Below are 276,315 nucleotides of genomic sequence, written 5' to 3' on the forward strand. Positions count from 1 at the left end.
ACTTATACGCAGAAGTTGATTTTTCTACTTATGCTCCGGAAGTTGATTTCTAATCGGAGAAATTCGTTTGGTAATTGGTTGAAAATTTCTACTTCTGAAACTTTATTAAAATGAAATCTTCTATGAAAATTATTGTCATGAGCTGAAAAATTTCTATTTCATTTTTAAGCTTTTAAATTTCTTTAAAAATATTTTTTATTACTAAAAATATTATTTTCCTTTTTAAAATAAAAAAATATTATTTATTTTTTTACTCCGACGGCGGTGGGCGGGGGCGGTCGTTGACGGTTGGTGGCGACCGGTGGAGGTCAAAGATGGGGCGTGGTCGGCGGTTGGCGGTTGGTGGTGGCGGTGGTCAACAAGTGGCGTTGGTCTCAAGCGATAATGTACGGCGGCTAGCCGAGGTCGGCGAGAGGTGACGGTGGGCTGCAGCGAGCGGCGGTCTATGGTGGGCAATGACGAGCGATGGTCGACGGTTGGGGATGGTCATGGGAGGCAATGTGCGGCGGTTAGCGGTTGTCGTCAGTGGCGGCGTGTGACGGTAGTCGATGGTTGACGGCCGGGGGCAGTGGGTGGTGATGGTCGCAAGCCGCGGTGGACGAAGACGAGTGGTGGTCGGCGGTGGGCAACGACGGAGGTCGACCGTAAGCGAAGGCGGATGTGGTCAAAAAGAGGGTGAAAGTGTAATGAAAAAAGGGTGAAACAAGAAGTACTTCTTGAGTCGAGAAGTAATTTTTTTAGCTTCTCAAATTGGGAGAAAAATAACTTGAGAAGTGAAATAGAAGTAGAAATTTCTTTCGGACGTAAAAGTTTTTATCAAAGGAATTTTTACTTCAAAAATTAAATTACCAATGGATTTTTGCTCCAAGATCTTCCAGAACTTTTATCATACGCACCTAAAAACGCATGCTTTTATCTTCAATGAGGGGAAATAGTTGAGGAGCTCTACTCATTTTTAGAAAAGAAATTAGAGAAAGGCCACTGGAGTAATCTTGGGCTCGTTAATAGCCCAAATATGCATCTCAGCCCATCTTGAGATGATCAAAAGATTTCTTCTATTAATAAGCCCAAGAGAAAAAATAAATAATTTAAACAAAGATTTGTTTTTTTTTTTTGTCAGAAACAAAGAAAATTAAGTACACCGATAAAATATTTAATGCGAAGGACGAAAATAAGGATATTAACAGCAAATGCAGTTGGACATCCTCTTTTGTTTTTTTTAGGGTCTTAATGAACCACAAGGCAGAGTCTGTCGAATCATGCGCTGTCTCCCAATTAAGAACCTTCTTTTGTTAGAATCTCTAAATAAATCCTAAGTAGGCTCATCACTTTGGTGGGTTTGATCCGTGAGCTTTGGGCCTAAACTCTCCCAGACAACACGAGGGTCGTGGTACTCTAGAATACGATTGACATGGTCTAGTAAAGCCGGATTTGAAGATGTGTTCGAGTCGACATGGTGTGATGCTATTGGTTAATTTTGGTTTCTTGGGACATCGATCTATCTAAGGACACTAGTAACAAAACGATTCCATCATGCACATGCATGTGGGAGTCGTTGTCGTGAACCCGATGGCCTTGGAGTCATTCTCATATCCCACTTTAATCCATGGCTCCATATGCTTCGAGTCGTCCTCCTCTCATTTTCCTCATCAAACTCTCTTTCTCAACAATGGATAACGATAGGAAGAGCTCTCTAAGCGTCGTTGTTAGGTCACCATGCCAAAACATATGTGGCCATGATTGGAGACTTCGAAGTTGGATTCATGCATGGCTTCAATCTTCATAGCAAGATCAGGACACCGGACTCTCTAAACGGTGCTCAAAAAGAAATGATGTTTTAGTTTTGGGGCATAAATGGGAGAAACGAAAAAGCTTTTGCTTGGAAAACTTTTTAATATGACCGTGAATAGTATTACTTGTATCCTAATCGGTGTTTGGCGTAACATATAATTCAGATTTGTCTGAATATAATTCAGAAAAAAATATCCCACTTAGGAGATGGGATATATCCGGATAAGATAATGATTAAACAGAAAAATGTGAGCCAAAAAATAGAGGGTAAAGGATTCGATGGAGAGAGAACGAGCAAACTCCAATATCATTCGACGTTGCGGTGCCGCTAAGCCATTGTCCCCCTCTGTCTCACGCTCTCTCTTTATCTAAGCTTGTCGGGCCCGATTGACGCTCTCCAACGATCTAGACCCCGAATCTAAGGTTCATGACCTCGGGTTCATGGTTGTCGGCCTCGGGGATCCTTGATCTCGTGTTCCTTTGGCTCGAGTTTTGACTATTATACCCTCTTTCAATTGCTGTAAAATCCTCGGGATTCAAACTGATAGGCTTGATTTTGATGTTCATATCTAGAAATTGCTATTAGCATTAGAGTTCAACATCACAATTCTCTTATTGTTTCGGGTGGGGAAAGCTCATCTTTGTTTTCCGAGGACTCGGATAGGGCAAGTTGGATAGTCGCGAGGGTGGATGGTACGGGTGTCTCGTTTTCATCTTGGGAGTTGCTTAATGGGTTCTTGCTTAATGGCGATGGCTACAAGGTTAGACGGCGGTAGGTGATGGGCGACGGTTGACGGTCGCGGTGAGGTATTGGGCGAGCAGTTATATTCACGTTTGGAGCATGGCAACTTGATTCGAGAAGTCTATATCCATGATATATCTAGACATTTAGAGTGCACATGGCAACACTTTTGCTTCAGAAATCAACTTCTGATTAGAAGTTGATTTTTTCACTTCTGCCTCCAAAAGTTAATTCTGATTAGAGAAAGGCCTTTGGCAACAGGAAAAAATTTCTACTTTTAGAGCAAATATTCGTTTGGTAAGCTGTTGAAAATTTCTACTTCGAAATATTATTAACAGAAAATCTTCAACAAAAAATTATTGATCCTAACCTATAATGCATGCTATTCGAGAAAAGTGAAATGTAAATACCGACGGATTTGTATATCATTTGACATTAAATTATTTTATGCTAATGGGAATCAATTTTATGGGGAAAATTTTATTAATGAATAAGATGGTTGAGTTGATATATCCATGCTAAAAACACGAATATTTCTGGTGCTTCCTCACATGTAGGGGTGAGCATGGGCCGATGAATAGGATCCGGACCTAGACCCCGAAACCGACCCTATTATAATCGGTTCCCAATTTTTGGAAGCGAGAACCTACCATGTTTGTCTTGAAACCTGTTTTGGAACCAACTCTGTTTTTCGGTCCAATTCCAAGGTTTACACGAGAACCTATTTTCATTTTGTTTCTTTTTTTGATTTCATTTTTCCCATCGAAATAATATGAGTATCGATGAAATGATCCAATTATGACGACAATGAAGAGAGAGAGAGAGAGAGAGAGAGACGATTGTGGTGACAACGAGAGAAAGCTCGGCGAGATGGCCTTGGGAAACACGAAACGGAGGAGGTGAGGTAAGATTGGCAAGCGAGATAGGTTTTTATTTTTTTTTTCAAAACAGAAGCTACAAACCAGTTCTAAAACCAATCCAGGTGGGTCTTCACCTAGAATAGGAAATCGGACCGGTTTCCAAAAATTAGAACCGGTTCCCGGACCGATTTGAATAGAAATCGATTCCCAACCCTGTTTTTCGGGGTGGGCCGATCCGGGTCTTGGGTAAACCCGATCCGATTGCACACCCCTACTCACCTGTGTCTCTAGAGTGGTTGTGTCGCGATGGGTATAGTATATAAACCTTCTTCGTGCCTAAACCGTTCATATTTTAGAGGTGCATCATGATACTTCCATTAAACCATATCATTGGACGAGTTGGTTTATAACAAGCAATAATTCTTTCCAACAATTTGTGTCTAGTACTTGTTGAGAACCTAAGGAAAAATTTCAAGTGAGTGCATCTGAAAGTGACATTCACAGACCGAGCATGGTGCTTCAAAGGGTGTGAAGAATATCAACAAATAGAAACATACATGCATTTTGCCTTCTCAACATCAAATATCCTTGCTTTCAAGAATCGAAGAAACAATACAAATGACTTGAGAAGTTAAAAGAATGCAATAAAGATAGTATAATTGTGTCTTGGTGAAATTTCTTGGTCCACTTTAAAATATTTGTGCGATGCCATTTAACCAACCTGGGTCAATTTCTCGATCCACTTTGTCAAGATTGTGTCTTTTTGGGATGCCATTTAACCAAATCATGGAACATTTATTTCTTATAATCGCTAGAAAAATAATATTGCTAAAACTCTTTCATGCAATACAAATCTAGTGAAATTTTATTATAATTTTTAAAAAAATTTAAAATGTATTTTCTTTTTTTTATAAAAATTATTTTTTGTTTAACAACCTAAGGAGATCGACAACAGCAGATGGTGGTCACCGGCAATAGCAAACGACATTCACCGGCAGTGAATTGTCTCTTTCTGATTTTAACTTCTAGAGAAAAGTAAACTTTTTTACTTCTGAAAGTTGCTAAAAAACCGACTTATGAAGCAAAAAATTACTTCCGAGGTAGAAAAATAAAATTGCGTAACCAAACGAATTTATAGTTCAGAAGTTACGTTACCAAACAGAATTTATACTTCAGAAGTATTACCATACGCGCCCTTAACAAACGCTGTATATTTTTCTCTTATCTGAGTTTATTATTATGTCTTACAAAAAAAATCCAAACAACAAAACTCAGCTTTTAAGTATTAACATTTTGGTACTTCAACAGGGGTTGGGCCTGCCCCGATGGGCCCCAATTTGTGTGGCCCACAAGGACAAAAATAGCTTTTCTTACAATGATTGTAGTCACGTTCTCTTAACATGGAACTGAAGTGATAGTTCTTTTTAATCTTTTTCCCCTTTTTTTTTTTTCGGTTGGCTAAATGCGTTCTAATAACAGCCCTCGGCCCAAAAAGAAGTTGAGCCCTAAAAAGAAACCTTAATTCTCTACAAATGTAGCAAAAACTTAGTAACACGAGAAAATATTGAGTGGTTTGCAACTACCACATCATCAGTTGACATGGCAGGGGTTTTTTTCTTCCAACCACTGAAAACTTGACAAGTGTGTGCTGACATGGAATTAAATTAAAAAGAAGAAAAAATTATGAGCTTAGCCACGAAAGACAGGAAGTTTCTCCACTTCACTGGAGTCACCCCTGCCTCGCTACCGGTGGAGTCGTCGCCGCCGCATCCTTAGCGCCAAAGCCGATACATCTATTACTGCTCATGGTCGACCTGAGCCACTCTTCCGCCGTCACTCGTTCAATTCTGGCTCTGGGGTCATGCTCATCCAAAGCTAAATCTAGAGTTGTGCCTCAGTCGTTGCTCCTCCATGGCCAAGAGCAACAGATTCGGCGACCCACCTCTGTGTTCGTAGGTAGTCTTACGAAATAAACCCGATGAAGAAGAAGAACACTATCACAGAAAGAATCGCAAAAATTTGTCGGATAATTTCTTTTTTGTGGGTCATTATAGGACTGTTTCACCAGAATTTCTCCACGACAAAATATCTTTCACCGAAATTCGTTCTTTGGCTTTTAAATGTGATAAAGGGTCCTGTGGAGATCTTGGACAGGAGATATCCAGATAGTCAGAAAATCAACAGGTGAAGTTTGCAAAGATTCCGATATAATTACACAAATATTATTTCAACCAGAATTTGACTCGATGGAGTGACTCTATAAGTACAATTCAAAGGAATCGATACAGATGAAAATGAAAGAAAATACACAAATATAGACCAAACCAGACTTTGACTCAATGGAATGGCTTGGTAAGCACAATTTCTCTCAAAAGATAACAAACTAGCGCACTCAAAGCTGTGTCGGAGTTTAACTCTACGACAAAGTCTTAGATACACTTCAATAATACACCAGAGTTTGACTCGATGGTGCAGTATCTAGGATAAAGATAAACACCGGAGTTTGACTCGACAACGAAAATCTTAAAGCTACAACTAAGAAAAGTAAAGTGCAATAAGATAAGTAAAAATAAGATAAATTTGTTGATTTGTTCAAGAGGCTCCTTCTGAGGATGAGGGGTGGTATTTATAATGGTTGAGTATGTAAGCGCCCTTCAACGGTTATGGCTTTTAGCACGCCAATAGCAGCCACGTCTACCTGCTCTCGCTAATTCTTTTACTAAGTCTTGAGCGAGTTATTTAGCTTCAAATAACTGTCTCTACCTTTACTTTAGCTTAGCCTTTTTACTCGCATCGGTCGTGCCCACGTTCTCCACGTAGGACTTGTGGATCATAATCCCAGTAATTGTCAATAGTGCGTCTTGTGTTCACGTCTTCTGAATTCTTGGGCCGTATTTTTAGGGGGTTACTCCATTTTTACCTGCCTAAGTTGATCTCCCGCCAAGAAATTCAAGGATAGATTTTTGTCTTCTTTGGCACTCCTTGAAAAATTCTTGAATCTTTGGCCTGATTACCTTTTATTGGTGCCCACGTTAATGGTTCAAATTTGTTTTACCTGTCCTTGATATGTTCCATAAGGCAGCATTATTCTTGCTAATTGGACAATTGATGTTTCTCTTTAATGGTGTCAATAACTTGTTTAGTGTTTCTCATCAATCGACGCTTATCAGAATTCTCACAAGCTCTGCACGAGCCTTCTCATACTTTGTCGAAATGCTTGCTCCTCACATGTTTATCACGCGTGTCGATTCTCCACATATTTTATACGTATGTCAATTTTCCATGTGTTTTGATGGACGAATTATTTTGAGTGTCAACAAGGACCCACCTCCCTCTTGCGTCTCCCTGTCATCTTTCATCTAACCCAACAAGTCTCTTCCTCTCATTTTCCTACAACCCTAAGCATCAACCAAAAAAAAAAAAAATACTTATTTTGTCAATCTCTTTCAGAATCAAAGAAACCCTAAAAGATTGACAAAAAAAAAAACCCAAAAGAGAACTTGAAGACAAAGGAAGAGGTAGCGACCAAAAAAAAAAAACCCAGTAAATCGACCAAAAAAATTGCTCCTTTTATCCATGGATGAGTCGTTCGCAGCCTGAACTGACGTTGACGACTGTCGGTGGCGATGGCGAGGGAAGAGGTGGTTGGCTAGTTGTGGATGAAAGAGTCGAAGAAAAATAAAAGATTGACAACAAAAAAACCCAAAAGAGAACTGCAAGACAAAGGAAGAGGTAGCGATCAAAAAATAAATAAATAAACCTAGTAGATCGACCAAAAAAATTGCTCCTTTTATCCATGGCTGAGTCATTCGCAACCTGGTGGCAAAGATGACGGAGGAGGTGGCGACTGGACGCAGCCTGAACTGATGCCGACGACTGCCGGTGGCGATGGCGAGGGGAGTGGTGGTTGGCTAGTTGTGGAATGAAAGAGTCAAAGAAAAATAAAAGATTGACATCAAAAAAACCCAAACGAGAATTGGAAGACAAAGGAAGAGGTAGCGACCAAAAAAAATAAATAAATAAACCCACTAGATCAACCAAAAAAATTGCTCCATTTATCCATGGCTGAGTCGTTCGCAACCTAGTAGCAAAGACGACTGAGGAGGTGGCGACTGGACATAGCCTGAATTGATGCCGACGACTGTCGGTGGCAATGGCGAAGGGAGTGGTGGTTGGCTAGTTGTGGATGAGAGAGTCGAAGAAAAATGAAATGTTTTTACTGTTTATTTCACATTAGTTTGCCATTGTGGCATTCTATAAACGTGTCAAGTTTTAATTGGCTATGAGGAAAAAAATTTGCCTGCCACGTTAGCGAATGATGTGGTAATTACAAACAAATATTTTCTTGAGGGACATCATTTTCGATTGATTGCAACCATGAACCAAAATTGGCAAAAGTAATATGAACAAAAATAAAGAGAAAAATAGAAAAAGAAGGTGCGGTAGCAGTCGTACTTGACTGATTGATGGGCATTTGGGCCTTCCACCCACCCACCCAATACAAGCAAAGATAGATGCTCTATGTCTCCACCGTCCTTTTCTTTTCCTTTTTTCTTCTTCTTCGTAATCTCTTTATAGATACTAACATGTCGACCCCAATTTTGCTCTAGACAAGAAATAATAACAAATGAGAGAATCATATTGATGGAGCACGAATTCACTTTGCCCCCATCAATTTAATTTTAGGTGTATGAGAAAGAAAATGAAAAGGCAAAAGAAGAAGAGGACCCCCTCCCTCCCTCTCTCTTTCTATCTCTGATTTATATTTTGAAAAGGTTAGGACCCATTGAATTGGTCCTTTCTTGTCAATATGTTGAAGATTGAATGGGATATTCCTTTTGCTTTGATATGAATCATGAATGACCTATCACACACCCAAACAAAATAAAGAAAAAGAGCAGTAGGAATCATAGATGATTGAATCTCCTAAATCACCTCCAACCCATTTTAATTTCTTGACTTGTGGCTACCTTTTCAATAGGGAGTTTTCGGACATGCCATTTGAATAATTCAGTCGATACCCATCGAGTAAAGACAACACACCCACTCGAGAGATGTTTTCTAAATGCTCCAATTCCTTCGATGTGCATATTCTCAAGCACCACTAGAGGGGAAATAAGCTATCAAATGGTTTTGACGAAAGTTCGAAAAAAAAAATGCATAGACTATTAGCCAATGAGAAATGATCAATATATTCCATGGAGCATCACTTTCATTGTCAAAGAATGATTACTAGCAAATCTAAATCATGAGAAACCCCCGGTTATAGCGCTCGCAATTCCTCAAAAATAATGCATCGCATTCACATTCTCTACGTGAAGTGGACCTCTATATCCAAACAAAAAATGTAGGTCTCACCTAAAAGATGAATCCCATGTGTGTGTGAGTCCAAGTCGGCTATCCAAACCCTTTAGCCTGCGTAAAGATTGATTCAACCTCCTTTTCATCTGGTCACCTAACATGCACCGATTCGACCCAGCTTGCATAAGATGGCGGTGATGGGTGGGCGTTGGCGAACTCTCTTTGGACATAACCATAAGAATAAGAATACCATACTCGTAGTAGTCGGAATGTTTTATCTGGGTCACAACAACTACTGCTCATTTTGAGCGAATCTGTGGCCGCCCCATTGGGTTGGAGGAAAACCGAAGTGATCCCTACACCTCGCCCGTTGACTAAATCAAACTTTGAACATCGAATCTTTAACATATCTACATGAAAGAGAGAGCCTTTGATAGATCATCAACGCACAGCCTACTTCTTTCCACGCTCTTCAACAAGTCAAATAAAATATCAAAAAGAAGAGAGAGAGAGAGAGAGAGAGAGAGAGAGAGATGATTAAGGAGAGAGACCCAATCCCATAAGGTTTAACTTGGCACCATAGGGAGCGCATGTTTTGGGTACGGTTGGTGAGTAGCAAAAGGTCTCGTCCTAATCACTTCACTTGCGCTGCCCAAATCACAATCACTCATTAGATTAAATCTTGCACGTCCTTTGTCATTGTTGTCATATCCTTTCAAAGCGGTAGTTGAAGTGGCTTTCATTATGTGCAATATGCACTTTTGACGGGCAATTAAGTTTGATCATTATCTTTCTTTCATGCTGATAGAATATTTAGTTATTAAAACATGCATTCGTTTAATAGTTTAAGCTTTTAGAACATTTGGTAATGATCCTGCAAAATATCATATCCTATTAGAGTTTTCAATTTTAAGAACAATTGAAAGTGGTTTCACAGAATCTCACACATACGAAAAAATGATATTAATCCATGTAAAATAGTTAACAGTGATTTCACATAATCTCACGCATGTGAAAGATGATATTAATCCGTGCACTCAAGGCTCTCTCCTGCCCATGTAGAATGTATGCTTTATTTGTCTCTTAAGAAAAACTTAATACCGCCCTTTTGATCTTTCCTAAATGAATCATTTGCCCTTTGACAAGAACTCTTCTACAATATTGTACATTAGATGATGCATTATATTGTCAATGAATATTTAGATAAGTGAGTTATATTGAGCACTTATTAGAGTTTATCGCATCGTATGGTAAAGCGCCTTTTCATAAGAAATTTTTTAATATACTTTTGATTTTTCTCTAGTTAATTTCGTATGATTGTCAACTCAATTCATAATGAAATATCGGAGCCTACCTAATAATGATTACGAAAATATGATCTTCCATGCTTCCAAAGACTAACAACAGATTCCACAAAATCTTTGGCCTAATTCGGACACGGGATAAGTGCTAAATGGAGTGTCCCATTGTTTATGTGGTAAGACATGCCTGCTTAATGTTTTCTCCTTTGACAATGCCCCAATTATTGCTCAAAGAAACTTTCATTGATTTGACTATTGCCAACAGGATGGGATAAAAATAATGCCCCTTGGAAATCACGCTTTGAAGGAAGAAGTAAGGGGGAAAAACGAGTTTTTTCTTTATTTTAAAATGAGGCCGAAGGAAATTTTACAAAAATCGCTATAATTTAAGTGATCACATCAATATTGACATGTGGACTCATTGAGATTTTGACACCCACTCGTGTATGCGTCCCTCCTACTATGTGTTCACGAGCTCAAAAAACATAAAAGTACTTGAAAAAATCTGGTGAAATGCTTGTTTCTGATCCTTCCCTTGCTTTGTAAGTTAAATTAAACAATCCATGGGCTAATCCAGTAGACAGCTAATTAGCTAAGCTTGATATATATAGAGAGATGTCGAAGATGATCTTCTCATGAAAAACCTGGAAACATTAGCTTGGCATAAATGTTCTTGGAGGAGAGTCCAATGGACGGATTGATGCAGCTCGAATTTACTTAGGGCAAGAATAGATAGGCCTCTGAAACCCTAAATGAGACCATCTCAAGGATTATTTCTATGAAGCTCTTGGTTAGTTTGGTTAATCAAGTTAACCTTTTGGCAAGGGAATGAATAGGGAAGTTCTTATGCTTCAGCACTGGACCAACCATGATTGCCAGAAAACGAAAACAAGCAACGGAACAAATGGTGGAAAAATTACCTAAAAAGTCTTAAATTTATTGTATTTGTACCAATTCAGTCCTAAACCTTTCAATTTGTCTAATTTTGTCATAAAAATTTTGACAATTTGCTGACGTAGCTCGTTCAATCAATCACATGCATGTCCAACATGGCACATCCAATGCTAATACGGAAAATTTTTAATTTTTTTAAATGCTTTTCTTCTTTAATTGTCCTGCTGGCTTTCGTCGAGGCCTAGCAACCCCTACTGACCGTTGAGTGATGCAGCAAGGGATTGTCAGCGGCTGGTGAGGGTCATGGCCCTCAACCCACTTGCTTGTGGCTGGCGACTACCTACTGGTCCTGGACAATAAAAAAAGAAAAAAAGAGGGAAATTTAATAAAAATAAAAAAAAAGAATATAAAATTAAACATTCCAAACAAAATTTAACATCAGCATCATCTGCACCACGTATGACCATCAACGTCATCAATTTTCTGCCAAAATCAGTCGGATGGACTAAATTGGTAAAAGTTGAATGTTAGGACTAAATTGTCTAAATTAAAAAGTTTAGAACTGAATTGGCACAAATATAACAGGTTTAGGAATTTCTTGGTTCCCAACAAATGTTGCCAAAACCATATCATAGGTAGCATGAGGAAATTTCGCATTACCATTAAAAGCAATTTTCCAAAGTATACACATTCGACCATTTTAAGATGCTTTTGGTTTAACCGACGTGGCAAGTTTGGTTTGGCTGCAAAAGAACATCATTCTACCAAAAAAAGGGGAAAACAAAGCCCTAGGATGTGGATGTCTGCAATTGGAAAAGCCAACAGCATTTTTCATTCGAATGTTATGGTCAAACCTACTCATGTCCAACAGATACCCAAATGTTTCCAGTGGATGACATATGAACCATCTGCTGTGTCGACAAGAAGGAAAAGTTAATTTGATGGTTTGATGCTTTTTCTAACCCCAAGAGAAGGGCATCTCTCCCGACCGCGGCGATGAATGAACCCGAACAGTAAGAAAGAAACAGAAAGATTAACAAATCAGCAAATGCTTAACTGGTTCAGTCCTGTTTACTTATTAATCAGATGCGGTCACCAATGCCTGAGCACCGTTTTCGCTTTCTCTTCATCAAGGTTTCCAGCTCAAGATCCATGCAATTTGCATATCCGTCATTTTGGGGAATGGAATCTCAGTCCGATGCAATTAGATCGCGTCCGTGTATTACCAAGATTAGTCCAACGGAAAAATTCGAGTATCGCATCATCCAGTGAAAGAACAAACCTCACTCGTTGCTTAGTCCTCCAACTTCCTGAATCATGACAAAAAATCAGTCCTCCCTTTTCTCTGTTGTCAATGAATCTCGAGTCCTCCACCCAGGCCTCGAGTTCCGGAAAAGGCTGAATCGATTTTCTAAAACCATCTGGACCCAACAGGAGCCTGGAAGAGTATGTCCAACGTTTGGCATGTAGTCATTGTATGTTAGAATAATTCTCGAGTAAAGTTTTCTGGAACTAGAAGTTGCTGCAGGATTGGTTTTCTTTTTAGGCTCCATTCATGGTGGATGATGCTTTCTCTTTCTTTTGCCACATAATTATTCGAATCTTAGGTGGGCATAGAGACAGGGTTTGTTGTCACAGTACCGATAAGGGCCACATCAACGGCCTTTTTGGTGTCAATTTGGACCCACAACCCCCATTTTCAAATGAGAACCCCAGCTACTCTTCCCTTGCTCGTTCTTTGACTAATAATGAGCCCTCTTAGCTTCTGGAAAAGAGCAAAGCATGATCTTAAATTGACGCATTGTTATTCAAATTCACTTATGAAAGACAATCGATACTGTGTTGATCAACTCAAAGATTAATCCTCCACTTAACTTCAGCTCACAGGTTTTCCCACAGTAATCTCCTCTACAAGCATCAGTCATATGTTGCAGACTCCACAGCGAACAATGGAAACGTATGTTTTTTTCTTTCTTTATGCGAAAGTGGTACCTAATTCCTTGTTTTATTATAGCAAAAATAACTCAAAGGTCCACCGGAAGTGACTTGGCCTGTCGTGATTCGTTGACAAAAGGCAGTGAGACTACATGAGTTTTCTTCTCTTTTGCCTCTGGAAAAGAAATTTATTTGCCTTTAGAACAAGGACACGAAGAGAGAGAGAGAGAGAGAGAGAGAGAGTTCATCTTTGCCTTTTCTACATGCCTAGCAATATGGCTCTCAAATCTCATATATATATACAAGCTAGGGTTAGGGTTAGATAGGCATCAACTACCCACAAAGCTGCTTATAGCTCTTGCTCTTCTTATTTCCAACACCCCCCCCCTCACCATTTCTGCTCTCTCTTATCCATATGTAGTCAGCATCGTCCCAATCACGATCTTGATCTGGTTGAGCGCGGAACAGATTCACCGGAGAAGCAAGAAATTGATCATCTGAAAGAAAGAAGACAAAAACTAGGGTTTCTTGAAAAGAAAAGGAAAGAAAAGGACAGAGAGAAAAGAAAGTCATGAAGAAAAGGCAAGTGGTGGTGAAGAGAGATGGGTCGACTAGGATTTGCGCGACGTCGTCGTCAGCGATCAGGAGCGTTCGATACGCGGAGTGCCAGAAGAATCATGCGGCCAGTATCGGAGGATACGCCGTGGATGGTTGCAGGGAGTTCATGGCCAGTGGCGAGGAAGGCACGAGCGATGCCCTCACCTGTGCTGCTTGTGGATGCCACCGGAACTTCCACAGAAGAGAAGTCGAGACCGAGGTCGTCTGTGAGTACTCGCCGCCCCCTAATTCTAGTAACCGATAGTTGAATTGAAAAGGCTTGTGTGCTTATATTTACACGACACCACACTCACAGCATGTAAAACATTGCGTTCCTGATTTTAGTTTCATGAATTTGTGACATGGAGGTACTCTTAGATTAAGGTTGTAAGATCATCTCTGGATGAAGTTGGCGATGCTCTCTGTAACAGAAACGCCGAGCATCTACTTTAACCACAAAATGTCCAATTATTGATGATGAGGTGTCTTCACGTGTTCTTCTTGATACATTATCGGGAATTGTCCGTAGTTAGCGATTCGATTAGAAGTAAGCTTCTTGTGGAAATGAACTTCATATTCACATGAAAGAATTTCCATATGAATTCGATAAACGGCAAGCGTGTGTACATAAGTCGAGAAGCCGAAAGTAAAGGGGAATAAGTATGTGGCATTTCCAATTGGGATGACAGCAAGTTCTTCAATCTATTGGCCTTGGTTACAAGTGGTTAAATTCTTCTTGTGAGCAAATTTAATAGCCATCTATATCTAATTCTTCTCCGGATTTTCTCACTATTGTTCGACCAATGAATCAATAGTGGGAAAATTACCTGTATTAGGGTATTAGCTAACTGATACAATAGCTATGTTTTAATGGATTCTTTGCTGTGTATGTGTAATAGAACCGCCGTAAAATCTCCGGCAGGCATTGTGCAATCAAGGTCTCTTTTAATTTGTAGATGTTTGTGTTTCTCCTTGAACATATTTCAAGGACCTTCCTGTTGCTAATCAACTTCTGTTTTTTCCCCCGTCCCAACTTCCACCAAGGACTTCCACCAAAAGATGAACTTGCTTCACTATCAGACAAACCTTTTAGACAACCAAACAGAGTTGGATGTTATCTCAATGGAAAAAGATAGATTATCTTGGTATACAATCATATGATATGCTTGCAATATCATATATTCATCAGTGGCCCACATCCTATCATGTCATCTAAAATATTTTGAAACCCTCTTTTATTGGATTACCTTCAGTCGAAACAATCATATCCGAGACAAGAAACATATTGCAGATTCCAATTGTTGTAGACATTGACCCTCTTCTCATTTAGTCAGTCGATTTGAATGTGAACATGCAGAGCAAACAGAAGCCGTCTTCGGCAGGGTTTGGCTTTGATGAATCAGTTGGAGTTCATAAGATTTTGTCGAGATCATTCCTTTTTCTGTTGTATCCTTTTGACCAAGGGATACTAAGCATTGTGTGTTAGAACTGCTCGACCAAAGAGTCATCGTCGATCCCTAACACTTAATCCATAATACTCGTTGCTCCTCTTTCGAACCGCTTTCCATTTGATGCATGGTAAGAAATCTACAAAGCACATGTAGTTATGGGGACTTAATTGAGTTGATATTATACACGAGCAACTGTGCATGGGAAGCAAGCCTGCATGCTTGAGTACGTGCACGAGTATTTGCTGGGATTGATCTCCATCTATTCACAAACTTATCTGCCATTGGAGTCTTTTAGTGGCAATTCTTTTTAGTGACATATAGAACCATTCATAGGTCTAGTACCCCCAGCTACCAGATGGAATTAGGAAACTAAAGTTGCAGAGACTGCCGTCTAAGTTGCAATCTACTAGCTCAATCTTATGATTCAAGTAAAGCTAGCGCGTTGCCATCGGTTTTATTACACCAATAAGTGAAACGGCTTCAGATATGCACAATCAACAGCATGTCTATTCCGCAACATTGGGCTCAAGAACTGTGTCAAACTTACATACGTGCGGACAGCATCTTAATTACCATTACTCGTTTTTCCCTTGTAGGAACGAAATGTAAAATGGTTTTGCAGCGCGACCTACATGTTCGTACTCAATCTTTCGATATGGACAAGTACGCACGTAAAAGGACTTCTCTCGCCTAGATCATTCGAGCTAGTGATGCTCATTCGGTGATGTTCAAGACGGTAGGAAAATAGAAATTCGCACGAAATGCCAAAACCAGAAGGCAAGATTTGATGTCCACATAGTACACACCATAAGTTGTCATCATCATCAACCCCTCCAATCATTCATGTTCTGCAATAAGTCTGAGGAGCGGAAGACAGCGGCCACGAGAGGACGCATATGTTGTAAACCCAAAAGAGGAACATCGCGTGACTAAATGGTGTCGTTTCAATTTGACACCTCACCAAAATCTTATAATCATTTCCTTCGCGACCCTCCAGCCCTTGGAAATTCCACAAGTTGGATTGGATCAACAGCACCCAACAATACATTCTCTTCCCATGCTTCATGGGCCAGGGCCGGCCCATGAATATGAGCAAATTCATCTTGTGACCTTCCTCGTGTGTTTTCCCTCGACCGTGCTGTGATTCTCAATGCTTGATCCTCTGGCCGGCTTGCGTTCGAGTTGCGTGCTGGGGGTTCGCGCGCCGGCTAACGGCATTGAACGAGGGGTCATTCTGCTGAGGCCGTGAAAATTTTGCCGACTCTATTCATTCATGGTCACGTTGCTGCTTTTTACAGTGTAGGACGCAGTCGAAGACGGTGTCTGTTTCGATTACCCCGAAGCCGAAGGATGACTCACGCCATCCGACTCCACCAAGAGCTCAAACAGGGCCACCACAACATTTCCACATTCGAAGCAGTCAAAAAAGCTATTAGTACGCTCTTTGTGAATTCGTTTGCTCGGGCATTAGAAGGCGAGGACGTATGGGAGAGCGACATGTGGCTTCTTCCACAGCAGCCACGTGGCGTCGCCTCCGCAGCTTCCAAATTCCAGTTTCGGGGCCCTCCCTGGTCCAGGCGGGACCCAATCCATTTTGATTGGAGTCGGACCCAATGTTTGACTAGAAGTTCGGCCCATGTAACCCTCGAAATTTGTGAGAGAGAGAGAGAGAGAGAGAGGGGGAGGGAATCGTACTAGGGAACGTGTTTCGAGGGAAGGGAAGACCTGGTGGGACCCCTGCTGGGCCTCACGATTTCAAGCTGTATCTTAGATAGAGCACTGCTTTTAAACTATCGAATATAAAAGGAAAAAAAATTAATACCACAAAAAATTTCAAATTAATACATTTATGATAAATTCATTCTAAACTGTTTTTTTTTACTACTAAAAATTACAAGCTGATACATCTTTGACAAATTTTTCCAAACTGGTACATTTGTGACAACCGTTAAATTTTATTCTCAAATTGCTGAGTTGGATGATATGTGGCAGTTATAAAAAAATACATGTTTGAGCGTTTTAACCCTCTTTTTATCATCAATGTATTAATTTGAGATTTTTTGTAGTATTAACTTAATTTAACGGAAATTAACGAAGGGTAAATTTTTCACATATGTACCAGTTCATGATTTTTAGTGGTAAAAAAATTAGTATTGTGGTAAATTTATCATAGAGTATCGGTTTAAGATTTTTTATGGTCGAAAAAATAGTTCGGGATAAATTTGTCATATGTGTACCAATTTAACATTTTTTGTGGTTAAAAAAAAAGTTTGGGGTAAATTTATCACATATGTCTTGTTTGAGATTTATTGTGGTAAAAAAATAAATTTGGGATAAATTTATCATATATGTATCGGTTTGATTTTTTTTTTTTTTTGTTAAAAAAGTAGTTTTGGATAAATTTATCACATATATACCAATTTGAGATATTGGTAGTATCAACCCTTTAAACTATCAAATAAAAAATAAAAAGGGACACAAATGATCATTGAATTTTAATTTAATATGCAATGTAGTCCCTAAATTCTTAATTTGTCAATGTGGTCTATCAAATTTAGACCAATGTGTAATGTGGGGGAAAATTGTCAAAAAAGTCCTAAACCTATTACACTTTTGCCGATTTAGTCCTAAACCTTTTAATTTTGCCGATTCGATCCTAAACCTTTTCATATGTTGCCGATTTAGTCCTAAACCTTTTAATTTTACCAATTTAGTCCTAAACCTTTTTACTTTTTGCTAATTTAGTCTACCGATCAATTTAACTCCCGAAAAATCCTTACGTGGACTCCTAGTCGGCGCCGGACGTCCTACATGGCCGGTCCAGCGCCAACGTGGTTGCCGGCAAATAAAAATGACGACTTTTTCTTTTTTTTTTTTTTTTTTGTTCCAGGTCTCGTGTTTCATTTTCGGGCAAATTGCCCTAAAACCACAGCACCCAAAATCAGAATCCCACGTTTTGAAAATCAGAACAGAACCCTAAATTGCTCACCACTCTCATCCGTCACTCATCGACGACGGACGACGGCCGTCGACGGCGGTCGGCCATTGGATGTGCGACCCCGCTTATCCCCTTCACGAGACCCTAATCTGCTTCTCGAAGACGGACGACGGTTGACGACTCTGACGATGGGTGAAGGCCGACGATTCCGACGACGCTCGGGACGCAGCAAGGGATTTTCGCAAGCGGCTCACGGTCGACGACTCTTTAGGACGAGGTTTGAAGTCTTGTCGTGTGGCCGAATTGATTAGAAACTTAGCGCCGCTTCTTGTTTCGGGAAAAACTGTTGGCTGGATGTCCATCATGGGACATGTCGTTGCTTGTGAGTATTTTGTGCTGTGTAGAGGAAGTAGTGCAGCTCCTACTTTGTCTATGCTTGGTCTAACATTTGCTTTTTTTTTGTGTGCCAAATTTGCAAAAGCTGGTGTCTTTTTCATCTCCGAGTGAAACTTGTGTCAGTTTTTTCTCTGTCCGTTCTAATTAGTCGTATACGCTATAGAGAGCTGCTATTGTTTGCTCAAGCATTGGCCTTGTGGAATGAGCTAAGTGCAGGAGTTTTGGATTACATCATCAATACGGATTGTAGTAGCCTCTTCAGCGAAAAGTTGGTGTATTCTTAGTGGTTCAAATTAGGGTCTTGGGAGCAAGAGCTTTGGCGTAGTAGTGACCTTCCCCTTCCGCGACTTAAGATAGGTTAGTTTTGCTTATGCTTTAAACATTTTGAAGAATTGCAGGATATTCTTACTTTTTCCTTGAAGATGGCACAATCGAAGACACCGGTTACTCCAATCGATAAGGATACGTCTGTGTTTTGCCATTGTGGCCTCAAAGCTCCTTTGCGAACAGCAAGGACAAAGGACAACTGGGGAAGACGATACCATGGCTGCCCAAGATACAACCACAATAATAAAGGGGAAAGTTGCAGTTTTTTCATTTAGGTTGATGAGGAAATCAGTCAATTGCTAAGGAGTGTATCCAAAAGTTTTCAGCGGAGCACTATCAAACAAGAACCAACATCGACCCACGATGAGGATGATGGTTGTTCAATAGTTGCTGAAGTCAAAGCTCTCAAGGCACAACTGAAACAAATGAAACAAGTGAAACAAGAATCGGCATACCCGAAGAAAGAAAATTCTAGATTGAAGATAATTGTGGTTGTATTGTTGTTGTTTATAGTAATAACACAATTTATGATTTTGTCATAGAGTAAATGATCATGAACATATTTTGTAGGTATGTACTCTCAGTTAGAGGGATGAATGAAGTGAAGATTGTTTGATCTTTCTCAACCCTTTGCTAGTCTTTGCTCTATGGGAAGTATGCTTGAAGTGAATGTGCTCTCTGTTGTTGTTGTTTGATCTTTCCCAGTTGTCCTTATGCTGCCCTTATCATACATATGCTATCATTTTCTTCCATTGAAAAAAAATAAGTAGAGCACCGAATACAACCACAAACAATTCGGAAAAAATTGTACCATCAAAGGGTCAAAGGTTGTGTACAGAGAATAATTGCCTAACATTGTTTTTGCCAATGGATTCGAATCTTCCTTTAAACATTTGCGTCCATATTGCGTCATTACATATAGATTAATCCAAAAAAAAAAAAAAAAACACGAACCCCGGAAAAACAGAGAGGTCCCACATTCGGTGAGCAAAAACATTTGCGTTCACATTGTGCCAAAAACCATTGTAGCCCTTGTGTAGATCTAGATCTCTTGGCTGTCATGAACAAAAAGCATCCTAATGTGCATTGAGCAAAAAGCATCCTAATGTGCACCGAGCAAAAAGCATCTCGGCTCGCATGAGCAAAAAGACTCTCGGTTAGAACATAGCGTCAAATAACTTGAAATATCGGTTGCGCACCGAAACATAGCATCAGATATCATCAATACATGTTCAAACACTAAATAGTCACTCAAAAAGTATGAAACTGTTCCACGGATGCAACCAATTCATTTTCTCATCCAATAGCAACACTTTTTTTAGGGCACTGCATGCATCCCAATTAAAACATATTTGTTGGAATTACAAGAAGGATGAAATTGGCACTGCAGTTTCTATGACACACAACCAACCAGAATAGTGTTCCAGAATGCGGTTTCTATGACACACAACCAACCGGAATAGTGTTCCAGAATAAGAAATGACCAACCAGCATACTACTAAAGGACAAAACTGATTGAAGAACCAACCTGGGGTAAGGACTTGACTATTGTTACCCACATCGTCTACTCAAGAAACTGGAGGAAGTTCTTTTGGACAAATCTCCTCATCAACAACCATTGTTACAGCAGAGTAATCATCATCTACACAATCTTCTTCCTTGAAGTCTTACTCCAAAAACAATTCATTCGACAAACAAAAATATGGGCCTCAATGCTATTTCATCGAAACCATCAGCAACAAAAATACATCCACAATACTACTTCCTATTAACTTGTCATCTCGTGTCTTGTCTGGCACTTGTATTCTCAACCTGTCATTTTTAGATTTTGTTAGTTAACAAAAATTTTGTTAACAAATCTGAACTGGTGACAAAAAGGAACTCACGGTCCCATGTACATGAGTTATAAGAGCATCACTAGCAATTGGTGTCCCACTAACGTTACCATTCGCACCTTCGCTTGTACGTCTTTGGACCTAGGCAAGCATAATATAAATTTAAAGTTAGTTGCATAAAGCAAGCATAATTCCATGCAAATAGAAGTACTTACCAAATGTTTTTTCCTTGACAATTGTGTTTGTGACGTCGTGCACATAGTATTCTTAACAGGACATGTCAAACTATTGTGTCCTGTCTTCCTACAAGTTCGACAGGTCATCTTCATTCCTCTTCTCGACATTCTAGTTCGACTTGACGCCTCACCTTCCTCCCTTAATCTTTTATGTCTACGTCTACCGGGCTTCACTTTGAGTGGAAGCGGTTCGGGTGCTTCCCCATTAGTTTTTTTCCAAAACCTCTCTCCTCGAACCGGCTTCAACATGTTCTGATATGCAGCCAAGAACTTCGCCTTCTTGTAGCACTCGTCTATATAATCGTATGCATCCTTCTTCTTATGATTCAAAGCGGAAATGGCATGGGGACAAGGGATGCCAGTAAGTTGCCACCTCCTACAAGTACACTCTCTCATGGACACATCAACCACGAACTTCACACTCTTATCTAACACCTCATATCCATCATCACCATTCCATAGAACTCGGCAGTAAGTCGCATCACGTCTATTTTCTTCCAACTTTTTTACTATCCGTGGACCACAATCTCTCCTCCATCGAGCACATGCATCCCTCTGTGTATGCATCCTTGTCATTATCATTGTCCTCATCTCCTCCAACATACTGTAAATGGACTTACATCTAGCATCTATGATTCTTCCATTGAATGCCTCACATAAGTTGTTATCGATTATGTCACACTTGACCTCGGTGGTGAAGAAAGCCCTGGACCAATGCTTGGGCTCGGTTTGAACCAAGTCATGATACGCGGCGGGACTAATCTTTTTCAATGCTTGAGCATGTTCATCATACTCTACCATAGTACTACTCTTAGCACATCGCCAAAACAATCTCTGCATTTGTATTCCCTTATACTTCTTGCCCCAATTGGCATAGATATGTCTAGCACACATTCTATGTTCAATTGCGGGTAACAAATCAGCCACAGCTTGTAGAAGACCCTACAAAATATGATGCCAATTAGTAAAACATACTACAAGTGTGATCATTTAAGAGATATAACAATTAGAAAAAGAAATTTACCTTTTGCTTGTCACTAATTATGACCCAACCTTGTCCATATGTGCTGTTTATGTTGAGGTCCCACATTAAATTTCCCAAGAACCAACTCCACGTGTCTCCACTCTCAACTCTTACAACTGCCCATGCAATTGGGAACATTTGATCATTTGCATTTCTTCCAATGGCACACAAGATCTCCCTTTTACAAATTCCTTTTAAAAAGCAACCATCCAACCCAACAACTTTCCTACATCCATCAAGGAAGCCTTTTTTGCATGCAGCAAAACATATATACATTCTCTCAAACAATGCCTTCGAGTCTATGTTAGGCTTTTCTACCTTCAATGTAACCATACTCCCAGGATTTGTGGCCCTAAGCTCCTCTGCATAATCCCACAACTTTGCATATTCATTTTTATAGTTTCCCATTAGAACTTCAAAGGCAAGTAGCTTAGCCTTAGTACATTGATTCATACTAACATTTAAGCCCAATTGATCCTTGATAAGCTCCCCGAAAGCAGCAGTTTTCATAGTTGGCATTGCTCGAATTGGACCTAGATAGTGTTTTGCCAACCAAGAACTAGTGACCCTCTTATTATTAAAGCTAATGCTACATGTATGTTCTTCGTGGTAGGTCTTCACATGGAATGATCCACTTCTAGCATCAAAAGATGCAGAAATCTTCCAAGGACAATTCTCATCAGCACATTTAGCTCTAACAAATTTTCTTTCATTCTTGATAAACTTTATCTCTCTACGCTCGGCCACAGAATACTTTTTGAGAGCATCTTTAAATTGCATGCCATCATCAAACTTCATGGACATAGCAAAAAAAGGGGCTGCACAATTAGGATCATAACTTAGAAACTTGCTTTTCCTTCTTGTCACGTTGACGTCTTCCTCCTCCACGTTAGAATCCAAACTCTCATCTCCATCTGTTTCATAATAGTCTGTTTGGTAACCGCCTTCAGCAATAACCTCATCGGATCGTTGGGAAATAGATGATTCTCTCGCAGATTGTTGGGATGGTACAACTTCTGTGAGTGGTTCTACTTGAATCCAACCCTTTGTGGCCCTCTTGTGAAATTCCCTAATGTTGTTCCTACCTTCGACAAGGTCCTCATCATCCTTATCCTCATCATCAGTCAAGAAATTTGCATCGACTAGGAAGTCCGAGTGTTAACTATCTAAATCAATTTCTTCAACCCGACCATCACCCTCACCAATGCCCTCACCATGACCAGCACCTTCACCTACCTCATCATCAAAATATTCACCATAAACCTCCAAACACTCTTGATGTAAATAATGAAAAAGTAGATCGACAAGAGTGTTATCATCAAATATGAATCTTAAACCATCTTCCAAAGACTTCCCAGGATACTTAAAGTAAAGCTTTTCAAATTTACCATTTGCCCCATCCTCGATGTCCTTAACGAACCTTTCATAACTTCTTGAGTTGATATCTACGTATACTAGATCCATCCGCCCCCCAACATACTCGAGCATTGGGCGTCGGACAAATTTTCCACCATGATAAAGGCGGACCAATGTTGAGTTGCTGCTCATATTGACCCTATACAAAAAGAGAATGTATATTAATGGAGGTGGTCAACATAATGACACGCGTGAAGATAATTTGCCACACAAATTTTGTATTAATAGTATAGCTAAAGAATCTATTACGTCCAAAATTAAACATTCTTTTATGGTCAAATATTTAAATCTCTCAGATATATGAGAAATCTTCAAGATTAAAGAAAGCTTGAGAAAACAATAGCAGTTCTCTATAGCAGATACTACCAACTTTCGATCAGAGATGAAAAAGATACCAGTTTTTGCAAATTTAGCCCCAAAAAAGAAGCAAATATTAGACCAAACATAGACAAAGTACGAGCTACACTACTTCCTCTACACAGCACAAGATGGACATCCTAGCCGACAGTTTTCCCAGAAACAAGAACCGGTGCTAAGTTTCTAATCAATTCGGCCACACGACAAGACTTCAAACCTCGTCCTAAAGAGTCGTCGACCGTGAGTCGCTTGCGAAAATCCCTCGCTATGTCGCGAGCGTCGTCAGAATCGTCGGCCTTCACCCATCGTTAGAGTCGTCAACCGTCGTCCGTCTTCGAGGAGCAGATTAGGGTCTCGTGAAGGGGATAAGCGGGGTCGCACATCCAATGGCCGATTGCCGTCGACGGCCGTCGTCCGTCGTCGATGAGTGACGGACGAGAGTGGTGAGCAATTTAGGGTTCTGTTTTGATTTTCAAAACGTGGGATTCTGATTTTGGGTGTTGTGGTTTTAGGGCAATTTGCCCAGAAATGAAACACGAGAACCGGAAAAAAAAAAAAAGAACAAAAAAGAAAAAGTCGTCGTTTTTATTTGCTGGCATCCACGTCGGCGCCGGACCAACCATGTAGGACGGCCGGCGCCGACTAGGAGTCCACGTAAGGATTTTCCGGGAGTTAAATTGATCGGTAGACTAAATTAGCAAAAAGTAAAAAGGTTTAGGACTAAATTGGTAAAATTAAAAGGTTTAGGACTAAATCAGCAACATATGAAAAGATTTAGGACTGAATCGGCAAAATTAAAAGGTTTAGGACTAAATCGGCAAAAGTGTAATAGGTTTAGGACTAAATCAGCAACATATGAAAATGTTTAGGACTGAATCGGCAAAATTAAAAGGTTTAGGACTAAATCGGCAAAAGTGTAATAGGTTTAGGACTTTTTTGACAATTTTCCCCGTAATGTGGTCTCCGAACTTTAAATTTATTCAACGTAACCCCAAAACTTTTGATACATGTTTAATTTAGTCCTAATCCTTTAATTAATTCAAGTTTAAGGACAACACGAAACATTTTCATACAGTTCGATGATTATATTGAGCATAAATAAATTATGTATAGGGCCACATTAAACAAATTACAAGTTCATGGACGGCATTGCATATTGGAATAGAGTTTAACGGCTATATTGAATAAATAAAAAGTTCAAGGATCGCATTGTATATTTGGCCAAAGTACAAAGGCGATTTGTACCATTATCTTAATAAAAGAAAGTTCTACTTCAAATATGATATATCCACCCCACCATGCACGCTCAATACCATGACTTTTTTTTTCCGGGGGGTGAAAAAAAAAGCTTTATTACCAAGGATATCCCGACTAATGCCAAAATCGATATATCAAGTGATGCGACCGACACCCTAAACAAGGGAGTCGGATACGGCATTGGCTTGGCTATCATATATTAATTTCATGAATTAATCTTAGTATGTCTAACGTTAACAATTTTTTTAACACAAAATTTAGAGAGAGAGAGAGAGAGAGAGATGCACATTGCTGTCTGGGATTGGACGCAGCTTTTCGTAGAGGGGTCATGTGCAGCGTGCAGATCCGCCCCTTCCCCTTCACATGGCCCCTCCATTATTATCACCATCGCTCGCCTCCTCCTTCTTCCTCCTCCTCCTCCACCACCACTTCGCGTGTCTGAAATGGGGCCACCTATCCCCTGTCACCACTCCAGCCGTGTACCCGCTCCCAGATCTCGCCACGTCACCTCCCACGCTCCCGATCTTCGCCTCACGTGGGGCTCTGATCGCGGGTCCATTGCTCTTTGGGTACTCGGCAGCAGTAGTAGATCATTTCTCGACCAACTAATAAATGCCACACCTCCCCACCCCAGAAAAAACCAGAAGGGCCGACTAGCTGTCCTTGGGCTTGGGTTGTCCACACACGCCATCCGTTGGAAACACCTCCGACCCGAGTTTCAGTGGATCCATCCATGGATGACAGTCGTTTGATATGGCGGACCCACACAATCGACGGTCGTGATCCATTTGATATAATAATCCCGCCCCCGACTTAAGTAACTCCCACGTTACCTTGCTTCGCTCCCACCGGCACCTTCAGCTCTCCTCCGTTATTTGCTTCCACGATATTCCCAGAGCAAGTTATCTTCAAATCCTCTGGATCCCTGCGTAATGCTCACATATAGCTTTTCAGAGTAATAAGAACAGAGAGATTGATGGGAGCGTCCGTGGAAGATGTGCGAAGAAGACAGTAAATACCCTCTTAACAAAATGTGCTTGCTTTGATCTATGGACTTGTAGAGAAATTTATTAGGGTCGGACTGAACGAGTGGAGGAGGACTGAGCGGGTAATACATATTACAGAGGTGCAACCAACAGAACTGACAACTGTAAATGTCTTGGATTGCCTTTCCACCACCCGACACATGGCAGATCTCAAGCCCGGTGCCGCAATGGAAGTGTGTGAATGTACCATGGATAGATCTGAGGCTAAGCGGTGAGTGACCGTACTCATTCGGTACAGCATTAAGATCGAGAGCGAGAGAACTGGCGTGTTAATCGGGCACATGAGGCGGCAACATGATTTGTGGGGAACTTCGGATAGATCTCGATCATCTTTTAGTCTAATGGGTAACGTGGGAATATACTCCCAAGATGGGATTTTTATTTTGCCCACTTCTTTCTTAAACGGCATAGCAGATCGTACAAGTTGTTCCATTAAAAGTTTAGCAGAGGAAACAGTTAAAAAAGTAAATTGGGGGTTCGTATTAGGCGGGGACTTGAGTCCCAACCCCACTTGAGGTTGGCTCATCTATTTATAGCCCATCCTGCCTTAAGAGTTCTCGGAGCATCCAAAAGCACTCTCGCTAGTTTCTGCCAAGGCCATTTCTCCAGCAAGCCTCTCTTTAATCTCTCTGTGCTTGTGCCTGCGTCTCTGTGGGAAAAGGGAGGCTTGTTTTACCTGTTCGAAAATGGCCATGACTAAGCTTGCCTGTGTTCTGCTCCTGGCTCTGGTCGGAATTTCCATGGTGGCGACCCAGGTTAGTTTCTACACAGACCCACTTCTGCAAATCTGCCATAGCCCTTCAAACAACGCTTGACGAGCTTTGTGTTTGTTCTCTCTATCTATTGTAGGTTATGGCAAAGGAAGCCCAGTTCCACCTTGACAATGTGAGTTGCTACGCTATTTTTGCTCTGCAGATGGCCTCTGTTTGTGTCTCTTTCTTCCCTTTGGAAATTCTACAATGTACCTTATCGTGACTAGGGTTTTTGAACTTTTTTGTCCAGGCATACGGACCTGGAAGTCTCAAGAGCTATCGTAAGTTACTGCAAGGATAAATCATCTTTTGATGTCTTTCCTTTCCTTTTAATGATTCTTTCGAGTCTCTGAGGGTTGGATCTGAACTCTTGAACTAAGTAGCAAGATCCACTCTTTCAAGCCTATTTGATCTGCATCTCCGCTTGATCTCAAGCTCAAACCATGTAGATTTTTTTCTCACCCGGTTTAGGGAACTTATGAAAAGGAGTTTTTCTTTCGTCGAATTGTGAAAAGAAAATTCATAGGCAGCAAAAGGTCAAAATTCTTGGCTTTCGGTCATTTTATCAAACGCATGGACTGCTAAAAGAAGCCACTAAGGCATTTTATCAAACACGGAGGCCACATTGGTATTTAGCAACTTCCCAGTGACTTTTTATATCTAGATCCACCCATTTTATCACAAAGCAAGCACCTTTTAAGCATCACACCTCCTCTCTCTTTCTGGGTTTCTCAAAGAGATTGTAGGGGACTCTAACCAGAAGGCATTTGATGAAATTTGACAGAGTGCTCGGGCCAATGCTCGAGGCGATGCAAGCAGACGCAGTACAAGAAGCCATGCCTGTTCTTCTGCAACAAGTGCTGCGCCAAGTGCCTCTGCGTCCCACCGGGCTTCTACGGCAACAAGCAAGTGTGCCCTTGCTATAACAACTGGAAGACCAAGCGTGGCACTCCCAAGTGCCCTTGAACCACTCGCGCTCAAGCCCAGTTCATCCCCATACCATCCACCACTACTAGTATTTACCAAGTACCAATAGATTAGTCCATAAAGGTCACGACTTTAATGACCATTCTGTTTGTTATTCAAAGACTAAGCGAGTGTTTTTGAGTCCCTCAATCCATGGCTCTGGCTCCGTTGGGGTTTTGACTCTCTCCCCCCAAGTGAGAGCCGTCTATGATTAATTACTGCTGTAATGTTGACCCATTTAATGTAGTGGTCAAAAGGGTCCTTCCTCCTTTTTTTGTCGTCGATGATGACCTTTTATGTTTCTTCCGATGTCCTAGCAAGAAGAGAAATTTCTGGCAAAAGTTTGACCGGCAGTGATGGAGGTTGGGCAGTTAATGCACATGCATCACTGATGTCTTCTGGGTTTTTTTAAATGGAGATGGTTCTGTCATGAAACTGCACATGCAAAAAGAAGCGACAGTTTCCATAAAAAAACGACACGAGCATGTGAAGCAAAAGAGACTCCCACTAGAGATGAGCAAATCTGATCTGACAGATGGTGAGACGAGCACTATGTGCATTCAGTCACATGGAATTGACGAGGCCGGTCCGGGGACACCGCTTTATATATCGAGTGACAAGACAAACTCGGTCTAAAGACTAGGTTTTAATCGGGTAACCGCTATGATTTACGCGGAAGGACTTGCTTAGTGTGAAAAATAGGCTAGGACTATGCTTCGAGATTAAGTTGAACTCTCTCGGCCCTCTATTAGTAATAGATGGTATGCTCGTATTGGATCGTATAGTGCGCGTACCGTACGTACACATGTATAAGTTCTGATTTTCATTACATACGTTAATTTGATTACTAGGCCTATTATCAAGGGGGTGGCAAGAGTTCTCTATATGGGCTCCAGAACAAGAATATCCAGCGCATGAGAAGAGGCCCAGAATCGGCCCACTGGGCTTATTCACTTGCAGTTGGTCACCATGTTTCGGGCTAGTAGAGGGAAGTCTGTGACGTCACCATTGAGAAAGTAACATGGAATAGGAGTCACAGATTTTAAAGAAAATTCCAAATCAAGATCCGAAGCGTCTTCATTTGAGAAAAATAAGTATCTGAAATGCCATCAATTTCTCAAATAAGGGCATAACTGAATCTTATTTCAAATGAGGGTATGAAATGACCATGTTAGTCTTAAAAAAAAAGCATGACCTCATCGGCTGGTCAATGACATTTTTGTCATTTAATTTTTTTGATTTTTTGATTTTCCAATTTCTTTTCTTTCCTTTTCGTGGTAGCCGATCTCATACGATGGCTGGACATTGATGATGCTCGGAGAGGGCCAAGCGAGGCCTCTTTCGAAAGCCATAGGCAAGGGATGGTGTCGTCCCGGACTCAATTTTTCAGCTAAATCGTTCAATTTGACTAATAGAATGCTCACTTGATTGCTTTTAATATTTTATCTCTTCTCTATGGTGTCCTACGTGGCGCTAAGGTTAACTAAAGCACTAAAATCACGTTGTTTTGATATGAATCCTAACTTTTACACATCTAATTAAATTAGGTTAAAAAAATCCAAAAAAATTTTCCACGTAAAAGACAAATTCAAAAAAGGGAAAAAAAAAGACTAAAACATAAATTAAAAAAACACACACACACACAAAAAAAGAAAAACTCAAGCGAGAACCTCTTGCCTGGGACCGCCGCCCCATTGCCCGCGGGGCTTTAGCAATGGCCGGCGACCTTCCTCCAAATCTAGGCAAGGGTCGCCGGCCCTCACCCATAGCGGGGTCACCAGCCATCGCAGACTCCTCACAAGCGAGGGGGCAACGGTCACATTTGGTAGGGTAGTCCTCCCACCTGTATTTTTTTTTTTTCAACTTTTAGTTTTTTTTTTTCTACTTTAATTTAACTAAAAATTAGGTTAAAATTATCTTGCTCGAATATATAGCCAATCGGCAAGGTTATGCCCTTTTTTGAAATAGTCATGTCCACCTCAAGTCCTTATTTAAGAAAATGATAGCACTTCGGACCCTTATTTGAAAATATTCTCAAATTTTATCCCTCCTTCCTTTCCGAAAAAGAAAAGAAAAGTTAAGAGCACCGGTTTCTTAGTTACGACCCAACAAAAAAAAAAGTACTCACACATGTTTGTTTATATTATGTTGTAGGAAGGATCATATCTTCAACTTATGTTTAATGTTATGTCCCAAAAATCAAGGGATTTGAGAAGTTGACAGTGTAATAGTATAACGGTGCAATCTTAACCACACGTATTATGAATGGCATAAAATATATAACAATCATGGCGGGACCTACCTCTGATCTTATGACTAACAATTCACTGTTATATTGTCATGCTTGCAAGACCTAAAAATCAATTGGTAAATCCTATGACGTGGTCATGCAATTCACTAAGCTTCGCAGGAAAAAACACTTGCACCGCTGTCGATTTAATTAGGAGCATGAGATATTAGGTAACTAGGCATGTTGTGAATCATGACGTTCACAACATAAGTCATTTGACCCAAGCTCGATCAATGTTCGGGTATATTTTTAAATCTCGTTTGCATCTTGTAAATTTGTAACTCCTGCTACAAACCTTCCAATGATTTCAATGTACAGATACAGGTTTGAATCACAACATCTCCTACTCAAAGAGTGATATCGGCAAACGCAATCATCATCTTCGCTTCCTGAGATCCCTCGAGTCGAAAGCTCAAGTCAGAAGTCCAAATATCACTCTAATTTAATATAAAAAAAGAGAGGGGGAGGGGGTGGGGGGTGGGGGGTGGAGTTGCAGTTATATTATGAATGTAAAAACTCTTCTTTTCTGATAATTCTATCGTCCAGGGATACATTTGATCTGTATAGAAAAAGGAAATGAAAAAAGAAGAAGAAAAAACAAGAAAAACCAGATGATACACTTGGGATGTGAAAGAGCCACCAAGCAACCTCATCCTCCCAAATCATTCGGGTGATAGCCAGAATAGACTGATCGACACCCTCTGATCAAATATATGCAGTTTCATGGAGGATGGCGATGGCTGAGCAACTCTTGCATGGCCAAAAGCTTCAGTTACATATCTCAAGAGAGGGGAGAAGAGGGCCGGGGGGTGAGGAGTGGGTAGACAAAAGAACATAAAAAAGCTTCAAAACAGAGAAATCCCGAATACGCCACGCTTCTTGGCATGATTCGGTTGCCTTTTTGGCGGAAGAAACAGAGCATCATCTTCTTCGATCAATAGTATCTCTGGCGGAAGAACAAAGCCTAACGCAAGCTTCACTGTTTGTTTCTCACTGTTTGCTCAAAATGTAGTAAAAATCTTGCAGCTTCAGTCTGTCTCAGGATCTATTGTGAATAGGGTCTGACCCTCTAGGAACTCTTCTCTTCTCGGACTGGTATGGATCGAAGGGCGCCGCCGTGGGAGCCGGAGCCAGGCTCCGTTTCTCGAGAGCATCATCCACGACAGCTTCTTCAGAGAGTAACAATCTCCGTGGCAGGTTCTTCACAAGGAGGAGCTCGCTTTCCGCGCGCCGTCTCAGGGCGAGTTCTCTGGTGGAGAGAGGAGAAACGAGAGGAACAAAGACCAGAGCTTGTAGCGCGACAAACAGAAGAATCAAGACCCCATGATTGGAACAAGAACAAGAACCCATGAATGAAGGGTGGGTCCGAGAGCAAATCCAGAGACGTTTTCAAGATTCCACCGCCTCTGTATCTCAATCATAAGCTTCCTGCAATGGAATCGAAGCAAAATATAAGGCAGAGCTCTCTCTCTCTCTCTCTCTCTCTCTCTGTGACAAAGTTTGAATGAAAGTTGATGGTTGGTCACTCTCTCACTCCACTTATCGGCATCTAATACTTGGGAAGCCAAGCATCTTTTTTTTCCTCTCCAACTCGGTTAAAGAAAAGCAGGGGGACCTCTATCTATCACAATCGTTCGTTTCGCTTTGCCCTTTTTTTTTTTTTTTTAACCAGACCACGACCAGGACGCAGTCCTTTTGAATACCATGGCCGAAGTGCCACGTCACAGGCCATGCTGACGTGTCACCCAATGTTCCCATGCGTCTTGTTTGCGCATCAATCGTTAAAATCTGTTGCAGAACATATTTTCCATTTTAGCATGTGACAAATGAAATTGCTCTGAGGCAAGATCGAAGAGGTAAAGTCGAAGAAGCCTTAGCCTGCGAAAAAAAATGGATTTGTTGGATTGCAACAGGAGCAAGAAAGCACCCCCGCCGTGAAAAGAAGAGACGTATACTTGGGGAGCTAGGGTTATTGGGAAACGAAACCCTAGAAAGAAATGAATAAAATAAAAAACCCTAGAAAGAACATATATGCACGCATACTCACTTTGGCTTGACGCTGCATGCATGAAAGAGATAGCTTTGGAATTCCAAGCTCTCCAACCCATGCAATGCAGCCCCCAAAACCAGGATCTTTAGTTTCTTGTGCTTGATAATGTTAGGGTTCCCCTCTTTCTTTCTTTTTTTATGCCTTTCTTCCTTCCTTCCTTTCTTTCGTTGCCATCCGCATTATCCACCTTCCAATTTGCCCTCGCACTTATTATCTGCACAACACTAAATACCATCGCCCGATCACATCAAAACAGGCCAATCGCGCTCAGTCGAACGCCGGAATCAGAATCGAGCTTCATGGGAACCAGACGCTTCGACGTAGTTTTGCGCGTTGCGCTTGATCCGGTGCATGGACCCTTCCTAGCTTCGTCTCTATTTTCGACGTGTTCACTTTTGGTTACTTTGTGTTAAGATTAGCCAAATTGGAATCCCATCTTGTCCCACCCCCCAGATGGGAGACTGGTCAAGGTCCGTGCCGAAGACCAGATTCTCGAAGTGGGGCCCCTCCTGTCTTTTGGCAAAACGGATTTAAAGTGGAAGGGAGTTTTGAATGACTTGCTGCTTTCCAAAGATATCATCCTTCCACGTCACTCAAAATGACTTTATGGGAGTCATTGCTCGGTGCGATGCATGTCCATGCAAATCTCATACGCCATCCTCACATTCTCTCTTCCTTTCACTTTTTTGCCCTTTTTCAAAACAAAGAATCTAATGAAAAAAAAAACAAATAAATAAAAAGAATTTCCTTATGGGCAAAGGAACTTGCATCCCCAAAAAAAAAAAATAATAATTAAATAAAAGGACAATTGCGATTAATGGTGGTCCAAAAGGCCCATTGGGCTTGGGATGGAGTAGACGTTCTTGTTATGTGGGCTTCATCGTTCGAGGCATTGTCTTAGCACAAGAAGCAAGTGGCTTGAAAGAAGGGATGGGCTTGGACCTTGCCCGGCACTTTTCCCTTTTCGTCCCAACTCGAAAACCCACGAGAAGCCCGCCTTGAGAATAGAAGGGAGCTGAGCATGTCGTGTCCTGTCCTGTCGTCGGCGTGCGGATTTTCTCTCCGCAGTTCGTGCTTTTTCTCCGTCGTGTAAAGCTGTGGCGGCGTTTGATATTGTTTTTCCCACTCTGATATCGGAGGAAACCCGTGTACCGCATGGTTAAGGTCTAATTGGAATATAAGAACTCCTATGTCACGTTCGGTCGCATTTTTTACTCACTCACTCGATAAAGTCCCGGTGCGTGTACAATTCTCGCAATCTCCCTGTCGATCAAACGTGTTTTCATCTCATTGGAATCGGATCTCTCTTTGCATTCCGGTTCGACTTGTTCTCAATAGTCATGCGTATGCAGGTGTGGGAAAGATTTCGGTTCGAGACGAAGGACGACAATCAATTAGCTTGGGACTATAGCACTAGCGGAATTCTTGAAAGTGATGCCGTGGTTGGTTTGGTTTGATTTGATCTTCAATTTATCATGCAGTTAATCCGTGACGGCAGTCCGTTGAGGAGATAATAAAGGGAACATAAATCATCCAAAAATATACAAAAAAAATCGTACCCAAATAATTATAATCAATAATTAGCTTCTTAATCATATGTAAATGACCGTAACCGATCACACTTAGAGTGCCTATTCATTGGAAAATTACTTAGCCGATCCACGATTAGAGATTATTGTTCTTTCATTTATTCGTTTCTTCTCTTTTTTTTAAAAAAAAAAATTTATCTTCTCGGTATAAGCTTTTGCAGTAATTATTGAGTCGGGCAGCGTGACCTCCCTAATGAAGATCTTAATTAATGATTATCTTCTGGGGAATGAGAAGTTGAAAACGGCGAGTTACGTAATCATGATTGCTGTTACAAAAGGAAGACTCGAGGCCAAAGGCAACGCAACTATTCATGCTGGTGCAGAAAACAATGTGGTTCTTCACGGCAAAAAAGGAAAAGAGAAACGAATCTCATAATACTTCGAATTTGGCATTATGTACTTGTCAAGTGATTTCGCTTGTAATTAAGTCACATTGGCAAACACTTGTCAAGATTCGAGTGTACTTTTTCAAAATATGGATTTGATATTACTTAGGAAACCGTTAGAGTTTCAAACTTAGGGACATCTCGCTATTTGATTACCCGATACAGTGTCATGAGACGCTATAAAATAGTGCGCGAAGATGGGTATTTGCCGAAATGAAATAATTCACCGCGCTTTAACTGTACGTATCTTGAAGCTAATGTATGCTACATCGGGTTAATAGATGAGACGTTGTCATCGATTTTGTACCCATTAGATTGATCGGCGATACGTCCTACAGTGATTATAGGTAAATTTAAGCTTGGATCGGTCTAGCCGGTGTGTCATGCACCATTGTAACGGCAATGTTAATAGGTGAAGTCGAAATAATGGTGGACCAAATAGGTTTTCTCATGTCATGGATCAAGCTGGTACATGAACTATGTCCCCACCTCCATCTGTCTTCAAGGTTTTCGTGGTATTGGTTTAGAAAAATAACTACCTACATTAGGTATAAATAACTGGACTTTGGAAATCGCAAATCATCTCACGTCCTTTGGAACGATAATTAGTAGGGGAAGCTATGTAATCAATCATAAACATATAGTACGGATGTCGATTCTGTCTTAAACTTTTCAAATTTGCCAATTTAGTATGGAATTTTTGCACGAAATTTCAATGTAGTTATTCTGGTCAATATTTGTCGAAAATCGCTGAATTGACATTCGAACAATAGGTTTAGGACTTATTGAGTGGGTGATTTAGTATTGCATCTCCAAGAGAAAAAGCAAAAAGTTTGATTAAGAACTGACGATGGAAGTGGCACACATACATGGGGATACATCGGTGGCAAACCCCACCTCACGCAAATCCAAAACCATCGTAATCCGCCTGCATGATACCATTGCATGAACACCGAAGGTATCTATCGAAACAGCAATCTTAGAACGCCTAAACGATCTTGGAGGGAGTGAATCTTTGATCATGTCCCGCTCCTCAAGCCTTGAAATCGATTCTTTGGACTGGCGATCCGACGTATAAGAGTCTCCCATCGTCGTGTTTCGCCGCCATCATTATTACCAAGATACCTCGTAATCTCTCTCTCTCTCTCTCTCTCTCAAGATTATCATCATCGTAATCTTGTAACTCCCGGAGACATTTGCGACGATGGGTAATGAATGAAGTGTATCGATTCGTGCATGGCCCGACGGCGCACGATCGCCGAGAAGATTAATCGAGATTCATTCATGACAGACAACTCGAATGCGTGTGTGCGTCTCGTCGTCTTCTCCTTCACCGTATGTATTTATCCACGCCCACTCCCTCACAATTCGGATCCATTTAATATGGCGATTGTGTGAAGAGGTTTAGGTACGTGAAGTCGTCAGAGATTTTCTTTTCATGGCGAGAAGGTCACTCAAGTCCTGGTGCAACTATGAAGCAGTGGCCAAAGAAGAAGATGACCCCTTCTTCTTCCCAACCCTCCTCTCCCCCGACTTCGGGTACTATGTTATGTCCTGGTTTTCGCTTTCCTGTTCGTTCTTGTCGATCGTTTCTCAAGTTCTTTTGCTCCGTCAAGTGCGCGATCGCCGAAATATTTGATCCCCGGTTCTGGTATTGTGCAGTGGGAACGGATGTGCGACACTGGAGTGGAACTATTGCTTGCCCTTTGATCATCAAGAGAGCCTCTGGGAAGCTCCTCCTCTGATCACGAGCTTCCCGCCCGATCCTTTGTGCCCTCAAATTTTCGATTTTGAGCACAACCCGCACGATGCTATTCAAGGTAGCCATGGCAGCGAAACACCAGCAGTTTTGATCTGTTCTTCATTATTTTTATGTGATTTTATGTGCCCTAACTGTTGATGTTGCGGAAGGTCTTGATATTGAAGATTATTCTGCAAATGGGACCGTGATCTTCAAGGAGATGGGTGCACAGAACGAGCCCAAGCAACGTGTTCTGTATCTCCATAACAGTGGCCAAGAAAATGGGCACGGCGAAGCAGGTGGTGACGACAAGAGACTCACGAAAGGCAAGAGCTATAGCTACGGCAACAGCAGAATGCTGTCGAGGGAGCAGATATCACAGTACTTTTACATGCCGATAACTCGAGCGGCGAAGGAGCTCAACATCGGGTTGACCCTCTTGAAGAAACGGTGTCGAGAGTTAGGCATCCGCCGGTGGCCCCACCGGAAGTTGATGAGCCTCCAAACTCTCATCAAGAATGTCCAGGTCTTTATTTTCATTCGCTTCCTATCTTTATTTTGCCTTAAGCTGTTGTATTCAGAGAGATTCAGTGGCGTTCGAGTGAACATACATAAGTGGAAGCCAGTACCTCGCATCTGTTTGAGGAATTCTAGCGTAAAGATCGGTTTCAAAAGTGGACATGGATTAGTTCCGCTTCAATTTTGATTGTATCCAATTGAATCAAGCGAGTCGTGCAAAAACGCTACGCATTCAGTTAAAAAAATCATGCATAGAATTAGAATTCGCAAGGGCAAGAAGAAACCTGCCTGCTTGGGCGTGAAAAGACAAAGCCGACTTCGACCACATGGATCTCTGACCTTAAAAACACACCTGAGACATAGCCGCCTTTTCGGGTTCGGGTCTCCCGATGTTTTTATTACTCGAGATGGCTTTGGGTGGGCAGGAAATGCGAGGAGGCGGCTCGGAGAACGAGGAGCAGCTTGGAAAGGTTGTGAATTTGCTCGAGCTAGAGAAGAAGCTGATGGAGGAAATCCCGGACATACAGCTAGAGGACAAGACAAAGAGGCTGAGACAAGCTTGTTTCAAAGCGAACTACAAGAAGAGGAAGCTGGTTGGACTGATGGACTCAGGAAGCACTTCTTCCAGAAGCAGCGCGACCGCGGAAGATGACGGCATGAGCGCGGGTTTTGCGGATGAGGAGGACGTGAGATCTCTCTTGTTTGACGACTCTCCTTCATGTAGTAGCACCATATGATAGTCAAAAATCTGAGAAAAGGCCCCCGTTTGATCCGGCGAAATGTCAGGGGAGAAGATTATGTGCTGTCCACCTCGGTTTGCTAACAATGATACAACGTTTGCTGTTATAAACAATCATATGCAGGATTAGCAATCACCAGGACCCAACTTATGATATGCTCCGCAGCCATCTCCAGGCCTTAGAAAACCCACATAAATGTATCCCAGAAGAGATGATATCAAGTAGTTAACATAAATCGCTTATAGCAGAATTTTGAGAACAACAAAGCGGGAGAATCTGTAGTAATTTATGATGGAAAATGGCCTGCTACCACGGGGTTCTTATTCTGAAACTTCCGAGCTCCTACATACTCGTAAATCCTGAATACATGGCATCGACGACATCAGGAAATTCTCGAGAAAATGAAAGAAAACAAAACCGCTCTGAGTTCCCAACAAAACGAAAGATCCGGATAAATCGACATAAAACTCAACCAGCAGTTATCAGTTTAGTTTACCTCCAATGATTATAGTATAGGGAGAAAATTTAAGCGCTTCACATCTGCGATCTTAAGCAGCAACTGGTTGCTTGTGGACAAACGCGATGCCCTTCTCAATGCTGGCCTTTAGTTCGGGCTTTAGTGCTTCCAAGGCCTTCTGCTCATACTCCGTCAGCCCCTGGAGGTCAGAGGGAATCAGTGCTTCGACCCCTTTCTTCCCAAGCTTAACCCTGGACGCGAAGAATGGGAGGTCGGTGAGATCCGACTGAACAAAGGCGCACTCGTAGACATCCCCATCTCCATCCAAAGCGCGCAGGGAAGACTCCACGAATCGAGCGGCAGCATATGCCATGGAAAGTGTGGCTGACCCTGCGCCAGCCTTCGCCTCCACCACTTCAGTCCCAGCATTCTGGATCCTAACAGTCAGCTGCTCCACTTCTTCATCTGTGAAGCTAACCGAAGGCTTTGCCTTCGAGAGCAAGGGTAAAATGGTGATTCCGGCGTGTCCACCCACAACAGGGACATCAACATCAATGAGTTTCAGGTTCTTCTTCTCAGCGACAAAAGTATTTGCTCGAACAACATCGAGTGTAGTGACGCCAAATAGCTTTTTCGGGTCATAAACACCCTTCTGCTTGAGAACTTCTGCTGCAATCGGCACAGTTGAGTTGACCGGGTTGCTGATGATGTGGATGAAGGCATCAGGGCAGTTATCTGCTACAGCCTCAACAAGGGTCTTCACTATGTTGGCATTTATGTTGAACAGGTCATCACGGGTCATGCCCGGTTTTCTCGGAACACCAGCTGGAATGACTACTACATTAGCACCTTTCAGGGAATTGGCAAGTTCAGAGGCTCCTGTGAAATCCAGAACCTGAGAAGGAGTATTACAGTGGCTAAGATCAGCTGCAACTCCCTTCACATTAGCTATATCGTAAAGGTGAAGGGCTGAAACTAAGGGGGACATCTTGACTAGAAGCGCCAGAGGTTGACCTATCCCACCAGCTGCACCAAGAACCGTCACTTTGTATGATGCTTGTGGTTGGAGTTGATATTGGAAATTCTGGTTTTGTTTCTGGGCTTTCGGTGCAAAAGATTGTCTTAGAGCTGAAGTTGTTTCCTTGCCCAAGAAGGATGAGTCTGCTTCGCAGCTCACAGATTTCACTGCCTTGAGGCAGCTAAAACTTGTGAAAGAATTCTGTGAGCTGATTTTCACTCCAAAAGGTTTTGATTGAGGAAAGTGACCAGTTTTATTGCCAAAAGAGATTGTTGATCCGATTGACATGGAAGCTGCTGCTGATGCTGCCATCTTGCACTCTGCCAAAAATTACGTGTCATAGCACTTTCCATTGACACAAAACAAGCATAGAAGAAGATGTGCAACTACTAGTCGCAATCAACCAGTCTACGAAAGGCCTTAAGTGAAAGGTAATGTATATGGACAAAAGAAGTGACGATATATTGCACCAAGGAATACTCAATAGGTAATCTACTCCTCTAGAGGCCGCAAATGAGTCAGCCTACTTTGAAAAGATAGAAGTATAGTATGAGTCATACTCAGTTTCTGATCTAGACTAGGCTGTGTCCATCAAAAGATAAAAGGATAACCAATTAGGAATCACAGGAGCACAACAGCTCTACCACTATGTAACTAGTAAATGCTCCAAATAAAGTAAATGGTTATTGTACATCCCAATTGGTTCAATCATTCATGGAGTGGCAACATTGTATTGGGTAATATAAGGGCTCTCAAGCAGAAATTATATTGCAAAAAGTTCTCAGAACATTCAGAAATGAAGTGTGAGCTATAATTGTCAACATTATTGCAAAAAAGGGAAGATACATCGAATGACCCAACAAGTTGGCTCTCAGTCAATACGAAGGAGGATATATAGATAATGATACAATTTCCTGTTCTCTCAAAACCAGCAAATCTCAAGGTAGAGAAGGAAGATATAAAACGACTCGAATTAGTTGTAGTGAAATCTCCCTTAGATTAGTGAACAAATTAGTTCAAGTAGAAAACTCCTAGCATAATTGCAGCCAGGGAATTCTAGAGTTTGTATATGAGATGGATACACATATCTTATTAGAAGTTAGGTAAAAACAATGGCAGACATACTATAACAACAGCATAGCAAATCCCAATAAAAATTGATTTCCAACAAATCTAAACATTTCAAGTTCCCATTTTGCAGTATGAAAGTTCCAGAGGTTCACAAATGTAATCAGCATCGCCATTCTTATCTAAGGAAGCATGACCAGTGAGACACAATCCCAAAAGTCCAGTCCTAAGAAGAAGGCACCTAATATTGTAAGCTTCATATCCTTTGACATATTTCTGATGACAGACTAGCCTGTGGGGCACCTACTGATATTTCCTCTTTTAAGGAAAAAAAAAGAGTTAAGGCCTCAAAGTTCGAGTCATGATGAAATACATAGAATCTGTTGAGAAAAGACTCAAATATCCAGAAAGGGTCGATGAGAGTTAAGCAAATGGTTGAAAAGCAATTTCAATAGCAACTGGACATGCATTGCAATAAAACCAGCTATACCTGACCAACAAACAGAAATAGGTGGAAAAAAAAAGGCTTCCTGTTCTTAACTTTTTATAAGCATAGAAGCAATCCTTTACACTTTACAGCTTGTTTTTTGCCTAAAGAAAAGAGAGAACCATATAAACCAGATTGGATGTGTTTGCAGCCACAGCAAAACAGGATCGGCGTTTAGTCAATACCACTTAACGTAACCAGTTCAGCAGACAAGATGAATACCCAAGCGGTCAGTCATTACAACCTTGCATGCACCTATCAAGAAGACTAGCCCAATAACGAAAATCTCACGAAACACAAGAATGTAGCAGGATCCTATTCAGCCTTTCATTTTCACGGCAGTGAGAGCAGATTCTTGCAATTCTACAAAATGAAGGAACACCGCAAGTTCAAGCCAATACAACACGAGTCAAAGCTGGCGAAATCAGATCTGCAAGAACAAAGCTCGGTGATCCGGATAAACCAGACACACACTCGTCAATCATCATTCAACAAAAGAACATCAAGATCGCCATCCTAAGCAGGACAACCAAGATGGCGCCCTGGCAAAACCAACTGAGCAGTGACGAATCGCGAATCCAAAAATCTTGTTCGCGCGCAAATTCAGGGCCGACGAAATGAACCTCAAAAACAGGGCAAGAGAAGGAGAAATTTTACCAGAAACAGCGAGACAAGACCAAAAGCTTCGATCTTTCACACGACCCAGAAATGAAAAGCGGATTCTATTACCAGGGAATGGAGAGAAAGGAGGGACGGATTAACAAGAAAGACTCACTCGGCTTTTTTCTTGGCGTTCGGTGGCGTTAGTTTCTCCGCCGAAGAGCCTCGAGAAAACCAAACTCCCTTCGACAACTACCCAAAAGAAAATACCAGTCTATAAGGAAAACAAATTGTATACGGGTGGGTACGTGTATACACAGGTGCACGAGCCGCTTCTGTAGTCACTTTCCGCTTTTTGGATGCCCAAGTCGTATGCCATCTCCTGGATGCGCCGTCGCTGTGCCGAGAATCAGAATCTGCGTTTGTTCGTGTTCTTATATTCCAGCAGATCTGAGCCGTTGGTTTTGCCATGTTTTTCAACGGCTACATTTTGATCGTCGCTTGTAGCTTCTTCCTTCATTTATCACAGAGTCTTTGCTTTGGGGTTGTACATTCCAAATAATCAATTAGCAGTTCAAGAGGATAGTCTATAAGTAACAAGCTGTCAGATGTCAATTTTTTTTTTTTAACGCTTGACGGCAGCCTTGCGAAAATTATGTTAGAAATCCAACCAGCTTTCGAAGTGATGCGTGATGAGATTGGGTGAAATTGCCGAACGTGTTCGACTGAACGAAAGTGTTTGACACGAAAAAAATAAGGATACAAAAACAAAACTATAAGGTTCACTGCCCGTTTAATTGGAATCTTGGACAAAGAATTGAGAGACTTAATTAGGAAACATTAAATTGGGAAACCTACTCAAAAGAGGAAACCAATTCGAATCGGAAAACATTTGACTTAGTTGGATGAGTCTTTATTTTCCAACTCTCCGAAACTTCATCTAAGAACGATGTCTCCCGGTTGGACCTTGATGCTCCCACATCACAAGGCGACTTTAGTTGAACCGGAAAAAGCAGGATTGAATAGGCCAAACTCAAGGAAATCCGATTAAAACATATTCTGATAATCGCCACACCAATACTTCAATTGAATCCATCTATTTGATCGAACTTTCAAAAAGCTCCGGAATGGTATCGGTCGACACCGATGTCAAACACGCGACGAGAAGCTAGTCTCGCCAAATGCACTAGACACCGTGGTTCCTTACCTAGGGGTGCGTTTGCTTCGCGAAAAAAACAGATGATCCGAAAAACATTTGTCTAAAAATAATCGCTCGCAATAATGAATGAAATTAAAATATTCTCATCATACAAAAAAAAAATACTTAAACATAACGTTCCGTCGATAGTAACAAACATTTCTAAGAAAATATTTTTTAAATCATTCATTTTTCGTCGAGCAAACGCAACTCTGAATCTAGGGACATAAAAGAGTGCACGATGTGGGTCAACATTAACATCAAAAGAGAGAATAAAGACTTTTCGAGAAATAGTTTGCCCGTTGCTTCAAGCATTTCCTTGAGTTGAAATCCACAATACCAAGCGTGCTCAAGATGACCTGAGTTTGGTTTGGTTCGGTTCCTCCCTTGGGCTTAAAATAGCAATATCGATCGATCACGTTTGCGTCTCTTGAGAATACTCTAGGGCTAATGGAAAAGGGAGTCCGTCTATTCACTACGACATCATGCGGCTTTGATCCCACTCTTTCCGTTCCTTCATCAGATCAAGTTGCAATTACTTTATCGACTTGGGGCATCCCATCGCCGTCAACTGCATTAAACAAAGACTAGAGAGAAATAGAAAAGAAAAAGAAAAAAAGGAAAAGATCCGGAGTCTCCATATTCGAGAATCGAACTTGGGCTTGGGCAGAAATTGACCCGCTCGATGGACCCGAAAGCTACCCCACTTCAGCTGGTTCTTTCAAGCCCTTTAACTCTTCTTTGTGGATACTAGATTGATGTCAATGGCCCATTGGGCTCATTCCAATTTCGGGGTGGATGGATCCCTAGGTGAGAAGATTTCGTTCCAAATCAACGGGAAAATTGTCCAAAAAATTCTAGAATTATCGTACTTTTGTCAATTCAATCTTGAACCTTTTTAATTTGGCCAATTGAGTCCTAAACCTTTTTTTTGTATTTTGCCAATGGAGTCCATCTAATCAATTTTGACCAGAAAGAAACTACCGATGTCAATGCCGACTATCCAACGGTACACGACCGGCGTTGACGTGAATAATTTTTAATTTTCTTTGTTGTGGCCAGCGAGCGTCGTCGGACCCTTGCCGATTGCCAACAAGGGGTTGCGAACGAGGCTAGTCTTGCCTAGACCATTCGCGGGGCAAGGCAGCCTTGCCCAAATCTGAGTGAGGCTGGCATCGTTCGATGCTAATTCATGTAAATGTAACACAAAAGGGATTCACACTCAAATTCATGTTAATTTTTTCGTGATCTCTTAACTTTCGAGTAATACTTTGGATTTTAACGGGATAGGTAAAGAAATGCTCATTGACAAGCTTGGCCAAACACCTTGCCCAATCGAAAACGTGCATCTCTGGAGGAAGCTACCTCTGCACCAAACCGGAAACTGGGCGTCGAATGGATTTCCCTAAATCTTTGTAGGCGCAGGCGTCGTGAACGTTCTTCCGGAGCAGCAATAACAAGTCGGTCATGGCGACGACGAACGAAGAAACAAGCTTTGATGTTTCTTCACGCACGTAACGCATGTATGTTAGGTGAACTCACCCCCTCCCCAGACGATACCAGGGACGGTTCTAGAGATGTTCAAAAACCCTGAATCATCCTCTTCCTTAGTCAAACGAATTTCTCCATCGTTTTGCGGTCTGGTCAAGCGCAACCCAGGACTCTACACATGTCCTCCTTGTGCTCTGCTGCGTCCTGACAGCTCTCAAGTATGGCGTGACAGAGAGAGAGAGAGAGAGAGAGAGGGACAATTCCAGGGCGATGTTCTCCGTTTCTCATTCCAAGAAGTAGATACAGTAGGTTTGAATAATCGAACAGTTGGTTCATCAACAAAACCTGGGAGACGTTCGTTTCCTGGTTTCTTGTCAAAATTTTGTGCACGGAATCACTTAAAACCCCCCACCTCTCCAAGCTTTCAGAGAAGCACAGAACAGAGCAGAGCTTCATTAAGATATCTGAATTCTTGAAATGTCTGTTTCGAATATGAAGTTTGTTTTGGTGCTAACGACATTGATAGTAACCATCCTCGGGACATCGCTTAATGGATGCGATTCCAAGGTCGTGCAGTTCATTTTCGGGGACTCTCTTTCCGACGTTGGCAACAACAACCGGATGTCGAGAAGCCTCGCCAAGGCCAACTTGCCGTGGTACGGCATCGATTTTGGCAATGGACTCCCTAATGGGAGGTTCAGCAATGGCCGCACTGTTGCAGATTTCATTGGTAAGAGAAGAGACAACACTTGTCCTTTTAACTTCCTTAAACTAGATTTAATCGGGCTCTCATGGCTGTAATTGGTTTAATTCGAGAGCTGTTGATGTAAATGTGCGATCTTGCCGCAGGCGACGAAATGGGTCTTCCGAGGCCGCCTCCGTATCTCGATCCGTCTCTAACGGAGGACATGATTTTGGAAAACGGAGTGAACTATGCCTCAGGAGGTGGAGGGATCTTGAATGAAACAGGGACGTACTTTGTAAGAACCTGACCGCTGTTAAGACATACTTCCTGGCTATTTTCTCGAGAGCTTTTGACTGATTCACACGACTTCTTGCAGATTCAAAGGTTTTCTCTGTACAAGCAAATCGAGCTCTTCCATGGAACGCAGCAAATGATCAGGAAAAAGATCGGCACGGATGCAGCTCAGAAGTTCTTCCAAGAATCCCGGTATGTCGTCGCCTTAGGAAGCAATGACTTCATCAACAATTACCTGATGCCAGTTTACAGCGATTCGTGGAAATACAACGATGATGCCTTCATCGATTATCTGACCGAGACACTCCAGGGACAACTTGAGGTAATGATCTCCATACTGAAATCCAGTCAACGTGATACACAACTTCCCTGCATTTCATAGTTGATGAGATTGTTGACTTGGAAGTGTGCACTTTTCATAGTTATTGCACAGCTTAGGGGCGAGGCAGCTAATGGTGTTCGGGTTGGGGCCGATGGGCTGCATTCCGCTCCAAAGGGTGTTGAGTTCATCGGGGGACTGTCAAGATAGGGCGAACAAATTGGCGCTCAGCTTCAATCGCGCCACAAGCCAGATGCTGGAGAAAATGTCAGGCAAACTCACCAATGCCAGCTACAGATTCGCCGATGCTTATGATGTTGTCAACGATGTAATAAGCAACCCATATAAATATGGTCAGTTTTGCTCTACCATTTATCTAGAAAATTTCACCAGTCTATTCTCTTTTTACTCGTCTGCAAAATATCGAGTGTTGCTCTTTCTTATTTGCGTGTAGGATTCAACAACTCGGACTCGCCCTGCTGTTCTTTTGGAAGTATCAGGCCTGCCCTCACTTGTATTCCTGCATCAACACTCTGTCAAGACAGGAGCAAGTATGTGTTCTGGGATGAGTACCACCCAACCGATACCGCTAACCAAATTGTCGCTAAAGAACTTAAAAAAAAGTTTGGATTTTCACGCGTGAACAGCGGCAATGCTCCTTCCAGTGCACCGGCCATTGCACCAGCCTTTGCACCATCGCCGCAAGGTTAAGTCCTTGTTTCAGTTGCAGAGAGGCCTCTACTTACGCTCGTTCCACTGTTCAGTTAGTGGAGAACCGCGTTTAGTAATGTTCAGCGGTCGAGATCATGTTAACCAACAGTACATTTTTGGTACTAGTGTGTTTGTTTCTGTCAAAGTGTCGCTTGCCAACCTGCTATAAAGTGCTTGCTAATCACTACCTTCTGCATGCAATTTTTCTTGCCCGGTTTTAAATCTCCTGCACTGCTGGTCCATTCTGCTGTTCAATAGACTTTATCTCGTAGCAGATACAGATATACACCAGATTCTGCTGTTGCTTCCATTTCCAACATGGTAGAAGTTTCATATGCCGCCTTTTCAATTGCTAGTTAGTTAATCGATTAGTTCCATTGTGGTTCGCGATAAGGAGATTCGTACTAACGGGCTTAACTGCTAATGGAAAGCAATGTGTGATTAGCCGTGGTGCTACTCTGATTAGCATTTCATTAGCCTGTTGGTTGCGAGTCAACTCTGTGGTGGCCCATTATGAGGAGCACTCCTGACCTTATTTGTTTCAATTGCTGCCGAGAGCAATCTGTGCTACTTACTATCTAGAGACAATAGATGAAAGAAGAACAAACAGGATGAGATTATGGAAAACAAAACCGATCATTTCGTGGAAACGAACCTTTGCAAAGCGCTTCCCTGGTTTTGACGATACGCGGCTGTGTCTTGCGCAACAAGGGTCGTTAGGATACTTGGACGGGGCCGTTGTATGCAGAGAAAAGCTAAACGTTTCAGATTGTTCGAGTCAGCTACTGACATTAAAAACCTGCGTTTCCCTATTGCTGGTTTAGTACCGCGAGCGGACTCTATCCATTCATTTAGTTTATTCCCTATTCTTTCTACAGAGAAGATAGTTTCGGCAAAACCGACTAATACGACCAATTATGGTTTCTCCAATTCAGGCAAACTCATTGACATTAACGAACACGTCACTAGTCCTACGACATCAAAGACTGGGAAATTTCTTGACATGCCTTCTCCAACTTCTACGGGATATCTCCACAACAGAGATCCATCGTTCCCCCTTAGAGCTAAGATAAATTTCTACAGCTACGTACAGAGAGGAAACATCGTTATGTTAACAACTGCACTTAGATGTAAAACAATGTGTCTACATATCCGAGAACTACGTTCAAACCTACTAGCTCAGACATCTTAACTCAACATTCAATGCATCCTCAAGGACCTCTCCCTAGTTGGGGCGTCGGCGTGTGGCGATTGTTGGCCCCCGATCCCGGATAATCGTTGACCTCGATGCCCATCCTTCCACTGATACTTTCTAGACCCGAAACTCCTCCCTGCACTGGCCTCTGAGGATTGTTAAGGAGACCAAAAAAAAAAAAAAAATATTGCGTCAGTTAATGTTAAAGACAAGTCTTGGAACATGTCCTGCAGTTTCGAGAACAATGAAAAACTTCAGTGTCTTCACGTTAAATTTTCTCCTACCGGGATCAAATCGCTTACAACTTGATGAACTCGAGCCTCTTGCACTAGGCTTTCAGTTCCTGCGAACGTGGAGTGCGAACTTTGCATGAGAAAAGAGAAGGAAACAGGATGATAGGGAGTTAAAAACACAGAAAAAGAGATCAAGCTAGGGATGCTTGCAACACTACTTGTAACCGGTACTGCATAAGTTGAACAGATGATCCAAGAAATCCCGAGCAAAGCGACGAGCAGCCGAAGAAGGGTGCCTGCTCCGAAAGTCTCCATATCCATGAATCTGCGGATGCTGCACTCACTCATCTGAACTCGAAGCGAGCGCTGAATTAATTTATAGTTTGACATGGCAGAATTCTCTAGATGGCCGCGATCTTCCCGCCGGCAATGATCACGACCCTCGAGTCAAAAAGGCGGAAGGAGAGCGGAGGGACTCGACGCGAAAATTTGTCTTTTGCAGATCTTCTCACACCTAGTGTGGATTGCGGTCGCAATCTCTTCCATGTGAAAAGCCACTAACAATGTTGGTGGGGGGGAGGGGAGATCATGGGATTTCCATTGCCATAAATCAAGTTGGAGCACACTGATGAAAGTGGAAGATGGTGGAAGATGACAGAAGATGGTGAGTGTCACAATGTGGATTTGAAGCTCCAGCACCACCAACTTGAGCCATTGTTTAGAGGAAATCAAGCACTAAACCATTAAGGTATTACAATTATATGGTGTCTTAAGTATTAAGCTAGTTACCTAATATTCAAGGACCTTGCTGGAAACCAAGAGACTTACAGAAACTTTTGGGAACAAGACAGGGTTGCCTGAACGATCATTCGATTGTTCCGTTCTGTTCCTTGCAAACTCTATTGATCACAAGATTTTTCGATGACGTATTCGCGATTTACTGATATTTTTATGGAAGTACTAAATTCCTTAGGACAGTTTTCTCGTTTACTAACAACTTTTATTTGTCTTTCTTATCGATGCTTTAATTTACTAACCATTATATCAATATGCCGATTGTTTTGTAGATGACTTACAATTTGTTTTCCTTAATCAAATTACTACGTAATTTTGGGTTTCATTCACGAGTTGCTCACCAACGTTTGCCAACTTTCGTTTACCTATTTTTCTCATGTTAAATTACCAACTAATTTTGTTTTGCCAATTTTTATTCGAGTTGCTTACTAGGAAGATTGTCCAAAAAGTCATAAGCCTATTGAACTTTTCTTCAATTCAATCCTAAACATTTTGATTATGCCAATTGAGTCATCATTCGTTTAACCTTGTATCAATCGAGTCTATCTAGTCAATTTTTATCAAAAATTGCTGACATGAATGCCGAACAACCTACATGGTGCGATAGCACTAATGTCTTAAGTTTACAAGTTCTTGTATATATTTACCAACTTTTGTTCGTGAGTTACCTATTTTTCTCCTATTAAGTTGCCAATGATGGTAAGAGCGAGTCACTCTGTTCTTGGGCTTGGGCAACTGAAGTTCTCTCGTACCCAATTTAACAATTACCTTAAAAAAATGATACTAATATAATCGTTCATTGTAGATCCTAAATTATTTTTATTTGTTCAATCTAATCCCTAATATTTCAATTTGTACAACTAATTTCTTAAATTTGTAATAGAAAGTCAATTAAGTCATTTGATACTATTCACAAATTTTCATAATTACACTATTGCCTGGATTTCAAAATATCTTCTCCTTTCAATTCACTTCCTAATCAACAAAATATATGTTATATTTTTATTATCTTTTTACATCTCTTGTCACCATAAATCTTGTGATATCTCCATTTAAGTATATTTTAGCTTATGATCTCTATTATAGTAAATGTAGAATCTTATTTGCAGTTGTATTGGATTGATATTCCTGCTATTTTAATTCATTTGTACAAGTTTAACTAAATTTAGTCTAGAAAACACGAAACTACAAAAGTTTGAAAAAATGTTATATATCCAAAAAAGATTACGAGCAAGATTTATATTGATATGATTTTGAATGCCTAGATATAAATTCTTACAGTTTTTAGATAACCTTAGAAAAACACTCTTTTATAATATTAAAGGAATATCAACCCGATATAACTCTAAATGCGCAAGAAATATGTTTTTATTTATATTACCCATTTGATCCTTATAATCATTACGGTCGTTTCAAGGTTGTTTTGGTTTATTGGGCCCAAAGTGAGCGACTATTAGTGTAAATTTTCCGAAAAAGATAGCATGATTTTTTTATTTATTTCGGAATTGATCGAAATGAAAATAAATTCCAGACTTTGCGCAATAGTATAGTCATATAAACTTATGAATGGTATTGAAGGACCCATTTGATAAGTTGATGGACTAGATTGAACAAATCGAAATTTTATGAACTAGATTGACCAATTATGGATACTTGAAGGATCATATTGGATAAATTAAAAGTTTAAAGATGACACTACAAATTACAATTGAGTTTAGAGATTATTAATATCGTTTTCCTTTGTATAATCACAAGCGGGCCCCTTTGTAATTATTTTAAGCCAGCAATGAGGCCTACTTTCTCATGGGTCGATCGAACCCGATCCCGCGGGTTGCCTTGTCGTTTTAAAAGAGAAAGGAAGGAAGAAAATAAGCATCAGGGAAGAAAGCTAGTGGGCCTTCTCATAGGCCCATAAGTTATTGGGCCTACTGGCCCGAGGTATGAGTTTGTCTCCATATAGGCTTCAATGACTTTTCTGGGCCCAAACCGGCAACAAAGAAGGCCCTCTTATCAACAGGCCCACAACATGACCCAACTTTAGTTCTTCAGCCTCCTTCCACTGTTCGCTCTAAAGGGTTTTAAAAGATCTCCGTTTTATCCGCAATTCGAGATCAAGTCAAATTGAAACAAAACTTAGAATTTCCTAAAAGATAAACCAGGTTTATCGGTGTAGTTTATGATGATCTTTAATTTTAGTCGGAAAGCATTCGGCTTAGGCCCGAGTTAAGATCTTCCGTTGTGCCTGTTGTCATTCTCGTTTAAGTCCCGCAATAAAATGCCTTCGGACACACAACCTGCTTAACACGTGACCAAAGATTGAAAATCGGTAAGGCTTACCAATTTACGCTAAGGAGGTCGGGGTTAATAAATTGCACGAACAAAGTCGTGGAAACGAGAAAAATGTGCATCGCCACAATGAGAGACACTTTCGTGGCTTTCATCGTCGTTTTGTCATACCCATTCGTTTAAGCGGCCTCGTTTTTCGCAATCACCGGCCGCACGATGATCATGAAGGGCGCTGGTAATCGAATTTTATTTAGTTGCGCATGTAGCGATTAGGCTGAATCCAATGACGTCAAAGAAAGTCACTTTAACCGGCCACCGGGCCGTCCTCCATTATCAAAGCAACTTTAGGTACGAAGATAATTGATATTTTAATTACCCACAGTTTTTCCATCTAAAGTGTCTTTCTACAGAGGTTAAATTATTGGATTAATACAAAGCGTAAGTTGACCTTTTTGCCCTAAGCCAAGAAAAAGATATGCTTCCGGGTAGCTTTTCTATCCTCCACGTGAGACGAAGATATCTTTTCCACGGAAAGAGACGATCACTTTTTCCTTCCTAGGGACACGTGTCGACATCTTGGGGGGGAGTTTGACGGAGGCAGGGAGGGAGGATGTCTTCTGCCACGTAGATGGGAGACACGTGTCGGAGAGCGACAGGTGTTTTTAATCCAACGGTTGTTTCGGTTCGATTTTCTTTTTAATCGGTCAGCTCGGCCGAACCGCGGCTTTTGCTTTTGTTTTTGTGGGCCCCGTGGTGGGTGCGTGGGAGCTGATGTGGCCAGGGAGATTATCTTTAGTCTAATAAATCTCCGTCCCTAGAAAAGTCCTTGTTCTTTATCCATTTGTTCTATTCTGCAAACGAATCGGGTTTACTTGACCCGTTTGAAAAGTTATTAACATCAATTTACCGATTGTCTTACAAAAAAAGAAAAAAAGAAAAAAAAAAGCTAATGCCAACTTTTATTGACGAGATACTAGTGCAATTGGGAAAATTACTATTTCAGATTACTAACACATTCGAAAAGTTATTACTCGTGGAGTCGTTAAAATTACGTGACGTCAAGCGATATTAAATATATTGGAATAAGTTATTGGAAATAGTACATAGACGGACGTATTAAAATCTTATTGAATATCAAAGTTAGATCATTTGTAGTCTTTTATACGTCGCCTCATATACTATTTTGGAAATGGCTCTCAGTATATATATACACATTAAAATTTCACACTACAAAATTCCATCGGCCCAATGCAATGCATTTTATTTAGGGCATAAGTACTTAATTGAGAGGATAACACTGGTAATTTAAGACCCGTTAAGCAATAACCATACAACGAGAGTATATTACTCGGTTTGCATAGATTACATAGCGAGGGTTGATATGTTATGAGATTACTTATGATGAAACGCGCCTCTAATCTTTGATTCACACAGCGAATTGTGATCGATGTAACTCACTCCATTGATCGCGTCCATAAAAAAATTACACAGTATAAATATTAATTCAAAATACACACATCTTTATCATTATCGGATTTTTTTTTTTCATCGATGTTGTCTCGTAGAGAAACTCGGGTTATGGTGTGGTCACCAGAGTTCGAAAATGACCATCGATATTGGTGTCGATGGAACACGAACAAACATGTCAAATGAAGTGATTTCGACTGACAACGCCCTTCCTTAATACTCCAATATCCACCGCCGCATGATCCGAAGTGCATCTATGGATTGGTGCACCCATCAAGCTCTCTCTTTTTTTTTTTTAATTTGTGTAAATGGCACAAATGATTTTCGGTCTTTGATTCAGTAAGTAATATGATCTTTCGACTATAAATTTATCCAATGTGGTCCCCGACACATTAGTTTAATGTGTAATGTCGTCTCTGAACTTTTAATTTGTTCAATATCGTCCATAGACTTTTGTCACATGTTCGATTTACTCTTTGAAATATATGAAAATATTTATTGTTATCCTTAAATTCGAGTTAATGAAAGGACCGCATTGCACGTCGGGACAGAGGACAGAAATCGGTCGGGGTCATTATTCCCCTGCTGTTCGCCAATGTCTATTTTGTTCAAAGAGAAAATGACAAAATTGGAGTAGCACACACTTTCTGTGCACCCCGAGTAGAGTCAAAAAAAGAAAGAAAGAAAAAAAAAATCTTAAAGGCCACACAAACATGTGGCTGGAAATCGAGCCTCCGGCTGACGTGGCAACGACCTCCCTCCCTCCCTCCCCCACTGAGGAGTTTTAAGATCAAGAACTCAGACGACGAAGCGAAGCACTTTGTCCATGCCAACCAAGCAAGACGAGACGAGCATCTTGCACAAGTAAGCTGAGGCTCCAGAGAAACCCACCCCCCGAAAGATTGTCGTAGCTTGACTTTGGCGCCGTTTCCCCGCACAGGCTCTCCGGAAATGCAAGAAACCCACGACCCCGCCATCAAGCTCTTCGGCATGAAGATCCCCGTTTCCTCCTCCGCCGCCGATGACGCGGTTCCTGCGGCGGCGAGACCGGATGAGAGGGAAGATGGAGGAGGAAGAGGAGGAGAGGAAGAGTACGATGGAGATGACGGGGAAGAGGAAGAAGAGGACGCAGAGCAGGTATGCTTGGTGAACTCAAAAGGCGTTTTTTGATGACTATCCATTTCTCTGAACAGTTTAAAGATTGATGGGTCGATTTTGCTTTTTCGCGTTTCTTTCTTGGCTGCTTGCTTGCTCTTTTGGATACTGCTCTGTCTCTGGGAGTTCTCTGTTTCAGTATCGTTGGTTCAGGAATACAGACAAATGTTGGTTGGCCGCTTTCTTAAATTCGCTGAATAGTTTCCCCAGATACCCTGAAGATCTGAGCTTTTTTCCTTTGGAAATATGGACTAGGAGAGTTGCAGATTTGGTTCAATATAGTTTGATTAATTGCCTTTTCTCATGCGCGATAGCTTTTTAATTCAGGTTTTCAGCCTTTTGACATGTCTGCTACTGGTCGTAAAGGCCTTTTTTTTTTTATGGGGATTTCGTGTAGGAATTAGTTCTTCTGCAATCTGCTAAAGGTTTCTCTCCTAGCAGCTCAACTGATCTTTGTCTTTGTCCCTTTGTTTTGGTCCTAAAAGCTGCGGTTTCTTGTGCAATCGAGATATCTAAACGTGAAGCTAATGAAGTTTGTAAATTTGTGATTCTGGAACTTTTCTAAAGGTTCAGATGGTAGCATAATCCCTCCAAAGCAAAGTTTCCTCGAGAACCTATAATCAGAAGAAAAGCTTTGAAAGTTCCAATTCTTGTTGCTGATTGCCCTTCATTCTCCTAGTTCTTGCTGCGAGTTGTCTGCATGCTCGTTTTATGTTATAGTCCTACTGATCGATCTCACTACTTACGATCCTTTGTTTTCATATTAATCCTGATTATGTTTTCACTTGTGACAGTTCCAGGACGCTTCAGCTGAAAAGGCTCCTGAGAATATGCAAGAAAAGGGTGAGCCACATCCAAATTCTCCGGAACTGAATCCCCCTGGGACTTCTCCGGAGGCTGTGAACCCTATGACGCCCTCTATTCATGAAGAGAGTGTGAAAACGCAAATCCCTGAGGCTGGAGCACGAGAAGAGAATGGCTCGCCCAAAAATTCGCAAGAGAAAACCCTGAAGAAACCAGACAAGATCCTTCCTTGCCCGCGCTGTAACAGCATGGACACAAAATTCTGTTACTACAACAATTACAATGTCAATCAGCCCCGGCACTTCTGCAGAGCCTGCCAAAGGTACTGGACTGCGGGGGGTACTATGAGGAATGTTCCCGTGGGAGCGGGACGGCGGAAGAACAAGAACGCTGCCACACGTTATCGCCACATCACCATCTCCGAGGCTCTCCAAGCATCCAGAGTTGATTCTGCAAATGGGGCTCAACTCTGCCATTTGAGAACCAATGGAGCCGTCCTCACCTTTGGTTTGGACTCCCCTGTGTGCAGTTCTCAGTCCCCCATCCCAAATATTGCCGAGAAGACGACAGTGTTAAACGGTTACAAAAATGGGTTTCAGGACTTCGAAAATGGGGATGATAGCTCCACCTCTTCCTCCGTCACAGTATCGAACTCCATGAATGAGAAAGGCCTAAATTTCCCACAAGAACAAGGGATGGGAAATGTTAATGGATTTTCTACGCAGATACCTTGCCTTCCCGGCGTTCCTTGGCCTTATCCATGGAATCCCACGATGTCCTCACCCGCCTTTTGCCCTTCAGGATGTCCACCGATGTCATTTTACCCTGCACCCTTTTGGGCTTGTGGTGTTATTCCTAATGCCTGGAACATTCCTTGTTTGTCACCTCAGTCACCCTTTTGCAACCAAAAGACCACAACTTCTGGTCCAAATTTGCCGACACTGGGAAAGCATTCGAGAGAACCTGAGCCACTTAAGTCAGATACTTCATTGGAACAAGTGGAACCCCCAAGACGGAAGAATGGTTGCGTTTTGGTTCCGAAGACGCTGCGTATAGATGATCCCAGCGAGGCTGCCAAAAGTTCAATATGGGCAGCCCTCGGTATTAAGGCCTTCGAACCAAAGTCCGGAGAAGGCAAAGTTAAAGCTGCCCAAACCTCACCACACTTGTGTGCTAATCCCGCGACATTGTCTCGATCCCTCAATTTCCATGAGAACACTTGATGTAGCAGCTCATGACTGTAAATTGAAGAATCGTGTGGTTTTTGCGGAGCAGGATACTGTCACATTCACTCGAGCAACGACGGGCAGAGCTTTGGGCATCACATTATTAGCCCACGAAATGGCGTGCTCATTGCTCAAGACTTGAAGAGATAAAGAAGATTCCATCCACAGAGCTCTCACGTGGATTAGTTTTGTGAATCTTTTTAACCTTGGAAACATCTACCTTTGCTGAACGAAGTTAGCCTGCTTTTCTTTTGGTCTTGTACATTGATAATGTATGCAACTTGTGGCTCTGAATGTATAGGAGGAGATATGGAGATTTCCGCGGCACCATAACTTCCTGAATCATTATAAATACTTTCAGATGATTGCTTCCTTTTGCCCTTCTATTGCCTTGTTCTCTGTAGGAAGGTTGACACTCGAATAAAACTGTATTATTCTCATCTAATCTTGTCTTGCCCAAAGAGCTTCCGCCTTTTATGTGGTTAAGCATGGACCAATGCTCAATCGAGAATGCTGCGGACACACAAAAAAAGTGATGCAGTAGTTTGCCGCGAGAGGCTCAGAAAAAGATTCAGATTCTTCGAAATAGAGGGCACTACGCAAATGGAGTCATCCTCCATTGGCTCCATCTCCGTCATGGATGAAGCAATACTACTCGGGCGGAAAGAAAAGATGGACCAGATGGTGATATGTCCAGCTATCGTCCAACTCCCATTGATGGCGTAACTCTTGCATTTATCAAATGATCGATATCAACCCAAATAAGTTAGTTTAGTTCTCGAGTGGGGGGATGGAGAAATCGGAGGTTCAATCCCGCGCGGACGATATTCATCGATATGAAGTCGCAGCTTTGAACGAATCGAGCTTAATTCATGTAATTCGTGCTCACAAATTTGAGAATGGCCTTTCATTCGGACAGATTCATAAGTGACCAGCCTAGCAAGAGAGTAAAAAGTAAAAACGGGGAGAGGCCAGCGTTTCGTGTTTAAGCTCCATGAGCCAAAGGAGTTGCAGAGTAAGGCATGATTAGGGAACACAAAGATGAAGGTTTCTTTCATAATTTTGCTGGTTTTTGTTGTTCTCTCTTGTTGTTTTCCAATCTTCTGCCAAACATGAACCACCCAGATTGTCCTCCTCCTAACATAAAGGAGATGTGACCTGTTGAGTTTGGATAAGACCAACTTAGAATTTCTCCACCTAAATTTCTTTGTGAAGCACTTTTCATAGTCTGCATTGATTTTTTTCTCTTGCATGTGTGTCCCTCCTTTTCTCAGCCGCAAGAAGACACTCAGATATTTTGTTGCCTGCGAGACGATATGAGCCACAACTGGGATTTAAGCAAGGGCCATGTTCTGGGTCCCAAACTCAATAAAGTTGCTTCGGATCTTTTTTTTTTTTTTTTTCTTTTGCCTTTGTTCTGTTGTTCTTTTGCTTCTAGACGATGGCCTTCTCCATCTGACCTCTCTTCCAAGGGACAATTAGCCTTTTATCTTGTCTGCCAAAGCCTAATTTCAGTTGACCAGCAGCAGAACAAATAGTGTGCAGGTGTCTCAAGCAAGCAACTGGATAAAAGTGGAACAAGAAAAGGGAAAGAGGCTCTTGCCATCCCACTTCTTTTAGCAGTTTAAGGGGCGTGCATGGCAACTCTTATGCTCTAGAAATCAAACTGTGGAGAGAAGTTAATGTCTATACTTCTACTTATAAGCAGAAGTTGATTTTTCTACCTCTAGAGAGAATTAATTATTTTTTTTACTTCTTCTAGTGGCTCCCTCCAAAAGTACAGAAATAAAGTTGTGTAACCAAACGAATTTCGATCCAGGAAGTTGCGTTACCAAACGAATTTCTACTCCAAAATCACTTTTGAAGCAGAAATTCCACTTCAAAAGTGTTGTGATGCACGTTGAGGGCCTCTTTTTCTTCCCTCTTTTCTTTTCATTTGACTCACTTTTAGTGGAGGAATATTAGAACATCAATAACTTCTTTTCATTTCACAAAAACTTTCTGTGAAAGAGATCTTTTCATATGAATATATATATATTCTAATGTTAAAACGATGGGAAATGAGAACATGGTGGTCTGGTTTAATCTATTTCAATAATGATACGAGGTGGTAGGACTTACGTTGGAAGAGACGGTGCGGACCTGACGCCCGTTTCTATCCATAAATTTGACCCTGCAACATTATCAGGGTCCAATTCATACTTTAGGTTACAAGGTGCTTGGCCAAGGAGGAGAGAATCATAAAGTCAAAGAGATAAAAAGTGTGCAATAAAAGCTCAAAAGCTGACCCTGTGGGTCGCGCTTTGGTCATTCACCACACAAAAAAATTAGGTAAAAGACGCGTGGATGGCGACAAGGCAATATGAGTTGTAGCTTTCCATGGTGCTGCTGCTTCTTCTCCATTTTGGGAACGCATGGAAAAATTTAGTGCTTCCTCCAACCCAAGAAAGAAAAGCGAGTTTGCGGGTTTGAAAAGCAAAATCTAAAGAAAGAAACTATGTGGGTGAGAAAAGTCCTCACTTTTCCATCTGAACAAGAAAAAAAAAGTGGGGAAGAAAGCATGGATTTGTCATTTGTTCTTCAAACCCTCCATGAATCTGAAAGGTCCATCATCATGGAATTTGTCATTTGTTCAAACCGGAACTTCATGAGCTGGGAACAGCTCATAGTATGATGCAAGTTGGGCAAAATCACAATTAACAATTGCATCTGATTGCATTTCGACGAGAATTGTAGTTTTCAAATACAGAATGTACACTCGAGACTCTTGAGGATCTTTTACTAAGAAAGGATTTGGATTCCAGAGTCTTGAAACTCCGGCATGCCGAACGTATTGGAAACCCGGTTGCACAGTGCAGAAAGGTTTGACCAACGGTATCGCTCAGTCACTGTATTCTGCATCCACCAGAATCATGGTCCCGGCGAACATTGCCATATGCGGACAATTCAAGAAGATCCATGTCACGGTCTGCTATCAGGACAATGAGCTTTAGTTAACAGAAGGAAGTGGATGAATTGAAAGTCGATCACTTCGATCCAATTTGTAAATTCTAACGCGACAAAGCATACCTGAAACTCGGCAATAAGAACTTCTCCTGATGAGATCAGCTCTAGAAATCTCTGTCTGGTTTCCCTTTGAACGATTTACTGTTGCCTACACTATCAAAACAATATTCAGTTTACTTCAAAGAAATGAAGCCTCTTCTCCACCAAAAAACGCATGTGAAGAGTAAGAACTCAAAAGAACGCCCAAAAAGGCACTAAAGCAGAAGCCTTTTCCTTTTTGATTTCTCAAAGTGGCCAAAACTTTAAACTTTAAACATATTACTGCACATTGAAATATGAAGTGCAACCAAATGGATTTGGAAAAATAACAATAGCTCCATGCGGCACCATCTGGGAAGATCTTAAGAAATTTGAACAGCCAGCCTATGCTTACATAAATGATCAACCATTCGCTAAATAGGTTAGAGCATCAAGAAAGAGGCTAGATGCACAAACCATGCATATGAGGTATCTTGAAGTCATTAATATATGTATTTGCATATAAAGAGAATAGTGGACAACAAATTACCAAAAAGTGTGAAGGTATACACCTTTGATCTATTGCTCTATGAAACAACAACAAAGATGGCTTAAATTTCTGAAATTAGCATCTCTCCTTTCATATGTCGTAGTTAATGTTCAGGTTTCTCCTTTCTTTCAGTCCTTCTCATCATAACCTTGAGAAAAGGCTCAAAATATGATTATTATGCCTGATCTCTTCTTGCGAATCAATCTGATTCAAACAACTGAACTTTGTTTTCCGATGGGCTGGGAGGTCGTCAATCAAAAAAGGATTAAGGACCGTATGGAAAATGGTTAAATTACTGCTTTCATGTCGAGAGTACAGACAGGAAGCTCTCGGTATGGCAAAGACCACCAGGCACTTTACGAGGTCATGGCAATAGTTTAGCAATGATGTTGAAAGAGGAGACTATTGTTGGTTGGCTAATTTTGTAATAGGAGGATTGCCAGGTAATTACGACAGCTGAAAACCCTGAATGCTCAACGCACTTGCTCATATATTATTTCCATGTTGATCAGAGCAGTTATTACACCATCAAGCAGTGAAAACATCAAACTTCAGACAGGAATCACATGTACATGCAACAAATAATGCCTGATAGTTATGATCTCTCACGCCTCAGATTAAAGGCCAGTGGCTGGATGACAGATGGATCAAACATCTTGCATCATCTTCCATGAGGGTAATCACAATCGGACACTCATTACAAGAGGATTCCTGGAATTCCAGTAAATATTCACTGCTTTTCTTCCTGTTATGTTCCTCCCTTTTTCGAAAACTAGAGTTACAAGTAAATTTCCAAACAATTATAGCAAAAATAAAGAGATCGTACAAAATTTTTATTATTTTATAATTGGGTTAATACCACGAAAAATCCCAAACTAGTACACTTGTGACAAATTTACCTCAAACTACTTTTTTTATCACAAAAAAGTCCAAGCGGGTACACTTGTGAAAAATTTACCCCAAACTGGTATACCTATGACAAATTTACCCTCCGTTAATTTTAATTAAATCCAATCGTGAGGTTACTAAGTTGGATGACACGTGGTAATTAGTAGATATACCATTTTAGGGTTTTTACCCATTATTTGTCACGGGTGTATCAATTTGAGATTTTTCGTGTTATTAACCCAATTTTACGGAGGGTAAATTTGTCATAGACGTACCATTTTAGGGTTTTTCGTTGTTAAAAAAATTAGTTTAGGGTAAATTTGTCACGGATATACCGGTTTAGGGTTTTTGGTGGTCAAAAAAATAATTTGGGGTAAATTTGTCATACGTGTACCGGTTTGAGGTTTTTCAAAAAAATAGTTTGGAGTAAATTTGTCACGGGTGTACCGGTTTGGAGTTTTTCATGGTATTAACCCTTTATAATTGGCTAAGCATTTGCAGCCAACTTACGAGGAAGCAATGAGAATATACTAACCACAAAATCTTCAAACCTTTTAAACTCAAGAGTAGAATGAGAAGGAAAAAAGGGTTCACTAGTGCCAGGCAAATGAACTTACATTAAAATTGAAATCATGTGCTGAAGCATGAAACAAAATAAGTCATGCACATTTGTATGTATTATCCTATGTACAGGTCTCCACGAAAAATTGCTTAGGCATAAAAACACATAGTAGAGACAGAGATCAAAGAAACTCCTACCTATAAAACCCGGCAATTTGGGGTAAATTTGTCACACATGTACCAGTTTGGGGTTTTTCAAAAAAATAGTTTGGGGTAAATTTATTACGGGTGTACCGGTTTGGAGTTTTTCATGGTATTAACCCTTTATAATTGGCTAAGCATTTGCAGCCAACTTATGAGAAAGCAATGAGAATATACTAACCACAAAATCTTCAAACCTTTTAAACTCAAGAGTAGAATGAGAAGGAAAAAAGGGTTCACTAGTGCCAGGCAAATGAACTGACATTAAAATTGAAATCATGTGCTGAAGCATGAAACAAAATAAGTCATGCACAATTGTATGTATTATCCCATGTATAGGTCTCCACGAAAAATTGCTTAGGCATAGAAACACATAGTAGAGACAGAGATCAAAGAAACTCCTACCTGTAAAACCTGGCAATTTTCCAACGTGCTTTTCCCTCCCTGTAAATCGGAGGACAGTCCTATTAATCCCAAGTTAGAGACAAAAGTGATTTGAAAAGAACAGCATAAGTCTAGCCATATAACTGACAAAGGACACTAAATATCAAGAAATCTAGGCAGCATTTGATGATCTCATCCAACATGCATGAAAAAGGTAGAAACATATTTGCAAAGAGATTACGTAGCAGGTAAAGGAGCACTTTACTGTACAAGGGGGAGGTATTGCATTAAAAAGTTCAGCCACTTGTTCTTTTGGCCAAAAGTTCAAAGTCACGAGTTGACAGATGCAAGATCCAGGTGGCAACATGAACAAACTGGTAATCCATAGTGCACAAGTAACTCACAGAAAACATGGGGACAAGCAACAAAGGACGGTTGCATTTCTTCAGATAATATAGGCGCATCAATGTGAACATTCTCGAAATTAAGATATAGAAGGAAGAGGGTGGGGGGTTGTTGGGAACTCCTGGCAAACGAAAACATCAGCAAAAGGAAATATCACAAGTTAAGAGAGGTGACAGAAAGGCAGTAGCAAAAACCATTGCCATGATCTTTCCTTTACTAGGGGTAAATTTCAAGACTTCTTACTGATCACAGATCCAATCTTCAAATTTCAATATGTTATGATGACTCATCCAACATTTGTTTGACCAAGAACCAATTCCTTGAACATTACTCTAGGATGATTCAGAAGTTTTACTCTCTTACCACAGTTTTAGGAAGAGAATAATGAACAGTTGGACCATGTTCAATTTCACTGATCAAAAGTTTGATACAGACATTGGAAATATTTGTGTCCCAATGCATCATTTGAAGCTGCGCTTAGCTTATGGATCCACACCAACTTCACAGAGCCAGAGCCAATCTTCAAATTTCAATATGTTATGATGACTCATCCAACATTTGTTTGACCAAGAACCAATTCCTTGAACATTACTCTAGTATGATTCAGAAGTTTTACTCTCTTACCACAGTTTTAGGAAGAGAATAATGAACAGTTGGACCATGTTCAATTTCACTGATCAAAAGTTTGATACAGACATTGGAAATATTTGTGTCCCAATGCATCATTTGAAGCTGCGCTCAGCTTATGGATCCACACCAACTTCACAGAGCCAGAGCCAATCTTCAAATTTCAATATGTTATGATGACTCATCCAACATTTGTTTGACCAAGAACCAATTCCTTGAACATTACTCTAGTATGATTCAGAAGTTTTACTCTCTTACCACAGTTTTAGGAAGAGAATAATGAACAGTTGGACCATGTTCAATTTCACTGATCAAAAGTTTGATACAGACATTGGAAATATTTGTGTCCCAATGCATCATTTGAAGCTGCGCTCAGCTTATGGATCCACACCAACTTCACAGAGCCAGAGCCAGAGCCAATCTTCAAATTTCAATATGTTATGATGACTCATCCAACATTTGTTTGACCAAGAACCAATTCCTTGAACATTACTCTAGTATGATTCAGAAGTTTTACTCTCTTACCACAGTTTTCGGAAGAGAATAATGAACAGTTGGACCATGTTCAATTTCACTGATCAAAAGTTTGATACAGACATTGGAAATATTTGTGTCCCAATGCATCGTTTGAAGCTGCGCTCAGCTTATGGATCCACACCAACTCAATCTGAATACCCTCCCACTCCCATAAAACCACCTTCAAATTGACTAAAAACTCATCCTTATTTCTATTGAAGCTAACTGAACCCTCGAACAATAACTAAAGACAAGATCCTGCCTCCGAGAAGAATATACGAAACCAGCCCTGTTTACATTGCCCAGCCATAAAGTACAAAGCATATACCCCAACTACACAGAGCCTTCGCTCTGCTCCAAACACTAAAGACCAGGTGACTTTCAAAACCCGTGCCCCGAAATTATTCTCAACAAACAGAACAAAATTGGGTGAAATTCTTATTGTCCAGTGAGGATAAGTCTTGTACGAGGATATGAAGCTAGTTCTAGTTTAGTCTCCAATCTACACACATAACATAGCTTCTGCTCCAATTCCAATCAAAAAAGGACATGCGGAAGTACTTCATAAAATTTACTTCTATTAACTTAGTGGGCAAGTATTGGCATTTCCAATTTTTAAGAGGAAAAAAAAGAGGCGGCCAACAAAAGCATCTTCTGACATATTCCACTGAAAATGAAGACCGAAGAATGAATGACAGCCAAAGTGGCCCTGAAGTTGCAGTCGCTTCATTAAGCAGATTTATCTTCGAGAACAGTACGCAACACTAAGTAAAGAAGTGTTCTTGATACGTCTCTCTGTTTCACCTTCAATAAAGAACCTCCGCTAACCAAACAAGGCATCAAATTTACCCTAAAATTTCACTCCATGTAGAACGCAAAACTTGACTGAGAAGTCCAAACATCGTCAAACCAACGCAATCCTCAAGCCACAACCCAAATTCTCTAAACATAGTCCAAGACAGGAAGTTTTATGGAACCCTTGTACCTTAGAGTAAGGCACGATGTGATCGTAATCGTGGCAGAGACACCCAGGGCAACCGACGAGCTTGCGGAACACGATGTTCCCGACGGCGTCGCGACGCCACCTGTCGGGATCACGGCCCTTGAGCCTGTCGGCCTTGTCCCAGCACTGCTGCTTCACGCTGTAAGGGAAGCTCCTGGGGTTAGGATTAGGGCTCGTGGGGGTCGCGGCTCCGTCGAGCGAGATTTGGAGGCTCTCCAAGAGGAAGGAGGAGGTGTCCTGGAGAGTCTCGAGCTCTTGGTCGACGAGAGAGGTTGAGGGGGTGAAAGGGCGGTGAGATGAAGGCAGTGCGGTGGGGGCGGGGGTGGCGGCGCGTGGCGCGGACGGCGAGGACTGGGCAGCGGCGCGAGGCCTTCGCTTCGAGTGCTTCTTGTTGGGGAACATCTCCTTCGCCTTTCTGGGATGAACCAAGCAAAAGCTCGAGAAGAGTGGTCGGAGGTCCTCTCAGGAGGCTGTCATGGAGCTTCGAGTCACGTGATAAGCCAGTTTCTCTTCTCTTCCCTTCTCTTTGGGAGCATGCTCCACATTATCCAATAGAATCTCTCTCTCTCCCTCTCCCTCTCTCAGGTGAAACGACATGAGTCTCGAGAGATGACTTGGACGTAGACATGGCCACGGGCTTATTTGGGCCCGGAACCGGTCCGTGAAAGAATTGGAACTAGCCCGTTGATCGGAACTGTCCTGTGAGGGGTCGGACCGGTTCTGGTTTTAAAAAATTAGGAACCGGCTAAAAAAAAAAATTAGGAAAAGAGTCGTTGCTCTTTCCCTTCCCCTCGGGCCCCACCCAAGAACCAGTAGTTTACGACCCGTGGTCATGCCTACTTTGACGGCATGCGTTTGGTTCAGCTTTCAAATGTGTATTGAGTAAATGCGAATGCCCTTAGTTCGAAGAAATTTGGGAGAAATGCAAATTGTTTTTGGTATAAAAAAAATTCATTGTAAAATGACTTTGAGTCAAGGAGTGCCTGACAAAATAAAAAATGTTTGCAAAGAGCTTTGGATGTATTTTCCCAAACTTTTTTATTAAAAAATCAAATCCTCTAATAAAGGGCTGCTTGTGGCTGACCCCTAGAGAGGGACGCCTGGGTCGTGCGATCCCAAGCGACGAGGCTTGAGGCTGCGTTACCCGGGCGATCGTCACACTGGGCGCAGCGCAACCTCGGGCGATGATCGCCTTGGTTGCGCAACCTTGCTGGCCTTTCGCAGGCCGGACACGGCCCTCATCAACCGCCTTCAAGAATATGAACAATAGATCTAGGGTTTTACTTCTTCATAGGGATAAAATTGAATGCTTAGTAAGGTTTTGAATGCATGCAATTGATTGATTTTCGTTAATTGGAGGGCATTCAATATTTCGAAAATGCCGAAAGTTTAATGCTAATCTTTCAACCATGTCAAGACCAGCCGTAGCCCTGAAGTCCCTCAAGAATGATCGCCAAACACTCTAAATTTTTCTCAAGAGGCTTTGGGGCCTCAAAAGACTTTCGAAAATACTGAATCAAACCCACGCTAAAGTTTGACTTGGCCACACTTTCCACGAGAATGATAAAGAAATGGACGTGACTATGACGCGTTATGACCGGGATTGACCCGTGAAGGATCGTAGAAGGGCCGGCCCTTAGTGAAAGGTGACCTTGAGTTTAGGACAAGGCGAATGAACTTCCTGGAAAAGCAAAAGACTTTTTTTTTCCTTTGCTTGTGATTTGCACCAGTCCACCCTCAAGTCTTTGTCCGACCCTCTTGTGAAGGCAAAGCCAAACGATAAAATAAAAGAACCCATTAAAGTTATTCTATCAATTCACTTCATGGGGCATTGGCCTGCACTCGATTCTAAATTCTGCAGCAAAGACAATTGTGTGTTCCCACGCACTCAGGCGAAAAAAAATGTTCCCTATTCCAAGTTTCAATTTGGGAGAAACTACCGAGAGAATTGATTGCAATTGCAATTGCAAGCTGCAACCCACCCGGAAGACCAGCTCAACGTGTTTTGCAATCTGGTAAAGTACCAGGAAACTCTGGTTTGTTCGGTACATGGTATCTTCAAGAACAAGAATAGAGAGAGAGAGAGAGAGAGAGAGAGAGCACATTGAATTGTAGGACGGGGGAAAAGTTATAAAGATATCTCAGCTTTGGTGGAGTCTTTCGTGAAGGAGGAACCGCATTTTCTTCCACAATTTCCACGACGAATCTGCTCGAAGTCTCTCTTTTTAGCTTGCTACATATACTTGGGAGCTGTTGGTGTTCAAATCGTGGCATCCCCAAACTGAAGTCTTTTCTTTATTCTTTCTTTGCTCTGTTTCTTCAGGTTTTGCTCTTACCCTGATTGCCGAGTTTACAATGGAGCAAGCACTGGCAATAAAATCTAATACCGTCTTCTCCCTCATTGCCATGGTCATAGCACTAGTGATTCTCGACTTAGAGATGTTGCTTCGTGCCTTGTACTCGGACTTCAGACACTGGGTCAAGACTTTGGGTGATGTGCACTCAATGGTGAGCAAGTGTTTCGGCTGCCACGGCGAGAACCGAAATGCAGAGGTTCCGGCTCGTCAAGCTCCGACCGCTCCAATCTGCGCCACTCGTGAAACAGTGGACCACACGGAGCTGTCGAGACGGGAAGTGGAGACCGCGATGGCGAGGCTGGGGATCTTCGGGAACCTGGGTGGCGACGATGACCGTGGCGAGGTTCCAGAGAGAATAGGGGTCAGGGAAATTGCGGCTCTTTTCGAGGAGGAAGGGCCAAGCCTGGAGGAAGTGAAGGAGGCATTCTGCGTGTTCGATGGGAACTGTGATGGGTACATTGATGCCGGAGAGCTGGCCGATGTGCTCCATAAGTTGGGCCTTGAGCAGCTCTGCGACGTCGATTGCAGGAGTTTGATTCGGGCCTTTGACGACAATGGGGATGGACTGATTGACTTCAGAGAATTCAAAAGAATAGTAGAGAAAAGCTTCTCTCAATGATCAAACAAGGAGGAAGTGGCCCAAAATTCCAGAGGGGTGATCTACTTTTGGTGAAGTATAGCTCTTGGTCACTAAACAACACTTCATGAACCCCCCCTCCCCCTTTAAGAATTTTTCTAGTCTTCTTCTATGTCGATATCTATGTTGCTTTGGTAATCGAGTGGCGTTGTCTGACGTTTAAATAAAGTAAATCTATTCATGAGGTTAAGGGTTTTTCACTTCCATTTCTTGTCTATGTAGCTATGTAAATAGCATGCCCATCAAACCGAAAAAAAGAAAACTTCTATGCATTTTTGAAGACTGTGTTTGGTCATCTAGATTTCTAATCAAGATAGGATTGAATAGAAGATGGTATGAAATTCAAGGAATGTTGTTATATCATATCCATTGTTTGGTGAAGTTCGTAACAAAGTGGGATATTTTCATATTTTCAAATGTCGCAATTCACCACTAAAAATACTCCAAATTCACAAATAGAATCAACTTCTAGTAAACAATTTATGATTATTGCACAATCTAAACCTTAAATAGCAACGTAACTCATTGTAGCATTGTGAAGTCACAGTTCAACAAAATATAATTGGGCTACAGCAACATCAAAGAATAGAACGCCAAATCTAGTAAGAGAGAGAGCATAATCGCTGACCTTTACGATTTAGGAAAGTATACTTATTCGACTCTCTCGCAGCTTTTATGAAGTTTCAACATGAACCGAAGAGCGGGGGTGTCAACGGGCCGAGTCTTGACCCAGTCCAAAACTAAATAGTGCCAAGCTTGACCAAGCCCAAACCCTCTTCGAGCTGAGTCGAGTCGGTTTCTTTTTTTTTTTTTTTTTCTTTTTTTGAATCAAAATCACTTAATATGTCCGTCGAATGAAAGAATATAAAAAATTAAAATGAAAATAAGATAAATTAAAAAGAAAACGGGTGAAAAAAAAGGCTTGAATTGGAGTGGCCCAACCCGACCCGATCCTAACGGTACCAAGCCGGCCTAAAAGGCCAGAAAATTAGGATGAATTTTCGGGCCGGGTCGAGCCAGCGCAAGCTTTTTTGATACCCCTACCGGAGAGTTAGAGAGGAGAAAAAGTTGCGACTCCCTTGTTGCTTTTGTAAACATTCGATGTGAACTACAAAGCTATTGAGGGAAAGGAGTTTCGATTCTCTTGTCTTTTTCGTGGGGTTTCAATGTGAACCAAAGAGTCACGAAGGGGAAGAAAAAGGAGCGCGCGCGCTTGTGTGTGTGTATATATATATATATCTCATTAACCCTAATTCTTCGAGAATCAGAAAGATCCTTTTTTTTAATTTTGAATTTGGTCATTTGAAATATGGGTTCTTCTACTTCCTTTTTATTTAAATATATTATTGTTGTAGTTGTTGTTTTCCTTTCCTTTTCTTTTTTTTTTATTCCCATCCATCATTTCTTAAGAAAAAAATAATAAAATATACTAACGTAGCTAAAATGCTTAATAAATATAGACACCAAATATATATATTATATAATAGAGCGAAATGAAAAAATAGGAATAAATAAAATAAAAAAGTGTTGTTACTTTTGTTTTGTTATTTTAAATTTTCATTTTTATATTAAAATTTAAATATCACTTAACATTAATTATCATTTGAACTTTATTAGTTTAAGAAGTTTGTTATTCGAGGAAAAAAAAAACGTTTATATCATGAACATAATAAATCATATCCTCCCCACATATGATATTCTTAATTCGAGCTATATTCCTTTTATATCCGGCATTATCTTGTCTTGTACGGGAACCGAAAGACAAGTCTTTTATCCCGTCCGCCAAACGTGAACATAATGTTTTCTAAGTGGACGAGTCCTGTGTCCATCGAGTCGGGCTTCACAGCTGAAATTCTTTTGTTCAACCCCGCCTAAATCTATCTCAATCGGGATCGAATCTTGGCCGACTCGCGCTTGCTAGTTCCATGATCAGATCTAATTAGTATAATCTTTCTTGGGAGATTTTTCTAAATTGGTAATCCGACGGCTCCATGGATCTTCCTTCTTCATGAAGTTGCAATTATATCCTCAGCTAAGTGTCCTCGTCAGCAATATTAACTTGGGAAAGTGATAGGTTGCAGCCCATGACACTATCCACCCTTTTTTTTTTTTTTTTTCACGACACTAACCCAACATTGTTTCTGGTGGGCCCCTCCGATGCTTGGCATCAGGGGCCCATCCACGTCAGATCCACGGCATCTGTTTGATCTACCGTGGAAGAACCATTCATGCTCCATTGAAAAGTGTCAAAAAGTTGCAAGTTAGGGCCTACCTACTCTTTGCCATAAATTAAAAATAAATAAATGAATACTTGCACTCCAAATTTTCACTGAATGAAGAAGAGCTTTCAATGTGGTTTCGTTGGTGAACAAGTCCAATTTCGAAAGAGATCAGAGAAGGTTCATGAAGATTTCGCTCTTACGGGGTATTAGATCTGTGCTCGTGAAGGTTTCGCTCTCACGGGTATCAGATCTGTGTTCGTTCAATCTTTTTACTCTGTTCGGTAATAGTATTGAGGACGTCAAATCTAGACGTACACCGCTAAAAGGAAAAATTGCAATAAGAGATAGAGATGTCGGTGTGTACTCATTGCTGAAGACAGATTTATTGATCGACCGTCGATTTTGGTGTGAAGAAAATCACAATATGCTCTTTGAACGTGTGGCCCATAATCTTGTTATGATGATTGTTTTGTTTTGAAATTGCGTAAGATCTGTCTTGATTCACAGTTGAATTAGAATATTTCTCATGCATGTAATATTACTTTGACCCCAAAAAAGAAGAGAGCTTCCGATGCGATTCTCGATCCACGGATGATGACGAAACCAATTTCAACATAGGCCGTGTCGAAATAGCGTGCAAATTGATTTGTCTCGGAGGAGGTCATAAAATGAGAGTCTTATGGTATTTTAAAGTCAATTTTATGACCCGGAAAGAGAAGCTCTCCGGCCTCAACCACCACTTCGATTGCCCAATCTGCACAATGTTACCCTCAAGAACCGGAAAAGATCCGAATTCAAGAACCGTTTCAATCTCCGTCGTCGGCGCCATAGCCCGCATGAGCTGGAATGATTTAGCTTCTCGATCTCACAGCTGTCGCCGAAACAGAGGCCGACCCGGAACAATTAAAGCTTCTCAATCGAGAGCGATTAATCAAGGAGATCCATCCATTCAACCACCTGCACGGATGGGAAGCTGCCGACCTTCCAATAATGGTCAACAGCAGCAGAAAACACCGTCTATGGAGAAGGTTGCAAGAGAGTGTGGGACAAACTGGTTTGTCTTGCCAATCATGGATCAGATCATAATCAAATTCTCGATCTGAACCTCATCCTTATACCACATAAACAAGTACCAGATCCAAAGTAAACGAACTAACAAACGAAAAAACAAAGCAGGGCTCAATGACAAAAAGAACACAGGCCCTGTTTTTGGAAAAAGACCAAATGATGATGATGATGATGATGATAAATATATGTACTTGACAGCCTACAATTACCAAAAATCAAATCTTGGGCTGCCCAATTCACAGCAGAACTTCGATCAACTAAGCGCCATCTTTCCAGTTGAATCTGAGAAGAAGCATCATGCTTCAAACAATTATCAAGGGACTCTTGTCTTCAGTCCCCATCCTGGTGACCGCTCTCTTCTCCAAGCTAGCCATCATGACCATGTTACCCGTCACGACGGGCAACCGCAGATCTCTCGGTATTTCGCCGCAATCCGCTAGTTTCGCGAGTTCGGAATCATCCAAACCTTTTGCAGGGCCAATGCTGCATTGCTCGACCCCGTGCTTCACTATTGCGTCTTTGAACTTCTTGATCTGTAAATCAGAGGGTTACAGTTCATGAACAAGCTGATCGTCCAAAGACTTTTTTAACTCCGGGAAAGTCGATATAGGATCAGATGTAAGACTGACTTACGGTTGCATTAGTGCAGCTGAAGCTGCATAGCCGGCCTTCCGAGCCCCTGTAAAATCTAAAGAACGGAAGGACATGGATGTGGAGGCACTGGCACATCGTTCTCAGCTCTTCGTAATTAACTTTGAGAAAGATCGCGCTCGGATTAGACTCCGCCAGCTGACAAATCTGATCATTAATCACGGCAATTTCGAATTATCCAAACAATCTCCAAGGAATTTCATTCTGTCAGTAAACGAACAAGCCTAACGCTACTCATAAATGACCCAGCATAAAGCACGACTGCTCAGAAAAATTAGAAAACACGGCGAAAACAAAATTGAAAAAAGAAGAAGATTAGCACTCATCAGAATTGGTACCTTGGGGTGAAGAGCTTTGCAACCACCACAACCAGGTGAATAAAAATCAACCACAACCAATCGATCACCAGCATTCAGCAAAGAATCGACAAGTTCTTGAGCAGAGTTGATCTCCAACGTGTTGGGTTGAAGAGTCTTCTCCCACCATCTCATAGCTCTGCTTACACAGATCGATGCTTGTGCCTAGAAACACAAAAGAAACAAGCAAGAATTTCTTTTCATTATGATTGCACCACGAAATGCAGAGCCTAACAGAATTTGATTCAAAAGAGATGATCCACATACACGCAAAGAGAAGCTGGAAGGTGCTTTCCTGCTCCAGTCACCTAATACCCTTTTATCCGAGAGAACCAGCTGTCGTCCCATGAAATCGATCCTCAAAGTAGGGAACTTTGTTTTCTCGGATTCTCCAAAAGACAGAGAACCAGAAGAGGAGGGAAGCCCAAGAGCCCCTTTGGTTCTCGAGCCGAAAACAACGGCCCCATTCAACCCAGAAATGTTTGTCCCGACCTTAGCAGAACAAGACATGATCGCATAGAAAAAACAAAAATCTCAGAGACTTTTGAGGAAGAAGGAACAAACCCCAAAACGCCGTGCACGGGAAGGAAAATGGGAATCTCGGAAAAGAGAGGCACAAACAGAGGAGAAAAACTAAAGAAAGAGAACGACCCACTTTCTCTGGATTCGTGAGAGACAAGCTTTTGAATTCAAAAGAACAAAAAAAACGAAGAAGAAGAAAAGTTCTCTTTTTTGACCAGGAAGAATTGCTCTTTTTGGCTGCTCTGAAACTCTCAACGGCAAGCGAGAACGGAGAAGTAGAAAGGAATCAAACCATCAAACAAACGAAGAAGGGAGAACGGCGCTTGTAAAAGGGGTGGAGGTCGGTGGGATTCTGCAGAGGATTCCGGTTCTAACTTGTATGTTCTTCGTTCCCGTAGTTTTTCACGTTCTTTATGCAGTTGATCTGGATAAGGGCAACGAACCTGAGCACTGTCTCGTCCGAGTCACATCTCATGTGTAAAGTTGACCGGTTCTGAGGATCTTCAGGGCTCGTTTTCCGCGATCATGTCTATCCGATTGCAATTATAATATATAATCACACACCTTCAATTAAAAGAAAAAACTATGAAAATAATATAATTAGAAGAGCAGGAAACGAGGGCCGTTGCTCATTTGAAGAGCCCTCGGACATAATTCGAGCCTCCGCCCTCGTTTTTTCAACATGAAGTTGTCAGAGGCACCTAATTTGACTCTCGGATTTTAGGTATTGCGCCCGAAATTCAAACCCCGTTTTTGATGTAATTCTTTTTTGTCCAAGTCAAGCACGTTTGAAGGTTCTGCTTTGCAAAGAAAATGTCAATAGGAAAGAGATTTCGTGATGTGAATATGATGGACTGGGATAAGATTCCATTTCTGAAAGTTGGATCGAAAAGGACAGTAACTTTTTGAGGGGTTTTTTTTTTTTTAATCTTTTGGTACCGTTTCTTATTTAACATATTTGGACGAGAATTTCGGATGGAGTTAGACCTGTCAAAATGGGTGTAAAATTCATTTATGAACCTATTTCTATTTAAATGGATGATTTATCCACAAATTATCCAAACTTATCTGATTTGAATAGTAGGTGAGAATCTCGCATATATTACGTTGATTATCCACATATTATGATAACTTAATCATGCGGTTCGGATCGGAAAATGGATGATTTATCCACAAATTGCCTAAACTTATCTGATTTGAATGGTAGATGAGAATCTCGCATGTACTACGATGACTATCCACATATTATGGTAACTTAATTATAAGGGCCGGATAAGAAAATGGATGATTTATCCAACAATTATCCGAACTTATCCGATATGAACGGTGGTAGAGAGTCTCGCATAAATTATAATAATTAAGTTCAAATATGATTTATTCACAAATTACCCGAACTTATCTTATTTGAATTGCATTCTTGAGCATCATATAAGGATCATCTTTCATTTTATTTTATCCATACTATCATTAAGGCCATCAAATAAGATCCTAAATGGATACACTACAAAAAAAATGACATTTTAGCGACGAATTTTGCCACAAAAAAATCAACAAAATCCGTCGCTAATTGATTTTTGCGATGAATTTTGCCACGAAAAAAAATTCGTCGCTAATCCAGCGTCGCTAAATTTACCGACGAAAATAGATTTTGTAGCTAAGTTTGTTGCTAAATTTAGTGATGAAATCAAACTTTCATTGCTAAATTTTGCGATGAAAGAAAATTTCATCACTAAATTTAGCGACGAAATAAAATTTTTGTCACTAAATTTAGTGACGAAATGTGTTTTCCTCACTAAAATTTAGCGACGAATTATGATTTTCATAGCTAAATTTAGCGACAAAAAGTCAAATTTCCGTCGCTAAATTTTATGACGCTGTGTTAGCCACGAATTTTTTGTGGCAAAATTCGTCGCTAAAATGTTGTTTTTTTGTAGTGATGTGCCGGTCCAGGCTCCCGTTCGGCATGAACTCGTAGACGAGCAACAATTCCCCCTTCTCATGACACCATTTGAGGAGTTGCACCAGATTCCGGTGCCTCGGTTGGCTAATGATCCTCACTTCGGAAACGTACTCCTTGATCCCTTGCTTCGATCCCTTCAAAACCCTCTTAACCGCTAGGTCGCAGCCCGAAGCCTTCAAACGACCTCTGTAAACACCCCCGAATCCTCCCTTTCCTAGCTTCCCTTCCTCATCAAAATTGCTTGTTGCAACAGCCAGTTTATCATAAGAATATTTCCCTGGTCCTGTTCTCTTTCCAAAGTCACGGTCAATAGAGACATTGAGAGAGACTCCAAAGTTTCGTGCAAGAAATATGGCTTCTTCCGAAGGTGGTTGGGAGAGACGTTGAGAGAGACTCCAAAGTTTGGAGAGCAACAGGCGTTTTTCTTTGCCAATGGGGAGAGAAGAGAGAGGGAGTGGCAAGTGGAATGACAGAAGAGGGGCAGGGGAGATTTATAGATAAGGGCGGGGAAGGGAAAATTTTAACAGGAGCGCCATATTTTAAGAGGAGCGGGAAGCGAAAATCAGCGACAAAAATTAGTGTTCGTCGCTAATTTAGCGACGAAAATTAGTGTTCGTCGCTAATTTAGTGACGAAAATTTGTTTTCGTTGCTAAACCAACATCCGTAATTTAGCGACGAATCACTTTTTCATCGCAAATTTTGCGACGATTTTTTTTTTTTGTCACTAATTTAGCGACGAAATTCCATTTTCGTGGCAAAATTTGCGACTAACATCATTTTCGTCGCTAAACCAACATCCGTAATTTAGCGACGGATTTTTTTTTTGTTGCTAATTTAGCGACGAAATTCCATTTTCATGGAAAAATTTGCGACGAATATGGTTTTCGTCGCTAAACCAACATTTGTAATTTAGCGATGATTTTTTTTGTTGTTGCTAATTTAGCGACGAAAATCATATTCGTCGCTAAATTAGCGACGAAATTCCATTTTTGTGGCAAAATTTGTGACGAATGTGGTTTTCGTCACTAAACCAACATCCGTAATTTAGCGACGAATTTTGTTTTTGTCGCTAATTTAGCGACGAAATTCCATTTTCGTGGCAAAATTTGCGACGAACATGATTTTCATCGCTAAACCAACATCTGTAATTTAGCGACGAATTTTTTTTTGTCGCTAATTTAGCGACAAAATTCCATTTTTCGTGGCAAAATTTGCGACGAATGTAGCGATGAAAATATATTTTCGTCCCTAAATCAACATCTGTAATTTAGCGATGAAATTTTTTTTTGTTGCTAATTTAGCGATGAATCACATTTTCGTTGCTAAATTAGAGATGAAATTCCATTTTCGTCGCAAAAGTGGCGACGAACATGGTTTTCGTCGATAATTTAGCGACGAAAAAGTGATTCATCGCTATACCAACATCCGTAATTTTGCGATAAATAACTTTTTTGTCGCTAATTTTGCGACGAATAGCTCTTTCGCCGCTTATTTAGCGACGAAATATACTTTTTGTCGCTAATTTCGTCGCAAATTAGTGACAAAAAAGTTATTCGTCGCAAATTAACGACGAATCTTTTTTCGTCGCTAATTAGCGATAAATTTTTTAGTCGCTATTTTCATCACAAATAACAACGAATGTTTTTTTCGTTGCTAGTTTCGTTGCAAATTAGTGACGAATTATTTTCACCGCTAATTTTCCGTGGTTAAATCCTTGTTTTTTTGTAGTGATAAGGGTGACCCTTAGGTCTTGATTTTCATTTTTTGTTGTTGTTGTTGGGGGGTCATTTCTTTAATTCTTTTTTTTTTGTACCTCCGAATAAAATCACATGAACATGACTGTCCGAGTTCAACAAGATGGGGACCGAATTGCATATGATTTTGTTCTTTTTCTCGGACATTATAATATGTCCCCACGAGGATGCTTCATGCTTTGGTGCGATGCTTTGGACCGTCTGGCAGATCCCAGTGAATTTAATAACCCAAACTTTTATTTCGATGCAGACACCTAATACCTTAATCGAGATATTTCTTAATTTTTTTCTTTATTAATAGCGTTCGCTTATGAGTTACAACTCTCAAATCAGAAATCAGAAGGTCGACAAAGGGAAGAAAAGAAGAAGAAAATGAGAATCGATGGATACCGCGATAATACTCGGAGGATCGACACTGCGATCGTGCCCTGGAACTTTCAATTTACTCCTGTCCGTGAATCATTTGTTCTTGAAAAGTGCCATGAATGGTTGGGGGAGCGATTTTGGATAGAAAAAGTATATGGAGTGTTATGCAGTGACAAACTTGGGAAGCATCCAGGAGAGATTGCCCACTGGTTTTCCCCCAAAACCATGGGAAACATCAGTCCCCTCTTATCCCAAAAGACAAAGTCCAAGAAACTTTGGCATTTCTTTATTTTCTTTGTTAACGCCCCCTTCTGTTTTTCATTCATTGTCTTGTCCCCACGATCCTCAGTCTCCTTTATTACATATTAACAATTTGCTGAGGGTGTGGTTTATTTTCCACCTCGAAAAGAAGAAAACATGTGGGTCCTGTTTATGAATAGTTATTGACATATATATTTTTTCGCTTGTAATTGAGTGATGTAATAAGAAGTGTGAGATGTTAATTATAGTGTAATCCTCTGTTAGACGTATTCCTAGTTTAAGGATGAATCATAATAAAAATCTCGTGTCTCAATTTTTCTTTCTCGCTTTTACATTTTACTTCATTGCGATTGTGTGCTGAGTCCCGACACAATGGAGGGTTCGATCTAGTGGTAATTTCAGGTCAAAATTAGTCGAATGGGCTCAATTGACAAAGAGTGAAAAGATTTAGGATTTAATTGGTAAAATCGAAAGGTTTGTGACTAAACTAACAAAAATGCAATGGATTTATGACTTTTCTGACAAATTTTCCTCTTTTTCTGCGTATAGCATCGGACAAGAATGGCTGATCCATCGGACAAGAATGGCTGATCCAACTAAAACTAATGAACTTTCTTCATTTCCATCAACATTTTTCTTTCGGTATTCTCAAGAGTGGCATTGGGAATGCATGGATAGAAAAATAAAAGCTAAGAAAATGGACTCTTTCATTCTCTATCAATGTTCATTACTTTGCTTGCTCACCAATCTATATATGCATACCAATGTTGAAAGTTTCACTCGCCGAAGAAAATTAGTCCAAGATGGACAAAAGTTCATCTCTTTGAAATCAGAGACTAAGCAATAAAGCATATGCTTGTCAACAGGTACTTCCTCAAGCTTGATCATTTAAGGTGCGCATGACTTTTGGAATAGAATTTCTGCTCCATAAGTGTTTTTAGAGTGTAAATCTATTTGGTAATGCAACTTACGGAGTAGAAATTCGTTTAGTTACACAATTTTTTTTTTCTACTTCTATATTTTTTTGCTCGAAGAAGCAAAAGAAATTTCCTTCTCTTTAGAAATAGAAAAATCACCAGGCTCGTGAATGGTAGTCAGGTCACCATGCTCGTGATCACAGCTGTTCTAAAACCGGAGAAAAAAGAGAAAGGAAACTAGCCCTACGTACGACAAGAAGACCATCAGCAACCCTCTGCTCGGCACCTTCACAAGTGAGTGAGGATCATGTTGCCGTAAATGTAGCCTAGTTGTATGAATGTTGTACTCGGTGCAATATTTTTAGTCATATACCGGACCGCCATAGATTTCTTCGTTCCCCCCCAGTTCAGAACTTTTGAGATTAGTTATGCTGTTTTGACTATTAGAAAATCGCATCCAATACTATCACGGTGAATATGATAATCCGCTGGTACGTGAAGGTACAGTACCAGAGGGGTCAAGTAGAGCAGTGCAATTGAATTTCAGAGACACTTCACTTGCTCATCAGATGTCGTTGCTGAAACTTAGTTTACGGTCGGTCCCCGAGACTCAAGTTAAAGCTCTGCCTTTACTCGAAACTCGAGATATTAAAACTTGGCTCGGGGCTGTTAGACAATCAAACTTTCTTATTGATGTCGCTAGTTTAATTGTTGCTAGATGGTTGCTTGTAGATGTGGATATTATTCCATCTAGTGTTTTCCTCAGTTTCCGTATCGCATTTCTTTATTGTGTTATCGCGGTGCCGATAGTGATCCTTGTAGTATACTCAATGATCATCCAAAGACTGAACCATATATACAATGATATCTGCAAGGTGTGAATTCAATAGGAATCACTATGACTGGAGTTGGAGTATGTTAAATGCCGGGAAGATGCGGATTAAGACCCTTATTTTCTTCCAGCTTCTTCCAGCTCTCGAAGCCCTCCTACTTTTTGTTCAATCTCCTCGATCAACTCCTCGCGCCATAGCTCTGCTCTAGCTGATTCTTCAATGTCTTCTTGCTGCATAGCACAAATTTCAGTGAGTAAAAAGGTTCCATTCGGCTCCTCGAGTGAAGGGGACAATGAACCTGTCTAGGTCCGAACATGCCGTAACTTAATACCAAATCTGAGATTGAAGAGGACCACTCTTACTGCAATTGCAGTAATAAAACCCAGGAACCCTCCAAAAGAAAGAGATGCCAATTCTCTCTATCTTCCCTATTGACACTTCACCATACTGGAAATGAATGCTCCTTCACTAACTGGTCATTTTTGGCAAATTATGCGAGAGAAACTGATGCTGTACTAGTCTAGGTAAAAGACTGTTCTAATCTGGATTAACCTTCCACCGAAGATGATAATTAACTCTTCAATTGCTATTTGTCCTTCGCACTCCTGATCCGTTGCTATTACCCTCGTAGATTGCAGACATAATGGCCTTTTCCTGATCACTCCAAGCATGTCTAATCTAAAGTTCATTTTTCAGCTTCCACTTGTTCTCAGACTTAGAACATTGGAAAAAAGGAGCAACCTTTTCTGTTACCATGAGAAGTAGGCAAGTGTTGAGCTAGGAAAAACAAGAAAGAAAGTGATCAATCGAGATCAGCGGTTGAAGAGTAGCCCACCTTCTCATACATCCAGTGACCAGTACCATCTCCTCCATCTTTCCTGTATTCTTCCGAATCATAGTACGGATCCTAAAGTATTCTCTCGCATATCAGACGTGAACGTCAATACTCACAGTATCAGAAAATCCAAGAAGAGAAGTTCTGCTTATGGAGTATCTTACTTTTGTGGAGCCAAAGAACAAGCATCCCCAACAAGTGAACATGATGTAGAAAGTATCTACAAAATCAACGGCAATAAGGAAGGTACGCAGAGGCAGAGTACCCCATAGCTTCACAGTGACATTAACAATGAGATGAGATTATGCATGAGTTGAACATGAACTCGAATGACCTAGAAACACTCACAAACATTCTTCAGGGCCTTATCACTGAGGTGCCATATTGATTTGTTGCTAATGAATTCCCTCTGGCCTTCAACCTGCTCGACTAAAACCGCCATCAGAGTCCAATCTGGAAAGGCATTCACTTTACACAGAGAGGCCCTTTTGCTCTTCCTCATTTCAAGCTTCAAATGCAAGACCCATAACAACTACTTCAGAACAATGAAGGAATCTCCTAAATCCTGGTCAACCCAGATGGCCAATTTCGCTAAAGTTGCGAACTTCAATCACCGAGAAGCCAAAAACCCATAAAATATCTGAAGAGTTGTCATGAGATTTCCGGATAAGGAAAGTCAGAGAACGTACCAGTCTTGAAGATGGGTTCATGTCCAATCTTCTCTTTGGGACGTGACCGCGAAGGTGCGGCGGTTTGTTGATGGTGAAGCCCCTCATTGCATCCGCCATTTTTGAACTTTCCTTCTTGAATCCGAAAGAGTGAAAACGTATCGTTTCTATGCCCTCTTATCTCAAGCTTTGCACCGCATGATCTCCGGGAGAAAATGGATAAGGAGACCATTTGCGTCCACCCTTCAAAACACCAGCGGCGCGAACGGATATAAAGCTTTTATATTAATGAATACTTTTAATCAGCAGATTGAGACATCAAGGCCTATTAGCTCAGTTGGTTAGAGCGTCGTGCTAATAACGCGAAGGTCGCAGGTTCGAGACCTGCATGGGCCATTTTAGTCCCGTTCTTCCTTTTAATTTTCTTCTTTTTTGCCCCCATTTGTTGCTTTCTACGAGCCAATTTACTACTGTAATTATATCATCTTCGGCTCCAAATTCACATTGAAATGCACACGTACATCTTACGAGCATGAATTTATACAGCCTAGCTTGTTAAGTGACAACGAGTGCACGAGAAAAACTGCCAATTTACATTTTGTTCTTAAGTAAGTTTTCCTTTTTCTTCGTTGGTAAATTAGCTTCGTTGTAATTAGCTCAAACGTGAAAAATGATGAAGTTTGCTAGCTAGTCCCGACTACAAAGACCACGTTACGCCTGAGAATGCATGCATTCCTTGTCACCCGATCTCCCTAAAATCAGGAAGACCAATATCATTTGGCTAATAAAAAGAGAAGAAGAGAGCAAGCCATTGAACCCGACATAATTCGCCATATTTTTGCGTTTGGTTCAATCCGGAGACTATAAAAATAATGTGACCCATGTGATATTACTATTGATAATTTAATAATATGAATTAAATGCTAAAATCCATCGATTATGAAATGACGTAATTAAAGTATTTTGATGGAAAGCACCTTTTTTTTTAGGTCGAAAAAAGGCACCTCTTGAAGCGGCAACTGTTAATAGATATAAAAGGCCTAATCCTCTCTCCGCCCCCCAATAACGACGTTTTACTAGCAGACATAATGAGGTAGCGGACTGTTGTTTCTCTCTATCAGAAACAACGTAAAAGAACGGAGTGTTAAGAGAGGGAAACCAGTCTTTATCGTCTCCGATTTTCTGCAACGATCGCTTGAAGGCTTCGCTATGGAGAAAGGTATTGTCTTCAATCTTATTATTTGTGAAAATCATGAAGATCAACGATTTCTCCGCGTAAAATTTACGCTAGACTAGAGTCAATTGGCTGCTGCAACAGAAAGAAGCGAAAGTCGAGGGAAATGGTATAAGCGAGAAGTAACAAGCAGCATAGGAAACTTTAGGAGGGCTCATGGTCCTCGCTCTTGATCTAGTCTTCAAGGGGTGAGGTCTACCGGACATCATCCTAGAATATCACTTTTAAGTAGTTCGAGCAAATTTCTGACTTCTTTTCTTTCTGCTCTGTTTTCTGTCCCATAACCACTTTCTACTCGAGCTTTGTCCCAGAAATTGCACAGCATATGAAGGTTGCTGTTTCACGGAATCTCATGTCTTCGGACAATTGAAATCCCGTGTCTCTCTGCCTCGAAACCACTCAAAAAACTTCACAAAATGCTGAACTTGTCTGCAACATTGAGAACATCTTGGTAACTTCCACATGTGCAACAAACAGCATCTTACTAGGAACCAATTCCTTATGCTTATTGGGTGACAAGCCACTAACAGAAGATGTTAATTACAATTAGATTTTCCATTGGGGTCAACAACATCAGATTAAAAAAAAATGTAGGCGGCAGCTGGCTGCTGGGTATGATTATAGAAAAATACATATTTTTTTTGGGGTAACCTTGTTGGAAGGTTCTTGGCCAGCTCATTTCCAGGAATATTCTTTTATCTGGCTGTGAAGCTCTAATTTACTTCCGTTCACACTGCTTTTTTTTGTGTTGGGATTACGCAATTTTTACAGAGAACAGATCAGTCGCACCAAATCCAGATTTGAATTTTGCTTCATCCGAGGTATGAGCATATGATGTCAGTCGCCAAATTTGTCTTGCATGAGTGTCTGAAGTTGCATTGCTCTCTGCGACCTTCACAATGAAAAAGGGTACTGTAAAAATCATTTTTTTTTTGTGGAAAATCCGTAATTTTTACAGCAGGGCTTCGGGAATTTGGAAGGGCAACGGTGCAGCAGAGTCTAGTCAAAGTAAGTTCATGGTGCTTTCTTTGTCCATTGAGTGTGAATTGTTTGAGTTGTAACCGGTGAAGACGTTATGGTTTCCTTCGTTCACGACTATTCTCTTAAAGCATTCATTTCATTGACCCACAAGTCTTTTAAGTCTACGTAGCTCAAAGCGACAGAAACGATAAGGCACGTGATGGAAGCTTGAGTGGAAACTACAAGGTAATTGGAAAAAAAAATCAGCATGCAAGTCGTGCCATGCCTGTGTGCAGATTATTCAACTCTCTCCACGCATTTTTCACAAGGAATGGTCAAATCCGAACCTCCCACACAACGACCATGTACATCACACCATTAATCACGGGTTTGACTCTTTGACCACACTTTTTGCTAGCCGTACTCGATCTGACAAAAACATGCATGGGAGAGAAAATATCCGGTAGTTGCAAAGCGTCGTGTCAACAATTAACGTGGCGCCTGTTTTTTCTCATGTCCAATAATGTGTTGACACATGTCCGCTGAGTTGGACTAAAGGAATAATGATTCTTTTCTCTTTTCTTCCTCCTTCACCCTCGTCTCTCTCCTAGCTGTCTTCTATGGCAACTGGAATTGCCTTCAAGCTTCGTTTTGGCCGGTTCTTCAAATCTGGCCGTCCGTGGCCATCGTCTCTCACGGCCATGGGTCCAAATGAGCCTTCGTCTTGGCCACTCTTCGGATTTGGTGTCCATGGCCGCCGGCGCCGAATGAGCTGTTGTTGCTCGTGGCCATGGCTTGAGTTGATCTTCGTTTTTCGCAAACTCCTCCATGAGCAGGTAGTCCTTGATCCGCTCCCTCTTTAGCAGCCAAATTTAAGGAGTCAGCCAAGACGGAGCTTGAAAGCGGTGCCCATGGCCATGAAAGACGGCCAGGTGAGATTCGAGGGTGAAAGAGGAAGAAGAGAAAAAAAAATCATTAATTTTTCATTCCAACTCAACGGACGCATGTCGACATATTATGGGACGTGAGTAAAAAATGCGCGCCACGTAAGCAATTGACGTGTCGTTTTGCAACTACCGAATATTTTCTCCACCGAAAAAGGTTTTCACATTCGGCACTAATTGAGCCAACTCCAAATTGACAATCTAACGTCAAGGAAAAAAGTTAATATAGATAAGATTAAACCATCGACTCAGTCTTTTTAGACTAAACTATTCCAATACAATTTCTACTTTGCGATCGATCCTGCGGATAAAGGCTGTAAAAAATTGCTGGAGCGAACGGTAGATGGCCACTATAAAAAAGGCGGCCAGCCTTGGCAAAGCTTTTCCATCTTCGAATCTAGTTTTGCATGCAATCCCACCGTCTCTCCTCTTTCTTTCTCTTTTGCTTTATAACACCGCGCACACGCTCACACGCACTTTCCGCTTCTTTTGCCATACCATCTTTCACACACAAGGCCATCAATCTCTCCCAAAAACCAGAGCAGAGTTGCTTCCATGGGGATCAAGGGCGTGTTCGATCTCGAGAAGCAGTACGCGTTCTACGGCGCGTACCACCGCCACCGGGTGAACGTCCTGATGCACACCCTCTTCGTGTGGCCGCTCTTCTTCTCCTTCCTCGTCCTCTTCTACTTCACCCCTCCCATCTGCAGCCTCTTCTTCATCGCCCCTCCCAAGTGCTTCTTGACCAGCCACGGCCTGCTCCTCAACTTCGGCTTCTTCCTCGCACTGTTGTACGCCGTCACCTACGTGTGCCTGGACCGGAAAGCCGGGTCTCTGGCCGCTCTGCTCTGCTTGGCCTGCTGGGTCGGCTCGAGCCTGCTCGCGCAGCAGCTCGGCTTCTCTCTGGCGTGGAAGGTACTGCGACGCTTCTCTTCTCTCCTCCTTGCTCTGCTTGCGTGATTCCCTTGTGGTACTCAGGAAACTCCATCTTGACTTGAGTGCAGTTCTTTCTGGCGTCGCAAGTGATATGTTGGGCCGGTCAGTCCATAGGTCACGGAGTGTTTGAGGTGAGCTGGTAAAAACTCAGTACCTGCCTTCTTGTTCATTGTCTGCAAATTACGTATGTTTTCATCAAATCCATCTGCAGAAACGAGCCCCCTCGGACAACATGGCGCAAGCATTCGTGATGGCTCCTTTCTTCGTACTGCTCGAGGCAAGTTTTTCTCGCTCTTCTCCGAACGCGGCCATCGATTGTTAAGCTCACAGCTCTTAAAAGGGTTTTCGTAAAATTCAACTTGCAGGTTCTGCAGACAACCTGTGGGTACGAGCCATATCCAGGGTTCAACCGAGGCGTGACAGGGAAGATAGAGGCCGAAATCGAGCAGTGGCAGAGCAAGACACCGAGCAAGAAGGCCGCTTAGCCAACGAACGTCAGGTTGGCTTTGTCGGAGGTTGAGTCAACGCCGGTCTTTAAGATTGTATGATTTAGTGTGGTTGGTTTGCATTGAGTAGAGTTTAACTGAGTCTTTGTGCTTTGATTAAGATGGAGTTAGTTGAAATTGCCCTTCAAGTCGCGGTTCTGCAGCTATACCGCCATCCGGGACTATTCTATCATTTCATCGTTAGTTTTAGGACACAGCAAACAGAACAAATGCCATAATATTATCGATTGATGCGTGTGATATGTTCCGAAGATTTGACTGATTGATTATGAGGCAGCAATCGTTCCCAGACCAACCACCATAAGGGTCAACGCCTCCGTCGAAACGAGAATAAATTAATTGCATAAGCCGAGAAAATCAAAACTCGGGGCGATGGAAGTTGTTCGATCTACAGTTTTGCCCCCGGCGACAAGACCACTGTAGGTGGATTGAGAAGTGAGACTTCAAGGTGCCTCGATCGAATGGAAAAACAGCTTAAAGCTTACAACTTCAAAGCATGAGGTCTCATGTTGGATATTTCTTTTACTGCAATTCAGAAGGCCTGTTGCGCTTTGTGTAAGAAGAAATAATAATATTGACAATAAATATGACGATGATGTTGGTATTATTACAACTTATGTAGAGAACAAATTGTTATTTTGTTGGATATTCCAAGATCCAAAATCTTTTCAAGAGCAAGAAATTGACTTCCGGATTCAGCAAGAACGCCAAGGCCAACCGGTTCAGATAAAGCAAACGACCACCACTCATCGATTCGACACGTCACACGTATGATTTCCGCTAAATTTCCTTCGACTTATTTTTACGTCGCCTGTCACTTCGCCACCCTTCTCTGAATGATCGGGGCATAAGAGGGAGAGAGAAGAAGAGAGAAAGGTCGAAACTTTCTCTAAGCATCGTAGACCATCGAGAGAGAGAGAGAGAGAGAGAGAGAGAGATGTCGTCATCTTCTTCGTTGTGTTCTTCGACGACACTCCAGTCTCGGACCAGCGTAAACGGTGAGGGTCTTAAGCTTCAAAGTCCAACTCTTTATCAACCCAGTTCGCTCACCTTCACAAGGTACTCTACTGTTCTTTCGAGTCTTAACTATCAAGAACGGAGATTCATTCTTTTGGGCAGAATCGAGAGTCAAGATGGATGTATAATTTGCCAAATGGGATTATTCTTAAGGACTGTTCGAGCGGGAATTACATGTTCAAGAATACTCTCTCCACCTTTTTACTCCTTAAGCAGAAATCTCGAAATTACGCAACTTTCTTCACATTTCGGTAAAGAATTTATGATAATTTGTGGTTGCTTTTGCTTTGTTTCTTTCTGATAACCAACAGAAGGGGACTTTGACTAATTTCGCAGTATGGTAACAGAGATTGGCATTGGCTAGTGACTTATGTCGTGCTTGTTGATGTGCCTACATCGCTATCATTTTGTTTTCTGGAATTTGATTTAACATTGTCGCCGAAATGAATCCATAGATACATATGCGCTTTCCACATTCTTGGGGCTGCAGGTTTTAAAGGTTGTGTGCTTCTGGGGGCTTCATTCATGCTTCTCATGGGCTGATGTCTTTTGCCACTCTCTGTCATATATGTAGGAGAAGGGTCCAAACTGTCGTGAAGGCGACCGCACGAGTAGATAAATTCTCGAAAAGCGACATCATCGTCTCTCCATCTATCCTCTCAGCAAATTTCGCTAAACTAGGAGAACAGGTTCTCCTTTTATCCTGAGATTCTTATAACAGACACATCCATTACTGAGTTACAGCAGTAGTCTACTGCATATGAGTGGAGATAGCATGATATATTTTCCTATTTTGGCGGCTAAAAGATCATCTTTCCGGCATTTTTTAGGACTAGGAAATTTTTTTGATTTGCTGAGGTTGTGCAATTCTATCTTTTCATGCGACGGTGTTTGGATCCTTGTTTTGTCTAGGTAAAAGCAGTGGATGTGGCGGGTTGCGACTGGATCCATGTCGATGTCATGGATGGTCGTTTTGTTCCGAACATTACCATTGGGCCTCTTGTCGTAGATGCCTTGCGCTCTGTGACAGATCTTCCTCTAGATGTGCATTTGGTATCCTCCCTAATTGGTTGAGAACTCTTCCAAAACCGAAACTAAAACAGGAATAGGAAGTGAATGCTAATCAGACCATTGTTGCAGATGATCGTAGAACCTGAACGGCGGGTACCAGATTTCATCAAGGCTGGAGCGGACATAGTTAGTGTCCATTGTGAGCAATCAGCCACCATACACTTGCATCGCACACTTGATCAAGTGAGAACTTCATCTTATCATGTTAGCACATCTTGTGCAGATGGAAATTGATCTGATTGAAAGAATAATCGTGCTTTGAGTAATCTGCATAAATGGTGCCCATAAAATTTCATTGGCGCTCTCTAGTCCCTATCTCCTCTCTGAGCTCCTTTTTCGATAATTCAGATCAAAAGTCTAGGTGCGAAAGCTGGAGTTGTTCTAAACCCTGCCACGCCACTAACCGCTGTAGACTCTGTCCTCGATGGTGAGTTTACTGTTTACTTTTTCCCGTTCTTTATTGTTTACCTTTGCCTCGATATCTGGAGGTGAAAATTCAAAGTAACTTCTTCGTCTCAAGAGATCATGATTATCACGTTTTGATGCATGTCCAGATCCTTTCTTCACTTTTGTGATTTCCGAATGAAACCAAACAGAAGTTGTATAGTCAACATCAGAAGAAGCCTTAGGTGGGATTAAGAAAATTCTAGTTATCGAAATCGTTGATTGCTAAATACCACTAGACAATATCAGATGCTACATAAAGTCCTATAGACAGTAAAGCGTCATCCTAATGCGACAGTTTCATTTGGAAAAGAAGTGGTAAGCGTCATCCTAATGTGACAGTTTCATTTGGAAAAAATCTAAAGGGCATTTTTCATATGGTAATTTGGCTTCAAAAGACTATCTAGACAATAATAACTCGAGATTGACAGATTGCTTTCTATTATGTTCATATTCTAGAGGATAACACTGACAGAAACATTGTAACAATGCCCGGAAGATTGCAAAGCCTAACTTGACGAGGCACATCTCTCTGTGAAACAGTCGTTGACCTAGTCTTGATCATGTCGGTGAACCCTGGCTTTGGTGGGCAGAGTTTCATTGAGAGCCAAGTAAAGAAAATCTCCGACTTGAGGAGACTCTGCCTAGAGAAGGTGTCGCACAGGGTCACAGTTCTTTTTGTGAGTTTTTATCGACTGATCGTCATTTGGTTGATGATAATCTTGACCTATGCTCTCTAACAGGGCGTTAATCCCTGGATCGAAGTAGATGGCGGAGTTGGCCCATCAAATGCATATAAGGTGCTCCTACTGAACTTCGATCCTTTTCAGAACGTGCTATATCAAGTTTTCATTCGAATGGTCATTGACAAGGGCCATCGCCTGAAACATATTGAGGATAACTCATGCCAATGGTCTGGGATTTAGCATTCAAAGTTGCAATGTAATTAGTTCATACCATCACAGATGATTCCCTAATTTTATGTTGGACATTTATATAGTGAGTGTTTGATAAAGGAAAGTAGTCAGGTTAGTACAACAGTTTCTTAACTAAACCGAGTGTCCCCAAATCTTACTGTGAGAAATGATATATTCAGACGATCACTGCGCGATTTTACAGGCTGCCTCTTTCTTGTTTCCCCTAGAATAAATTTTGCAAACTCAGTATATTTGCTCTCTCGGCTGGTAGGTTATTGAAGCAGGAGCTAATGCCATCGTTGCCGGTTCAGCTGTCTTTAAAGCTAAAGATTATGCTGAAGGTTGGAACCTCAGACGTCTTCCTCAATGGAAATTTGTGTGTTCGTCTGCCTGTATTTTTGCTTCAACTACTTCGTCTAATCTGACGGTTTGAAATGAATTTCTCACAGCTATTAGAGGGATCAAAACTAGCAAGAGACCTGCAGCTGTTGCCGTCTGAAGAGACATTGATGAGATCTAAAGCAGATTATGGAACCGAAGCATTTCAGCTAGTGTATGCCACATTCCATCCCATCTGTTTACCGACTCGATCTCATGATGATCTCTGAAACTGTTTAACGTTGGTATCTTCTAAGAGAAAGTACTTAATGTATGATCGCCTGGGATTCGCTTTCTTTGATTGATATAACTAAATGGACGTTCTGAATCTCCTACCTGTTTTGTTTCCCCATCTCAGTCTGCTATAGTAATGCCCAGCTCAGGTTTTCATTGCAATCTACCCTGCATTGATCTTGATTCTTACGTAATTTCCTCTTATCTTATGTACCCATTTTCTGCCACATTTCTAGGTTTGTGATCATCCCCAAGTTCTCTAAGCCCCTTTTTGAACACAATACTGGTCACAAACGTCAAACAGTACAATTTTTCTTTTTTTAAAGTCTATTGGCCTTATGCAATGCAAAACATAGTATGCTGCAATTAACTTGATCGCGAAACACAACTTACTATTTCCATTTGTATGTACTGAGCAAAAGTCGGAAGCCCATTGAACATGACCTTTCAACTTCTCGAGTCTATACAAAGAGATGGAGGGATTTACAATTATCCTGCTAGAAATGCTATATCGTCTCTATAAATCCTCCGTCACGCAAGAGCTACCGTGACCGTGATGGAGCAGCCGCACCACAGGATCACAAGGGCAGCGCTGCATGAGAGCGCTCATGAAAAATGGTCAGCTTTACCTCGGCAAAGGCCTCAGGCCTCCACGAGTGCCTTAATTAGAGCACAATGAGCAGGGAACGTGTTAAAAGCTATGTCCTCCGATCCAAAGTTTACATCCTCTACGAGATGCAAAGAGCTTTACACTTGACATGCTGTCTGCAAACAGGGCATGAACCGCACCTAAGGAGCCACTTATCAACACATGTCAAGTGAAACACATGGTGGCAAAGGGGTAAGCTCCTTACAGTTTCTCCGACTTCGATATCCTGATGGTAAGACACGAGCAATAACTGCGCATTAAATAGTGACAATGCGCGCAATGATCAACCGTATAATATGTACCTTACGAGAAACTAACCTGCAAACAAATTGCACAGCAAATGCTCTGCATTGCCTTCATGTCTTCCATGATGACCTCAGACGGCAGTCTCTTCAGAGCATCTTGTGACAATCCTCTGGATACTAACTCATCATATACATCAGGAATTTCAATGAACCTCCAACTATCATCATCTACCTGTTCACTCCAACAAAACGAGTTCACAAGTTTAACCTCCATCATATGCATTAGTTAAGCCACAAGCTCCCAAACATCGGCAGGAATAAGGCTTTTTTATCATAAGCGCTGTCATATACGGATGGAATGAGGTCGCAAAATCTGAACTGTAACTTTTATAGCCGAAACAATAAGCACTCAATCACTTTGACAATACGAAACAACTATTGCAAATCCTTTCTTGCAATGTTATGAAATGGCAAACAAGCAGTCTGCAGTTTTCTTATGCAGTGTTCCCAATAAACCTAATTATTCCAATAATTTAGCCATGATAGTTACATCGGAATTACTGCCCATCATTTCTAACAACTATTGCTACGCAGCTGCAAATTAAGAAGTGTTTTGCCTGGAAAGACGAACCATTTTTCAGATTTATTTCGAAGGTTTGCAAAGAATTTACTTATACAACTGAACCCAGTTAAAAGGGTTAAACAGGAAAAAGAAAAAATACGAGCCAACTAAAAGATGTTCATGGTGAAGAGTATGTTCTTTAAAAACAAAGAAGCTTTTGCAGCACAAGTGCTAAGCTTCAAGATAAGACAAGCACTGTTACATAGCTTAACTGATTGCTGCTCTTTCTACGGACACGCCCAATGTACTAAGTCAAACATAATGAAGTACCAAGATTACTAGAACATCATGTTGATGAGCAAAGAATGTAGGCTATGTAACCCAAAAAAAAAAAGACAAGATCCCACTATAACTGGGAGAAATTTACAAAGCATGACCAGAGAGATTCGATAAAGGGTGCTGATTTTTATCAAACTAACCATAGATGATGTGCCAGGTACGTCTGTTTGCTCTCGACACCAATAGGCACGGGACGTTTCCAAAACCTCCATTGACAATACCGCTCCAGCAATGGCTCCTAACACCGCTCCTTGTATAAGACCACGATTAGATGCTCGACCAGCTAAAGCACCCGCAATTGCTCCCAAGAAAGCTCCACCTAAAAGTGGAGTGCAAGCATGTCAAGCCATCATCAAAGTTTTCTTCGTTTGTTTTCCCCTTCCTATCACCAGATTACAGGAATTGAAGTCCCTCAAGAGGCACAGAGGACATGCCGGCCGCCTTAAAACTTCACCAACAGAGATGTGCAAATAGTTGAAAGGCAGAAAGCTCGAGCAATTTCAGTTCTAGCGAAATCATCACGAGCAAGGGCATGGTAATCAGAGATTCAAAGTACCGCAGGAAACTAACTTAAAGCTGCGGCCATGAGCAAGTCTAGAGAAGACATCCCGAGCTCAATTTGAACCAAGAACCACCTGACGTAATGATTTCACGTCGTAAACAAGCAGTACTTTAGTCCAGTGAACACTACACCAATTCTACCTCGCACTGTTCCAACACAGACCATCCACGCCGAGACCAAGAATTTATCCTATGACCCCTCACAAAGGAAACCCAACTAAACACCCAAACTCCATTAAACGAAGCTTACTCGCCAAACGATGATTAAGAAAAGAAACAGGCAAAAAAAAAAAAAATCGTTATCTTCTTACCAAGAGCGAAAAGCCCAACAAGAGGGCCTAACAGCACGGCGATAGCCAACCAGAGTACATGCCGGAAACCCCAGGCCCCTCCCAACAACCTCCCCACAGCGGGCCAGTCGTGCGGCTCCTCCGGCGCCAGCGGGAAGGCGCCGCAGAAGCTGCAAGCCGCCAAGTCTGCTCGGTAGCGGGAACAGGTGCAGCGAAAGGCCACCTCCATGGAATCAAGACGAGCTTAGGAAAATGAAAAAGGGAACCAAAAAAAGTGATCTTTAGCACAAGCGATGGCCAAAGTTGAGAAATTTAAGCCCCATCCTGTCGTGGAAATGGATTAACGTGTGCTGGCCAAGTACTGCGAGAGTGTGAGACCATCTCTCGTTTGGGGGGTTGTAGGGGGGTGGGGTTGGCAGGGCACAAGTATAAACGGTAGGTGCCGGCCAATACGGAATGAAAGGAGACGTGAAGATGAAGATCCGTTAACTTGAGTTTTTGAAAAGAAAATGTAGTGAAGACAGAGGAAACGCACAGCCAATTTATAAAATTCTGGTGAAATTCAATGGTTGAAGGCAGGGGAAACGCACAGTGAATTCATAGAAATTCTGGGGAGATCCCCGTTCAGCCCTTGTGTTGCCGGTTTAGTTTAGGGACCAAATCAGAAATTCCACATCTTTCTTGTGAAAAACCAGATATGCCCATCAAGCCGGCAAAGCTTGTCAGCTTCAGCATGTCCCATCATATCACCTCAATGCGTACAAGATCATTAATTTCCAATTAAATAAGATTGACCCTCGTTAACGAAAATTTTTGAAGACTTGATCGAGCAGATCCTTTGCAGGACACGCGATTGACACGAGCCGTTGTAGCACGAAGTCTCACGCGATTAACGAAGCGGTGTTGTTCTTCTTTTCGCTGGGGGGTTAATGTTTGCTGGTGGCTTCATGAATTCAGCAAGCCACACACATTGCTGTCGTGCGACCAGGTCGCGGGTTTCATTTATGTGAAAAGGATTCAATTGGGAGCTACTTCGTTCAGCAAAGAAGAGCGGTGTCATTAAACACAGATGACCCATCCGATAGGGGCGTGACTCTCTCCGTCTTTGAGCACGCCAACTCCATTTGCAAGGGTCCTACTCTTCCCCTCTTCTTACGGCAGGAGCAAAACGAAGGTGACATCTTTCTTACCACATAGTTTTTCTTCCACATTTTTGCATTGCAAGGTAGGGGAAACCAACCCCTACTTCTAACTTTCGGCTCTAATATTCCTCCCCCGTGCTCATACGTGACACTGTACACGTTCATCAAGTATGGCTCAAAGAGATCACACAATCGGGTCAATTGGCAAACTAACATCAGAGTGGAATCTTGTCATTCCTGCATGTGCTGCATCGGAACCGACAATCACATCCGAACAAGGGTTTGGTAGACAGAATTCGGAAAGCGGCAAAAGCTGTCCGTAGGACAAGAAGAAACAACCATAAATAAGTCAATACAAGTAGAACTCGGGCAGCGATTCATTAGACTGCACAAGAATACTTGATCTAGGAAATAATGGTATTAGACTAATCGAAATATTAAGCCCTATAAGGATACATTCAGCAGAAAGATGACGAAGTACGAAGATATATAGTTACCCCAACCCAAGCAGGTCTACCCCTTGCCAGGCTCCAAAGACTAGACTACTTATCCGGAGCCTAAATCCGTGATCCCTTCTCGATGTTCTTCTAAGCCTCTGGTGTCACAATCTTGTAGAGGGAAGCAATACTGCAATCATCATCCAGTTCAGAGGGATTTGAGGCGAGAAGCATCCAAATTCAGCCAGTTTGGCCTTGCTCGAGACAAAAGAATGTCGATTATAAAAGATACATGCTCCAGAACCTATGGAGTCCGGGTTCGTACTCATCCAGGCAATTTGGAAGTCAAAGCTTTGTGCCGTGACAGCAACACCTCGTTCATTTGAGCAATTTGATGCAGGAGATGGGCGATTTTCTGCAAATGAGAGTTCAATGGGAGTTAAATCCAATTTCCATAACTTCGTAACACCATGAAATGGCAAGAACTGAAGACAACCATCTAGTCGCTCAAAATCGGCCATGCGAATTCAAAATATTACTCGACTTTTGGAGCAGTCACATCAAGCTATGCACTAAACATAATAACGTCTTGGGGGAGGAACTGAATTTGGCGATACAAAGGAAAACAGGCCACACTTGGCCCACAATGATCCAAGCCATACTAGCATTTCTAGCCAGATACTCTAATGGGTATTTCAACAAACACTTCGCATGTAATCAAACTAACCTCGTCTCGCTCTTTAACCACGCGCATCAAACCATCCACTCTCTCTCTGTGTCTCAGCCGCAGCAAACGAAATCGCGCGCATACCCACCACAGCACTACCGCCGCCGAAGTAACGGACAGCCAAAACAGTCCCTCCGTCGCAGAGCTACGGCCAAAGAAGGAGCTCATGGCACCAAAAACCTTCGAACCCAACACTCTAAATCCCAATCGCAGCAACCCCGCGGCTCGACCCGGTTCTCCGACTTGGACCGCCGAATCTGACGGCTGCGGTTCCTCTTGGAGCTCATCATCAACATCGGACGACGAAAATGAAGACGAACATGAAGAAGATGAAGAGGATGAGGAGGAGGACGACGACGACGACGAAGTGAAGAACTGCGATGGGGAGGGGAGCAAATCGGAGGACGGAGGCAAAATCGGACATGGGCTTCGCTGTTCGTCGCAGGGTCCGGAGGGGACGCGCAGATTTTCATGGTTGCTCGGAGGGAAAACGCTCAAGACTCCGTCTTTGCCATCGAGGCTGCCGTCGACGGGAGACTCTCTGATGACAACCATCGACCATAGTCTGGAACGACCCATGTGGGGCTCTGAGGAGCAGCACAAGCTCATGGGATCGACAGCTCGCTGCGGCTCTGGCAGACCCCCATCTGGTCCCAACATCTCTTGTCAAACCAACCAATAACTCCACCACCTTTTGATCAGAACAACAAGACCCTGGGAACTGGAGAAGGCAAACATCCTACTCGCGATTGCGAGATGGAGAGACGGCGTCGCAGAGAGAGAGAGAGGCGTAGGGGTAGCGCCCAGCCCAAACCATTTCGCTGCGCTTCTGGTGACGAAACGACCAATCATCGTCCAACGAGGCTCGGGCGGATCCTAGATTGTCGCTAGACGGGGATCGATTGGAACTCCGGCCTTTTGGGTATTGGGCCTGACGAGGCACGATAGTGGGCTCTCCAAATGGGCCAAGGCCCATAAACAATGGCCCAACTACATGGTATTTCGCCCCATTGGCCAGTGAACGAGAAGCCCAAGCCCAATTAGTTGCTTCATTGGAATGTCGTCGCCTTTCGTGTGGGGGTCGCAATCGGTTTCGTCTTTAAATGAACTGTCCAATTCGACATTTTCCCTCCAATTAATGAGGGAAGCTGCTCTCATTTTGACTACAAATTTTTCTATTTTGAACAGCCAATCGATAGACTCTTTTAACTATTTTTTTCATAAGGACTGCCCAAAACTTTCGAGAAGGTAAATAGCTTCCGGTCAAGCAAATTCAGTAGATAAAAAGTTCATCCGAGAACGAAGGAACTGAAACTGTTTCAAGGGTTGATTCTATGGTGACAGTGCACATTCTAACTAATGTTCATCGGTGAAGGCAACCCGCCAACCGAAAGCATCGAATTCCATGGTCGATTTGAGATTTCTTGCCTCTTTGGTAGTGTGACATGGGCTTTTCTTAACTTAGATATGATTAACTTGATAACTTAACTTAGGATATTATCTCAGTTGCCGACAGCTCCGTTTGATAGGCGATATGTAAATCTACTATGAGGCCCCGCTAGGGCTGCGGTATGCCCTGGCCTTAGCACAGGGTGATCTCCCTTCCTCCTATAGGTTCGAAGTCAAAAATTTAAGGGGGTCATATAAACATTGCATGCGTCGTCTGTTTCGCGAAAAATAAATAATCCGAAAAATATTTTCCCATAAATAATCGCTTATAAGAACGAACGGACGAAATTTTTTCCACCGTTCACGGAGATGTTCACGGCCGATCGGTACGATCCCAAGACCGTCCGGTCCGGTTCCCTGTTCTTGATATTGAGAACCGATCCTCCCGGGTCGATTCCCATTCCTAGGGTGGAACCGGACCGGACCGAGAATTAATCGCCCGCAGTTTAACCCTTTTGAAATTAGGAAGGTCACCAAACCCAAGGGCATTGACAAGTTAGTGAGCTATGGAAAGAATACAATTTGACCATCCACGGAAGCAATGTAGCTATCCATTCTATTCCTTCCTACCCACAAAGTTTAAAAAATTGAAAAAAAAAAGAACATCATCGATTTTTGCAAACTGGAAATGCCACGTCATAAATTTTGGTTGGGTCAACAGTTCTTGCACATCCCCCTTCTTGTTAACCCATCTATTTTTCCTACCAATAAAACCGTTTACAAAACAAGCTGCTTTCCCCATAATTTTTCTTCATTTCCCCTATAGTTATAGTAAATTATTTGTTTTAATTTTTACTTTATTTTTTTAATTTTCTATCTCCACACAAGGCTTTGATTGAAGAAGAAGCAAAGCCAAACGAGACGGGGTCTACAATCCACACACCAATCCTTCATTTATTCATTCCGTTTCCTCCCATCTGTCATTATTCTTGAAGGCTAAGGATCCATCACTCCCCCACAAGAAGAGCTTGCCAAAATGGTTACAGAGAGCCATGGACCCTCCTCTTCCCACTTTTGCAATAGCGTACCCATCAAATCATGACCCCCCCTCTCTCTTTTTATTTTTTAATATAATTGCAAGTTACTCCATGACCAAATATTTCCGCACATTAGTCCATTGGTTTCATAGGATCCACTCGTTTTACGTCGTTGTCTAAACTTTTTCCCCGATATGGTCTTTTGAGCTCGTTTTCCTGTGATAAGAATGACAAGATGGGTCGAATAGAGAATAGAAATAAAATGAGAATTCAGGTTTTCCTGACGTCTTGCTATGTGCTAAAACACGAGGATAGTATGTGCAAGCAATATTGCGAAAGGAAAATACGGAGGTTTGGAGAGAGAAAAGAAGGAACACCCTACAAGAAACGACCTCTAACGAAAGTAATTTGAAAGGGAAAGCCATGTCCTATTGGCACCTCATAAGCCGGGTGTACATGATCCGATCCGACCCGACTCGGCCTGGTGGGTAAAAAAGGGGGTAACTTGCAAATGGGATTTTTGGAGAGGAGATCTCAAAGACATTAAACCTCGGTGAGTCCAAGGAAGTCGCCTTGTTAATCACAATCCCCCCAAACAACTCCAACTCCTCTGGCCTTTCGTTAGTTTCTCAGTTGTTGGCCTATCTTATTCCTCCAATGACACCCACCTTCCTAATCACCCACCATTAACACATACTTCACAACCAGAGAGAGAGAAAGAGAGGCAAGATTACTTGAAAAGAGGAGGAAGCATCAGAAGCCCCGCAGGGCTCTCCTCTACGACGCAATCGAGAGACGCAGCAGCACCACCACCGCCCGTTTCATGCCTCTGTCCTAACCTCCTCTCCATGGAAGAGGCTGCGGGAAGAACGCCGACGGCCTCGACGGGGACGATCCTGCGAAGGTCGATCCACACTTTCCTTCAAAACTACCACTACTTCACCTCGACGTCCGCGCTGCTCGCGCTGCCCTTCTCCGTCTCCATCCTCCTCTCGCAAGCCCTCGTTCCCGCCTCCTCCTCCCCCCTCGCCCTGACCGTACACTCCCGCCTCCGAGCCCTCTTCGACGCGGCCGGATTCCCGCCTTCCTCTGAGTTCTTCGCCCTGCTCAACTTCAAGCTCTCCCAGACGCTGTCGTCTTCGTTCCTCGCCCTCCCCTTCGCCCTCTCCTTCCTACTCCTCGCCAAGTCCTCCGTCATTCGATCCCTCGCCGGGACGAAGCCATCCGTCCCGTCCTCGCTCTCCTTGTTCCTATCGATTTACAAGCCGCTCCTCGCCACTTACGTCTGCAACTCTCTCGTGATCCTCTCCGCCAACTCCACCGCCTTCTTCCTCCTCTTCTTTGCGTTCAACTGCCTCGGTGGGCCACAGCCCGGTTCCTCGAATTACACCCTCCTGCTCTCGGCAGCCGGCGCGATCCTCTACTCCATCATCTTAGCGCATGCTCTGGTGATATGCAACTTGGCGCTGGTCTTATCAGGCATGGAGAGAACTGGCGGATTCGTCGCGATCCTAAAGGCGTGCGCCTTGATCAGGGGATCGACTTCCACAGCTCTTTCCCTGGCGGTGCCCGTGAATTTGGCCCTGGCCGGCACGGAAGCATTGTTTCAATTCCGGGTCATGAGGGCCTACGGCATGAAGAAGGGGCCGATACTTCCAGTGGCCGTGGAAGGATGGCTCATTGCCTATTTGTATTCGATACTCATAGTTCTCGACACAGTACTCACCTGCATTTTCTTCAAAAGCTGCAAGAACAGTTCCATCACCCGTCGCGGCAGCGAAGATCAACGGTACTTCTAGATCGAAACCCACGACGGCGACATCAAAACTCCCGAGAACCTGAAGATTCCAGAGTCAGGACAGTTTTGCTGAAAGTTGGAATTTTTGAGGAGGCCAGAGAGGGATTGTCCTCCTTGCTTGTACATTTCCGCCAACACGCGATATACTGATAAGTCAGAAGAATAAAAAAATTGGAGCTTGAGAGACTTGCCTTTTCTTGCTGCTAGAAGAGAGAAATCAGGCAAACGGTCAAGATCATCTAGACATAAAGAGATCCAAAGCCTAGGGGCTTAAAACAAAGAGAGATCTACATGTGTTGGAGCCACCAAAAGCAGGAGATTCTTTTGCAACATTTCACGTTGTTTTCACTCATGTCGACACGGCTACACTTTGGAGAAATAAGCTTTACTACTTCTCAGAGTTCGTGTCCTGAATGTCTGCTCTTGCTGGGTTTGTAATTGAGTCAACATCAAGGAAGCAATTTGATTAACAATTGACCAAAATCATGAATACACAAGTAATTTTCCTCTTTGAGTCAAGACTATTGCTCCAATTTTTACTAGCTAATTGACCAGAAAACATAGTTATAGGAGTTATTGTTTTACAATCTCCACTCGACCACCAATCTTGCTCTGGAGGAATAAGAGAAGACAACTATATTGCAAAATTTAGCAATTTTCAAGTATTAAGTTCCATAGCATTATGAGAAATCCTCAAACCAAAAATACGTATCTACACAAGACCTTTTGAAAATATATCCGCATGGCCGTCTCAAACGAGAATCAAATCAAATTGAAACTTTTTCAGTTTTCAAACTGAAGCAAATCCTCCTATTGTAGTCTTCTCCGGTCTCACTCCAGAAAAGCTCTAGGTACTAACCTGTGTTCAATAGCAAACCACCGTTTATAAAACCTAAACGTGTTTCCATGGAAAATTCCTGTAGGTGAATGTGCTTACGGAATATTACACGTTAAAAGATACGCAGGGAGGGAACGGTGAGTTTTCCTCGTAGATGGTGATGGAACACGACATCCATACCTCGCGCTGATCAGAACCGGCATTTAGCAACAGCTTAAAACAGATGATTCCAGCAGAAACAACAGCAAAATACACACAAGAAGGCCACGTTGGCCAGGGGAAAATTGAGGTGCCGTAATGAGAATGTGCTGTAATGAGAAACACATACAATTGAATCGTATGTCATATTATTTCCGTTAAATAAGAAACACATGTATACCTATTGTCTCGTATGCTCCACCTCTTTCCTACCTCGCAGTTGTTCCTGTGCCGTTCAGCTTGACCGTGACCAAGGAGAAATCGCTGAAGTGGAGCATAAAAGCAGGCAATAAAAGAGGCAACCCCCCCTTTTTTGACTTATAATTGATAAAAATGTTAACCCTTCATATGACAACACAAAGTGAATGAATGAAATGCAACAAAGTCCCCAACGGCAAAACCATACAACTCCCATTACTATTGGCGGCTAATCATTGTATAACTATTCCATCCCTCGAAATAAACCTGGAATCAGGCCCATATCGATCCTCTAATGTGGGCATTGAATTTCTGCAGCTATATAAATATAGAACTACAAATACATTCGGTTGCCAATTGTACTTCAGTAGAATCCAGAGGATAGATTGTTTTGCCTTAAAACGGATGACAAGAAAACGTTAAGTTCCTTGGTGCCTTTTCCAGGTAGTGCCCAGAAAGAACGGTAAAGCTTAACCAAGCCACAGGCAACACACATCTATTAGAAGGTTGCGCAGGCAATAACAATCTCTAGACTAGGCACAAGGTCTAGTGGAAAGGGAATTGAAGATGGAGACGCTAGTATCATGGGGGCGTGATTGAACTCTTGCCCTCTGAAAAAATATAACACGAAAGTCTAAGAGAGAAGAATTAGAGACCCGACAGACCAAATAAAAGTAACTATCTCCAGCTCTAAATGAGTGAAGTGGTTGAAAAGACCCCTGAAAATAGATGAAGGTGCAACAATTAACAAAAGTCTGTTTCAACTCTTTGGCAGATTTGCCCATCTTGTTCCAGATGGTCATCAGCTGAATAGTACCCTGACACAATGCAGTCCAAAGTAGAGTATCTTAAATCTAATACAGGTCTCACCTCAAATACACTTCCACAACCAGAACCCAAAAGAATATATCACCTTAACATAATATCTATAGCATCCTTGGAAAAATTTGCTAGAGAATCTTTAAATTGAAGTACGAAGACCACCATGCTGTTATTACTTCGGGCCAATGTCCTTAAGAGCACAGATCTGTTCTTCTCCCATGGAAGACATCACAGACACCACCAGGTCCTTTCCATCAGAAAAACCATCCTTGATCTGCAATCAACAGTAGAATGACTTGAGATCAGCAAAGATTCCATTGCAGAAGAACAAAGAAACATAGATGTAGATCATAATCTCCCATTGCTAGGATAACATAGATCAGCAGGAGAATATATCAACTTGCGTTTAACACAGTGTTTTCACCACTCACTCCTCTCCAGCTTAAACTAGCAAAGAAACTTAGATTGGGCAGTCCTCATATGCTAATTAACTAACCTGAGACAGCAAATTATCATCAGTTGGGAGCCTCAGGTCATCCTTGGTGTTCCCATTTTCAGTCAGCAGACTCACCTGAAGAAAGCAATCTAGTCAACACCTCTTGCAAAATTAAAGCTAAACAAAATAACAAGGGTGGGCGGGAAAAAAGATAGCTCATACAAATCCATCCTCAGAGATGTCAATAAGCTGGTAGTCGGTACGATTGACATGGGGAACCTGCAAGATGCAAAAAGCTATGAGCCCCTCTAAAAAAAACAGTAGCAAAACAACCAAGTTACCTGATAGAGGGACTGTTTAGACACATACATCACAGTTATGGGATGAGGGGACAATATCTTCAAGCTTCTTTCCATTGAAAATATCAATTGCAACAAAGTGACACTTGGCATGACCATGCTTCCCAGTCTTAGATGTGGAAACTTCAACCACCTTCAAGGGAAGAAAGTAGTTTCAGCCCAGAAACCAATACATGGAGCCATAAATCTACCGTAAAGAAAACTGCAAGAATGTAGTAGAGAAGTACTCCCTAGAGATCTCAAAAAATGAGATTTTGTGCTGTTATCATGTATAAATTTATCACTAATCATTGACAAAATTCACTAGCAACATACGAAATGTAGACACTAGAAGAGAGAGCAAGTTACACAAACAATGGACATACTTTGTAATTCACACTAAAATAACATGGTTCAAATCAAATATTACACATTCACGGAAAGGAACGCCGTCCAATTTGCAATAATCAGACTGGAGAGTAAAGAATTTTTTCTGAAATCATACAGCAGATCAAAGAGAAAAAGAAAAGCATCAAACAGAAGATCAAACCAAGGGGGAACACAAAAGGGAGAGCAGAGTTACCAACAACAAGAGTCCCAAAGACAGAGGGCACAACACCATCATGTGATCACATAAATATCAAACAATTTGAGATGCAAATTAGCATGAATCTCAAACAGAAGCTCACACCAGTAAGTGACTCTTGACTAAAGCTCCGTTTGTTTCGCCGAAAATGAATTATTTGAAAAAAGCTTTTTCTATAAATGATCGATGGTATTGCTCGAAATAAGTAATCAATAAAAAATATTTTCATTACCAACAAAAATCTATATCCAAACATTTTCATATTTTCGAAAATTAATTTTGGCACGTAATACAAGAGGCCATGCTTAACAAAATATTTTTCAAATCTTTCGTTATTTCGTGACACATTAGACATTTACTAACAGCAGCACTCAACCAGTAAGCACAGATCCATTTCCCTCGAATTTCAGGCGCAACACAAACGCATATTCATTGAACCGCAGTTAATTTCAGAAAGAAAAAAAGGGGCCCACAGCTTCAAGCGCTCGAAAGAAAGCACGCTTCACCACCAAATTCCACGAGACAACAATTATCTAAGTGTGAAAATCGACGCGCAAGAACATCATCGCATCTCCAGCACCAACGCAAAAATCCAACAACAGTCCGCTAGTGAGGTTCAAGAAGCCTAAGAGATCTCGATCGGAATCAACAAAAGAAAAAGGAAAATCCAGACACGCATTTAAACAACCTATCGAAAGTCACACCCGTACAAGGCAAAAATCTCCCGATCTAAGGTCACCATATATCCACATCGCAGCACGAGCAGCACACGCCAATCCAATAACCAAGAGACGGCACAATGATTACCTTACAAGGACGTCCTTTGATGACGATGTATCCGTTCTTGCGGATCGTGCCGGCCTGCTGAGGATAGGTCTTGGAGGCTCCGGCGTCGGCCTTGGACTCGAAGTGGTGCTCCTCGTCCGACATGGCGGGTGACTCGGCGCGGATCGGAAGTGAGCTGGGCTCGGACGAGTTTAGGCGATATCGGCACGGATTTCGCGGAGCCCAAGAGACAGAGACAGAGAGAGAGAGAGAGAGAAAGAGAAAGAGAGAGAATGAAAGAGGGGGAGGGGGTTTTATATGTATGCGTAGATCGTACGGCTTTCGGACTCTAGGGTTTCATCGAGGAGGGAGTTGGTGGGGCCCGATTGGTTCTGGGCCGTTGGATGGTGGGTTCCGAAGTCGTAATCGGATGAGGATGAGGATGGTTTGGCGTTTTCCGGGACGCTACGATTTGATCTTGTGCTTATCGAGAATGGAATTTGGTCAAACAAATTCATGACTATTTGATAGAGCGTATATCGACGGAAATATGGGACAGTTTAGACCTAAAATGAAAAAAAATTGTTGCTCACAATCTTCAATTTATCTGTTCAAAAATCACAAATGTTGCAATCCGTACAGGAATATGAATTAACTGAAACTGATGCTCGCCGATTTACTGCGCAGTCCGACCAAAAAAAAAAAAAAATCTCAGAACTCGTCGACTTGAATGGCGTCGCGGACCGTTTCGTACGCGTCCCTAGGCCTCGACTTCTTGACCCCGGCCATGAACCAGACTTTGTCGGAATTGTGGCCCTCGACGGCCACGCCGGTGACCTTCACCCACACCAGGACCTTGGTCTTCATGCCTTCGATCCTGGCCAGCTTCCCTCTGGAGAGCGTCCCTTTGACGCGGTTCGCATACCTCACGGCAGACCTGTCCTTGAAGCTGGCTTCGCAGGCGGAGGGCAGGTGGACGACGAGCTTGGACCTGGACGCGTCGAGCTCGTAACACGTGATGTTCCGAGGGAAGAGGCCCGGGGGGAGGTTGTGCTCCCGGAGGAGATCGGGCAGCGCTTTCGGCGGCTTACCTGATTGAGGAACAAGCGAAGGAATCAGCAAAGGAGTAATAGTTCGGACAAAACTTTGTAAGGGCCAGAGTTCAAGAATCAATCACACGGATACAATAAGAAAACAACAGCATAATGTACTTGACCTAAGTGACCCAGTTACTGTCGCTGTTCTATTGTAATAGCCAAAGCCAAAACAGTTCAGTACCTTTCAATTTGTTAACGACCCACTTTGCCTTCTCCTCGACCGCGCCCGATATAGACTGGACACACACGAATATTAATGAGGAAGAGTGTCCAGAGACGAACATGTGACTGAGAAATCAGACAGAGTGCTCGTGAGACAAAGCTGGCGGTCTGCAGAGAGAGGCAAGACAGAAAAAAAAAAAAAAAAAAAGCATACGCCGGCCGATTGGGAGACATCCGAAAGGCATTACAGCGCGAAACCAGCAGTATGCAGAGAGAGGCATGACGGAAAAAATCAGATCAACAACGACTCGATCGAGCAACATTTGTTTGCAATTCATCGCATCGACCCGATCATATTATGCAACAATACCAAGAATGACAAGCACATGACCATCAAACAACCTTACTGAACAAGAAAGCTTGTTAAGAAACCATAGCAGATGACATCACAGGGTCATAGGACAAGAGAATTTATGAAACCAGACCAGTGCAGATGCCATTGAAAGGGAAGGATTTTCGAATAGTTGTGAACGCGACCGTACTGAAAGATCGCCGGCGATGTTGGAGATCTCTTGCTTGGCTTTCTTGGATATCCAAAAGCTCCCAGCCTTGGTCATTGCTTTCTCCATTTCCTCTCTGTCTTCGCTCACTAGGAGAGGACAAAAGAAGAAGAAGAAGGAGGAGGAAGCTCTCAGGCCAAAACCCCGCCTCTAAAAGCCTCTTTCTCACTTTGATGTGCCACCAAATGACATTTTAACAGCTTGCCATTATCATATAAAAACGAGTGCCCCGCTAATTCTCATTTGGTTAACACCCGCATGATGACACAAATGCATGTAAGAGTTCACATCGTTATGTTACGGTTCACATCAAGGAATCTTGATGGTGTGAGAAAGCATTTCCAATTCAATCCGTCTCACTTGCATAAGATCTCGACACATGTTCTCTCACATTTCATGCGTACCATCGTAGATTTCAAAAGGACCAGCGACACGTGTCAACGCATTATGCATACGACACGAATTGAGACGCCTCAATAAAGTGGAGGACATACGCAACCTTCAATTGCTTCCTCATTTTTTTTTTCTAACATAATCATTACTTTCATTAATCTTGAGAGGCAAGTTTCATATTTAACGGACGGACTTGTTCTATTTCTTTACTCCCGCAGGTCTCACAGGTTGGAGTTTGTCTCCCAAGTAGGCAAAGTGTCCATTATGCCATTAAATTTCAAAATTGGGTCCGAGACTTGTAGGAGCTTTTAATGCTTTACGTGCAATTCAAGACAGTAATGACAGCATTCAATTATGGTAGTAAGGATTGCTACAACACACCTAAAACCTCCAACAAATTTCATCGTTTACAGAAAAATTAGAATAATTTTATGTTTATTGTTTATGTGTTTTTAATGATTTTAGATTGGCAAATGTTGGGTAGAATTTTACCCGTTTAACCAAACACTGTATAGCGGATGTGAGACCCTTATGATAACTCACGGATGGCATCAATAGCACTAGTCCCCACTCATCGCCTTTTTACTAAGTAATAAAAAGGTACAACTGCTGATCAAAACCCAAAATCGACTCAAAGGCCTACAATTTTTCCTTCAGTGCCGAAAGGATCATTGCGACGAAAGGATCATTTTCTCGTTCACAAAGAATGGGGCCAAGAAAAGGTTTTCTCTAGAAGGTGCGAAGAGTCAAAGACTCGACATCATACTACCCCGTAGAAAGCGTGATCGGAGGTTTAATTCCCGACATACATAATTCCTAGGCGAACGACGATTATAAGATTGCGCTAAGATGGGATGGTAATTTTGACCCGATACAAGTAGTTGGATATTTTGATAGATAAAATGACACCCAATATTAGCAAAAAGCAAAGGTGGTGAAGAACACATATATTCTCCAAGGATTGAAGTTCTCTTTCAGATTACATACTGCCCTTAAATTCTTCCTTTCCTCTATTGCACAAAACTCTTTTGGACCAGCATACAATCTCCTACTGGACAAACAGCTTCGATCAACTGAGTTTTTTTCCTGGGCCTCAATATTGAAGCCCATCTCTTAGGTTGGCTTGAAATTCCTCGTTAAGTTTTGGAATTTAACTCCAAATTAGAGATGATATCAGTAAAGATTACTGTTTTATCTACTAATTTCTCATCTACTTTTGAAACAAAAAAAAAACCTCTCCGTATAAATATCAGCTCATCGTCGTCGACCTCCACGCCCTTCATCCGTCTCTTTTCTCTTCATGTATTTGGATATACCACAAAATCTAAATTAGGCTTATCCGCTAAGAACTACGGTAGAGCGCTTTATGAATGTCTACATGGCGGACTTGATTTTACAAAAGATGGTGAGAATGTGAACTCCCAACCATTTACGCTTTGGAGAGAACCTTTCTTATTTTAATTTGTGCCGAAGAAACACGGGTTGAAAGAGGTGAAATCAAAGGATATTACTTGAATGCTACTGCGGGTACGCACATGCGAAGAAATGATCAAAAGGGTTGTATTTGGGAATCTACCTCCTCCTGAGAGAGTACCCACACGGCAAAGTTGGTGAACTTGAGCTTTTTGCCACCGAGGAGCTTGGCCCTATGCGAGCTCATTGCTTTTGCCGTCCCGAACCTCATAGGTGGCGGAATGAAGAGAGAGATTTAAGTATGGCACTCACTCAAGTGGCACATATATATATTTTTGCGATCACTTGACTGTCATAATTTTTCAATTGATCACTGGAATGCCATAACTTTGAAAAACGTTCATTTCAAAATGTCATGACATTGTAGATTTTTGGCACTTGGATGAATGTTTTTAAATAGTTATGGCATAGTGATCAATTCAAAGTTATGACACTCAAATGAATGTTTTTTTAGAATTTTTGACATCCAAGTGGTCGAGAAAAAAGTTACAGCACTCAAGTGAACGTTGTACGAACATTACATCATGAATACGTTGCATTGTTTTTTTGTGGAAAAAAACTGCGAGAAAACTTTAAGCGTGTGGCAGAGGTTCGGTGGCTGCTCCACCAGGTGCGGCAACGAGGGCAACTATTGTGGTGCCGGGCAGGGAGGTCGGTGCTGGTGCTTCATTATGGGGCACCGGGAGGCTGGTGTCGTTCTCTGGAGGTTAGCTTGGGCTTATCGGGTGCGGCAGTACAGTAGCACGTCAGAAGCTGGAGGCACTGTAGATGGGCTTGTCAAGGTGCTGGATCTCGTCGGGACCGCTGCTAGCTCGCCAGATCGTTGCTAGCTTTTGCCACTTTGGGTGGCGACGCTGCAGCACACGGTGGTGAGGCAAGAAACCAGATGAAAGCAAGGCAGGGCGCAGCGGAGACGCGGGGCATTGCCACGGCGCGAGGAGAGGGAGAGAGCTTGGCCCTTGCTTCAATGTTTCTCGCGTGCGCGCACTCTTCGTGTGCTGTGAACGTCTAATGCGTATCCCACTCCAATGTCTCTTATTCCCGTATGACCATAAGTCTTGAAGGTAATAATGACCTTATTGCTTCAAAATACGATTGAGAAATGCAATCTTTCCTAGTTTACCAAAACCCCATGTGCTCCTCACGTATGAATTTTTTGGCCATTGTGGATTTTTAATGGGCTTGACCGAATTTCATGCTCTTGCGAGCTTAGACCAGAAAATTTAATTAAGTTTAGAACCTACCTGCTTCAATCTATTCAACACCAGGCTAATCCACAATGAAATCATGTGGGCTTATTACTACTAAAACAGAATGCTCCTAATGTGCAAAGTTAATAATTTTTTGTTCAGGGTCAGGGTCGAATCCTAAAAGTGTTTTAAGTAGAGTGCCAAAGTGTCGACAACAAGTTGCTCAACTTGCAATGCTTTTTTATGCGAGGACTAGAGGTCCACAACCGATGCACCGAGTGTCGTAGTGTTGTTTTCTCGTGTTCGTGCCGGTAATACTTGCTTGTAATATTTTGTTCGTGTGAGGGTTAGCTTCCCTACATGTGTGATTTTGTAAGCATAATTCAAAAGAATCATGCTAGCATGACGGTGTGACAATATAACGGTGGAATGCTAGACATAAAATCAGACGTGAGTCCTCCCATGATTGCTAAATATTTTTTGCCATTCATGACGCTTGCAGTTGAGATTGGATCGCTATACTGTTACACTGTCGCCTTCTCAAATCTCAATTAAAAAATTCGAGCAACATTTCCCTCCGACCATCAAACTAAAGCATTTGATATTCACGTGCCCGTACAAAAGTTGGGTAAATTACCAAAAAAGTCATAAACCTATTATAAAAGTGTCAATTTAACTTTAAACATTTTTATGCCAATTCAGGCTTAAACTTTTTTATGCCAATTCAGTCCTAAACATTTTGCATTTGTGGCGATTCGGTCCATCCGGCCACTTTTGATTGAAAATTGCTGACGTGGATGCATCGTCCTACGTGATCCGACCGATATTGAAATAGACAATTTTTATTAATCTTTAATAATTTTTGAATTTTTAATGAATTTTTTGTATTTTTCTCCAACTAGGTCACCGGCCGAACCTCGTCGGCACCGGGCGAGGGCTTCCGCCCCCCTCGCTAGATCCGAGACATGCAAGGGTTGTCAGCCATTGCATGTGGCCGGTGACCCTCGCCGGCCTTTATCTAAAAAAGAAAAAAACAAAATACAAAAAAAGTTATTAAAATATCATTCAAAATTGTTTACGTTAGCAACAATTCACTCCAGCGATTTTCGTTCAAAATTGTTCGGATTGATTGGATTACCACATATGTAAAAATTTTATGACTCAATTCTAAAAAAAAAAAAAATTTACTACTTAATTGACATAATTTCAATAAATTTAGTACTTTTTTAACGGAAGTTGCATGTTTTCCTTATGGCAACACGATGCAATTTTTCTTTTGTTTTTTTGTTCAAACAACACGATCACGATGCAATTGATCAGTTGCTTTTTCATCGCGGCGGAGACGAGTCAGCCAAATCTTGGATTGTGTACCCCTCCTCCTACCGGCTACTGCTTTTCCTATTTTGTAGCCAACAGATTTGGACGATCGAATATTACTTGTCGGAACTCGTAATCCACATACCAAGCATGTTGTTTGGCCAAAGCACATGGTTCGGCCCCAAATATATATGGGGAGAAAAGGAAGGATTATTTTATAAACGAATATCCCGAAACTTATTAAACATTTTTCGCCGAAATTTTTTTTTTGTTGGTTGAAATGCACATGTCGGTTGCTTTAAAAAAAAAAAATCCAGCGTTAGATATTCGATGCGGTATGGAGTAATTCATATATCTTAATAGGCCCAAGTCATTGGCTTAATTTTTTTTTTTACTAAAGATAGATTTAACAAGATAAGTTGGTGGGTCATATTAGAGCTACCAATTTGGTGATCCCCTGGATTATTGATATCAGAATTGTACCGCGCATCATACAAGTAGTATCGGAACCAATGGTCGGTTGATGGGCCTCCAATATATTTCCGCGTTTGGTGCACTATCTCGAGGAAGAAAATCGTGGTCATCATCGCAGCTATTGAGCGCCGCCATGATTGATCTCTTGGAAAGACCGTGAGTGAAGGTGTATCCAACTCGGACTTGACATTTTCCTTCACGTGGAGATAGTTGAGCTTCTGTTGTACAACCCGACACTACTAATGAATGCATCAATTACGAAATCCATGAGGAAACGATTGAAAAACTCCGGCTTTCCATCGTCTGTCCATGTAAAACAATCTGAAATATAGAATGGAAAAACAAAGTGCACCTATCTACAAGCGAGGATAGGGACATGAACCCTTCGGAGACAAAACAAAAGTAATTCTTGGAGCCCTCTTTGTACTGGTGAACAACTGAACGTGGGATTTTGCTGCTGAATCGTCCAGATTGGAATCGCAATTTCCGGCGTGCATGATGTAGCCAATCGCATCCCTCTCTTTTCCTCCACATCACTTCTCCACGAGAAAGCAATCGATGTCGTCTATTGATTCTCTTTCTTTTTTTTGGTTTTATTTTTCCCATAACGCTCTGTTTGTTTCACGGAAAAAAATTTCCTGAAAAAATATTTTCTCCAGTTTACGGTGTTTGGGGAGCGAAAAAGATGTGGTCAAAGAAAGTATTTTCCTTTATGGAAAATGACCCTTCTAAAAGCAGGGAAAATGATTTTCCATTTCTTAAAAATGGGAATCATTTTCCAATCTTTCTTGTTAGGGCTCTCTCTGACCCTCTCGCCCTCGGTGCATTTACACCGCCTGTCTCTGCTCGCAAATCCGCCCTCAACAAGCTCGAGACCATCTCTTCCGCTGCTAGACCAACCCCCGCCATTGCTGTGGCTGGCGATCAATCGAGAAAGAAGGAAAAAAGAGAAAAAGAAAAGAAAAGAAATATAAAAAATATAATTAAAAAAATCGATTTTTTTAATTATATTTTTCTTAAGGCCGTACCAAATGGGGGAAAATATTTTCCAGTTGATTTTCAGATTTTAACCAAAAACCGAAAAATATCGCCATTTTCCTGAAAAAGAACTTCTTGAAAAATATTTTTTTAAAACGCCATATTTTTCACGAAACAAACGGAGCCTAAGTTTACGAAAGAAACTCGGTCTACCATTAACGATGCGCTAGACAAAACTGATTAATCGTTTGGTGCCTAAAGTCCAGTGAGAGAAGGATTCCTACACTCTTAAGAGGTTTGGTGATTGCATGAAGTACTCTTCTAGTTACCCGAAAGAAGAAAAACGTCGTGAAGAAAGCTCATCAAAAGGAGCAAGTGCAAGCTAATCGATGATGGATTTGAAAGCATTAATCATAAGCGTGCCACACCCTTTCCACATAATCGACAATAGATCGAAGCGTCCGATGATTATTCCTATGTAATCATGGATTAAGGGAAGGCGATCGTTAATCAATGCTTGTCATTCGTTACTCGTCGCAATAAAGAATTGTCTCAATCCAAGTGCGCTGTCCTATACAGGGAAAAGGACTGGGAAAAGGTGGAGATCTTGTAGGTAGTATCTGGCCTCTGGCCAATTTGCTGCCTATGTTTTAGGACAAGGAGTATGCAGGCGGGGAGTGAGTGACATCAAGTCATGGGAAAAGAAAGAAGAGATAGGAAACATCTTTTTCACGGCGGCCCCCCTTGCACGTGCCCCTCAATATTTTTGTCATTAGACAAGGATACTCGAAGTGCTTCTCCACTCACCCAAAGGGTTTATCCACGGTGTCCGCGATATCATGTCGGATCATGATTTATTGTAAATTAACTCATGTTTATCACAATTCATGATAGAGTCAAACTCAATCAATTGGTGAATTCGAACTGGACGACCCATTTGTCGGATCTAAAAGTCCCGACTTAAGTCCGAACGTAATTTGAAGATCATATAAAGATTAACCGGGTTTGAGTGGACCGATGTCGGCAGATTTGGACTCTAGAAAGAAAACCGTTTACTTCAGCCATCCAAAATTGTGCTTCGGGCCCCGTTGGGCTCGGCAGTCCGAGGAAATCGTCATGTATAATAATATCTATTCGGGTGTACAAACAGTATCATAAACACTATATTGTCTAAGACTAATTTCGTTGTAAATACTTACGTTTCATCGTGAACGAACAGATATCGTCGACAATCTATTACACTACTTTGTATTAGGCGGCACAAATGAACTTAATACAAGGTCACGATGCTCGCGAGCACCATGGGTGGGCCACACCAGACATAGACATTTTCTTCGATTCGTAATTTCCAAAAAAAGAAGACATTTTACTTGGTTCATAATTTCCAAAAAAAGAAACAGTATCTCTCTCTCTCTCTCCTTGTTGTCTTTAAATAGGGAGGTGCATGGGCCAAGTGAATTAGTAGTGTTTCTTGCAAAGAAAGAAGAGAGGGAGAGAGGGTAGCAAACACAATGGAGAGTCCAAATGGTCAAGAGTTGATCTCAAGAAGAAGTAACAAGGATGTCTCCCTCCTAGAGCTGAGAGATAGGTTGGCGGAGTTTGCTGCGGTCAGAGGATGGGACAAGCACCACAGCCCCAGAAATCTGCTCTTAGCATTGGTACATACTCATCAGACAATCAACACATACTGTTTATTCATCGTGGTTTCGAGTTTCCCCGCCTTTTAAATCTTCGGCTACGTCCGTAAGGTTATGTAAGAAACGCCATAGTTATAATCACAGAAGGAAAACCTATAAGATCAAGACCTACGTTTAGACTAACTGACGAACTGATTGATCATGGACGGTGCAGGTGGGGGAGGTGGGAGAGCTGTCGGAGATATTCCAGTGGAAAGGGGAAGTGGAGAGAGGACTCCCCAACTGGAGCTCCAGCGACAAGGAACACTTGGAGGAAGAGCTGTCGGATGTGCTGCTCTACCTCGTCCAACTGGCCGATGTCTGTGGGCTCGACCTCGGCCAAGCTGCTCTCTCCAAACTCGTCAAGAATGCTCGCAAGTACCCTGTTGTCAAACCCTAACTAATCAGCTTTCCCATAACCGAGAGCGAGAGAGAGAGAGAGAGAGAGAGAGAGAGAGAGAGAGAGAGAGAGAACGAGAGCTTTTCCTTGTTCTTTCCTTCTATGCGAACTCTGAGCGTGAAATCTATTTCGAGTTTCATCTGAGCTGTTGAATGGTCATTCTTGTGGATTGAGGGCAAGTAGTATTGTACTTGTATTCGTGGGAAATGCCAAGAAAATAGCAGAGGCATTCCTGTGTTTTAATAAATGAAGTGATTCTCATGCGGAGCTTGTGGTGGTGCCATGGAATTGATGAATCCTGCTGCATGTGGAAGGGAAAATATAGTAGTAGTTGAAAAAGTTTGAGATAGGAACACTAGCAATATCATAACTTTCGTACGGCGCTCCCTTGAATATTATTTTCAACCTCAAAATCGTTCACTTAAGTGTACTATTCCGGCAATTCGTCCTCCATGACTTTTTTTACTTAATTTTCATTCCGACGTGGCTTTTTAAAAGGAAATTGAAGCCCAACATGGCAAATCTTCGTCCCAACATGACAAAAGAATACAAAAGGTCGTCATTTCTATCTCCTTTTCGCTAAATCCTTCCTCTGTAGAAATGACTCTACATGTTTTCTCAAACAACGACGTCTTTTTTCTTTCTCTAAAAGCTTCCTCTTCTGGAACTCGTAGACCCCATAGAAGAAGAAGCTCTCTCTCTCTCTCTCTCTCTCTCTATAGACGAAGACTAAAGACACGGGAAAAGGCGACAATGTCGAGGGAAAAATTAAGGCATGGTACGTGACGAATCTTGGTTGACAATAGCAAAAATATTGACCCTCGTCTTGGCTTTGTCGATACAATTATGAGCCGCCTCTCCTGCTTCTATACCCCATCGTGAATTTGATAAGGGTTGCCCCAGTTTTAAGAATTAGAGTTTGATTATGGCTCTTGAAGAAGAAAATTGGACTTTGCCCCAATTTCTTTAAACTTGGTTAGGGTTCTCTAATCAAATATCTAAATGATATTGTTTGCCTTCTCAATTGTTCGCTTCATCTCACTGGCGAACCACGTCGGATGATATGTTTTTAATTTATGCCACATCAAATTTTTCCGCGAGGCAATTTACTGATGGCACTCATGTAATCTATTTCTAAAATTTTTGGCACTTAAGTAAGTACCATACAAAAAATGTCACTCTTAGTATTCTTATCCCCAAGAAAATTTCTTATGTCCTTGCAAGGATGTAGGCTCTGTTTGGGAACTACTTTCCCAAGGGGCTTTGGGTGGGAAATTTTGGGTCTTTGGCAAATTTTTCAGGGACCCCTTTGGCCAAATGATAGCCTTGATAAAGCTGGAAGCCTAAGGCCGCCCTGGATTTTTATCATTTTCGGAAGGGCATTCTTAGGGTTTAAATATTTTTTTTCCAAAACTACCCTCGTTATTTTTTCGTTTTTCGATTTTCCCCTTGTAATAATCATTCATCTTTTTGGCGCAAGGCTGGTCGATGAGGCCAGAACTAGCTATCATCAACCAGCATTGTCTGAGGTTTTTTCTTTTTTTCGTATGAACATTGTATATCCGAATTTGGCCACACAACCCAATGAGCCCGTCCCCGGTTTTGAATTTGTTTTTACATAGCAAAAGTGATTACAAATTGTGCTTTTTTCAAACACCATTTAACCCAAAGTTGTTTTCTAATATATTTTTAAATTGTAATTTACCAAACACTACTTACATTTCAAAAATTAACTTTAATGTAGAGCCCCTTGCATTTTTCCTAAAAAAAATTTCCCAAAAGTTGAACCAAATGCACTCCTTCGTCTAGTGATGGCCACAGGCCGGAACCGGCGGTTCCGAGCCAGTTCAACGCCCGATTCCAATTTTTAAATTTACTTTTTAAATAATTAATTATGAAATAAAAAAATAAATTATGAAATTATGAAATAATAAATTATTAAATACAAATTATAATCAAATTTGGGGAAGGAAAAAGGGAGGGGGAAGGGGCTTGTAATCAAATTGTAATCAATGCCCTTCCAGTTTTTTTTTTTTTTTTTTTACAAATGGCTATAAAGCCGGTTTGGAACCGGCCCATATCGGACGGGTTGATTCCGGTTTGGAACTGGCAAGCCCAGTCAATGGGCCGATTACGGGTTTGACTTGGGCCGATTCTGGGCCCAAACCGGCCCGTGGCCATCTCTACATTCGCGACATAAAGGAAAAATACAAACAACTTTAAATGTAGCAATGATCCAATCATCGAAAAAAAATACCAAAAAATTCCTAAACCTATTACAATTGTGCTAATTCTGTCTTTTTTTTTTTGTCAATTGAATCATAAATATTTTGCAATTGTGACAATTCAATGCATTTTGTTGTGTGGCGCCGACGTGGCAATTTTTTAATAATTTTTTTGAATTTTTTAAATAGCTTTTTGTGTATTTTATTTTTTGAAAGGTTTAGTCCGACCATCGGCCCTTGGACGAGGGCTTGCGAGCCCTTGCGGACAACCGGTGAGGGTCGCGGGCCCTTGCTTGACACTAGCGAGGTCGCAATCCCTCACCCGGCCTACGGCGAGGGCCTCGACCCCTCGCCGGCAGCAAGCAAGGGCTCACGGGCCGTCGTCCGCCAGCCGGGGAAGGTCGCCAGCCCAAATTCTAAAAATTATTTAAAAAATTATCAGATCGGCGTTGATCGGCTACATGGACCGAATTGACGCAATTACAAAAGGTTTATGACTCAATTAGCAAAAAAAAAAGAAGTTTAAAATTAAATTGAAACAATTATAATAAATCTAGGATCATTTTTTTGTGGTAATTCTCCCTCTAATCATTCATGACGTGACAACGCGTCGAATTAATGGCTCGTCATCAACGACAAGTGACAGCCAACAAACCAACGGTCAAAGCTTGTTTTTACCGTACGAACGCTCTGTATCCGAATTTGGGTGGATCTTAATACCCCGGGGTGATTGCTTAAGCCACGTGATTAGTGGAAGTGGAAGTGGAATGATGATGATTAATGCATACTCTCGGAAATCCTAATCAGTGGGATCGATACTTGGTGGAGTGGAAAGTTCTCGCCGTCCGACCAAGACTGTCGGGATTCGTCAGTTTCATCCAATCGCCGCCTGCGTGGGGGCCCGTATCAACTCGAAGAAGTTGTCCCATCCCCGCATCAGTGTTGGACATCTGAGTAGAATGTATGAACTCCCCCGCTAGATTTGAACCGCGGACCTCGTTTTCGCGCGAGCTTTACCTAACGATTTGCTTTCGATGGTTGCTTTGGCAAAATCTTTAGTCATGTATGCGCGTATCGATTCTATTATGCACTTTGACAAATTTCTATTTGTTTTGCATAAATTGTATGTACGGATTCTATTTTGCGCGCCAGTAACTTTCTCGAGTACATGCTATTTATGGTGGTGTCGTTTCTAAGTTGCATTCTAGCATATCAATTTTCAAGATTATTTTAGCATATCTCTATTTGAAAGCGCTTTCAGTCATTATAAGGCAACAAAAAAAAAAAAAGAAAGTACATTTGTAGAGGGTAAAGGTGACCGGTTCCTAAAAAAGGTGGAACCGCCGGTTCCGGTTCCGGCCGATTCCGGTTCGGAACCGGCTGGTTCCTAGGCCCAATGGTTATTTTTCCTTGGGCCTCCTCCCTTTTTTTTTTTTTAAAAACCTGGTCGGAATCGGCTCGGAACCGGCGGTTCCGGGCCGGTTCCGACAATTATGGAACCGTGGGCCCGGTCAATGGGCCGACTCCGGGCCCACGGTTCATTTTGGCCATGTCTAGTAGAGGGTTCCTCGCATTACAATATTTCCAAAAGGAAAAATTTCGTATTCTTATTTTTTCAAATAAAAGTCTGAAATGAATATTATTTCAAATAAATATCTGACTAATGGTATTTTCATCATTTATATATTTTGAATTCTTTTTCTTTTTTTAGTTTCTTTTCTTCCTTTCTTTTCTTATTTTTCCCTTCCTTTTCACCGACGGTCACTAGCGAGGGCCGGCCCGTGCCGGATCCGGGCGAGCGTCGCCCACAACTAGCGAGAGCCCGAGCGAGGCAACCCTCACTAGTGGCCGGTTGTAACAAAGAAAAAGAAAAGAAAAAAAAAAAAAAGTAAAAGATGAAAAATGCTCCTGGTCGGATCCCGCTTTGAAATAATAAGGATACTTAATGCTTTTATTTGAAATAAAGTCATTTCATGCCTTTATTTGAGAAAATGAGGACATTTCGGGCCAAAAGTCAGAATTTTCCTTTTCCAAAATAAAGTATAACTAAATGTACGATAAGTAATCAATTTCATGAATTAAAAGTTTGTCCTATATCCATTATGGCAAGATTTTTTTTTTGTCATATTTGACAAGTGAATTATATTGACAGAAAGATAAAAACAAATTGCATAAAGTGATAGTCCATATTTAATAAATCAATGGAAAAAAGTGTAGACAATTGAATAACAGTATCAAAAAATTATCGACAAATCACCCGAAAATCTGCTAATTAACCTGTAACCATTTTTTGACAATCACGAAAATTTACCTCCTGACATTCTCTCTCAAACCTAGCAGATTGCCACAGATTTACAGTAGAATTGCTGGATCAAGTAAACTGTATTCGCTTAAACAGCGTACATCCCTCACTGCCTGTCTTAACTTTTCTTAACTAGAGTCTGAACCACAAACGTCATATGAATTGCAAAGTACAAACTGAAATCTCCATTAATCAAAGCATTCTCACGACAAGTCTTTAGAATGTTTCTTCTACTTGTTTTTTTCCCATTATTCTCACCTTTCGCTATTTGAAAAGACTAAAAAGATCATTCTCTTTCCCCACGGTTCGGCCGCGAAGGGCGGCTCGCCTGAGCTTTTTCATGGATCTGTTGCCGGTGAAGCGCAGCCATCTTGTTGAAGTGTTCCATGTTCATATTCTGCATCGAGAAGGAACAGTTATATCCCAAGCATAATTTATGCAATGTTAGTGCTAGCATATGCTTACTAATTTCACTTACTTGGGCGAGATAGACACAGTAAGGGTCCGGCACGGGCAGCACCGGAGCGCTGCTCCTGCCCTCCGGATTCACTTGAGCTTGAAAGTGCTGTGCGGCCACAAGCGGCGGCAACATGTAGGGCTGCGGCACGAACGCCGCCATGGGATTGATGTCAAGCATCCCGAGCCCAACCCCTGCTGTGCGCGCTGCGAGGAGGGACATCTGGAGCTGCTGGTGGTGCATCGCCACGCTGGGCAGGATCATCTGGGGCATGTTGTTGCGGAGGCTCATCATCTGGACTTGCGCTTGGAGTTGCTTCAAGTAGTCTATCACCTCGTCTAGCATCGAAGCCTTATCAGTCTGCAATGTTTCATTTTAACATGCGTCAGTGGAAAACAATGTGTTTTCCTGCATGAAAGTCTATCTGCGGAACACTTCTGCAAAGATTTTTCTGACCTTGCTTGCGTTGGGCACCAACCTCTGCAGGGCCTTCAGCTTCTGGTTTATCCTATCTCTACGTCGCTGCAATGACCATATTTACAAATTGCATTAGGAAAATAAATAGACAAATGAGAGAACATCCCTTTCTGTTTCCCCTTTAGCTGAATTTTTATTCTTCATCAGCTTACTTGAACCTATCCGATAATATCATTTTAGTATACCTATCGAGTGATGAGAAGTTATTGTATTGTTTATAAATCATATGATGGATCAATATCATCTGAACCATTAATCAAACGGGTCCCATAATGAGACCCACGTGGATATATTCGACTTATCTGGGTCCATAGACCATGCAATAATTTTCTGAGTAGACTTGTTCTACTAGATCAAGCCAATCACATTTTAAGAACTGATGAGATTCACGTTGGAGACTCTTATAAAGACATAAATTCTCATGGCTTCTTGAATTATATAGCTTCCACATAAGAAAACAGACATTCATATGCTTGTTAAGACGTATTATGTACATGTGACTACTTTACCTGCTCTGAGAGATTATGAGTCGCAGAAGGCCTACTTCTCCTGGTTGATCGTGAAGGGTTAATTTCACCTTTATCCTCACCCTCTTCATCTTGATTTTCCTGTCAAAGCGAAAACCATAAGATGCGATCAAACACTTCGGCAAACAATGCTAATGTTTCCTTGAGCGAATCGAATTTCTTGAATTCAACCGCGTATCTTTCTAGGAATTCTATCTCTCTGGGGTTCATATCGACTTTTGAAGCAAGCGAGTCACACGTGACATGACGTCTATTAACCTATCGAAAAGACGTGATGAAGATTCGATAAACATGATTAACCCCCATCTGTCAGGTGGCTCTTTTATAGAATTAAGCAAATGTCCGCGGTGCATGTATTACGAGTAAAGAGAACTCATGTACCGATTCGCCGTGAGAAGCCGGACCGTCCTCTTCCGTGGTTTTGGTCTTGAAGACCACGGGGGATGCGAAGGAAGCCCACGTCCTCATCGTCATGTCGTCGTCCCTGCAAATCGCGGCGGTCGCGCTGCCGCATATGCTGCGTTCCTCCCTACTGATTCCCCCACCAACGCCATTGTCCGACTTCATCTTCATAACATGGACAGGCTCAGAGTCCGGCCGCTTCCTTTTCCTGACCAAGTAATTATTCACCGGACATTGCAGCCTGGCATGGCTCCTGTCCAAGTGGCCACCAGTTGATGGTGGTGGGGGATGGTCATGTCGGGGAGACGATGGGTTATTCTTGTGACACGTGGCCTGGCGGACAATGGACTCTAGTGTGTCACTGCTTGCCAGTAGGGGCTTCAAGAGGCCGTGGCCATGCATGGCCAGTCGCCCATTCTCCCATGTCAGCTCTGCAACTCCATGATTTGACCTGTCATACATGTTCAAGCTCTTCATACAAGCACAGATTCGATGGAATTGATGCAAGGGCGTGTTCCAAGTCCAAGATAAAGATGGTTTAAACACAAAAATGGATTGGATTTCTCCGCGAGAAAAAGTAAATTTATGTACACACTGCCGATCGACACACGAATATAGGCATATCGAGCAAATTAGGGGTGCGGGGGGGAATATCTCGATGAAACGAGACGAATCAAGATGGTGGATGATGCGAATGTTGCACATCATACATGGAAGAAGAAGAATAAGAATGGTGAGGATGAATCTGGGGGATCTGCACGTGCGAAGATCTATTAGTCCCATCTCCTCCTTCGACCTGTTCTTGTCTTTGTTGCCTCAGATTCCATTCTGGTGCTACGCAATCACTCATCTCCCTCTCTTTCTCTCTCTGATCTATGTGAACGGGAAGTCTAGTAGCAGATTTTTGAGTTGGGATTCCCATGTGTAGTTTCCTCATCCATGGGGACCCTTTTTGGGTGTCAGTCATGTAGGCTTGATAGTGATTTTTTTTTGTCACAAATTACATAAGAGGTGCAAAAATTGAAGAAGAAGAAGAAGAAGAAGAAGAAGAAAACTTAATTGGTGGCCACAGCAATGGTCCATGAGGGAATAAATATGCTTTGATCCTTGTACCATAGATGACCACAACATTTGATTTGATGTAGCTGCATCGCATTGTATTTGTGCTGTGAAAACGCTATCTTGTTCTAAAGTCGCAGCACCACGAAACTGGGCGAGGTGGCTTCCTGGAAGTCACTCATAAACTGATGTAATTTCGACGGTGAACTCACGGCTCGCGAGGCGGACGGAGACAGTCGGCGAGCAGAAGCGATTGTTGCGTCCGTATCTTCTCTAGGGATGTCTCTAATAAGTCCCCGTCCTGTAGGTGTGATTGATGTGGTCTCGTGCGATCACGAAACTTTGTGGCTATTGATGGAATAGAAAGTGTGGGAGTACCTCAAAAAATGAGGAGAGCGAGACATTGACATGGAATTGATATTCATACCATTGAGATCAGAGGGCAGAAGTGGTGGGCTCGATGTTGAGCTGATCTGATCTACTTGACATTAATATTTCCCCAGTCCCCAAGCACATGACAACCTCAAGATCAGATCCACCATAGCTGGTTCAGGTCCACAATTTCCTTGGTCAAATTTCTTTTTGGGCACACCAATTCGGTTTTATCATTTGTGACTCGAGAAATTTTGAAAAGAATTAAACCCGCGTTGAAGAAGACATATAGAAAAATGCTAGCACGAAAGAAACACCACCTTTGTATCCAGCAAGACGATGAAAACCTTATTTTTTTTTTTTAGGCCTAATCGTATCTACACTCTAATTGAAGAACTAAGTAATCGTGAATACATATCTTTTGTGTCTCGACAATAAAGCATCGATAAGATTTGTCTTTTACTTGCATTACTGACGTGAGTTCCGACATTTGTTGATCGCCGATTTTATGATCGTTCTTTTGGATCGTGAACATGTGATAGATGAAAGATCATAGTGTGTCATGTTTCCTGAACAAAATACGTGTCTACTGACATGGCCTGCTGCGTAGATATAATGCAATGTGATGAAATCTTGGATGTATCCAAATCATTCGGTCATCGAGTGATTGGGACAATCCATCCAGTTTCTTCTCAGCCAGACAGTTGCTATTCCATCTCCTGCATGTCCAGCGAACACGTAGCGGCTGCCCTCTCCATGCCACGTGGAGAGCGTCCATTGGTCGTCTGTGGCCACCACGTGTCAACATCAATCCATCTTTTTTTAACCTTCGATCCAAGGTGTCGGCCATGAATCCTGGGCTTGGGCTTGTTGGACAGGACCATGCCAGTGCAACTTGTGGGCCCACTCAGTAATCGGTCCAACAAGAGATAATGGACTCATTGTCATTGTTATTATTCATTTTCGAGTTATCAAACTATGATTTTTCAAAATTCTATTTCTAACTAAAGGGAGGCTCCAAATAGGATTCCAATGAACAAACTCGACACTAAAAGACGGATTTCGCATAGAGGAGGCTCTCGGCGCTCCGCAATAGGCACCTAAAAATTATTTCGTAAGGGCCTGGGGTCTATTCTCGGATAGCGGAAGGTCCACATCGTAGAGTTCGAACCAATAAACTTTGGTTTACACGAAAAGGCAGATCGCACCTCCGTACGATTTGCTTAAAGCGATGGGGAGCTCGTATATTATACGGATAAGCTTAAGAGCTCCAACTATTATGCATTTGGCATGGCAATCCGCATGCAAAAAGAAGAATCGTATTCAACATAAGAAATTTTCAATTTTTTTTTTTAAATACTTGTTTTTCGAGATAAATTCTCAGGAATTATTCATGCCCAAAGTGTTTAAGGTCTTAACACTAAACGACAAGCTGCATCCCAACGGCAATGGGTTGGGCTTAGTGGGCTCATGAGTCATATAGACGAGTTCCCAAGACCTAGTATACAAGCAACTTGTACGACGATGTACCTACGATTATTCATTTTGGCCCAACCGTGGTATATATATATAAGTCTCTATTGTAGGCGATATAATACGTGAGGACAAGATATAAAAGACAATCAAAATGAAAGTTGATGACTGGTGATAGAATAATTAAATATTAAATCATGCATTCATCTAAAATTAAAATTTTTAAGAACGGTTAGTAATGATCTCACAAAATCTCACAAGTCTTTTCGGACTCATATTTGCTTCCGTAATTATATATAATAATTGAATATTAAATTACGAATTAATCTAACAATTTAAGCTTTTAGAAAAATTAATAGGTCGATCTTCTTCAAGTTACTTACACAATAGATAAATACTTCTATCCTCTGTTAATAATTTTTTTCCCTCATAAGTTCACCAAAAATCTTTGTCAATGTTGAATAATCAAGATATTCCTGTTATTTGGTGAAGATTTTGAGTGATTATCAGCACAAAAACCAGACAAAGCCGACCCAAATTCCCCGTGGCAAAAGGGAAAGAGAAAGCCTTGTGTACAGTCGCAAGGGAGAAAAAAGCGACGAAAGACGACGAATTGTGCTTGGACTCGCTGGGAAGCAAACGTGAGGATGCTTCGCGGGACAAATGCGACAAATTTCGTTCCGACCCACTTCACCCGGCGAGGTTCTCATGTCCCTTTGAAGGCCACAGGAGCGTCACGAACCCCAGGGTATTCACCGGAAGATCACATCATATCTGAAGACTGCAGTAACCAGTGACTAGTAAGCTCGGGGCTGATGGCTATTTTCACTTGATTCGAGGGTAGTTGTGTCTGTCTGAGTCTATTTTTTCACTGGGTTCCTCTTAGTGACCGTCACTTGTATGTCTTTGGCTCTGATTTGTTGTGTCCTGCTTTTTGGTTCAGTGTGTGCCAGTGGTTTGATGGGGAGGCGGGGGGTTGGTGGATGTTTGATATCATATGTCGGTTGATACGTATCTGTCATGAAGCTGATGAGGCGTGACTCTTGTGGCTCAAATAATTGTAGCATGCACAGGTGAACCATGAATCTTGATTTTGAAGCTTCGTCGACTTTTCATTTGCCTGTTGCTGGTTGGAAACTTGCAGTGGCGTTTCTTCAACTTTTGGTCTCCCTACCGGATGCAATCATTCACTCCCATGTTTTTGTTGGTGTTTCCTAATTTTGCACCTCATAACATCCGAAATGTTCTTTCCCATAGTTGCTGTCTGCTAGTTGTTCACTCTGGATCTTGGATCTTTAGGACACCATTATCACAATCGTTTAGAGTATTGTAAGTTTCTGATGCAAATTCTCTCTATTCTAGAACTGAATGCACCTGTTGGTCTGTGTATTTATGTGCTGCTACCGAAGAATTTTCTGTCCTCAGATTCTGCAGAAAGTTCTGAACTTTATCCTCCAGTTGCTTATTCTTGAATTGCTTAATCAGCTGGAAGATCAGAAAATTACGTCTTCACGGACCATTTTGTCTTGCCTGGTCATGGATCAAAAGAGTGTCAACTAATCTGTCTGTGTTGGTATCTTCAAAGTTTGAAACACTAGGCAAATTGCAACATGTTGACATAGTATAATCTGCTGTGTGTCCTTCTATTGCAGTTTATCAGGTAAATTCGTTTCACGGTGAGAGATTCTCAACCAATCTCCTCCAATGGGAGTGTTCTGCCTCTCCTTGTTTGTCTTGTTATCTTCTCTATCCCTGGGTTTCGCTCAAAAAGTTGCATATTCTACACTCATCGTGGATGGTACCAATACAGTAGCCCAAACTGATGATAATTTCATCTGCGCAACTCTTGACTGGTGGCCTCCCGACAAGTGTGACTATAATATCTGTCCTTGGGGATACACATCTGTGATAAATCTGGTGAGAGTCTGGAAGTTCGTATTATGTTGGGGTATAATTGTCGCACTTATATTATTAATCCATTCGTTGCTTTTGACATATTTCAGAAGTTATCTCATCCTGTTCTTGGGAAGGCAATCCAAGGTTAGTCTACCTGTGAAGCTTATTGGATTTTTTAAGCTATAGGATTGTCTTTCAAGCTATGCATGGTCGGATGAAAAGCCTAAATCACCTCTGAAAACTGCACTGTTCTAATATGTCCACTTATGGAGTGGGATGGACATCACATTTGTTAAGCATATTGTCTAATGCATCCCATTGCTAATCCATCATGTGGAATGATAGCTTTTAAGAGTTTGAGGATAAGGATTGGCGGCTCTTTGCAAGATCAAGTTGTGTACGATATCGGAAAGTCGAAGTACCCATGCCATCCATTTAGAAAAGAGAAAGGTGGCCTGTTTGGCTTCTCCACAGGATGTCTACATATGGAAAGATGGGACGAATTGAGCCTTTTGTTCATCAGAACAGGGTAAGCTTAAGTTGGACTGCTCCTTAATGAACTAAATTAGCACTATATCATGTTATGCTTATATCATTGCAAAATCTTGAGGTTGTTCATAACTTAATGTGAATTTCGGAGAAGTAAGAACTTATGCTTTTGTATTTGGTTATTCCTTAAATTGCTTTCTGAATGAAGCATGGGTGTCACAATGATAGTTATGAAATTTGAATATTCTGGTTTCAGGGCCCTTGTGACTTTTGGCCTGAATGCATTATATGGACGGCACCAGATCAAGAAGGATGTCTGGGGAGGAGATTGGGACTTCAGTAATGCATATGAGCTCATAAAGTACACAGTTGCGAAGAAATACCCAATAGATGCTTGGGAATTCGGTATGCACTATGCTTAGAACAATTTCCCATCCATGTGAATCTGCCTCACCTCCATGATTCTATTTGCTTGAAGGTAATGAGCTTAGTGGAAGTGGGATCGGAGCAAGTGTTGGGGTTGAACAATATGGAAAAGACTTAGTATCCCTCAAAGCCATTATCAATGAATTGTACAAGAATGCTCGTTCAAAACCTTCCCTTGTAGCACCAGGGGGGTTCTTTGATCAGGATTGGTACAAGAAGCTTCTGCAGGTTTCGGGTTCTGGCGTGATCAATGCCATGACCCATCATATTTACAATCTGGGACCAGGTACAGTACTGATGCTAAGCTATTTTATCGTATTTGTCATATTATTCTAATATGATTGAACCTGCAGACATGTAAAGATTCAATAGGTTGTGCTTACCTGAATTCTACTGCTTTCTTCTGATAGCCGACCAATGTGCATTTTCGTTCCAACTCATTCTTCTGTTAATGGAAGAGAAATTCCAGAGAATCTTCTAAAACATTTTTCACCTCAAATATTCTTCAGAATTTGGTGTGCATGTCGCTTGACCTGGACTTGATCCTCTTAAGATGACCTGATAGGTGGTCTTTTCCCATTTCAGGTTCCGATCCCAATCTTGTGAGTAAGATTCTGGATCCTAATTACTTGAGTCGGATGTCCAAAACATTCAGCAATCTTATACAAACTATTCAAGAAAACGGTCCTTGGGCCTCTCCGTGGGTCGGTGAATCTGGTGGGGCTTACAACAGTGGTGGTCAGCATGTTTCAGACACATTCGTAAATAGTTTTTGGTAATCTTGCGACACCCTTAATGTAAAGTCCTCATTTGATCAACTTCTTAGATCCTCTCAGGCAAGCCTGAATAACTTGTGATATTAAGAACTCAAGCCATTCCTTTCTTATGTGAATTAGGTACTTAGATCAGCTTGGCATGGCGTCCAAGTATAGCACCAAAGTATACTGCCGGCAGACTTTGATTGGAGGAAACTATGGACTCCTCAACACGTCAACGTTCGAGCCCAACCCTGATTATTACAGGCGAGTACATGTTGAGAATGTGTCAACCTTCATTATCTAATAATGAATGAGGAAAAGATTATCCACCTTGGTTTTGCTTGTTCCGCGGAACACTCAATATTGTTTGACGGTTCTGAACAGTGCACTCTTATGGCATCGGCTCATGGGGAAGGGCGTTCTTGCCATTGACAGTGATGCATCCTCATTTTTACGCTACTATGCTCACTGTGCAAAAGGGAGGGTAAGGCTTCTTCAAGCTTTAGTTTGTTCCAGTCGAAGTAAGAGCGTAAAGACAATTTTCAATGGATTTGGATAGCTGTTCTTGGTTATCAAGATTTGATTAGATTTTACTCGTCTCTCTCCTGTACTGAAATGGTCTAGAATAAAGATGTCCTGGGGGTAGTATGCTTATGCAGTGAGGTTAATCTTTCTATAGGACAGCAGAAGTTTTGTCATGGAGCATTTGCTTTTTGAAATTGAAGAGTGAAGCTTTCATTACTAGGTAAAAACTAGAGGGCAATGTATCATGTAACTGGATATACGTTGTTGGGACAATTATAGAATTAACCGCTGTATTTACGTATCCGTCAGTCCCTGACCCTTTTTTGGATACTTTGGTACACAGGAAGGCATTACCCTACTCCTGATCAATTTCAGCAACATGACTTCCTTTACAATCAGTGTACGGAATAGCAAAAACTACAGATTGCATATTGAACAACCGATTAACAGAGAGAGCATCTTCATTCGCCGGTTGAAGAGAGCAGCATCATTTGTTGGGTCGGGATCATTGCATGGACAGTTGATCAGAGAAGAGTACCATTTGACTCCAAAGGATGGAGTCCTTCAAAGCAAAATCATGTTGCTAAATGGAACTCCATTGGAGCTGACAAAAGATGGGGAAATCCCAGATTTGAAGCCCGATCGTGTCGATGTAGATACACCGTTAACCATAGCTCCTTTGTCTATAAAGTTCGTAGTTTTCCCCAATTTCGATGCTCCAGCTTGTGTTTAATTTGTTCTTCTGAATACTGAATATGGCATAGACGTATTATGTGCCGTAATTCCGAAAAGTATGGATTGGTGGTTTACACCATGTTGATTTTTGCTGGCTACTCTTTGTATGTCACCTGACCACCCAATAATTAGCGAACATTACGAGAACACGAACTTTGATACAATGCTCTGGAGTAAATGTAGACTGAACGGACAATTGGCCTTCGATTTAACTGTGCATAGGGAATAAAAGCAATAAGATCCGGGCATATTCGTATACATCACACTAGATAAATGTTTGGCAACAACAATTGAAGAAAATGGGTCGGAAGTGGGTTAATGAAAGAAGCGAACAAAGAAAGCTCCAATTCTACTTCCCAAGCAGGCGGCGACCACGCTGAGTAGCTTGTTTAACACGGTAATCAAGCTCATCTGCATCATTTTCAAAATGATCCAGAGATTTGTTTTGCCTGCAATGATCAAAACAGTGATTTGTTCAGAAAGTGTGTAGCACCCTCCTGGATTCTGTTTTACCGGCGTAATAGAGCAGGTGCGGTCTTTGAATAAACGGGCGGAAGGTGTGATACATGATGGAATAGAAACAATAAACAGAACTCCATATCAACACAGCAACATAATTCCAACATCAAATTTTAAAAATGCAGCAGTGAACTATCAAGGACATTGATCATGAAAATGAACAATGAACAAGCTTTTGTTCCTTTTGACTTCAGGTATAAAGGGTCAGGTAATCGAGGTTTGTTTACAAAGAACTAAGCAGCATACCTCTCAATTTCGGAGCCCATGTCAACAGCCATATCCTTGAGCTCACCCAAAAGATCACTTAAGTCTGAAAGAGCATCATCCTGTTTCGCTTTTTCAACCTGGTTTACAAGAAATTTTTCGAGAACCTCAATATTTGGACATAAGTACACGTCCTAATGGACATCCCAAACACATGACCAGACGAAAAGAGACAAAAGTCGGGAAACTAAAATGTGAAAATTCCACGTACTCTCTTCGTTTTCTTAAATTATACTAACATCTCTCTATTCCGAAAGCCTACAACTTTTACCCACTTGGATGTTTTGAAGACATCCTATGGTTTCACTGAAAAATAGTCTTTTTAGACCTGGAGTATATTACAAACCTCAACTTTCTGTAATGCATCTGTTGGCTCAGGAGGTGGCGTCCGTGAGTTAGATTGACGGTTGGGTGCATTAGTCAAACCCAGCTTCTCCCTCTGCTCCTGGTGGCTGCCTTTCCTCTGCACATCCTCTGTTCAAGAAAATAATCGTGCTTCAGATAAAATGGTTCCTTAACACACAGCTGCAGAAGAACAAGGTTTAGGCAGAGTCCCACAGCCATTTTCCTACAATTTTCAAGTTATAATCTGCATCTTCCAAAAGCACAAATATCAAAGATCGATTATTAGACAAGCAAATTAACCACGAAGTAAAAGACAACCTCTCATGATTACAGGGCCTGATATTGGACGGGTCTTCTTTGGCTTCCATGTTTTTGAGAACATGCCGCCAAGATTTCCCAGAAGCTTCTCTCCCTGAAACATGCATCAGATGATCAATTTCAACACACTCCCTACAAATGGTGTTGTCAACTGGTAAACACATTAACCATCATAATCACAGATAGCCTTCTAGTCAAGCATGGTCCTGCACCATCCTTGCATGTTCCCAATGGAAGTCAACCATCCAAAACAGCAACTAGACATTCTTGAAAGGAAACGCATTACACAAGAACGTCGACAAATATAACAAGATAAGAGAAGGATGGACAAATAAATGGCACAAATGAAAAGTGCGCTTTTCGTGTAGGGCATATAGATTATTCATTCGCACCACAAGTAATCATTGACAATCAGTTTAGGAAGGACTGCAAAGTAAATTGCTCATTCCTTCTTTACAACTTGACAAATCATGTATTGAGCAACACATTGCATCCAGAAATTTTTTTCTTATTAACAAATGTGCCTTCACTTGTTACTTAAATGTGAAAATGGATAGGGCAATACAAGCCATAACTCATTTTGAAGGAGCCTTACCCGGCTAAGATCATGGTCAATATCGGCAGCAGCCATGTGTGTTCGGGTGATTTGCTCACCCTGCTGATGCAAGGTGACTAAAGTCTTTGTTGCGTCCTCTCTTATGTCCTCTGCTATTTTCAAGCAATTATTGACACTCTTCGTGGTCTCCTCAGCCTTGTAAACTGCATAGTCCTCCAATTCTTGTACAGATTGGTTCTCCAATCCCCCCGAGTCACAGAAATCATTTCTGTACTTATTTCTGGCGGCAGAGTTGAGTGACTTTGAATATGACGAAGAAGAGGCCCCTTTCTCCTCATAATCATTAAAGAGACTATTGCGAGGATTCTGAGTCAGGTCAGGCTCAGAAGCTGTCCTTTTAGAGGAGTTTTGCATCTTCTTTTTATCAAACTCATCGTCTGAATCAAATGGGTTGGATCTAGAAGAATCCGCATACCCAGATTCAGCAGAGTTATGCTTGGCAACCTTCACAGGAGATCTCTTTGAACTAAACATTTGCTTCAGTTGCAAAGGTTGGTATAACAACTAAACAGCGGTTACCTGCATAAACCTGAACAATTGGGAACACTGTCTTATATTTCTACAGATATAAAAGCAAATATCATATGAGAGTGCAAGTAAGGAAAACTGGCATATTACACACAGGAGGAGGTATTAAGGTGCTTCGTGTAATCACATTAAAGTCTTCAAGACAATGAACAAAGAAAGTAACAACAAATTGCCCAAAGACAATATCTAAGCACCAATTTAGAAAACGAAACGGGTACAAATGCAAATCAGAAACGACAGTAGCAGGGAAGTTACAAACATGCCGCCAGTAATTGGGCAGAGGCAGGATTTACAAACCAAGCTAACCACCACACGAGGCATAAATTCAGCAAGAAGCTCTCGGAAGGGGACCCAAAAGTGAAAACCTTGTTCAGAAAACACCTAGCAGAAAAGGGGATATACAACGCCTATTGTCGATTCTCTACAGATTTCTTGAGCCTCTATGGGGGGGGGGAGGGAACTACAGAAAATCAGCACGAAATCTCCCACGCACGCCAGATTAAACACTGGAGAATCTCGAATTCTGGAACTGCAGCACACGAACGCGCGACGAAAGCCGATGAAATCAAGAACCAGTCAGCCTGTTGACATAGCAGTACCTGGAGATGCGGCAGAATCGAATCAAGAACTCGGAACTGAGCGCCCAGAGACAATCCCACGAATCTAACAAGAGTCCAGAGAGCACGAGAGAGAGAGAGAGAGTAAATACGAGTCAAGAAGAAGGGGAAAAGGGAGGAGACTTTGGCTTGTCGATGAGAAGAAATGCGGAGTGTTGGACGGAAGGAGTTGGGAAGGGAACGCGCTTAAGGCACGCCAAGCACTTGGGTTTGAAAACGGCAACTCGCAAGAAATTGCAGGCCGAGTCGTGACGTTTAACTTTTTATTTACTAATTTATTTCAAATTTCTTTCCCCGTTTAAAGAAAATTCTAAATAGACATGAAGTGAATCTTATTTTAAATAATAACCTAAAGTATCATTATTTTCTTAAATACGAGTTTGAAGTTGATTTTATTTCAAATAATAGCTTGAATTGGCCATATCAATCTAAAAAAATGATTACAACCTCATCGACCGATCAAAAACGTTTTTGTGATGGTTGGTCTCAAGCGATCGTAGACCACCAGCAATGCCTAGAGAGGATCGAGTGAGGCCTCCCTCAAAAGCCACAGGCGAGGGCTGGCCTTGCTTGGGTGAACCTCGCCGGTCGCAGGCAAAGGTCGACCCTCACCCAAGGCTCAATTTTTCGTTAACTATGGAAAAGGCTCACGTGATTTTTTTTTAAATATTTTATCTTTCCTACGTGGCACTAAGCTTAGCTAAAGCACAAAAATGAGGTCGTTTTGATTCGAATCCTTAATTTTATGCAAAATCTTAATTAAATTAGGTTAAAATTTTCAAAAAAAAAAAAATCCTAGAAAAGCCAAATTAAAAAAAAAGAAAATAAAAAGCAAAATCTAAAAAAAAAACACAAAAAAGAAAATAAAAACTAGGCGGGAGGGCAGCCTTCCATCTGTATTTTTGTTAAATTTTAATTTAATTTAATTACAAGTTAGGTTAAAATTGTCTTTTGGACGAGAAATTCCGACCAGTGAGGGTAAGCCTTTATTTGAAATAAGATTAACTTTATGCCCTTCTTTGGACCCTTATTTAAAACATTTTCTATGTTTTATTTTAATGTAAAATATCTAGAACCTTTGAAATTAACTTTGTATTCTCCACCAAAAAGAGAAACCGACTCTATATTGGCACATAACTCTTCCATAACTTTTTATGAATGCGAATGAAATTTTACATTTCAACTGAAAAGTAAGATAAAAATTACTTATTTGACTTAAAAAAATCCGCACAAAACAAACAAATGATTGGATCTAAGAAGCGAGGCCTAGTTCATGTCCGATCGACGCCATACCCCAAAATAGGTGAGCTTGGCAAGTAATTTTTTTTGAACGTTCGATTCACTCAATCCCAAATCGATCTCTATATAAACATAGGGAAAGACGCACCCTTTCAATTAACTTTTATGGTGAGAGGCTGAGAGCGGCTCAAGACCATGCAACAATAGTGTCAGAGCCCAAGATACCCCAAATTTACTCTTGGTTAGGTATATTGACTAATAAATATACCTAGTAAAACTTCTTGTTATCAAGATGTTAACACATTTTTGTGACTAGAGCTGCGAGGTGAGGTTGGTTCGTAACTGTGAAGTCATATATTTCAATCTTACTTTCAATGCAATTGACTAAAAGCGACTATGAAAGTCACATATCAGAAAATTAGTTGGATTAATTATTTTGGACATACACGTCGTTAATCCGCTATTAATGTCTAACTTGCGATTTTCGGAATCGACTCATGTGGGCTAGGCTCAATTGAGCTAGTTGTGGCCAGCAAACTATGTCCACCGGCAATCTCGATCGCCCGGTGTGTTTGCCACTTCGTCGGACCAGTCCATCGAGGAAGAAACACTTCGAGGAAAGTCGGTATAACTTTACGACACGGGCAAGCTAGGTCGAGACTTGGCGTGGCTCGAGCCTCAAGCTCGAACTCCCGACTCCCCAACCAACTGCGAGCCGGAATTCTCCGAGGCCCTATCATCTCGGTCGGCCTGTCCATTTGTAAATCTAACAATGGAACTAAGCTAAGATCTGTTACTATGGTTAGTGTCTTTGGTGTCTCAGACATTGTTGGCCCCGACATAATTTAGAGGTGGGATGCACATGCAATCCTCCATAACAAACATTTCTTTCCACTCAAAAGAAGGAACTGTCTCCCCCTATTTTTATTGCATCCTTGTAATGATACATCCTTAGAAGGAACATCAAGTCTTTGTTGGTGCACGGTTTTGACAAAAAGCTTGCACCTTTAACAATAGCAAGTGGAGTAAAATGACTTAGGTAACTTGCGTTCTCAAAGTACAGATTAAAGACGCTGTCTAAAGTGTAACGAGTACAATTTCATTTGACCCATCCGCGTCGTAGGTATGCCCGCTAAACAGGCGAGTCGAGTTGTGTTTGGACCAGATAAAAAAAAATATCTAACCCAAACCGATTCATTTAATTCTTATTTGCATATTTTTATAACAATACAATTTGAACGACTCCTACCCGATCAAGACCCGACCCAATCCAGGTTTCATTCTTAGCAATTTTTCGCCTTAAATTGTTGCGTCCGAAGACACTGTGCCACTCTATTTTTAAAACATATCTTGACTTGAAGATATCTTTAACGTATAAACATAATTCGTTTTCGGAGTTGTTCCTATTTTCAAATGAAGGACATCTCTTAAACCAAACAGATGCTTTCCGGACCCGCTAATATCCATCGTTAACTGGATTTTCGCTTTATCAGACCCCGTCCCGACCTATCCATTTATGTCCAAACTCATTAAATATGAACTACAACACAAGTCTAGGATCAATTTTGCCACCTCTAACCGTAGGTTCGATAAGGCCATGGCCGAAGATAATCCCGTCTCTAATCCCACCGTGGTCGGCGGACGGAGACGTGCTAGTAGTAAGCATGACTCAAAATAAGAAGGAAGGAAATGTCGCAACTTCAGATCACGGGGTTGGACCACTCTTTTTCACGCATTTTGCGCCGTGTGACCATTTGTTTAGAAATAGAGGCAGACTTCGCCAAACCCTAAATAAGGGCCCACTTGCACTTAATCATAATCTTTATTGGAGATTGGGAGTTACATATCGAGTGCTAAACGCTTATATCACGGATGTCGATTCAGATCTTTATCTATTGTCTGGCGGTAATCAAAATTGTTCAAGAGGTGCGGTTATTTTACGAAAAACTAAAGATTTGAAAAAAAAATTCGAAAAATAATTAATTATACAGCTCAGGAAAACTAATTAACGGGAAATGTTTTCATTGGCGACAATAATTTATGCCTAATTACTTTCGTGGGTGATGAGAATATACTTCATTCATTCTTACAAGGGATAGAGGAGATTATTTTATGGAAAAATGTTTTCCATATCTTGAGTTTTTCCTGAAATAAACGCAGCCTAAGGAGCTCCGGTGGGGTTTTGGAATGTTGACATGTGAGCTGACCAAACAGGAGCTCAGATGGCATCTGCATCGACCCTTTTTATATTTGCTCTCTATGTGCTCATGACTTCACCCTCGCAGCAATCTGATCTTTCAACACCCTTGAGGTGAGGCCAAGTTAAAGATAATTTCTACACCAAACACTGCGCTTCAAATCCAAAAAAAAAAGTTGCAGCTAGTGCTGTGGAGAACGAAGCTTGAGAAGAGACAGAAGGTGTTCAATGCCAAATTACAATATTACAGTTTTCTATGTTCTACCTGCAAGGAGAGACGAGACTTTTCCCAAATAATGGCTGTGACAATCTGAATTCCGCTTCCTTCCATCTGGGTGTTTTGAATGTTGTAGAGAGTCATAAATAGGAAAAGAAGGCAAAAATTAATGTCGAGAAACTTGCCTGTACACTCTTTGAATCTTCTAGGGGAGAGGGGACAAGTCAACACCAGCAAAGCTCAATCAGCAGTTGAGACCAGCAAGAGCCACATGACTGTTGGAGTTGCTTCCCACCCACCATGAATTGAAGCTGACATGGCTGCTACCTTCTTCTTCTTCTTCTTCTTCTAATCCGTCTACGTCTTCTTGACGATCTTTGTGGTCTTCCGCTGGAGCTGGAAGGTTGAGATCGAGAAATCCATGAATTTCCCGGATTGGTTTCGGGATGTCGAGGGGCCGAGAGTTTGTAGCCAGTAGATGAGATCTTTTGTGACCACCCAAAGCTTGGCCTGATGGGAAGACCTTGAGGCAAATTGGACATTCGTGCCGCTTCTTGTACTTGTTCAACTCATTAGGATCCTCAACTTTCTGACCAGACAAATGAGTCGTGCCACCGACACTTCCCTTCTCGATTTTGCAAGATTTCATGAACTTATCAATGCTGTTTCCGACCGGGGCAGGTGAAACTTCAGCTGCCACGCTGTTTGCGCTGCTTTCTTTTCTGGAAGCAGAGTTTTCCTTGGTCTTGTTGTGGCTGGCTTTATGGCCTCCCAGAGCTTGGTAAGATTGGAAAATCTTGTTGCAGATAGTGCACTCGAAGTTGCTCTTCTCGCTGCAATCTAGGCGCTTCCCAGATTCCGGAAAACCATCAGTTAATTTCTTCAAGGATTTGACCCTCAACTCGGGATCACCAGACTCAGAGAATAATTTCCTCTTACTTTTTTCACTCTTGCAGGACTTCTTCTGGATCCGATCCAACCCGGCCGCCTTGGACTTGTGAATTCCGTTCGAATTATCCACCCTGGACCTGTTTCCTGAATGCTTCCCCGAAGATGAAATTTCTGTTTTTGATTGATCCGGTCGATGCAACTCACCACATCCTAAAGAACCAGACTCAAAGTTGTTCTCTTTCACTTTCTCCAGCTTCACAACTTTCTTAGGATCAGAGGACGGATTCTTAACGTCAGCCCTACTTCTGTTGTCAGATGACTCGGCAACATAATCTAAAGCACCTCTATTACGACCAACCACATCCCTAGAGAGCATCATCAAGCACATGGCCACCTCTTCTTGTTCTTGCTCGATTTCGGAGACGCAAGAAACAGCATTGGCGAAAGATAAGGATGAAGAAGTCGCAGCAGTTGCGTTGACATACCTCTTTCTCCTCTCTGATCGCCTCCTTCGATTCATGACGACGACTTCACCGTCAGATTCGCTGTCCATGACCAGCTTCCAATCGTCGCTGGTCCGTGAATCTCGATCCTCCAAGCTGCTGTCGGGAACTCTCTCCTTCTCCGAGTGGAGCTTCATGTGGCCGAAAAGCGCGTTCCAAGAACGGAACCGCTGTCCGCACTCTCTGCAGAGCTTCTCATGAAGTGAAGTGTCTTTGCTCAGGTCCGAAAGTCTCCATGTTCTCTTGGGGTTCTCCCTCAGGCCATAACCACCACCGTTATTGCTGTCTGCGGGAGGGAGAGCTCCAGTGCTACTTATGGACGACGAGAGCTTCTTCGTGTTGAGGCTGAGCTGTTTCTCATCCGTTTCGGCTGGACCATTGTTTGTCTGGTGAGACCTCATGTGACCTCCCAAGGATCTACCACAAGGAAAGCTCTTGCTGCATAATTTGCACACATGCTTGAATTCTGGATCTCCTTCCATTCTGTTCTCGAAAAATCGCGAACGAAAAAAGAAGTACCCTGGATCAGAAGACCGAAGAAGAGGATACTAAATCACAAAGCCAACGGACGAATTCAAAGACCCCGCGGCAATTCTCGAGTCTTGACATCATTCGCTCGCTTGAACTTAAGCCAAATGCTAATGGAACAGAACAGAACAGAACAAACCGGACAGAGGAAAGAAACGAGAAACAGAGCAGACCCCAGAAGAAAGAATCAAGAAAGGGAGTAGAATTTGATCACCAAGCTCCATGAGAACAGGTGATTCACAGTTCTTGAGCTGAGAACTATGAGCTGCTACAGATCTGACATGGGGGAAATGGAAAAATGAGAGTTCTAATCGAGAAGTAGTGGTAGCTTTCCACTCAGTAGCTTCTGGGTTGTTGGAAGAGAAAATTTCCAAGAAAATTATAGAATTGTGGAGAGTGAGAGGAGAGGTGGGTGTGCGTTTCTTTTGTTGCTAATGATGTGGGAGAACAAGTAACAAGAAATTTTAGAGAGAGAGAGAGTGCGTTTCTCTCTCTATCAGTAGTCTCTGCACAAATGCAAACTCTTAACACTTGCTGTTTTTCTCTTCTTCTTTTTTTTTTTCTGTGTTATGTACAATGAAGGAGGAGAAATCCATGCACGGAAGCAAAGATTGAAAAGAGGCAAAGGAAACATGTCAGCACGTGTACTCTCGACTGAGTATCCCACGCCATCGTCGATCCAACGGCCAGGATCTTTCCAGGTAAGCATTTCCCGTGGGTCAGAGAGAACCTACTCAAACTAACTGCCTTCTCTCTAACTATTCCTTCCTTTGTCTTGCTACAAAGCAAAGCCACCCTCTCTCTCTCTCTCTCTCTCTCTCTCTCTCTCTCTCTACAGTGAGAAGTTCCACTCTCTGGCAACTTGTTCCTTCTTAGGATTTCAGTTTGCGTGCATTACATTTGTGAGAATTAATCAAGCTGCTCTCATTTGGTTGATCGCGAAAGGCTCGATTTGATGCATATGTTAGTAATAATCGAGCTGAAGTTTGGGGTTCCTTTATGCGGAGCTTTCACTCTGACCCGGGTTATCATACTACACCAACCAACGGTGGATTCTTAACTAGACGATGACCAATTCGATGCACCCACGTCGTGGAACCAACTCCGGATTAAAAAAAACGTCTCTACGAGCATCACCAATTGAGTGGCATGCGGAATGTGTCGGGTATGACGATCGAATTTCAACTTCCCCACTTAAAGATACGACGTTCCAAATCTCATATTGAACAAAAGAGGCCTCCCCAGATTTTTTATAAGTAAGGACTGCTCTTAAATAATCGTTTCATTATAGGTCGGGTATGACGATTGAATTTCAACTTCCCCACTTAAAGATACGACGTTCCAAATTTCATATCGAACAAAAGAGGCCTCCCCAGATTTTTCATAAGTAAGGGATGCTCTTAAATAATCGTTACATTATATCGAGTGATTACACCTAATTACTCCTCCCGAAAGCTTGATCCACGCAAATCAAGTCTTTACCACAAGTCGAAATCACGCAGCCATGGTTAATTAGAATGTCATTTTGATCTTTGGGATTAGCAAAATCTATATGCTTTCCCTAGCAATTTGATTGTAATATGGCCAATATGTCCTCTTGGAGAAAAAATCCTATCGGCAAGCAATAATATGATTATAGTCTATGGTTCTGGGCACCTTCGTTAGTTGGAGGACATGGTTTTTATGTTAAATCTTCACTTCAAGCATCTTAATGATGCTTTCTATTTTTGTGTGATCCAAGCAATGTATCACTTCCCCATCATGTTCGAAAAAGGGGTTGTCGGCTCCATGCTTTTTCATGCAACAGCAGCATTCAACTGATCAACCAAAGTCGCTACTGGTTTCGGTTAAAATAATAATTCATTCCTCTTCTTCAAAATCTAATGTCTGAACTCGAATCTTGCCATCACAACTGCATGCTTTGAGCTTAAGACATGCTTTCGATTGACTTACTCACAAGACATGAACTACGGATCGACGCTCAATTTATGTAAGAACAAAGATAGAAACAGGCCTCTCTTCACCAACTTCCGAACCGCGTTACGTCTTGTCGAGACCTTAACCAAATCTCGAAATCGAATCTCTAGATTTAAACGTTGGGAGTCAGGATTGCCAATTGAAATTGGATATTGCGCGATCTCACAGAAAGAAAATATACGAGAGTGGGGCCCCTAAAAAAATAAAATGAATATAGAAGGTACCCTACCCATTAAACGATTATATACATATATACAACCTGTACACATGATGCAGGAGCCCAAGCTGCCTAGGGTTTTGAGTTGTCCTTTGTTGGTTTGTCTCAATGGAAAGGGAAGCTTTTGGATGTGATTAGTTCCTTGATCAAAGTGACTGTGTGTAGCCGGCATTTTTGTTCACGAATAGGGCCGGCCCTGTCCTAGAACCAACCGCAACGTGACTGTATGCGAGCCATTATTGTTATTTAGCAGCTATTATTAGATTAATGAAATCTAACCAAGTTTGCATAATGTTGTTGTCCCAAACCCCCTCTTTTGCGCTGCCTTTTGCCGGCAGTGAGCTGCTTTGGTTAGCTGTAAACTATGTGTCGATTAGGTTTTCCATTTGCCTTTTTTTTTGGTTAGCAATGTTATATGAGAGATTAATTAGTGTGTGGTTCTTAGGGGAATTAAAGTAAGAACGTGAAGGATGATCATTGCTTTTGGCAGCCATGCCAATTCCTCCTCTCTCTCTCTCTCTCTTTTTGTGGAATTGGGTCCTATCTTGGCCACTGCCCATTAGCTAATTCATCAGCCAAGTGTGAGCTTTGACATTGATCAAGTGATGTTAAGATGATTTTACCAATTCTCAAGACTTCAATGAAAGTTACATGATGAATGTGATGACATTTATGTGCCCAGAAATTGTGGTGGGTTGGGGATTAGAAGAGTCGCCCAACTACTAGACTTTGTCTCACAACAAATCTTGTTTGCCAAATGGGATCTTTTGAGTAGTACATGATATGAATAGTTTGACCATTTATGTGCCCAAAGGGTTTGAGAGATCAACTAATGCATCTACCAAGCATGTCTTTACATACCCTTCATGGGTTTTTTCACAAAAAAATATAAATTTTTTTTGGAAGGGATATAATTAATTGAACGATTATATCCATGACAACTATATTAATGCTGTCAACACAGATGCTATGTTGTGACAAGTGGGTTATGCTTGGCATATACTACTGCTACCCATCTTCCTTGTGATGCTCATGGAAACTTCACTTGAAGGCTAAGAGTGTTTTTGGCCCATCGGAAAGTGGCTTCATGCAAATTGACTTGCTATATATATTCCAAGAAAGAGAAGTATAGAGATCACTGCCAGCCTCTTTCTTGTGCCTGTGCCTAGTCTTTCCAACTTATGCAATGGCTGAGATGAGATGTCTCTCCCAGATTTAATTGGGGAAAATTTTCACTTATTTGATACTATAGATGCCTGTGGCGAGAGTTGAACCGAATCAGAGACGATATGAAGAAAAGCACACGAACTCGCTTTTATGGCACTCGAAGTAGGTCCCTCATATTTATATTTATATTTATATTTATTATGAGGGGTCCAATTTATTACTTGACCAGCAAAATAAAGCCTTTCAAGAAGTATTTTGTCAAAACCAAGAAGGTACTCTTGCGAGAAAATTGATTGGGGATATCATTTAACCGCAACAAACCCTTAAGGAAAGAAAAAGGGTGCTAGGAGCGAATAAAAAAATAAGAAAGCAACACTATTAACCTAATGGTTCAGTGTTCGGTTAATACATCATCGACTTCAATCACCTCGCCTATCATTCTATAAACTTCTATCACTAGGCCCCTCTATGGTTATACGTACAGATTGTGACATGACAAACTGTAATTGGTAATTACACGAACGAGTCATATTCAAATTTCAAGCAATAAAAAAAAAAAGGGTTTCCAACATCTGTAAAAAATTTGCAAAATCAATTTTATATCGCTTTCAGTATCTCTAACATCATTATCCTCGCAATTCTCCGGCGATGAATCTCAGAGAAGCTGTTCCAATCTTCTAATCCAGTATTGGCAAGAAGGATTGGTTTTGGTTGCCAAATGCTAAATAAATGCCATATAGTCATGTGGGTCTCTTTACTAAGACCACAAGCGAAAAAAAAAAAAAAAAAAAAAAAAAGCTCTCTCACTAATTCTCGGGAACGTGCATCCCCAGCAACTTGCATATAGATGCACAAGGAGTTGCTCTGCTTTTGATTGGTCGGTTAAGATCTAGCCGACACCAGTTGCAGTTATTGGTGATCATTAACCAGATAAAGCATGATTACAGAGTGGCATAAACCAGAAGCATAAAATTCATGCTTTAATCAGACGACAGCCTCTCTGCCTTTGGTTCTGTCTCGAGCGCCGGGGGAAATTCTTACTCGGCTGCTTCAGAATGAGATTCCCATGAACAGGTTTGCTTGACAAAGATAAGAGCGATCTAATTAAACTATAAATATTCTTGTTAACGAATCACTGACCTCAGGTAGAAAGATCTAATTAGACTATAGAGAATCTTGTGAACGAATTACTTACGTCAGGTATATTGAAATCGAACTTTCTTTCAAGTATGTTAACATGATGAAACAGTAAATACAAACATTCCCTTTTTACATTTCAAAACATATGCATCCTACCTTAGTTAGTGCTCTAAGGACAGAGGTAACCCTTTATATAATGAGCAGGTCTTGAGATCAGCGGATCAGGAGTACATTGTTTCATGGGGATACAAGCCAATAAGACTAAGCCATATCTCAGAAGTACATCACTTTCCTTAAGTTCTTGCAGTTTCAGGAAAGATGTCACCCCCAAAAAAAGGATGTGGCAAACTCAAAGCGAACTGTACGCACGTAAGCAAAACCAGTGACCAGCCTTGTAACTTAGAAGATTAGAAGAAATGAAACCTTAAACCCAATATTGGCTTTCATATACACACGAAAGGCTAAAGGATGCATGTGATCTTTTTATTGGCAATAATGGTTTTGTCAGGCAAGGGCAAGTTCTCTCACCTTCTACACTTTCTACACAGAAAGAGCCAGAGAATATTCAAAGGAAAAACGGAATCGCCATCCAGAATGAATGAAACAAGATTAGTCATGTGGCCACATCTAGTCTAATGGATGAAGAGGAGGTTTGGCGGGCGAAAAGCTAGGACTCACAGTAACACATACAATCACACAAATCATTCCACGAGGTGAACAATTCAGATAGAGAGAAAATGCAGATATGGCACGATGTGACAAATCTAAATGCGTGTACAGGCACAAGTGCAACCTACTCAATCTTAAACCCCGAGGAAACAAACCAGTGAAAACCTCAGGAAGACAACACCTAATAGAAGTAGACAGCAATGAAGCAACTGAGAATTGCATTTGTTTTAAAAGGTAAACCCGACATTAGCATCCAATGCACCCATTTGTTCGGTGCATGGATATCTATATAGAGTGAAAGTTGACAATTCGATTATAATGGTCAAGCAAATCATCAGTTTTCACCTGGAACAAATAAGCACTCGAAGCACAGAGCACTAACAATATGTTGGAGCCCTGTGGAGGAAAATGAATTCTCAGAGTGCTACACCAAATTACCCACAGTAGATGCATGGGCGCAGAAACGCACTTTTTATCAAGAGGGAATAATGAACCATATCATGTTCCATTCACGAAAGCATCTATACAATTACACCATGGAACATTATACCTTTGTCTGAGATCTGCAAATGATCTATCTTTGAAGGCGAAATGCCAACAAAATAGTCGACAAGAGACTGAAGGGAAGATGAAAAGGGATTATACAGCAAGAAAGCAACAAAAAAAAGAACGCCTCTTGAGAGGCAAATAAAAAAATTGTCACCTTAACAAGCGAAACCTGCTGACCTTCTCTCACTATCTTACAAAGAAGGCAGGACTTCCATTATGGTAATTATACCATGAAAAATTGGACAGTTCCTATTTTCAACAAGCTAAATTTCATGGTGGCGACATTTGTCTCAAAAGGCTCAGTCATCACAAGCAACGACCAGTAGGTGCTAGCTAAAGCCCTTCCCATCTGCCTCGCTGTTCCAAGATCCATCTCCAAAGACCTCTTCAATCATACTGCAAGTGGGCAAGAACTCAAATTCTGTTTTCGGGCAAGCTATATAGCCAGCATCCCAGAACTTAGCATCACAAGTATCCAACACATAGTCATGACCACCACCCCCATTCAAATTGTGAGAGCTACTAGGCAAGCAGTCCCCATTTTCACGCTTCAACTGGGTATCCGGAACTGTGGCAGCCAAGCTATCAAAAGATGTACACGAATCATCTTGATCGCCCCTGTCATCCCAAGATTTATTCCTGAGGTGAGAAGTGGGACTATCTGTCCATTTCTTGGAGCATGCTTCTGGAGAATCAGAGAAAAACTCTCCCACTTTCAGAGTAACATGCTCATCACCTTCACAAGTTTCTTCGGCAATTCCCTCGTCAACTTCATTTATTTCTTCCACATTCCTGTCATAACCAGGGCCAACCCCATGTTCAGGAGATTCAACAATGGAGTCCTCATCTTCCTCATCACTCACCTGCCATTCATCATTATCGCTGTCAATGTTCACTGGGTCACATCTGTTTTGTTCAGCCCTCTTCTGGAGCATGTAAACATTGAAATAGTAACTAACAATTTCCCTTCTGGTTCGTGAAGGAAATCTGAAAGATAAACTATTCCAGAAGTTTCTGCCCCAAGATGACGGGTTGGAGAAGACAATTTCATGGAATAACTGTTCTTCCTCGTCACTCCACTTCTCAGCAACTTGTTCTCCCATGTCATGGCATCCAGACTCCACAAATCCTTCATTTCCAAGTTCCCTTCTGAGCAAGTCTCTTGCTTCCATGGTATGTTGCCTACTGCATCTTATGGAACCTTCATCCAGGCAGCTACAACCAGCACGACCGGCTCCAACTTTGTCATCACAGTTATCGTAAACGTCAGAAGCAGGGAACGGAATAACACAAATTCCAGTGAACCTCCTGTCGTCTTCATCTCCAGCAATAAGATCCGAATTTGAAATCGCAGCAGATTCATTCAAGCAACTCAAACTATTCATGGCATCCTGTTGGCTCCAGGGTGACAGGTCGGCTTGATAATCTGGTCCAATGGGAACTGGTTTCTGTGGTGGATGCCGTAAAACCAAAGAATAGACATCATCACAGCCACTACGAGCTGTAGCCGGATGGTTAGAAGGGACATATTCGGGAGAAAAAGATGCACGTAAACGTCCTTCTAGTTGGAATTCTTCACTGTTATATGCATCCTCCACATTGCTTATTGGAGGTTTTGTCACGCAACCATCAATGAGCTTTTGATCAACTTCCAATTTTCTCTTTGTTGACCATCCTTCACCTTTACCAATTACAAACGAAGGGAATCAGGACCAAAACCAATATGTGGATATATCGGCAAAACTCCTTAGTGAGAAAGAGCAGACAACAAATGGCGCACGGCAGCATTGTGAGCAAGCAGATATAACAAATTTTGCCTTAAGCACCATAAGTGCTTCTTCTTCTTTTTTAACTATAGATACAGGTTAAAGATTTGAAAAAACTGTAATTAACCTTAAACTATCTGGCATGACTCCATAAGAGTTCATATTTCAAAAAACTATTCGACTTGATTTAATCAAGCCACAGTCAACCTCAGCAATGATTGAGGCTTCCTAACCTGGAGACTCAGCCAAGAGAGAAGAGTGTTCGGAAGAATCAATTCCAGGTAACGCATGTAGTGGACTATGTTCCTCTCGTCTTGGTAGCTTATAGGAAACTTCATATGATTCACCATCATCAAAAGGGCGTTTCAATACCATCTTTTAACTGCAGTGCATAGAGGATAATTAAAGTGCATTGATCAAATGCAAACCAAACAAACTGGTAAACTACCAAAACCCATGCATGCTGGGAGGTAGTTGCAATGTACATAACCTACAGAGCTTTTTGTAGCAATTCCGTGGAGCGAAATCATGATGTCACTATATTCTTATACATAGTAGATTTAAAAAAAATACTACTCAATGAGTACCCAGAATGGAAGAGGAAGTTATTGTGGTAAGAAATAATTAGTAGGTTCAGTTTGGCAGCAACAGCATGCTAGCTCTAATCAGGCCTCATAATACAGAAACTTTTGAACACTTACACACAAATATAAATAACTTCTTGGTCAGATATCACCAAACCAGCACATCTCCGAGTTTATAGACATTTTGACATAAATAATGCTTAAGTTTATTTAAGTTGTCCTGTGCATGTAACCTCAAGGTTGCGGTTACAAGTCAAAGGCCTTCAATCAGCCGTGAGTCAAGGACACTGGCATACCTAGTAAACTTTCCAAATCTAGCTTACCATGGCAGAATATAAAGTTTACTCAGAAGACTGTCTGACTCTATAATGTGGCACTCTTTTTCCCCTCGCTAATACCAAATCAAGAAAATATATGCCATGAGACTTTCCTCTCCAGGATGATTCAAAGCCCCTATGAGTAAAACTATGCAGAGTAGGCAACTCAAGAATACAAGCTGCTTCTCTGTCTTTTTCCTCACCTAGAAAGAAAGTTTTTTTTTCCAAGATTGGACCGAAGGAAGGGTGGGTCCACGGACTTCAGCTTTTCCTTATTTTCAGCAACATCAGGCACCTAATTAGAGGGCAATTAATAACAGGACTGGACTTCTGTGCAATATCACTATCATCATTTTATTTTTTGGGCCTGCAATAACTCCAGGCACTAAGATACACTGTTAAAGCTTTACCAAAAGCAAATGGGTTCCCATGTCTCATGTAAATGCGACTCGACTCAGCCAGGTGAGTTATAAATTTCATAATGGTTCAATAAAAATATCATAAGTATCTTTAAAAAAATGCAATTAACAAGGTCATATTTTCTGAAAAATCAACATAAGAGGCAGGTTTTACCTCAACAAATTGTCCTCTTCAATTGATGCAGCAGATGCCTAACTATGTCCAGAATCCCTCGAATTATGACAAAGCAATGGACAGAAAGGAGATATCTTGATGCAATCGAGCTAAATCCCAACTTCGGCACAAAATCCCCCAAATCCACAAAACCCTAACCCTAAATTTTTCAATGTCTCCGAAAATCGGCAAATTCACACGAACAAAGGAAAGATATCAACGATTACCCTCGCATACACCCGGAAATTTCACCGATCTACAGAGGAAAGAACTCAAATCGAAACCCAAAAACCTCGGTAGCAAAACTGTCGAAACCCTAAAAAAGTCAAAGGCGGTTTTTCACAAAATCGAGGTGCGTAAAACCAGAGAAATCAAGCGAGAACCCAAAATCATCACTACGCCATAAAACTTTCGCAGATCCGAGCTTGCAATTACAGATCGAAATCCCAAAACCCTCGAAACACGATCAGCCCTCGGCTAAGGCCAGAAAAGATATGGATCGATAGAGGAGAGCGAGAATCGAAAGATTGCGAGCTTGATTTGTGCAGGAGGAGAAGCGATCCGGACCAAATCGAGAGGGACGAGAACGCGATCGAAAGGGGGAAAATTCGTTAATGACAGAAAAGGGCACGGGGTAGGGTTTGGCCTTTTCTGTAATTAAACGAGCCGAGGAAGGAAAGTACAAAAACGGCGCGTATCTGACCGTAATTACGGCGTATGGACAAGAATGCTGGCGCTTCCAGCTTGGGACATGGTACGGTGTGTACATAAATTACATCAAAAGTCCAACCTGTTTTGTAAACTTTACGGCATTAACATTCATTTGTATTTCAAAAAAATAAATTAATTAAAAAATAACCGTATGCATCACTTAAAATAATTAATCAATAAAAAATATTTTTCATTACCAACCGATGTGAATAGCTCAAGTTCTATAATATACTAAGACGTACTTTCTGTATGGAAAAATTTGACGACTGCATTTTTGGAATTTATTATCCCATAGTTCTAAAGTGGGAAGATTATAAAAAAAAAAGTTGTAAGTATATTGCAATTATGCCAATTAAGTCATAAATTTTTTTTTTCGCCAATTGAATCCTAACCTTTCATTTCTGCGCCAATTTTGGTAAAAAAATGTTAGTCGTCTTATGTGGCTCAATCGACAATGACGTGGATAATTTTTAATAACATTTAAGTTTTTATTTATTTATTTATTTTTCTTTTTTTTTTTCCTTCTTCCTCCGGCCGGTAGTTGGAACTTGGGGAACGGCCACCGAGGAGGCCAACCTCATCCAATGACGGCGAGGCCCGCCCTCACCGGCTAGAGGAAGAAGGGAAGGACAAAAAAAAAAGAAATAATTAAAAATTATCCACATACGCATTTGTTACATGACGTCCCGGTCGCGCCACAGTTGAGGACTTACGCTCTCTGCTTTAATCTTTCGTTATATATTCGCACATGCAGTAGCTTAATCAAGAAACAACTAGACAGCCATACTCACAAGTGTATGATAAAAACACCCAATATCAAGGGCAGGCACGCCTATAAAAAGGTATGACCTTTTATGGTTTTACTAATCATACATTCATAGGATTACGAATGACGGCTAGAATTCAACCCTTTATTTCATCACACATATTTACCGGGGTTTGAACCAATTTACACATCTGGGAAGCGGGATAGAAAAAAACCACCAAAGCTAGTCAATCGCTATGTACATCCAAAAATTGTCAACGGCTCGTGATCACATCTCCATTAGACATGAACAAACTATCTCGTTTCCCATACACTACTACATCCCACAACTACCCCTCACCAGCATCATCATCACTACCATCAACAGGGACAAACGGCAGAGGACTCGGAAGTGCGTCGTCTTCACCAACGAGGTACGTAACTACAAAACAATACAGCGGCGGGGCGGACATCAGCCCTACTTCAATCGTCAGAGTACCGGCTAGTTTCTTGAATTTTACATCAAGGTGGTCCGTATCCAAATAATCCTCCCAAGAGGAGATACATTCTCGGGGGACTCCATAACATAGGGTCGGAGCGGGGAGACTAACTCGAGGCATTCTTAATATGTGAAAACCACAATTCAACAACGGTGAGCTAATGCCCCACGAATGAACGTCTAACTCAATAGAATGCAAGCATTGAAATCAGAATACTACATCAACAATTCATGAGTCTAAACGCAAGAGTATTAGATATTCAAGTATAAGATTTCTTTCAAAACTCATGAATTCGTATGCAATGCACTCCGACTCCTTTGTGAATAAACCTCACGCGGGTGTGCCGTTCTCGCAGGTAGACTCACACGACATCTTACTCCGAGGCATCTCGAGCTCATAAGGCGAAGGCATATCCGAATAAACAACATCGAAGGCATCCCGAATTTCCCTTCGACACCACGGGGCACCGTTGGATAAACCTCACGACGGTATAACGTCGGATAGACTCACGATGAGCGAATCACTTGTTTCATCATGAAGTGTCATGCAATGCATACACAATGCAATCTTACCCCATTTGGCGTTCAGAAGATTTGATGCAAATAAATAAGTCATTTGTTTCCATGTTCATATTTTTTCGGAAAGTTGATTAATGCAGAAACCATGCATATCAAGCGAGAACTCAAGAATATATTCAGGATTTCATACCATTGAAGAATGAATCTAATGTCAACAATCCAAACAAATTATAAAAGTTAGAAATCCGCTCGCCTCTTAACATAAACTCTGAGATCCGAACACGACAACTAGTTGGCCAAGGGCAAGGGCGCGCACAGCAACAGTAAGGGACGGCGGCGAAGTTAGGGCGTGCACGGCTGATGGACAGCAAGGGATGGTAGTTAGGGAGGGCGATGGTGGCGGCTCAGAGGTATATAGAAGCAGACTAATGACATTTTTGACGATTATCCAACGAAATGAACTGACGTCAAAACTTTATATAGGAGAAACTGAGTGGACTAGTCAGCTTCCAATGAGTCGCCGGTCGAGTCACCACGTGTCACGCGCGCGGCGCACAAGACCGCCACGTGGCACAGCCATGTGCCACATGGCATCGCTTCGCCATTGTGGGACGCACGGCTACGATGCGTCCTTTTCCCCTCCACATGCTGACACGTGGACCCCTCGCATGTCGGCACGTCCTCTTGTCCTCGTCCAATCTCAATTTCACGTGTATATGGCTCTACCGTGCCCAAATTTAATTATACCATGTCGCCTTGTCACCTCGTTTTTCAACCCATAATTATCCATAATAATTCCGAATAAGCAAACAAGAGCCTTTGGGTCATCACAGGCTACACCAAGTAGGGCAATTGGAGTCCACATCAATAATTTTTTGTTAAAATTAACCGGATAAATTAAATTGATACAAGTACAAAAGGTTTAGGACTCAATTGACAAAAAAAAAAAATTGAAATAAAACTGGTGCAATTGCAATAGATTAAAACTTTTCAGGTAATTTTTCCCAATAATCCTCAATGTGAACGAGGCTCTCTAGTTCATTATTGGAAAGGAAAGCGTAATCTTAATATCAATTTTCTTTTAATAACAGAGAATAATTGTATGTTAAGCTTTTCATTTGCCGAATCAATTTTCTAAATTTGCCAATTTAAACCCGATCGAAACATGAACCGACCCGAAATCTTTATAATACCCTGAATTTCAAGTGATTACTCGACTCGAACCGAAAATATCCTAAAATTTCGAGCCGGTTCATGATGATTTGTGTTTCGTTTCGAGCATAATTTTTGTTTTGACAGTCCTAGTGACCCATTGGGCGTTAGCCTTCATGGGAAAGAAATTAGAGTAAAAGGTGGGCACCGATGGAAATTTAAGTTGAGATTTTTTGGTGCAAAAAAATATCAGAATTAGAGAGAGCAAAATAACCCTCAGCTCACACGTGAGGGAAGATTGCTGAGATATATATATGTAAATTCTGCTAAAGTCTCACATCCGACAATTGATATGATTCAGAGCAATTAATATATGCTATTTGATCCACGATTCATTATTTTAAGTTTTTGAGTGAATGTGAATTTAACTAGACATTTGACAGACTTGAACTTGGACTTTCTCTTAGCGATATCGATTCTCAACATCAGGTATGCCCTATCGCAAGACAGTTTATACATATTCTGAAATCATATTCATACCATATTAACTCTGGTATAATTATAGATCAATTTACAGAAGTTGATTTACATATACAAATCCTGTCGTTCATGCACTTATGCCGTCATATAAAGAGAAAAGCTATCATATGGACACAAACCAACTTAAACTGCATGAACAATTATCAAACGGCCTATCCAAGCTGCAGTAGTGCTTGATGAAGGTTTACTGGCTGTCCAGAAACATCATGTCGCAAAATGCTACACATTCTCTGCAAGACAATTCGTGGAGTCAGAACAAGGCAAGACAAGCAGGAAAACTGACATATAAATCAAACATGAATTGGCTTGGTGGAAACAAGAGAAACTCCAGTGATTTCGTTGGAATTACACAACAACTTTAAGATAGAACTGAAAAAGTTGAGACAATGCTCAAGAGAACATTTGGTTTCCAAAATAAATGGCATTCTCCAGCCCCTTCTATAAAGTCGCCAAGGGCAGGGTTCCTTGTCATTAGAGGAAAAGAATGGGTCATGATTTGTGAGGTCTAATGAAAGCAGCAGATACCAAGTGGTAATTAGGTGAAGTCGAAGAGTGGACAACTAACATCAGCACAATTACCAAAATGATTAACCCAAAGACTCCAACAATCAAACAGCACAACTCAATTTGGACATTTTGGGAGTAACAACAATTAACTATGAACAACGTCCACACCTATCATTAAATTCCATTAGTTTATGATTTAAAATAAAAATTTATATCTACGAAGTTGTGCAATGCGCCACATTTAAGTGAAGTCTCATGGAACTTACCCTTTCCTCTATTGATACAGAACTATCATAAGTCAACACCCTCATCTAGGCCTTTGGAACTAATCATCACATTTGAGTCAATCTGCTTGTCGAACTTCTTCTTTCTCCTTGCTTCAAATTCTTGGAATCCTTCCATCTACATATTTGAGTGAAAATTTGTGTCAAGAGTGCATACAGATTTGAGATCATATTCTCACAAGAACTGAGGAACTGCTAAAACTCGCCTGCTGAAACTGGTCCATTAGAATTGGATTGTTGTGCAAGGATACATTTTGCAGAGATCTACAATCTTTCAACAGATTTGGAGTAATCTGTCAAGCAAGAGAAACAAAAGATCAATGACCAAAGGTTATCGCACAGGAAAATTCTATTTATCGTAGAGAGGCACGTAAAATTTAAAACTAAAGTAATCTAATGTAATACATTGAAATCAATTTAAAATGTTGATTGAGAAGCTTGATATTGGTACTTAAATTCAACATCAAGGACGCAGCTGTCATCTGAGGAGGCAATAGAGGCTTTAATTGTGGAAAAACTCTGCATTTTGGGCCAGGTTGATTCTGGGCAAAACATTTACGATGATAAAATAAGACTGGCTTTTCAGTCTGATACTAAAACGATAAAGATGCTAACAATAGTATTCTTTCAAAGTTCTCCCAGTGGAAGGTCATACAATGCGGCAGCTGCTTGTACATGATGGAAAACAATAAATTCATGGCTTTCAAAAATGCGGTGAAGCTAATAATTCATTTCACCAGATGAGTATCAATTTAGTGACAACAATAGGCATGAAGAAGCTAAGTACTGAAATCATTTGGGTATCACATGAGTGACAGAATTCAAAATTCGAGCAAGTGTTCAAAATTCCCTCCAGATGACCTACTTGATAAGAGACACACTCCTCATCAACCCGCAATAGAAGTGACAATGTGCACTGCTCTTAGTATATCCTTCATGAGCTAGCTTAGCTAAAAGGCAGTCATATGTAGAATCGATTTTTAAATTATGATGTCATAACAAATAGAATAGCTTAGTGATCTGTATTATACAAATGTCCTTGGAAATACCTGGTTCACGTTATTGTTGTTCAATGAGAGCGACTTCAAATTAATGAGACTGCAAAATGATGGAGGAATATCTTCAATGGAATTATCTGCAGAATTGGCCACAATGAATCCAAACAGTGATGTTCATAAATTTTGAAGTAGACATTACTAGACAAGCTTATAACTTCCACCTTCTATGGACACAAGATCAGTCCAGTCATCACATTCTCCCCACTATAAGGAAATGAATAATACATGAAAAGTACAAAACACTTGACTCTTTTATGGACCACAAAAATTAAACTAACTCAAGGATCTCAAAGAAAACTTATCTAAGTCGCATATGAAGTATAGTTCCATCACACAAGGACCACAGATAAAACATTATAAGCTTTATTTGGAGATGAGAACTCCTAACAGACCTAGCAAATGCTAAACATAAATACTTTATACATGTAAAAAAAGCAGGAGACCTTTACGAGGGATCATGCATTTCATATACAAACCTCTTGACACCTCATAGTTCATGCAAAAATGGTTTCACCTTCAAGCACATTCTACTTGCCGACTTTCATCACCACTTGGTAACAGATTGCAAACACTCAGATGATCTGACCCCAGAGTCAATAGATTATGTTAACCCTCGCCCACAAGATAAGCCAAGATACTTAAATGGTCAAATGCATATCCTTCAATTCTAAAGCAGTGTGACTAGATAGAGATAATTTGCTAAGAAAAGTATGGCTAAGAAGGGAAAAAACCCATCTGGTGGAAATAAACATCAAACATCTATAATTGCATACAACTGTGCCCGACATATTTAAAACATGATCACGATTAGTACTCCTACATAGGAGAAATCAGACTTATTTCGGGAAGGACAGAAAAGAGAAAAATACCATCTGCTCGTAGCTCTTCCAAAGAGAAGCAACTTCCTATTGACTCTGGAAGTGACTTCAATTTATTATTTGAGACATTCAAAAGCAATAACTGCAGGATAAACAACAAGTATAAGGCATACCCTAAGTACATTTAGTTCCACCATCTCAAAGATCAATTCATAATGAGAAAGGAAAGAGTAACGTAGCTATAAAATAGCAACAACTGCGGTATAAACAACACATATCAGAAATATCTCTGAAAACGCTTAGTTCCACCTTATCACGGATCAATTTCTTAACAAGAAAAAGAGGAATGTGCCATTAAGATAGCACAAGTGGGTCGAAAATTTTATCCATGCACTGGCTCGAAGTGTCAACTAAAACCAATCTTTTCTGTAAGTCAACAATCATCAGTCATCAGCTAAAACCAATCAATGCAATGGGTAGATACTAAACAACAAGAAAATATCAAGAGCAGTTACAGACGGACTAAGGGAGCTAAAAGTAAAGGTTCCTGATTTAGCAGGCAATAACATCCGTCCTAATGTGGACTTTAAATCTGTTAAGTTATATAGCAGCATTTCATTACATGGTGCAATTGTCCAAGAAGACTTCCACAAAAGAGAATGAAGTTGTAGTATGGCAACTAGAAGGACCAATAATATCACTCTGAGAAAACTCTCCAGTCAATGCCACAAAACAGTCATCACAAACTAAATTTCCTTAATTATTATCGCTAAGCTACAAAAGAAAAAATAGGTGTGCCAATAATTGGATTCACGTAACATGTAAATCACTCACATTGCGCAAGCTCCCAATTGTCTCAGGCAAGTAAGTTAACATGTTTCCTGCGACAGATAACTGTTCAAGCCTCACTAGCTGTCCCACTACACAAACAATTGCATATGTGTAGTCAAAAGATGCAAGAAATTTTCATGCAGGTAATAAAGGAATTTACAGAAGTTAGCCATGCCTTCAGTTTGAAGAATAATGGGGTAAGAAAATGCAAGATTAGGTACGACTTTCTCTTGCGTAATTAGATGAGAAAAATTACATTCATCAGGCAAGGTGGACATTCGATTTGCATCAAGTATCATCACTTTCAATGAATGAAGTTTCCCCAAGCTTACTGGCAGCCGCTCAATTAAGTTATCAGCTAGAACCTGCAAAATATTCCTTGGTTAAACTAAGAAAGGAGCATCACAAACAAAACATGATACTACCAAACATCTCCTGCAATACGGAATCCATTTTGAAGCTTCATTAACTGGTGAACCAACTCAAAACCTTCCCCCCCAAAAAAAACCCAACAAAACAAAAAGGACCATCAACCAAGAAAAAGGAAAAAAATGCAGAGGGACCTCAAGCTATAATCCTGAAACCAAATCTCCTATTAGTCCCCTTCATCGATCTTAATGTGAACAATTCTGAGATTCCAAGGTTAGAGAAATGAAAGCATTTCGATTTATAGAGGATTGTGATGCCACATACACATAATATACACATAATATAGAGCCACGAGCATCTTACCAGGTGTTGCATGTTGATTAGCTTGTTGACCTCCACAGGAACGTCAACTGCAGGAACAAATATAATGAAGGCAGATCAGATTTAATAGGGTGCTTTCACCTAATTAAGAATCAATGTTAGTTTGCTTTAGTGGCAGGATCTCATTACCTAACCTGTTATGAGTTAAATCGAGAGTTCGTACAGATCTACCCAGACCGAGAACTTCATCCGGGAACGACTGTACCAAGAAATACATAAATGGGGTGTTTGTGAGGGAATGAACGCATCCTTTTTCATAACAAAAAGCTAAAAGCCATATATGGTAAAACACCCACAGTCATTCCCAGCTCTCCGCTCTTTCACTGACATTCCCACCTAATTTTCAACTCTACACTCAGATTTCTTTCAACAGGATGGTTTGCAACCACAAGGTGACATCTTAGTACTGCTCCACTGCTTCCCCGCAATGCACGAATCAAAAAGGGTATCTTAGTACTTCTTCTTGTACTATTTCGCATCAAGAATCTAATACTATTTCGCATGGAGAACCAGATACAATTAAGACATTCCACTGCTCTTTTCCCGTAATGCATGACTCTACGCTGAACTCCTTGCATGTTCATGGACATCTGTAACCCTTTTCACCCCCAATACCATCTTCTTTCTCAACAACAACGCCATTCGCGACTTGTTGCACGAGCGATGACTCCCTCAATAAGTGAGAAAGTTGCACATAGATTGCAATTTCTATACTGTCATCAACCTAGGACATAATCAGCAGCCTACGATCGGAACAAAGTAGCAGCTATCCCTTCCCGACAGCCGATCAGAGCTCGCCATCAACTCCCCGCAACAAGTCCAAGCAATCGATGAGCGGAGAGGAACACATGCACGCGCATTAAAACATAGGAGAAAACCTTCAATTTGGAGTCGCGTAAAGCGACAATTCCAGTCGATCGCCAGCGAGCGATCCGACCAGCCTTCGAGTCAGCGTTCTTGCTCTCGCAACACCCCATCCGGCTCCTCCGTCGCAGCGGCCACCAGTCTCCGATGTTGATGTCGCAATCCTTTCGCTACGTAACCCCCTCTCTCTCTCTCTCTCTCTTTCTCTCTCGATGCAGCGAAAGAGAATGGAGAGACAGTCAATGATGATGAGGAGGCTTCCTGTATCGCTTTTCGGGTTCTGATGATACGAGGAAGATTGGCGACTTTGGATTGGAGCAAAAGCGCGTCGCGCTTTTTTTTCTTTCTTTTTTCTTTTTTTTTTTCGGCGGGGGGGGAGTTGGCTGGCTCGAAACTACCTTGAGAGAATGTCGCTTTGGGGGGAAAATTGCAAATAACCCCCTCAACTCTGCGTCAGTTGCAATTCGCCACCTGAAATCTTCGATCTCCTGATTTTCTTTCGAAAAAGTGGGTCAAATCTTGAAAGCCATAAATGCACTTTGCAACTTGTTATTGGCAATTCCCTTACCTAATGATTGTTCTTGCTTAGTTGCCGATCATCTCCGAATCCGCCAATGTCGATAACCCAATGGGCTATCACGCCTATCGTTGGACATCACTATTGTTGATTATTAATTACCCTACATTCAGGTAACAACCATTGAATCAACCTTCCTTACGATAGTATCCTTAACTCCAAATACCTTTTTACTTATTTATTTCTTTTAAAGTTTATCTAGAGAAATCGATTCATTTCTATAACTTAAGGCGTGTTGCTTTATATAGTGCTTTTTCTCATGAATAAGAATATGAAGAATTCAAATAAATCAAGGCCTAACATGTTGAAGGGGGGGAGTTTCGTAATTGCAACCAAATGAAATGATGTCCTTACCGTTTCAAAATTCAGATGCTCGTTGATCTCCACTTCTGCACAAAATGGAAGGATGTGATTGTTATGCAAATGCCATTTGGGCTAGTAATCTGAGAGAGGGGAGAGAGAGAGAGAGAGAGAGAGGTCTCTTTGGCTCCCTTCACTTGATTCTAAATCTCGATCCAATAATCCTCATTTCATCAATTGTTTTATCATAATATTTTTAGTAACGAGGTGTAATGACATGGCAATCGTGTCGTAAATTCTCATCCATGTCACCCGCTATGTAAGACTGCCAAAGGCGTTTTTCATCATGTTAGCTTGTTTTTCAAGAAAACGCCGCCATTTTAAACATTAAAATGCGATTGATAAGTTTAGCGTACACTGAAGTAACTTTTTGAAACAGAAAAAGAAGAAAATAAATATAACTTTCGATATATCTAGTGACTTTTACTATAAGAAAGTAAGAAACATTGTGATTAGTAGTTTTTTCTAACTAGTTACATCCATTTTTTGTAATCGGTAGTTTTAACTTTAGCGAAACCTTTTGATATATCGAAGTAAAATATTTGATACCCCGAGTAATTTCTCAATTCACTCATACTATTTATATGTGTTTTGCAATTCTTCGAATTCAGAAAATCATTTTCAATCGAAGAAAAGTAACGAGTTTTTTTTTTTTATGTATTTGTTCGTTTACACAAATATCCATACGTGATTAGTGTTCTGATTTTAGATCAATACATTAGTTAACTTCCAATAAGGAAAAGCACATAAATCAGTGTGATTTGTACTTGTCAGTTATTAATAACATTCATAAGTGAACAATTAATTTTGGTATATATTGGAATAACTCTTCTAGATATATGTCCGTGTCAGTTTTTTGGGCGTTTAAAAAAATTCGTACACATGAGACCACATAGCATAGAATTTTCCAATATTTTTGTGTTATTTTAACCGTTATTTACTTTTTGGTATCACTTATATTTGGATAAATTTCAAATAAGGATATAAAGTGCTATAATTTAAAAAAAAAATGAATTTGAAGTAAATATTATTTCAAATAAGGAAGAAGGCCTTGGACAAGGACATTTTCGTTATTTACTTTTTTATTTTTTTTTCATTTGTTTGATTTTTCTTTATTGTAGTCGGCACCTTATACAAATAGCTGACGAGGCGACCTTTGCCTTGCTTAGGTGAGGCTAGCCCTCGCCTGTGCCCAGCAAGGGCGACCCGCCCATGTCTTTATTGGTGACCGGTGTGGCCGGCCAACGGCGACAAGAAAGGACAAAAAAGGAAAAAGAAAAGAATTTTAAAAAAATAAATGAAGAAAATACTTTTGATCAGTTTTTTATTTTAATTAAATATTTCCTTCATATTTTAACTCTTCTACATGTATGACCGGTGTCGGTTTTTCGCCCAATTGCGGAAGCAGAACCAATTTGGAAGAAGCTGCCCAAGAACCTCTGACTTTCCTCGCTGATATTCTCGCCGGAGCCGCCGTCAATCCAACGAGTTGCCGAGCCTACTCCCTCTCATCTCCGGGCAGGTCTCAGTTCGGCCTCTCTCTCTCTCTCTCTCGCTCGCGGTCGGCGATAGCGGGTGCTCTGATTGCCGAGTTTCTCTGTTGAAGTTGATTAGGAATTTTGTGTTGCTTGCCTGCTGTTTTCAATGAATTTTTTACGAACCACGCCGCGAGCTCCCCTTTTTATGCGTTCCTGCTTCTTCTTCTTCTTCTATTCCGTGACTTATGTTCTTGTTTTTATGTCAACTTCCTTTGGTGGGCGGGATGGTAGGGCTTTTTGCTTCTGGGTTAAAATCTGCGTTGTTGCTTTACAATTCTCTTATGTACTGATTTTCAGTTGCGTCTACATCATTGCAGACTTGTACATATCTCGTGACCATCACTGCATTTGGCCATGGGAAGTGAGAGCAATCTCAAGACCTGGGTCTCAGACAAGTTGATGTCACTATTGGGGTATTCCCAATCCACTATTGTCCAGTATTTTATTGAACTAGGTTAGTTATCTCTCCATACATTTATGTTCAGTATTCCTGTTTTCAAGGAGACAGGCATCTCATGCATAACTTCTGTGCAATAAAAATGGTGAATTTGTGTTGCAGCCAAGCAGGCGTCTTCGCCCACTCAAGTGGTGGACAAGCTGGTGGAGTTTGGACTATCATCGTCAGGTGAAACCCGTGCTTTTGCGGAAGAAGTTTTTGCCAGAGTACCCCATAAAACAGCTGGTTTGAATGTGAGCTGCTGTAGAAACCGTTTTGTTTACTCTGCATTTCAGCAATTATTTTCATTGTTATCTTTTGGTCTTAACCTGCCTAATTTACTTCTCATTTTGCCATTATCAGCTTTATCAAAAGCAAGAAAGGGAAGCTGCTTTGTTGGCAAGGAAGCAGAAGACCTATGCAATTCTGGATGCTGACGACGAAGACGACGATAGCAAACATGACATCAGTCGAGGGGGCATTGACAATGGGTCTTCTAGAATCGCGACTTCAGAGACTAGCAAAGGAGCTTCTCATAAGAAACGGTTCAGGAAAAAAAGTGAAAGTCATGAAGAGGAGGATGAGGAGGTAGGTGGCCAAGTTGATCTCGGTTAGCTCTATATATTTAACAGTAATATCTACTTAAATCAATTATATTGTCTAAACGCAATGCTGCAGTCTTTTGCTCATGTTGATGAAGAAAGAATGGTTAAGAGACGGACTTCTCACGACAAAGATGGCAGCTCCGAGGTATATTTATTTTTGGAGTCTGTTCCCATTCCTTTGTCTACCTCAGAAGTCCTTATTTGAAGGATGAGGAAACTTTGAGTGTTGTGGTAATTGGTCTTATAGACCCACTGTGTGATCTTCGGCTTGTCTTTTCATGTACTAGTATTTGAGAAATGATGCGGTTTTCGGTTAGAACCTTTCACCTTAATGTTTTTAGATTGTGATATCCAAATAGTTTCATTAGTTATATCTGGCAACCTGCCTTTTTTTTGTTTACGTCAGAGAACGGATATCTCCATATGATCCTTGTTTTTGGTTCATGCAGCTTGAAACATTCCTTGTTTATGTTATTTCATCTAGTTTCACAATAAATTTTTCTTGAAGAAATGAAGATATGATTTCTCCCTTTGTCATTGTGCAGTCAGAGGAAGAAAGATCACGCGATCAAAGAGAAAGGGAAGAACTGGAACGACATCTGAAAGCGCGTGATGCAGCGGGAACTCGGAAGGTGCATATATACCACTGAAATGGAAAAACAGAGTTATGATGGTTTTTGGTTACCTATTTCATGTCAGGGTGATGACACAATGAATTTGATCAAACTGGGGGGGGGTTCACTTTGTTCAAAAACCCATGCAAGTACACGGATACATGCCCAAGTGTATGCAAATAGAGAAAGAGAGTGTTGATTGTATTTTGTGTTGTTGGTGTGTGCGTGTTTTTTTTGTTTTCTTTTTTTTTGGGGGGGGCAGAGAGGGAGAGGGCAGGCAGAACAATTGAAAAGGAGACATTGCTAGGGCACATGTGCATTAAGTAGCTTTATATGTTGAATCCTACAATGCACCAAGGAAATATTTGGGTGCTGTGTGTGTTGCAAATGGATTTTCTCACAATTATTGATTTAACCAGTACAAGCAACTAACTTTGTTAACGAGTACTGTGATTACCTGAGAGTATCTTTCTTGATGTAGTAAATTGAATATATGGACAGCTTTGAAGTGTGAAATTCTGGGTTTATATTTTTCCCAGATTTGGCCAGCGTAATCGTTATATTTTGTACTTGTTATTTTCACTTTTCAGCCGTTTATTGGTATAATTTTCACCTATTGCTTGTATTTTATGCTTCAGTGTTTTCCTTCTTTCACATTCTGACTTCTTGTAACTCTTTGATTTGTTTAACAGCTTACAGAGCCAAAATTGACACAAAGGGAAGAAGGTAATGCATCTCAAAACTGTGCCATAGTAGTTCACGCATATGTGCCAGACAAACACATTCCTAATATTTTAAGTAATTTAAAATGCTAATGCTTGGAAATGATCTCCAGCTCCCTTTTCTTTGCTCTTCTGATTTTGTAGAGGAGGCACTTCGAAGATCAAATGCTCAAGAGGACGATGATATGGAAGCTTTAAGGTACATATCATTTCTCATTTGACCCTAAATTTTCTTCTTGTGGTTCATGTTATTTTAAGTAATTTCAACCTGGCTATGAGTTAACATTTGTGTTTTGTTTTGAATGTGTGAGATTAAATTTAGAAAAACTTGAGAAGAAGGCATTTAATCTGTGGAATTGTCTCCCAATGATCTTGTTGTTCTACTCCTGTTTTTTGTTGGCACATTTCTACACCAAACCTCTTGGGCTAGTCACTTTCTTGGTAGGAATCGCTCTGCCTCATGTTTTTATTTTCCTTTGAGGTTATATCTACGAAGCACTTAGAACTCGAGTTTTTCTTTCGTTTAATGTATCATCATTGTGGAAGATTGTGTAATTTTTCTGTTTAGATATAGGCATTCCATAATTTGATGGGTCTTGAGAGGACGTCCCTTCTAACAGAACATGCACAAGCTGACATGCTGTGCTGTAGAGCTACTTTTCTCAAATAATTCAGATCGGTTCATTGATTTTCTCTCCTTGATAGGTTGAAATTCTCATGTTCATTTATCATTGTAGTTGTTCCATGTATCATCTATGCTGATTATATTTTGTTCCTCATCCCCAGAAAAGTTTCAAGACGAGAGTATTTAAAAAAGAGAGAGCAGAAGAAATTGGAAGAAATCAGGTATGATTGTGCCATGGATTTACTCTACTGATCTCTAGGTGCTAGAGCTAGACTCCAATTTCTGGCAGTTCTCTCTTGTCAGTGTTCAAGTTCTTTATGGTATGCCTCACCACTTTTTATCAATATACTTGTTTCTTACAGGGATGACATAGAGGATGAACAATACTTATTTGATGGTGTAAAACTGACAGAAGCAGAAGAACGCAACTTCAGGTAACTATTTCTCTTTTCCACACTCTTCAATTCATAAACATATTTATCACTTTGCTTTCAACGTTTTTGAAGAAACTTATCCTTTGAGCCTTGATATTGCCTTAAAAAGGGCTGGTCATGTATTTTTTTCCAGAGTACTATGAAAAAATTAGCAGGTCCAACGTATAGAAGCATTTATTTGCTGTGTTGACTCTTCTTAGTTTCTGTCAGTTTCAGTCTTAAAGCCTAGATTACCTATTAATGCTTTAGTCGTTGCTTCTTGTTGTTGAGATTGAGCTAGAGAACAGCTTGTTTTCAATTTCACACTGTCTGAACTGTAAGTGTAATCTAGTCTTTAGAAGCTCACTGGTCTTTCTAGTCGTAGACATTGGTGGAATTAACTCCTTCCTCAGGTAAATCATTGTGAAAATTTTCTTTGCACTTTGTTCCATCCTCCAAGCAAGCACAAGTTGCTAAGGTACTGTGACCTGTCAATTTTGGGTTGCTTTTAAAATAGACATTCGCTTAGTCGGAACCTGAATCATTGTTTCTTTCCTCGTGGGTGCTTATGCTAGCGTTTTCTTTATATTAGAGAAAAATTAGCGTTTATTTGTGATAGTTTACTCTGTTGGCTGTGAATTTTTGTCTTTTGACTTCAACTATGAACTTTTTCCAGTTAACACTAATGCAAAATGTACGTTCTTGCTGAAACGCTCTCTTTATGCAGCTTTTGCTTCACTGTTCAGAAGGTAAATTTGTCGCCAATGATTGAGGGTGTCTAATGTCATTTTTTGTGCTTGGCAGATACAAGACCAAAATCTATGAGCTAGCAAAAAAGTATCAAGAAGATGCTGATAATACAGATGAAGTAAGTTCCCCATTTTCACTTTGTAAAGTAATCGGCACTACCTTTTATGCACTCATGATTGATCCTGTTTCAAATTGATTTGAAGTAATCTGCTGAAGAGCTCTCTTGTTCATGTTTGCAATGATTAGCTGGTACATTGCGACCTGCTATTGCAGATATTCCAGTGGGTTCTGCTTGAGTTTACTTGAATTTGCACGTCTTTTTGGGGAATTATATTGCCATTGTATGCAGACTTAGTGGAATGGATAACTGAACACGATCTTCTATCTTTGCAATTGTGTAAATATCTGATTGTGGATGTATACCCTTGTTTCTTCTTGGGACACAGTACAGGATGCCCGATGCTTATGATGAGGATGGGGTTGTAAATCAGGAAAAGAGATTTGCTGTGGCTATGGAGCGCTACAGGTTGGTGCAAATCGTGTTTCGGGCGTCTCATGTCAAATGTGCTTTATGATGCATGAGAAGCTTTACATGCCTCAGACATTGTGGTCAGTAATCTAAAGTTTAGTCAGTTTCATTAGACTGATTATCTTCCAATTTGCAGAGACCCTGGTGCTGCTGATAAAATGAACCCATTTGCTGAGCAAGAGGCTTGGGAGGACTACCAGATTGGTAATTACTTGCTACTGAGCTCCAGCTATTTGTCCTAGTCAATGCATGTGTAACACTGGATTTTGGTCATGCTCCCTTGAAGTGTAACTTGCAGTTACTATATTGCAGGAAAAGGAACTCTTAACTTTGGTTCCAAGAATAAAAAGCAATCCTCTAATGACTATGAGTAAGTTAATTTGGTTTCATCCTTCTATCTGAATGTCGTGCTTATTTGTTGCTGTTGTTTTTGACGTCCATCTGTGCTGTATCAGTTTTCTTTATACACTCTGATGGAAGGATATTATCTGCATATGATCCCTTATTATTGTTTTTTTTTTTTTGGTATTTAGGTATGTTTTTGAGGACCAGATAGAGTTTATAAAGTCAAATGTGATGGCTGGGGAGAATGTATGTCTTTTAATTTCTTGAATTACTCTGGTTTGTTTTGGGTTAAAAGATTTGTCCTGAATTCACTTTCTTATATGTAGTTTGATGAGCCACCTGCTGAGTCAATCGAGGAGTCCAAGGCACAGACAGCACTGGAGAAGCTCAAGGTCTGCAATTATAGTTTGTTTGTTATTTCCTGCTATTCAAGTATAGGTTCCCATAATTGCGCATTGCTATCAGGCTCTGCTAAGGTGTATAAAATTTGGCCACATATCGAGTTCCTTACTGCCATAATACCATGGATATTTGATTGCTTTCATAAAAGGTTTACCTGTGAAATTGCGAAGTTCCATATGGCTGGGGGACTCGTATTTAATGCATAAGTTATGTTGACACCGATTAGTTAGAGATTTATCTAGATCCTGTGAACAGGGAATATGATAAGAGTTTTTGATGTGAATATGAGTGTAAATGAGCTGTGGGGCTGGGCTTCAAGGAACTTTGGGCTTGGCCGCAAAAAGATTTTTTTGGGCCCAATATGTTGGCCTTGAGTGTCCAGGACAGTTTAGGCCAAACCCCAATTTTTAAAGTAGTTCTTTTCAAAATTTTGTTTATTAGTTATCATATTTCAAGACTCATGTATGCAATGATCAAATATTAACAGGAAATTCTTTCAAAATACACTGTTTCGGCATGTTTCCAGCCTTTTAGCTGAATTCGACCTGTAACACCACAATGTGTTTTGGCTCATGCGATTTTTATATATTAAATTCTTCTTGTTTATGGATTTATCCGGGTTACTAAAGAATCAAGAAAGATCTATTTCCCTATTTCTTTGTCTTGAAAGTTTTAAAAATGTGTTCTATTTTTAGATTATTGCGGACTGTGTGGGCTAATCTGGTCTTTTGTGGGCCCCAAAAATTGGGCCAGTCCATGTTTTTCGAGCTTCCAGTCTCTTTTCATGCCCCTTGGATTGGAAGATGTTTGGAGCTGGTTGTCCAGTCTTCTTTCTGGTCATCCTGTGGCAACTCTTTTGGACCAGACTTGGTTGAATGTTGTGCCCAGACAAGCTATTGTTGATATCTCTAATCATTAAATGTGTTTTGGTGGTTGGGGAGGGAAACAAAAATTAGTGCTTTTCAGTATTGTGGGTCCCCCTTCTATTTTGTCGCATATATATGGTCGAAGACTCAGTTTGTTTGAATTGATTGAGACTAGCATCTTTTTACTGCATCATTGTCACGCATTGTAAATGCTTTTCCTGGCGAATATTTTCTATAGCAATCATTGCCTAGCTACTTTGTATCTAGGTCAATGGTGCAATGACTGCCAGTCTTTCATTTGGAAAAAACTATATAAGCTATCATTTCCACACCACCAAACTACAAATATGAACAATTAAGTTTTAAATGTGTCATGAAAGAGATGTGTTCTTCTGCCTTCCTGTTAACTACTTATCTGTTGTACAATTAACATTTTAATTATCTTGTCGCTTGTTTAGGAGGAGAGAAAGAATCTGCCTATATATCCATACAGAGAGCAGATACTTGAAGCTATTCGTGATCATCAGGTCCTTAAATTTTTCATCTCATTTCTTTTCCAGGCAGCAGTGTTGTTGATTTGTGGCTTTTTTTGGCAGTTTTAGCTTATGATTCGCTTCTGCTCCAGGTTCTTGTGATTGTTGGAGAAACTGGTTCTGGGAAGACCACCCAGATACCTCAATATCTTCATGAAGCTGGCTATACTAAGCGTGGAAAGGTATTATTGTGTCTTTTGGTTGTTTATACTAGCTAGTGGTATATTTCTATGGGCATTTTCAACATTCTTTTCTGTTGCAATTATGGTTACACCTTTGGAGCATTTTGTTTTTTGCATTGATAAAAATTGTGGTGCTTGGAATTTTATTGAAGGAATTTGCGATTTGGCATTGTCTTTGAATCAATTGGTAGTATTTATTGTAAATATTGATTTTTACTGATATATGTGATCTATGTAAACATGTATATGGTGGATCTTTTCCAATGTTTGTAAATACATAAGATTGTTTATTTCAACATCTTCCTTCAGTCCTTTAACTTTAGACTGATTATGAGGTGAATGTAGTGAGGCCTTGCTTTGCATTCTTTTTTTGTGTCCTTCAGGTTGCATGTACCCAGCCGCGTCGAGTTGCTGCAATGAGTGTTTCTGCTCGTGTTTCTCAGGAAATGGGTGTAAAGCTTGGGCATGAGGTGTGTACCTCCATTCGACGCAATTCTAGTTAACTTTGGGTTAGAAAAAGATAATGAGGCAAAGGGCATTTCTTCCCCTGCATGCCCTTGGTATGCTGTTCCGAGTAGTTTTGATATGCTTCATTTTGATATGTCAGTCGCTACCCTGTCTTTGGTATGTTATGCGGATATTCAGAGGACTTTTTCCTATTTCTTACATAAGCAATATCATTATTAATGGTTAAAATAGCATAAATTTCTTTTATAACCATGCTACATCAACTGCATTTGGTAAATGACTTTCGGGACTATAATATCACTTGGGCAGGACTGGTTTCTAGTACCTTTTTTTTCTCCTTTCTGATCTTATTTAGTCTTGATACTTCTTTGAACTTTTCTTTCTGATGCTTATCTGCAACTGCAATTATACCTGCTTGATGTTTTTCAATCACTTCGCTACTTGTCAGGAAACAAATCTACTTGCTTTGGAAATCTCAGTCTTTGAAGTTCCTTTCCGAGTGAAAAGCGTGTCATAAATCTATCTATTAAATTTCCATGCAATGGACAGGTTGGCTATTCTATTCGTTTTGAAGACTGCACCTCAGAGAAGACAGTATTGAAGTACATGACAGATGGAATGTTGTTGCGCGAGTTCCTGGGTGAACCGGATCTTGCTAGCTATAGGTATGTTTGAATAGTTTTCTTCTATTATGATTTCTTGATTTGATGCAATTCTTAGATGTTGTCATCTTTCAGTGTGGTGATGGTTGATGAAGCCCATGAAAGAACGCTTTCCACAGACATTCTTTTCGGATTAGTAAAGGTAAGCCATCTTCCCCAGAATTAGTTTTCAAATTGGCAGATTAGGCTATATCATTGAGCCATGATCACAGGCGCATTTTATGACTAAAATGTATACTTTTCCCACTAGACGAAAATTCAGTTCAGCTTTATTTATTGGACAAACTTCTTTTGAGAAATTAATGTGGGTTCTTGTTATCGGTTTCTGACTTCTATGGTTGTTACCTTACAGGATATTGCTCGCTTTAGGCCTGATATCAAGTTGCTTATTTCAAGTGCCACACTAGATGCGGAGAAGTTCAGTGATTTTTTTGACTCCGCCCCGATATTTAGATTTCCAGGAAGGCGGTATCCAGTTGAAATTCTTCACACCAGTGCACCTGAAGCAGATTACTTGGATGCAGCTGTTGTTACTGCTCTTCAAATACATGTACAACAACCACGTGGTGATATTTTGATTTTTCTAACCGGTCAAGAGGAAATTGAAGCAGCGGAAGAGCTTTTGAAGCATAGGATAAGGGGTTTTGGCACCAAAATTGCGGAACTCATTATTTGCCCGATATATGCTAATTTGCCTACTGATCTTCAGGCAAAAATATTTGAACCCACGCCAGAAGGTGCTCGTAAGGTGGTCCTTGCAACAAATATTGCCGAGACATCTTTAACAATTGATGGAATAAGCTATGTGATTGATCCAGGTTTTTGCAAGATGAAATCATACAACCCAAGGACGGGAATGGAATCACTGCTAGTGACTCCAATCTCCAAAGCTTCAGCAATGCAAAGGGCCGGCCGCGCCGGTAGAACTGGTCCAGGAATGTGTTTCCGGTTGTACACATTACACAATTATCAAACTGATTTAGAAGATAATACTGTACCAGAGATACAACGGACCAACCTTGCTAATGTTGTCTTGACACTAAAAAGCCTTGGCATTAGCGATCTACTAAATTTTGATTTTATGGATCGACCGCCGGCTGAATCATTACTCAAAGCCTTAGAACTGCTTTTTGCACTTGGTGCATTGAATAAGCTAGGCGAGATGACAAAGGCAGGTAGACAAATGGCTGAGTTTCCACTTGACCCCATGCTCTCTAAAATGATAGTTGCATCGGATAAGTACAAGTGCTCGGATGAGATAATCTCCATTGCTGCTATGCTTTCTGTTGGAAATTCAATATTTTATCGTCCTAAAGACAAACAAGTACATGCCGATAATGCACGGATGAATTTCCACACTGGAAATGTGGGAGACCACATAGCTCTGCTTAAGGTTGGTTGGTTGTTTGTTGTTGTTATAAAGCATTTCTTAAGGTTGGTTGATAATCTGTGTTCTGGAATCGATGGACAGCTTTTTTGTTATCTGATAGTAGTTTCCACAATGCGTAATGGTAAATGTTATGTCATGCCCATAGTGGGCTATTCTACTCAATTTTGGATACTGGATATATCCATCAGTGAATATTGTTCTCTTGGGACTATAGAGTTACATCATTTGCGTCCAAGAAATCTTCTGTTTATTGCAGCATTTTTTAGTAGACTCTTCCTAAAAACTTGGATAATTAGACTAGAAAAGGTGATAGCTATTATATATTTTGTTTATGTTTCTGTGCATTTCTCTGTTGGTGGCGTTGCATGATTCCAACAAGTAGTGCTTGTTGCTAATGAGAAGTCACTACCCTCATTTCATTTCAGGTATACAATTCTTGGAAAGAGACTAATTACTCCACGCAGTGGTGCTATGAGAATTATATACAGGTAAATTGGCTTTATCGCTTGGGTTAGTAAACTTTTCTGGATAAGCATGTCATCTGGTGGTGCACCATCAGATTGCATAACTTGAACTCTTTAGGTCTTGAGGAAAATACTATATCTCCTGGATGTCCGTCTAAAGAGGACTTGTCTATGTGAAAGTTACGCTGTTGCAAAGATATTACTTGCTTGTATGCACACACTAGATACTGAAGTGATGGTTCTTTTGGGCAATAATGGAAGATAGGATTTGGTTATTTCATGTCGATAAGATCTGTCATATATCTGCCAAATTAATTGAAACACTAGCAGCCTAAGTAAAGAATAGCTGGCATTCTGTAATGCGAAGAAATAAATCCAGTGATCTTGTGGGGGCAGGCTCACTTGACAGAATTACGCATCTATTTTAATTAAGTCAAGTTTTGCATGAGTATCTTGTTCTTTCTATCTCTCTCTCCTGGACTAATGTTCCATGTCCTGTCAAAGTGACTTAGAATGTTGTGGAGCACTGCTAATTAATCTAAAGGTGAAGCTGTAGATGAATATCCGATGTAATATTTAAATGCTCCCCCAATTTATGTGTAGGTTTAATGTTTGGCATGACATTGGAGTGTGGAAATCAACTTTATTTTGTATTTTTATTTTGTATTTTATTTTTTTTTGGGTTGGGGTTTGTTGGGGGGATATTTTTTTTTTGGGTTTTGTTGGGGGGGGGAGCGAATTGAAAAGTGTAAGCTAGTAAATGAATGCACGATTTATTTAAACGCTTGAATTGTGACATAGAACTCCTATTAAATTGAATGCACTGGAAAGCTTAGATAAACTATTTTCAGGGGCTTGTTTTCTTTCTGTTTTTTATGCTTTCTCACATGGTTTATATTTTCTGCTTGATAAAGTATTCCAAGTCTGCTTATAAGTTCATCTGTTGATAATTTATTTGTTACGTTCCTATCCTCTTTTTTTTTTTTGTCTGAGATTGAGAAGTTTTATCGCTTTGTTCCCCTGCGAATTTGGTTGTAGTGAAATTATGCTATTTTCTAATTTACAATGCGATGTATATTCTGTTTAGGCCATTTAGTAATGTGCACTTATGCTTTTGTTCTTCTTTCTAACCAATGCTTTAAGGTCAGGAGTATGAAGCGTGCTAGAGATGTGAGAGACCAGTTGGAGGGGCTTTTAGAGAGGGTTGAAATTGAACTTGCTTCTAATTCAAATGATTTAGAGGCAATAAAAAAGGCTATAACATCTGGTAAGACAACTTTTCTTACTCTTTTAACGATAACAAGGTGGCAATACCTTTTTTTATATTGTGGTGTTTATTTGTGCTTCTAATCTTGGTTTTCTTTGTTCAGGGTTTTTCCCCCACTCCGCTAGATTACAGAAAAATGGATCTTATAGGACAGTGAAACATCCGCAGACAGTTCATGTACATCCAAGTTCAGGGTTGGCAGAGGTATGCTTATTAGAGGTTATATTTATCTGCATTATTTAAATTGACATGACTCGTAATATTTTTTACTTAGGACTTTAATCGAGGTCTGTTTTCTCTACCTGAAGGATAACGATGCTAATAGTGGCGTAACATTTCATGCCAAATTAAAATTTGAGGTGTTTCAATATGCAAATTGGCCTTGGTCATGTTTATGCTGCTCTTTCTTACAGGCATTTCCGAGATGGGTGGTGTATCATGAATTGGTTCTAACAACCAAAGAATACATGAGACAAGTAAGTCCTATGGACTCCATCTAGGCCTTTTCATGGCAGTTGCAAGTCAATGACTTGGCTTGCCAATTCTTTTGTTTTTAATAATTGCTGAAACTAAGGTTCCTTTGCAGGTCACTGAATTGAAGCCAGACTGGTTGGTGGAAATAGCTCCCCACTATTACCAGCTCAAAGATGTCGATGATTGTGATTCTCCCTCTTATCTCTCATTGATTATTTACTAAGCTAGTCTCTGACCAGTTCTTGGAGTGAACATATACCAATGATCTCTTTTTCTGTGGCAGCTGGATCAAAGAAAATGCCTCGTGGATTGGGACGCGCATGATTGGATTGTCAGCTGGTCACAAAGGGTCGGGGAAATGGCAAACTCTGAAGATGTTTCAGAAGATAATGAGTGGATGACAGAAAGCGGCAATGCGAAGAATACTTCAGGGTGAAAAAGAGTTGTGAAAGAGTCTGTAAAACCCAAACCCCTCTGTTTGAAGATCACTGGGAAATTCAATGCTTAGCGACACTGTTGACGGCCTTGGGCATAGGAAGATAAGTTCGTATAGTGTTTGACTGAGAATGACCATTGTATAGATCCCTGTTTCGGGTTAGATTAGGCTAATGCAATTTTGTAAGCTGTAAATTTTCTGAAAGTTTGGTATAGCATAGCAACGGCATTGCTGGGAATTGTTTCTGTGACCAAGCAATTTTTTTAGTGAGACATCTGCTAACAGATGACCCAAATTCTTTTCATATGATAATCACAAGTTCATGTCTCACCAGTGTTCAAAGACTATTTGAAAATCTTTTCAAGAGCATTGCAAGACTGCTGGACCGCCAACCGTGCGATAAGAGCTGGGATGCTCCTGATGAATGTATTATGCTTGTCATGTTTTGAGATGTAGCTGTAGATGAAGTTAGAATTTCACTGCCAATTTCTAGTTTGTGCGATTTCGTGTGGACGCAATATTTTCACCCCCCACTCACTCAGCATCAAGCGTGGCTATGACTTATCTTATTACGGTGAACTAACACTTGAATAACGGTATGACAATGACAAATGCCCAGGAGTACTTTGCGAGGCCTGATCTGAGATTAATCTATCAAGTCACATAGAAAATTGGGATACTTTTTCCCAAGTATATCATTTATTTAAAGGAAAACTATTTTCAGGAAATGTTTTTAGACTTTTCAGTGTTTTAACGTCAGAAAATTAATCAATTTTTAGGGAATGTGTTTTATAATTTTCCTAAACCACCGAACAAATGAAAAATAATTTTTTTTATGAATAATATTCATTTATTATGAAGTTTTCAATGAAACAAATGCATCTAAGATTTGGAAAAAGGAACAATATACTTTTCGAATGAGCCTTCTCCGACGAGGTGGTCACCTGGCTCAAGTCAAGAATTGGAGAAATCTAATGAGCGAACTAGAAGAGACTAGTGACTTTCAAATTTCTCCCATTTATTCAAATTGAAAGCAGCAAAAGCATTACATGTATGGTGATTCCACTATAATCAAAATGATTTTCTTCAGCCTATACGATCGAGCATAAGGAACATGAAATTCTCCAAGAACATATTAAAGAATCGAATGGCAGCCTTAAATGCCCCAAGACTTATGCAACAGCAGGCATATCCTTGAGCCATGGATCCAGCGGCTTACCAATCGAGTACACGATAAACCCGATTTCCCTCAACTTCGCAACATCCACAATGTTACGGCCATCAAACATGAAAGCTGGTTTCCGCATATTGTTAAAGATCTTCTGGTAATCGAGTTTCCTGAACTCATCCCATTCAGTAAGAATGCACAGCCCATGAGCATTCTTTGCTGCCTCATAAGCATCTACAGCAACATCCCAGATCTGCTCGCTGGTGGCAGGGCTCGTCAGCTGGAGGTGAACCGGGTGGTCCCACCCGAACTTGCTCATTGAGAGATCCCGCTCAATCTGATCCTTCGTAACCTGGGGATCATAAATGCTCAGCCGTGCCTTGTCACCCAAAAGCCCCTTGCACACGTCGATGGCTGGAGTTTCCCTCGTGTCGCCAGTATCCTTCTTGAAGGCGAACCCGAGAATTGCAATTTTCTTCCCGGAAACGGTATTGAACATGGATGCGACGACCCTATTAACAAATCTGCTCTTTTGGTAGTCATTCACCTTAATGACTTGTTTCCAATAGTTTGCAACTTCAATCAGGCCATTGCATTCACATATATAGACCAAATTCAGAATATCCTTCTGGAAGCAAGACCCTCCGAAACCAACACTAGAATTAAGAAATTTAGGGCCGATCCTAGTGTCCTTTCCGACAGCATGAGAAACTTGGGAAACATCGGCTCCTGTGGCCTCACAAAGAGCCGACATGGCATTAACAGATGAGATCCTCTGAGCCAAGAAGGCATTGGCAGCCAGCTTTGAGAGCTCGGCCGACCAAAGATTGGTCGTTATGATCCTGTCTTCAGGAACCCACTGAGCATAAACATCTTTCAGTGCTTTTATTGCCTTGCTGCCTCCAGGGGTTTCCCTCCCTCCGATGAGGACTCGGTCCGGGCTGAGGAGATCCTGAATGGCTGTCCCTTCAGCGAGAAATTCCGGGTTCGACAAAATCTGAAAGCTAATTCCCTTGCTATTGTGGGTCAGAATTTTCTCAATGGCCTCGGCCGTTTTGACTGGGACGGTCGACTTTTCTACAACAATCTTATCAGATTTGGACACATCAGCAATCATCCTTGCCGCACTCTCCCAGTATGTCAAATCTGCGGCTTTGCCAGCTCCCAGGCCCCGAGTTTTGGTCGGGGTGTTCACGGAAACAAAGATAATATCAGCCTCAGAGACATGTTTTTCCACTGCCGAGCTGAAGAAGAGATTCCTTCCTCGGCACTGCTTCACCACTTCTTCAAGGCCGGGCTCATATATGGGGAGCTGGTTGCTGTTCCAGGCTTGGATTCGAGCCTCTGAGATGTCAACAACAGCTACTTCGACAGAGGGGCACTTGAGAGCAATAATGGCCATGGTGGGACCCCCAACATAACCAGCTCCAATGCAACAAATCTTCACCATTTTGTCAAGAAATCAGAAGCCTGAAAAGAGAAGATCGAACAGTTATCACACCATCTTCAATTCTTCGTGGTAAAACAAATTCAGACCAAACACAATCAGAAACAGAGCAGAGGCCCAAGAAGTATGTTGCACAAATCAAATGCCTGAACGTCCACAATCACTCAGTCCGGGTTCCCTGCATTAAGCAATTTACAAAAGGAGACTGGTATCTTCATAGCGCAGAAAGAGCTGGATCAATCATTCACTAAGTCTGATCTAACATGAACGTTTGTGGTAGGGAGCTTTATTGGTAAATGGAGCTAAAAAAGTACATGCATGACATTCTAAGGTGACCATTCCATCCTCAGTAATAAGCATAAAGATGCTCATGAAAGATCAGAAACCTCCGTTTCAGAATAAACGAAGAGATAGAGAAAACCAAATTTCCACAAATTTAGCTGTTTCAGAGAGACGTAGGTTGTTCTTGGAAAGGAACAGACATCATCATATCATGTCACAGATAGCAAGGAGAAAATAAGCTTAAAATGCGTTATAATAAAGAATCGATATGCAAACAGAATATTAGATCTTCAAGATAACTGACCAAGGTTCTGTAAAAATTGAGATTTAGCAGGAGTACCTTCTCAATCACCAACTGGGGCTTGAAGAAATCAGAACCCTAAGGAAAAATAGACTAGAAAGAAGATGGACCACCAATCAACCTACACAGAATTTAGAAGAGAGGTGACCACCACCTTGGGAAAAAGATGAGACTCAGAGCCCCCTTAAATACACAGACCTCCACCTAAGATCTAAAGGGCTATGGAGGATGGTGGTACTTTCACAAAGCTAAGCAAAGTCAGAACTGTTAAACGTTCAACACGTTTCAAAACATGCCGCTTTCAGTAACAAACAAGGGACATTGAGCTGCAATTCCTTTCATTAGAGGGGACTGAAACTTATTAGAGAGAGAGAGAGATGAAAAGATTTTCAACACTATTCATTTCTGAGTTCTCTTCTCATAAGTTTTTTTTTTTTTGGTCATACTCTTCTCATAAGTTAGGTCAAAAGAAAAACAAATGTTTCGCAAACCGCTGTTTCCTTACAATAACCCTTCAACCCATTGCTTATTACCAGGGGCATGACCTCAAAACCAAAAACTTGGGGACTCTGTTTTTTTACGCGCTTTCTGTTGAGGATGCATTGAACAATCGCTTTCATCGGAAGAAGTTTCATAGAAAAAACCACAATGTCATATCCCTCATCCTTATAGGAAACTGTTCAAAGGTTGGTTATACTTACGAACAAAAAAAAACAAAACTTTTGCCGGAAACAAGGTGGTTGCAGAGTTTCAAGTTGCTAAGAAAATATTCCTTCCAGCGACGACCAATTATTCCTGTTGAAGCGCCTTTAAGTATAATAAACTCTCCCAACTTTGTAAAGACGAGGTTTTGGACTAAACCCATAATTCTGAATGAGACAAAGAAGAGATTTTTGATAAAAATCCAACAAGAAAAGGCCCCCCCTTTTTTTTTTCAACTTTTAACCCATCATTGACTAAAGATCTACCAGTTCTAGTAAAAGGCGGAGGCTTTAAAGTGCAGAAACAACGTGAGCTCGGTGGGTTGAAGAAGGCGTGGTTTTTGAGTGCGATCAAAGCCAGCGCGACTCTCATGATTGTGATTTCCTTTAAAGAACAAGGAAATGTGAAGTGAGAGAGACGATAACAAACAACTGGCCCAGAAACGTGAGATTAACGTGTTAATACCTGACGAAATGCCTGCAAATCAGCACCCAGAAAAAAAGTTGACGCGAAGGCCTGAAGCGCACTGCGACGCGGAAGGTGGACGGGGACAGAATCGTTTCGAGGGACAGATTCCGAGAGTCATTTACGTTTTTATAGGCAGGAGGGTTTTCCCCAAAAACTTAGATTTTGGTATGAATGTGCAGAGATTAGCACTCTGGACCTCTTTTGGACATACCATGTCCGCTGTCTCGCTGAGGAACCCGGTGACAATGAGGCCGTCGCCCAATTGAAACTGCCTCTAAGATTATCACTAAGTTGGAAATGGTAGCGATTCAAGGAAACTAACCGCCTTAGAGGTAACTTCTTACTTTGCTCGTGCACATGGACCAGTTTGGTAGTTGACTTTGTTTGAAGGGAAATTTTCGGTTCACCCAGTCCTTTAGGGCACGCATGACAATATTTCTAGAGTAAAATTTCTGCTCCAGAATTGCTTTTAGAGCATAAATCCATTTGGTACCGCAATTTCTGGAGTAGAAATTTGTTTAGTTATGCAATTTCATTTTTCTACTTTTAGAGTATTTTTTTGCTTTAAAAGTAGTTTTGGAGCCACTTGAAGAAGTAAAAAAAGAAAATTTTACTTATCTTCAAAAGTAGAAAAATCAACTTCTGCTCAGAAGCAGAAGTGTTGCCATTCGCGCCTGCCCTTAACTTTTGCTTAGTTGGCTCTTCGAAATTACAACTTGGTCAAGTGCAACTTGCCAATTTTTACAATCTTCAAAATTAATTTGCAACGACTTTTGAGATATGTTACAAGAGATTAAAGGGCCCAATTCCCCTTTAAAAAAATTTAAAAATCAACTTTAACTTGAATATCAATTAGAAAAAATTATCTAAAAAGTTATAAACATATTGCATTTTGGCTAATTCAAACTTAAATATTTCAATGTGTCAATTGAGTCTTAAAAGTTTTCACGTTTTGTCAATTGATTTCATTCGATCAATTTTGATAGGAAAACGCTTACGTGGTGGTCTAGTTAGCGTTGGTCATCCTATGTGGCTTACGCCGCCAACGTGAATAATTTTTTAATATTTTTTTTGAATATTTTGTATTTTTTCTTTTCTTTTTGCCAGTAGTCGGTCTCGGGCGATGACCAAAGAGGATTGGACCTTGCCTGCGGATGGCAAGGGCAGCCCTTGCCAAATATGGCAAGGGTGACCCTCGTTCAGAGTCGTTGAGGGCCGCGACTCCCTCGCTTGTGGTCGGTAGAAAAGAAAAGAAAAAGAATATAAAAAGTTCAAATATCATTAAAAATGTCAATGTTACCACCGGTTGCGCCACGCGGTTGGTGTCCAAGTCAACAATTTTCGATCAAAATTAGATAGATGGACTGAATTGGCAAAATAGAAAAGTGTTTACGACTCAATTGGTTCAATTAAAATATTTAAGACTCAATTGATCAAAGTGCAATAGGTTTAAGACTTTTTGGATAATTATTCTGCTTCAATTTTAGCCTTAATTTGTTTTGTTTACTAATAAAGCACCAAATTTAGCATGAGTTTGCTCTAGGCCAACTTTTTTTTACTCGTAAAAAAGCAACAATTTTAACTTGAGTCCCTACTTTGGCCCAACTCTTTTTTACTCATAAGAAAAGCACCAGTTTTTTGTCAGTACCCAAATTTAACTCCCATCAAGTTTCTGTCTAGTGATGCCGTTAAATATTTGACGTGTCATTCCTTGTGCAGTCGAAGGAAACTTGATAGGAGTCAAATTTGGGTACCGACGAAAAATTTGTACATTTTTATGAGACCAAAAAAAAAAATTTTTTGCACTGTAATTGAGACCTAAGTTGAAATTTTATTCTTTTTTTACAAGACAAAATAATTCCGGGTCAAAATCGGGTTAGGAGTTAAAGTTGGTGTTTTTAATGAGATCAAAGAAAGTTTATACCAGAATTGAAATCCAAATTAAAGTTGGTGCTTTTGAAGGGCATTAAGCTGAAACTAATTTTAGCCATTTACCGGCATAATTCATTATCCATGACAAGGAGACGCATGATTCCACGTCCGTTATTACGATAAAATCAATGTGCACCAATATCTTCTAGAAGCTGACTTATAATAATAATAATAATAATGGCTCTAAACCTTGATTTGACTTCATAATTAACTTCTCGTTTGGCCTATTATATCCTGCCACCTGGCAGAAGAACATTATAATCGAGTTCGTTAGCCCAAAATGACTCATTCAACAGCAAAAAGAATCTATTCACCAACCATGCTGATTGCTTTCTCGACTAAGAAATGAGCATGTGGAGTGTCCGCGGATTTAAACATCACCACCTTAATCTGATTTTATCACTTCACCGGATATGGATCCGATGAGTTACTTATTCAGGCTTTAGTTTGCATCTTACGTGATCCTTAAATTCAATAGAATTTGCTGCGATTCTATCAAAAAGAAGTTAATCAGCCAAAAATTATAACCGGATCCACGTTCAAGAATGAAGTTGGAAAAAATTTTAAACGGGTGGAACCGTATATCTTGATTTTGACTATACGGGGGAGGATGAAAAAGGCTTTTGATACCGTCCGGGAGCCATCTCTGGGCCACATATGGTGAATGAATTGAACTTTAAAGGCGTGTTTGTTTGAGCAAACGAGTACTCTGCAAATTAGTTTTTTCTGGATTTTCACATCATTGGTTTGTTGAAAATCATCGGTCCGCTGAAGACGGTCAAAAGGGAAGATGACTGCTTAAAAGTCGGGAAAATGAATTCCATAACCCGAAAAAGGAGAAACCTTCAATCGATAGATGCCATGATTCGTAGGTACAGAGTGCCAATACTCGACATCACACTATATTTTCTCGGATAAATCGGACATACTGTTGCATACCGTCAAATCAACAAAGGATTCTACGCTTTGCCAAACTCGCCAAACACAGGGTTGATGCTTTCCTGGTGTCGCCATTGATCTAAAAGACTCGTTAGATGGTAATGGAATCTCAACCCCCAATATTTGTTATTCTGAGAATTAAAGTGGTAATTGACAAAAAAAAGAAAGAAAGAGGTTGGTAGGGTGGGTCCCCGTAGCTGGCGTTTGAATGCGTTGAATGAAAGCGACGTCGTTTTCTTTGCCAAGCGCACGTACGAGGCTCCCCATGTGAACGCGAGTGTCGGCGCGCCGGGCCATAAATCACGGCCCCCCTTCCTTTTTTTCTATTCAGATTTCTCTCGAAAATTGCAACTGCAAGAGAATTTACTGAGGCGGTGAAAAAGTGGAAGAAGGCGGTCAAATGGGGCTGATTTAGTGGGGCCCTTTGCTGACCTCTTGGGAACTTCAGGTCAACTAAGAATTGAATTGCAAAAAAACAAAAAGAAAAAAAGAAAAAAAAAGCCTTTTTTGTGAACTCGAGACTTTCGACATCGATATCATCTTAAAAGTAATTAAATTACTAACAGGAATTCCGCAATAAAAAGAACAAATTTTGGCAATTTACATAAACTCGAGACTTCGACAATGATATAATCTTAAAGCTAAGCACTCCGATTCTAAAAGTTTCTATCATCGAATATTACGTAATAGTCTAACTTCAAGCAAGACTATTCTTGATAAGGAGGCTTACGTTTGTTGATGTTTCGACCCTTCGGTTGCCAAGTGTCAACGATCCAATTTATCCACGACATAGGAGGAGATGCTAGAAGCCGTCCTATCTTTTGCACCATTGAGGAAGTCCACCTACGAGTTTGAAGGTGGGCATAAATTCTCTACTCTCCGAACTTTGCCTAATCTTGATTCCCTCTTTTTTTCTCCAGAGATTTTAACACAAGTTGAATTCCTATTGGGACAAAGGAGCCCAAGATCAACCGACTTTTTTTTTATTCCAATCTGACGTTTCCGTTGTCGACATGTTAAAAAAGCCCCAATCGACGGAGCAATTCTCTCAAGACCATCCATGTCCCTTTCCGTCCATTGCGCAATCGCAATCACATTCTAATCGAAGACTCGGACTATCGGTTTCATGCCTTTAACGTCGGGGTCACGATTCCATTAAAAAAGAGAAGCAGACAATGTCTCCGTCGCCGCCGACGTTTTGTTGGTACCGACGGGCTGCTCGCATTGATGGGGCTTTTAAAATTGAGAGCTGCTCGCATTGATGGGGCTTTTAAAGTTGAGAGAGAGAGAGGGGCGATAGGACGACAAAAGATAGTTCGAAATCAAACAACAAAACCAAGCAAGTTCCGCGTAACAGACCGGAAAAATTTGCCGATGATGGCGCTGCGTATCGTTCGCAGTCTTGTTGGATCTGAAATAGACAGTTCGGTGGACAGCAAAAGATAAGACACACTTAAAAACTTCTCAATATTGTGGTATAATCTTTTATGAGTAAGGTATAAACTGCAAGAACACAAAATTGTGGTACACCGAGATGATGATGTACACAAAGCATATGACAAAAGCTCTATTAACATGAAAGAGAAAGAATTGGATTTTCTAAAGCCACTGGTAATGTACAAAAACACGCCCTTTCGGACGCACATTAGCAGAACAGTTCTATGATAGCCTCAGCGCCATTTCATGAAGAAGGGCTCGCCTCTGCGTGGAATTGATTACTTGATTGATCTCCGCATTCTCAAGAACGTCAGCGATCATGGCGGCTGCATGACCAAGAGGCTCCTCGGCCGTCCTTTTCAGCATGAAGGCCTGCTCAATACATCAGAAAACCATTCATCTAAAAAGAAAAGCACACATCAAATGACGGGCACTACAGCAGACTTGATGGTTCCAAAGAGGAGGGAAAAAACTATCTGAAAATAGTTTGATCCAATGGACTCGAGGAGTTTTTGCTCTTAAGCTAGAGTTTGGCTTTGAATGCATGGGTCAAAACGCATGATAGTGCTTCATAGGGCTTATAAATCCAAATTTCCGCATATATTTCGAAGCACCCTCAAGTTTTGTATATTCACGGAAGTTCATTACCAATCTTGATATTGGGTCCTTCAGATGTTAGTGCACTAGCATGCGATAAAAGAGTATTGTCCGAGTGAGCAAGTTACAAACATAAGAGAGCCTATCCCTTCATCATAATGCTATCCTGGCAAGGGCCCAGTGAAATAATGAACAGGCCACATTTGAAAAGATTCGATCTCACAAGTCCCAGTTGAGAAATTTTACACTGGCGTCATAGGACCATCCGAAAACTGGTAGATTAAGCGTTCCAGGTTGAAGAGCTATTAATTACCAGGGGATCTTCAGAACAATTCCAAGTTACATGTAAGTTGAGAGAGCATTTCTTTCAAATGAATATCATGGGAAGGAAAGATAGTCCCACTAAAACCATCCATACATCCTTATTGACTGCATGATAAGTTCTCTTCCTAGATTTCCAAAAGTCACATTTATAGAGTAATCAGTTGGTAATCAAGATGCGTAAAGTCCACCGTAGTGATCAACAACCATGTCAATGAAAATATCTGTGGCGATGCATGTCTGCCCCAACCCACCCACAAGCTTCATGCAAGGTGGACCAATGGATGTACTAATCTGTGCCCTCGAGCAGTAAGCGAGTACGTTTGAACACACACATGCTGTACAGAACAAATGCAACCGACACAGAAAGGAGGAACATGGGAAGAGAGAGGTGGGGTTGACACAAGCAGTGCAGGGAAAGGAAATCACCTGTCCATGATGGGATATGGCCAATGTACATGGTTGCTGAAACCAAGGTTCCCCATCAATTTGAACAGGTAATGCAGCAAGAAGCTGTATCTTGATTGACTGCCCTTGAGCAAGTCTTTGTGCACGTGAAAGACCCACCTTTTAAAAAGCAGCAACACAAAGAATCACTGCACTGGCTAAACTTGAACAGTCATTCACCACTATCACTACTTATGCCTTTAATAACTCTGTCTGACATTTATTACTTTTTGTTACTCTGCAGGATGCAAGTTCAAGTCATAGCAACATGTATTCAGTCAATTTACATACTTGCCCAAAGTAAGATTCTCAAATTCAGCCTAGACTAAATCACCACCAAAACACTTTCCATACATTCTCACGTTGTATAGCCATCTGTACTCAACTTTGGGCCTTGGTCCAAGTTACCGAAGTGAACACTTCCCATGCAATCTCAAAAGGTAAAGCCATCTGTACTCAACTTTGGACCATTTCTGTTATTACCAAACTGAAGGTTCTCAGTCAAATCATAATTTCTGTCCAAGAGCCCCAAGTCGTCTTCTCTAAAAGGTTTTTACAGAATCTTATCTGAATTATTAAAAACCAATTTAATCTACGAGATGGAACTTAAAATCAACATGAAGCTTCCCAAGATGCTATCTGATTCACTAGAGAGCAAATCGGTTTAATTTACAAGGTGAAACACAAAAATACCTGAAGCTTCCCAAGATGCCATGTTCCTGATATGCTCACGACCTCTAGTATTTTATCATGCATAGATTGTGGGTCAAAGTTATCGTTAGTTTCCTCCTCATTTTGCCATAGATCTACGCCACCCATGTAGCTTCTGATGTTGGCTACAAGCACACCTTCTGCGTCCTACGAACATCATAAAATCATTATCTAAGCAACTTAAACTAGTCTGTGCTTGCTGGATGAGAGCTGCTCGAGTGCTGCTTAGCCCAATTAATAACCCCCAATAAAAAAGCGAAGAACTAAGCCACGCATTGATATATCATGCAACTATTCATAATACGCACCTCTGGGACTTCTACCTCAACACCATCTACAACAAGGCGAACTTGCCAAGGAAAATCTGCGAGTGTCCGGTCTATTATACTCTTGGCACCTTCTCTTGCATAAAGAACTTTGTTCATGAACTGAAATAGTAGCAACAAACTCTAAGATTGGAATATCCATTGTCAAGAATACAGTTAATTCTCCACCAGAAAAGACGTATCCAATTCTCGTCGAGCATGCTGAGGCTGGAAAGCAGCAAGCAGACATCTCCTCTCCATATGGCATGTCATAAAATTATTAGGACTACCTCATGAAGCTAACAGAAGTTCATCTCATACCAGGATGCCTTGCGTATTCAAAGTTGCATAGAACTCTCAACAATCAACCAATAAACGGAAGGTGCAAGAATATGAGTTCTACTCACCCAGCAAGTTAACAATCTCAACAAAGGAATATCGAGGAACAAGATTTAGCAAATAGATCCATGACGTAGTGACTAGTCCCCACAACAGCAAAGCAAAAGTTACAGCAAAAATTTATCTCCATCATAAACAAGCCAAAAATGTGGAAGTGCTTTTAGCCTCTCCTTGAGGCTCTACCATTAATGGTGCACATCCAATATACCATCTTCTTCTACACCTATAAAATTCCAAGCACCATAGCCACACAACTTGGGGAGCTATAGCTTCCAAACCATCGGCCAGCAAAAGTTAAGGGAATTTGCACAAAGTTACATTTGCTTGTCTTTGTGATGCCGAGAATTTTCCACTCGTTAAAAAAAGGAGAAATATAACTACACTCCGCGAGATGATAACCGTAGATAGCATATGTCTACTGATAAACTCTTCCCTAGCACTCAACCTAGTGCTACAATTCTCTTTTGGAGCCACAAAGCAACTACTACAGCCAGAAAATAAAGGAACAACACCTAAATTACTGTATACATGCTTGAAGGTCAGAGCTTAAGGTTAGCTCCAACAGGTAAACAGGCAATCTAGCACATCAAATAAAAGATCCTCTCTGAAACATAAGACTCTTCATAATTTCTGCAATATCTGAAGTCACCTGATTGTAGAACTTCTCAGGGTTCTCCTCTCTCAAATTATGTATGTCCAAGGCAACCTTTGCATCACAACCAATTCCTGTAAACCACAAAAGGTCAGCAAATATAGGTTCTTGTGTGCCATTATACATAACATTCCAATAAATGCACCATACAGTGGCACAAAGCAACCTGTAGCGATAATTTTGATAATGTACTACAAAAAGATATTTCATATATTTCCAGTAACACTTTTTTCACATTAAACCTGAAATTTTAGACTTGTATATGAACCATATCCCTTAAATCGAGGACAAACTCTCGCTTTGAAAAATGTAATCAGCTCATCCTACTTACTAGCAGATGTCTAAAACTCCAGAGGACCATCACAGATGATGGGTAGGCAACTCCACTGGTGGAAGATGCCTACTTATTGCTGTCATCCAACTATGTTAGCTTCATCCGGTGGTTTGGGGTTGGGGGGTTCAAAACTAATTGGTCATTGTTACAATTCAAAATGAAGAAGAATACGATATGCCAATACATTAGAACCATGCTGTACTGATCAATATAAATGGCAAGGAAAAGACAAATGAGAAGGCTGACTATCCAAACGTCAGAGCGATGGCCAGAACATGTCCAGCGAAGGACCTACAGCTGATCAGAAAAGCTCCATTCCCAATGCATGCATGCAACCATATAAATTGTCCATGAAATAATTTTAAAAAACCTTTGCTTGGACGCATGTACACTTACCAATATAATTGTTCATAAACTTGGGATTTTGAAGTTGTTTGCCCTGTTGATTAATGATTGATACCTTCCATCGGTCAAGAAGTGTAACTGCAGCATGCTCTATCTGGTTTAACAATGCGAATAGACCTCCTTGTCTCTCCACTGAGCCTAATCCACCTCCCCAAGACAAAACCCTAGACAGATCATTTCCAGTTCCTGCTGGAAGAATAGCTACTGGAGGTGGAGAATCAAAATTCTGCATGTCAATCTTATCAAGAACCCAGCCTACAGTACCATCTCCCCCACACACAAGGACTCTAAAATGAGGCACCTTCCTGAATAGATGAAGACCAACTTCTGGTCCTTGTGTGGAGCTCAACTCGAAGACCTATAAATCAACAACCTCGTCAGAAAGAACAACAGAAATAGATGAACCAATAGAACCCCAAAAGAAAAAAAAAGAGACCAGTCTCCATAGTCCATACCAAAAGGATGACTTCACAGCTATCCACAAGAGAGCCTTACTCTATAGGGGTGCTCACACTTTACTAATAGAATTTCAAGTCAAAGGCTACTCTTATGTTCTACCAAAGAATATATCAGTGAACTAGCATAGTTACAGATCATTTAAGATATGTACTCTTGACTATGCTAATGTTTTTATTATAAAAAAGGGCTCAGATTATTTATCTATACATTTAACTTTTGTCGTACTAGAACCCTAAGCCGCAAATTATCATACTGGGCTAGACCTCCGTGAACTGGGTCAAAGGACTGCTACAAGAAAGAAGCTGCACCATGCTCAACTGTCGCTAGAAGTTCGGGATTCTCCTACATTTACTAGAATAAAGTGGCACTCCACTCACAAAAAAGTGGATGAAATGAAAGCACGCAAGTTGAAATAACATATCTTCACTCCTTTGTATCATACTTAACTTCCAAACAATCAGAACGCATGATCTACCATTTGGGAAATCATTAACAGCTTTTATGTTGCCTTCTTTTATGTTATACTTACTAAGCAAAGAGAAAACGCAAGTCATGAATACAAACTCATCACCAGCACACTCAATGGTTCCTGTACTTCTCAACAATCATTTACACAACTTATTCAGTTTTCCATATAGTACTGGCATTGAAGGAGCTATAGAGTTGTCAAAGCTACAATTTCCAAACGCTGTGTTGGAAATCAAGTTCTAAAATAGATTATAAATTAGCTCCATACATGGACCGTGTTAAGCAGAACTCACTTCATACAGAGTTTATACATAACCTAGAAAAGACATACTGCTTAAGATGCACCAAATAAACCATGCAACTACATGGGATCGTCTACTGCCGATAAGGAAGCTTGAGGAGGAAAGAAGAGATATGCAGACTTTATCATTTTGTCACTGTTTCTTTGTGATGTACGGTGTTCACTCCAAGGGTTATTGTGGGACCATCTCAACAACCAGAAGAGGGTGAAGGAGGTGAAGAGGGATAACAGAAACGAAGGAAATTAGATGCAACCATTAGATGTTGGTTGACTGATATCGAACCTGAACAGGATTGAGAAGAACGTTCATTCGTTGTCTAAGAGAGTTCCCCCGCTGAGCTCCACTCTTTTTATTAGTAAAAACTAAAAGAGGTCTTGCATCTGGAGGCAAATCAATTAATTCGTATCTTTGTTTCACGCCTATCTTCTGATCCTCATCTCTCTGAGCAAATGGTCTACTTGTGGAACTGGTTTCTCCATGCAATTCTTCATCTACCTTACCATTTTGAAGAGAAACACTAGTGCCCACTTCCTCACTGTGATTTTTTCCAATTTTCTGAGAAAAATCAGCTGATGAGCTCGTATCAGCAGTGCTTTCAGCTGTTGTGTCACTACCACTCGCACTATTTCCGGTATTAGTGGAAGATCCACTTCTGTGCTTTGACTTCTTTCTTCGACTCCCAATACTTGCCCGCATTGTAGATGCAATCTCATTGGCCCCATGAGTGATTGAACTGAAAAATCCACCCGAGGCACTGTGGCTCAGATCTTTGACATTCAGAGGGGATAGAATCAATTTTCTAAATTGGCCTAAATCACAAATATCATTGGATACGCTATTGTGGCAGTCAACGTGCACAAGTCTTTGACACCAAAGGCAACACCACAGGGGAGATCCACCAAGAAACGATCCACTGCATGGCTCTTCGCAATAACTACAGAAAAATGATTCCTCTGGATGATCCGTTAATTCAGCCCAGCACAGAGTCCATTGGTGTACCACATGGTCATATCCAGTCATTGACACCGACTTGCAGTCCTTGTGAGCTGCTGAGGAGCAGCTTAAATGAGCCGCTGTGCCGCAAACACTGCATCGATAGATGAAACTGTCTGAAGCACCCATAGAGCCCAGAGCCTGGGAAGTAGATGTGGAATTCAAACACACAGAACAGTTTAAACCACGCGATACGGCTTCTGGCGTCCATGTATGAGGAGCTTTGGGGACCTTTTGCCTGGACGTTGGATTTTTTTTAGATTTGGCTATGGCTTTCATCCAACTTAAATTGATGTTCCGTCTCCATTGGAAAGCCGTGTACAGGATAGTACATATCCCCACTAAACCGCCAATGAAGCATGAAAGGAGGAGGAGATGGGACTCGGCCAATTCAATGCTACCAATGTTCTTCCACCTAGGAAGCAACACGCCATATTCACCATCCTCAGCCATTTTCCAAACTACGTTATCGTCATTCTAAAGGAGACACCTTGGACTACATCGCACTCCAACAAATTCCTTCATCCATCCCAATACCGAAACCCAATCAACACATACTCCACAATGGAAAATTTCGCGTTCCACCAAGTTTAACACAATGTACTGTTTCAACCTCCAGAAGCTAGTCCAGGATTGTCCCCAGTGCAGAAGCTACCAAGCCTTGAGGCTCAAATGGCAAGAGGGCCTAAAGTGCATACGTGGAGCTTTCAATCTGTCATTGCAAATGGGGGATAAAAGCAGGAAACGTAATTCAAATCCAATCTACATTGAGCGAGGTAAGCTCGTCCCACTAAATACCAGATAGAACCAACGAAGAAACAATCAGCGAACGATCCCGAATCCACAACTCCCCACTGAAGCAGACAAGACAGAAATAAAGACAAACCAATTACCAAATCAATACATGAAGAAGACCAACCACATACGCGAGTTTCACCAAAACTAAAAAAAAGAAGGAACACCTCCCCCCCCAAAAAAAAAAAAAAAGAACGGCAAACAGTTCCGAAGCAGTCAAGACTATCGGAAAACTCACAGACGAACGACCCGATCGCTATACTGAAGATCTGGAGAAGAAAACTTGCGGCAACAGACTCCGATCCCCCAACCCGCCGACGAAGATGCAGAAAAACAATCACCCCAATAAAGGAAAATCGCCACAATCCGGCGGACAGGGATAGAAATGAGAACCCAACGTCGCTCGAGATCTGCAAAACAACGCGAATTCGAAGCAGAGGCTCGATTTCCGACTGAGAAGATCGATAAAGTTCAAATTATATATTGGGGTTTCGCTTTTTCTCCGGTGTCCGTGTTGCTTGCGGGGGTGGAGGGAATCTCTTCTTCTTCGTCGTGCTGGGGATTCTAAAACGGAGAGACATGGAGAGCCAGATACGAATCTTGTTCTGCCCCCTGGCTTTCCACGTGGCGAGACGAGGGCGACACAATTACGACGGTGGGACCTACTTAGGTGGTGACGTGGACTACTAAGGGTACACGTCACCGGGGCCGAGACTCGGCGGTCGGCGCCGAGTCGGTGGTGACATTGTCTTTGGATTTGATTTGGACGGCTCTCACTCTTTTGGCGCTCCCTAATACGCCAGCCGAGTTCTCGAAGTTGGTTAACAACAGGACAGCTAATCTTTTGGCCCATTTAATTTGGAAAAAAAAAAATACTAAGTGAGGACAAGAATCGCCTTCATTTTCTCAAATAAAAATTTAAAATAAATTTTATTTTAAATAAAAACATGAAGTGACCAAGACTTTTTCGGATAAGGGCCTCATCTCTCCAGCCAATTACGGGCATTTTCATCAAAAGAAAATTTTAACCTAATTTATGGTTAAATTATATTAAAAATTTTAAAAACAAACAAAAAGCTTAAAGAAACAAAAAGGAAATACAGGCGAGATGATAGCCCTCCCTCGCCTATGGCTATTGTCCCACCAGTAGTGGGGCGTCGGCGGTGGTCAATGGAGTCGTTGGTGCCTAGCCATAGGAAGGGGGAGGGGGGCTTCCTTCCGCCTATATTTCTTTTTCCTTTTTTTTAAACTTATAGCTTTTTAAATTCTGTAAAAAAAAAAGGAAAAAATAAAAAAAGAGGGAAAAAAGAAAAATAAAAGACAAAAATGACCTTGACTATTAGTGAGGTCGGACCCTTTATTAAAACCGATGTATTCACTTCATGCTCTTAGTCGAGAAAATAATGACATTTGAAGCCTTTATTTGAACTTTCCCTTGAATTTATAAACAATGGAAGGTGACGCTTTTTTCACCTTTTATATGATCAAATCTATCTATTTTCACTAAAACCCAAAATCATATTCAATTATTCAGTTATAATTTAAGATCGTGGCATTTATTTTATTTACTTTCCTCCTTTTTTATGTTTTCTATATAGGATCTACCTAACATAATTAAGAATTTCATATATATATATATATTTGTGCTTGTTTTGAGCACTCTGTATAAGATAAGACAATGGAAAAGCCTTATATGACTAAATCTATCTATTTTCACTGTACATGTACATGTATATGCATATGAATGAGATAAAACAATTAGCAAAATCCTCTTAAAAGATTATCCAAAATAAAATTGCAGTTACATTTTTGGGTCAATACCATCGAATGCTCCAACTGGTACACATGTATGGCATTTACCCAAACTAATTTTTATATCACAAAAACTCCTAAAAATTGTTGCATCGGTAACCACACTCGTGCTCTTCTTGCCATAAACCAGTGCATCCGTGCTAAATTTCCCCCATAAAATTCCCAAATTTACCACAATTTTGGATAAATTTGGTACGAGTTTATCAGTTTGAGGTACATGTGATATGATGTACGACTTTAAGGTTTTTGATGATATTAGCCTATATATTTTTTTACATGAAAATTTAAGAGATTAAGTCAAATATATCAAACATTGCATACGATAACACTTTTTTTTTTTAAAGCCATTAAAATCTCATAATTGTGGATTAAGAAATTCAATAACATCCATGGAAAATTTACCAAAGAAGAGCCTGAAGATGCCTCATTATGCATAACTTCTTCACGTTGGTATTTTTAGTGTATTTCTAGGTCCTCCAATAACATCTTACATGCTATGTAAAAATGTGTCCGATAATAAGGAAAAAAAGACAAACTCTTTGGTGCGAGAACTAAGAAAGTCGATATATATTTTCTTGGAAGTTTGTCTTTTCGTCAAAACTTATTTTGACAAAAGTAAAATCTAAAAATAAAAGAAAAACCGGAATATAGTGCCTTTTAATATACATCAGATACTCACAACAAAAAGACACAAAACATGTGAAACGTTTAATTATAATAACTAGTTGCTAAATAGAAATAGAAATGAATAAATAAAAAGAAGGAATGGGCCACCCTTTTACATTGAAATTGAGCAATTGAGGGCGATATTTTATCTATAAATCAGAAATGATAGTGGATTTAGTTACATAATTCCTAAGGCACGATGGAGACTCAACTTCGTTCTCGTTTTCCAGCAGATCCTTCAATCGCCTCTATGAATTATGTAACGTGTCGTCCTCTTCCTTCGTAAAGCAATGGAAGCGGGACTGAACACATTTGCAGGTCTTCCCTTTCACATCTCTAATCCCCACATGCACGAATCATTCGACACGAACCGACAAAATAGAGATGTCAATCAACACGGGATACTCATGCTCCTAGTGAGGTGAGATCAATTGCACATCTCTAATCTAATCCCCACATGCACAAATTCACTTTGTTTGTCACGTATCAACTGTTAATTTCGACAGATTGCACTAACGTAAGTTCCGCAATATCACAAACTAATTACTAACCAGCTTAATGAGCAAAATTGCCTAGAAAGCGCAACCAATTATCGTCACATCTAAATGCTCCTTGTATATGATATGCTAAGCAAGATATTAAAGGTCGGCCCCAAACAGAACTGCCACGAACACACTCGGCCATTAAGAATATTTTCAACTTAAAACAGAAGAATCATCCCAGAAAAGGAAGGAAATGGAAACCACAACCAAAAGATAATACATAACTTTTTAAAGGGATTCAAAAGATACTAATACGCCTAGAAGCCATTTTGAAATAGTTGCTCAAGAAGCACTTCAAACAGAGTCAGCAAGCATAGGACTAGAAAGTTGCTCTATCAAAACTCCTCCCATTGGAAGGGAATCCTAACTTCTGCAAACTTCGCATCAGATCCGAAAACAGATCTCTTCTCTCACTGGGCAACGACAATCCTTCCAGCAACTTGGTCAAGATCACGCTGGCCGCTGGAAGTGATTCTCCTTCCCCTGAATCATAGGAACATGAGTTTCAGTTATCATCCCAAGTATGAAGGATGTGCAAGTTTTTCCTCCATAACAAGAGCTGCCGCTTCACATCGACGAAAGTCATTGATCTATGCTAGCAACTTCTCGAGACAAATTAGAGCCACCAAAACAATGATAGTAATACTAAGCAAAACATTAGTTTCAGTAGAACTTACCCTCTTGGGTCGATATCGATGATGTTCATGTTCTGCAATTGCTGCAAAATGTGGCGAGCTACAGAACCACTGCTCTTGCAGAAATGTGGTGGGCGACTGCCATTCCTCTTGCTTCCACCATAGATCCTGCGGAAGGCTCCAACACCAAGGCCTCCCCTGAGATAAATTTTCCTTGCCATAGAAGCTGAAACACACAAAAAATTCCAATCACTGAATGTAGCAGCATGCATTTTTCTACATGTACACTAATGCAATTGTTCATATGCTCTGTCTGTGTTTTTGTGTTTGTGGGGAAGAGGGGGGGGTGAGGAGATAGAGCATACCAGCTCGAATATAGTACCAATCAGGGTCATAAGGAGCAAGCTCTTTGAATGTAGCAGTCTTCACAATGTCGGTCCAATGGGGAAGTTCCATCTAAAAGAATAACATATAAAGATGTGAAATTGAATTGAGCACTTCCACAGCAAGAAAACATACAAACCAAAGTGAAACTTTGACCATGGTACATGAAGAGGGAACCGTAGTGAACAAGATTCGAATGCCACTCACTGATTAATCAGATCCATCCTCACATACTTCTTCAGGTTAAGACACAAAAATCCCCGACAAAGATGTTAACTTTAAAAACAAAAGCTTCCAGGGCAACTAGCTGTGACTCATCCACATAAAGGAAGCCGACTAACCAGAAAACAAGCCAGTCCCCACCTGGCTCCAAAGAAAATAAATGAAAGAAGAAAGGAAGGATAGAAAAGGAAAATCGAAAAGCCGTATGTTCACCTACGGATTTCAAAACCATCACAAACCTCCCTTTTTTCTTTTCTGTTTCGATTTCTTTTCTGGATTATTATATGATGATTTTTTAACTTTCCATATATAAAAATAGAAAGTTATAGACTAGAAATGACATCTCTTATGTCAATGACACCAAGGTATATGAAATGAATGGAATTGTGATATGGATGGAATATAATGAAATAAAGCCACTTTGAGGTTCCCTATGAAATGGGACATGTAAGGAAGCCGCTATGAAGAAGTTCCGGAAGTGAACAAGGAAACTTCGAGCTTATATTGGTTATGAGTTGAGAATAAGAATTGAACTCTATGAGATCGAATCTCCCGTTGTTCCTCAATAGCTCAATAGTAGAGCAATCGGCTGTTAACTGACTAGTCATAGGTTCCAATCCTACTTGGGGAGATTTGATTCATTTTGGGGCACCAGAAATCAGAATCCATATGATCTTGGGACACCAGAAATCAGAATCCATTCTGTTGTTCATAGTGACGATTTAGTACCGAAATGCGTGAGGGTCATGCTGGCATTTGAATGCTTAAAATCTTAGGAGGGTGGATGAGTCACAACTCTTCAGAAATTTATTCTACTGGCTGGTATACAAAACTCTCAATACTTGTTTTCCAAACATCAGCAGGAATTAGCGCCACTGCCCCAGTAGTCAGCCTTAAAATGCTTAGTTAGGTTTCGTTTGTTTCGAGGAGAATGACTGCTTTGGAAAACATTTAACTAAAAATAATCGCTTGTACTGCTTGAAATAATTAATCAATGAAGAATATTTTCAGTATCAACAGCAATTTATGTCTAAATATTTTCATGAGATGATAAAAATATTTTTTATTTATTCATTTTCGTGAGCGGTACAAATGATCAATTTTAAGAAAATATTTTCTAGATAATTCATTTTCTGCGAAACAAACGAACCCTGCAAAAGGGAGAGATTTCTGTGAAAGATATCAAAGCCTAATGAACCCAACAACAACAATAACTCCCAATCCTCCACACGCACAAACACCATCAATCATATCCGACAAAAAGCTGTAAACAGCTCTCGTTCCATAACCCCGTCAAAGCCACCTGATGGGAGTTATGGATGAACCCCCAAGCCACACTCTCTGCAGCACATACAATCTTTCAACAACAGACAACTATTCATCCAACAATCACGATAAGCAAGCAACAAGATTGGTCGTCTCACAAAATACTAAAGCAATCAGAACCCTTAACCGCCAACAGCTGCCTCTAAAACACCATTTCCAAGACCAAGCACGAGGAACTTTCACAAATTTCCTCCGTCTAACACTGCATAGTCCTCCACTCCGAAACAGATCCACAACTCAAATATCTAGCAATTCCTCGACTTACGCATGATCGTCCAAATCACACATCAAACGCATCAACAACTGGAAGAGAGAAGCTCATACAAGGTGCCACGCTACGCGACGAGAGAGATACCTTCCCAGATCGCTTCAGGTGAGCGGCGTAAGCCTTGACAAACTCGTGAGGGGAAACGTCCTTCACCGTCCTCGCCGGGGCCGCCATGTTCGATCGACCAAAAGGCTACCGCTTCGAACGGCGCAGTTGCTCCAACCCCAGTTCTCTCTTCTGCCTGTAAGAGGAGGAGAGCGTTGCGACCTAGGGTTTTTATTTCTCTCGCACGTGAGAAATGCCGTCGATACCCTTCTTTTTCGTTTGGGCCGAATTTGTCAAAAGTCAGAAGTTGGGCCTTATTTTTGAAAGCCTACTTTATTCTGGCCCAACTATTTTTCCTGAGATGAGTTTCTTTTTTTTTTTTCACAAGATGGTTATTCTTATAATTAAATTGACACAAATTTATTACATGAATGACCTAAATAAATTGCGTTTAATCCATTTCAGTATTCCCTTAAAAGCATGGATTGCAACGTGCTACTAGGAGGCCGAGATGCAAAATATCTGGCTTTTGAGACAAAGCGCATTTGGCCAAATCAATATCAGTGTAGCAAAAATAACTTTTAATTTGTTAGAAATGGCAAGCTGCGATGTGGAGTTTGGTTTTGTTTCATTTAGAACGTTTGATGGCAATAAAAAAAAAATTTCTTAAAATTATCAAAAATCAACGTTCAAACTTTTAAAAATGACTCAACCCCTTTTAAAGAAAACTAGATTACCTTTCGAACATCACTTGCTATTCAATCTGGTGACTGATAATTTAGGCCGCACATGACAATATTTTTGCTCTAGAAATTAATTTCTTATCAGAAGTTGATTTTTCTACTTATATTCGAAGTAAATATTTCTACTTCTAGAGCATTTTTTGGCTCCAGTAGTAGAAAATTGAAATTACGTAACTAAACGGATTTCTGCTCTAGAAATACTTTTTTTCGGAATAGAAATTCTATTCCGATAGTATTGTTATGCGCACCGACAATGACATTTTGAAGAATGGGATATTAAAAAAATAATTTTCAAAAGTCTAAATCAAATGGATTTACAATCACATTTAATGATACAAGACAAAAAAAGAATTTTCAAGACGGCTAAATTGATTGCGGGCAAACTTCGAACACCATGGTGCCCTTTGAAGTATCAAGCATGCTAGTGTCACGGACCAACATATCTCGGTTGTGGAATTAGCCTATGTAGCGCCTAGCAAACCAAGCGAAGCTAGCCTTCCTCATATAGTTGCTCCATAGAACACTTAGGTGAATAGCTTTCCCGTATTGGATCATACCACGCTCGGTTTAGCTCGGGTATCCATTACATAGAGTAAGGCAAGTAGAATACTTTAGGCATAGCAATTGATTTCGGCTTGTTATGGTCTCATCGGGAGAGCGGCATCGGCTCCCGACCGGTTTATACACGGGAGCCCAACCCCGCCTTCAAAGTTTCTAAGGATATATTCTATTTAACCTAAAACTTCTAGTACAAACCATCCCGATACCACTTCCAAGGACCCAATTGTATTTTCCCCTCTACAACTCTCACTCACTGTGATGATACGATAAGCTCCACCCATAGGGGGACACGGGTACGGGAGAACTTACCCACCTGGGACACAAATAACCAGCCCGTGTCATTCTCCTCTACTCAATCCACAAACGCCCTCATTGTGGGTAGTTCTGTCTCTTCCCTATGCTAAACGCTCGCCCAACAAAACAACTCCACTCCACTAGTAGCTTCCCCCGATTAAAGCTTTTCGCGAATGTCCAGTCACTCATACTCCCTTGATAAGTGTGGCATCCCTCACCACTTATTCACCCTCAACAACACTTTCTTTTGCCTACAAGACTTCTCCCGACCTCAGTAGACCAATGGAGGTTTCCCCCTGATGAAAATTGGTAGCAGATCTTGTGATTCGCCGAATTGATTTAGGAACGTTATCCCCATTCGGTGAGCAACTCGGTTCCTTTATATGTCCCCATTGACATCCTAGAAATTAGATGAGAGCCGCATTTTGTCCAAGCCCCTCTTGGCCCGGGTGATCACTCTCCTCCCTCGTTGGATCGAGAAGACCATAGGTTTTTCCCGAATCACCCACCTCTTTGGGGGATCCTGCTCTGATACCATTTATCACGAGCTGACGGATATCGGTCGCGGAATTAGCCAGATCGGCACCTGGCAAGCCAAACCAAGCCAACCTTCTTTATATAGTTGTTCTATAGAACACTTAGGCGAATAGTTTTCCTGTATTGGATCATACCATGCCTAGCTTAGCTAGGGTATCCACTACATCGAGTAAGATGAGTATAACACTTTAAGCACAACAATGGATTTCGGCCTGTCATGGCATCATCGGGAGAGCGACATCGGCTCTCGATCGGTTTATACACGGGAGGCCGGCCACGCCATCAGAGCTCCTAAATGTATATTCTCTTTAACCTAGAACTCCTAGTATAAACTGTTCCAACACCACTCCTAGGGACCCAGTTGTCTCTTTCCCTCTACAACACTCGCTCATCATGATGATAGCACAAGCTCTACCCACAAGGGGACACGAGTACGAGAGAACTTTCCCACTTGTGACAATGAACAAAAGGCTCGTGTCACTAGGATTCGCCGTATAGAACAACCGGAACATTCTTTCAAGTACCGCATCTTTCTCTACACAGTTCCTGAATCCTCAAGTGTTGTAGCGCCAATACGTCATTATTCTCTGAGTGAGACCTTCCATCACAGCAATTTTGCCCACACTTAGCTCTCCAATGAGAACCAAATTGTTCTTCGTACTCCTAGACAAGATATGAAAAAATGGATTGATAATAATAACAATGTTATTGCTTGGTATGACTGAAAATTCTAAGAAAAGGACATGTATATTAGAGGTCCCAAATCTTATTACGAAAATACAATTAAGTTCTAAAACTTACAAAAAGTATATTCAAGTCTTAAAACTTATCAAATTGATGCAATCGAGTCCTTTGAGTTGGACTAACAGAAAATACTGATGTTTTGTAATATTTTCTCTCTCTTACGTGATAATGATGTGATTAAGACGATGTCGTTTTTGTTTAAATTCGATTTTTAATTCAAATTTAATCTAATATAAATTAAAAAATAAGCTAAAAAATATAAAAAAAAGAAAAAAAAGGAGAAAGATAATGATGGAAACAAGGTTGCGAAGGGTTTTTTTTTCTTTTTTAATATTTGAACATATTTTTAAATTTATTTTAAATAAAAATTGTATTTTAAAATTTTTTAGCGTTTATCTCATTTTTAAATTTGAGTTTAATTTAAATTAATTTTTTTAAAGTTTAGAAGTCCACATGGATTGAATTTAAAAAAAAAATTGCATGTCGTATTAAAATTTACTTATAAATGCCACCAATTAATTTTGCCCGGAACCTCTCACCCGAGGCACTTAAGTGATCATTTTTTTTTTTTTCTGATTTGGCACTTAAGCGATTCATCGAAAACTTTTGGCATGAAAGTGAGCACCGTACACAACTTTTAGCACTTCTGGTATTCTTCTCCCCTTAAAATTACAAATGAACGATTGATGACAGTTTTGTCTTTTTACCGTAAATGGGGTGGACTTAATCTTATAGGAGTGGAAATAGCGCCACCCTAAATTCTATTGGTATCATCTATTTTGACAAAACCCAATACTTTATAGAGAACAATCCGGTACTTAACTAGAACCGGCAAATTAAAACAGAGTAAGACATTATGAGTTTGATTTGTAAAAGAGTAAAACATAACTTAATCTTAGCCATTGAACAGCAGCAACGGGAAGAACTCTCAAGCCTTCATGAGTTCAATGAAGCTCTGCACATTCTTGAGGGAGAAACCTCCTTCACCAACACTCTTCCTAGCCATCTCTTTCACCCTCGGGCAATTCGACCTTATCTCACTACTCCCAAGAACTACTGATACCTTTTCTCTCAATTCATGCCTGGGGAAAAAGTACACTAGAAGTGCCATAACTTGTGTACGACGTTCACTTGAGTTCCATAACTTTCAAAACGTTCACTTAAGTGCCATAACTTTAAAAAATCGTTCACTTGAGTGCTACGTTGGAGCAAAATCGTTCACTTAAGTGCTATAGTAACTTTTCCGACGTGACACGTCGGCTTTCCGACGTGCCGTGTCGGCTTTCCGGCGTCTACGGTAACTTTTCCGCGCGTGCTACGGTAACTTTTCCGGCCTCTACGGTAACTTTCCCGGCTGTCACGTCGCCTTTTCCGGCCGCAACGTCAACATGGCACTCAAGTGAACGATTTTTAAAAGTTATGGCATTTAAGTGAACGTTTTGAAAGTTATGGCACTCAAGTGAACGCCGTACAAAAGTTATGGCACTTCTAGTGTACTTTTCCCCATGCCTGGTTATAAATCCATTTTCATCACCATCAACTCCTAGACCCACCCTCCACACATCACATATGTAACTCCTGTTCAGGTGCTGATCTCCAAAGTAAGGCCTGCAGAGAAGTGGGACTCCATTGCTCAAGCCTTCCAGTGTGGAATTCCAACCACAGTGAGTGAAGAAGCATGCCACCGTAGGGTGTGCTAGGACCTCATCTTGTGGTGCCCATTGGACCACCTTCCCATAGTTCCTCACCCTTTGGAGGAATGCGTCGTGGAACTCGGTGGTCGGCCCGTCGGTGAGGTCCGGGCGTACGACCCACGGGAATGGCCGAGCGATTTGTTCAAGGTTGTGGGCGAGCTCATAGAATTGTTCTCGGGCTGAATACGTCGTGCTTCCGAAGGCGACGTAGATGACGGACGGGGCCGGATGTTGGTCTAACCGGTTCAAGCGGGTTGAGTCCTCATTCCACAGGCTTCCTCTGCGATGGAATAATCGTGTGCTCCCTATTAACGGACCAATGGGGAGAGCTCCTGGAGTGACACCGAGGGCCGATGCCTCGAGTTCATGAAATGAATTGAAAAGGAATGAGTTTGTGCATTTGCTCTATTGGAGGATGGACAATGCGAATCTGAAAAATACTTTCTGCATCATTGGGTCTTCAAGGTAACTCCAAGGGAGGTCGGTGCTCTTATATGAAGGAAGGTCCTTCGATATAGTGATGAGATCATTCTTCAGAGCAACGCCTGTATGAGTTTCGATACCAAGTTAGATTGTTTATCAGCTACCAATTGCTACAAGCACGTACGTTAGTGGCTGATGAATGTTGTAGATTCATCTCTCCTTGGTGTGTGTCAATAAAGCAATTGAGAGATGGCTACACGAGATATTTAGGCTTCTGATTGTGAAGGGTTCCAGTTCTGGTCCCTTACCATTGTTGTCTACGATTCCACCCTCGATCAACTTCGGTATTTGAAGATTCAAGGCCGGGGTCGAAGCCGAGGCGGGCCAAAACCCGGCTCGCTTGATTCCATCCTTTCGGCGACTTCCGGTGCCCATCCGGTGGTCGAGTCCGCAATTATGAAGCTGATCCGCTCTTCATTGCCATTTGATCGCTTCTTCACTTTCTCGATCAACTCCCGCAAATAGCTCGGCATCACCCTTGACATGCTCTCCTGCAGCTTAGGGAAATCCTTTCGCTCCTCATTAGTTTTGAGCCCATTCGGAATCGCGACAAACGTAACCCGATTCGATCCCTCATCCAATCCAGGGTTTGTAGCCATCACTTGCGCATGAACGGACTCTGTGTTCACAAACGTAACCTTGACCCCATAATCAGCAATACGGTGTGAGGAGAAAAGTACACTAGAAGTGCCATAACTTTTGTACGGCGTTCACTTAAGTGCCATAACTTTCAAAACGTTCATTTAAGTGCCATAACTTTCAAAAATCGTTCACTTGAGTGCCATGTTGACGTGGCGGTCGGAAAAGCTGACGTAGCAGTCGGAAAAGTTACCGTAGCACGCTGGAAAAGTTTCTGTAGACGCCGAAAAGCCGACGTGGCATGCCAGAAAGGCGACGTGGCACGCCGGAAAAGTTATCGTAGTACTCAAGTGAACGATTTTGCTCCGACGTAGCACAAGTAAACGATTTTTGAAAGTTATGGCACTTAAGTGAACGTTTTGAAAGTTATGGCACTCAAGTGAACGCCGTACACAAGTTATGACACTTCTAGTGTACTTTTCCCTAGTGTGAGAGTTTCGGGAGAGGAGTGACATGACCTTGTGCAGGAAATGGTATGACCAGGACATGTTTCAACTTTGCCATGGTTTACATAGAACAAGGGACAGATCCTTACCACACCTTATAGTGGTTAATTAAGCTCAGAGTCCACGATTATTGTTATTGCTATGACGCAATTCAGAGGGACTTCGGCACTTCGGCACTTGCTATGTCCCTTGCCATGAGAAGAGAAAAGTAAGTTGTCATATTCGAATGAAAGCAAATGTGCCGGACAAAACGCTGATGCCTCGAGTTCATGAAACGAACACTAATTGTTAATGAAAAATTACGGACAAGCATATTTATTCATTAACAAAGTCTTATGTTTTGTTTCTCTTCTTGCTTGTCTTATCTCCCATTTATTAAATCCATGTCTATTATAAACGCAGTGGAAGAGACAGCAGGAAAAGCTTTCCAAAGAAATATACTGAAAATTGATAGAATGATTCTTCTGATTACATAGAATGGACGTCCTTTATATAGATAGTACTCCTACGATATCATAAAACGAGATAATACTAAACAAATCTAATCAAATCAAAACAGAATTCAAATCGAATATTGCGATTATCTATATCGCAAGGTTTCCTAAAATAGAAAAATTATCCCGAAATCCCGAAACGCGAAAATACGACGTACGTCACAACATAGTGGTGAGTATTGATTGAAAGGCCGTTTCGCTTTAGCCGACCAAATTTGAGCGCAATCCGAGGTCGCCCGATCCGATCAATGAATTAACAGGAGAATCGCCCCGATTTTTGCCGATCACGCTTTTCCAAGAAATCACATGCCATATGTCCTACATCAGTTATTCACATAATTTAATTCACATTGTGACGCAAGATACATATAATCTCGTTCCGCCTAAAATTTTAACTTTTGGATTGGACTTTTCAACCTCCTCCATCAATTGCATTGTGTATCAATACATAATGACGTAAATGTAACGTGATTGGGTACGTTTATCACGTCTTTACAACAATCTCAATATCATTAGAGGTAGGAGGGGATAACCGTTCCAAAAACTTTATGTAATCCCCGAAAACCCAGATCCGTCACGCGGGTCTGACACTTTATTTCAAACTTGCCTCACTAATGTGGTCGAGTATTCTCAACCTGCCATAACATTTTGTGATGAACAACAAAGTTAAGTAGAATATGATCGAAAACAACTTCGTATTTGCAAATACAACTCTTCATTCATAACTCATGCATTGTAAATCTTCAAGTAAGGAGTCCAAAATATAACGTTGAGAGAATTTAAGTTTGGAGATCATAAAAATCTTGACGATCATAAGAATCTAATGTCTAGTAATAATTAGAAGCCATTTAGCTGGGTGGCCTAAGTAAATTGCACTTTATGCATTTTATTTTGGGAAAATTGTCCAAAAAATCTTAAACCTAATGCATGACGGCTAATTCAGTCATAAACCTTTAAATTATACCAATTTAATCCTAAAAATTTTGACGATTTATCAATTTAGTCTCAAACATTTCAACTGTACTAATTTAGTCCTAAACATTTTGATGATTTACCAATTTAGTCATAAATCTTTAGACAATTTGTCAATTAAGTCCTTTCGGCAATTGTTCAAACAATAGGTTTATGACTAATTGGCAAAACTTCAAAAGGTTTGGGACTAAATTGACACAATTTAAATGTTTTAGGACTAAATTGGTAAATTGTCAAGAAATTTAAGACATAACCGACAAAATTAAAAAGTTTAGGGCTGAATGAGCCTCCTTACAATAGGTTAGGGACGCTTTGAACAATTATCCCATTTCTGTTTTCCAGAGAAGTGTTAATTGCAACGTGCTAAGCCACTAACCTCCGGCTATGGACAATGTCAGGCTTTTGAGAAAGAAAGAGTATTTATTGAGAATAGTATTATTTGAGTCCAAATAACATTTAGAGCACGTATGATAACCATTCTGTTTATCTTTTTATTTTTTTTCTTGGGAATAAGTTTGGAACAGAAATTCATTCGCTAACGCAATTGTATTTTTCTATTTCCGAGACATATTTTTTGCCCAAAAATAGATTTGAAACACAAATGAGAAGTAGAATCAGAAATAAAAACTCTTCTCATAGTTGGTTGCCGCCGCTGGACGCCGATCATCGATCGCCGGCTACCGGCCACCGTCTGCCGATCGCAACCATATCTCCATCTCTTGTCGCAATCCTAGCTCCATCACAACCATAGAAATTTTTTGTTCATCAACATGTTTCCCTACTCAGAAACTCGTTTAGGAAAATAGAAATAAAAAAAAATCTATTTCTGGCCTGAAACTGTTCTTAAAAACAGAATGGTTGCGCACTTAAGTTCCCGCTTCCATAATTTGCTTTAGCATTGAGGAGCCAATGGGGATTGGGGATGGAAACACAAGAAGTGTCTATAAAAAAAACATTGCAAGACCTAAAATCAAACATCGCTCGCTCAAACATGCGCAACCGATGATTTTTTGCTTGTTAAAGTAATATGTGTGCTGAATATGATGTAGGGTGGACTCAAAATGTTTTTAATACGAGTTTCGCATTAAGCACCAATTGTCTGATGCATTGCAAGATAATAAAAATCAAGAGTCCAATCCTCCTCCATCTTTTTTTTTTTTCCTCTTTGAAATGTCCTCCGTCCCTTTCTTCGTATTGTGTATTTTGCTAAATATCTCTTTCGACGATTTAATCACTCGAATGTAATATGTAATTCGGCTTAGTAGGTAAATGGATAAAATGCATTTCAAATTATTTTCATTAGTAACACCGTACATAAATTTTCACAGATGTGTAGTATCTCATGTTAGTTACAAAAATAAAATTATAATCAAAAGATACATCGGAAAATGACGAGAAACTTAGTAAAATGGTTATGTCAAGTTTACTAGATGTAAATGACATCTTTACTTTATAAATTCTCGAAAAAATCAATTTACTGGTTACACGGAATGCTGTATATATATTTGTTAGAATGTAGAGAGTCTAACCCCCTGTAGTATTATTTAAATGGGATAAGTGCGTTGGAAATCCTAGAACTTATCGTGAAAGTGCAATTGAACTTTAAAAAATTGTAATCAAGTTCTAAAACTTGTTAGAAAGTATAATTGAGTCCTAAATCTTTCAAAAAATGTAATCAAGTCTTAAAGCCTATCAAATTAGTGAAATTAAGTCCTATTGATTGCACTTTTTGAAAATTTTGGGGCTCGATTACACTTTCGTGACAAGTTTTAGAGCTTGATTACACTTTTTAAAAGTTTTACTACTCGGTGCACTTTCGCGAACAGTTCGAGGATTTGATTGCACTTTTTGAAAGTTTTAGGATTCAATTGCACTTTCGAAACAAGTTTTAGGACTTCTATTGCGCTTATTCCTATTTAAATTGTCTTAAGAAAAGACGAGTGGTATATTAAATATTGTATAATTATTTTGAGTTTAATTTTGAAGGTAAAACATTAATTACTTACCTGCTAGTCACCTTCATTATCATAAATTTTGATACGAAGTTATAATAAGCCTTAAGATACCCATTCGTTTGTTCTGAATAATAAGTTCCATTGGTATCTTCTACTTTGACAAAACCCAGAAATTTTGTACGAGAACAACCTGGTACGTAACTAGGAACCATCAAATTGGGTAGGCCTACAAATTTTCACTGGAACTGCCTTAATCTGGCACCATGAGGACATCCATTTGTGAAAGAGAAGAACGGAGTTCAATCTTAAGCATTGAAAAGGAACGGCAACAAGAACCCTCAAGCCTTCATGAGCTCGATGCTATGTACCACGGACACGCCTTTGGGCGCAGTTTTCATGTGTCGGACACGTGTTGGTGTCCGACATGCGCCGGACACATCCGGACACGCTCGGATAGGCAGTCAACGCGTGTCCCAGCTCCGACTCGCAGTCAACGGAATGGACACGCGAGGGACTCGCGTGTCCGGAGATAAGGTAGGAAAGTTTTGATCTTTTTAAGGGCAAAAGCTGAAGTTAAAATAAGAAACACGACCTCTTCTTTCTGTTTCTACTGTCGCGACCTCTCCTCTATCTCTCTCGCGTCGTCTCTCGCTACTCTCGACTCTGTCGCTCCCCTCAAGGCCTGGCGGCGAAAATGATGGTGGTGAAAGCAAGACTACAGGAGCAAATAACAGGGTTTTACAGAGATGCCCATGTCCCGCATAACATTGACGAAGATAGCGAGGAAAAGATCGGCGCGAAGTCAAAAATGAAGAAAGATTGTGAGCGAAAGTGGGTTCGATGGAGGGTAAGCAACGAGAAGAGAGAGAGAGAGAGACAGACTGTGGAGGATCTGTTTGGTTTATGGATATGACGAAATGAAGCAACAAAGGAAAAAAGCAGTGGCCAATGAAGAAGAGAGAGAGAGAGTGGAGGAGTCCGCATTTCACGGCACAAAAAGACGAGGATGAGGGTGACTTCACCTTCGCCTTTGCTATTTCTTCAACCACTGCTCCCAAACAGAGCTCTCTCTCTCTCTTCTGTGCAGGCGTCAATGATGTGTTGCATCCACCCTCTCCCTCTCAACTCCTTTTGATTTCCTTTTACCCTTTTCGCCCCTCAAGATAGTCACACACAGTTACTTGTGCTGCCATTTCCCACTTTGGTTGCGTTTTTGTCTTCCATGAGAATCCCGTAAGCTTGTCACATACAGTTACTTGTGTCCTTATATTTTCATTGACGACCCCGGTACAAAATAAGCGGATACAAAGACATTATCAATGATTTGTTATATTAGATGGTGAATGTAGTTGAATTTTTCGATTCAAAATGTTGATGTTAATAAATGGTGAATCCTTATTTTTAGCGTAAATTCATTCTAGAACTCTTTTTTTATTATTTACTTTTATGTGAATAATAAAATTCATAATTTTTCATGTATATATAAAATATATATATTTAATATATAACGTGTCCCAGCATGTCGGAATTCTCTATTTTTTGAAAAATCACGTGTCGTGTCCCGTGTCGTGTCGGTGCTACATAGGCTCGATGAGGCTCTGCAAATTCTTCAGGGAGGACTCTCCTTCACTGACGCTCTTTCTGGCCATCTCTTTCACCCTCAGGCAATTTGCCCTAATCTCCTCGCTCCCAAGAAGTGCTAATACCTTGTCTCTCACTTCATGCCCGGTTATCAGTCCGTTCTCACCACCACCAACTCCCAAACCCACCCTCCACACATCACATATGAAGCTCCTGTTCAGGTGCTGATTTGCAGAGAAAGGTTTGCAGAGAAGTGGGACTCCGTTGCCCAGGCCATCCATCGTGGAATTCCAACCACAGTGAGGGAAGAAGCACGCCACTAAAGGATGTGCTAAGACCTCCTCTTGTGGTGCCCATTGGACCACCTTCCCATAATTCCTCACCCTTTGGAGGAACCTATCGTGGAACTCGGTGACTGGCCCTTTGGTGAGGTTTGGGTGCACGACCCACAGGAATGGTAGGGCGAGCTGTTCGAGGCCGTGGGTGAGCTCATAGAACTATTCCATGCTAAACACTGTCAAGCTTCCAAAGGCAACATAGGTGACTAACTGGGTTGGGTGTTGGTCTAACCAGTTCGAGCAGGTCGATTCCTCACTCCACAGGCCTCCTCTGCGATGGACTAGTCGAGCGCTCGCTATCAATGGACCGACTGGGAGAGCTCCAGGAATGATACTGCAAGCCGACACTTCGAGTTCATGGAATGAATTGTAAAGGAATAAGTTTGTGCGTTTGCTGTGATGGAGGATGGACAAAGCGTATCCGAAAAATATTTTCTGCTTCCTCGGGTCTCCGGGGCAACTCTAAGTGAGGTCAGTGCTCTTATATGAAGGAAGGTCCTTCGATATCGTTATGGGATCATTCTTTATCGCGATGCCTGGATGAGTTATTGATGCCAAGTTAGATTATCTTGAAACTACCTATTCCTACAAGCATACATGTTATCGACCCGATAAACATTGTAGATTCATTTCTTAATGGTGTGTATCAGTAACGCAATTGAGAGATGGTTACACGACCTAATTAGACTTCTTCAGACAGTTCTGGTCCCTTACCATCCTTGTTTATGACTCCATTCTCGATCAACTCTGGAATATGAAGATTCAAGGCTAGAGTTGAAACCGAGGCAGCCCAAAACCAGCGCGCTCGATTCCCATCCTTTTAGCAACTTCCAGTGCCCATCTAGCAACCAGGTCTGCAATCATGATGCCGATCTGCTCATCCTCATTTCCATTTGACGGCTCCTTCACTTTCTCAATCAACTCCTACAAATGACCCGGCATCACCCTTGACATGCTCTCCAGCTGCTTAGTCGAGTCTTTTCGCTCATCAGTTTCAAGTCCATCTAGAATCGCGACGAACTTAATCCAATTTGATCCCTCGTCCAATCCAGGGTCTGCAGCCATCAGTGTGTGTGAATGGACTTCGTATTCACATATGTCCCCTTGACTCCATGATCAGCAATATAGTGAGAGAGTTTCAGGAGAGGAGTGACATGACCTTGTGCAGGATATGATATGGACATGTTTAAACTTTGCCATTGTTGACATAGAGCAAGGGACAGTACCTTAGCGCACCTTATGCTGGCTAATTAAGCTCAAACTCTATCATTATTGCTTCGCTATGACTGTGATTCATAGTGACTTTGGTAGTTGGCTTTTGTAGTTTTATCTTTGTCTTTGCCATGTGGTAGGAATATACTTTCACAAATCGAAAAGAACAAAAGCTGCGGCGAGAACAAAGATAAACATGCAACTGGCTAAAATTTTGTCCTGTGGCTTGTGTTCTCATGTCTGCGTTTCTTATCAACAAGTGCAGGCTCGCAAGTTTTAGGTTTGTCCCTTGTAATGAAAAGAGAAAAGAAGTTGTCGTAAGACAATAAAGCAAATGTGCCGAACAAAAGATGATGATGCCTTGAGTTCATGCAAAAAAAAAAAGAAAGGAAATGTTTTCCCGACAATACTATCGGAACAAGTACAATTTCAATCGTATATCCACACATTATTATCTCGTGTCAACATTGTCGTCTTGTCAGGCTTGCAGCTCCCAATAAAAATAAGTGTTAATATAGTATGACTTCCAAGCACATTGATTCTTTAATATGTCTTATATTTCTTTCCTTACTTGGTTTCTTGCTTGTCTTTTTTTCCCATTTATTTATTCCATGTGTGTCATACATCTTATTTCAATCATATTTTTTTGGGTTAATACCACAAAAAACCTCAAATTGGTACACCCGTGATAAATTTATCCCAAACTATTTTTTTAACCACGAACAATCTCAACCTAGTACACTTGTAACAAATTTACCCCAAACTATTTTTTTGACAGTCAAAAATACTAAAATGATACACCAGTGACAAATTTACCCCAAACTAATTTTTTTGACCACGAAAAACCCCAAATTGGTACATATGTGATAAATTGACCCTTCGTTAAATTGGGTTAATATCACAAAAAGTCTCAAATTGATACATCTATGATAAACAAAGGGTGAAAACCCTAAAGTGGTATACCCATGAACTACCACGTGTCATCTAACTTAGTAATTTGATGATTAAATTTAACGAAAACTAACGGAGGGTAAATTTATTATTGGTGTATCAGTTTGGGGTAAATTTGTCATAAGTGAACCAATTTGAGATTTTTTGTGGTTAAAAAAATAGTTTGGTATAAATTTGTCACCGATGTATCGGTTTAGGGTTTTCCGTGATATTAACCCTATTTTTTTTTTATGGGAGAGAGTATCCAACTTCATAGACATGTGAAGTGTATAATGGCTTAAGAAACATATAGTCTCATTCTACCTAAAAATTTGAATTTTTGAATTGGACTTTTCAACCTAGTCCATTAATCCCATCATACATTAATACATAAGATCTAGGATATAATATGATTGCATACGTTTATCACGTCTTTGCGGCAATTTCAATATCACTAGGGATGGAAAGGGAAAGTCGTCCTAAACCCATCCATTTAACTTTATGTTATTTGCCATGCCCCTCCCAAATCTGTTACGGGTTTTGATACAATATTTCAAAGTCCCCTCACTAAAGTAGTGGAGTACTCGGGAAAAAGTACACTAGAAGTGTCATAACTTTTATACGGCGTTCACTTGAGTGCCATAACTTTCAAAACGTTCACTTAAGTGCCATAACTTTCAAAAATCGTTCACTTAAGTGATGTTGACGTGGATGCCGGAAAAGCCGACGTGGTACACCGGAAAGGCGACGTGACTCGTCGGAAAGATGACGTGGCACGCCGAAAAGCTGACCCGGCACGCTAGAAAAGTTCTTGTAGCACTCAAGTGAACGATTTTGCTCCAACGTGGCACTCAAGTGAATGATTTTTTAAAGTTATGGCACTCAAGTGAACGCCGTACACAAGTTATGGCACTCATGGTGTACTTATCTCGGAGTATTTGCTACCGCCACAATATGTTGTAATAAACACCAATCTTAAATGAAATATATAGTAAATACCTCATACTTGCAAATAGGGAAAAGTGTCAAAAAAGTTTTAAACCTATTACAATGATGTCGATTTAGTACTAAATCTTTTATTAGTATTAATGCAGTCCTAAACATTTTACATTTATATCAATTGAGTCAATCCAGCCAAATTTGGCCAAAAATCGCTGACTTGAATGCCGATTGTCCTATGCGACACAATTGACCCCGACGTAGACGTTATTTTAATTTTTTAATTTTTTTTCCTTTTCTTTTCTATACACTTTTTTTTTTACTTAGGGTTAGCATGGGGTTGCTAGCCAACCCCAGCCTTGCCTAGCACTCGCTTGGGGCCAGCAAGGGCCTTGGTGCCCTCACCTTGCTAGATCTAGCGATGGTGTCATGGCCCAACCAGATCTAGGGGAGGGTCGTGATGCCCTTGCTTGGGGCTAGCAACGGTCGTCATCGACCCTCAAAATAAAGAAAAAAAAATTGTAGAAAAGAAAGAAAAAAATCAGAAAAAATAAAAAATTGTTAAAAAATTTATAAAAAAAAGTCCATATTAGCATCGACCGTGTTAGTTAGGACGTGGTATCGATGTCAGCGATTTTCGGCCAAAATTAGCTTGATGGATTCAATTACATAAATGCAAAATGTTTAGAATTGAATTGGCACCGATAAAAGTTTTAAGACTAAATTAACACCAATCCACCGGTTTAAGACTTTTTTACACTTTTCTCCTTGCAAATACAACTATTTTATTTGAAACTCATGCATTGTAAATTTCCAATTAAAATTCTGTGGAGTCGAAAATATAATGTTGAAAGAACTTGAGGTGTGAAATGGTGGCTGTCATTGAACACTCTCATAGTCTTGTTCAACCGTAGGAAACGGTTGCATCTACAAGATATCTACTCGGACCTTATCAAGATGGTCATCCAATCGATCAAGAAAGATGTAGACCCGACAAGGAAGAGGAGGAGGGCCAAGAACACGCCTAACCGTGCCGTTGGTTTAGCCATTCTAAACCGGTTAGGATTGTTCTCTGTTGGGTTATTTGGTTATACTAAATTTTGATATTAGCATTGACGAGAACTTTCGCTCGAGAGATTTAACTGGCTGAAGTACATTACAAGTGCCAAAACTTGTGTACGACGCTCATTTTAGCGTCAAAACGATCAATTAAGTGCCAAATTTTTTGAAAAACGATCACTTCAGTATCAAAACTTTCAAAACGATTACTTAAGTGCCAACTTTTTTTAAAAACGATCATTTAAATGCCAATTTTTTTTAAAAATGATCACTTTAGCGTCAACTCCACCAAGCCACATCAACTCAAATATTAATAAAAAAAGCACGTGTCGAATTTCCGGTAAGCCACGTCAGCTGAAATTGGAGTTGGCACTGAAGTGATCGTTTTTAAAAGAAGTTCGCACTTAAGTGATTGTTTTTTAAAAAAGTTGGCACTTAAGTGATCGTTTTGAAAGTTTTGGCACTAAAGTGAACGCCATACACAAGTTTTGACACTTCTAGTGTTCTTTAGCTGATTTTACTTTACCAAAATAAGGGCAATTAAAAGATCCCAAAAACCATTACGTCCCAAACCGTAATGGGATTTTAACAATCAACCCCAAACCCACTACCCAAATTTTAATGAGATGTTTCAAACCCTCGAAAGTTCTTTAGATGAGTGATCTAAATAAATTGTGGTTAATGCATTTTAGTTATCCTTGGAAGTGTAAATTGCAACATGCTACTTGTATTCTCTATAATGCACCACCACGTAGGATGGCTGGTTAATGGCGGGAGTCCATATCATCAATTTCCGATCAAAATTGGCCGGATAGACTTAGTTGAAAAAATGTGAAAATGCTTTAGGATTCAATTGGCATAGTTAAAAACTTCATGACTAAATTGACATTATTACAATATATCTTTCCGAGAAATAGGTAGACTTTTCTATGAATGTGTTAGATATTCATTATTCCACAAATATTTATGCTAAATATCTTATACTAACCTTTTTCTAGAAATTGGATCAATATTTCAACACTTGCAAAGGAATGAGCTTAAGCATTATGCGGTGATGGAAGACGGATGATGAGCATTTGAAAAAGATATTCTCCGCGTCATTGGGTCAGGGCAACTCCAAGAGGGGTCGCTGATCTTGCATGAAGGAAGGTCCCTTGACATCGTGATGAGATCATTCTTCATAGCAATGCATGTAGGCCTTATCAATGCCGAGTTAGACTATATAGATTTCCCATTTTTACGGAAAATTCCCGAAAAATACTAGATTTATTGCAATCGTGTCAATTCATCCATAAATCTTTTTTCTTTTAACAACTTAGTCTTAAACCTTTCACATTTGTGTGAATTTAGTTCATCCAGCTAACTTTGGCTAGCTGGTACTAACATGTCGATTTCAAATCATATTTTAATATTATTTCGAATTATTCATTTATTTTCCCCTTTTTCTTTTCTTTTCCTTTTTTTCTCCTTCTTCCTCCAACCGATTCGCCGACCAACTGGAGAAAGAAGGAGAAGAAAAAAAAGAAAATAAAAATAAATAAATTCTTAAAAAAGTCTACTTAAAATTGCCATGTCGGCGTTGGCAAGCCAAACTTGGTTGGATAGACTAAATTAGCACAAATGCATAAAATTCAAGATGCAACCGGCAATAAAGAAAATTTGAGATTGAATTGTCACTATTGCAATAAAATTAGGAATTTTTTTGGTAATTTGCACCCGATTCCTAAAAGCACGGATGTTATCGGTGTGATAAATGCGGTAGATTCATGTTTGTCGGCGGTGCCAACAAAGTAGGTGAGAGATGGTTAACACTTGACATTCATAGGCTTGAGTAGACCGATGGTGAAGTGTTCTAATGCTGGTCCTTTACCACTATTTCCATGTCTATGACTCCAACCTCCATCAACTTCAGAATATGAAGGTTCAAGGCCATAGTTGAAACCGAGGCGGGCCAAAACCCGGCTTGCTCGACTCTCATCCTTTCGGCGGCTTCCAGTTACATCCGACAGTTAGCCCCGCAATCGGGAAGTTGATTTGCTCATCTTCGTTGCCTTCTGACCGGTTCTTCGCTTTCTCAATCAACTCAACTCCGTAATTGACTCTGCATCACCCTTGACGTGCTCTCCAGTAGCTTAGTCCCATCCTTTCTCTCCTTGTTAGTTTCAACACCAACCGCAATCACGACGAACTTAATCCGCTTCAGTCACTCCTCCAATCCAGGGTTTGTAGCTATCACTTGTGCGTGAATGGGCTCTATTTTAAACAACCGTGACCTTGACTCCATAATCAGCAGTAGAGTGTGAGAGTTTCGGAAGAGGAGTGACATGACCTTGTGCTGGAAATAGGATAGCCGGGACATGTTTTAACTCTACCATGGTGGGCCTAGAACGAGGCACGGTTCCTCAGCACACCTTGCATTGGCTAATTAAGTTCAAGCCTCATTCTTATTGTTTTGCTACAACGTGATTCGGAGGGACTTTGGCACTTGGCTTTTATAATTTTATCTTCGTATTTACCAGGTGATCGGCATATACCGGCATGGAACGAAAGGAACGGAATGGGCAGCAGCAACAAAAATAGCATGCAACGGGCTAACAATTTGTCTATGGCTTGTGTTCTCATGTCGGCGTTTCTTATCAACAACTGCAACCTCTCTAGTTATAGGCTATCCCTTGTCATGAGAAGAGATAAGAAGTTGTGATATTTGTGTAAAAGCAAATGGGCTAGACAAAAACACTAATGCCATGAGTTCATGACACGGAAATTAGTGCCCATAAAAGGTAAACTCCAAATGTTTTCCTTACTTGCTTCTTGCTTGTCTCATTCCCCATTGGTTAACCCCACGTGCGTCATTCATATAATTCGATTCATAGTTGCGCGTGGGAGAGTATCCCACATGGTGGATTGCTAAGTATATAATTGCCTAAGAACATATAGCCTCGTTCCGCCAATTTAAACTTCTGGATTGGACTTTTCGACCTATTCGAGTTATTCCATCGCATATTTACATGTAATAACCAGTGAAGACCAACACTCGGACCAACACTCGGTATACTTCGATCAAATGATCCCAATGACTTCAATTTACTACACGCCAATGCCCGAATCATAAACCCCACAATCTCTACCGAACTAGAATCCAGAGCCATGCAAGGATGCTAAAATCTGTTTGCTCGCAGATTTATATCCCCTCCTACCAAAAAGTCACCATAGATCCTAAAATAAAAAGGACATCATACCAAATCGGATTATCTTGTTGTCATCCATTTTCTGAATAACGGACTATATTATTGTCATCCATTTTCACAAAAGCAAGAACTTTAAAAGTGAAAAACCCCGTACTTAACTAGGAACTAGGAAATTAGGATGGCAGGCTTCAAAATTTCCAGTTTCAACGAAAATATCCATTGAAATTGCCTCAGTATATCATCATGAGTACTGTTGAAATTATGTCTCGAGTTCGAACCCGTGAAAGAAACTTGAACGGAGCAGAAATTCATAGTCCAAATAGGACTTGTTATTTTATGACCAAACAAGCAAGAAATTATTGAAAACTTTCTAAGTTGGAATTGGATTTCTAGTTTGAGTCAACTGAAGGGATTTCTTGATTCATATATTGGATTTTGTTGGTTTTTTGCCTACCAGCGAGCAAATGAGCTTTTGGTCATACAATCACCTGTACGGTGACATCTTGATATTTTGAAGACAATGAATCTTGCGGTAAGATTAGTGAATTCTTTTCTAAGATCGAAAGATTGTTCTGCAAGTAATTATGAGGGCTAAACACATCGTGAGTACATTAATTTGTAAAAAAGTATGATAGAGTACAATCTCAAGGACTGAACAGGAACAACAAGAGCCCTCAAGCTATCAAATGTTTAATGAAGTTCTCGAGATTCTTCAAGGAGCGCCCTCCTTCACTAACACTCTTCCTGGCGATCTCCTTCATCCTCGGGCAATTTGCCCTTATCTCTTCACCGCCAAGAAGGGTCAAAATGTTTTCCCTTACTTCATGCCTTGTTGTGACACCATTTTCATCAGCATCCACCCTAGACCCACCATCCACCCAATACAAATGAAGCTCCTATTCAGGAATTGGTCTCCAAAATAGGGCCTGTAAAGAAGTGGGACTCCATTGCTCGGGGCTTCCATTGTGGAATTCCAACCATAATGAGTGAAGTAGCATGCCACTGAAGGGCATGCTAAAACCTCCTTCCGTGGTGCCCATTGGACCACCTTCCCATAATTCCTCACCCTCTGGAGCAACCTATCATGGAACTTAGTAACCGGCCCATTGGTGAGGTTCGGGGGTACGATCTATAGGAAGGGTCGGGCGATCCGTTTGAGGCCATGGGTAAGCTCATAGAATTGTTCCGGGCTAAATATTGATGTGCTTCCAAAGACAACATAGATGACTAAGTGGACAAGATGTTAATCTAACCATTTCGAGTAGGTCGTGTCCTCGTTCCACAGGCTTCCTTTGAGATGGGATAATCCGGTACTTGCTATTAGCGGACCAATTGGGAGAGCTCCAGGAATTATATTGATAGCCGATGCCTTGAGTTCATGGAATTAATTGCAAATGAATGAATTTGATCATTTACTATATGGGGGGATGGACGATATGTATTGGAAAAGTATCTTCTACGTTGTTGGGTCTTCAGGGCAATTCCAAGTGAAGTCATTACTTTTATAAGGAGGAAGGTCCTTCGATATCACGGTGAGATCATTCTTTAGAACAACCCCCGTACGAGTTAGTGATGCTAAGTTAGATAATCTTTACATTAACCTATTCCTTCAAGCACATGTGATACCAACTTGATACGTGTTGTGGATTCATATTCTTAGTGTGTGTGAATAAAACAATTGAGAGATGTCTACACAATATATCTTGGCTTCGCGAGATAGATTGTGAAGGGTTCTAGCTTTGGTCCCTTACCATTGTCATCTATGACTCCACCCTCTATCAACTGTGGAATACGCAGCACCGAGGCTAGAGTAGACACCGAGGTGGGCTAAAAGCCCGTTCACTCGATTCCCATCCTTTCGGCGACTTCTAGTGCCCACCCGGCGGTCAATTCCGCAATCACGAACCTGATCTGCTCCTCTTCATTACCATTTGACTACTGCTTCACTTTTTCAATCAACTTCTGCAAATGGCTCGCTAGCATTTTAATCGGGTCTTTTCGCAGCTCATTAGTTTCGAACCCATTCGGAATGGTGACAAACTTAATCCGATCCGATCCAACGTCCAGTCCATGGTTTGCCGCCATCACTTGTGCTTGAATGGACTCTGTGTTCACAAATATAACCTTGGCTCAATCATCAGCAATACAGTGTGAGAGCTTCAAGAGAGGAGTGACATGACTTGTGTTGGAAATGGTAGAATGAGGACATCTTTTAACTTTGCCATTGTTAACATTGAACAAGGCATGGCTCCTTAGCACACCTTATATAGGCCATTCATATTCTATGTAGGAACCAAAAGGGTTGCGGAAATTTGGAGGATTTGATATGAGAGAGAAATCTAGTAAGTAAATGAGAGTAGTATTCAAAATGCCTTTGCAAAGGCTTCACACGAAAAAGACACAAGCTTAGCTATAAGCTTTTAGTACAAACTCACACAATTCTCTATCTCTCTCACTCATATGCATATGCTTCTATGGCTTACTCCCTCTAAAGAAAAAACTAACTATCAAGCCCCCCATATTTATAGGCAATTTCCGCCGCCTTCACTCCACCGCCAATGAAGAAGCAAAATTGGACTTGGTCTTTATCCGCTTGCAAGTTGTCTTTCCTTATCTCTTAATGAGGATAAGGTTTATCCATAACAATCAAAATTGGTCTTGGTCTTCATCCACTTGCAAGTTGTCTTTCCTTATCTCTTAATGAGGATAAGGTTTATCCATAACAATTCCAAAGCCAAATTGGACTTTTCTTCTAGCTTATTTATTAATATGGATAAGGATTATCCATAACAAGTCCAAAGCCAAATTGGACTCCTCTACTTCAAAAATCAATTTTATTATTTTCTAACAGCCTCCCGTAAAATTATTTTGGAAGTACATAACACCAATCATCGTCTTCAATTTCTCGGACAAATACACCTTCAATGGTTTTGTCGGGATAACTGGAATCTAGTTTTTGAGCTTGTAGAAACCAAGTTCAATGTCACCATCTTTGACCAACTCATGAATACAGTGATACTTGATGTCGATATGTTTGCTCCTTCCATGGAAAATAGGTTTCTTGGTTAATGCAATTGCTGACTTGTTATGACACATCAATTTGGTAAGACCCTTCTGTTCATGCATCAGTTCACTAGGCACCCTAAGAAGCCATATCCATTGATATCGTGATGAGACCATTCTTAAGAGCAAAACAAAAATTATTAAATTTATTACAATCGTGTCAATTATGTCATGACTCTTTTTTTTTAAACAACTGAGTCTTAAATCTTTTACATTTATGTGGATTTAATCCATTCGGCTAACTTTGGCCGACTAGCGCCGACGTATCCATTTTAAATAATATTTCAATATTATTTCAAATTATTTTTTCATTTTCCCTTTTTTCTTTCCTTTTCCTTTTTTTCTCCTTCTTCCTTCAGTTGGTTGCCGAATCGGTTAGAGGAAGAAGGAGAAGAAAAAAAGAAAATAAAAATAAATAAATTCTAAAAAAATTACTTTAAATTGCCATATTAACGCCGACCGGCAAAAATTGACCCGATGGATTGAGTTAGCACAAATTCATAAGATTTAGGATTCAATTAGCAATAAAGAAGATTGAAGACTAAATTGACACGATTGCAATAAATTTTGGACTTGTTTGGTAATTTCTTCCCAATTCCTAAAAGCACGGATGTTATGGGTGTGATAAATGCTGTAGATTCATATGTCCTCTAGGGTTACCAACAAAGATGGTTAACACTTGTCATTTACGGGCTTGATGGGACCGACCGTGAAGGGTTCTTGTGCTGGTCCCCTACCACTATATTCATGTCTATGACTCCACCCTCCATCAACTTTGGAATATGAAGGTTCAAGGCCGTAGTCGAACCGAGGAGCGCCAAAACCCAATGCTCGCTCGATTCTCATCCGTTCAACAACCTCCGGTCATATTCGACGGTCAACCCCGCAATCGGGAAGCCGATCCGCTCATCTTCATTGCCGTCGGACCGATTCTTCACTTTCTCAATCAACTCAACTCTGCAAGTGACCCGGCATCACCCTTGACGTGCTCCCCAGCAGCTTAGTCGCATCCTTTCTCTCCTTATCGGTTTCGACACCAACCGTAATCATGACGAACTTAATCTGCTTCGATCCCTCTTCCAATCTAGGGTTGCGGCTATCACTTGTGCGTGAATGGGCTCTATGTTAAACAATTGTGACCTTGACTCCATAATCTGCAGTAGAGTGTGAGAGTTTCGGAAGAGGAGTGACAAGACCTTGTGCTGGAAATGGGATAGCCAGGACAAGTTTTAACTCTGCCATTGTAACTTAGAACAAGTCACGGTTCCTCAAGACTCCTTGCATCGCCTAATTAAGTTCGGGCTCTATCCTTATTGTTTTTCTACAACGTGATTCGAAGGGACTTTGGCACTTGGCTTTTGTAGTTTTATCTTTGCATATGGTAGGCGGTCGGCGTATGCTGGCGTGGAACGAAAAGAACAGAAGTGGCAGCAACAACAAAGATAACATGCAACGGGCTAACAATTTGCCTATGGCTTGTGTTCTCATGTCTGCGTTTCTTATCAACAACTGCAGGCTCTCTAGTTATAGGCCGTCCCTTGTCATGAGAAGAGATAAGAAGTTGTCATATTTGAGTAAAAGCAAATGTGCTGGGCAAAAACACTAATGCCTCGAGTTCATGAAACAGAAATTAATGCCCATAAAAGGTAAACTCCAAATGTTTTCCTTACTTGCTTCTTGCTTGTCTCATTCCCCATTGGTTAACCCCGCATGCATCATTCATATAATTCCATTCATAGTTGCGCGTGGGAGAATATCCCACATGGTGGATTGCTAAGTATATAATTGCCTAAGAACATATAGCCTCGTTCCACCAATTTAAACTTTCGGGTTGGACTTTTCGACCTACTTGAGTTATTCCATCGCATATTTACATGTAATAACCGGTGAAGACCAACACTCGGACCAACACTAGCATACTTCGATCAAAGGATCCCAATGACTTCAATTTGCTGCACGCCAATGCCCGAACCATAAACCCCACAATCTCTGCTGAACTAGAATCCAGAGCCATGCAAGGATGCTGAAATCTATTTGCTCGCAGATTTATATCCCTCCCTACCAAAAAGTCACCATGGATCCTAAAGCAAAAAGGGCATCTTACCTAACAGATTATATTGTTGTCATCCATTTTCACAAAAGCGAGAACTTTAAAAGTGAAAAACCTTGTACTTAACTAGGAAACATGAAATTAGGATGGCAGACTTCAAAATTTCCAATTTCGGTGAAAATATCCACTGAAATTGCCTCAAGATATCATCATGAGCACTGTTGAAATTATGTGTCGAGTTCAAACCGGTGAAAAAAACCTGAATGGAGCAGAAATTCAGAGTCCAAATAGGACTTGTTATTTTGCGACCAAACAAGCAAGAAATTATTGAAAACTTTCTAAGTTGGAATTCGATTTCTAGTTTGAGTCGGATGAAGGGATTTCTCGATTCATATATATTGAATTTTGTTGGTTTTTTGCCTTCCAACAAGCAAATGAGCTTTTGGTCATACTATCAACTATGCGGTGGCATCCCGATATTTTGAAGAGAATGAATCTTGTGGTAAGATTAGTGAATTCTTTTCTGAGATAGAAAGATTGTTCTGCAAGTAATTATGAGGGCTAAACACACTATGAATACATTAATTCGTAAAAAAGTATGAGAGAGTACAATCCATGGACTGAACAGGAACAACAAGAGCCCTCAAACTATCAAATGTCTAATGAGGTTCTGCAGATTCTTCGGGGAGAACCCTCCTTCACTAACACTCTTCCCGGCCATCTCTTTTACCCTCAAGCAATTTGCCCTTGTCTCTTCACTACCAAGAAGCATCAGCATCTTTTTCCTCACTTCATGCCTTGTTACGACACCATTGTCATCAGCATCCACCCCTAGACCCACCCTCCACACATCACAAATGAAGCTCCTATTCAGGAACCGATCTCCGAAATAGGGTCTACAAAGAAGTGGGACTCCACTGCTCGGGGCTTCCATTGTGGAATTCCAACCACAATGAGTGAAGAAGCATACCACTGAAGGTTGTGCTAAGACTTCCTCCTGCGGTGCATATTGGACCACCTTCCCATAATTCCTCACCCTCTAGAGGAACCCATCGTGGAACTCAAGAATCGGCCCGCTTGTGAGGTTCGGACGTACGACCCATAGGAAGGGTCGGGCGATCTGTTCGAGGCCATGGGTAAGCTCATAGAATTGTTTCGAGCTGAATATTGATGTGCTTCCAAAGGCGACATAGATGACTAACTGGGCGGGATGTTGGTCTAACCATTTCAAGCGGGTCATGTCCTCGTTACGCATGCTTCCTTTGAGATGGGACAATCGGGCACTTACTATTAGCGGACCAATTGGGAGAGCTCTAGGAATTATACCGATAGCCGATGCCTTGAGTTCATGGAATGAATTGCAAATGAATGAGTTTGATCGTTTTCTGTATGGGGGGATGGATGATATGCATTGGAAAATTATCTTCTGCATTATCGGGTCTTCGGGGCAATTCCAAGTGAAGTCATTGCTTTTATATGGAGGAAGGTCCTTCGATATCACGGTGAGATCATTCTTCAAAACAACCCCTATACGAGTTAGTAATGCTAAGTTAGATAATCTTTACATTAACCTATTCCTTCAAGCACATATGATACTGGCTTGATACGTGTTGTAGATTCATCTCCTTAGTGTGTGTGAATAAAACAATTGAGAGATGTCTACACAACATATCTTGGCTTCGCGAGACAGATTGTGAAGGGTTCTAGCTTTGGTCCCTTACCATTATCATCTATGACTTCACCCTCGATCAACTGTGGAATATGCGGTACCAAGGCTAGAGTTGACACCGAGGCCGGCCAAAAGCCCGTTCGCTCGATTCCCATCCTTTCGGCGACTTCTAGCGCCCATCCCGTGGTCAGGTCCACAATCATGAAGCCGATCTGCTCATCTTCATTGCCATTTGATTGCTGCTTCACTTTTTCAATCAACTCCCGCAAATGACTCGCTAGCATCTTAGTCGGGTTTTTTCGCACCTCATCGGTTTTGAACCAATTTGAAATGGCAACAAACTTAATCCGATCTGATCCAACGTCCAGTCCATGGTTTGCCGCCATCACTTGTGCTTGAATGGACTCTGTGTTCACAAATATAACCTTGGCTCCATAATCAGCAATACAGTGTGAGAGCTTCAAGAGAGGAGTGACATGACTTGTGTTGGAAATGGTAGAATGAGGACATCTTTTAACTTTGCCATTGTTAACATTGAACAAGGCACGGCTCCTTAGCACACCTTATATAGGCCGTTCATATTCTATGTAGGAACCAAAAGGGTTGCGGAAATTTGGAGGATTTGATATGAGAGAGAAATCTAGTAAGCAAATGAGAGTAGTATTCAAAATGCCTTTGCAAAGGCTTCTCACGAAGAAGACACAAGCTTAGCTATAAGCTTTTAGTACAAACTCACACAATTCTCTATCTCTCTCACTCATATGCATATGCTTCTATGGCTTACTCCCTCTAAAGAAAAAACTAACTATCAAGCCCCCCATATTTATAGGCAATTTCCGCTGCCTTCACTCCACCGCCAATGAAGAAGCAAAATTGGACTTGGTCTTTATCCGCTTGCAAGTTGTCTTTCCTTATCTCTTAATGAGGATAAGGTTTATCCATAACAATCAAAATTGGTCTTGGTCTTCATCCACTTGCAAGTTGTCTTTCCTTATCTCTTAATGAGGATAAGGTTTATCCATAACAATTCCAAAGCCAAATTGGACTTTTCTTCTAGCTTATTTATTAATATGGATAAGGATTATACATAACAAGTCCAAAGCCAAATTGGACTTTTCTACTTCAAAAATCAATTTTATTATTTTCTAACAGCCTCCCTTAAAATTTATTTTGGAAGTACATAACACCAATCATCGTCTTCAATTTCTCGAACAAATCCACCTTCAATGGTTTTGTCGGGATATCTGCAATCTAGTTTTGGGCCTATAGAAATCAAGTTCAATCTCATCATTTTTGACCAGCTCACGGATATAGTGATACTTGATGTCGATATGTATGCTCCTGGCATGGAAAATAGGATTCTTGGCTAATGCAATTGCTGACTTGTTATCACACATCAATTTTGTAGGACCCATCCGTTCATGCATCGGTTCACTAAGCATCCTACGTGGCCATATCCATTGATATTGTGATGAGATCATTCTTAAGAGCAAAATAAAAAATTATTAAATTTATTATAATCGTGTCAATTTAGTCATGAATATTTTTTTTTTAAACAACTGAGTCTTAAATCTTTTACATTTATGTGAATTCAGTCCATTCGGCTAACTTTGACCGATTGGCGCCGACGTGTCCATTTTAAATAATATTTTAATATTATTTCGAATTAGTTATTTATTTTCCCTTTTTTTCTTTTCTTTTCCTTTTTTTTCTCCTTTTTCCTTCAATCGGTCGCCAAATCGGTTTGAGGAAGAAGGAGAAGAAAATAAAGAAAATAAAAATAAATAAATTCTAAAAAAAATACTTTAAATTGCCATATTAACGCCGACCGGCAAAAATTGACCTGATGGATTGAGTTAGCACAAATTCATAAGATTTAGGATTCAATTAGCAATAAAGAAGATTGAAGATTGAATTGACATGATCGCAATAAATTTTGGACTTGTTTGGTAATTTCCTCCAAATTCCTAAAACCACGGATGTTATGGGTGTGATAAATGCTGTAGATTCATATGTCCTTCGGGGGTGCCAACAAAGATGGTTAACACTTGTCATGTACAGGCTTTAGTATACCGATCGTGAAGGGTTCTAGCGCTGGTCCCTTACCGCTATATTCATGTTTATGACTCCACCCTCTATCAACTTTGGAATGAGAAGGTTCAAGGCAAAGTCGAAACCGTGGAGCGCCAAAACCCAACGTTTACTCAATTCTCATTCGTTCGGCAACTTCTAGTCACACCCAACAGTCATCCCCATAATCGGGAAGTTAATCTGCTCATCTTCATTGCCGTCTGACCGGTTCTTCGCTTTCTCAATCAACTCAACTCCGCAAGTGACCCCGGCATCACCCTTGACGTGTTCTCTAGCGGTTTAGTCGCATCCTTTCTCTTACGGGAAATGTACACTAGAAGTGCCGTAACTTTTGTACGGCGTTCACTTGAGTGTCATAACTTTCAAAACATTCACTTAAGTACAAGAACTTTCAAACATCATTCACTTGAGTGCCATGTTAACATGGACGCTGGAAAAGCTAACGCGGCGCGCGGGAATGATGACGTGGCACACTGGAAAGCTGATGTGGCACGCCGAAAGAGTTGCTGTAGCACTCAAGTGAACGATTTTTGAAAGTTATGGCACCTAAATGAACATTTTGAAAGTTATAGCCCTCAAGTTAACGCCGTACACAAGTTGTAGCACTCATGATGTACTTATCCCTTCTCTTCTTGTTAGTTTCGACACCAACCGCAATCACGACGAACTTAATCTGCTTTGATCCCTCCTCAAATCCGGGGTTTGCAGCTGTCACTTGTGCGTGAACGGGCTCTATGTGAAAAAACAGTAACCTTGACTCCATAATCAGCATTAGAGTGTGAGAGTTTTAGAAGAGGAGTGACATGACCTTGTGTTGGAAATGGGATAGCCGGAACATGTTTTAACTCCGCCATTGTTGACCTCGAAGGAGGCACGGTTCCTCAGCACACCTTGCATTGGCTAATTAAGTTCGGGCTCTATTCTTGTTATTTTTCTACAACGTGATTTGAAGGGACTTTGGCACTTGGCTTTTGTAGTTTTATCTTTGCATATAGCAGGCGGTCGGCGTATATTGGCATGGAACAAAAAGAACAAAAGTGGTAGCAACAACAAAGATAGCATGCAACGGGCTAACAATTTGTCTGTGGCTTGTGTTTTCACGTCTACATTTCGTATCAACAACTACGGGCTCTCTAGTTATAGGCTATCCCTTGTCATGAGAAGAGATAAGAAGTTGTGATATTCGAGTAAAAGCAAATGTGCTGGGCAAAAACCCCGATGCCTTGAGTTCATGAAACAGAAATTAATGCCCATAAAAGGTAAACTCCAAATATTTTCCTCCCATGCTTCTTGCTTGTCTCATTTCCCATTGGTTAACTTCATGTGCGTCATTCATATAATTCGATTCATAGTTGTGCGTGGGAGAGTATCCCACATGGTGGACTTGCTAAGTATATAATTGCCTAAGAGCATATAGCCTCGTTCCGCCAATTTAACCTTTGGGATTGGACTTTTCGACCTACTCGAGTTATTCCATCGCATATTTACATGTAATAACTAGTGAAGACCAACACTCGGACCAACGCTCGGTATACTTCCATCAAAGGAACCCAATGACTTCAATTTGCTGCACGCCAATGCCCGAACCATAAACCCCACAATCTCTACTGAACTAGAATCCATACCCATGTAAGGATGCCAAAATATGTTTGCTAGTAGATTTATATCCCTTGCTACCAAACAAGTCACCATGGATAAAAAAAAAAACAAGGACATCTTACCAAATCGGATTATATTGTTGTCATCCATTTTCTGAATAACAGACTATATTGTTGTTATCCATTTTCACAAAAGCGAAAACTTTAAAAGTGAAAAACCCCGTACTTAACTAGGAACCAGGAAATTAGGATGGCAGGCTTCAAAATTTCCGGTTTCAGTGAAAATAACCACTAAAATTGCCTCTATATATCCTCATGAGCACTGTTGAAATTATGTATAGAGTTCGAACCCGTGAAAGAAACCCGAACGGAGCAGAAATTCGGAGTCCAAATAGGACTTGTTATTTTGTGACCAAACAAGCAAGAAATTATTGAAAACTTTCTAAGTTGGAATTGCATTTCTAGTTTGAATCAGCTGAAGGGATTTCTCGATTCATATACATTGGATTTTGTTGGTTTTTTGCCTACAAGCGAGCAACCGAGCTTTTGGTCATATAATCAAGTGTGCGGTGTGAGCTTGATATTTTGAAGACAATGAATCTTGCGGTAAGATCGGTGAATTCTTTTCCAAGATTGAAAGATTGTTATACAAGTAATTATGAGGGCTAAACACACTATGAGTACATTAATTTGTAAAAAGTTCGACATGAGTACAATCTCGGGACCGAACAGGGAACAACAAGAACCCTCAAGCTATCAAATGTTTAATGAAGTTCTGCAGATTCTTCGGGGAGGACCCTCCTTCACTAACACTCTTCCTAGCCATCTCTTTTACCCTCGGGCAATTTGCCCTTATCTCTTCATTGCCAAGAAGCATCAGCATCTTTTTCATCACTTCATGCCTTGTTGTGACACCATTTTCATCAGCATCCACCCCTAGACCCACCCTCCACACATCACAAATGAAGCTCTTGTTCAGGAACCGGTCTCCGAAATAGGGTCTGCAAAGAAGTGGGACTCCACTGCTTAGGGCTTCCATTGTGGAATTCCAACCACAATGAGTGAAGAAGCATGCCACCGAAGGGTGTGCTAAGACCTCCTCCTGCGGTGCCCATTGGACCACCTTCCCATAATTCCTCACCCTCCGGAGGAACCCATTGTGGAACTCAGTAATTGGCCTGCTGGTGAGGTCCGGACGTATGACCCATAGGAAGGGTCGGGCAATTTGTTCGAGGCCATGGGCAAGCTCATAGAATTGTTCCGGGCTGAATATTGATGTGCTTCCAAAGGCGATATAGATGACTGATTGGGTAGGATGTTGGTCTAACCATTTCAAGCAAGTCATGTCCTCGTTCCACAGGCTTCCTTTGAGATGGGACAAGCGGGCACTTGCTATTAGCGGACCAATTGGGAGAGCTCCAAGAATTACACCGATAGCCGATGCCTCGAGTTCATGGAATGAATTGCAAATGAATGAGTTTGATTGTTTCTTGTATGGGGGGATGGACGATAAGTATTGGAAAAGTATCTTCTGCATTGTCGGGTCTTCGGGGCAATTCCAAGTGAAGTCATTGCTTTTATATGGAGGAAGGTCCTTCGATATCACGGTGAGATCATTCTTCAAAACAACCCCTGTACGAGTTAGTGATGCTAAGTTAGATAATCTTTACATTAACCTATTCCTTCAAGCACATGTGATACCGGCTTGATACGTGTTGTGGATTCATAACCTTGGTGCGTGTGAATAAAACAATTGAAAGATGTCTACACAACATATCTTGGCTTCACGAGACAAATTGTGAAGGGTTCTAGCTTTGGTCCCTTACCATTGTCGTCTATGACTCCACCCTCTATCAACCGTGGAATATGCGGTACCAAGGCTAGAGTCGACACCGAGGCGGGCCAAAAGCCCGTTCGCTCGATTCCCATCCTTTCGGCGACTTCTAGCGCCCACCCGGCGGTCAAGTCCGCAATCACGAAGCCGATCTGCTCATCTTCATTGCCATTTGACTGCTGCTTCACTTTTTCAATCAACTCCCGCAAATGGCTCGCCACCATGTTAGTCGGGTCTTTTCGCCCCTCATCAATTTCGAACCAATCCGGAATGGCGATAAACTTAATCCGATCCGATCCCACGTCCAGTCCACAGGTTGCAGCCATCACTTGTGCGTGAATGGACTTTGTGTTCACAAATGTAACCTTGGCTCCATAATCAGCAATACAGTGTGAGAGCTTCAAGAGAGGAGTGATATGACCTTGTGTTGGAAATGGTACAACAAGGACATGTTTTAACTTTGCCATTGTTAACATTGAACAAGGCACGGCTCCTTAGCACACCTTATATCGGCCGTTCTGATTCTATGTAGGAACCAAAAGGGTTGTAGAAATTTGGAGGATTTGATATGAGAGAGAAATCGAATAAGCAAATAAGAGTAATATTTAAAATGCCTTTGCAAAGGCTTCACATGAAAAAGACACAAGCTTAACTATGAGCTTTTAGTACAAACTCACAATTCTCTATCTCTCGCACTCATATGCATAAGCTTCTGTGGCTTACTCTCTCTAAAGAAAAAACTATCATGCCCCCCATATTTATAGGCAAGTTCCACCGCCTTCACTCCACCACCAATGAAGAAGCAAAATTGGACTTGGTCTTTATCCGCTTGCAAGTCGTCTTTCCTTACCTCTTAATGAGGATAAGGTTTATCCATAACAATCAAAATTGGTCTTGGTCTTCATCCACTTGCAAGTTGTCTTTCCTTATCTCTTAATGAGGATAAGGTTTATCCATAACAATTCCAAAGCCAAATTGGAATTTTCTTCTAGCTTATTTATTAATATGGATAAGGATTATCCATAAGAAGTCCAAAGCCAAATTGGACTCTTCTACTTCAAAAATCAATTTTATTATTTTCTAACGACCTCCCTTAAAATTTATTTTGGAAGTATGTAACACCAAGCATTGTCTTCAATTTTTCGAACAAATCCACCTTTAATGGTTTTGTTAGGATATCTTCAATCTGTTTTTCGCACCTATAGAAATCAAGTTCAAACTCACCATCTTTGACCAGCTCACGAATACGGTGATACTTGATGTCGATATGTTTGCTCCTGCCATGGAAAACTGGATTCTTGGCTAATGCAATTGCTGACTTGTTATCACACATCAATTTGGTAGGACCCTTCTATTCATGCATCGGTTCACTAAGCATCCTACGAAACCATATCCCTTAATATCGTGATGAGATCATTATTAAGAGCAAAATTTTTTTTTATTAATTTATTACAATAGTGTCAATTTAGTCATGAATATTTTTTTTTAAACAACCGAGTCTTAAATCTTTTACATTTATGTGGATTCAATCCATTTGGCTAACTTTGGGTGGCTGGTGCTGACATGTCCATTTTAAATAATATTTCAATATTATTTCAAATTATTTATTTATTTTCCCTTTTTTCTTTTCTTTTCCTTTTTTTTCTCCTTCTTCCTTCAATCGGTCGCCGAATCGGTTGGAGGAAGAAGGAGAAGAAAAAATGTTGATGCCTTGAGTTCACCGTACAAGCATATCTATTAAGATGGATAAGGATTATCCATAACAAGTCCAAAGCCAAACTGGAGTCCTCTACTTCAAAAATCAATTTTATTATTTTCTAGCATTCTATCCCTGTTGTATTGTTTCGGCACGATTCGAAGGGACTTTATCACTTGGCTTTTGTAGTTTTATCTTCATTTTTCGCACGCGATCGGTACATACTGGGAAGGAATGAAAAGAATGGAAGCTGTGGCGACAGCGAAGATAACATGCAACTCGCTTACAATTTGTCGATGGCTTGTGTTCGCACGTCTCCGTTTCTTATAAACAAGCGCAGGCTTTCTAGTTTTCGGTTGTCCTTGTCATGAGTAGAGAAAAGTAGTCAAATGTAGATAAAAGCAAATGTGCCGGACAAAAATGATGATGCCTTGAGTTCACCATACAAGCATAAGTGTTAAAAATGGAAAATTACAGATTCCTTGACAAGTCTTATGTGTTTTTCTTTTGTCCTTCTTGGTTTCTTACTTGTCTAATTTCCCATGGATTAACTCCATGCGTGTCTTTCATATAAGTTTGATTGATATTTATGATTTAAACGGAAAGATACATACTAGCAGCACGAGACCGCGTCAAGCACGAGACTGTACTAACACTTGTTTTGAATAAGTTCATCATAAGACCAGCCAAAATCTAGACAAAACATGACAATCATATGCAGCACCAGCCAAAAGCAAGACAAAAACTAGAACTTTCCAAAAGTATAGACAAAAGCAGGGTTGCCTTTTCAAGTGCTTCTTTACATTATGATCGACCAAATATCCATCGATCAATCATTCAACAAGCAAATACATACTAAAACCAACCAAAATCTAGATAAATACATAATAATCCCCATCAATAAAATTAAATATCCATCCTTCCCACCCAAAAAAAAAAAAAAAATCATATGCCCAGGCAGCACCTTCCCATCGGTCAATCTCAACAATCCCCTTCAATTCCTTTTCCTTTTGATGGACTTTTTATTTGATTTATGATCCTTGCACTCTTTCTACCTGGAACCGGAATTGCAGGTAATTGATATGGCCTTCTGGTCTCATATACCTTGTTCTTGCGGCCATTCTCACCACGCCGATTCTGCACCCAAGACAAGAAAAAAAAAAAGAAAGATTTGGGATCATAATACATAAATGATGACAACTTCACATGAGGCCACCCCTCTAGCCACCATCGCACCAAATCGAATAAGCAATGACTAACTTTGTCGCTCAGTGGACAGAAAATAATAACACACTCACCAAACACAATAAATCACTCACATTTTCCTTTGCAATGTTCCTCCCTCTGGCACTTAGCTCTAATTTTTCCCTCCAAAAGCACCGAGCCCTAATTTTGCGTGCCAATCGAACAATTAAGTGAGAGTGGATGGTGATGATCGTCGAGATCGAGAGAGAGAGAGAGACGGTGCGCGAGTAGATGATCGACGATTGAACGAGAGTGAACGTGAAAGTGACGGACATTGAACGAGAGTGAAGAAGAGTAAACAGAAATACGGCGACGGAGAGTCCAGCCACCTCATAGTCCATGTTGAACCAAATTTTCAATGCAGAAAAGCCACATATGAACTATCATTCAATTTAAAAAGCCACGTAGGACTTTTGGAAGGAAATATAGATGAAGGCACTTAAATGATTGTTTTTTCTCCGATTTGGCACTTAAGTTATTTAACAAAAAGTTTTGGTGTCAAGGCGAGTGCCGTACGAAAGTTATGACACTTTCAATGTCCTTTTCCCCGACGTCAGGAAGTATCAAACATGATGAACCTGTGAAGCATATAATGGCCTAGACAATACACGGTCTCATTCCTGCTCTTTTCAAATTTTCGAGTTAGACATTTCAACCTACTCGAATAACTCCATCGTGTGTTAAGTTAAAACCTGATAACATATTTGGATACGTTCATCACATCTTTGCAGAACCTTTAAATCATTAAGGATGGAAAGTCGTCCCAAACCCATCCCATTAACTTTTTGTTATTCCAAATGCCCATCTCAAATCCGTTGCGGGTTTTGGTACTCGCAATCCGCAACAGTATATTGTGGAAGAACTATATGGTTGACGATCATGAAAATTTAAGGTACAAGCAATTGACACCAAACGCCTTCTGTTCCCATTCTTTTACCAGGATGAGAATTTTTAACTTGAGTGGCCAAAATAAACTGCGCTTAATGCATTTTAGTTTTTCCTTGAAATGTAAATCACAATGTGCTACTTAGAGCTACATGACAAGCCTCCCAAGATGGACGATGTTGGGCTTTTTGAGAAAGAAAGAACATTGGTCGAAATTAATATTATTGTAGCCAAAATGACATTTAATTTGGTAGAAACCGCTAGACGTCACTTTAAAGTTTAGTTTCTTATTAACATAGTTAAGATAGATTCAAACTAAATTAGTTCAATAGGACTTTGTTTTTTTGTGAAACTTACTTGCTTATGAGACTTGTTTATATTAAGAAGGGGCAAGTACACTAGAAGTCTTAAAACTTATCACGGTTCGGTTGAGTACTAAAACTTTCAAAAAGTGCGATTAAATCCTAAAACTTGTCAAATTGGTGCAATCAAGTCCTTATGTTAATTCTATTCAACTCCGCTAACAAAAATGATGACTTAGTTTTTTTATTATTTTTATCTCCACTTGGCATAATGTGGCTAAAACATGAAACATAAGACTAAAACGACTTCATTTTGGTTAAAATACTGGCTTTCTACATATGAATTTTATTTAAATTATATTAAAAATAAGCAAATTTTTTAAAAAAACACAAAAAAAAGATATACAAGAAGGAGAAGGAGGAGGAAAACTCTGGCCGCAAGCCTTGTCCTACTTTTTCCTTCTTCTTTTTATTTTGTTTGTATTTGTTTTTAAAACTTTGCTTATATCCCATATGACTTAAATAAAGTTTGTATTTAAAAATAATATTTGGACCAAAATCATGTCATTTTTGCCCAGTCAACGCCACCTACAATAGACAAAATAACAAATAAAGCCCCAATATGACAAGTTTTAAGACTTAATTGTATATTTTGAAAGTTTTAGGACTTTGCACCTTCGCGACAAGTTTTAAAACTTTTAGTGCATTTATCCCTATTAAGAAAAGAGCGTACAATGGTGTTGTCTTGTTTAGTATGAATGAACGACCTCCAAAAAGGAGTTTCTTCAAGGATAAATCTCGGCATCAAATTCTCACTTTCCCACTTCCATGATTAGCTTAAGCATTGAAGAGGCAATCTGGATTGTCGATGGAAATAAAGGAAGTGTTAAAAAAAGAAAAACAGTGCAAGTCCTAAAATCAAACATCACTCACTCAAAATGTGTGCTGAGTATGTTTAGCGTACACTACAGTCTTCTTTGTATGACGTTCACTTTATGCAGCAATTATGTGATGCATTACAAGATAAATAATATCAGAGTCCGATCTTAAGCACCTCAACAACAACAACAAAAAAACCTCAAGCACCAGTTTTGGTACTTGTCGACCATTTTCTTTTTCTTTCTGAAATGGCTTTGATCACATTCTTCATATTGGACATTTTACCGACTATTTCTTTTGATGATTTAATGATTCGAACTAAATAAGATAATATAAATGCATAAAAATCAAATTACTTTTAATAACAAGAACGTTCTATAAATTACCAAGTATTGGTAGTATTTGATATTAAGTACTAAGATCAAATTAGAACCAGAATCGTAACAAAATGGCTATGTTATGTTTTAAGCATGCAAATAACATCTTCACATTTTGATTTCAAGTGTCGATTTCTTGCATATGCTGGAAAAGGTATGTGTTTGTTTGTTTGTTTTTTTTGGGTCGAAAAAGTCTATGTGTCAGTTAAATTGTAAGAATTCTCACCCTTTTTGGTATTACTTACATTGTCATTAGAAAATACGAGTGATGCATTAAACAATATATACTCATTTTGAATTAAACTTGACAAGGTCAAAAGCATTAATTGATTACCTGCCAATCATCTTTGTCATTGCAAATCGTGATTTGAAGTTTTGTAAACCTGAACCAACCCATTTGTTTATTATTGTAAATAACAAATGATACTTTCGTCATCCATTTTGATAGTAGCCAGAAATTTATACAAGAACAAACTGATTCTTAACTAAACCAGCAAACTAGGAAGGAACCACCACAGGACATCAAAGAGTAAAACAGTGTTCATTCTTTGGCACTGAACAGGACAACAACAAGAACCTCAAGCCTTCATGACTTCGATGAAGCTCTGCAGATTCTTCAGGGAGGACCCTCCTTCACTAATACTCTTCCTGGCCATCTCCTTCATCCTCAGGCAATTTGCTCTTATCTCCTTGCTCCCAAGAACTGCCAATATCTTTTGTGTCACTTCATGCCTAGTTATCAGTCCATTTTCATCAGAATCAACTCCTAAACCCACCTTTCACACATCACATATTAAGCTCTTGTTCAGGTACTGATCTGCAAAGTAAGGCCTGCAGAGCAGTGGGACTCCATTGCTCAGGCCTTCCAACGTTGAATTCCAATCACAGTGAGTGAAGAAGCATGCCACTGCTGGATGTGCTAGGACCTCTTCTTTTGGTGCCCATTGGACCACCTTCCCATAATTCCTCACCCTTTGGAGGAACCCCTCATGGCAATCGGTGACTGGCCCATCGGTGAGGTCCTGGCGTACAACCCATAAGAATGGTTGAGAAATCTGTTCATGGCCGTGGGTGAGCTCACAGAAGTGTTCTACGCTGAATACTGTCAAGCTTCCAAAGGCAATATAGATGACTGACTGGGCTGGATGTTGGTCTAACCAGTTCAAGCAGGTCGAGTCCTCGTTCCACAGGCTTCCTCTGCGGTGGAATAAACATGTGCTCGCAATTAACGGACCAATGGGGAGAGCTCCGGAAATGACACTAAGGGCTGATGCCTCGAGTTCATAGAATGAATTGCAAAGAAGTGAGTTTGTGAGTTTGCCGTGATGGACAATGGACAGTGCGCCTCTGAAAAATACTTTCTGCGTCATTGGGTCTTCAGCACAATTCCAGGGGAGGTCGGTGCTCTTATATGAAGGATGGTCCTTCGATATTGTGATGAGATCATTCTTCAGAGCAACGCCTGTATGATTTCAAAGCCAAGTTAGATTGTATATGGGCTACCTATTCCTGCAAGCACATATGTTATTGGTGTGATGTATGTTGTAGTGTCATCTCTCTTTAGTGTGCGTCAATAATACAATTGAGAGATGGCTAATGGCTACACGACATATTTGGGCTTCATGAGACTGATTGTGAAAGGTTGTCTGGGCCCTTACCATTGTTGTCTACGACTCCACCCTCTATCAACTTTGGAAGATGAAGATCCAAGGCTAGTGTCACGCCCCGATCCCGCCGAGCTCGTGAGCATCCCATCTAGCCGTTTCTGTTTTAGATTGGCTTCCAGGATCCTTCGGCCCACAATTTCAAAAAAATCCATAAAACAGGCGGAAGCGGGTAAACATCTCCATACATCAATACAAATGAATGACTTAGGACAAAAGTGGTATACATCATACGTCCGTATACTACACTTTAATTGATAGAGCGGTCAAATACCAATGGTTCAATCTTAATCCATAAAATCCAACATAATCCATAAGGCCACAAAATATCTTATATTCATTCGACTCCCAAATTTCACGAATGCTAATCCTTAGCAGACTTGATGTTCTATCGCTCGATACCTAAAAAAAATAGGTCCCACGACGGGGTGAGATTTACATCTCAGCAAGCTCACCCTAAACCTAGATTAGGCCGTTAGTACCTCCAAACAACTTCTCAAATCAAATACGTTTGAAGACGTCCATAAAACTAGTATAAGCGGGATGCATGTGCAAGCATAAACATTGGCAAATCAAACAATTACAACAACCAGGCATTCAATATTTCAAACCCAGCTTCACATACTAGCACAATAATCCCATTTCTCGATACAAGGCCCGCGTAATAACGCATCGGGCTATATTATAACTGGACAGACCCGCGTAATAACGCATTAGGCCATTATAAATATTCCACGTTGATTCAAAGCCCGCGTTTAACGCATCAAGCTATCATATAAAATTTCACATTGGTCCAGGGCCCGCGTTTAACGCATCGGGCTATATTATAACTGGACGGACCCGCGTAATAACACCTCAGGTTAATATCCCGCGTTAGCACGCCTTAGGATATTCTTAACGCCGCGTTAGTGCGCCTTAGGGTATAACTGCCATTCTCGGACCCGCGTTAATACGCCTCGGGTCATTTAAAATCGCAGGGCACTACGGCCATTCAAAAGCATAGGACACAACATGGCAGATTATCAAGTCGGTCAATCTCGTGCCAATACAAGTATAAATCATGCACAATGGCTAATCGAGACCCACACAATCACATAGTCAATCGAGGCTACATATACATCGAATATCCATACCACAATTGCAGCCACATAAGTCACAAATTCACCTCAATTCAACCAAGCATAAATTCGGTTCCTACGATCACAATCGACGTTACTTCATATGATCACGATTTAACTAGTAAAAATCATCATTTGAAGCTCAAACTTGTCTCTTAGCACCCTAACTTCCTAGTAAAGGTTTAGAGGTCACTTACCCGTAGGTCCAGTTAGCGCAATTTCCAATCCAAATGAGCCACTCAACTCAGCCCACTCAAAGCCAAAAAGGCAACTTGCGCGTACCTAAGAAAATTGCATCAAAACCCATTCATTTCTCACATCCCTTGTGCCAATACTTCGTTGATGCATCAATTAACATCATAAGGTGCCCTAACAATGAATTTAGGACAAAGCGACACCATCCACAGCCCTTAATGGGTTCGGTTTACTCAGTCCCAAAACAAGGCAAATTCTGTTCTGCCTTATACCATACCAATCAGTCCATAAATCACTCCTAAGCTCCAACTTATCATGAAATTAATTTTCCAAAACCTCAATTCACATGTCCAGAATACTCACCGAAAATTTGAAGCTAATATAACACCTCTAAGACGTCCAATCAATCCGATTTCCTCAGGTGTGCAGACGGTCAGAATCTGCCTCCCGGAAATCACCTCAAATCAGCCATGAGAACCCATCCTAACTCAATTAAAACTGTAACTCTAGCCCATCCATCTCATGTACTATGAATCAAGAGAGCCTCACCGAAAATTTGGAGCCATTTGAAGTCTTAAAGCCCACGAAACAGCTCCTCCCCCAAAACCGGTCTGATTCTGCCTCAATCTGACCTTTGCCCATTCAAACAGACCTACCGGAAAAAATACAGGGCCAAATCGAGCTTATAATATGTCCCTGGAAATATAAGACAATAAGCTTTCATATGGCGGTGACCTTACCTCAAAGAGACGTCGGACGAAGGAGATATGGACGGAACAGTGAAGGGCGTCGGGCTGGTCGGGCTGAGCGATTTTCTGTGGGTGTAGAAAATTGAAGAGGAAGAAGGGGCTGGCGTGAAGAGCAAGCTGGGGAAGTGTTCTCAGCTGAAGCCAAAGGAAAGAGAGAGGTTTGGGCTCCAATTATTGGCTTGGTCAAACTTGGCATAGTAAAACACATGGTCAATTAAGACCAAGACCCCAAAAATTGACATTTGTCCTCAAGAAAATAATATCACAAGAGCATTTGACCAACATTGACTTCCTCTTCTTCAATTTTCGGCAGCCTAAGGGGGTACAAAAGATCAAAATTCCCTTTAGAACACTTAAAGTAAGGTTAAGGCTTGAGGGGCAAAATGGTAATTTTACACTTGTCGTCCGAAATTTCGATTTTCTTTCCAAATCAAATTACCATCGATAAAACGATGTCCAATTCATATCCAATGTTAGAATTCTTTATTTTCATGCTCCCAATTTCGAGATTCCAACTCAAGTCAATAGTCTCAAGGGGTCGGAATTCAGAATGTCGTAGCTAGGGTCGAAACCGAGGCGGACCAAAAGCCGGCTCGCTCGATTCCCATCCCTTTGGCGACTTCCAGCGCCCATCCGGTGGCCAGGTCCGTAATCATGAAGCTGATTTGCTCATCTTCATTGCCATTTGACTGCTTCTTCACTTTCTCAATCAACTCCCGCAAATGGCCCGACATCACCCTTGACATGCTCTCCAGTAGCTTAGGAAAATCCTTTCGCTCCTCATCGGTTTCAAGCCCATCGGGAATCGCAACAAACGTAATCCGATTCAATCTATCATCCATTCCAAGGTTTGCAGCCATCACTTGTGCATGAATGGACTCTATGTTCACAAATGTAACCTTAACTCCGTAATCGCCAATATAGTGCGAGAGTTTCAAGAGACGAGTGACATGACCTTGTGCGGGAAATGGTATGACCAGGACATGTTTAAACTTTGCCATAGTGGACATAGAACAGGGAACAATTCCTTACCCCACCTTATATTGGCTAATTAAGCTCAGACTATCCTTATTGTTTCATTATGACATAATTCGGAGGGACTTTGGCACTTGACTTTCGTAGTTTTATCTTTGCCTTTGCCGGGCGGTCGGCATATACTGGAATGGAACGAAAAGAACGAAAGCTGCGGCGGCAACAACGATAAAATGCCACTGGCTAACATTTTGTCTTATGGCTTGTGTTCTCATGTGTGTGTTTCTTATCAACAAGTGCAGGCTCGCAAGTTTTTAGTTGTCTCTTGTTATGAGAGGAGAAAAGAAGTTGTCGTACTAGAATAAAGCAAATGTGCCGAAAAAAAAAAATGTGTGGTAAAAAATAACCGACAATCTTGTTAGACTATCGGGCTAGTAGCTTCCAAAAAGGAAAATGCTTTCCAAACTGTACAATCTCAATCATAGATCTACACGCTATTACTATGCGTTTTGCATAAAGCACGCATTGATTAGGAGATCGCGTGGTCAGAAATAACTAACGATCTTGTTAGACTTCAAGTTAAAAGCTCCCCAAAAGGAAAATGCTTTCTTGTGAGTCTTGTCAATGACAATACAATCCGAACTTTAAATCCATACACTATTACCATGTGCTTTGCATAAAACACTTATCGATTGGGAGTCGTGTGATCAGCAATAACTAGCAGTGTTGTCGGACTGTCGGGCTAGCAGTTCCCAAAAAGGAAATTTCTTTTGTCATGGGTTCCACGATTTGGCAGCGAAGTTTTGCCTATGCGGCATCAGGCAAGCCAAGCCAGGCCAACCTTCCTTCTATTAGTTGTCCCATGGAACGGTTAGGTGAATGACTTTTCCATATTGAATCATATTATGCCCAACTTAGCTCGGGCATCTGTACATTGAGGGAGATGAGCGGATTACTTTAGGCACTACAACCGATTTCAGCCTGCCGTGGTTTCATCGGGTGAATGGCATCAGCTCCTGACCAATTTATACATTGGAGGTCAACCTCACCTTCAGAGCACCCTAAAGATATATTTATTTATGTCCTAGAACTCCTAGTACAAACCGCCTTGATACCACTCCCATGGACCCAGTTGCATCTTCCCTTTTGCCTTGCTCACTCACCATGACAACACCAACAAACTTCACTTTAAGGATATATGAGTGTTTAAGAACTTGCCCTAGGACACAGAACTTTCTGTTCGTGTCATTCTTCCCCGATCAATTTCGCAACGTCCGTGTTGCAAGCTATTCTGTCACTTCACTGCGCCATTTCCTTTCATCAATGCCGCTGTGGGGTCTTACATGGATGAAAGCTCATGCTTGCCCATCAGAACAATTTCTCTCCATTGGAGGCTTCTTTTTTTATTATTATTTATCAAAGGTTGTTCGAGCTTCTTCGATCACCTGCACTTTTTAGATGTGGCACTTTTGGCCAACTACACTTTGTGGCAGCATCCTCTTTCGATTACTTGCACTTTTCAAGTGTGGCACTTGTGGTCAATTGCGCTTTTGGCAGCACCCTCTTTATCCTACTAAGCACTCCTTAGTATTAGCCAAACAATTGAGGTCTTTCCTTGTTGAAAATGTGGTAGAGGACCTATCTTGAGATTCGCCGACTAGACCTAGTAATGTTGTTCCATTTCGGTGAGGAATTGGTTTATTTGAGTGTGCCTCCATTGGCATCCCAAAAGCATGTCGAGAGCCGCACTTTGTCCAAGCCTCTTTTGCTCCAAAGATTCAAAGTTTGTTTGGCAACGATTCTAATTCAAAAAAGTAATTCTAATTAAAATCATATTTTCTAATTTTGTTTCCTGGATAATTTTTAGAAAATCAAAATGCGTTTGATAAGCGTACAAAAACTTTGTTCCCGAGAACAAATAGGTGGCGAGAATTCTTTTTTTTTTTAATTTTCATCTTTTTTTTTTAATTTTAAAAATATATTTTAATTTTTTTAAATTTTTAAAGTTTTTTAATTTTGCCCCATTTTATTTTTTTTGAATTTTTTAAAAAAATTAGTCCCTTTTTTTTTATAATTTTTTAATTTTTTTTATTAAACTTTAGAGCAAATTTAATTTTAAAAATGCATTTTAAAAAATAATTATTAGTAAATTTTCAAATCTAATTTTAACTTTTTTAAAAGTTCGGAAGTCCATGTGGACTTAATCTTTTTAAAAGAACTGAGACTTTATTCTTTTTTATTATTCTCAAAAGTGATTTTTTTCTTGAGAATCAACTTTTTTTATTTTTGTTTTTGCTCCAAAAATATTCCCGGGAATAGAATCATAATCGGAATCATTTACGTTATAAACATGTTTCTCATTCTTTTTTTGTTTCGAGGAATAGAATCGGAATCGTTGTCAAACATGCCCTTACTCTCAGCACTCTTAGGATCGAGAAGACCATAGGTTTTCTCCGACTCGCCCACCTACTAGAGAGATCCTGGATAAATACCATGTTGTCACGGGCTCAAAGATTTAGAAGCAAAATTTAGCCCGTGCGGCGCTTGGCAAGCCAAGCCGGGCTAGTTTTCCTTACGTTAGTTATTCCATAGAACAATTAGGCGAATAACTTTCTCATATTGGATCATACCACACACAGCTTAGCTCCGGCATCTATACGTCGAGCGAGACGGGGAGATTACTTAAGGCACTACAACCGATTTCGGTATGCCATGGCCTCATCGGAAGAGCAGCATTAGCTCCCGACCTGTTTCTATATGGTAGGCCAACCTCGCATTCAAAGCTCTTTAGAGAAATATTATTTCTCTCATAGAACTCTTAGCACAAACTATTGAAGTTTGTTTGCAAAAAAAAAAAATGTACCCTTTTCCAATCCCACAAATTATGGAAGGAAAAGTGCAAGTTTCTTTATTAGTTGAAGGCTATCATGGTCTTTCAAAACAAATAAATGGCAAGTGGGCTAAACTCCACTATGCTCGAGTGCGGGAGTACCATTTTAGCGCTTAGTCACACTTAGCACATGGCATGTTTGAACGGTTGCAGATAATTATTGGCACATCAATAATCATTTTATTTTTATTTTTATTTTTATTTTTTTCAAAATTATAATAAAAATAATCTGTTGATTCTTAATGAAATAGTGCGATTGTTCACGTAGGAGTTGTAGTTATTTTATTAAATTTATTTTTGGAATTTAAATAATTATTTTTGTCCAAGAGTTACTTATTTTCAGACGAGACAGTTTTCAGACAATTAAGAGTTGTATCAAAATAAATTGTTTTTCATACAATGAAGAGTTTTGTCCAAGTTAATTGTTCTTCAAACACGAAGAGGTGTGTCCGAAATTAACTGTTCTTTGGACACAAATAATTGAGCTCGAATGACAGTTTTGAGGCATGAAAAGTTGTCTTCTTTCAACTATTATATATTGAGTGACTCGGTTCATTTTCAGAACATTAACTTCTAATTTCATTTTCTCAAAAAGATACACAATCATTGTTTTTAATTGTTTCTTTTCTAGAGATCCTGGACAATTATCGGGATTGCTATATACTATTCTCACTGAGACTTTACTGTATCTTGGAGGATATTTGTCGAAAACCATTAGCAACGTTGTGGGGCAAATAAATCCTTAAAGAGAGTGTTATCACACCTCAAAGTCTAATTCTATTTCATCCCATTCTCGACGTTATTTCACCAACACAAACCGCCCTAACACCACTCCCACGGGCCCAGTTGTGTCTTCCTCTCTGCAGCGCTCACTTATCATGACAAGACCAATAAGCACCACTTCAAAGTTAAACGAGTGTGGGAAAACTTGCCCATTTGGAATATGGAACTTTCGATCTGTGTCACTTTCCTAATAGTACTATCAAGAACTATACAATCTCAATCGTAGATCCACATATCATCATAACATGTTTTGCATAAAGCACTCATTGATTGGGAGATTATGTGATCAGAAATAACCGATAATCTTGTCACACTGTCAAATTAGCGGTTCCCAAGCAAAAATAAGTGTCAATGAAAAATGACTTCTTGGCACATTGATTCATTAAGAAGTGTTATGTTTTTTTACCTTATTTGGTTTCTTGCTTGTCTTATTTCCCTTTTGTATACTCCATGTGTGTCATTCATATTATTTTAGTCATATTTTTGACGGGAGAGAGTATCCCACTTAATGGCTTTAGAAACATATAGTCTCCTTTTACCTAAAAATTTTCACTTTTGGATTAGACTTTTTAACCTAATCCATTAATTTCATCATACATTAGTGCATACCAACTAAGATATAATACGATTGGGTATGTTTGTCATGTCTTTGTGGCAATTTCAATGTCACTAGGGATGGAAAGGGAAAGCGTTCTAAACCCATCCCATTAACTTCATGTTATTTGCAAAACCCATTCCAAATCCATTACGGGTTTTGATACAATATTTCAATCTCCCCTCACTAAAGTAGTCAAGGACTCGCAACTGCCACAATATGTTGCAATAACCACCAATCTCAAGTGAAATATATAGTGAGCACCTCATACTTGCAAATAGGGGAAAGTGTCAAAAATAGTTTTAAACATATTGCATTGGTACCAGTTTAGTCTTAAACATTTTACCAGTGCCAATTTAATCCTAAACATTTAGCTTTTTTGCCATTTGAATTCATCCGGTCAATTTTGGTCAGAAATCGCCGACATGGACGCCGGTTGTCCTACATAGCACGGCAGGTGCTGACGTGGACTTTTTAAAAATATATTTTGTAATATTTTAGTTTTTTCTGGTTTTTCTTTTTTCTTTTCTATACACTTTTTTTTTTATTAAGGGCTGGTAGGGGTTGGCCGCCCTCACTTGGGGTCATCGAGGGCCGTGGTGCCCTCGTCTTGCCGGATCCGACGAGGGTGTCTCGACCGTCGCTAGATCTAGATGAGGGCCACAACGACCTCGCCCGGGACTAGCAAGGTCGATTGGCGACCCTTCTTAGCCCTCACTAAAAAATAAAAAAAATTACAGAAAAGAAAGAGAAAAAAAAGAAAAAATCTAAAAAATTATAAATTGATATATAAAAAAAGTTAACGCTAGCGCCGATCGTGTCACGTGAGATGACCGGTGACCACGTTAGCCATTTCGAGTCAAAATTAGCTAGATTGACTCAATTGACATAAATACAAAAGTTTAGGACTAAATTAGCACCAATGAAGACAAAATTGATACAATAATAAGTTTATGAATTTTTTTTTTATACTTTTCCCATTGTAAATACAGCTATTTTATTTGAAACTCATGCATTGTAAATTTCCAATTAAAATTCTTTGTAGTCGAAAATATAATGTTGAAAGAACTTTGTTGAAGCTCATAAAAATATAGGTCTGATGCTAATAAGAAACTAGGTGTGAAATGGGGGCTGTCGTTGAAGAATCTTATATTATACTAAATCTTGATATTAGCATTGACGAAAATCGACGATTGCAAAGGAGTTGGGGTCTATCCTCCACCATCTTTGAGAATCGTCCTTAGGCCGCCTAGTAGTTTTTCTCTTCTTTTTGGCTGTTGTTTTGGCCGTGTAGATGATAGGAGTTTTGGCCGTTTATTTGGCTGTATATGAGTTACTTGGGTTGGCCGCTTGTTTGGCCTTTTGGGTTTATCTCCCTTGCTTTCATACATGTTTTGTGCCGTATCACCTTCGACCCCTCTAGGACAATTTCTTGTGTCCTAATTGGGTTGAGGTTTTTGTGTTCGGTCTCATCATGTTACCCGATACTTTGAAAAGTTATATACATATTTAATTTACCCAAAAAAAAAAAAAACTCCGCTGGGGAGATTTTACTTTATAAAACATAAAAGCAACTAAAAAATCCCAAGGACCATTATAAATCCTTGTAGAGTGTAAATTAAATATACATACTCTACCATCTAAGAAACACAATGGAAACAAATGGCACGTTAAAAGTCATACATATCAGAACCCCTCCTCGGCACCCTTCCCCCCCCCACAACAAAAAAAAACAAAACAAAAAAACTGTAAAAACAGAAAACCCGTCCCAAACCGTAGAGGGATCGACCCCAAACCCACTACCCAAATTCTAACGAGATGTTTCAAACCCTCAAAAATTCTTTAGCTGAGTGGCCTAAATAAATTGCGCTTAATGCATTTTAGCTATCCTTAGAAGTGTAAATTGCAACATGCTACTTGTATTCTCTATAATTTGTCACGTAGGATGGCCGGTGGATGGCTAGCGTCTATGTCATCATTTCTGATCAAAATTGGCTGGATAAACTCAATTGAAAAAACATAAAAAATGTTTAGGATTCAATTAGCATAATTTGCCGACCAAAAAAATTAGCACAATAAAAAAATTTAAGACTCAATTGGCACAATTACAATTGACTTATGACTTTTTTTGGTAATTTTCTCTAGCCTATTTATTACTGCATCTAGCAGCTCCCTTCAAAAATATTTTTGCTTATCTTTTCCTGAAGAGAAATGCTTCCCTAACAGACCGTCATGGACAGTATAATCTCAACCGTAAATTCACAAATTACCACCGCGTGTTTTAAATAAAGCACTCATTAATTGAAAAATCGAGTGGTCATAAATAATTGATGATACTATCAGATCGTCGGGCTAGCAGCTCCCTCTCCGGAAATATATAGACTTTTTTGGGATGTCGCCGCTCTTGCATGAAGGAAAGTCCCTTGACATCGTATTTACATGTAATAACCAGGGAAGGCCAACACTCAGTATCCTTCCATCAAAGGATCCCAATGACTTCAATTTGCTGCACGCCAATGCCCAAACCGTAAAACCCACAACTTCTATTGAACTAGAATTCCGAGCCATGTAAGGATACCAAAATCTGTTTGTTAGCAGATTTATATCCCTCTCCTACCAAACAAGTCACCATGGATCCTAAAACAAAAAGGACAACTTACCAAATCACGGCGACGGATATCTGTTTGAGATACATTCTGCAGATTTCTCACGTTAGCTAGCGATTGGCCACAAAATACGATGGCAAGATGAGCTAAACTTGCACTGCAAGAAAACCAACGGAGCAAACCAGAAATTTCAATATCACTAGGGATGGATGGGGAACCTCCCTTTAACTTTATGTTGTTTGCAAAACTCATCCCATATCTGTTACGGGTTTTGATACAACATTTCAAAGTCTTCTCAGTGAAGTAGTCAAGTACTCGCTACTGCCACAATATGTTGTAATAAACACCAATCTTAAGTGAAATATATAGTAAATGCCTCGTACTTGCAAATAGGGAAAAGTGTCAAAGAAGTTCTCAACCTATTGTAATTGTATCAATTTAGTCTTAAACCTTTTTATTAATACCAATGCAATCCTAAACATTTTACATTTGTGCCAATTGAGTCCATCCAACCAATTTTCGCCAAAAATCGCTGACTTGGACGTCGGTTGTCCTACGTGCCACAGGTGACGCCGACGTGGATATTATTTTAATTATTTTAATTTTTTTTTTGGTTTTTCTTATTCTTTTCTATACACTTTTTTTACTGAGGGCTATCACGGGTCGCTAGCCAAACCCTACCTTGCCCAGCCCTTGCTTGGCGCCAGCCAGGACCTTGGCCCCCTCGCCTTGCTAGATGCGGCGAGGGTGTCACGGCCCTCACCAAATCTAGGCGAGGGCCGTGACGCCCTTGCCTTTGGCCGGCAGCGATTGGCTAGTGACCCTCGTCCGCCCTCAAAACAAAGAAAAAAAAGTACATAAACGAAAGAGAAAAATAATAAAAAATATATATAGTAATTATTACAAATATATATATAAAAGTCCACGTCAACGCCGATCGTGGTACGTGAGACGACCGGTATCCAAGATAGCAATTTTCTGTCAAAATTAGCTAAATGGATTCAATTGGCACCGATAAAAGGTTTAGGAGTGAATTGACACCAGTGCAATGATTAGATATTTTGACACTTTTCCCCTTGCAAATGCAACTATTTTACTTGAAACTCATGCATTGTAAATTTCCAATTAAAATTATCTAGAGTCGAAAATATAATGTTGAAAGAACATAAGGTGTGAAATGGTGGCTGTCGTTGACGAATTGTATACTATACTAAATCTTGGTATTAGCATTGACGAAAATCTTCGCTTGGGACCCACCCACGCATGGCGTGGTTGGTTGAGAGCGTGCCCTTCTTCGTCCATGTCGAGGGTTCGAAACTTCTGACCGCGTTTCGTGATTTAAGTGGGGGGCCCCGGCGGTGGGTTATTGGGTTAGTCTCCCCCAATGTATAGTCACGGGGGTAAGCCGTGCGGATCCTTGGACACCAAAAAAAAATAAAAATCTTCGCTCGGGAGATTTTACTTTATAAAAAATAAGAGCAACTCAAAAAACCCAAAGACTCTAATAAATCCTTGTAGAGTATAAATTAAATATACATACTCATGGAAACAAATGGCATTTTAAAAGTCATACATATAGGGTTGCCCACAAGGCCGTCCCAAACTGTAAAGGGATTTTAGCAATCGACCCCAGACCCACTACCCAAATTTTAACGGGATGTTTTTTAACCCTCAAAAGTTCTCCAGACGAGTGACCTAAATAAATTGCGGTTAATGCATTTTAGCTATCCTTAGAAGTGTAAATTGCAACATGCTACTTGTAGCACTTGTAATGCGCCACGTAGGACAGCCAGTGAATGGCCGACGTTCATATCATCAATTTTTCAATCAAAATTGACCGAATAGACTCAATTGAAAAAATATGAAACTGTTTAGGATTCAATAAACACAGTTAAAAAGTTTAGGACTGAATTGACACTATTGCAATGTATCTTTCCAATAAATATGTAGATTTTTCTGAGTGTGTTAGATATTTGTACAAATATCTACATTATTCGACAAATAGTTGTGCTAAATATCTTATACTAGACTTTTCTAGAAATAGGATCAATATTTCAAAAATTGCAAAGGAATGAGCTTGAGCATTATGCGGTGATGGAAGACGGACGATGAGCATGTTCTCGGCGTCATCGGGTCAAGGCAACTCCAAGGGAGGTCGCCGATCTTGCATGAAGGAAGGTCCTTTGACATCGTGATGAGATCATTCTTCAGAGCAATGCCTGAAGGCCTTATCAATGCCGAGTTAGGTTATAAAGATTTCCCATTTTTAGGGAAAATTCCCGAAAATACTAAATGTATTGCAATCGTGTCAATTCAACCATAAATCCTTTTTCTTTTAACAACTTAGTCTTAAACGTTTCACATTTGTGTGAATTCAATTCATCCGACTAAGTTTGGCTATTTGGTGTTGACGTGTAGATTTCAAATAATATTTTAATATTATTTTGAATTATTTATTTATTTTTCCTTTTTTATTTTCTTTTTTTTCTCCTTCTTCCTCCAACCGATTCGGCGACCGACTGGAGGAAGAGGGAGAAGAAAAAAATAAAAAATAAAAAAATTCTAAAAAAATCTATTTAAAATTACCATGTCAATCTTGGCTAGCCAAAATTGGCTAGATAGATTGAATTAGCACAAATGCATAAAATTTAAGATGCAACTGGCATAAAGAAAATTTGAGACTGAATTGTCACGATTGCAACAAATTTAGGATTTTTTTGGTAATTTGCTCCTGATTCCTGAAAGCACATACGTTATCGGTGTGATAAATGCTGTAGATTCATGTCTGTCGAGGGTGCCAACAAAGCAAGTGAGAGATGGTTAACACTTGACATTCATAGGCTTCAGTAGACTGGCGGTGAAGTGTTCTAGTGCTGGTCCCTTACCACTGTTGCCATGTGTATGACTCCACCCTCCATCAACTTCGGAATATGAAGGTTCAAGGCCAGAGTTGAAACTGAGGCGGGCCAAAACTCAGCTTGCTCGATTCTCATCCTTTCGGCGGCTTCCAGTCACATCCGACAGTCAGCCTCGCAATTAGGAAGTTGATCTGCTCATCTTCGTTGCCGTCTGACCAGTTCTTCGCCTTCTCAATCAACTCCGCAAGTGACCCGGCATCACCCTTGACGTGTTCTCCAGTAGCTTAATCACGTCCTTTCTCTCCTTGTCAGTTTTGACACCAACCGTAGTCACGACGAACTTAATATGCTTCGATCCCTCCTCCAATCCGGGGTTTGCAGATATTGCTTTTTCGTGAATGGACTCTATGTTCACAACTGTGACCTTGACTCCATAATCAGCAGTAGAGTGTGTGAGTTTCAAAGAGGAGTGCCATGACCTTATGTTGGAAGTGGGATAATTCGGAGGGACTTTGGCACTTGGCTTTTGTAGTTTTATCTTTGCCTTTGCCAGGTGGTCGGCATATACTGGCATGAAACGAAAAGAACAGAAGCTGCAGCAGCAACAAAGATAACATGCAACTGGGCTAACAATTTGTCTGTGGCTTGTGTTCTCATGTCTGCGTTTCTTATCAACAAGTGCAGGCTCTCCAGTTATAGGCCGTCCCTTGTCATGAGAAGAGATAAGAAGTTGTGATATTCGAGTAAAAGCAAATGTGCTGGACAAAAACGCTCATGCCTTGATTTCATGAAACAGAAATTAGCGTCCATGAAAGGTAAACTCCAAATGTTTTCCATCCTTGCTTCTTGCTTGTCTCACTTCCCATTTGTTAACTCCGTGTGCATCATTCATATACTTCGATTCATATTTGCACGTGGGAGAGTATCCCACATGGTGGACTTGCTGAGTATATAATTGTCTAAGAGCATATAGCCTCGTTCCGCCAATTTAAACTTCCGGATTGGACTTTTCGACCTACTCGAGTTATTCCACTGCACATTTACATGCAATGACCAGTGAAGCAATGACCAGTGAAGACCAACACTCAGTATACTTCTAACAAAGGATCCCAATGACTTCAATTTGCTGCACGTCAATGCCCAAACCGTAAACCCCACAATCTCTATTGAACTAGAATCCAGAGCCATGTAAGGACACCAAAATCTGTTTGATAGCATATTTATATCCCCCTCCTACCAAACAAGTCACCATGGATCTTAAAACAAAAGGGACATCTTACCAAATCATGGCGACAGAGATCTGTTTGAGATACATTCTGAGATTTCTCATGTTAGCTCGCGACTAGGCACAAAATACGATGGCGAGATGAGCTAAGTTTGCACTGCAAGAAAACCAGAAATCGGTAGTCTGATGATGTATACATGTTCAAGCAAAATGCATGTCAAAGGACAATCGAAGGGTTTCTTTTCCCAATTAATAAATTCCCAAAACACGACACTGGCACTGCCAAGGACAACAGTGATGTGTCCAGAATAAACGACCAGCAAAACTCGTGGAGAAGCCAGTGGCGCTTGTAATGTCTGGGCTTCCGAGGGCTGCCTTGGATAGATTGCATTGATTTTTACTCAGACTGCTTTCTCTGCAAGTGCCAAAGAAGATGCTAATTCATATCATCACTCTCAGGCCAGATTATACTTGGTCACTAGTTTGAGAAAGCTTTCAGATAATTTTACCAAAGGAAAATTCACAAACTTCTCGACGCAAATCAGCAGATGTGCCAGGTTGCCCGTACACACCATGAATAACAATGATTGCGGGATAAATAAGTCGAGGGGGCAGGATGAGAACTGTGTAAAATTTCCCTAGGAAAAGATACACATAAGTTCTGCGCAGAGCAAATTCCAGAGGATATCTAGCAGCAGAATTTCTTCCGCTTTCCTATTCCAGGACCAACCGACTAAAAACTGCTTTAATAAGCATACCCGTTTGTTTATTCTGAATAACAGATTATATTGTTGTCATCCATTTTCACAAAAGCGAGAACTTTAATAGCAAAAAACACTGTACTTAACTAGGAAATGGGAAATTAGGCTGGCAGGCTTCAAAATATCCGGTGAAATTGCCTCAATATATCATCATGAGTATTGTTGAAATTATGTCTCGAGTTCGAACCCGTGAAAGAAACCTCAACCAAGCAGAAATTCAGAGTCCGAATAGGACTTGTTATTTTGCGACCAAACAAGCAAGAAATTATTGAAAATTTTCCATGTTGGAATTGGATTTCCAGTTTGAGCCGGCTAAAGGGGTTTCTCAATTCATATATATTGGATTTTTTTGGTTTTTTGCCTACTAGCTAGCAAATGAGCTTTTGGTCATACAATCAGTTGTGCAATGACATCCTGATATTTTGAAGACAACGAATCTTGTGGTAAGATTAGTGAATTCTTTTTTGAGATTGAAATTTTTTCCACAAGTAATTATGAGGGCTAAACACTCTGCGAGTACATTATTTTGTAAAACATTACAACATAGTACAATCTCAAGGACTGAACGGGAACAACAAGAACCCTCAAGCTATCATAAAAGCTCTGCAGATGCTTCAGGGAGGACCCTCCTTCACTAACACTCTTCCTGGCCATCTCCTTTACCCTCGGGCAATTTGCCCTTATCTCTTCACTGCCAAGAACTGCTAGCATCTTTTTCCTCACTTCATGCCTTGTTGTGACACCATTTTCATCAGCATCCACCCCTAAACCCACCCTCCACACATCACAAATGAAGCTCCTGTCCGGGAACTGGTCTCCGAAATAGGGCCTGCAGAGAAGTGGGACTCCATTGCTCGGGGCTTCCATTGTGGAATTCCAACCACAGTGAGTGAAGAAGCACGCCACTGCAGAATGTGCTAGGACCTCCTCTTGCGGTGCCCATTGGACCACCTTCCCATAATTCCTCACCCTTTGGAGGAACCCGTCGTGGAACTCGGTGACGGACCCATCGGTGAGGTCCGGGCGTACGACCCATAGGAATGGTCGGCCAATCTGTTCGAGGCCGTGGGCGAGCTCATAGAATTGTTCCAGGCTGAATATTGTCATGCTTCCAAAGGCGACGTAGATGACTGACTGGGTAGGATGTTGGTCTAACCATTTCGAGCAAGTCGAGTCCTCGTTCCACGGGCTTCCTCTGAGATGGGATAATTGGGCACTTGCTATTAGCGGACCGATTGGGAGAGCTCCGGGAATTACACTAATAGCCGGTTCCTCGAGTTCATGGAATGAATTGCAAATGAATGAGTTTGAGCGTTTGCTGTAAAGGGGGATGGCCGATATGCATTGGAAGAATACCTTCTGCATTATCGGGTCTTCGGGGCAATTCCAAGTGGAGTCATTGCTCTTATATGGAGGAATGTCCTTTGATATCACAGTGAGATCATTCTTCAGAGCGATACATGTATGAGTTAGTGACGCTAAGTTAGATCGTCTTTGCATTAAACTATTCCTGCAAGCACTTATGATTCCGGCGGATACATGTTGTGGGTTCATCTCCTTAGTGTGTATTGATAAAGCAATTGAGAGATGGCTACACAACATATCTAGGCTTCCTAAGACCGATTGTGCAGGGTTCTAGCTTTGATCACTTACCATTGTTGTCTATGACTCCGCCCTTGATCAAATGCGGAACATTCAGTACCAAGGCTAGAGTTGACACCGAGGCGGGCCAAAACCCGGCTCGCTCGATTCCCATCCTTTCAGCGACTTCCAATGCCCATCCGGCGGTCAAGTCCGCGATCATGAAGCTTATCTGCTCATCTTCATTGCCATTCGACTGCTTCTTCACTTTTTCAACCAACTCCTGCAAATGACCAGGCATCACCCTCAATATGCTAGCCATCATCTTAGTCGAGTCTTTTCGCTCCTCATCAGTTTCGAGCCCATCCGGAATAGCGACAAACTTAATCCGATCCGATCCCACTTCCAGTCCGGGGTTTGCCGCCATCACTTGTGCGTGAATAGACTCTGTGTTCACAAATGTAACCTTGGCCCCATAATCGGCAATACAGTGTGAGAGCTTCAGGAGAGGAGTGACATGACCTTGTGCTGGAAATGGTATAACAAGGACATGTTTTAACTTTGCCATTGTTAACATTGAACAAGGCACGGTTCCTTAGCACATCTTATATAGGCTGTTCAGATTCCTCACAGGTGTATTGTTTCAGCACGATTCGAAGGGACTTTATCACTTCTCTTTTGTAGTTTTATCTTCGTCTGCCGCACGCGATCGGCACATACTGCCATGGAATGAAAAGAACGGAAGCTGTGGCGGCAACGAAGATAACATGCAACTGGCTAACAATTTGTCCATGGCTTGTGTTCGCATGTCTCCGTTTCTTATGAGCAAGCGCAGGATTTCTAGTTTTAGGTTGTCCTTGTCATGAGTAGAGAAAAAAAGTAATTATATGTAGATAAAAGCAAATGTGCTGGACAAAAATGCTGATGCCTTGAGTTCACGAAACAAGCATAAGTGTTAAATGGATTGATTCCTTACTAAGTCTTATGTGTTTTTCTTTTGTCCTTACTTGGTTTCTTGCTTGTCTAATTTCCCATGCATTAACTCCATACGTCTCTTTCATATAATTTTGATTGATATTTATGATTTAAATGGAAAGATACATACCAGCAACACGAGACTGTACCAACACTTGTTTTGAATAAGTTCATCATAAGGCCAGTTAACTTCACTTGTTTCTAGCGATTCACATGGTATCATCAAACGATACAAGTTTTGGATAAAAATCTACAACGCACTGGAACGCCCTTGTTGACAATCCCAAAGCAAGACAAAAACTAGAACTTTCCAAGAGTATAGACAAAACATAACAATCATATGCGGCACCGTCCCATGCATCAATCTCAACAACCCTCTTCAGTTCTTCTAACTTTTGATGGACTTTTTATTTGATTTACAATCCTTGCACTCTTTCTAACTGGAACCAGAACTGCAGGTACGTAATTGATATGGTCTTCTGGTCTCATATACCTTTCTCTTTGCAGTAGCAATTCTCACAATGCCGATTCTGCACCCAAGACAATAAAAAAATATAAAATTAGGATTTGGGATCGTAATACGTAAATAAAGAAAACTTCACATGAGGCCCCCACCATCGCACCAAATCGAATAAGCAATGACTAACTTTGTCGCTCAGTCGACAGAAAATAATAACGCACTCACCAAACGCGATAAATCACTCCCATTTTCCTTTGCAATATTCCTCCCTCTGGTACTGAGCCCTATTTTTTCCCTCCAAAAGCAGCGAGCCCTAATTTTCCTCCGCCCTAATTTTGCATACCAATCGAGCAATTAAGTGAGGGAGGATGTTGATGATGGTCGAGATCAAGAGAGGGAGAGACGGGTGCGCGAGTAGATGATCGAAGATTGAAGTTAACACCTGATAACATATTTGGCTACGTTCATCACATCTTTGCAGGACCTTTATATCATTGAGGATGGAAAGTCGTCCCAAACCCGTCCCATTATCTTTTTGTTATTCCGAAAGCCCACCTCATATCCATTGCGGGTTTTGGTACTTGCAATCCGCAACAGTACTTGTGGAAGAACTATATGCTTGACGGTCATGAAAATCTAAGGTCCAAGCAACTGGCTCCAAACGCCTTCTGCTCCCATTCTTTTAACGAGCTGAGAATTTTTTACTTGAGTGGCCTAAATAAACTGCGCTTAAGGCATTTTAGTTTTTCTTTGGAATGTAAATCGCAATGTGCTACTTGGAGCTATATGACATGCCTCCCAAGATGGACAATGTTGGGCTTTTTGAGAAAGAAAGTACGTTGGCCGAAATTAACATTATCGGAGCCAAAATGACATTTAATTTGGTAGAAAACGCTAAATGTCACTTTGAAGTTTAGTTTCTTATAAACATGGTTAAGATAGACTCAAACTAAATTAGTTCAACACGACATTGTTTTTTTGTGAAATCTACTTGCTTATGAGACTTGTTTATATTAAGTAGGGGTAAGTGCACTTGAAGTCTTAAAACTTGTCATGGAAGTTCAGTTAAAACTTTCAAAAAGTGCGATTAAGTCTTAAAACTTGTCAAATTGGTGCAATCAAGTCCTTCTATTAATTCTATTCAACTCGGCTAAAAAAAATGATCGCATGTCTCGGTTAATTCGATGAACGCCGACTAGAGGTGGGAGGCGGAGCCGACGTAGTGAGTTGGGAGGCGAAGCGGTGTCGATAGCATTCATCCCGTGCTGATCTTTACTTTTTTGCTGTTTGAGTTTTTAGAACATCATCTCGAGATAAATTCTCGATATAAAAATGTTTCACCCATTGTTAATTCGCGTGAATATCACAGAACATGGTGTTATATACGAATTTCATTAATGTTTTGTCCATTTTAGAAAACAAATTGAATAGTAAAAAAATGATTACAAGAAAAAGAAATTAAAAAATGATTAAATAAAAATTGAAAAAAAAAATACAATGCTCAGCAATTTGTGTGCCGAGAGACACCCAAAACGGTAAATATGTTTTTTGTTAACCTATTTTGGTAAAAAAAAAATTAATACTAAATTGGAAAAACGCCCCAATTTGCCCTTACCTCATCACTCCCAAGAACTGCCAATATCTTTTTGTCTCACTTCATGCCTAGTTATTAGTCCATTTTCATCAGAATCAACTCCTAAACCCACCTTCCACACATCACATGTTAAGCTCTTGTTCAGGTACTGATCTGCAAAGTAAGGCCTGCAGAGCAGTGGGACTCCATTGCTCAGGCCTTCCAATGTTGAATTCCAACCACAGTGAGGGAAGAAGCATGCCACTGCTGGATGTGCTAGGACCTCTTCTTGTGGTGCCCATTGGACCACCTTCCCATAATTGCTCACCCTTTGGTGGAACCCCTCGTGGAACTCGGTGACTGGCCCGTCAGTGATGTCCGGGCGTACGACCCATAAGAATGATCGAGAAATCTGTTCGAGGCCATGTTGCACAGGCTTCCTCTATGACGGAATAAACGTGTGCTCGCTATTAACGGACCAATGGGGAGAGCTCCGGTAATGGCGCTGAGGGCCGATGCCTCGAGTCCATGGAATGAATTGCAGAGAAGTAAGTTTGTAAATCTGCAGTGATGGATGATGGACAGTGCGCCTCTGAAAAATACTTTCTGCGTCATTGGGTCTTCAGCGCAATTCCAAGGGAGGTCAGTGCTCTTATATAAAGGAAGGTCCTTTGATATTGTGATGAGATCATTCTTCATGGCAACGCCTATATGATTTTGATTCGAAGTTAGGGTGAGTTTGTTTCACATAAAATCAAAGATTTGAAAAATATTTTCCAAAAAATAAACGTTTATATCTTTTAGAAAAATTAGTCGACGAAAAATATTTTCATTATCACTAACACTTCATGCCTAACTATTTTCGTGGTAATGAAAATAATTTGCGTTCATTCATTTTGATGAGTGATACAAACGTTTATTTTTTGAAAAATGTTTTCCAATTCTTTGATTTTCCGTGAAACAAGTGCACCCTTAGATTATGTATAGACTACCTATTCCTACAAGCACATATGTTATTGGTGTGATGTATGTTGTAGAGTCATCTCTCTTTAGTGTGTGTCAATAAAGCAATTTGGAGATGGCTATTGGCTACACGACATATTTGGGCTTCATGAGACTGATTGTGAATGGTTTTAGTTCTGATCCCTTACCGTTGTTGTCTATGACTCCGCCCTCGATCAACTTTGGAATATGACAATTTGGAGGGCTGGACCGGACACCATAGGCAAGCGGTAGGGGAGACTTCTTCCCGCCTATATTTCTTTTTCTTTTTTTAATTTGAGATTTTTTAATTATGTGAAAAAGGAAAAAAAAAATTAAAAAGAAGGAGAAAAAATAAAAGTAAAAAATAAAGTTGTTCTTGACTAGCTAGTAAGGTCAAGCCCTTTACCCAGACTCATATATACACTTCAGTTCCTTACTTGAGAAAATAATAAAGGCCTTAATTTGAATTTTCCTTTCAACTTATAAACAATGGAAGGTTACGCTATTTTTACTTTTTATATGATTAAATCTTTCTATCTTCACTAAAAACCAAAACCGTCTTCAATCATTCAGTTATAATAGGCAGTAGAACTTATTTATTTACTTTCCTCCTTTTTTATGTTTTCTATATATGATCTACCTAATATAATTAAGAATTTCACGTTGATGTTTTTAGTGTATTTCTAGATCCTCCTATAATGTTTTACATGCTGTGTAAAAATGTATCCGATAGTAAGGAAAAAAGACAAATTCTTTGACGCGATGAACTAAGAGAGTCGATGTATATTTTCTTGGAAGTTTTTCTTTTTGTCAAAACTTATTTTGACAAAAGTAAAATCTAGAAATAAAAGAAAAAACGAAATATAGTGCCTTTTAACACACACCGGATACTCACAACAAAAAGAAATAAAACCCGTGAAATGTTTAATTGTAATAACTAGTTTCTAGATAGAAATAGCAATGAATAAACAAAAAGAAGGAATAGGCCACCATTTCAAATTTGCAATTGAGCAATTGAGTGCCATATTTTATCTATAAATCAGAAATGATAGTGGATTTAGTTACATAATTCCGCAGGCACGATGAAGACTCAACTTCGTTCTCGTTTTTCCAGCATGCCCTTCAATCGCCTCCATCAATTGTGTAATGTGTCCTCTTCCTTCGTAAAGTAATTGAAGCGGACTGAACACATTTGCAGGTCTTCCCCTTTTTAATCCCCACATGCACAAATCACTCGACACGAACCGACATTATAGAGATGTCAATCAGCACGGGATACCCATGCTCCTATTGAGGTGAGATTATTTTGCACATCTCTAATCCCCACATGCACAAATTCACTTTGTTAATCGTGGATCAACTATTAATTTCGACAGGTTGCACCAATGTAAGTTCCGCGACACCACAAACTAATTACTAACCAGCTTAATGAGCACAATTGCCTAGAAAGCGTGATCCATTTATTGTCGCGTCTAAATGCTCCTTGTATATGATTTGCTAAGCAAGACATTAAAGGTCGGCGCCAGACATAATCGCCGCAAATGACCCACCTACACTCGGCCATCAAGGGCCCGCACGGTAACCATTTTCATTCTCTAATTCTAATTCTAGAAACAAAAAAAGATGAGAATCGCGTTTGATAATGCAAATAAATTTGATTCTGATTTTGTTCTCGGAATCAGTTTTAAATAATCGGAATCGGTTTTAGAGCAAAATCCGGAACCAAAAAAAAAGTTGGTTCTAATTCTCTTATTTCCCATTTATAAACTCCATGTGCGTCATTCCTATAATTTCATTCGTATTTGTGACGTTAGAGGGTATCCCACATCGTAGACATGTAAAATAATTTTTTTTTTCAAACAAATGGACTCTTAACCCATTGAACTTAATTCCTTTTTGTCCCGAATAGTGACCTGATTAATTTTCACATGCAAAAATAGACATATTTCCACGCTTTCACCGAAAATGGATTGCTAACGTCTATTTCCTCAAGATCTAACTGTAACAAGTTACGCCTAGGAGGAAGCGAATTTAAAACGGCACATTCTCAAAGTATGGTTATTTAAACTAGGAAAAAGGTATATTATGAAGATTTAATCTAAATCTAAAATGTGAAAGAACTTTATGAGAAAAGACCATAATGAAGGATCCAGCTAAAAATTGTTCCCAAGTTTGCCGAGAGTTAATTCTTAGAAGCAATTCATCAATTGAGAGCAGCTAAAACTTCAGAATCATCCCTCGTCCCGCGAGAAAATATTGCATACCCACTTGGTGCCACCTCATTTTTCCCCTTATCCATTTAATGAACAACACGTGTTTAATAAGTTCCACATTTCAACTATTCAAAAATCTCTTTTTCCCTCACTTTCTTTCTTCCGTAAACGCCGCTCCACCCTCCCTCTAGTCTACAACGCTCCTCCCCCTTTCTTCTTTCTCTGTCTTCACACTCCCCCCCCCAAATTCAACAAAAATACGGTGAATGAGAAGGTCTATCCCAATTTTTTGTTCAGCACGAAAATGCACAAAGCCCCGCCAGCTTTGTGCCTCGTTCTCAGCCGCCGCTGAGCTAGCCCTCATTGATGCAAAGCCCCGACAAACTCCGCGGTGAGGTGTTCGACCTCTAGCATGCCGCCGCCTTCAGCTTCCACACCAAGATCTCTTCAACGATCGCGGCCCTATTTGGTTCAAGATTTTGCCAAGGGACTTTGAGAAAATACAAATACTTTTGGGCTAAAGGTCTTTTTCAAAATGCAAGTAGTGTTTGATAAAGTATATTTTAAAAACACATTTGAAAAGCAACTTTGACGTAAATATTGTTTGATGAAAAATAAACTTTGTAAAGTATTTTACTTTTTGTAAAAAAAAGCGGCGGCCGATCGAGGGAGAGCGAGCGGCGGCAGGGGGCCGGTGGGTGGTGGCAAATGAAGGTGACAAAGTTAAAAAAAAAAATTAGTTGCATTTCGCAAAAATCCTTTAGCCTAAAGTACCTCTGGAAGGTACTTTCGGCCAAAGGACTTTAGAAAGCATTTGAGATGCAATTGCATCTCCTCGAAGTGAGCTAAAAAATAAACTAAACATCATTTATATTTGGCCAAGGGACTTTCGAGCCTCAATACTCATTTCTAATACTGAATCAAACGGGACCTCCATCACCGGCCGGTCGACGGAGGCCTATATCTTGGTGGAGGAATAACCGACGTCCATAACCCATATAAACCAAGAGTCAAATCGCACAGAAATATGAATACATTCGTATGGGGCAACGAAAATCAAAGAAAAGATGAATTATTTTTTGTTCTTCTTTCATGAATTGGTGAGAAAAAAAAAAAAAAAGTCTTCATTTCTGAAGGAAAGAGAGAGGAAGCACGTTGCAGAAGAGAGATGGAGAAGAGAGGAGGTGGAGGGGTGATTGTGGAAGGCTAAAAGTGGCCAGAAAGAGATTTTTCACAGATTTGAAATGTGGGGCCCATTAAACACGTGTCGTTCATTAAATGGACAAGGAGAAAAATGAGGTGGCACCAAGGGGTATGCAATATTTTCTCCCCGGGCCGCTCCCATCCATGATGTACATTCACGTGCGCAAATGTACTTGTGCAGGCTTTTGTCCGTGGGGAAAAGGAAAAACAGACCATGTGCGACTAGCATGCTTGGACAGAGACACTTACATCTTCAAAACGGACGAGAACAATGATCTGGCCTTGGCGACGCAGCGACGGCGAGGTCGACCCCCGCCATTGCCAGTTGCCGGTCGGTGACCGGCTGGAGTTAGGGAGTGGAGGGGGAAAAGAAAAAAAAGGGAAAAAGAAAAAGAAAGGAAAAATTGTAAAAAAAATATAAAAATTCAAAAAAAAATTAAAATATTGGGTCGCCGGCCGGCCAAAATTTGTCAAATAGATTGAAATGGCACAATTACAAAAGGTTTAGGACTGAATTAGCCAAAAAAAAAAAGATTTATCACTGAATTTGCACAATTACAATAGATTTAGAACATTTTTGTTAATTTTCCCTTATCACGTCTTTGCCGCAATCTAGAATGGAAACGGGTTAAGTTTCTGTTACTCCAAAACACATTCCAAACCCGTTACGGGGCTTGATATACTATCCCCAACTCAACTCGATAAAGTAGTCAGATACCCCCAAGCCGCCACAATATTTTTTAATAAACAATAATATTGTATTAAATACGTAACAAACAATCTCATATTTGTAAATGTAACTGCTTATTCCAAACTCTGTGCACTATAAATCTCCAATTAGAATTCTACGAAGTCCAAAGAAAAGAATGAAAGAAATTATGGTTGACAATCATAAAAATCTAAGGTCTAATAATAATTAAAAGCTAGGTGTGAAAAGGTGGTCATCGTTAAAAAAAAAATGTTGTCTTACACTAAATGTTATTAGCATTCACAATTTTTTCCAAAAACCATTACAAATTCTATAAAAAGTACTAACCATGTATACTTAACCATTTACTGAATATAAAGGAAACAAATAGCATTTTAATAGGCATATCGGGTTTCCCAACTATAACATTATGAAACTGGTCATGAAGGCATTCGAGCAATTGACACCAAAACCCCTCTTTACATCCATCAGGGAAGTCAAAAACACACAAACCGAACCGAATAGAAATTTTCGTATTTTTTCAGGCGGGATTCTTCCTAATCGGGTCATAGGTTAAAGAACGACATTGTAAACAATTTCTGTTCCGCTCAATTCAAGTGCCCAAACCCAAATTGAAACACTTAAGCCATAAATTGTCTTCCTCTCAAAAAAGCCCTCTTAAGAAAATCTCCTTCACCATTGTCTTGTGCACCTCCACCCGATCCAACTGCATTTTCGGTTTGGACACTATACAGATCGAGTCATAAACACACATATTGTACATGTTCAAGTCGGTTTGGCTTCCTAGGTACCCAAACCGTTGACACCCCTACGTCCAAGTAGGTGTTGGGAAGGTTGGACACCCTATATTGTATATGTCCCGCTTCAATTCCTAAATAGAGCAATTCAGTATTATAACATGAGATGAGCAAATGGTAAGTCATCCTCTTGGTAAATTTGAATATGCACTAGTCATACCAAGTAAACCAAAAACAACGAGATATCGGTGAAAAAAAACAGCTGCAGTAATTTCCGCTTCAATTGGTAGATCATTCCTCAAGGCACAAGGATGATATATGAGAACATAATTATCAGAATATCCCGCTCGCCTACTCCGGGGTCACCCGATTAAAAACTACTTTGATAAGCATACATTTGCTTATTCTGAATTGCAAATTAGCTTGTTCTTTATCCTTTCTGACAATGCCAAGAAGTTTATACAAGAACAACCCGACACTTAACTATAAAGCTGCCAAATTAGGCGGGCATAAAATTTTTTAGTAATATTCGAAATTTGTTACACCCCGATTCTAGTGTCAAGTAGTAACCGAGAAAACGTACTCGATTCAAGTGTTAGGTAAGTTTGTGATTTCGGTTACATCCGATTCAAGAGTCAAATAATAACAAGGAAATATATCCAATTCAATTGTTAGGTGTAGAAAGGAAACATACCCAATTCAAGTGTCAGGTAGGCTTGGAGATGAATTTGTTCTTGGGGTTGCCATTAATGGCCCGGATTATTGCATTGCACCAATCTTTTTACCTGAGACGGCATTTAAAGCAACATATATGCATAAAATGAATTGATGCAATATGTTCCTTTTTTGAGAAATTTGAGTTTTTGCTTACATTACCAAGCTTCATTGGGGAAATTTCCCAACAAGGGAACCTGTCTTCTCCTTTTAAGAATTTTGATCATGTTAAATGAGGAACATTCAGTCAAAAAGGACTTTCGCTCGCTCCCTTTTGAAAATATGTTTTACTCGACCATTGATGCGGGTACAAAAATCACTCAAATTGCCACCATTGTGCTTGACAAGAGTCCAAGTATTCTCACAATCAGTATGACTTGACCAATCCGAGAGGTCTTTCTAAGAACCGTAATATAGGCTTGGTCAAAGGTTTAATAAAGGGGACTCGCGCGAGTCATGATTTTAAAAGAAAATAATATCATCAGCTGCACCGGATTTACAAGTCAAGAACCCTACAAAATGAGATAGTATAATCTTGCTCGCATTTCTTCAAGCAACATTTATAAATATTTGAGATCCTACGTTAACTCCGTCGGCCTAATCTGAAGAGACTTTGTGAGGGATGTAATGTAGGCTCAATTTTGGTTTTGGAAAATGAATGGCTCATTTGCACCAAAAGGGTTATGTATCTCGCGGAAAATTGGTGATCATCCATGCTTCATGCTTTCGTCACCGATTGAAGAAGATGGTGTGTTTTACAAAATTAACAGCCCTAGTGCAAAATGAAGGGAAGGAGCTTCAGTAGCAGCTCAAATTAGTTTCGACTAATTGAAGAAGATGGTGAATTTACTATTATTGAGAGTTATCGAGTCACCCAAAATTAACGGTCCTAGTTCGAAATGGAGGGAATGAGCTTCGGTAGCAGCTCAAATTCGTTGTCCGGGAGATGGCGAGGGTAAGATAGCCGAGAGAGAAAGAGAGAAAAGTTACTCGAGATCGTGGTAGAAGAGTGGAGAGAGTGGGAGTGTGCTAATACCTGCATAAATAGGTGGACGTGTGTGAATAGTGTGAGTGGCCCTAGTAACGGTCAAAAAGACAAAAAAATAATAATAAATGGAAAGTAAATAAAAAAGTAAATTCAAAAAGGCCATCAATATCGCACTGTGAATCAGTAGAGCGGTAAATGTAAGAGACGTCTGAATATCATAAGTATCTTTGCCACCAGGCTCAGTCATGATGAGTTGATATCTTCGCCAGTGCCAAAGAAGATGCTTGCTCATTTCCTCAGTCTCAGGCCAGATTATTTTGTCACCAGTTTGATGAGCCTTTCATATAGATTTATCACTGAAAAATTCTTGCTATTTTTAATTAATTAATTATTTCAAGCGATACAAGAAAGCAGTCATTTTTTAGAAAATATTCTCCGAATTATTTATTTTTCACGAAATAAACGGAGTCCTAATGGCAGAATTTGTTCCACTAAAACTGATTAAAAACTGCTTTAACAAGCCTTAACATACCGATTTATTTATTCTGAGTTACAAACCACTGTGGTAATCCAAATCGGCAGAACCCACATCTTTTTACAAGAACAACCCAGTACTTAAATCGGAACTAGCAAATTAGGTAGGCTTGGAAATTTTCAGTTTTTCTCAATGAAACTGCCTTAACTCAGGCCTTCATGAGTTCAACGAAGCTCTGCAGATTCTTCAGGGAGGACCCTCCTTCACTGACACTCTTCCTCGCCATCTCCTTCACCCTCAGGCAATTCGCCCTTATCTCTTCACTCCCAAGGACGGCTAGCAGCTTTTTTCTCACTTCATGCCTAGTTATTAATCCGTTTTCATCACCATCAACTCCTAAACCCACCCTCCACACATCACATATGAAGCTCCTGTTCAGGAACTGATCTCCAAGGTAAGGCCGGCAGAGAAGTGGGACCCCATTGCTTAGGCCTTCCAGTGTGGAATTCCAACCACAGTGAGTGAAGAAGCATGCCACTGCAGGGTGTGCTAGGACTTCCTCTTGTGGTGCCCATTGGACCACCTTCCCATAGTTCCTCACCCTTTGGAGGAATCCGTCGTGGAACTCAGTGACTGGCCCGTCGGTGAGGTCCGGGCGTACGACCCACAGGAATGGCCGGGCGATCTGTTCGAGGCCGTGGGCTAGCTCATAGAATTGTTCCATGCCGAATATTGTCGTGCTTCCGAAGCCAATGTAGATGACGGACAGGGCTGGATGTTGGTCTAACCAGTTCAAGCAGGTCGAGTCCTCATTCCACAGGCTTCCTCTGCGATGGACTAGACGGGCGCTCGCCATCAACGGACCGATTGGGAGAGCTCCAGGAATGCCACTGCAAGCCGGTGCCTCGAGATAACGGAAGGAATTGCAAAGGAATGAGTTTGTTCGTTTGCTGTGATGCACGATGGACGATAAGTATTTGAAAATAGCTTTATGTATTGCTGGGTCTTCAGGGCAACTCCAAACGAGGTCATTGCTCTTATATGCAGGAAGGTCCTCCAATATCGTGATGAGATCATTCTTTGGAGCAAAGCCTGTATGAGTTATCGATGCCGAGTAAGATTAAGCCCATTCCTACAAGCACATAAGATAATCGGTGCGATAAATGTTGTAGATTCATCTTTCCTCAGTGTGTGTCAATAAAGTAATTAAGAGATGGCTACATGACATATTTAGGCTTCATGAGACTGATTTGTGAAGGGTTCTAGTTCTAGTCCCTTACCATTGTTGTCTACGACTCCACCCTCGATCAACTTCGGAATATGAAGCGTCATGACTAGGGCCGAAGCTGAGGCTGGCCAAAACCCGGCTCGTTCGATTCCCATCCTTTCGGCGACTTCCAATGCCCATCCGACAGTCAGGTCCGCAATCATGAAGCTAATCTGTTCATCTTCATTGCCATCTGACTGCTTCTTTACTTTCTCGATCAACTCCTGTAAATGATCCGGCATCACGCTTAATATGCTCTCCATTTTCGTAGGGATGTCCTTTCGCTCCTCGTCAGTTTCAAGCCCATCCGGAATCGCGACAAACTTAACCCGACTCGACCCCTCGTCCAATCCAGGGTTTGCAGCCATCACTTGTGCGTGAATGAACTCTGTGTTCACGAATGTAACCTTGACTCCATAATCAGCAATACAGTGTGCAAGTTTCAGGAGAGGAGTGACATGACCTTGTGCAGGATACGGTATGACAAGGACATGTTTAAACTTTGCCATTGTTGACTTTGGCCCTTGGCCTTTCGTAGTCTTTTATCTTCCTCTTTTGCAGGCCATCGGCATATTTGCGTGCAATGAAAAGAGCAGAAGCTGTAGCAGCAAACGAAGATAACGTGCAACTGGCTTGTGTTCACATATCTGCCTTTCTTATCAACAAGTACCGGCTCTCTAGTTTTAGGTTGCTCCTTGACCACGGAATATTTTCTCATGAGAAGAGGCAAGAAGTTGTCGTAATCGAATGAAGACAAAATCTGCTGGACAAAAACTTCTGAATCATCCCTCGTCCCGCTCCCATCCATGATGTACATTCACGTGCGCAAATGTACGTGTGCAGGCTTTTGTCCCTGGGGAAAAGGAAAAACAGAGCATGTGCGACTAGCATGCTTGGAAAGAGACACTTACATCTGCAAAACTGACGAGAACGACGATCTAGCCCTGGCGGGGGCTAGGCGAGGCAGAGACAGCGAGGTCGAGCTTCATGCGGCCATGGCGGGGCTTGACCTTGCTATCGCTGCCTTGCCTGACGACGGCAAGGTTGACCCCTGCCATGGCCTGTCCTCAGTCGGTGACGAGGGGAGGGGGAAGAGGAAAAAAAAAAAAAAAGGGAAAAAGAAAAGGGAAGAAAAAAGAAAGGAAATTTTGTAAAAAAAAATATATAAAAATTCAAAAAAAATATTAAAATATTAGATCACCGGCTGGCCAAATTCTCCGAATAGACTAAAATAACATAATTGCAAAAGGTTTAGGATCGAATCGACAAAAAAAAAAAATTTATTATTGAATTGGCACAATTACAATAGCCCCATTTGGTTCAACATTAGAAATGAGCATTGGGGCTCTAAAGTCCTTGGCCAAATACAAAGGGTATTTGGTTCATTTTTTGGCTTACTTTGAGGAGATGCAATTGCATCTCAAATGCTCTTCAAAGTCTAGAAGTACTTTCAGCTAAAGGACTTTTGCAAAATGCAACTAATTTTTTTTTATTTTAACTTTATCACCTTCGCTTGCCACCACCCGTCCGCCCTCCGCCGTCGGCCGCTCGGCGCCACCACCTGCCACCACCCGCTGTCCGCCGCCCGGCCACCGCTCGCCTCCCATTGCCCGCCGGCCGCCCCCACCCACTACCGCCGTTTTTTTTTTCAAAAAGTAAAAATACTTTACAAATTTCATTTTTCACTAAACAATATTTACATTAAAGTTGTTTTCCAAATGTGTTTTTGAAATATATTTTACTAAGCACTACTTGCATTTTGAAAAAGGCTTTTAGCCCAAAGGTATTTGCATTTTTTCAAAGTTCCTTAGTCAAATGCTAAACCAAACAGGGCCAATAGGTTTAGGACTTTTTTTTTTTTTAATTTTCCCTCATCACGTCTTTGCCGCAACCTAGAATGGAAACGGGTTAACTTTCTGTTACTCCAAAACTCATTCCAAACCCGTTACAGGATTCTGATATACTATCCCAAACTCAAATCGATAAAATAGTCATGTACCCGCAAGCCGCCACAATATTATGTAATAAATAATAGTATTGCATTAAATACGTAACAAAAATCTCATATTTGTAAATGTAACTACTTATTCTAAATTCTGTGCACTATAAATCTCCAATTAGAATTCTACGAAGTCCAAAAGATAAGAATGAAAGAAATTAAGGTTGACAATCATAAAAATCTAAGGTCTAATAATAATTAGAAGCTAGGTGTGAAATGGTGGTCATCGTTAAACAAAAATGTCGTCTTACACTAAATGTTATCAGCATTCACAATTTTTTTCCATAAACCATTACAAATTCTATAAAAAGTACTAACTGTGTATACTTACTCAACCATTTACTGAATATAAAGGAAACAAATAGCATTTTAATAGGCATATCGGGTTTCCCAACTATAACATTATGAAACTGATCATGAAGGCATTCTAGCAATTGACACCAAAACCCCTCTTTACATCCATCAGGGAAGTCAAAAACACACAAACCAAACCGAACTGAACAGAAATTTTCGTTTTTTTTTGGGTCGGGATTCTTCCCGATTGGGTCATAGGTTAAAGAACGATATCGTGAACAATTTCGGTTCCACTCGATTCAAATACCCAAACCCAAATCGAAACACTTAAGCCATACATTTGTCTTCCTCCCCAAAAAAGCCCTCTAAGAAAATCTCCTTAACCATTGTCTCGTGCACCTCCACCCGATCTGACTGAGTTTTCGATTTGGGCACTATACGGATCGAGTCGCGAACACACCTATTGTACATGTTCAGGTCGGTTTGGCTTCTTGGGTACCCAAACCGTTGACACTACTACGTCCAAGTAGGTATTGGGAAGGTTGGACACCCTATTGTACATGTCCCGCTTCAATTCCTAAATAGAGCAATTCATTATTATAACATGAGAAGAGCAAACAGTAAGTCATCCTCTTGGTAAATTTGAATATGCACTAGTCATTCCAAGTAAACAAAAAACAACGAGATATCGGGAAAAAAAAATAAGCTGCAGTAATTTCCGCTTCAATTGGTAGATCATTCCTCAAGGCGGCACAAGGATGATATGTGAGAACATAATTATCAGAATATCTTGCTCTCCTACTCCAGGATCACCTGATTAAAAACCGCTTTGATAAGCATCCATTTGTTTATTCCGAATTGCAAATTAGCTTGTTCTTTATCCTTTCCGACAATGCCAAAATGTTTATACGAGAACAACCGGACACTTGCCAAATTAGGTAGGCATAAAAATTTTCAGTTTCAGCAGCAGGAGGTAACACCGCACTCTGCTCACGGAGCCGCCTTGATCGCCCATCATGAGTACACCAATTTGAAGAAAAGTAAAACAATGTCTTTTTAAAGAGACTACACCCGATTCTAGTGTTAGGTAGTAACCGAGAAAACGTACTCGATTGAAATGTCGGGTAAGTTTGAGATTCCCGTTACATCCGATTCAAGTGTCAAATAATAACAAGGAAATACATCCAATCCAAATGTTAAGTGTAGAAAGGAAACATATCTAATTCAAGTGTCAAGTAGGCTTGGAGAGGAATTTGTTCTTGGGGTTGCCATTAATGGCCTGGACAATTGCATTGTACCTACCTTTTTACCTGAGACAGCATTTAAAGCAACAGATGTGCATAAAATGAATTGATGCAATGTGTTCCTTTTTTGAGAAATTTGAGTTTTTGCTTGCATTACCAAACTTCATTGGGGAAATTTTCCAACAGGGGAACTTGTCTTCCCCTTTCAAGAATTTTGATCATGTTAAATGAGGAACATTCAGTCAAAAAGAACTTTCGCTCGCTTCCTTTTGAAAAGCTATTTTACCCGAACATTGATGCGGGTACAAGAATCACTCAAATTGTCATCATCGTGCTTGACAAGGGTCCAGGTATTCTCACAATCGGTATGACTTGATCAATCCGAGAAGTCCTTCTAAGGACCGTAATATAGGCTTGGTCAAAGATTTAGTAAATGGGACTTGAGCGAGTCATGGTTTTAAAAGAAAATAATATCATCAGTTGCACCAGATTTACAAGTCAAGAACTTATAAAATGAGATAGTATAATATTGCTCGCACTTCTTTGAGCAACATTTATAAACATTGGAGATCCTACGTTAACTCGCTTGTCCTAATTTGAAGAGACTTTGAGAGGGATGTAATGTAGGCTCAATTTTGATTTTGGAAAGTGAATGGCTCATTTGCACCAAAAGGGTTATGCATCTCGGGGAAATTGGTGATCATCCATGATTCATGCTTTCGTCACCGATTGAAGAAGATGGTGTGTTTTACAAAATTAACAACCCTAGTTCGAAATGGAGAAAATGAGCTTCAGTAGAAGCTCAAATTCTTTTCGACTAATTAAAGAAGATGGTGAGTTTTACTATTATTGAGGGTTACCGAGTCACCCAAAATTAATAGTCCTAATTCGAAATAGAGGGAAGGAGCTTCAATAGCAGCTTAAATTCATTAGTCGGGAGATGACGAGGGTAAGATAGGTGGAAGTGTGTGAATAGTGTGAGTGGCCCTAGTAACGGTCAAAAAGACAAAAGAAAAATAATAAATGGAAAGTAAATCAGAAAGTAAATTCAGAAGGGCAATCGATATCGCACTGTGAATCAGTAGAGCAGTCCGACCAAAAAAAATCAGTAGAGCAGTAAATGTAAGAGACGTCAGAATATGACACGTATCTTCGCCACCAAGCTCAGTCATGATGCGTTGATATCTTCGCAAGTGCCAAAGAAGATGCTTGCTCATTTCCTCATTCTCAGGCCAGATTATTTGGTCGCCAGTTTGATGAGCCTTTCATATAGTTTTATCACTGGAAAATTCTTGCTAAATTGTTATTGATGAAAATATTTTTAATTAACTTGAGACAAAAAAGTAATTATTTTTAAGAAAATATTCTCCAAATTATTCATTTTTCGCGAAACAAACAGAGCCCAGTGGCAGAATTAATTCCACTACAACTGATTAAAAACTGCTTTAACAAGCCTTGACACACCGGTTTGTTTATTCTGAGTTACAAATCACTGTGGTAATCCAAATCGACGGAACCCACATCTTTTTACAAGAACAACCCAGTACTTAACTCGGAACTAGCAAATTAGGCAGGCTTGCAAATTTTCAGTTTCAGTGAAAGTTCTCAATGAAACTGCCTTAACTCAAGCCTTCATGAGTTCAATGAAGCTCTGCAGATTCTTCAGGGAGGACCCTTCTTCACTAACACTCTTCCTCGCCATCTCCTTCACCCTCAGGCAATTCGCCCTTATCTCGTCACTCCCAAGGACGGCTAGCAGCTTTTTTCTCACTTCATGCCTAGTTATTAATCCGTTTTCATCACCATCAACTCCTAAACCCACCCTCCACACATCACATATGAAGCTCCTGTTCAGGAACTGATCTGAAAAGTAAGGCCGACAGAGAAGTGGGACTCCATTGCTCAGGCCTTCCAGTGTGGAATTCCAACCACAGTGAGTGAAGAAGCATGCCACTGCAGGGTGTGCTAGGACCTCCTCTTGTGGTGCCCATTGGACCACCTTCCCATAGTTCCTCACCCTTTGGAGGAATCCGTCGTGGAACTCAGTGACTGGCCCGTCGGTGAGGTCCGGGCGTACGACCCACAGGAATGGCCGGGCGATCTGTTCGAGGCCGTGGGCTAGCTCATAGAATTGTTCCATGCCGAATATTGTCGTGCTTCCGAAGCCAATGTAGATGACGGACAGGGCTGGATGTTGGTCTAACCAGTTCAAGCAGGTCGAGTCCTCATTCCACAGGCTTCCTCTGCGATGGACTAGTCGGGCGCTCGCCATCAACGGACCGATTGGGAGAGCTCCAGGAATGCCACTGCAAGCCGGTGCCTCGAGATCACGGAAGGAATTGCAAAGGAATGAGTTTGTTCGTTTGCTGTGATGCACGATGGACGATAAGAATTTGAAAATAGCTTTATGTATTGCTGGGTCTTCAGGGCAACTCCAAACGAGGTCATTGCTCTTATATGCAGGAAGGTCCTCCAATATCGTGATGAGATCATTCTTTGGAGCAAAGCCTGTATGAGTTATCGATGCCGAGTAAGATTAAGCCCATTCCTACAAGCACATAAGATAATTGGTGCGATAAATGTTGTAGATTCATCTTTCCTCAGTGTGTGTCAATAAAGTAATTAAGAGATGGCTACATGACATATTTAGGCTTCATGAGACTGATTTGTGACGGGTTCTAGTTCTAGTCCCTTACCATTGTTGTCTACGACTCCACCCTCGATCAACTTCGGAATATGAAGCGTCATGACTAGGGCCGAAGCTGAGGCTGGCCAAAACCCGGCTCGTTCGATTCCCATCCTTTCGGCAACTTCCAGTGCCCATCCAACAGTCAGGTCCGCAATCATGAAGCTAATCTGTTCATCTTCATTGCCATCTGACTGCTTCTTTACTTTCTCGATCAACTCCTGTAAATGATCCGGCATCACCCTTAATATGCTCTCCGTGATCGTAGGGATGTCCTTTCGCTCCTCGTCAGTTTCAAGCCCATCCGGAATCGTGACAAACTTAACCCGACTCGACCCCTCGTCCAATCCAGGGTTTGCAGCCATCACTTGTGCGTGAATGGACTCTGTGTTCACGAATGTAATCTTGACTCCATAATCAGCAATACAGTGTGCGAGTTTCAGGAGAGGAGTGACATGACCTTGTGCAGGATACGGTATGACAAGGACATGTTTAAACTTTGCCATTGTTGACTTTGGCCCTTGGCTTTTCGTAGTCTTTTATCTTCCTCTTTCGCAGGCCATCGGCATATTTGCGTGCAATGAAAAGAGCCGAAGCTGTAGCAGCAAACGAAGATAAGATGCAACTGGCTTGTGTTCACATATCTGCCTTTCTTATCAACAAGTACCGGCTCTCTAGTTTTAGGTTGCTCCTTGACCACGGAATATTTTCTCATGAGAAGAGGCAAGAAGTTGTCGTAATCGAATGAAGACAAAATCTGCTGGACAAAAACTTCTGAATCATCCCTCGTCCCGCTCCCATCCATGATGTACATTCACGTGCGCAAATGTACGTGTGCAGGCTTTTGTCTGTGGGGAAAAGGAAAAACAGAGCATGTGCGACTAGCATGCTTGGAAAGAGACACTTACATCTGCAAAACTCACGAGAACAACGATCTAGCCCTGGCGGGGGCCAGGCGAGGCTGCGACGGCGAGGTCCAGCTTCATGCGGCCATGGCGGGGCTGGACCTTGCTATCGCTGCCTTGCCCGACGACGGCAAGGTTGACCCCCGCCATGGCCGGTCCCCGGTTGGCGACCATGGGAAGGGGAAGAGAAAAAAGAAAGGAAAAATTGTAAAAAAAATACATAAATTCAAAAAAATATTAAAATATTAGATCGCCGGCCTGTCAAAATTCGCCGAATAGACTGAAATAGCACAATTGTAAAACGTTTAGGACTAAATCGACAAAAAAAAAAATTATGACTGAATTAACACAATTACAATGGCCCCCTTTGGTTGATCATTAGAAATGAGCATTGGGGCTCTAAAGTCCCTTGTCCAAATGCAAATGGTATTTGGTTCATTTTTTGGCTCACTTTGAGGAGATGTAATTGCATCTCAAATGATCTTCAAAGTCTAGAAGTACTTTGGGTTATAGGACTTTTACAAAATGCAACTAATTTTTTTTTTATTTTAACTTTGTCACCTTCGCTTACCACCACCCGCTCGCCCTCCGCCGCCGGCCGCCCGGCGCCACCGCCGCCCGCCCGGCGCCACCGCCGCCCGCTGCATCTCGCCGCCACCCACCGTCTCGCCACCTCCACCCGCCACCGCCCGTTGTCTGTCGCTCGGCCACCGCCTACCTCCCATCGCCCGCCGGCCGCCTCTGCCCGCTGCCATTGTTTTTTTTTTTTTCAAAAAGTAAAAATACTTTACAAATTTCATTTTTTACTAAACAACATTTACGTCAAAGTTGCTTTCCAAATGTGTTTTTAAAATATACTTTACCAAGTACTACTTGTATTTTGAAAAAGGCCTTTAGCTCAAAGGTATTTGCACTTTCTCAAAGTCCCTTGACCAAATACTAAACCAAAGAGGGTCAATAGGTTTAGGATTTTTTTTTGTTAATTTTCCCTTATCACGTCTTTGCCGCAATCTAGAATGGAAACGGGTTAAGTTTCTGTTCCTCCAAAACCCATTCCAAACCCGTTACAGGGTTTGATATACTATCCCAAACTCAAATCGATAAAATAGTCACGTACCCGCAAGCCGCCACAATATTTTGTAATAAATAATAATATTGCATTAAATACGTAACAAAAATCTCATATTTGTAAATGTAACTACTTTTTCTAAACTCTGTGCACTATAAATCTCCAATTAGAATTCTACGAAGTCCAAAAGATAAGAATGAAAGAAATTAAGGTTGACAATCATAAAAATCTAAGGTCTAATAATAATTAGAAGCTAGGTGTGAAATGGTGGTCATCGTTAAACAAAAATGTTGTCTTACACTAAATGTTATTAGCATTCACAATTTTTTCCAAAAACCATTACAAATTCTGTAAAAAGTACTAACTGTGTATACTTACTCAACCATTTACTGAATATAAAGGAAACAAATAGCATTTTAATAGGCATATTGGGTTTCCCAACTATAACATTATGAAACTGATCATGAAGGCATTCTAGCAATTGACACCAAAACCCCTCTTTACATCCATCAGGGAAGTCAAAGACACACAAACCGAACCGAACAGAAATTTTCGCATTTTTTTGGGTCGGGATTCTTCTTGATTGGGTCATAGGTTAAAGAACGATATTGTGAACAATTTCGGTTCCGCTCGATTCAAATACCCAAACCCAAATCGAAACACTTATGCCATACATTTGTCTTCTTAACCATTGTCTTGTGCACCTCCACCCGATCCGACTGCGTTTTCGATTTGGGCACTATACAGATCGAGTAGCGAACACACATATTGTACATGTTCAGGTCGGTTTGGCTTCTTGGGTACCCAAACCGTTGACACCCCTACGTCCAAGTAGGTATTGGGAAGGTTGGACACCCTATTGTACATGTCCCGCTTCAATTCCTAAATAGAGCAATTCATTATTATAACATGAGAAGAGCAAACAGTAAGTCATCCTCTTGGTACATTTGAATATGCACTAGTCATTCCAAGTAAATCAAAAACAACGAGATATCAGTGAAAAAAATAAGCTGCAGTAATTTCCGCTTCAATTGGGAGATCATTCCTCAAGGCGGCACAAGGATGATATATGAGAACATAATTATCAGAATATCTTGCTCTCCTACTCCGGGGTCGCCTGATTAAAACTGCTTTGATAAGCATCCATTTGCTTCTTCTGAATTGCAAATTAGCGTGTTCTTTATCCTTTCCGACAATGCCAAGAAGTTTATACAAGAACAACCGGACACTTAACTACAAAACTGCCAAATTAGGCAGGCATAAAAATTTTCAGTTTCAGTGGCAGGAGGTAACACCACACTCTGCACTCTGCTCACGGAGCTGCCTTGATCAGCTATCATGAGTACACCAATTTGAAGCAAAGTAAAACAGTCTTTTTAAAGAGACTAGTTTAACATTAGCAGACAATTTACAGAGGAAAGGAAGAGAATTCAAGCTTAAAGGTACTTTGTGATCAAATTTTAATTTTTCACTAGTACGCCCTTAGGAAATATCACGGAGCTTTCAAACTAAATGGACACCGTGTGCTAAGATACACCCTTACAAAATAATCACGGAGCTTTCAAAATAAATGGACATCGTGTGCTAAGATACATCTGTCTGCGCCTCAAAGAATCTCACTGAACTCTCTAGCTAAGGAACAACCCTCCAAACACACTACACTTGTCCTTAATCCGAATTTGATGGACCTCTCATTTGCGCGGGGCTGGACGAGTAGCGCCAAAATAGTTTGTCACCAATCCCATAATGGCAAACCTGACAAGGTACGGAGAGATGTAAATGCAACTATCTAATTAACAGAACACAAGACCCAACATGATGTGATGAATCAATTGGAATGAGATTATCCACTACAGGAGGAACAAAAGCACCTAATTTTCAGTTAGCTGTATCTAACGAAAAATAAAAGGGTCATACTGTACAAGAATGCACCCACAATGTCACAATTTGCAGAATCATTCTGAAAGAACCAGGCATAAAAGCAGAACCAAAATAACTAAAGCCCTTCAACCATCTTGGGCCTCGGACGAGTTCTGAATGCCTCACTCTTACCAATTAACTGCCTCAAACAGAAGAACAGTAACATGACATGTGGGTAGTTACTGCTCCTAATGTTCCAAATTTTGATGTTTCAACATTAGGCATTTCTCCAAGAATTGTGCATTTGCAGCTCTTGCTCTGTGACTTAACAATTAAAATCAGCAACCCATGTAACCACCTTCCAAATCACACCATCACGATGTGACTACCTTAATACATGGTTTCCGTCCTTTTTTTGTGCCAAAATTGAAGACAATGTGAAACCCTCAGTTCACAGATAATATTACTAATTTCATCGGCTCTAATGGTTATCATAAGTATTTCTTAATTCTTTTTTCAAAAAAAGAAAACTTGAGTCAGCCAATCTTGTTTCTTGAGTTATACCAAGGGGAAAAAATTAAAGTGAGACCTTGCCAAAAAAAAAAAAAAAAATTAAAGTGAGCTCTAAAGTCAACAATGTTGGTCCAATTTCGGCATCATTACCCACAGCTAGCGCATTCACTATATTTAGAAGCACCAACTTTCACACTACAGTCAGACCTACAATAAATAAGTCATCATGTCAAGAGCTCAACACCTTTGTCTTCCCAGAATATCCGTATTCCTTCATCAAGAACTCATTCCTAATCTGGCAAAGAGAGTGAAGCCAAAATACTAACCACATTAGCTGCCAACACCATAAAACCCCCACAATCCCTCTGTTGAACTAGAAATCGGGATCAAGAAGTCTAATAGGAGGCAGACTACCAGATTGGTGAGGAGAAAAATCTCCTCAGCCGCTACTAACATCTGTTTGGTAGCAGATTTTAATAGTGACTCATGCTTCCCTCCTATCAAACAAGCCACCATGCTATCCTACACAAAAAGGACATCTTACTAAATCAGGTTTTATATTTTGGCCGACATCTTAATGCAACAGGCCAATATATGCTAGAACTAGCAACTAAAACAACTAAAATACCCAAGAAACACCATCCCGCTTCAGAAATAGATGATCAAATGAAAATCCATCCCATCAATAATTTCTTTTTATAATTGAGAAAAGTAAGGCAAAGGGTATCAACAGCATCGCTCCAGTCTTTAAAGGAACAATTTTCTTAGTATAACTTTTTCAACTATATTTGTCCAATCTATTCATCAAAGTGAAGAGCCATCATACCATACTACATTTGTGAAAAGAATAATGCATAGAACCCAACTAAACACATCACCACCAACGATTTTTCCATTTAAGTTCAGTATGTATAAATGCCACAAGTCACCTTCTAACATGCAATATTCCTTGCTGGTCAAGGAGTGAACTGAGGAGCAAATTTACGCAAGTTTATCTGCTAAAATGAAATATGAGCTGATGCTGCAGCTTTCGTGGTCTAAAGTGGACTTGTGTAATATGTATATGTCTAGAACATTAAAAATAAAAAAAGGAGTTCACATCAACAAAAGCACATGACACTCACATCATGGCCATGGAAATCTGTTTGAGATCATTCTCCATGTTCCTCATGTTTGCTAGTGACTGGGCACAAAATATGATGGCGAGCCATGAGCTAAGCTTGTACTGCAAAAAAAAAAAAAAAAAAAAGAAAGACCAACCAAAGAAAAATAATTAAGTAATTGAACAATCACATTTATCGAGCAAAATGTATATGAAACGAAAACCGAAGGGACTGTTGCCCCCATTGTAAAATGATGTAGGACAACGAGTCCCACAACAAAAACAAATCGCTAGGCTTCACGCCGAAAGCTCCCCAAGCATCACATTAGGGTTTCTTAAGCATCACACCTAAGAGAAGAATTGCGTCACACAATGCCAAAGCATACACTCGCAAGATTTAAATAATCATCAGCTCCATTGTAAAGAAAGAACTGTAAGGATATTTATAGACTCTTTAAAGCTCTAATCCTAGCTGAAGTAGGAAACCTCTAAACAATAAGCATGAAACCACTAAAAAAGGATACATCATATCGTAATTGGAATAGAAAAATGAAACTATATAGAACTCTAATAGTATTCAAATCCTAGTAGATAAATTTACTAAAGAAGAATCTTGATCCTTTCAGCACTCTTGTTTGGGTTGCAAAGACCATCTTCCCCAAAACCATGTGGAAACATCAAAATTTGGAAAAATATCATATTGCATGGATTTGATAGCTGCATCGATAAGTACCCGAAACATGACACCAGCAACGCCAAAGACAACAGCAATGAATCCTGAATAATCAACTGGCAGATCTTGGGGAGAAACCATCGGCGGTTTAAATGGTTTGGCTGCAGAGGGCTGCCTTGGATCATTCATGTTGCTATTACTGCTGTGCGACATCTCCAACACTCAGATTGCTGTCCCTGCAATTGCAAAAGAAGATGGTGGTTCATTTCTTCATTCTCAAGCGCAATCATACTCAGTCGCCAATTTGTTAAATATTTTGTACAAATTTACCAAAGAAAAATTTCAAAACTTTCTCGACACAAGTGAACATATATGCCAGACTGCCAACACACCACTAATAACAATCAATATAGGTGGAGGGCGGGATAAACAGGACGAGGGGGCCTCCCCGAGGAAAGATATACACGAGAACTGTGCAACGCAAATTTGAGAGGGCATCCAGTGGCAAGGGACGCAGTGGCTACCATCAGCACCCTCGCTTGTACAGCAATGGCAATTTAATCCCAATCAAATTGGGGTATGACCAGTCATTTGCACAAAACAAGCCTATCTGCAGGAACAGGAATAAGAAGGATCTGCGTTGCGTCTTCGTCTTCTCTTGTTCCGCAATTCCCGATCTCCATCAACAACGTGATCTCAATCTCGAACAGTTTGCAAGCCAAGATACAAGAAATAAGCGATGAGCGGGTAAGAATGTGCCAAAAGGCCACACAAGCGTTGCGGGAAAACAGGCCGAACAACGTTAACCCAAGAACAAACGAGCAGGGTTCCAAAAACCAACAAGAAGCGATCGAGGAGGAGGAGGAAAGCAGAAACCAAATTCAACAACGGAGACAGGGTGCAGTACGTAGAATCTCCGACCGGACCCAAATCTCGATCTTTAGCAGGGATCGCTAGAATTGGCCAATTTCGACGGAGGGATCAATTAACGGTAGGATTCAACGTCAACGTGGATGAAAAACGAATCCACCTCAAAGAACGAAGACGCACAAATCATCGTAGAAAAAGACTCACCAAGCTACGCGACCGAGGGATCGAGAGAGAGAGAGAGAGAGTGTGGGAGGAAAGCCTTCGGAGGTCGAGCTTGAGCTTGAGCGAGGGAGGACAGAGATAAGACCGGTGAAGCCGACCCGAATCGCCTGTCCGGATCCGATCCGATGGTCCCAATTAGATTTGAGAGAACAGATGGGGATCGAAATGGGCAAAATTACTTTGTTGGGCTTTCCACTCGTGCTACTCGTGGGCTGAAGGACCGAACTCTACTTTTGATTTATGATTGGGCTGGGCATAGGAGTTGTACTCCTTCCCAACCTCTTACAAGTTTCGCAAAAAATTAACGATTTAAAAAAATAATTTAAAAATAATTTTTTATTAAAAAATTAATAAAAAATATATATTTTTATCGTTGACGAAAATATTTCGATTTATATTATTATCGAAACATTTTTAACCGGCTAATTATAACGAGCGTTACAAACAATTATTCTAAAGAGAATATTTTCTATTGATTTCGAGCGAAACAAATGAAGCTTTAGTTAAGTCACTCGTGGAGCTCTGGTGGTGTATAATAGTTTTGTCAGTTGGGAGAGCCCGCCCTTTCTTCTTCAGTAAAATCGATCTCTTTGGCTCAGCTTGATTGATAGGGTGGTGAGCCTTTGACTTTGTGACTACTCTTGTTAGGCATTCCAATGAGGACACAAGATTCATAAAACCTTCAGAGTCCATGCACCGCACCGTTCAACTTCTCCGGCAATGAAAAAAAATAAAAGTTGAAACCCTGTATTTCTTTTTTCTTTTTTAAAAAGAACATCCATTGTCAAATTAAGATTATTTTATACTTGCACGCCTTTTATTTTATGCGATGTAATCTAGATTAAAGATAAATCAAGGGCGACAGTACCCATTCAAATAGGAAAAATTGTCCAAAAAATCATAAACATATTATACTTTTAGCCACTAAGTCCTAAATATTTTCGCATTTTGCTAATTGAGTCCATCAAGCCATTTTTAGTCAAAAATCGCTGACGTAAACATCAGTCATCTTGCCGGCACCGACGTGGGCGTCACACTGATGTGAATAATTTTCAATAATGTTCTAATTTTCAAAAAATTTAATAATATTTTAATGTCTTTTTTCCTGTTTAAGCGGACGCAGAGTTGGACGTACATGTGTAAGTCCAATAAAAGGGAACGGGGTCCCAGCACATCAACACTAGTATTTCAACCATTATGGACCTTATAGATTTGGTTGGGAAATTATTTTACCATTAAAGTATTTCTTTTTCTTTTGCAAAGCTATTTATTGCAATTGAAGATAGAAAATGGCCCGGGCAAATAGAAAGAGAAACCCGCCAGCGTGTCATATTAGCCGAGCTTGTAGTATCGAGGCCATCTGACGAACATCGACAATGCCTTCTTATGACCTGCCTTTACAACATTATCATATTGTATCCAAAAAATAAAAACAACATTCTAAAGACTACCTATGTTGAAAAGAATTGCGCGCCGGTGCAGCACCGGGACTACACACTGTACGTCTATTGTTCAACAAAAAGGGAACTTGACCAACGCGAAATTGTTCAGAAGCAGTAAGGTAGAAGTCCACGAGTAGACAGGAAATACAAAACTAGCACACGCATCCACGCTAAAGTCTATCTAGTAGAACAAAACTTCGTTCGACTGATTTGTTGAAAGGATGCTCGCATCTGATAGCAACCACCAAAACTTCAAAACACCCACCAACAATCAACCAATTTTACTGAGAACCATCAATAAAGAGTATAACATCCAGATAGCAAATGAGAGAATTATTCAAAACCAATTGAGATCAGAGAGAAACTAAATGACTTCAATCATAAAAGAAAACGAAGATCCGATGTTCGACCAGTCAGTGATGAAGAAGGTACGCAACTAGTGACATTATCAGTTAATACCGTGCTACCAAAGTGGCCTGGGGCAAAACAGTGACAAAGAAGTCCCAGAAAGCCCCATTTGTTTAAAGAACTAAGAGAACCTTAGTCAAAGCCATCTTCTTGCTTCCATAGAGTATGTGCATCAACTTCAGATAGATAGTGCAAGTGGAAAATGCATGGTCACCGCATAATGTCAAGGATTCACACTTGTTGGTAAGAGTAACGGTGAAGTGAACTCCAAAACAAACAGCATCAATGGGAAAGAACTCCAAAACAAACAGCATCAATGGGAAAGGATGACATACCCCTCATATGATGACGGTATCTCAAGCAAGTTAATCGAAAAGCACAAGGAAGATGCACGAATTGTGCTTTGCACACAGGATGAAGTTAAATCCACAATACTATAAAAACAATCTCAAAAGGATGGAGACTAGTAAAGTTCTCAATGTAACAACAAGAACAAAGCTATTCAGTTTAAGCTGGACCCTACAAGCCTTATTGCATGCTCAAAGCAGGATAAACAGTGCAAGTCCTGCAATGCCTAATTTCATTCTTGTTGATAAACTTTCCAGCTAAATCAAGTTTCTTTATCTTATTCTTCCACAATATCCCAAATTCCTGCTCTCCAAACCTGAGCCAAGTCTTTTACATACTGCCAATGGTTTAATCAAGATCCCTGGATTCACCCCTACAGTAGAATCTCAGCCGATAGCAACCAGTAAAAAAATCACATTGAAAAATGAAAGCAAAGTACCTAGGTGATTCCAGCATCCTGATGGAAGTCATCTAATTCACAACAAAAACAGATTAGGGACAAAAGGAAGTAGTGAAACCGAATGTTGGCTCTTTTTTTCATTTTTATTTCAACTCAAGCCTTTTTTTTTTTTTTTTGGCTTGAACAACTCAAGCTAATTCACAAGCAAACGAGCCTGGCCGAATAGTTGGAACATCCAACACTTACAAGAAGTGAAAATCTGCTGGTGCTCCTTTCAGTAAAGAAGACACTTTTATTTCAACTCAAGCTGATTCACAAGCAAACGAGCCTGGCCAAATAGCTGGAACATCCAACACTCACAAGAAGTGAAAATCTGCTGATGCTTCTTTCAGTAAAGATGACACTTGGAAAACCTTGCTGATCTTCTTCCCCTTCTATGGAGACAGAAGCACAATGTTTTTTCAGAAACAAATGGAATTCAAATAATGAATAACAATTAATCAGAACTTTGGCATAAATAGAAACTCGTGTATATTGATTTTTTCAGTTCACCGACCAATTGGCAACCTCAGAGAGAATCCTCTTACCTGCTATCTCAAGTTGGATCTTCAATTCATGAAATTGGAATACTATTCCAATAAATGAGAAAATTACAGGGAACTTGAACTATGCGTAAGCAATTTTCAACCTGAACGGCACTTCTGTCCTCACCATTTACAGAAATAATGATCGGGTATCCCAGCTCCTTTCTAGGATTTGACTGCAGTATTCCACTATTAGCTTATATTTCTTAGGGAAGACATCAATGGCCTATACAAAATTATCTAAAAGGCCTCCTGTTAACTTTTTGAATCTGATCCGCAGACTTCCTTAAAATTGATCTCGTGGTTCTATCCAGTCAACGCACTGCCTTATGGAATCTGCAAGAAAGCAAAGGAGATGGCAAATTGACCAAGAAAGTGGGAACACTCCACTGGTAGTCGATCAAAGTGGAAGGCATTGCACTCTGTCAGGGAGGTTTCTAGGGATCGGAAGCGCAGTGACATATCTCTGAGGGCAGACTTTCAGAGCACTAGAAGCATCAGAAGATGATGTCCCAGTCCCATCAACCTGTCCCCTGCCATGGAACTTGGCAAAACGATTTATTACAGAGAATTTCTCCAGATCTTGGCATTCCACTCGCAGGTCAACAATCGAAGATCTCTTGTCCAGTCTGTGAAAAAGAGAGGAACACGGAACAATACCGTGAGAGAGCAGTTGATAAGAGCACAGATTATGAAAATAATATCAGCTAACAACAATTCCAATGATATAATACAGACAACAGTCCTTAAACATATACAAAGTGGGATAAATCGGGCCAATGGTCACTAAACTTAGAAGGATGTTGCTAGTATATGACCCGCCAGAAAATTTAATCAGTGAATCAATTGCCTAAACAAATTAAAAAATCAGAGCATGGGGTAATTGATTTTTTGTATCAGTAAGAAGAATTAGCCGACAATTAGCACCTATCAGATAACTATATATTTTTTGTTGATGATGATAGTATTTTCCGTTCATTCGTTTTTGTAAATGATACAAACGATCATTTTAAGAAAATATGTCCCAAATCGTAGATTTCCATTTTCCTACGTACAAGAATTTAAAAAAAAAAAAAAAGTAAATATAAGTGAGTGGCGATATGACAATATCATCCACAAAACTCCATCCTGACACTTCCCTTTTGGGGAGGGAATTACTTATTGTTCAGCCACTCAGTACACATTTTCATCTATACAAAAAGTAGATTCTGAATGCCCAAATAATCCATTACCTCTAAATTCTTGAATACAGTCTGCACATAGCACCCTTAACATAGATTAGCCCCTCAAGAACATTCTTGGCTATTTACATTTGATTCTTATTATTCTAAGTTGATAACTTAAAGAACAATCGAAGAAATGGTCCTATGCTCATGGAACTTTTATAGGTAAACATCCGTGATCAGTGGGAGGAAGGTACCTTGATAATTCGTTCTCCAGGCTCCTTGTTCTACCAACCAACTCTTCCACAGCCTTTGCAAAACGCTCATCACCAGGATGCTCTGCTTCTTTGGTAATTTTGAACAGGCTAGTATTTTACAAAGCAGAAAGTTGACTACATTAGCAAGTACATAACCAGGAAACAAGCAAACACATTACACTTCAGTAAAATCGGACAGCCATAAACTGAAGTCGCAATTTCCAACTACTTTAAATGCAAACTTACGAATTTTCACTTATAGGGGACACAACAGGAACACTGCTTGAGCAGGAGATTATGCCGCATGCATCCCCCAATGTTAATCTACTCGTGAAATAGGCAACGTTCTCATACTGTGAAGCAGCATCTGCAGTGAGAAACACTGCCGGGGGAGGCCGAAAAGTCAGTTGCATCAGTTGTGTAGTCAGGGATAGCCTTCTCTTAGGTCTACGCATTGGCAGTCCATCTTCATTCATGTCACCCTCACTGTCAACCTAGAGGAAAGGAAAGCAGAACAAGATATATAAGATTGATGAAATGCACAAAACGACTACAAGCAGAGATGTCGTTGAGGCTAATTATCTATGTCGGCACCTTCTCGACCAGCATATTAGCAGCCATGGCCCATTCTGCTTCTGCCACTCTGCAAACAGACCTCAACAGGTTACAGAAAAATCGCGACAAATAACATTTCAGAAACTAAATATATAACAACAGATAAATGCTGCATACTAATAGGCATGCATCATAATTGAGAAAACACCCCTCCATCTGATTTAAATTTTTCCCTCTCCGTTTTTCTCTTCCCAATTGTCCTGAAAGAGGGGATACTGAATGTCAAAAGAACAAGTGAGATAGGAAGGAGACGGCATCGAACCTAACATCTTGAATACTTCTGGCTCCCTCCGCTACTTCCTTGTGCCAAGACAGAATTCCACACATGGTATGTTTACGTTTTTTCCGTTTCATAAGCATTTTTGAAGCCATGTCTTCTGGAGGCAGTGAATGATGTTCACTGGTTGTTGAAGAGGGAGCCATACTATTGCAGACACCACCAAGTGGACTCGCACCAAAGGCAGCCATCCTCCTTGCATCATACGTTTGCAAGACCTGACCATTTTTCAAAGTCGCGTATTGCTCAAACCACGATGGTGCCATTTGAGGACTAATATTAGGATGATCGCCTCTAATGGCAGCTAAGTTACTGCTAGTAGAGGAACTCTGCATCTCATTTCTCTGAAATGTGGCAATATCAGGGGAAGCCTCGGCAATGCCCCGATTGTCCCCTGGCTTTACTGAAAAGCTTAACATCGCAGTATCCCCACTGAGAACTGGGGTGTGACCAGCTGAATTTTCTACCACCGGAGGACCATATCCATGAGAAACATGCTTCTCTCCCTTCAGACTGACTGGCTGAGAATCCAGACTATTCTCTGGACCCTTTAATCTTTTTGCGCTCCGCTCATCATGATCAAAATCAGCCTCTGCGCTTTTTGTAGCCTGCACCTGATGCAATAAGGAGTACTTTCTGTTTACAAAATCATTAGGCTTCAAATAACGGCCAAATGCTTCAATCTCTCCTTGAGATGAAGCAGGTTTGGGAAGAGATGCATCAGAAACATGCTTTGTTAAAGCTTCGTTCACCTGCAATGAACTCTGAACACGATCAGGAATCTCAGATGAACATTCTCTCCCAGCCTGCTCCTCTGGAACTAGGCCTTCCAACTTTCCAGAAGACGTGCCAGAGTAGCTCGACTCTACCTTACTGTTTGATTTAAGATGGGACTCCAACAAACGTAGATTATCATTTCCAGGTACAGAGCTTAGTAACTGTTGCTGATTTGAGCTGCCATTCCAGAGGTTGGGCAACACTTTTGAAGATGGAACCTGTTGAGGGAAGCCAAAATTAACAGAAGACTGAGATGATGACACTGCCTCGAATGGATTGAACTGCTGAGACAATCCACTGTGGGCTTGTCTTGCAGTATAAAGTCGGCCTCCCTCAGCAGCAAAAGCATTGTTGGTTTTTGAAGCACTCGCCGACATGTTTGGATCTGAAGGAAGATCAGATTGACTAAGTTGGGCTCCATCCCCAGAGATGTCCGTCCCTCTTGGATGCAAAGGAAACCCATCAGAAGATGTACAGATGGAATGACCTGTACCTCCACCAGCACCGGCACGTTGATCTTGAAGATGACTTCTCGGAAAAGGTAATCTCTGATTAATAGGCACACCAAAATTTCCCTCAATGTTAGATGGAGAAGCTCTGCTACTGCTCTGTCCTAATGTACTAGGAGCATTACTCCTATATTCTCCTTGAGGTGTTCCCCTGAAAGAAGCAGACTGGATCAAGGATGTTGAAGCCAGTGATGAAAGACCCATTTCTCGAGGATATGGAAAAGCGCCTTGTGGAGTGAGAGCTGGTGACGAGCTCTGAGAATCTAAAGGACGATCAGAATTTTTCAGCCATTGAGAAGGAGGGGCCAGCTGAAGACCGAAACCTTGAGAAGATGGTGATTGGTTTTGCTGAAGGTGACTGATTGATCCATCAGAAGTTTCTGATTCATTTGCTTCATTCCTGTCAGAAGAGCTGAAACGTGATGCAACGCCATGCTCCCTCGACAGATCCACCTTATGAAGAAGTTCCAGCATTTTTTGACTACAGAAAGTTCACATTGCAAGTTCACTCACACAAGACAAGTCATCTTTAAAAGAGGCGGGAAACAAAAACTTAAATCACAACAAAGTGGCACGCCAATTGATCAACAGCCAAAAACTATTGAAAACCATTCAAGCAAGTCAATGACACAATTATAACAAGCAAGGAAGTAGAAATTATGGTGATGCTGAACCAATGGGACTACCAAATCATAAGTAGTTTTCGCTACCTTGATTGAGCATTGTTATTTGAAGGAGTACCAACAGATCTTTCAAGAGGGGGTACTCTATCAGATGTATAGACTGAAGTTCCTTTTAGAACTGCCTCTCCACCTTTCGGGTCAACCTGAACAAGGTGTATAACCAGTTTGAGAATAATAGAAAATAAATGCTTTTTCTTCTTTTAAAATTTGAAAGGGCTTGAAAAAGGTTGATATAACACTTCTCATCAGAAAGGTGTAGCTTAATCATCACCTTAGCCATTCCTGCACTACTCCTATCAGCCCGATCCATGAAGTTTGAATGTCCAACTTGCCCAGGAACTGGACTTCTAATTTCCCCACAGACCTGCTGAACCATAGGCCTTGAAAGTGCAAAATGATTAGTTCCATAAGCAGATTCTGAGTCTACATCCAGATTACCCATTGGATGATATTGAAATTTATGAATGCCAGCAGGCCTTTGACTATGAGCACCCCGACCAAATTGGTTTTGCTTGTCCTCACGTGAATTTCGAGACTCACCAGCATCTTTCCAGACATTGTTTCCAAAAGTACCAGTGGACCTAAGGGATGTATTCAGACGAAATCCACCGGCTAAGTTATCCTTTTTATCTGAGTTCTCCATATCACGCCTTGTGTTGTTTACCAGAGATTCTGAAACCTGAACACTTCTATCCATATTATTACGATTATTTCCCTCAACCTCGCTTCCTTTGCTTTTCACTGTAGAATCAACAGGTCTCCATAAATCAAAACCATAACTTTTAGGAAGCTGTTGAGGACTTTCTCCAGTGTCTCTTCTGTTGCTCAAATTAGATATGCCAGCAGTCTCTACAGTAGAATCTTGCCTATGATCTGACTTTACATGCTCCAATGTCATGGCAGGAACTTTGTCAGGTCTAGAAATAGCAACTTCATGACCAACTTCTTCATGCATGCGTCTGTTAAGATTGTCATCCTGGAAAGACATTAGTGAGTATTCCCTAGGATGGCTCTTTGTATTAGCATGCTCAACAGGCAATGTGGAGTCAATAACATTCCAGCCATTTGGTCTACTATGTCGATCCCCATGATTTGATGAAAACATGCCCTGTGGATCAGTCCAAGATCCGGAGATGATTTTCTTTCCTTCAGCATCCGAAGCATTAGAAACATTTCCACAAACCTGGCTACCTTCGGAAGAATGCCTTTGCAGATGGCTCCGCTCAAACAACCTGTTTCCATCTGCAAAATCATTAATAACTCTCTGAGAATCAGCTTGAAAATTCTCAAATTTTTCAGAAGAATCAGTTCGCATATTCTCACTCTGTCCTTGGGAGGCCCCCAGATCGGATTGCCACAATCTAGAAGCACCCGAGGAACCGCCACTCTTTGCAACATTATCAGACAACTGCAACGGTCTTGAACTCGGAGAGGTACTGTGCATGATGTTATTACTCCAAGCTGATTGCTGTCTCATACCATCATTTGGTGTTAAAGGCTTCGAATTCCTATTTGAGGTCCGAACATTCTGACCACTGAGACTACTC

The 276,315-nt window shown here is 40.7% G+C and overlaps 35 protein-coding genes, 5 long non-coding RNA genes, 1 other non-coding gene and 5 pseudogenes across 70 annotated transcripts in view; 14 read left to right on the forward strand and 32 right to left on the reverse strand.

Annotated features, from left to right (window-relative positions):
• Positions 1–12,877: 12,877 nt before the first annotated feature.
• LOC115734745 (mini zinc finger protein 3-like) lies at positions 12,878–16,074 on the forward strand. 4 transcript variants are annotated; one of them, XR_007199392.1, is made up of 3 exons: positions 12,879–13,648; positions 14,466–14,566; positions 15,469–16,074. XR_007199392.1 is itself a non-coding variant. In XM_048283111.1 (2 exons), coding segments are annotated over exons 1-2 (255 nt in total). In that variant the 5' UTR covers positions 12,878–13,395; the 3' UTR covers positions 14,781–15,154. The 4 variants fall into 4 exon arrangements, 3 of the variants coding, with proteins under 3 accessions (XP_048139068.1, XP_030521501.1, XP_030521500.1); XM_048283111.1 differs by lacking the exons at positions 14,466–14,566; positions 15,469–16,074 and adding an exon at positions 14,779–15,154 and having other exon boundaries at positions 12,878–13,648; XM_030665641.2 differs by lacking the exon at positions 14,466–14,566 and having other exon boundaries at positions 15,469–16,071.
• Positions 16,075–20,187: 4,113 nt separating this feature from the next.
• On the reverse strand, positions 20,188–23,407 carry LOC115734876. Of its 2 annotated transcripts, XM_048282686.1 has the most exons (4): positions 21,629–23,407; positions 20,584–21,546; positions 20,420–20,509; positions 20,188–20,345 (listed from the first exon to the last, which is right to left on the reverse strand). In XM_048282686.1, the coding sequence occupies exons 1-4, from the start codon at positions 22,430–22,432 to the stop codon at positions 20,310–20,312; spliced, it is 1,893 nt and encodes a 630-aa protein (XP_048138643.1). In that variant the 5' UTR covers positions 22,433–23,407; the 3' UTR covers positions 20,188–20,309. The 2 variants fall into 2 exon arrangements, with proteins under 2 accessions (XP_048138643.1, XP_048138642.1); XM_048282685.1 differs by having other exon boundaries at positions 20,206–20,345; positions 20,420–21,546.
• Positions 23,408–26,235: 2,828 nt separating this feature from the next.
• On the forward strand, positions 26,236–27,690 carry LOC115734874 (gibberellin-regulated protein 6-like). Its single transcript, XM_030665848.2, has 4 exons — positions 26,236–26,459; positions 26,554–26,589; positions 26,707–26,737; positions 27,241–27,690. The coding sequence occupies exons 1-4, from the start codon at positions 26,391–26,393 to the stop codon at positions 27,420–27,422; spliced, it is 318 nt and encodes a 105-aa protein (XP_030521708.1). The 5' UTR covers positions 26,236–26,390; the 3' UTR covers positions 27,423–27,690.
• Positions 27,691–35,175: 7,485 nt separating this feature from the next.
• On the forward strand, positions 35,176–36,734 carry LOC115734721. Its single transcript, XM_030665619.2, has 4 exons — positions 35,176–35,294; positions 35,400–35,557; positions 35,649–36,004; positions 36,423–36,734. The coding sequence occupies exons 1-4, from the start codon at positions 35,176–35,178 to the stop codon at positions 36,732–36,734; spliced, it is 945 nt and encodes a 314-aa protein (XP_030521479.1).
• Positions 36,735–37,026: 292 nt separating this feature from the next.
• On the reverse strand, positions 37,027–40,685 carry LOC115734928 (malate dehydrogenase, chloroplastic-like). Of its 2 annotated transcripts, none has more exons than XM_030665952.2 (2): positions 40,543–40,685; positions 37,027–38,532 (listed from the first exon to the last, which is right to left on the reverse strand). In XM_030665952.2, exon 2 carries the CDS (start codon positions 38,522–38,524, stop codon positions 37,286–37,288), a length of 1,239 nt encoding a protein of 412 aa, XP_030521812.1. In that variant the 5' UTR covers positions 38,525–38,532; positions 40,543–40,685; the 3' UTR covers positions 37,027–37,285. The 2 variants fall into 2 exon arrangements, with proteins under 2 accessions (XP_030521812.1, XP_030521811.1); XM_030665951.2 differs by having other exon boundaries at positions 40,425–40,629.
• Positions 40,686–43,345: 2,660 nt separating this feature from the next.
• LOC115734930 (GDSL esterase/lipase At1g74460-like) lies at positions 43,346–45,266 on the forward strand. Of its 2 annotated transcripts, XM_030665955.2 has the most exons (6): positions 43,346–43,786; positions 43,906–44,036; positions 44,118–44,357; positions 44,458–44,707; positions 44,809–45,093; positions 45,128–45,266. In XM_030665955.2, exons 1-5 carry the CDS (start codon positions 43,534–43,536, stop codon positions 45,063–45,065), a joined length of 1,131 nt encoding a protein of 376 aa, XP_030521815.1. In that variant the 5' UTR covers positions 43,346–43,533; the 3' UTR covers positions 45,066–45,093; positions 45,128–45,266. The 2 variants fall into 2 exon arrangements, with proteins under 2 accessions (XP_030521815.1, XP_048138231.1); XM_048282274.1 differs by having other exon boundaries at positions 44,809–45,266.
• A 731-nt stretch (positions 45,267–45,997) lies between these two features.
• Positions 45,998–46,992, reverse strand: LOC115734947. The gene is made up of 3 exons (XR_007199204.1): positions 46,712–46,992; positions 46,545–46,603; positions 45,998–46,408 (listed from the first exon to the last, which is right to left on the reverse strand). It is a non-coding gene; the product is annotated as an uncharacterized LOC115734947 (long non-coding RNA).
• Positions 46,993–51,849: 4,857 nt separating this feature from the next.
• LOC115734927 (cyclic dof factor 1-like) lies at positions 51,850–54,603 on the forward strand. Of its 2 annotated transcripts, none has more exons than XM_030665949.2 (2): positions 51,850–52,178; positions 52,991–54,603. In XM_030665949.2, exons 1-2 carry the CDS (start codon positions 51,993–51,995, stop codon positions 54,221–54,223), a joined length of 1,419 nt encoding a protein of 472 aa, XP_030521809.2. In that variant the 5' UTR covers positions 51,850–51,992; the 3' UTR covers positions 54,224–54,603. The 2 variants fall into 2 exon arrangements, with proteins under 2 accessions (XP_030521809.2, XP_030521810.2); XM_030665950.2 differs by having other exon boundaries at positions 52,997–54,603.
• A 2,127-nt stretch (positions 54,604–56,730) lies between these two features.
• On the reverse strand, positions 56,731–62,922 carry LOC115734939. 2 transcript variants are annotated; one of them, XM_030665966.2, is made up of 4 exons: positions 62,368–62,918; positions 59,856–59,894; positions 57,296–57,380; positions 56,731–57,194 (listed from the first exon to the last, which is right to left on the reverse strand). In XM_030665966.2, exons 1-4 carry the CDS (start codon positions 62,785–62,787, stop codon positions 57,112–57,114), a joined length of 627 nt encoding a protein of 208 aa, XP_030521826.1. In that variant the 5' UTR covers positions 62,788–62,918; the 3' UTR covers positions 56,731–57,111. The 2 variants fall into 2 exon arrangements, with proteins under 2 accessions (XP_030521826.1, XP_048138535.1); XM_048282578.1 differs by lacking the exons at positions 56,731–57,194; positions 57,296–57,380; positions 59,856–59,894 and adding an exon at positions 61,423–61,563 and having other exon boundaries at positions 62,368–62,922.
• Positions 62,186–71,104, forward strand: LOC125315956. Its single transcript, XR_007199298.1, has 3 exons — positions 62,186–62,347; positions 67,141–67,144; positions 71,092–71,104. It is a non-coding gene; the product is annotated as an uncharacterized LOC125315956 (long non-coding RNA).
• Positions 68,644–70,634, reverse strand: LOC115734934 (thioredoxin-like 1-2, chloroplastic). Its single transcript, XM_030665961.2, has 4 exons — positions 69,944–70,634; positions 69,659–69,841; positions 69,303–69,467; positions 68,644–69,202 (listed from the first exon to the last, which is right to left on the reverse strand). The coding sequence occupies exons 1-4, from the start codon at positions 70,184–70,186 to the stop codon at positions 68,972–68,974; spliced, it is 822 nt and encodes a 273-aa protein (XP_030521821.1). The 5' UTR covers positions 70,187–70,634; the 3' UTR covers positions 68,644–68,971.
• A 5,114-nt stretch (positions 71,105–76,218) lies between the features above and the next one.
• On the reverse strand, positions 76,219–78,003 carry LOC115734945 (photosynthetic NDH subunit of subcomplex B 4, chloroplastic). Its single transcript, XM_030665976.2, has 5 exons — positions 77,815–78,003; positions 77,474–77,633; positions 77,290–77,345; positions 77,126–77,197; positions 76,219–76,520 (listed from the first exon to the last, which is right to left on the reverse strand). Exons 1-5 carry the CDS (start codon positions 77,911–77,913, stop codon positions 76,407–76,409), a joined length of 501 nt encoding a protein of 166 aa, XP_030521836.1. The 5' UTR covers positions 77,914–78,003; the 3' UTR covers positions 76,219–76,406.
• A 112-nt stretch (positions 78,004–78,115) lies between these two features.
• Positions 78,116–78,189, forward strand: TRNAI-AAU. Its single transcript has one exon. It is a non-coding gene; the product is annotated as a tRNA-Ile (tRNA).
• Positions 78,190–81,429: 3,240 nt separating this feature from the next.
• Positions 81,430–82,615, forward strand: LOC115734941 (2-hydroxy-palmitic acid dioxygenase MPO1-like). Its single transcript, XM_030665970.2, has 4 exons — positions 81,430–81,846; positions 81,936–81,998; positions 82,079–82,144; positions 82,233–82,615. Exons 1-4 carry the CDS (start codon positions 81,487–81,489, stop codon positions 82,350–82,352), a joined length of 609 nt encoding a protein of 202 aa, XP_030521830.1. The 5' UTR covers positions 81,430–81,486; the 3' UTR covers positions 82,353–82,615.
• Positions 82,616–83,194: 579 nt separating this feature from the next.
• On the forward strand, positions 83,195–86,528 carry LOC115734933 (ribulose-phosphate 3-epimerase, chloroplastic). 2 transcript variants are annotated; one of them, XM_030665960.2, is made up of 9 exons: positions 83,195–83,432; positions 83,965–84,079; positions 84,303–84,443; positions 84,531–84,644; positions 84,810–84,888; positions 85,449–85,558; positions 85,649–85,705; positions 86,094–86,163; positions 86,272–86,528. In XM_030665960.2, the coding sequence occupies exons 1-9, from the start codon at positions 83,311–83,313 to the stop codon at positions 86,319–86,321; spliced, it is 858 nt and encodes a 285-aa protein (XP_030521820.1). In that variant the 5' UTR covers positions 83,195–83,310; the 3' UTR covers positions 86,322–86,528. The 2 variants fall into 2 exon arrangements, with proteins under 2 accessions (XP_030521820.1, XP_048137638.1); XM_048281681.1 differs by having other exon boundaries at positions 83,221–83,371.
• A 323-nt stretch (positions 86,529–86,851) lies between these two features.
• Positions 86,852–89,467, reverse strand: LOC115734938 (NEP1-interacting protein-like 2). 2 transcript variants are annotated; one of them, XM_048281684.1, is made up of 4 exons: positions 89,102–89,467; positions 88,391–88,548; positions 87,402–87,560; positions 86,852–87,309 (listed from the first exon to the last, which is right to left on the reverse strand). In XM_048281684.1, the coding sequence occupies exons 1-4, from the start codon at positions 89,307–89,309 to the stop codon at positions 87,163–87,165; spliced, it is 672 nt and encodes a 223-aa protein (XP_048137641.1). In that variant the 5' UTR covers positions 89,310–89,467; the 3' UTR covers positions 86,852–87,162. The 2 variants fall into 2 exon arrangements, with proteins under 2 accessions (XP_048137641.1, XP_030521825.1); XM_030665965.2 differs by having other exon boundaries at positions 88,370–88,548; positions 89,102–89,464.
• Positions 89,348–109,776, forward strand: LOC125315813. The gene is made up of 2 exons (XR_007199094.1): positions 89,348–89,475; positions 109,542–109,776. It is a non-coding gene; the product is annotated as an uncharacterized LOC125315813 (long non-coding RNA).
• LOC115734936 lies at positions 90,522–92,288 on the reverse strand. The gene is made up of 2 exons (XM_030665963.2): positions 91,387–92,288; positions 90,522–91,074 (listed from the first exon to the last, which is right to left on the reverse strand). Exons 1-2 carry the CDS (start codon positions 92,044–92,046, stop codon positions 90,985–90,987), a joined length of 750 nt encoding a protein of 249 aa, XP_030521823.1. The 5' UTR covers positions 92,047–92,288; the 3' UTR covers positions 90,522–90,984.
• Positions 94,601–96,126, forward strand: LOC115734931. Its single transcript, XM_030665957.2, has one exon. The coding sequence runs from the start codon at positions 94,661–94,663 to the stop codon at positions 95,609–95,611; it is 951 nt and encodes a 316-aa protein (XP_030521817.1). The 5' UTR covers positions 94,601–94,660; the 3' UTR covers positions 95,612–96,126.
• On the reverse strand, positions 97,589–100,077 carry LOC115734946 (eukaryotic translation initiation factor 5A-2). Its single transcript, XM_030665977.2, has 5 exons — positions 99,834–100,077; positions 98,472–98,594; positions 98,325–98,381; positions 98,163–98,237; positions 97,589–97,940 (listed from the first exon to the last, which is right to left on the reverse strand). The coding sequence occupies exons 1-5, from the start codon at positions 99,954–99,956 to the stop codon at positions 97,839–97,841; spliced, it is 480 nt and encodes a 159-aa protein (XP_030521837.1). The 5' UTR covers positions 99,957–100,077; the 3' UTR covers positions 97,589–97,838.
• Positions 100,425–101,767, reverse strand: LOC115734942 (uncharacterized protein At5g01610-like). The gene is made up of 3 exons (XM_030665971.2): positions 101,593–101,767; positions 101,070–101,124; positions 100,425–100,882 (listed from the first exon to the last, which is right to left on the reverse strand). Exons 1-3 carry the CDS (start codon positions 101,677–101,679, stop codon positions 100,503–100,505), a joined length of 522 nt encoding a protein of 173 aa, XP_030521831.1. The 5' UTR covers positions 101,680–101,767; the 3' UTR covers positions 100,425–100,502.
• LOC115734943 (dCTP pyrophosphatase 1-like) lies at positions 108,876–109,532 on the forward strand. Its single transcript, XM_030665973.2, has 2 exons — positions 108,876–109,093; positions 109,287–109,532. Exons 1-2 carry the CDS (start codon positions 108,947–108,949, stop codon positions 109,509–109,511), a joined length of 372 nt encoding a protein of 123 aa, XP_030521833.1. The 5' UTR covers positions 108,876–108,946; the 3' UTR covers positions 109,512–109,532.
• Positions 109,548–132,890, reverse strand: LOC115734922 (zinc finger protein ZAT4-like). Of its 2 annotated transcripts, none has more exons than XM_048281675.1 (2): positions 130,708–132,890; positions 109,548–109,591 (listed from the first exon to the last, which is right to left on the reverse strand). In XM_048281675.1, the coding sequence occupies exon 1, from the start codon at positions 132,368–132,370 to the stop codon at positions 130,739–130,741; it is 1,632 nt and encodes a 543-aa protein (XP_048137632.1). In that variant the 5' UTR covers positions 132,371–132,890; the 3' UTR covers positions 109,548–109,591; positions 130,708–130,738. The 2 variants fall into 2 exon arrangements, with proteins under 2 accessions (XP_048137632.1, XP_048137633.1); XM_048281676.1 differs by lacking the exon at positions 109,548–109,591 and having other exon boundaries at positions 130,500–132,371; positions 132,556–132,890.
• LOC115734929 (transcription factor PIF7-like) lies at positions 114,125–116,920 on the reverse strand. The gene is made up of 6 exons (XM_030665953.2): positions 116,612–116,920; positions 115,881–116,352; positions 115,482–115,580; positions 114,952–115,017; positions 114,517–114,855; positions 114,125–114,435 (listed from the first exon to the last, which is right to left on the reverse strand). The coding sequence occupies exons 1-6, from the start codon at positions 116,866–116,868 to the stop codon at positions 114,325–114,327; spliced, it is 1,344 nt and encodes a 447-aa protein (XP_030521813.2). The 5' UTR covers positions 116,869–116,920; the 3' UTR covers positions 114,125–114,324.
• LOC115734923 (heparanase-like protein 1) lies at positions 119,379–123,710 on the forward strand. Of its 5 annotated transcripts, none has more exons than XM_030665936.2 (10): positions 119,379–119,645; positions 120,458–120,722; positions 120,809–120,845; positions 121,047–121,230; positions 121,447–121,595; positions 121,669–121,902; positions 122,202–122,391; positions 122,513–122,638; positions 122,759–122,858; positions 123,243–123,710. In XM_030665936.2, the coding sequence occupies exons 2-10, from the start codon at positions 120,510–120,512 to the stop codon at positions 123,630–123,632; spliced, it is 1,623 nt and encodes a 540-aa protein (XP_030521796.1). In that variant the 5' UTR covers positions 119,379–119,645; positions 120,458–120,509; the 3' UTR covers positions 123,633–123,710. The 5 variants fall into 5 exon arrangements, with proteins under 5 accessions (XP_030521796.1, XP_030521797.1, XP_030521795.1 ...); XM_030665937.2 differs by having other exon boundaries at positions 119,379–119,553; XM_030665935.2 differs by having other exon boundaries at positions 119,558–119,703.
• LOC115734932 (SNAP25 homologous protein SNAP33-like) lies at positions 123,794–126,918 on the reverse strand. 2 transcript variants are annotated; one of them, XM_030665958.2, is made up of 6 exons: positions 126,824–126,918; positions 125,676–126,225; positions 125,081–125,174; positions 124,764–124,891; positions 124,400–124,497; positions 123,794–124,083 (listed from the first exon to the last, which is right to left on the reverse strand). In XM_030665958.2, exons 2-6 carry the CDS (start codon positions 126,168–126,170, stop codon positions 123,984–123,986), a joined length of 915 nt encoding a protein of 304 aa, XP_030521818.1. In that variant the 5' UTR covers positions 126,171–126,225; positions 126,824–126,918; the 3' UTR covers positions 123,794–123,983. The 2 variants fall into 2 exon arrangements, with proteins under 2 accessions (XP_030521818.1, XP_030521819.1); XM_030665959.2 differs by having other exon boundaries at positions 125,676–126,215; positions 126,824–126,913.
• Positions 132,891–138,070: 5,180 nt separating the features above from the next.
• On the reverse strand, positions 138,071–142,016 carry LOC115734924. Of its 2 annotated transcripts, XM_030665940.2 has the most exons (4): positions 141,376–142,016; positions 141,006–141,097; positions 140,135–140,283; positions 138,071–139,816 (listed from the first exon to the last, which is right to left on the reverse strand). In XM_030665940.2, exons 3-4 carry the CDS (start codon positions 140,274–140,276, stop codon positions 138,465–138,467), a joined length of 1,494 nt encoding a protein of 497 aa, XP_030521800.1. In that variant the 5' UTR covers positions 140,277–140,283; positions 141,006–141,097; positions 141,376–142,016; the 3' UTR covers positions 138,071–138,464. The 2 variants fall into 2 exon arrangements, with proteins under 2 accessions (XP_030521800.1, XP_048137635.1); XM_048281678.1 differs by lacking the exon at positions 141,006–141,097.
• A 3,473-nt stretch (positions 142,017–145,489) lies between these two features.
• Positions 145,490–153,145, reverse strand: LOC115734935 (plant intracellular Ras-group-related LRR protein 7). Of its 2 annotated transcripts, XM_048281682.1 has the most exons (11): positions 153,126–153,145; positions 150,668–150,853; positions 149,919–149,988; positions 149,772–149,818; positions 149,296–149,404; positions 149,043–149,128; positions 148,260–148,350; positions 147,382–147,467; positions 146,539–146,625; positions 146,315–146,450; positions 145,490–145,771 (listed from the first exon to the last, which is right to left on the reverse strand). In XM_048281682.1, exons 2-10 carry the CDS (start codon positions 150,764–150,766, stop codon positions 146,340–146,342), a joined length of 786 nt encoding a protein of 261 aa, XP_048137639.1. In that variant the 5' UTR covers positions 150,767–150,853; positions 153,126–153,145; the 3' UTR covers positions 145,490–145,771; positions 146,315–146,339. The 2 variants fall into 2 exon arrangements, 1 of the variants encoding a protein (XP_048137639.1); XR_004014711.2 differs by lacking the exons at positions 145,490–145,771; positions 153,126–153,145 and adding an exon at positions 145,908–146,162 and having other exon boundaries at positions 146,217–146,450; positions 150,668–150,992.
• LOC115734948 lies at positions 145,778–171,349 on the reverse strand. Its single transcript, XR_004014712.1, has 3 exons — positions 171,339–171,349; positions 155,917–155,931; positions 145,778–145,910 (listed from the first exon to the last, which is right to left on the reverse strand). It is a non-coding gene; the product is annotated as an uncharacterized LOC115734948 (long non-coding RNA).
• Positions 152,953–165,638, forward strand: LOC115734920 (pre-mRNA-splicing factor ATP-dependent RNA helicase DEAH1). 2 transcript variants are annotated; one of them, XM_030665929.2, is made up of 28 exons: positions 152,953–153,112; positions 153,446–153,582; positions 153,688–153,818; positions 153,928–154,152; positions 154,243–154,314; positions 154,715–154,801; positions 155,476–155,509; positions 155,650–155,704; positions 156,292–156,351; positions 156,493–156,564; positions 157,348–157,411; positions 157,740–157,819; positions 157,959–158,026; positions 158,135–158,192; positions 158,356–158,413; positions 158,494–158,559; positions 159,894–159,962; positions 160,061–160,150; positions 160,534–160,620; positions 161,168–161,283; positions 161,356–161,422; positions 161,633–162,673; positions 163,096–163,158; positions 164,278–164,401; positions 164,505–164,605; positions 164,815–164,877; positions 164,988–165,060; positions 165,159–165,638. In XM_030665929.2, the coding sequence occupies exons 2-28, from the start codon at positions 153,483–153,485 to the stop codon at positions 165,197–165,199; spliced, it is 3,165 nt and encodes a 1,054-aa protein (XP_030521789.1). In that variant the 5' UTR covers positions 152,953–153,112; positions 153,446–153,482; the 3' UTR covers positions 165,200–165,638. The 2 variants fall into 2 exon arrangements, with proteins under 2 accessions (XP_030521789.1, XP_048137631.1); XM_048281674.1 differs by having other exon boundaries at positions 152,962–153,148; positions 153,440–153,582.
• On the reverse strand, positions 166,312–169,788 carry LOC115734926 (UDP-glucose 6-dehydrogenase 1-like). 3 transcript variants are annotated; one of them, XM_030665946.2, is made up of 2 exons: positions 169,677–169,788; positions 166,312–167,949 (listed from the first exon to the last, which is right to left on the reverse strand). In XM_030665946.2, the coding sequence occupies exon 2, from the start codon at positions 167,927–167,929 to the stop codon at positions 166,484–166,486; it is 1,446 nt and encodes a 481-aa protein (XP_030521806.1). In that variant the 5' UTR covers positions 167,930–167,949; positions 169,677–169,788; the 3' UTR covers positions 166,312–166,483. The 3 variants fall into 3 exon arrangements, with proteins under 3 accessions (XP_030521806.1, XP_030521805.1, XP_048137637.1); XM_030665945.2 differs by lacking the exon at positions 169,677–169,788 and adding an exon at positions 168,549–168,887; XM_048281680.1 differs by lacking the exon at positions 169,677–169,788 and adding an exon at positions 168,139–168,517.
• Positions 171,350–174,051: 2,702 nt separating the features above from the next.
• On the reverse strand, positions 174,052–181,749 carry LOC115734775 (diacylglycerol kinase 1-like). 2 transcript variants are annotated; one of them, XM_030665694.2, is made up of 8 exons: positions 181,414–181,749; positions 179,670–181,065; positions 178,150–178,516; positions 177,417–177,493; positions 176,372–176,491; positions 176,046–176,210; positions 175,335–175,472; positions 174,052–174,359 (listed from the first exon to the last, which is right to left on the reverse strand). In XM_030665694.2, the coding sequence occupies exons 2-8, from the start codon at positions 180,831–180,833 to the stop codon at positions 174,210–174,212; spliced, it is 2,181 nt and encodes a 726-aa protein (XP_030521554.1). In that variant the 5' UTR covers positions 180,834–181,065; positions 181,414–181,749; the 3' UTR covers positions 174,052–174,209. The 2 variants fall into 2 exon arrangements, with proteins under 2 accessions (XP_030521554.1, XP_030521556.1); XM_030665696.2 differs by lacking the exon at positions 181,414–181,749 and adding an exon at positions 181,179–181,240.
• A 2,637-nt stretch (positions 181,750–184,386) lies between these two features.
• Positions 184,387–187,299, reverse strand: LOC115734896 (40S ribosomal protein S19-3-like). Its single transcript, XM_030665874.2, has 4 exons — positions 187,118–187,299; positions 185,196–185,286; positions 184,873–185,056; positions 184,387–184,678 (listed from the first exon to the last, which is right to left on the reverse strand). Exons 1-4 carry the CDS (start codon positions 187,202–187,204, stop codon positions 184,606–184,608), a joined length of 435 nt encoding a protein of 144 aa, XP_030521734.1. The 5' UTR covers positions 187,205–187,299; the 3' UTR covers positions 184,387–184,605.
• A 3,472-nt stretch (positions 187,300–190,771) lies between these two features.
• Positions 190,772–193,332, reverse strand: LOC115734722 (UDP-glycosyltransferase 83A1-like). Its single transcript, XM_048282242.1, is given in 5 exon segments — positions 190,772–191,036; positions 191,464–192,193; positions 192,380–192,481; positions 192,484–192,792; positions 193,196–193,332. Coding segments are annotated over 5 exon segments (1,374 nt in total). The 5' UTR covers positions 193,275–193,332; the 3' UTR covers positions 190,772–190,882.
• Positions 193,333–198,214: 4,882 nt separating this feature from the next.
• Positions 198,215–205,071, reverse strand: LOC115734723 (annotated as a pseudogene).
• Positions 205,072–206,505: 1,434 nt separating this feature from the next.
• Positions 206,506–210,189, reverse strand: LOC125315913 (annotated as a pseudogene).
• A 1,399-nt stretch (positions 210,190–211,588) lies between these two features.
• Positions 211,589–215,611, reverse strand: LOC125315912 (annotated as a pseudogene).
• A 1,458-nt stretch (positions 215,612–217,069) lies between these two features.
• Positions 217,070–218,656, reverse strand: LOC115734725 (UDP-glycosyltransferase 83A1-like). The gene is made up of 2 exons (XM_030665622.2): positions 218,182–218,656; positions 217,070–217,987 (listed from the first exon to the last, which is right to left on the reverse strand). The coding sequence occupies exons 1-2, from the start codon at positions 218,654–218,656 to the stop codon at positions 217,104–217,106; spliced, it is 1,359 nt and encodes a 452-aa protein (XP_030521482.2). The 3' UTR covers positions 217,070–217,103.
• A 5,360-nt stretch (positions 218,657–224,016) lies between these two features.
• LOC125315911 lies at positions 224,017–228,300 on the reverse strand (annotated as a pseudogene).
• A 12,190-nt stretch (positions 228,301–240,490) lies between these two features.
• LOC115734726 (UDP-glycosyltransferase 83A1-like) lies at positions 240,491–242,166 on the reverse strand. The gene is made up of 2 exons (XM_048282638.1): positions 241,643–242,166; positions 240,491–241,449 (listed from the first exon to the last, which is right to left on the reverse strand). The coding sequence occupies exons 1-2, from the start codon at positions 242,145–242,147 to the stop codon at positions 240,491–240,493; spliced, it is 1,464 nt and encodes a 487-aa protein (XP_048138595.1). The 5' UTR covers positions 242,148–242,166.
• Positions 242,167–244,587: 2,421 nt separating this feature from the next.
• LOC125315999 lies at positions 244,588–246,698 on the reverse strand (annotated as a pseudogene).
• A 4,071-nt stretch (positions 246,699–250,769) lies between these two features.
• LOC125315914 lies at positions 250,770–263,605 on the reverse strand. The gene is made up of 2 exons (XR_007199200.1): positions 263,308–263,605; positions 250,770–250,915 (listed from the first exon to the last, which is right to left on the reverse strand). It is a non-coding gene; the product is annotated as an uncharacterized LOC125315914 (long non-coding RNA).
• Positions 252,810–254,581, reverse strand: LOC115732910 (UDP-glycosyltransferase 83A1-like). Its single transcript, XM_030663596.2, has 2 exons — positions 253,882–254,581; positions 252,810–253,693 (listed from the first exon to the last, which is right to left on the reverse strand). Exons 1-2 carry the CDS (start codon positions 254,375–254,377, stop codon positions 252,810–252,812), a joined length of 1,380 nt encoding a protein of 459 aa, XP_030519456.1. The 5' UTR covers positions 254,378–254,581.
• LOC115732956 (UDP-glycosyltransferase 83A1-like) lies at positions 258,956–260,797 on the reverse strand. Its single transcript, XM_030663639.2, has 2 exons — positions 260,102–260,797; positions 258,956–259,913 (listed from the first exon to the last, which is right to left on the reverse strand). The coding sequence occupies exons 1-2, from the start codon at positions 260,595–260,597 to the stop codon at positions 259,030–259,032; spliced, it is 1,380 nt and encodes a 459-aa protein (XP_030519499.1). The 5' UTR covers positions 260,598–260,797; the 3' UTR covers positions 258,956–259,029.
• A 54-nt stretch (positions 263,606–263,659) lies between the features above and the next one.
• On the reverse strand, positions 263,660–267,493 carry LOC115734952 (protein Asterix). 3 transcript variants are annotated; one of them, XM_048282243.1, is made up of 4 exons: positions 267,288–267,493; positions 266,274–266,449; positions 265,563–265,663; positions 263,660–263,820 (listed from the first exon to the last, which is right to left on the reverse strand). In XM_048282243.1, exons 2-4 carry the CDS (start codon positions 266,424–266,426, stop codon positions 263,757–263,759), a joined length of 318 nt encoding a protein of 105 aa, XP_048138200.1. In that variant the 5' UTR covers positions 266,427–266,449; positions 267,288–267,493; the 3' UTR covers positions 263,660–263,756. The 3 variants fall into 3 exon arrangements, with proteins under 3 accessions (XP_048138200.1, XP_048138202.1, XP_048138201.1); XM_048282245.1 differs by lacking the exon at positions 267,288–267,493 and adding an exon at positions 267,094–267,246; XM_048282244.1 differs by lacking the exon at positions 267,288–267,493 and adding an exon at positions 267,090–267,246.
• Positions 267,494–270,410: 2,917 nt separating this feature from the next.
• Positions 270,411–276,315, reverse strand: part of LOC115734606 — a 12,952-nt gene continuing 7,047 nt past the window's right edge. For 2 of the 6 annotated variants that reach the window (XM_048282238.1, XM_048282237.1), the window contains 7 exons: positions 275,040–276,315; positions 274,796–274,911; positions 272,785–274,566; positions 272,502–272,550; positions 272,154–272,401; positions 271,908–272,018; positions 270,411–271,116 (listed from right to left, as the gene is read on the reverse strand). The exon at positions 275,040–276,315 is cut by the window's right edge and continues 1,315 nt beyond it. In XM_048282238.1, the coding sequence (XP_048138195.1) occupies positions 270,888–271,116; positions 271,908–272,018; positions 272,154–272,401; positions 272,502–272,550; positions 272,785–274,566; positions 274,796–274,911; positions 275,040–276,315 (3,811 nt within the window). In that variant the 3' untranslated portion in view covers positions 270,411–270,887. The remainder of the gene's footprint in view (positions 271,117–271,907; positions 272,019–272,153; positions 272,402–272,501; positions 272,551–272,784; positions 274,567–274,795; positions 274,912–275,039) is intronic. The other 4 variants (XM_048282239.1, XM_048282241.1, XM_048282240.1 and 1 more) reach the window with 4 other exon arrangements.

This window comes from Rhodamnia argentea, chromosome 7, assembly GCF_020921035.1.
Source record: "Rhodamnia argentea isolate NSW1041297 chromosome 7, ASM2092103v1, whole genome shotgun sequence".
Taxonomy (NCBI): Eukaryota; Viridiplantae; Streptophyta; class Magnoliopsida; order Myrtales; family Myrtaceae; genus Rhodamnia; species Rhodamnia argentea.

Coding starts and splice junctions, on each gene's coding strand:
- LOC115734946 (XM_030665977.2), bottom strand. CDS start 99,956: ATGTCGGACGAGGAGCACCACTTCGAGTCCAAGGCCGACGCCGGAGCC. Junction 98,595..99,833: donor TCAAAGGACGTCCTTGTAAG/GTAATCATTGTG, acceptor CTTCCCTTGAAG/GTGGTTGAAGTTTCCACATC. Junction 98,238..98,324: donor ACATCTCTGAGGATGGATTT/GTATGAGCTATC, acceptor TGCTTTCTTCAG/GTGAGTCTGCTGACTGAAAA.
- LOC115734943 (XM_030665973.2), top strand. CDS start 108,947: ATGGAGAGTCCAAATGGTCAAGAGTTGATCTCAAGAAGAAGTAACAAG. Junction 109,094..109,286: donor GAAATCTGCTCTTAGCATTG/GTACATACTCAT, acceptor TGGACGGTGCAG/GTGGGGGAGGTGGGAGAGCT.
- LOC115734775 (XM_030665694.2), bottom strand. CDS start 180,833: ATGGCTGAGGATGGTGAATATGGCGTGTTGCTTCCTAGGTGGAAGAAC. Junction 176,211..176,371: donor TTGAGGTAGAAGTCCCAGAG/GTGCGTATTATG, acceptor TGATGTTCGTAG/GACGCAGAAGGTGTGCTTGT. Junction 175,473..176,045: donor GGCATCTTGGGAAGCTTCAG/GTATTTTTGTGT, acceptor GCTTTTTAAAAG/GTGGGTCTTTCACGTGCACA.
- LOC115734923 (XM_030665936.2), top strand. CDS start 120,510: ATGGGAGTGTTCTGCCTCTCCTTGTTTGTCTTGTTATCTTCTCTATCC. Junction 120,723..120,808: donor ACACATCTGTGATAAATCTG/GTGAGAGTCTGG, acceptor GACATATTTCAG/AAGTTATCTCATCCTGTTCT. Junction 121,231..121,446: donor CTTTTGTTCATCAGAACAGG/GTAAGCTTAAGT, acceptor TTCTGGTTTCAG/GGCCCTTGTGACTTTTGGCC.
- LOC115734939 (XM_030665966.2), bottom strand. CDS start 62,787: ATGTTCCCCAACAAGAAGCACTCGAAGCGAAGGCCTCGCGCCGCTGCC. Junction 57,381..59,855: donor AAAATTGCCAGGTTTTACAG/GTAGGAGTTTCT, acceptor TTGATAGTGTAG/GCAACAGTAAATCGTTCAAA. Junction 57,195..57,295: donor TTCTTATTGCCGAGTTTCAG/GTATGCTTTGTC, acceptor TCCTGATAGCAG/ACCGTGACATGGATCTTCTT.
- LOC115734941 (XM_030665970.2), top strand. CDS start 81,487: ATGGGGATCAAGGGCGTGTTCGATCTCGAGAAGCAGTACGCGTTCTAC. Junction 81,999..82,078: donor TAGGTCACGGAGTGTTTGAG/GTGAGCTGGTAA, acceptor ATCCATCTGCAG/AAACGAGCCCCCTCGGACAA. Junction 82,145..82,232: donor CTTTCTTCGTACTGCTCGAG/GCAAGTTTTTCT, acceptor TTCAACTTGCAG/GTTCTGCAGACAACCTGTGG.
- LOC115734922 (XM_048281675.1), bottom strand. CDS start 132,370: ATGGAAGGAGATCCAGAATTCAAGCATGTGTGCAAATTATGCAGCAAG.
- LOC115734936 (XM_030665963.2), bottom strand. CDS start 92,046: ATGTTGGGACCAGATGGGGGTCTGCCAGAGCCGCAGCGAGCTGTCGAT. Junction 91,075..91,386: donor TGGTTAAAGAGCGAGACGAG/GTTAGTTTGATT, acceptor TCTCATTTGCAG/AAAATCGCCCATCTCCTGCA.
- LOC115734924 (XM_048281678.1), bottom strand. CDS start 140,276: ATGGTATTGAAACGCCCTTTTGATGATGGTGAATCATATGAAGTTTCC. Junction 139,817..140,134: donor TCTCTTGGCTGAGTCTCCAG/GTTAGGAAGCCT, acceptor TAATTGGTAAAG/GTGAAGGATGGTCAACAAAG.
- LOC115734725 (XM_030665622.2), bottom strand. CDS start 218,656: ATGGCAAAGTTAAAACATGTCCTTGTTGTACCATTTCCAACACAAGGT. Junction 217,988..218,181: donor TGGAGTCATAGACGACAATG/GTAAGGGACCAA, acceptor TAACTCGTACAG/GGGTTGTTTTGAAGAATGAT.
- LOC115734928 (XM_030665952.2), bottom strand. CDS start 38,524: ATGGCAGCATCAGCAGCAGCTTCCATGTCAATCGGATCAACAATCTCT.
- LOC115734933 (XM_030665960.2), top strand. CDS start 83,311: ATGTCGTCATCTTCTTCGTTGTGTTCTTCGACGACACTCCAGTCTCGG. Junction 83,433..83,964: donor AGTTCGCTCACCTTCACAAG/GTACTCTACTGT, acceptor TCATATATGTAG/GAGAAGGGTCCAAACTGTCG. Junction 84,889..85,448: donor TGTAGACTCTGTCCTCGATG/GTGAGTTTACTG, acceptor TCTGTGAAACAG/TCGTTGACCTAGTCTTGATC.
- LOC115734938 (XM_030665965.2), bottom strand. CDS start 89,309: ATGGAGGTGGCCTTTCGCTGCACCTGTTCCCGCTACCGAGCAGACTTG. Junction 88,549..89,101: donor TGTTGGGCTTTTCGCTCTTG/GTAAGAAGATAA, acceptor CTCCACTTTTAG/GTGGAGCTTTCTTGGGAGCA. Junction 87,561..88,369: donor TACCTGGCACATCATCTATG/GTTAGTTTGATA, acceptor TGGAGTGAACAG/GTAGATGATGATAGTTGGAG.
- LOC115734935 (XM_048281682.1), bottom strand. CDS start 150,766: ATGGGGTGTTGCGAGAGCAAGAACGCTGACTCGAAGGCTGGTCGGATC. Junction 149,989..150,667: donor TACGCGACTCCAAATTGAAG/GTTTTCTCCTAT, acceptor TTCTTGGTACAG/TCGTTCCCGGATGAAGTTCT. Junction 146,451..146,538: donor TAATGGACCAGTTTCAGCAG/GCGAGTTTTAGC, acceptor TCAAATATGTAG/ATGGAAGGATTCCAAGAATT.
- LOC115734931 (XM_030665957.2), top strand. CDS start 94,661: ATGGAAGAGGCTGCGGGAAGAACGCCGACGGCCTCGACGGGGACGATC.
- LOC115734926 (XM_030665946.2), bottom strand. CDS start 167,929: ATGGTGAAGATTTGTTGCATTGGAGCTGGTTATGTTGGGGGTCCCACC.
- LOC115734930 (XM_048282274.1), top strand. CDS start 43,534: ATGTCTGTTTCGAATATGAAGTTTGTTTTGGTGCTAACGACATTGATA. Junction 43,787..43,905: donor CACTGTTGCAGATTTCATTG/GTAAGAGAAGAG, acceptor ATCTTGCCGCAG/GCGACGAAATGGGTCTTCCG. Junction 44,358..44,457: donor CACTCCAGGGACAACTTGAG/GTAATGATCTCC, acceptor CACTTTTCATAG/TTATTGCACAGCTTAGGGGC.
- LOC115734929 (XM_030665953.2), bottom strand. CDS start 116,868: ATGACTGACACCCAAAAAGGGTCCCCATGGATGAGGAAACTACACATG. Junction 116,353..116,611: donor TCTTATTCTTCTTCTTCCAT/GTATGATGTGCA, acceptor CATGTATGACAG/GTCAAATCATGGAGTTGCAG. Junction 114,856..114,951: donor TGGTGCCCAACGCAAGCAAG/GTCAGAAAAATC, acceptor GAAACATTGCAG/ACTGATAAGGCTTCGATGCT.
- LOC115732956 (XM_030663639.2), bottom strand. CDS start 260,597: ATGGCAAAGTTTAAACATGTCCTTGTCATACCGTATCCTGCACAAGGT. Junction 259,914..260,101: donor TGGAGTCGTAGACAACAATG/GTAAGGGACTAG, acceptor TAACTCATACAG/GCTTTGCTCCAAAGAATGAT.
- LOC115734745 (XM_030665640.2), top strand. CDS start 13,396: ATGAAGAAAAGGCAAGTGGTGGTGAAGAGAGATGGGTCGACTAGGATT.
- LOC115734896 (XM_030665874.2), bottom strand. CDS start 187,204: ATGGCGGCCCCGGCGAGGACGGTGAAGGACGTTTCCCCTCACGAGTTT. Junction 185,287..187,117: donor ACCTGAAGCGATCTGGGAAG/GTATCTCTCTCG, acceptor TTATTCTTTTAG/ATGGAACTTCCCCATTGGAC. Junction 184,679..184,872: donor ATCGATATCGACCCAAGAGG/GTAAGTTCTACT, acceptor CCTATGATTCAG/GGGAAGGAGAATCACTTCCA.
- LOC115734942 (XM_030665971.2), bottom strand. CDS start 101,679: ATGGAGAAAGCAATGACCAAGGCTGGGAGCTTTTGGATATCCAAGAAA. Junction 101,125..101,592: donor ACATCGCCGGCGATCTTTCA/GTACGGTCGCGT, acceptor GTGTGTGTCCAG/TCTATATCGGGCGCGGTCGA. Junction 100,883..101,069: donor GGTCGTTAACAAATTGAAAG/GTACTGAACTGT, acceptor TTCCTCAATCAG/GTAAGCCGCCGAAAGCGCTG.
- LOC115734876 (XM_048282685.1), bottom strand. CDS start 22,432: ATGTCCATGAAGTTTGATGATGGCATGCAATTTAAAGATGCTCTCAAA. Junction 21,547..21,628: donor TAATTAGTGACAAGCAAAAG/GTAAATTTCTTT, acceptor CATATTTTGTAG/GGTCTTCTACAAGCTGTGGC.
- LOC115732910 (XM_030663596.2), bottom strand. CDS start 254,377: ATGGCAAAGTTTAAACATGTCCTTGTCATACCGTATCCTGCACAAGGT. Junction 253,694..253,881: donor TGGAGTCGTAGACAACAATG/GTAAGGGACTAG, acceptor TAACTCATACAG/GCTTTGCTCCAAAGAATGAT.
- LOC115734934 (XM_030665961.2), bottom strand. CDS start 70,186: ATGTCTTGTTCTGCTAAGGTCGGGACAAACATTTCTGGGTTGAATGGG. Junction 69,468..69,658: donor GCAAAGCTCTTCACCCCAAG/GTACCAATTCTG, acceptor ATTAATGATCAG/ATTTGTCAGCTGGCGGAGTC. Junction 69,203..69,302: donor TCAGCTGCACTAATGCAACC/GTAAGTCAGTCT, acceptor TCTGATTTACAG/ATCAAGAAGTTCAAAGACGC.
- LOC115734874 (XM_030665848.2), top strand. CDS start 26,391: ATGGCCATGACTAAGCTTGCCTGTGTTCTGCTCCTGGCTCTGGTCGGA. Junction 26,460..26,553: donor TTTCCATGGTGGCGACCCAG/GTTAGTTTCTAC, acceptor TATCTATTGTAG/GTTATGGCAAAGGAAGCCCA. Junction 26,738..27,240: donor TGGAAGTCTCAAGAGCTATC/GTAAGTTACTGC, acceptor GAAATTTGACAG/AGTGCTCGGGCCAATGCTCG.
- LOC115734952 (XM_048282243.1), bottom strand. CDS start 266,426: ATGTCGCACAGCAGTAATAGCAACATGAATGATCCAAGGCAGCCCTCT. Junction 265,664..266,273: donor TTGCTGGTGTCATGTTTCGG/GTACTTATCGAT, acceptor TTTTTTTTGCAG/TACAAGCTTAGCTCATGGCT. Junction 263,821..265,562: donor CAGATTTCCATGGCCATGAT/GTGAGTGTCATG, acceptor GTACCTTGTCAG/GTTTGCCATTATGGGATTGG.
- LOC115734945 (XM_030665976.2), bottom strand. CDS start 77,913: ATGGCGGATGCAATGAGGGGCTTCACCATCAACAAACCGCCGCACCTT. Junction 77,346..77,473: donor TAAGGCCCTGAAGAATGTTT/GTGAGTGTTTCT, acceptor TTGATTTTGTAG/ATACTTTCTACATCATGTTC. Junction 76,521..77,125: donor GTCACTGGATGTATGAGAAG/GTGGGCTACTCT, acceptor TGTGCTATGCAG/CAAGAAGACATTGAAGAATC.
- LOC115734932 (XM_030665958.2), bottom strand. CDS start 126,170: ATGTTTAGTTCAAAGAGATCTCCTGTGAAGGTTGCCAAGCATAACTCT. Junction 124,892..125,080: donor AGGCCCTGTAATCATGAGAG/GTTGTCTTTTAC, acceptor TTTCTTGAACAG/AGGATGTGCAGAGGAAAGGC. Junction 124,084..124,399: donor ATGGGCTCCGAAATTGAGAG/GTATGCTGCTTA, acceptor TGATCATTGCAG/GCAAAACAAATCTCTGGATC.
- LOC115734920 (XM_030665929.2), top strand. CDS start 153,483: ATGGGAAGTGAGAGCAATCTCAAGACCTGGGTCTCAGACAAGTTGATG. Junction 155,510..155,649: donor ATTGACACAAAGGGAAGAAG/GTAATGCATCTC, acceptor CTGATTTTGTAG/AGGAGGCACTTCGAAGATCA. Junction 164,878..164,987: donor CCAAAGAATACATGAGACAA/GTAAGTCCTATG, acceptor GTTCCTTTGCAG/GTCACTGAATTGAAGCCAGA.
- LOC115734927 (XM_030665949.2), top strand. CDS start 51,993: ATGCAAGAAACCCACGACCCCGCCATCAAGCTCTTCGGCATGAAGATC. Junction 52,179..52,990: donor AAGAAGAGGACGCAGAGCAG/GTATGCTTGGTG, acceptor CACTTGTGACAG/TTCCAGGACGCTTCAGCTGA.
- LOC115734721 (XM_030665619.2), top strand. CDS start 35,176: ATGGCGAGAAGGTCACTCAAGTCCTGGTGCAACTATGAAGCAGTGGCC. Junction 35,295..35,399: donor GGGTACTATGTTATGTCCTG/GTTTTCGCTTTC, acceptor GGTATTGTGCAG/TGGGAACGGATGTGCGACAC. Junction 36,005..36,422: donor CTCTCATCAAGAATGTCCAG/GTCTTTATTTTC, acceptor TTGGGTGGGCAG/GAAATGCGAGGAGGCGGCTC.
- LOC115734726 (XM_048282638.1), bottom strand. CDS start 242,147: ATGTTAACAATGGCAAAGTTAAAACATGTCCTTGTTATACCATTTCCA. Junction 241,450..241,642: donor CGGAGTCATAGACAACAATG/GTAAGTGATCAA, acceptor TAACTCATACAT/GTATCGCTCTGAAGAATGAT.